This window comes from Chanodichthys erythropterus, chromosome 6 (genome assembly GCF_024489055.1).
Source record: "Chanodichthys erythropterus isolate Z2021 chromosome 6, ASM2448905v1, whole genome shotgun sequence".
NCBI classification, from domain to species: domain Eukaryota; kingdom Metazoa; phylum Chordata; class Actinopteri; order Cypriniformes; family Xenocyprididae; genus Chanodichthys; species Chanodichthys erythropterus.
The window spans coordinates 27,490,150-27,737,649 of NC_090226.1; the positions used below are offsets into that span (position 1 = coordinate 27,490,150).

The following is a 247,500-nucleotide window of genomic DNA, read 5'->3' on the forward strand; positions in this document are numbered from 1 at the left end:
TGTAAGCATGTGCAAATTGGCCTGTACGTACACAGAGTTTTGGCAGTTGTTGTGTCTGAGTGAGAAAAGAATTCATGAAATTTGAGAGATGTAGTCAATGAATGCATTTTGTGCCAAAGCAATGATAAATGATCCTCAGTTTAGCCCACATAGACTTCTGTTGTGCTCACTGTGTGAAGAGTTTTGCAAAAGTGACCTAAGTATTGAAAAATGTGTCCTAGCGTCTGTAAAAAACTGTAACAAAACTCTTGTTAAAAAAAGCAAACTTACATGAAATGTCTGTTTTGTTTTGTTTTTGTTTTGTTTTGGGTTTTTTTTTTTTTTTTTTTTTTACAGTTTTTCCCTGTATATATTATGGGAACTTACTGTTTCTTTTTTTTTTTTTTTTTTAACAGTGTATTCTTGAAATTACTTGTTTGTGTGTGTGTGTGTGTCACAGAAGAAAGAATCATATAAAGGTCTGGACTGAGGGTAAAATGTTTAATTTTTGGTTGTAATATTACATTAATATGTGTAGGTACTGGTTCCTCTGAGAAAAAGTACCAGACCCAAACATCTGCAACTTTATTATTGTGGAATCAATGTAATATTGATGGGAAAAAGCAACAGAACCGTTTACCAAAATTATCTTCAAAATTCATTGTCCTTGCATTGTGAAACACAACATTACTGAAGCATAAACTGACTGGCATTTCTTATCTAAAAATCCACACAGTTCGGATGGTTTTTTTAATCTCGAGACTCTTGAACGCATCAATGGTGAAAGATTTTACAGCGTTTAAGGACGAGTAGGAACAGATTAGGAGATGTTCTCCACCATTTGCTTCTTTTCCATGCTGTTAACTCTCCTGTCCCTGCAGGCTACTATGACCAGCAAAGATAAACTTCTTTACGGGCCAAACGCAATTGGTTTTTATTATCTAAGATATGATTGTAGTTTAAAAGACTCCTTTAAAAAACCACAACCAATCCCTCCCTCGCTATTGTGAAGATGGCTATATTGACTAAGAGATCTCTACTCAGTTAAAACTCAGTTACAGTGATTGTCATATAGAATGGTCATATTAAATTCAGAGGGGAAGATGTTTTAATATTCTTTATTAAAGAACAACTATGTCCCTCACTCAGAATTGATTTATTGAAATTAAATCAAGATCCTTGATGAAATTATTCTATTCTAATACAGAACTGTCATATTTTCTTCATGCCTTTCACGAACAAAAGAAAATAACTAAATACATAAAATAAAAATAAGAACAATAAAAATATACTTTCTCTCTCTCTCTCTCTCTCTCTCTCTCTCTCTCTCTCTCTCTCTCTCTCTCTCTCTCTCTCTCTCTATCTATCTATCTATCTATCTACCATTACACTACACCTGTAATATTTACAGGAACTAAGCTGTGCAACTCGGATATATATTGTTTAAAAAATAAATGTCCATATCATTCCAATCAAAGCCACTGGTATTTTTGTGATATTTGTGATATTTTAACTGCAACAATGTAAAGAGTTTTTATAATATTAATAAATCAAAAGACTCAAACGAAAATGTTTTGTTTTGTTTTGTTGCTCAATACTGACTGCAATTTCATTATCAGACTGCAGTCTGAAGTTATTGTTACTTCTCTGAATGAAAATGGTTTGAATGTGCTATTTTACACATATGAGAAATTCAGAAGGTTTTGTTTCCTTTTTCTTTCACTCTCTTTGTGCTCAATTCATTTCTGATTCAGATGAATCTCTCACCTGGGAAACAGCGCACAGGCATTGATATTGCTCACGTTGAGCTACTAGGGAATTTCTATTTGTGTTAGCACTGTAGTGGGTTTTGCCACTTGATCATTTGGCTTTATATTTAGAATAGCATTATTTGACTGATCATTTGAGTGCATGTGTGAAAATCATCTTGCTGTATTTCTGCACTTACTTGGTGCTCGATATCTGTTTTTTCAAAAATAGCTTTTAAAACAACTTTAAATTATTACGTTAGAATTTCTAAAAGCCAGTTATAATGGATGAACAAAATATCCTGTTCTTTATTAGTGAATAGTACAACAATGGCTTTATGCTTTTTTTTGCATTCCAAATCAAACCGTATAAGTTCATAGCAGGGGAGGTCTTGAAGGTTTTATGTGTGTTTAAGTGTGATCTCTCACACATCTTTCACACCTTTTTATTTTTTCAGTTTCATTATTCAGCTGTTGATACATGCCAGTGTGAACTAGGCCAAAACCAGAGGCAGGAAACCCTCTTAAAATCCATCTTGCAAGTTAACATTTGGCTAATGAAAGGTTACTGGAGTATTTGTCAAACCAAGCGGTACACCAGGAAACTGACAAAAGCCTTACAAAATAATTGAGTCTATACACTCTCAAGAATGTGTTTGTGGTTTTGTAAAGACATTCATTCTGACCTGTTTTCCTGTTATCGCAGTTCTTTTTTTTTTTTTTTTACATACACACAAACAAACACTGACACATATTGTTGCTCCTATTCACACTTTCCACACCTTGGCACCTGCTCATCTTCTACACTATGGTGATGTTTACAAAGCCATTTATCACAGCTGGTGTGGAGGTCAGCCGACAGCCCTTTTGCGAGAACTTCTGATCACTGCGCAGTAATTAGCACCTTGTTGTTCTCAGAGGTGCCATAGGCAGAGAGCAGAGAGTTGATGCCACTGTGGCGGCTGAACCGGAGAAACTGGCCTCAATCCAAATCCTCTTTAACTGCTCTGTTAATGCTCTCAATGAAACCTGAGAGGTGAAGCAAAAATGAATTTTAGTCAGCTGGTGTATCTTGACTGATCACAGTTCTTTATGAAAAGAGAGAGCATCTGAGGCAAGTTGGGCTGTACTTTTTCTGTCACTGTACGCTTGTTTCGTTTTAACTGAAGTGACCGAAACCTTAGATGTGGGACTTTGGTAGAGGCATTATTAGTCATAGCTGACATCGTCCCAGATGTTAAGAGACCACCTCGAGCTCACACAGGCAAACCCATGGTGGGCGTCTTACCAACGACTTATGATCAGTAGTGATGCCATTAAGATATTAGTAAAATACTACATTTGTGACTGTTGGTTCCTTTTAAAGATTACAGTTTTATTTTCCGTATACCTCACAAAGAAGGGATTTATTTCTAAATTCATTTTAGTTGTGACAGAAAAAAAAAGAGAGAGAAAGAGAGTGAGTGAGAGAAACTAATTAAACCACAATAAATTAATAGTAGATGAAATTGTCATAATTTCTCATAATCATAGAAGTCCACCATGCGTTTGGTGCTTTATCAAATAAAATAAAAAAACAAAAATTGTCACCCATTAAATGAAAAAAAAAAAAAAAAAAAATCACAAGTCTCCACAGAGTGTGTTAATTTACTCTCACCCCTAACGGCTGACCCGCTGAATAGACAGTTAAATTACCTACACTACCCGCTGCCCCACTCTCTTTGATCCAAATAATTGGACATTTGAATAAAGAAGAGAGACTTTGCTAATTCGCCGGCTGGTTCATCTTCATTGTGTGGACTTTATATTCTACCTGAGTGGCTTTAACCTCTTTTTTTTTCAGATGGTAAAGTATTTAGTCTCCCTAGCACAGTGAGCATTCCTTTCAAATTTGATAAATGTTTTCAAAATAGCCCGATTTCTTTTGAAATGACTCCAGATATTTAAAATTTTATCTTGCACAAAAAGCCAAAGGCAAAAGCTTGATATACATGATAGTTTTGTTTTCCACACATTTAATGTTGTATAAAACTAGAAGCCCAAGTGAAAAACCTTCTGGTGTGAAATATGTACTCCTTTCCAAGAAAAAGGCAACCAGCCTGAAGAAAAAATACAACATCTTTTGTCACCTTTAGTAAAATCTCCTTTGATTTATCAGGAGCCTAGAGCACAGTGAGAGAAAGGAAACAGGCCAGTAAAATAGAGGAAAGATTCCTCCATTACGTGCTTTTTCCCCACCCCAACAGTTTTAGTACTCGCAGTGTAAGCCAATGTGCGTTGTGCAGAGCTGCCTGCAGCCCACATAGACCCCAGTAAAATGAGACTGGTCAGGTCTTAATGTAACCAACAAAAGCCGGATCAAAATCCATACAAACTCAATTAGGAATCAATTTGAGTTTGTGTCAGACAGTCTGGTGCCAACAGAGAGGCTTTTCTATTAGCTTATGCACTAGAAAAAACTCCTTTCATTTAAATATTTCACATGGGTTGCCTGAGAGTATCTGATGCAAGCCACTTTTACCCTTCTTCCTCTGCCTGCCTCATGAGCCAACTCATATACTGGGTATTTATAGAACAGGATGAATACTCTAATCAATTCCTTTCTTTATTTTTAAGAAGAGAGCCAATTCGTCATGTTCCTACTGTCCTTTAAGTGATGCCACCTTGTTGACATGTACCCATTGTGCTGAGATAAGATAATTTGTGACCAGCTGGAAGAACATCCAACATTATACCAAGAGGCAGCCATTATGAGTATACAAAGACCTTAGAACCAATGTAATCTGATTGGTTGCTGCACTAAGTGACAGAAGTAAATCCCTCCCTCTGATAGGCTCTTCTCTGGAATATGAACTGGTTCAACATGCTGCTCAGATTGAGTATACTGACACAGTGCTGATGAGAGTGTTATTCTAGTTGTTTACACATCTTTATGACTATGACGAATTGAGAGCAATCAGTAACAACAACACTGGCGACGACCAAACTTTCTCTTCAGATTAATGGGGCAAAAGAGCCGTGGGGAAAGGAGATAGAAATGTTAATTACTTTCTCTGTCTGGTCTGTAGTTTTGATTTCACAAATCTTGTTTAGAGGACATTTCGGTTATTTGCAAGCAGGTCGGAATCTATTCTGTGGTGGATCTGTTGAAGAGTCAGCATAAGTGATGTTGGCATGACACTGTTGGGAACACCTAAGCATGAAATTCATTTGATTTCTCGTTCTTTCTTTGTGGTGACCTTTCATTTCTCCTTAAAGGGATAGATGACTCCAAAAATTTAAATATGATTATTTATTCACTCTCATAGCATAACAGAAACACAGACACACACATACAATTTTTTTTAAGAATTGTAACACAGATATTTTTCAGAGTGAACATGTCTATTAAGTTCCAAAAAGAACACAAAAGCACAATAAACATAGTTTGTATGACTTTTGCACTATATACTGTATGCACTGAAGCTCTCAAATCAAATATGGCACCTATGCCACAGGTTGGACATCAGTAACATCAAAGTGGTTACCAAATATCTTGATGTCAAATCTGCAGGATATTCAAGGATTTTTCATATGGCCTACTTTTATTGTACTTTTCTGAAGCTTGATAGTTGGTCACGTAGGAGCATTAAAAAAAAAAAAAAATCTTGTTCTTATAATGAACACCTGCCCTTGTACTATCCCATGAACAAAAGGGAAAATGTTATGGACAAAATCTTAAAGTATGTTGTTTTTTACTATCTCTAAGGGCTTTATGATTATGATTTATGGCCTAGCAGGTGTTCGATAAATGATCAGGTTGTTTATTGAAAAATAGGACCTGACAATATTTTCCGAGGCTGGTTTGTATTTACAGTTTAGCACAGCATTTGGTTTTAGCAGGTCACACCATAGTTTTTAAGATTTCAGAATATTTCCACAAGAATATTCTCCAGTTAACATCTACACAACCTTCCTGTTCACATTCTGACAGTGATTGTTAAAGACGTCCATTTCTCATTTCTGTGTATCACAAGGTCGGCCTGTCACAGATCAGGTGTTTTATCGTACTCTGACAGCCGCTTGTTATACCCATTGAGTTATTTCAGTTTGGTAGGAGGTGTGGCATGCTCTTGTGTATTACTGCATAGATTCATAACTGGGTTTAGCCTTTTGGTAAAGAAGCACTAAAGCTTGGGACAAGAGGAATTTTGACGGTCGTGAAAACAGCCCAAATAAATCACAAATTTATCATCCATTGATCAGATCTGTATAGATTGCAACTGCAATAAAACCTGCAGTATATTAAAGGATCCAGACTGGTCAGGCTAGGGATGGCTAGTTCCACTCAAGTGGAGCCACAGTTGCTTTAAAACACGAGTCATTTCATTAAAAACTGTTTCCATCTGGCACTCTGTTGTATGGGTAGCTGAAACCAATGAGAGCTCCAGAGCAGCTCCTAGTATTGGATATAGTTTTTGTATTCTCATGTCTTGTATTCCTCTTTTGAACCAATTAATTAATGCTCTTTAATATTTTTCTATACAAAGCATTTAAAAGTACTAGGAATTTCACTTTTGTAATTCCACATAATGCCTTTACTGTGTAATACTAAAACTGAAGGATTAATGCATAAACAGAAAGATCACAGTGATTAAATACTGGGAGCAATCATCTTGGGTAATTATGAAAAGATTAGTGTATGAAATTCAGAGAGATTCACTGTAAGGATTCACTTGAGATCAAGACAAAAGCATAAGAGATTGAAGTGAGTATAGAGAGATCAAAGAGAGTATGAAGAGATCAGTATGGAGAGTCTGCATCCGGAATCCAGAGGTGGAAAGTAACTAATTACAAATACTTTTGTTACAGTATTTGAGTTAATTTTTTATTTTTTTTCTATTAAAAAAAATAATATAAATATTTTTTTTCTATTAAATAAAATAATTTAATTAAATTGGGGTACTTTTACTTCAGTTGAATAAAAATAAAGTATTCAACCTTGCTACATTTATTTTTCACAAATAGTACTCTAACAAAGATGACGGCGGAGCAACAGGGCAAGCTGGCACTTTTTAAACTACTGCGGTGGAGCCCTGCGCTTCAGCCAAAAACAGACAGGTCTGACTCGGGTGCAAAACCATTCAAAACTTCCAATTCAGCTGGTGGTGGGGCGTTCAAACCATGCTTTGACATTTAATCACTGGTGCTTGCATTTTGAATCAGTAACATTTCAATATTTTAGTGAATGTAAGTGAGCTTTGCTCATCTTCTGATTTTAAATTGTAATTTTGGCAGTTGCTGAAATAGGTAATACCATTGATATTACCAGAGCACTGAGCAGTTTAAGTAAATGGAAAACTCGGCTCATGCAAGGACGCAGTTATGAGTTATTGTGTGTTTATTGTCTTCATGTTTCATCAGTCCAAACACTTTTCTCTATTTATTCCTTACATGACCTTTTAAGTCATAGGGCTGGAGCCTATCCCAGTTTCCCAAAACATCTCTATCCGCATGTTATTCAGCTCTAGCAATATCTAATTTCCTATAAGGGATTTCCTGGAATGTCATAAGTTATAAGTTTTCTATAAATCTCACTTGTGGACTTTCTGTATGAGGATGCCCTCTTGCTTCCAGTATGAGTGTTTAGCGCTCCATATTACTTAAAATCACCTCATTTTGGATAAAAATAGAACAATAATACTATAAGTACTTTGTAACATAGTAACTTGAGTAGTTTTTCAGCAAACTACATATTTACTCTTAAGTCATATTATTTTTCAGTGCTTCTACTTGAACTTAAGTAAATTATTTCTTAAGTAGCAATACTTTTACTTAAGCACAATTTTTGGTAACACTGTGTCATTGTTACACAAGTTTCATGTCATTACTGTAGTAATAACTATAAATTATGCAAAATTACATGTGATTAACCCTAAACAAACCCTCATCCTTACTCTAACTCTATAATAAGTACAATTATTATTACTCAGTACTTAAATGTATAATTACAGTGTAATACTTACACTAAATCAGACACAATTTCACAAGAGATATAAGGAATCATTATACATTTATTTTGAAAAGTCCTTAAAGATTGGTCAACTGTGCACACAATTACAGTACGCCTATCACTCAACTCCAGCATATTTGTAAATTGAGTCTTGAAATCAGGGCAAAGCACCCAGATAATTTACTACTTCCAACAAGATTGTGAATGGCATTGAAGTGACACAAATCACGTGACAATGTCAACATGATTGATTTAGTATGCCCGGGTTATATTAATACTACACACATTCATACTATATAGAATATACTTTTTAGACATCCGCAAAGTAATTACTTATTCAGAAGAACTATCAGTATGCATTTTCTAATTATTTCAGATGGTGTGCTCAGAATGAGTATAGTGATATCAGAGTAAATATGCTGAGATTAGAGTATGGAGTGATCTTTATGAGTATAGAGAGAGATCAAACTGAGCATGCAGATATCTGAGATCAGAGGCAGTATGTATTCATTGTAGGGAGAATTGAGAGACTTTGATTGAAAGTACAAATGTGAAAGTAGGGCCTCATGATCCTGTTGGCTCTGTTGGGGTTTTGAGCAGGAGGTGTCAGGTATAAGTTCTCAATGGAGAGATCAGAGGCAGTATGGAGAAATCGTACTGAGTATTGTAAGACCAGAGTCTGTATAGAGAGATCAGTGCAAGAAAGAACAGAGATCAGATATAGTATGTAGAAATATGAACAGAGAGGTCTTCGAGAATATATAGAGATCAGCATGCCTACGAGAGATTAGTGTAAGTAATTATACAGAACTTGCATGCAGTGAGTGGTCTCAGGATACAAAGATCAGTGTGGGTGTGGAATAATCAATTCACACTGCTGCTAATCAGTTTCTTGGTTCGTGAATTGTAGCTGCATATTGATCATGTGTTCAGCATGCTGAGATGGAGTGTTGTATTTCAGTCTTTTACTACTTCCAATAGACTATATGGCATAATTTAATACTCTGTGATATTCCAAAAACAGACAATATTCCACAAGAGAGATAAGGAATCATTATACATTTAATTTGAAAGGTCCTTTGTCAACCATGCACACAACTGCAGAATGCAGAATCACACGATTCCAGCATATTTGCATTAATGGAAAGAATATTGAGTCTTGAAATCCAGCTTGGTATTATCGATAATACGTAGGCTTTAATACGTAACATTTAGTGGTATAAAACATACTTTGTTTTGTATGCTTGGATAGATGCTGAAACGTACATTATGGACATTTTGTCAATATTTAAATGTAAACATTATTACTTTCTTTTAGCTATAAAAAAATTCTAAATCTTTTATATCATAAAGATATTTTTATAATTGCCCTTTTACCATTTTATAGATTTTTTTTTTTTTAAATCCCTAATCCCTACCCCAAACCTAACAATGACAATTTAATAACAATATTGCATTAAAATTATATTTTGAGCTGCTAATCCCACACTTACCTCCAAACCAATTACCATTTCTTAAAAATATCTAGAGTTATAAGAAAAACAAAAGAAACAGAGAAGTGTAATCACAATAATTGATCCATTGCAAAAGTGGTCCAAATGACAATGTGTTGCAGTGATAGTCCTCTCTGGCGGTTTATACCATAATAGTTTTGTATGAGTAATCTCTGAAAATGTAATCCCGATTCATTCCGTGAAGGTGCGCATTTCAAATGTACACCAACCCGAAACGCGACATGTTGCAATCTGTGACGAAGCAGGCGAGAGCCAATGAGAGTTTGTTATCACTGCCGTAAAATGTGATGTAACGCTTCTTGAGGCAGCATTTTTTTTTATTAATAGAGTCTGGGATTTGAGGTTCACAGTCGCTGTTGAGAATGGAGATGAAGTTCGCTGAATAAATGAATTCCCTGAATTTAGATTCCTCACAATCATACAGATTCTAAAGATAATGAAAGGAATAAAATTGATGAGTTTTGTGAAGTCAAAAAAAGAGCCACATATTATTTTATATTAAGTAGATAGCATTTTTATGTTAAGTAGATATTAACATTATGCCAAAATTTAAGTCATAAATAAGAATTTGTACACATTTGTACATCTATATAGCTGCAAATATGTAAATAATTTACATCAATATTGTGCGTTTCAGTGTGTATGAAAATGAAAGTAAATGTACATGTGGTAGAACCACACTTTACATAAAAATACATATGAAATCTCATGAGATCACGTTGTGAAATCAGGGCAATAATCCCTTAGTTCATGCCCAAACATTCAGGGACTCGAGACCTCAAGCAAAGAGCGCAAAACTATGACTCAGACCAAGTCATGGTGGTTGCCGGGAGGAATGAAAGTGAGAGAGAGCGAAGGATGAAATGTTTCCGAGTTGAGTGATGGTGAGGAAATGCAGCTGGGCTCCAGGGACTCGCTGCAAGACTTCATGATGGTTCGGGCTCCCAGTCACCTGAGCTCGGCTTCTGTCTGATACCAGAGAACTTTGCTGACAAGCAGTCACTCAAAGGTGCAACCAAGCCTTTCAACAGCTGCCCGACGGCCAACCATAGAGAGAATATCCACTCCGAAAGGCCCAGGCATGCTTTTGTCAATAGAGCAATTATTGTAACTGGATACACACATGAGTTTAATGCTGGATTTATTACTAATTGAGGCTGAAATTTCTGGAAAAAAGCGAAAAGGCTTTCATAGGATTTCTGAAAAATTAGTTAAATAATTTGTGGGCTTTCTGCTTCCTGGCATGTATAGGGAGCCATAACTGACAGAATGAAAATCCACTGAAATATGTACAATGTCAAAGGAATAACATTTCTTGGCTCTTGGCTTCATATTCAGCTTTGCAGTTTCACATATCTGCAATATGACATTCTTTGGAAATACTATAGCTGTGGTGCTCTACGTCAAAAACACAGGCGAATCTGTGAGAGCTAATTTATTCTGCCGACAGTCAGGCAGAGGAAAGACAATCTACTCCTTCGGATTCACTTTATTAACACTGATGGCATTTTGGAATTCTATGCAATTCAGGAAATTTTACCAGCGAAGCAATAGGTTAGCCGTTAGACTTCCGTTCAGATGAAACCGTGAGACTGGAGAGTGATGTGATTGGTTCTGTCATCTGCCGCACATGTTTCCTGACTTTGTAACCAATCGTAAACTAATTTGCTTTGAGCTAAGTAACTGCTGACTGTGTGATGTATCATAACTAGTCCAACCCCCCACCAAATCAACAGGAATATGTTCAAAAGAACATAAAAAAGTACACCTGTTTATAACAGTGGACTGATTTGCAATGCTAGATCTCTATTCAATGGAACTATGACAGATCCCAACCTAATTCCAACAGATCCCACCAAAGTAAATGAACTAGAAAATAATGTATAACTACATTAAAGTCCAATGAAGCAAAAATTGCTGCGTACAGTATATGAACATGGAAAGTGGCAGCAGATTTCTGAATAAAAGAACATACAGTTCATCACAGAGCAAGCAGGTTTTTTATCGACTGAAAAGGAAAATTATGCTGAGAAAAAGGAAAATGAATGCATACTGTTTTCTGATACCGTGTAATGGGCTAACAAAGTTTGACTTGGAATTGGGCTCAGATTTCATCGAAGGATTATTTCTGTTCTAAAGAGGAGTCCGCCACCTCACGCTGCTGTTTGGGATTTTGTTGACAGGGACGTCTCTTCCTCTTTCAGGCCATTGTATCGCTGAAGACACTCTGCAGTGGTAAATTAACATTAAAATCAACCCCAGCGAGGCTAGACTCCACAGTGCACTCGGCTCTCCCAATAATCCAATATATTCCAATGGAGTTGCTCGGCAGCTGTGAAGTCCGAGCAGCAGGGATGTCTTTCACTGGAGAAATGAAGGTCTGTGTGATTTGGAGCTCTGAGGCATACAGAGGTCATTCTCTTTTGCTGAAGTTATATCCTCTAGCTGTGTGTACAACTGTCTTCTGGTAGGTGGCAAGTCTTCAAATGATTCAAAGACCAGGGAGCTTTCTCTCTCCATTTTTTTTTTTTTTTTAACAGTTTAAATAAATCTCTTTTCTTGTTCCCAGACAGCTTCAGGATGGCTGTTGATATGTTTGCTGATGTGACGTGGCAGAGCACACAGAATTCTTTGAATGACTGGTTTTAGTATTTGATATACAGTAGGTACTCAAGGCAAAGCTCTTTTTAATTTCCCCAAACATTCTATTTTAATTGTGTTTGCTTAAGCAAGCATTTTTTTTATTGTTGTTAATACTTAGGGACTAACATTAACTGAACAACCAGTTGTTAATGTAATTAGGTCTTTGTCTACATTAATTGACAAATTATGATACTGTCTTTCTCCACTATTTCTCTCACCAGTAACACCAAACTGCCCTATGATCCAGGGAAACTGATTTAAAATCTAAAATCATACCACCTCTAGCCTAAAAATATCTCAAAGTGTTCATTTTTTTAAAAATAATTTGTAACACATTTGTAACATACTTACAAATCATCTGTAAACTATTAGTTTATAGTTAATCCATAGTTTATTATATTATAGTCTCTACATTGTTATTATATTAATAGGCTTTATACTACAGGGCTGAATCTGCTCGAATCTGATCGGTTGATGAACGTTCTAAAGTGTGCAATTATTTTCAGGGAAACGCATGGCTAAAGTAGTTCTATAGGTTTTGACCGCATTACAGATTCATTCCAAATTATTTCAGCTATGTCAGAAGGTCCTTACAGCCTATAACCACAAAAGAAACAAAACCCACAATGACACCTACCAAGCAAATAAATGTTGTAAACAATAGGATAAAAACGGCAAATTATTGTCATGTTTTTTTGCCACAAAATACATTTTATTATGTCCTAAAAGCGCATACTCTCTCCCGCTCTCTCTCACTCAAATGCAACTAATACAGTACGGACACACACTCACACAGAAACATGTTCCCTGCGCTGCTCTGACAAATTAATCGGTAAAATAGTTTAGCAAATTAAAAACTACATGACATTTCTCACTAGCAAGGTAATAACGGTGCAGTTCTTGAGGTAGATAAACTTACAGTTTCGCTATATGTGGAGACGAACGAACTTAGGTAGGCTAATTCACATATGCTTATCCTCTCTCTTTCTCTCTCTCTCTGCATTAACAACTGTATTAGTCTGCTATCAGTGGCTCAAGCCTCAGTTACTAGTTCTGAAATTAGATTTTGGATTTAGCAACGGAGGCTTGGGATGAGATGAGTAAGAAATTTGTCCCACACACAAGAATGTTATAGGGACAAAAACCTGACAAATATCTTGAAATACAACATCTGAACAATGTCTTGAGGTGTGGTAACCGTATTATAAGTGGAATAATTGACTGTGGACCATTGAATTTATTGGACATTAATCGCATTAGTATTGTAAGTGTTATTGTAAGTAATAGTAAGTGTTCCTTAACGTTTCAGCCAAAGCTAAACATAACAAACAAACAAACAAATAATGCTTTCAATATGTCAAACTGTATGTTTTTGTGTCTATGCAAGTGTTAGTAAATGTATGTGTGGTAGGAAAACATACATACAAATTATCATGTTGTTAAAATACATCAGTTAGGTTTGTTTATTGCACTTAATTAATGACTTTTTCTGTAACCTAATCTAAAGTGAGAACTATTTACTTTTAATAACCATTAATAACATGGAATGTTAATTTACAGTAGGAGATTCACTCACACTTTAAGTGTGTACGTGACCATAGGGACAAGGGAGGTGAGCACTTTTGATTTGGGCCAGGAAGCAACCACCCAGAAAACCCCAGCAACCGCATAGCAAAGTTCTAAAACCACTCAGAATACCTTAGCAACTGCATAACAATGCCCTGTCAACCATTCACAACTCCCATGGCTGTGTTTTTTTTTTTTTTTTTCAGAACCCTCCACCCCACCCCAAAACTTCCAGTTTGTTTTCTTTTTCTACTGAAATTAATTAAACTTTGATTACAGTCTCATTTCAAACTTTGTGTTGCAGAGAATTTCAGTCCTAGGTGTGATATATTTTCTTTATGAACATAAAATTAAGGATTCAAACCAGGAAATTTCACACTGAGCTATTTTTAAATGCTGAATTCTGATTGGTGTTCTTTCTTACATATATTTGCATAACGAATTGTGATTGGTTGCTCTTTTTAATCCATCTTTAGACTGAGAAGGTGGAACACTGAGCTGCCTGCCTTTCTTCCATCTGTAGTGCATATTTCTATCAATCTCTCTATATTTTCCCCTCTATTTATATTTGAATTTACAACTTTTCTTTTGCTTCCTTGCAAACACTGGTGTATCATTTAAAAAAGAAAAACCTAAAGGAATTGAAACCTCTAAATGAATCAATATTTGACTGGTTAAAATGAACAGAAACACAAATAAAGCAACGGAGACTTGATTTATTGCAGACCAGGATTACCTGAACCCAACTAGGCCGGGTTAACCAAATCCAGACTGGAAAAAATAATAATCAGGCCTTTCCCATGAACCACTATGAGTTGAAAATTCACAATAAAGCATCATGACCAATTTGCTCATCTGATATTTGAGCCAAATAAATTTTAAATGCAATAAATAAATAAATAAATATGATATTTTGCCAAAATAATTATATATATATATATATATATATATATATATATATATATATATATATATATATATATATATATATATATATATATATATATATATATATATATATATATATATATATATCCAATTAAGTCACAGCTTCTGCAGATCTTTTGCTTTAATTGAAAAAAATATGTTGTCTTCTACCCTCATGTTGCTCTAAACTCATCATAAAATACAAGTTCAGCTGGTGGTAGGAATTTGTACCTGTTAATGTTAAAAACAGACTAGCCCATCTTATAGCTAAAATGTATTTTATTTGCCATTTTAGTTTACATCTCTTTTATCTCCCACAGGAGAGCCAGAGCTGCCACTGATGTTTATATAAATAGCTGAGTAAATGCCAAAAGAGTTGGGTATTGATCTTACACACAGTGTTTAGTTTTATCCTCCTTTCTTACTGACACCCATTAAAGAAGATTTCACCTAAAAATGTGGCGAAACTGAAAAAAACAGTTCAAATACAATAAAAAGAACATCTGGGGACACAATGCTGTATTGCCATTTAGTCCCATTTAAACTAAGTTCATTAGTTGATGTAAATAGGAAATGAAATTTTCATCCAACCCTGTGTTATTGTGCCACAAGCCTCATGAGGTTGCATAGTTGTTACGGAGTTAAGCTGAGTTTAAACATTCATTTCCACCAATTTATGCATAACTGAGCACTCAATGAATACATTTAGGACAATAATGTTTTATGGAAATAAGCTGTATGTATTCAAAAAGTTTTATAATTATCATCTTTTATATGAACCGAAAGAGTTCTCTTTAAATGAATATAATTAATAAGGGTACACAGCTGGACTGGGGATTGTGCATTTACAATTATGTATGACTGTGAGAGATTTTTCATCTTCTCTCAATTAAGTATTCAGGCAATTATTTCAGAAGATTATTGACCTCAGAGGGGACCTGTAGTGACACATTGGTTTTGGACGTCTACCTTTCTCTTACTGTACTCATGTTAATTAAAACTAGAGAAACTTACCAGCAGCATCTTCACATGTCCAAACACATGTGACACAGATAAATTATTCTCTCTCTATGTGTGTGTGTAAGTTTGTGGTATTTTCCTAGTTAAATTGTGAAGTTTGCACTCTATTTTTATTATTTCTTTTTTTTTGGTTGGTGTAAAAAACACAAACTGGTGAAGGTCAGTCATTCATTTTCTATACCTGTAAAATTTTCCACGGGTGTAAATATTACACAATGACTGCTCATTTATTACTTTATATATTTTAGCATTTTTAATATCCTGCTATTAACCTAGAATAACAATAAATGAATTAACTTAATGGCATGTGAATGAAATGCATAAAATGTTCTTCAATCTAATAATCTAACAACAGCAAAAAAAAAAAAAAAACAACTAAAAATATTATTATTTTTTAAATTAAGCCCATTTAGGGGTTCTGTTTTTTGGTTCTGTGATGTTCTGGACTTTATTCATTTTAAAGATGATATCTTGATTGTATAAACATCAGATAATTGTACAGTTTGGATAAGACATCAAGTCACCCCGAGCTTCCTAATGGGTAAGGGACAACGTTATTGCAGAATGTGGTTTTTGGCCTCTTGTGTAAATAGTATGAATTGGAGTCTTGCAGGTCATCGTACGGCAGTTGTATATGCTAATGTCTGGGCTATATTAATCTTAACTGGCGGACCTCAGAGAAGGGCTGAGCTGTCGGCTAGTGCTGTATCTGCTTTTACGCCACATCTGTTTCCACTTGGCTGTGGATGTCTTTGCATCGAGCCTCCAAGTTCAGACGTAACACTGACTTTAAATTACAGTGACCTTAATAACAGTTGCTAAACCATTCAGCACTGGTTAGATTTGTTTCACAGATATTTGTTTTAGCAGATATCATGTTTCAGAGAGAGGGAGAAAGACTTTGAGAGAGAATACAAAATCACGGTGTAATACAGTGACATACACGTAGAAACTGTTGAAGGCTGTGTTAGCGTTACATGTGGAAGAGTGGCATTTGTTTGTGTAAGTCATTTGCTTTACAGGTCAGTTATTTGACATTTGTGTAATCCAGAAACCTATGTGGTCATAAAGGAAGTAGAATGTGAACTTCCTTTGAGCTTTGGGACTGTTCCTCCCTGTTCTCTCCTGAGTAAACAGTGAAATTTGGAATGGCGAGGAGACATTTGAGGAGGGGTGGTTTTACTTGATAGCATTTTGAATTTATTTAAAATAGTTTTGGGTGTTTATTACAGATTTTTCATTTTGTTTTGTCAAAAGCAATTGGTTTTGTGGTGCTGGATGGATTTTACTTGATTTAAAAGGTGGGGGGGAAAAATCTTGTTCAAAGTTTTCTCTTTCATAACTCAGGAGACATAAAGGAGTTGGAATTTAAGTACCAACTTTGTCTAAGATGTTCTCCCAAAATTCCTTGGAAGAAAAGGTAAATAGAGGATAGCATAGAGCACAACATTTGGCATTTGTAGAATTTGACGACAAATGTTTGAGCTTATTTTGAAAACTCTGACTTTGGTATTTTGGCAAACCTAGGCATAGTCAGAGACATTATTGCGATTTTCTTGTCTTAAACAATTGTTTTATTCATTTTAATCTTAAACTGCACACCTGCCAACCTTTCAAAAATCAAAATGCTCTAAAACAACGGCAATTGAAAAAGACAGACAAAGCGTTCATATGTAGAGCATTTAAGGTTAGAAAATAACCCATTTACTTTTCTAATTGTGGTTATAGACATTTCAAAGGGTTTATGCATCACACACACACGCACACACACAAACACACATTGGGTTTTCATGTTTAGGTACCCATGAAACATGAAAATCCAATTGCTTCGGACAAGACAATCGCAATAGTGTCTCAAACTATGCCCAGTTTTGCCAAAAGACCAATGTCAGAGATTTCAATTTTTAAAGTTAAAACATTTCTCATCAAATTCTTCAAACGCCAAATGTTGTGCTCTATGCTGCTTTTCACTGTTTCCCAAGGAATTTTAGGAGAACATCTTAGACTACTTTTTATATTCTACAACTTTACATTTTTTAATAAAATTTTTAAACCCAAACAGTTGAGTTTGATCATATTTAACCCAAACATGGACAAGGATTTCAGATATTGCCATCTTTGTTGGGATATATTGTCCCCATTACGTATACCTGAACCCCCTCACATATATATCACTGCAGGCTATCCTGTGGGATATTGCATAAATGACCAAGTTTAACAGAAAGTGATCTGGACATGTGTGAAGTCCTGTGAACAGTTGCTTCCTGCTGGTATCGAGAATGTCAAATGAAGCACAATACATCCACTAACACACACATTTACACTTGCAACCCTCATGTTTACTGCAATAAACTCAGTCTGATGATTAAAAATCTTATATACAAGATGTAGAAACCACAGATTATAAAAACAGAAATATCTTTAAAGAAAAAAAAAAATAAAAGAAAAAAATACACATACACACATACACAGACCAATGTAAATAAAACATTACAAACAGAGGACTGGGAGGGTTGCTGGTTGATATTTCAGAGGATTTTTTGGGGGGTTGGTCTTGATATGACAGAAAAGCAGAGGAAAGCCGAATATTTTCTGATGATCATGATTAGAAGAGTGTTACACAGCTAATACCTGCACTAATCCTTATTTAAGCTACAATCTGCTGTGCTACATAACATAAAGAGCAACTAAAATGAATACAGTTCCATTCTGAAAAGATCAACCAGTGTTATTTTCATTAAGTCAATCCGATTACAATACACCACAGTTCAGCTGAATTCGTATTCATGTAAAAAATGACAAATGTCTGTCACAGGTGCTCGGCTGCACATATTCATTTTACAAGGTCTGTTTCCACAGGAGCAAAATTAAACATGAAGTTGTATGTTGCTTTCGAGAATGATTATCATTAGTATTATTAGCAAAGAACATAATCTCTTCTCTTATGTACGATTTTACGATTCAATTATATTTAGTTCAGTAATTTGTATTGTATTTTCCTTGTCTGTAAAGTCTGTAGATACTTTAAAAACTCCAAGTTTATTTTCTTTATTTTAAGAGTTCTGAAGTACTTCAAGAAATAAATGTAATACTAATAGCAAAAGCATTTAATGTGCTTTTGTTTTGTTTTGTTTTGTTTTGTTTTGAGGAGACAACCCTAGCATATTTAAATAGATAAAATCAGTGGTTTGTAACAGAACTGATGTGTTTTTATGTGTATGTGTGTAGTTGTGTGTATGTGATTTTGCTAAACCTCTTCGCCTTCCTTTGACTGCAAGAATGCAACACACATGTGGTTTTACTTCAGCAAAACTAATGCATAAACATCAGAAAAAATATCAGAATGACCTTTACCACATCTGTTTTCTCTTTTGTCCCCCAAAATGGATCTATTACTATGTAAAGTTATGCATATGAAAATATAAGTGTGCGCTCTTACACTGTGAGCTTCACCTGCTGTATGACTGAAACAGAGAAATGCGCCCTTAGAGTTGCTGTATTTGACTGAAATATCGTTCTGAAGCTTTATTAAAGCCAGGTGTAATGGGGGGGATGCGCTCCAATTGCATGCTTCTCCTTACATGGCCTTTTCAACTCATTCTTTAACAGTTCTAGGATGCGCATTGCATTTAAGGGTCACTGGCTGCGAGGACGGTCAACAAATGAAATAATGGTAAGTGCATTGGTGAAAATGGCATGTATGCGCCTTTGTTCTGTGGATTACTGCTCCAGTTGCAGCAGGGCTACAGTCGCTCTTTCTGATTGAGGCCAAGTTGAGGAAAAAAGGACGAAAATCTGCACTTTTTCTTTTTGATGCAAGCTAGAATTACAGTGAGAAAACATGTGCAGTCATTGGCTGAACAGGCCAGCCTGCCCACAGCATGAGGGAATCTTTCTCTATGAGAGGCACGTAGCAGTGCAAATCCAATGGATAATGGCCAAAAGTTGTATATAGAAAACAAATAATCTGCTTTACATGCCTTCTCAGCTCTGCGTAATCATCTTCCACAACAGTCTTTGCTTAAGTTGTACTCATGATAATATGGTTATGCGATCATATTCTCACCGACTCCGTATCCGTGTGATCCAGAAATCCAGTTCCAGGTTTTAAGCGCAGCTTCTCTCTCACATCTCGGCTCAGCTCGCACAGAGAGAAATCCCTCAGCCGCGGGCCGCTCTCTCTCCGGCTGGAACGGGACTCAACAAACCCGAAGAAGACGCTCAAAGGACTGAAATAAATAAAGAGGACTGCTTTTGTTTGTTTATTTTTCTTGCGTTCTTTTGTTGCTCTTTTTTTATTAGTTGCTGTGCGAACAGGTCCGCGTCCCCTCTCCCTCTCCTCCAGCAGGACGGACGCACGGACTCTCCGTATTCGCATCTCTTCATCCCGGCACGGCGGAGCGCAGGACTGAGCGCGGGTCTGCGGGAATGTGAGCGCTCACACTGAGAGAAAGGCTCAGATGAGCGGAGCATGTGTGCGTTGTGCGCTGAGACGCGCTGCTCCTATTCTAAGACCTGCTTGTAATTGCATCAACTGATTAATTAACTTTCCGTCTGATTTTTCTTCAACTATCCGTTCACTCACAAAAGGTAAGAAGAACCTTTTTTTTTTTTTGTTAATGATCATAATGCGCTTATATCCGACAAATCCTGTTGCTCTAAAGTGGGTGATTATCAAGTTTGGGTTGGTTACTCAAACTTTTTGTGCCAAAAAAAAATATTACCGAGGAATTAATTATCCGGGTCATGCATGTTGTAAGGTAATGATAGTGTAATATCATAATAATAGACCAAAGTGTGTATTTTAAATACATATTACATGTTATTAAAAAAAAAAAAAATGTATGAGGGGGAAAAAATATGAAAGAGTTGAGTTCCAGTCAGATGACTCTAAAAGAACAAAACTACTCTGTTCAGAGTAATTAAAATGATGGAAAGGGGGACCATGGCTAATTGAGAAATGGTTAATCAAAACACAACCAGATGTGGATTGATTTGGTCGGCTGCCATTTCTCTCTTTGTCTTTTACTCTTTCTTTCTCTCACTCTCTCTTTGAATGGAAACTATTAGTGTGGGAATGGGGGTATCTTCAAATAAATCCCATAGAGATATTTCATTCCATTGAAAATTCTTTAAAGGTGTCGGTGAAGTCTGCACCCTTTAATTTATTGTCATTGGCTTTTGCTTCCTACAACAAGCGTGTGGTGACCTACATCAACTGTTGAACTCACTAAAGCTTGACTTGGGTTGTTAAATTGAGGTCTTGTGTCTATAATTAAAAGCAATTTCAGGCTCTTTTTGCTCGTTTTTAACTCCTCAGGATGATTAATGTGAAAAGAATGGTTCAGAGTGCACAGACAGCAGTGATAGAGTGCTAACTAGGGGACTGTAAGAACCCAGTGCAGTTTAAATCGTCTGAACCTGACTTTCTCTAAATGTAACATTGGACACTTGTGAGCAGCCGCTGTAAAATTAGATCCTTTAACCCCACATTCATAATTAATCCGCACCCAGGCCCCTGGTGCCAACAGTGAGATGAGCAGAATCCGGTCGGTGGCACTTCTTTGCCCAAACACACTCTGAACTGCTGTGAAACAAACATCTTGCTGGGGCGTAGAGAAACTGGCAAACTTTGCATTAGTATGCCTGTTACATTGTAAAAATATCGTAATTAATGTATTATAATTATTTACGGTGCTGATAATTACACATTATTATTGTTATTGCTGTAGTAATTAAATATAATAGCATATAATATATGTAGCTGGACACTGCAATTTGAAATGTTACCAAAACACTGGGCAAATCACAATTGTTTTCGGGTAAACACCGCTCCGGTGTGTAAGAGCCGGTAATAAGAGTCAATACATGAGCGCGGTGTTGTTTTGAATTGCGGTGCATGACGTGAGAGATGCTAAAAACCTGAACTGTGAAACATATCGAGTCACCTGAATGAAAATCGTGCCAGCTTGTTTCAGGGCGGTCTAGACCTACAGAGCTGTATTTTAAATCTGATTCAGGTTAATGTAATGTTTTAAAGTTTTTTCTTAGTTGTTACATACATAACATGACAAATATCTTGTAATACAGTATAGTGTTTAACTTGAAAAAACAAAAAGTATTGTGCACTTTTTAAATAAGCTTATATTTGATCTCATAAAGCTACAAAATATTTTAAATACCCAATATAATTTAACTTTAGATGTAGATGTGGACTCTTACCATATGGCATGTGGTTTTTGGTCTGGATTCTTGCATGTCACCATTTGTGCTTTAAATAGACATTCTCTGACCAAAAAATGTTTTGAATTTGTATAAGTGTGAATGGACTCTGTTTGAAGCCGCTCCATTAGCATTTCAAAGTGGCCTGAGCTCTATTTGAGTCCTGTGCTCTATTAGCTTCAGCACAGGCCCGAAGAACAGGAGGGGTGAGAGGGGACCAGGGCTTGTAGTTCATTTCTCCTCGTCTTTGTGTTTGTGTGTGAAAACACTATCCCATCCTTTTCATTTCAAAGGAATATTTTCCTTGGCTCTGTTTCTTTCTGGCCCCCTTCCTGCATCAGAGAAATGAAAACAGCCAAACATGAGCAGGATTATGAGATCCACCAGAGAACTTGCTTAGGTATTTTCACTCAGAGCGGAAAAATAGTATTTTTCTACATTTCCAGTAATGCAGAGAAGAATGGATGTCATAACACCTACACAGAAATTCTACTCATGAGTGTGCAGCTTTATGTTTTTGAGAGCTAGTCTCATATAAAGGCCGGCACATGTCTGATTATTCACGATTCGCTTCGTCTTCGTCATGCAGACACTGACTCTTAAATATAATGTGGATTTTTTTTTTTAAAATCAGCTATGAAAGTCTGTGTTTTACTGTGTATTGTTGTATTAATTTGGTTTAAAATTAATTTTGTTAGCGAAACTGTATTAGGTTTACTTTGGGAGTTCTTTGTCCTCGACCTGTTTTTGCTCCATATTAGTGTGCTAATATAGTCTCTTCTGAAATATTCTGAATTTTTACTTTATTGATTGACTTATTTTGGGCGATCTGGAAAATGTGATTTGTGGCCAAGTGCGCTCATTTCAATGTTTTCGCCATATGGTGAATATCAGACACATGTGGAGAGCATTTGAATGGTAAAATATGAGCATATTTGTCACTTCAAAAACAAAAAAAAAAATAAAAAAAATAAATATATATATATATATATCAGTTGAGCTCTAAATAATGAACAAGCCAAATAAGCATTTGTTCAAAATGTGGAATAATTTTTAACTTTATTAGAGCTTTAGTACATGGTACATATGTGTGTGTGTTTTGCACAACAGTGTAATTCCACTGACAGCCATTGTTCTCCGAACATCAGAGCGTTTGCACAGCCGAATCAAATAATCGGACTCACTGAACAACAAATACAACGTCATGCAGCTTGTAGACTGGAACGTTGGTTTCTGAATAGTGTTTAGAGAATTTAATGCTAAAAAGATACAATAAAAAAAATTATGTGTTTGAAGAATTTGAGAAAAAACAAGTGGACCACTTCAGCATGTCATTCACTCTGTAGGGCAATGTTGTTACTTTAGAGAAACCGTGATACAGGCCATATACGCTCTGGTTACCAAGCGCATAAAATCGAAAACACATTCATTTGTGCAAGAATTTCAAATCAGATGATTTCTTTCCCTGTTTCTGATTCAGTTGTGTGTTTACAGAGCACCCTGCTGTGCCGATAAACGCTCTCCAATTTGCGGGGAATAAACAGCCCTGTTACACTTGAAGTTTTATGTAAAGTGCTCAACAGCCTTTGGTGGGTCAAATACCTGCATTTTACGGTGGTTTTTATTTTACGATCAGTAATCAGCGGAAGGCAGGGCGCCTTCTCTGCCATTTTGTCAAAGCGTTTGTTTCTGCTTGCGAAAGGTTTGTGTGACAGTGGGACGGCAGACTTTATACACAGGCTGCCATTTTAATCAGCTGCAGACTGTGGGCAGCATACACCACTCTGAACACACCCAGACTCTGGTGCCTTCAGACATGCAATCAGTTCCATTTATTTTTAAATATCTGAATACGTCAAATAAATATTTTCTAAATACAAGTAATTGGCGATTAAAAAATGCACTTTTCGACAACGACAAATAAAATAATATTAATAATAATAACAGAAGTAATTGGCGATTAAAAAGTAATTTTTCGACCAAAAAAAAAAAAAAAATCAGTATTTTAACATTGTATCACTTGTAATTCTCCACTTTTTATTTAAAATAATAATAGTAAGAGTTGCTAATGTGATAAGTTCAATCAATATATATATATATATATATATATATATATATATATATATATATATATATATATATATATATATATATATATATATATATACTTTTTTTGTGTGTTTTTTTGTTTCAGGAATGATTGTGACCATTTATACATTGTGGAAAAAGAATATTTTGGCATCATGGATTACATCCATTTAGCATTTATCTAATGCTCTGCTGTGTTTATTTTTATTTAAATGTAAATGAAGTCCACAGCATGATTCATGTTATTTCATTTTCAAATTCAGAACTACACATAGTTAGTTTGGTGTACACACAGGGGGCATGACTTATCTATCCCAGAATTGGTATTTAGGGGGGTAAAAAAAAAAAAAAAAAAAAAAAATTAAATTTATAATCACAGAGGAGAAGGTAGGAACCCAGGTACAGGGTAAACAGTATCTGTGAGCAAAGAGAGAGAGAGAGAGAGAGAGCAAGGGAAAGAGGGATAGAGAGAGAGGTCTATTAGACGTCTGGTGGTAAAGAGAAGGGTTGTGTCTCGGCTGGCTTACAGGGGCACACTTGAAAGGGCCATTTTCAAGCAGACACACCTGTTATTTCAGGACGCTGAAGAGGTTGAGCTGCAGTGTAATTCTTCTTTTGTTAGTTATCTACGACAAAAACAAAAAAAACAAAAAAACAAAAAACAAAAAAAATCTCCAGATTTCAAAGATTATGAAAATGCAAACTTTCAGAATTTTTATGGTGTTTTTTTTTTTTTTTTTTTTTTTTTTACATTTATTTATTTACTTACTAACTATTATTAATTAATCTCTACTGAATAATAATGATAATAATAATAATCTTTACTGTTTATTATTAATAATGCTCATTTTACTTTTTATTGTTGTGGAAAATAATAATATCAAAGCCATTAAAGGTATTAAAAATGTAAATGGACATTTGTGAATTATGCATAGCAGCCAGAAATGTTTAATAATAAATATTCATCTAATATTTTAGCTTCTTCGGTTAAGTGTCCAAACATTTCACTGATAGTGTAAATTCTTATCGTAAAATACTGGAATAGAATAATGGTTAAGACATTTCCTGCAGATTCCACTAATCCTCAAATAACTAATCTAATCTGGGGTCAACAGTGAGTTGTTTCTTGAAAACATTCAGAGGTCAGAGGTCAGACTTATCTTGTGTGGTTCATGTGACAGCTTATCAGGGCAGATGTAGCCAATCATGAGGGTGTTCCTGGATCTCTTGACCTCCTGTTATAGATAATTTTGCTTTAAATTATCTGTCCACATGTTAAGAAACTGCACCAGGTGCTGATTCAGCTGAAAAATGGAGCAGATGTATCAGAATGCGAGTGTGTGACATGAAAAGGTTGGATTTGGAATTAAAATATTGGATGTATAAAAAAATAATGTTTAGCTGTCCAGACAAGAGCTCAAATAAATAAATAAATAAATAAATAAAAACTGTGGTCTGTAATTATGCAGTGATGTTTCAGACAAAAGAGATGACAGGATTTCTGCTTTGGTTGAGTTGCTAGCCACAATTGGCTGCTCTTTGGCCTTTTTGTTTCCTCTCAGATGTTGTCCTGATTAAGCTCAGGAATTCAAAAAGGACACTGTTCCTAGATCAGCACTTTGGGGTCTTTCCAAACTCTACATTACGACTACATCAATGTTGTTGCTACAATGCATTAATCTAAATTCAGATATAGAGATTAGGAGTTTATTAAGGTGTGAGACCTTTGTGCAGGCCAGAGGTGTACACTGATTGGATAATCAGTCTGCGAGTGACATCTGACAGGTCCGCCTCCATTGATTTTCCGAGGGAGGCCATTGGCCACATTGCGCAAGATGGCATATAATGAGTGGAGAATTTAATTCAGACAAACAGCCAGGTTGCAGAGCTAAGTTAATTACATTATGGTAGCAGTCATTACTCTTTACTCTAGTGCTGATGTGCCCAATACAAACAGCCTTCAAGTGTCTGACACCGCTCACCTGGCCGCTCTGACTCAAATGCAGCTTGTCAGCGACATTGTGTTTTGTGTGCTTATTTAACGCAACGCATCAGCCATGCTAGGCTGTGAAATGACAGCTGCAATATTTACTACCCGAACAAACTGGATTCATGTATATAAATCCTTGTTTTTGTGGGTTTTTGTTTTACCATGACTGACATATCAATACAATAAAAATCATCTGCTGAATGGTATCAGTGATTTTCATCTGTAAGTTGATCTGACACATCTTCAACATAATATAAAATCTGAACCAAATAATTTTCTAACACACATTACTGATTTTATTGTGAATGTTTTATCAGTGCACATTATTAAAAAAAGGCTCTGGGGGTCCTTAAAAAGTCTTACATTTAGTTTTATGAAATTTAAAGTAATTAAAAGTCTTAAATATGTTAAATGCTTGATTAAACTTTAAAAGGCTGCGATTTAATGAAAAAAAATGCATTCAAACTCAAAATGCGGTGCTGTTGCACATTCTGCAGGTGGTTTCAGAGCAGTTTGCAATCAATGAGCACTGTGCACGTCAAGCGATCGCTTATTGTTAATGAATTATGACAATGTTCATGTAGATGGTGAATAGATGAATGTATATTTTATCTCATCTTTTTGAAAGAGCAGCTGGAAGTAGTAAAGCATAAACATTTATTATGCATCAAACTTTTTTTTCCTCGTTAATATTGGTATTTTAGTGACACAATCATGTATTTGTAATTTGATTCAACAAACTCTTGTCTGGGCCCCTCAGTCGCGGGAAGGAAAGACTAAGAACATTACTTAACATATTCAGTTCTATCAATAATCACAATAATTTGTAATCTCTCTCTTTAAATGCATTGTTATTATATCAAAAACATCTAATGTCACTCAAACTTTAATTCAAATGTATTGATAAATCAGTACATAAATCAACTTCTATACATATTGAATAAAATATAAATTGAATTTCATTAAGTTTAATTAAGTAAATGATACACGTGATTTTTTTTGAGATTGTATGGGTTTGTTCTGTATGGACATACAGCATTAATTGTATTTGTGCAGGTCTTTAAAAAAGCAATATTTGTGTCTGTAAAAAAGTGCAGATACCCTGGACTTGCTTCACTTTAAAGACAAACAAACAAACAACAAAAAAAATGTTTTTGGCTGATGTTACCAAGGCTGCATCCAAATAGCTATTAAAGCATTGTTTCAGTATACTGTTCTTGGTAGCCTAGCCCTTGTAAAATGTTGCCAATAGCTGCCAACAAATCAGTTTAATGCAATTAATATTAACATAATCAATGTTTAAGGCAATAATAGCAAGTAATCATAATGATAAGTTTGGGAAGTGAATACTGGGATACATTAAAATGCTCTCAAGGGTGAACTTGACCTTCAGCCTTCATGTCCAAGTCAAAAAAAGCCTCCCCAAAAGATGTGAGTTTTCATCCGTTGAAACTCGCATTCAGGTCTGGCACCATTCTGATGTGGAACGCCCAGTTTAATGCTCCAATGAAATCTCCCTGGATTAAATCAAGTCCCACCCGGATTTTTTTCCCCCCCTCATTGAAATAAAAACAAAGAATGGCAGACTAAGCCATTACCTTTGAAGAAAGAACCCAATAACATTGCAAACAGATTGAACAAAAAAATACATTTTGAAATCATGTTGAAATTAGGTCTTGTTTGAATTGTAATGTCTTCATCTCTAATGTAAAGGATTTTTTATTCCGAGAGACAGGAGTACAGAAGACAGGAAATGATGCGTAAAGAGAGATAGAGTGTGATCACGTCTCCCACAATGAGCGCCACTGCTCGGTGTGTCTGGAGCATGTGTACCACCGCCAGGCCGTAGCTCTGACTGTAAAGCACAGGATTAAGTGGCAGATGATTCCTTTATTGTCAGGCTGACTAATGACCACAATGCATTTCCAATGTGTACTCCTTAAGGAGGAGATATATATATAATGACTTTTAAGAAAAACACACACTTTTACACACCTTATAAAATCTCAACAGTTGCTGTCCGTCAATGACATTTTAATTATTTAAAGTGTATTTTAGCCACATGGCAGTTTTGTTATCTTTGGTTTGTCACACCTGCTGAAATGGCTCTGATCGCCACAAAACTGCGAAGTGTCAAACACTTCCTAATGGCATTTGCATAACTCACACATGCCTGGTGTGAATTTCGCCCCTGTTAACATAAACAGTGGTGGGGCGGCTTGTCTCGCGGCACACACAAGAGCCAAGAGAGTTGAGATAATCATAGATATCTAACTGAATATCTGTAAAGAAATTATTACACAGAGGAGATTTAGTTTAGCATATACTGAATTTAAAACACTGAAAACATCAAACGTGAAACTATTGAGCAGTCTTTAAAAAAATGATGGCATCATTAAAAATATATTGTATACAATGTGGGAAAAATATAGATAGGACATACAAAATATATATGTACAGGATAGTGGTATATAGTATATAGATATATTCTACAGTGTGAGAACACACACACACACACACACACACAGGTTTGTTTTTGTGAATTGTGGGGACATTCCATTGGCGTAATGATTTTTATACTGTACAACCCTTATTTTCTATCGCCGTACACCAACCCTACACCTAAACCTACCCATCACAGAAAACTGTGCACATTTTTACTCTCTCAAAAAAACTCATTCTGTATGATTTATAAGCCTTTTGAAAAAAAATGGGGGCATGGTGTAATGTCCTCATAAGTCACCGTCTCCTTGTAATCCCATGTCATTATACAAATTTGTGTCCTGATATGTCACAAAAACGGGCGCACACACACACACGCGCGCGTGTTGGTGCACCTATCAATATGAGGACGTTCCAAAGTTTTTTATACTGTACAAACTGTATATTCTTTATCCCTTAACCTTACACACACACACACATTTTTAATAACGTACTATTTTTTTCTAAAATATGTATATAGTTAAATTCAAAAGTTACATAATGCTGACAAAAAGAACAAAAATAAAATCACTGCATTTCTAATTAATATGCATATTTCTAACCATTATTATCTCCTGTGATGGACAGTACTGCTTTATCTTCATACTCTTGGCTGAATTAAGTAGTTTCGATACACGTTATTCTGCGAGCGGACTGCTCCGAGCGAACTGCTCCGAGCTCACGGCCCAACCGGCCCCGTCATCCGAGTGGCCCCCTGTCACCGCCGTGGCTCCACTGGCCTCTTTTGTTGTATTCTGATAAGATCTACTCAGTATTTGCTTCACCAACCTCCAGTGGTGTGTCTGGTTACTTCACTGCAATTAAGAGAAAGGAAAACATGCCCAGTCGAAGCGCAGAAACATCTTTTGTGTGTGCGTGTGTGCGTGGGCTTTCATTCACAGAGTTTAATGTAATTCATAGATTATGTCACAGAATACATAAGGAAAGAAGAAGCCTTTTGTGGTGCAGTTGTATTTCCTATTGGACATTCTGTCCGGCGCATGCAGTGAATCACAAGCCCCATCAAAGCAATTACCTTTGCTAAAGCCATATTAGTCTTATAATTGGATAATCTTGTATTGCTTTGGCTTAATTCATTCTGTTGCACCAAATGGTTTCCTGTCTTCCATAACATTTTAGGAGCTCATGTTCTTAGTGAGAAATTCTCTAGCTTTCCCTTTGTCTCACATTGTAGTTTTAGTTTATTTTATTTTATTTTTTTTTAGTTTGTTTTGTTTTGTTTTTCCGGAAAGCACAACAGTGAAATGAAATATCTGTGAATCTGAATAAATGCAATGGAATCAGAAGCAATGACTGTGCAATATACAAACTATTGACTATGACTCTTTTCCAAAACCTACTGCGCTGCTTTGCTATCTATTGCCTACATTGGCAGCAGTCTTCTTAGGCAGCATCCTAACAGAATGGGGGTTCATTAAGATTTTACTAAATACTTAATATTCTTAATAATTTTATTCAGCAACGACGCATTCAATGGATCAAAAGGGACAGAAAAGACATTTAGAATGTTCAGATGTTCAGATTTCTGTTTCATATTATGATGGTTTTTGAATGCTCTATTCATCGAACATCCCTGACAAAAATGTGTCATGCTTTCCACAAACTGTTTTCAACATTGATAATAATAAGGAATGTTTCTTGAGCATCAAATCAGCACATTGATGTGACACTAAAGACTGGAGTTATGACTACTGCAAATTCAGCTTTGCCATAATAGGGATAACTAAGATATTTTAAATTGTAATAATATTTCACAATTGTACTGTTTTTATGTTATTTTGATCAAATAAATTCAGCCTTGTTGAGCATAAAACACATCTTTTAAAATAAAACACTATCTTTTAAAAAGATTTGTTTAACTCTAGTGTATGTATGTATAAAATAGCATATAGGTGTATTGAAAACATTACAATATATGTGGTTTGAAAGAATAGGGAGTTTTAAAAATACATATTTTAAATATTAAATTCTATAACCTTGCAGCTGATGGTATTACATTTTCTTAGATTATCACAAGAAAATAAATATTTGTCTATGAAGAATTTTTTTTTTTCTTCTTCTAACACTACAGTTGCTCTCTATTATAGTAACATTAGTTGTTTTCTTTCATCCAAGATACGCTAGATGGGTGAAAAGGCACGGAGCAACACTAAGTCTGCGTGAATGATGTATAAATAATTTAATGGCATCATTTGCATACTGTATGTTCAGCTCTTATTAAAATCTAAACCTACCCCTTGATCACAGGGAAACGCTACTTGTTATTTTTGACCTCTTTGTGAAGCAGGTTTCCTGAATTGATCCCTGCTTTCAGACAGTTGCGCTGTCACCCCCAAGTGTGCTCATGATATCCTACTCTGGACTCAGATTGTGGAAAATTACACTGAATGGCAGAGACCTTCACAACATACCAGAGCTGAAAGAACACGAATAAAGAGGCAAGAGAGATAAAAACGACAGACAGAGAGAGGCAGAAAAGGAATTTTCTGTATCTGCAGCCCTTCCACGGGTGGCAGAAGACAGCTGAAATGCTGGTAATCTATTTATATCAGGAAGATTCCTCTGGACAGTAAAGGCTTTGATTTTTGGACAGGTTCAGAGTCCATTGTAGGGAGGTTGTTTCCCTGGACGCAGGTCACTTATATGACATGTCTCCCAAAAGCATTCTGGCTCCACAAAAGCCATTTGAGGATTGCACGAAATGCTGCAGGAAAAGTTAGATGACATCAAACCCATCAATGTCACATCCTAGTGCCAGTTTGCTATCGGCTGCAACTGAATGCAGTTGTTTTCCGATGCATCCAAGCTAATTTCTGAGGAATATCATTGTTTAGACTGCATCATTGTCCAATGAAGTGTAACTGTGGGAGAACTTCATGAACAAAATATTATTTGACTAAAATGAGCTTAGAAGCAACCCGGTATTCCTGCTGGTGTTGAATGTCCAACATTGTTACATATGGTTTGTTATTATTGTCAGATGCTTGTGCACTCTATTTGAAGGTTGAAAAATCCAGCCCACACTCATTAGAAAAACATACCTGTGTCAACATTTTTGCAAAACGTGTCGTGTACGTTTTGCAACAGTTTCAAAGTGAGTGGTGCTAAAAGGGTGTTTAGTTTTTTTTTTCCAGAACAGATGAATGTGAATATGGCCACGTTTTATTACGTTGGAGTTTGTACATATCGCCACAGTTCTGAATTGAAATGTCCGGTGAGTGGCGCTAAAAGCTTAATGCTCCATAATGTACACCTACACTAAACCCTAACCCTACCCGATAATGTTAACAAAAGCAAATGTGACATAAAAACACAATAGTAACCATGGTATTTCAGCTTGTTTTTGAACTCTTGTCTTTGAGCTCTTCGTATTGCAACAATTTTGTACCAGCTGAGCTACTGAACAAGCTTGTTACGTCAGTAAAACTGAACATCCGGAGCTGGGTAAGTGATGCAAACTCCAAAATATATTTGTTTTCTAATCATGCACTATGCTAAAAAGCGTTTTGAGGTCATAACATTATTGTACAAGGAGCCGCGTGAAAACAAGTCTTTAATAATCCATAATCTGGCCCTGTAATCATAATTGTGTGTGGAAACGATTAAAAGTTCTTGCTGTTTTACTGCCTCTAGTTTTTATTTCTGCTAGAAACTGCAGTGATATGTACATATTGGTATGTATTTTGTGTTTTGCTAAAATGTTGCCACAGGTACATTTTTCCAATGAGCCTGTGTTGCAAAAATCCCTTTGAAATACATGAGATAGATGGTAGCATCTATGTGACAGTGAATTTGTCACAGTTTGAACTGTAAATAAACAAAATAAGGGTTGAGAAACCATTTCACAACACTTTCGAAACATTTCCTGAAAACATTTCACAACTGGTATAAAAATCCAGCTTCAGGCCCTCCAGCAAACCGCTGTTCCCAATCCCATCATGCATTTATTACACCATAAACAGGAAGAAAACATGGTGTCATATTATGTCACACATTCTCTGCATGATTGTTGCCAGCGCAGCGTTACGCGTGGGCTTGAAGGACTGACGGAGCACAAGGCGACGAAGACACTGTTCAGTCAGGCTAATATAGCATGCAAACTCTTCAGTCACTCAAAGCTGTGTCTGTTAGACTGCTGTGTTAATGTGATGCTTTAACCTGTATGAAGAACAGAACCGCCATATCTGGTGTTTACGTTCTCTGATCTGCTAACTAGCTTCAAAATAAAGCCAGTTTTGCTACAGATAACAAATTGCCCTAAAGCCACTTCACAAGCCTGCAAGAATAGCTATTACTAAGTGTCTGGGTTCCAAAACAAGATATTCCAGCAACAAAACTTGAGCAGACAATGAAATGGGATTTCTAAACCAATGACATAACAAAAAAAAAGCTGGACTGATTTAGCAACATTAGCTACTAGGCACTATTCTCAATTCACCACACTCTCAGAAAATAAATGGTCACTGGGATGATACCCTTTAAAAAGTTTCTAATATGTACCATTTCGGTATTAAAATGTACACCTCTCGATACTAATGTGTATCTTTGAGGTACTAAAATGCGCTCTTTGGGTACAGAGGAGTAGCTTTTCAAAGGGTACCACCAAAGAATATAGATTTAGAAAGACGGTTCACTCCTATTAGGTATGAATGAGAGAAACTACAATGCGCAATATGGCGGAATATGACCCATCTTCTAAGTAAAAGAGCCAATCGAAGTCATTTCATCACTGCAGCTGCCGTTAGAGGCTCCAGTTCCCATAGAAACTGGAGACTCACGCTTAGGACTGCACATGTGCATTGGGTCATCTAGCCTGAAAAATAAGCTTTTTTAACACCATTTGAGCATAAGAAACAACATTTATGGGACAGTTCATGTCAGATTTTGTTGCTGATTTAAAACATGTTATTTAATTGTGAGTTCGCCAAGCAGTTTTTGAGATTTCAGGATTCCCCCATTCAAATAGATAGGACTTGGTCTTGAATGCCCAAAATAGCTGACAGGGGACATTGCAAATATGGCCGCCTAGTAAACAGACTTTCCTATAGGGACTTTGGTTCCGCCCCACTGACAACTTTTGTACCTTTTTTTTTCCTTTTTTTTTTTTTTTCTGAGTGCAAGGTAATTATTATTCCAACAAGATATGCAATAATAATTACTATAAATATTTTTTTTTTATTAATATAAATACATGTTAAACCTATAGGTCCTTTACACGCAATCTGCTAACAACCACAATATTTACTACATGGCATAAGCTGATTGGCCTCTGCTGATTTTGCAGCCAATGAGCTTGCTTGCTCACCATTTACATAGTCAGGTTCAGTGTTCGCTCTAAGCTGGTCCTCTGTAACCCTCCACCTCCTCCAGCTCCACCTGTTTAGATTTTGCTACAGGATTTATGTATGCCTATTCCAGACTGTCCTCCAAAAAAACAAACAAAACAAAAACAAACAACAAAGTTCAAAAAAAAAATAAAAACGACCCTATAGGTCGTTTTTTCAAGCACCTTATTACGACCTATATTTACGTTTTATAGTCATGCGCCCTCTAGCTGGGATAAAAATAATGACAGTGTTGTGTTATGTCTGTCTTCATGAAATGATGTATGTACAGTCGCCGGGAAGTGCAAAACAACATTACAAAGTGTGATCAAAATGCATGTTTATTTAAATGCAATGTATGGACTTTTTACACCATTTGTCCTATTTCCATTTAGCAAAACTCATTTTTTTTATTAATGACTACACCTACCCCATCCCTAAACCAACCCTAGGTGATTTATAGTGCATTTATACTTTATGAGCAGATAATCACATGATTGCAAATTGTTATATATTGCAATTCTCTGCCAATTGAGCTAAGCGAAACCCGAAATATGACTCAGATAAAAGGGAACAATGCATTAAAATGAAAGTGTCCTGTTGTCAATAAGGGGTGCAACTTTAGCAAACATTCCTATGGGTCGTATTTCATGAATTAAAATGAAAGTGTCCTGTTGATGATAGCGACGCAAATTTAGTAAACGCTCCTATGGGTCGTATTTCAGGGAAGTGACAAACGACCTATATTCATGCAGCAGCAGCATATCTTACATGATCACAGCAACATGTCTGTGTATCTGTTGACAGTAGCAAGTCCATACATCTAGTCTGCCAAGATTTTATAATAGCCCAATAATAACATAAAAACATTACCATAGTCACATGACAAAAACTTGGCATGTATATTGGCCTTTTCAATGTTCAGTCCTTCAACTTTCTTTAAAAGTTTAAAAAGTGTAGGGGGTCAAACGAGTTCAGTCTCAATCTAATGTAGGGACAGCTGCGTCTCAGTTTCACTGCTCACAGTCTTAGTTAACACATGTAAATGAGGCTAACGATCCAGACACAATCTCTCATGGCTTTCTTCTCCAGAGCCTTGAGCCTATCAGCTCAGAATGAGATATCACCACAGAATCACCACACAAACAAACTAGAGCCATGCAAGAGACTGGGTTTGAGGCTCCTTCCATCCACAGAATTTCCTCCATTGCCTAGATTTAAAATGACATAATTTTACTTTCATAATCATCAAACAATTACTGATGTTTTGAGACTAAAAAGCTATGCATATGTATTAGAAACTTGAAAGTTCCTCATTTTTAACATATGGACCAGGCAATTCAAAGAATTTCAAATGCAAGTCAAAAATCTTCATCTTTCCACTCCATTTGAGTTGTAATCTTAAACTAGAATATATATATATATATATATATATATATATATATATATATATATATATATATATATATATATATATATATATATATATATATATATATATATAGTATTATTATTACAAGTCTGAGAGGAAGATTGAAGTCATATAGAGTTAATTATGATCCAAACTGTGATAAAAATGAGATACCAGGGAGAGTATCTTAATAAGATGGTGGATTCGACCACAAGTTTGTCCTTTTTAACCACAGAAATGGCAGAGTGTCGACTCTCGGTGACTCTTTGCCAAGCGTCCGACTGTTCTGTTGAGCTTGTGGGAGGCGAGGATGTAAAATGAAAGTCACTTCCTTTCCTAAACTATTTTGCTTTCTCATTCATCAAATAAATACACACAGCAACTCGACACAAACGACACACAAATTGGCTAGGCGGAAAGCTATGTGACAGTAAAAAATTGCAATTAGTTTTTCAGATGCAAAAGCAGCATTAATAGCAATAATTTTTCACATGCAAAAGCAGGTGCACATTTGAACTCAAAAGCGAATGGCCTCAATGTTTCGATGGCGCCTTTGGAAAAGGTCAATATCGTAGCATCAGGTTTAGCATGAGGCTTTAACTGCTGGTTGCGTTGTCAAGAGAGATTTAGACCTGACAGTTGATTTCTCTCCGGGAACAAACTCCGCCCTCCTTATCTGTCTGCCGATTTTTAAACGATTTACTGTCGAGCTTGTTCTCAGCCTCACACCAGTATGCTTGCTTTTATCTGGAAAAGTCACACACAAAAAAACTGATCTTGAGAATTTAAGTGCTAAGAATTTATACAACACTTCTCCAGTGTTAGCTTGTTTACTTTAATTAAAGTATTTGGCCTTTAATTAAAAGCTTCTAAATGAGTCTGTAGTTTGTGGGAAATCCTGAATCATCTGTTAGCGTGTGAAACATCCAAGCTCAAATCATCTCCATATCATTTCCTCTCACAAGAAATCAATCAATCAACCTGCCCAAATCAATCATCGGTAGATTTCTGCGCCACCCCGCTTTTAATGTCGCCCATTCCAGACGTTCTTTTAATGCCCCTCACTTTATGTTTTGTGTTCACTTCTGCCATCTTAAAAATTAATCATCCTGTTGAATAATGGCTCACGATGGTGCTGAATAATTGATGATCTAGTGCTTAATAGAGGGACAGAGGAGGCGTTACGCTCACACAACTGCTCTTGTCTGAGAGAGACAGACGAGTTGGATTGTGTGTGTGTGCGTGTGTAAAATAATCAATAATCAAACGTCAATGAATGAAAGGCACATAAAGACACATATGAGTGGGCTTATTTATCAAGGCTGACATGAAATCAGATTCACTTTTTTTAACACATGTTTCTGATCTTATTGTGCATCCCATCTGTGCACATTATCCTAACCCTAAAAAAAAAGTTTGTCTTTATATAAAAAAATAAAAAAATCATAATGTAAATGAAACTCTTTCTGCCTCCGAAATTCATTTTGGCTCCTCCTTGCTAAAATAAAATGTCAGAATAATTTTATATTACAGTTACAGTTACCAAGTCTATTCAATAATCCAGTGACTTAAATGCTTTAAAAATCAAATGGTATAGCTCATTTATTTATTTATTTATTTATTTATTTGGATCATCATCTGTGCATTTATTTAAATTGTATTATTTAATTCTGTATTTTCTTTAAATACCCTGTTTCACTTGGAAATATGTCAGATTACTATGTGAAGTAAAATGAGTGGATGTTGTTTCATGTTGTCTTTAATACAAGAGAGCTCTTAGTATGAATGCATCTGAACAAATCACGCTGAATGACCGAACGTCACACCGTCACACACACACACACACACACATGCATTTTCACCTGTGCATTTGCACCATTTTGACAGCAACAGTGCTTTCATTGCTTTTGCAGGAATTAAAAATTGATGCATTTTGTTGAAACTGAGATGATGAGCCTATGAGAATAGCAGAAACCTTTCCTTTTATCTGTAGTTTCTCCTGATGTTTTATGACCTCTTACATTGGCTGGCTCTCTTTTTTTGTGGCATGAAGACAGATGTTGTTCCCTTGTTTGCTCTCCTTGTTTTGTCAGGCTGATGCAAAAACACAGTCACTTTCCACAAACCTTGAACAGAGTAGGGCCTTAAAAATTAAGTTTCTTTTTTTATTTTTTTCTTCCTTTCAACAAATAGTCAGTGAAAAGAGTCAAATATTAAATATATTTTGTGGTCCTTTTACTAAAATTTGTGTTTAAATTGCCCTAAAATTTTAGCCTAAATAAATAGGGGCCAACTAATCATGACTAAATGTTGGTTTGTAGATGCTGATTGATATGTATATTGAATGAAAAGAAAACATCCTCTTTTTCCACATATTTCACATATAAAACATAATAAACAATGTATTTAACAGGGTTAAATGGTATAGCGTAACAAATGCAGGTGTGCAAATTGCAATATTTATAAATGGCCTATTTTATGCTATTTCTTGGATGTCACAATTTTAAATAATGTTACATTATATGCAACGTAAAGGACAAAATCGTACAGTAACAGAGTCACATGCAAAATGGGATTACATTTTTAGTTATTTAAGTTAAATGAGTAAAATTATTTATGTTACAGTAGATTGTATATTATATCTAATAGTTCTGACAAACAAACAACTAAGTAACTAACTAAATAAATACATATTTGTGCCGATAATGCTTTAAAAAGATATGGAACTCCAAAGTGTACCATTTTCGTGTGAAGTGCTCACTGCATTTTTCTGCCAAATAAAGTCTGTTTCCCTCCTGTATCCCAGCTGAAGGGGAAACATGGAGTGTCAAGGACTTCTTTCTTCTGATTGGCAGGTGCTATCCGTGTAAGATACCTGTATAATGGTGGTCCTCAGAATTTTTTTGACCTTCTTATACGTCTCCCCATATTAATGTCACTCTATTACCGTTAAAACGGAGGCTTCTTGGGGAAAACACGACGGGACTGAATCCTCCTTATCGTCGGCAACCTGAAAGGAGGAATTTGGCGCTATCAGTTAATGGAAATGACATTTTTTAAATTTCATTTTCAGATAATCCACTCCTTGTCCACTAAAACATCAAAATTACTGTTAACAATATGTGAAGGCCATATTAAAACTTACTTACTCATAGCAGTCGAGTCCTATTATAATCATCTCTGAGAGACACCGTGCCATTTTAATAGGATTTCTGATGCGTTCTGCACGTTATTACGCCGGTGTGCATGTCATTTACCGTCGGAATTAGAATGCTGTGTATCAGGGTAATGAATAGATGAGTAAACTACCCCCTTCCTGTGGAGTATGAATGTGGTGTTGGGTAATCGCTACCAAAAAGGGACTGTTCAATCTATTTCCAGAAACTTCCCCAGAAGCTCTGGTTTGTACTGAATTTGGTTCTGCTCTGGTTCTTAGTTGTGTTTTCGTCTCTTGCTTGTGTGGCGGCTTGATAGAGGCCTTGATTACTCTGATTAATGGATCACGAGCATCTTCTTTGAGAGAAGGATGAAAAGAAGTTAAAAAGAGTGAGATTTCATTCACAGAGAGTGATTACAGTATTTTACCACCACTCAAAGCGTTATATGTGCCTTTTTACCCTGTCTGCGTGCTTTCATTAAAGCAGTTATTCAGATTTGACATGGTCATGAGACAGTTTTCTCACAAAGGGTTTCATGCATCTTTTCCAGGACTTAAACACAGAGCTAAATGGCTAGTTAAGAAGATACATTTGCAGTTCTGGTGTAGAAGCCAGCTGTGCTTGTAAGGAATCAACGCAGGAATAGGAACCGCAAGGAAATGAATGATTTTGTTTTCTTTTATTATTCAATTCTGATCCAATTCCGGACCGTAAATGATTTCATTAACAAGTCCTTTAGTCATTTTGATGGAGCTGGATCATGATTCATGAGGTTTTCTTGTTGTTGTTGTTTTACTGTTTTACTGTTGGTCGCGATCAACTTAGCTCACAATGCTTTTGAGAAATGCAGCCTTGGTCTGTTATTAATCCACATATCAGACTACATCCGTAACACTCAGTGTTTGTTGTTGTGCACAATTACTGCCAAAAACACAACAGAAAGCTATATTGTCTATTGATTGTCTTTGTAGTATTTTACATTGCCGAGGCTTTCTCTTTGACTACATTTAATTTAGACAGCAAGCTAACAAAAAAGATAACTTCGTTTGCTGTAGCAATGCAGATTCAATAGTGACAAAGTGTTGAATAGTGCTGTAGGAAACTTGTTCCATTTGTTTTAGTGAAAGAGGTTTAAGAACTATTAACGGATTAGTTTACCTACAAATGACAAATCTCTCATTTTTAATCACCCTCATGTTATAAACCTGCATGTCTTTGTTTCTTCTATGCTGAACACCACTAGAAAATGCCTCGGTCATTCTTTTCTATCTAACTGCAATGAGGATTGAAACTTTCAAGCTTCATAAGGAATGCAAAAATCCCCTTGTTTTTGTTGCGCAAAAGAGAGATTTGATTTGCTTTTCCTGTCCTCTACGTTTAGTTTATAATGACATATGTTTCCTCATTCATTGCTTGTACAATAGCATTTAGAGTTTTTTTGTCATTTGCTCATTTAGTGTTTGACATTGTCGTCCATCTGACCTTAATACATCCATCACCCCTGATATTATGATGTTTGTCCTCTGCTTTTAAGATGTACACAAGCGGCAGCGTCCAGATGGCAAAGGTGAATGTGTGACAGTCGAGTCAAATGGGATGTGTGCAGAATGACTTGTGTGTTGCTATGCATTAACTGGCCCACCCCTGGACCGCTGATTGATTTCCTCTAGCGTTTCTGGCTCAACGGGGCACTGTCATCTGATCACTGACCTGATATTCTAGCACAAATACGCAAACATCGAAAACAAACCCTTCACTGGCAAATGTTCATGAAAGGGTATTTTTTGCTATTTTGGGTCAGTCTGCAAAACTGGTGACATTTGTGTCCCTCATAAAAAATAATGAACAATAAGTTACTAGCACTACCAATATGTGGTTACACTTTATTTTAAGGTGTCCTTGTTACAGTGTAATTATGTATTTAATTTTCAAGTATATTGATTAGGATTAGGGTTTGGTTTGGTTTAGGTTTAGTTGCATATAATTATGTATAATTTACTATATTAAGTACATCTGTGACAAGGACACTAAAATAAGGTGTGTTACACGTTATTTTAAGGTTTCTTTGTTACACTGTTATTATACATTTAAGTAATAAGAATATTAAGTAACTACATGTCCTTACTATAGGGTTAGGATTAGGGTTTGGTTTGGTTTAGGGTTAATAGCATGTAATTATGCATAATTTATAGTTATTACCAACTACATGTAACATATGTAAAAATGACACTGTAAAATAAAGTGTTACCAAAAAGTGTTACATAACATGTTAATACCTGTACTACACAATAGAGGGTGATTGTTGTATTTTTTGTCTTTCCACCCCGTATTTCCAAATATTTGCTGAATGTTCCAAATATTCAAATATTTACCCAATAATACTGAAGTTAAAGCTTATGTTTTTTTCTGTATTCGGTCTCTCTCTTGCTATATATTTTCTATATTTATTGTTAGAAAAATAAGGATAAGTGTCTCCAGGTTATGTGTCAGCCCTGTTACTTTACTATTGTTTTAAAGCAGCTGTACAAATAATAAAAAAATGCTTTTTAAGGAATGGAATGCTTTAAGGATGTAGAGGCTCCTCTTTTTTCACTTTATCTTGTTTCACATGGGGACTGCCCTAAAATGTTGCCCTGCTACCATGCATTTTTTATTATAAACAACTGACAATTGTAAAAAGAAATATGACTTCAAATGATATCTTAGACAGCACCTTATATGCAATGTCAATGTCAAATTGAACTGTAAAACTGGCGACCTTGTTCTGAAGACGTGATCTATGCCAACATAACACTTTAGCTAGATCATGAAATGCAATTGATTAATACTCAGATTGCAATTTGTTAACAGTTGAACATTACTGGTGTGATGGAATGCTTAAAAGTAAAGCTACTATGAAATCACCTTGCTGGAAAAGATATGTTTCACAAATTCCCCTTTATGAATATTTAGCATGTCAGCTTGTGTGCTTTGTCACGATGTTGGTGTGTTTGAGTTCTATTGTGCGAATGCGTGTCCCTGTTTATGGGCCCATTTTTTATACACTTGTCATATTCTTTGACCATCAATCTCATGGCTCTTTTTGTAGTTCATTGAAAGCTTGGGGGTTAATTCAGAGGTCAAGCGAGACTTGCAAGCTGTCAATCTCGCATTGTAAAGTTTGTAAACCCCCCTCCGCCCCCCTCGGCCTTGCCTCTTGTGCATTATTCCTGCACCCACCCCTCTGAATAGATGACTCCTCCTCTATTCTCCGGTGGGTCTCACTCCCGCTTGGGAGAAAGACGGCCGCATAATTACACATCTGCCCTTTGTTTCTCTGTTTTGGCATTAACATCTCAAACTGGTCTTTCAGATCTGATTTGAACGGCTCTCTTCTCACCCGGAGAAGAGGAATGTTCTTTCAAAGTTCCTCTTTTTATTTCATGCAACTGTTTTGTTGAGGAACTGTAAGTGTTGCTGGGCTGTTGGAGCAGATGTACACAGCTGTGAAAAAGCCTTCTGGGTCTAGACCTCTCCATCGATCACAGCCCTTATATAGCTTTGTTAGTTTCTACGTGAGCAACACAATTCAGCGAAGCTTTCGGCATAAAACGGCAGCCCGGTTTGCTCCATAATCAAAGGAAGTGCCGGTATCAAACATACCGGCCCGAATCCTTTGAAGATGAACGGTTGCTGTCTTAATTTGTCATGATTACAGTTTTTAATTTGATTTGAGAATACAAAACACACAGAACGGCGACAACAGGCTTTCCCGCTGTGCCGCGTCAGCGTTGGAACTGCAGTATTTGTTTGAAGCACTTAACAGGTGTTGATCGGCGGTCTTTGCTGAAGCTTAGGGAGATAAGGCCTCCCGTGGAGGGGAGAGACCTCAACACGTTTAATGAGGAGCGCGGGAGTCAGGCGGGCCGCCTTCGTCCATGGCTCCGCTTCTGGAAACTGATCAGCATGTTAACTGCTCACAGCGTGAGACGAAGATATGAAAGTACGGAGCTGTTGTCGTTGATTTAGTCGAACACCCTTTGACTATGTAGGGATCAACCCTCATCCTTTATGCATTTATTTTCCTCACTGCTAACTGCTGTGAGCCGCCACCACAACGGCATCACTAGTGATTTTTTTTTTTTTTTTTATCTCCGAAAATCTCAGCACAGATGATTTTAGGGAGAATAAAAATACTCTCTTTCAGAATCTAAGTAGGCTGGGAGGCTCGACAGCATTGTGCTGTTACAGTATTTTGCTGATGCTAATGCTAATGATGCTACACCCACCATTTGAGTCTTTTCATGAAAGGAGTATCGTTGGTGTCCACAATATTTGATGTGAACCAAAAACAAAAATCATGTATTATGTGTTTTGCCAGAATAAACATATTAATTCATGTGTGTGTGTGTGTGTGTGTGTGTGTGTGTGTGTGTGTGTGTATATATATATATATATATATATATATATATATATATATATATATATAGTATGTAAACAAACTTTTTTTGTTAGATGCAATTAATTGTGATTAATCGATTTGATAGCGTGTGTGTGTGTACTATTTATTACACACTATACTATTTATAGTCACATTGTTGACTTTTGAATAATAATAATAGGAGGCCATTCAGACATTCTTTGTCTGATTATACGGAAATGTTCCATTCAGTGAATACCTCTACTTGTATATGTTAATATAATTAACAATAATTTCTCACCTCACAACCATATATATGACAATCCAGGAAGCAAAAATTCCAATACTTTTTTTTTTTTTTTTCTTTTTGACTAGACATGAGGAAATGCCCTGTAATGCAATGATGTATTAAAGGGTGGTGAGATATATTTAGTGTATCTTCAAGAAACCTAGGGGGGGTGCACACACTGTTTTTAATGGGCTCCTAAGTGGCTCGTTACTGGAGTGACGATGTTTCCCATGAGGCCGTGAGTGTGTTTTATGGGAGGCCGGTGGAGGGTGTAAACATGCAGAGAAAGAAAACATTTAAAATATGAGATACTGTATATGATAGAGTTCTGTTTGGCTGGAGAATATGCAGCGGTGGCTTTAGAAAGCTGAGAAAGCTGCCTCCTCTCAGAAAAGGATGGTAGCAGAACAGGTTTGGGAGAAAGAATCAGATAAACGGTAACGACAGGCTTTGAGGTAAATGGCTTGTTTGTAATGCGGGAGGTGCTGTTTCAGGTCTCAGTCACCTTCCAATAGAGGGTTTCTACACCTGGGAGGAAATCTGTGTGAATTTGCTACTGGAAAAAACAAACAAAACATTGCATGGAGGAACTGAGGCAACTGAGACTGGAGCAGTTTAAAGGAGGAAGTTTTTATGCCTGAGGAGCTCTTCATCGACAGCCAAACACTGACAGTCCACTGTGGTTTTCTTGCAGGCTCGGAGGTCAATGATGGTTATCTCTCAGAGTGACTTCCCTGGATCGTTGTGACTACAGTGATTTCGACTCAGACATGTGGAAAGCGGCAAGTCCAGTCAGAGCCAGGATGGGATGTTCAGAATGGAAGTCTTTGGTCCTCTGCGGCCTGGTGTTCGTCTTGACGGTTGTACAGAGTTCTGACGGTAAGACTTTTTTTCCCTCGAAATATTACACATCTTTCATAAAAGCAACATATTCTTGCTATCATCTGAATTAGCCACAAGTTTGGGTTTATGGTGCTGTTTTTTGGTCTTTTATGAGGTGGACGTTTGAAGCAGACACCATTTCTGATAGCTCAGATGAATAATGGCTGTTTCCTTCCAGACAGATAGCCTGAGGTTCTCGGGAAGCTGTGTGCATTAACACAGAGCTTGCCTTCGTTTTCTTTTCGGTTAAATTAAAAGAAAGACCATACAGTGTTTCTGAGTTTTCCCTCATCTCATCTCCAGTCTGTTTACTCTCATGTCCTGTTCTAACTATAGGCCTAAACCCTACAACTGCTCATTATAAACAATATCCTCAAGTAAACACGCCTCATTACACTCTGTCCCTGCCGTAATATCTTTTTAATGCATTTTTATAATTGAATTAAATGGGTTACTGCCATAGCCATGGCTGGAAGTTTCTGCTTGTGCAGAAACTTTGAGAGATTGATTGCTTGAGGGTTTGTTCCCTCTTTCTCTCGAGTATATCCTAGAAACTTCAGATCTCATCTTTCTGATTTCATTTCGTGGGCCGAACGCTGACTATAGGTTCGGATGTAGCTCATTTGTATTCTGTGCATCTTCTCAAACGACATTTTCTGGTTTTTATAAAGCTGAAACGCAAAGCAGTGATGAAGTATTGTGGAGCCGTTTTATTGATAGTATGTCTGCCATTGAATGCCATGAAATGTGGCATTGCGCTCTTACAGAAATGAATCAGGGTTGTATATGCTGATTGCTTTATTAGTCTGAGCTGAGCTCCTAATGCTTATTTGATAATCGTAGTGATATTACTGCTTCACAAGAGTGAGTCTTAAAACTGAAGAAATTGCTATATATATATATATATATATATATATATATATATATATATATATATATATATATATATATATATATATATATATATATATATATATATATATATATATATATATATATATATATATAGCCACCGGTCCCCACAATGTAAATTAATTAATAAAAATACTAAATGATGTTTTTGTGAGAAAATAAAGGTGTGCACAGTTTCCTGTGATGGTTAGGTTTAGGGTTAGGGGTAGGGTAGGGGGATAGAAAGTACGGTTTGTACAGTATAAAATGCATTGCGGCCTATGGAAAGTCCCCACAATTCACAAAAACAAACGTGTGTGTGTGTGTGTGTGTGTGTGTGTGTGTGTGTGTGTGTGTGTGTGTGTGTGTGTGTGCTTTTGTTTATATTACATTGTGGGGACCAAATGTCCCCATGATGTAATATAAACCTGAGTTCACCTACATCGTGGGGACCAGCCAGCGGTCCCCACAATGTAAATGGGTTTATAAATCATATAGAATGAGTTTTTGTGAAAAAGTAAAAGTTTGCACAGTTTCCTGTGAGGGTTAGGTTTAGGGGTAGGGGCAGGGTAGGGGGATAGAATGTACAGTTTGTTCAGTGTAAAATGCATTGAAGTCTATGGAAAGTCCCCACAATTCACAAAAACAAACATGTGTGTGTGTGTGTGTGTGTGTGTGTGTGTGTGCGTGTGTGCGTGTGTGTGTGTGTGTGTAAAAATTATTGGCTGTTTTCTCTCCTCAGCCAATAGATCTTTATGTTTCATTAACATATGTAAATGCAGAAACTTCTAGCTACACAAGCTCAATTTCTGTGTCAGAGCATGATTAATAAGTATTGTTGGATTCTCACTGCCATAGTATTGTAAAAACAAATGTCAAATATGTACTATGTGTTGGCCAAATATGTGTGTCTGCATTTTCAGAGTACAGGCTTTTTTTTTTAGTTCACTTAATATAAAAGTCAACAGGAGTCATATTGACTCATTCATGTACAGTAACAGGGTGCAGGTTTATTGTTTGATAAATTAGCATCACTATTTACCAGCAATTACAGTTTTTCTTTGAACACACTGTCACTGGCTTATTTCACGATGAGGCTAAGTAGTTCTGAAAGAAAGCTTTGCTTTATATGTCTGGCCAATTTTCTGGTAAGGATTTTGAGTAATACGAGACATTCTTTTTTTTTTTTTTTCCTTTTTTTTTAATTATGGAAAGGACTGAATAATATCCGTCCGTGTCCTGCTGCCTTGGGCTCATTCACAACGAATAGCAGGGAACCGTGGCCTCGACCGGCGGCCACCCGCCTGTATTCATAAAAACACTTCTCCATCTCCATCTTAATTCATATCAGAACAGCTTCTGTGTGACTTCCAGATAGGCAAATCACACATCTTAGAATTAACAGCGTTCTTGGCGGCTGTAGCCTTTTGACAAAATAGAATTAAAGATTGAACTTTTAATTTTTGAAGAGCTAACTTTCACCTGCCTCTATTAGGCAAATATATAAGCCAGGTTTTCTTCAAGTGAATAGTTTCCTTTCATGATGTTCTTTTTTCATGGAGGCTGATTGCAATCTTGACCTATGATGCCTCTATTTCAACTGCGGTTTTTAACTCAGAACTGGAGATTCAGTCAAACTTTTTAGATATTTAAAGGTCATCCCTATTGATTTTCAGATTCGCAACATGATATGAATAAATACAGGACTGTATGTCATTTGCATGTCTTCAAAGCATATGAAAATGTTTGGGATGAAAACTCTCACCATTAGCAAGAGCTGAATGATATACACTGCATGATGGTCAAAGTGTTTGCACATCTGTCTATCTGCATGCTTTACAAAACCATAATTTATTGTCATGGTAACACTTTAGTATGGGGGACATAATTAACTATGACTTTTCCCTCAATAAACTAAGTTTACTGCTTATTAATAGTTAGGAAAGTAGTTGTTGTAGTGATTAAGTTCAGGTATTGGGCAGGATAAACGGATGTAGAATCTTTTTTCATTTTTTCTTTTTTAATGTTTTGTTGATTTCCGTTCCAAGTTCTAAAAATGAACATTATCAGATGGGATGCAGTAACTTTCATTTCATTAAACTATTCCCAATAAATTCCTAAATTTTCCAATATAATATCAAAATAAATACAAAAAAAATGTATGCAGAGTAACCTTGAATTTTTGTCATATCACCCACCACAATTCTACAAATCCTTGTTACATTTGAATCATACCCCAAAGTTTAACACTCTTCCCTATATAAGTGTAACCTAAAAATCATATTTTCCATCTCACATGGGCCCCTTATTTGGACAGCTGCTGTCCCTCTTGCCTTCAAACTCTGACTGAAATGAGCTGTCTGTCTCTCTGTCTGAAACGAGCCGTCTGTCTTTCTGGCAGAAATGAGCCATCTGTCTCTCTGACTGAAATGAGCTGTCTATCTCGACTCTTTAAACACCTCAGTTGAATGTCTGCTGATTAACAGTAAAAATATGTCACAGGGATGTCTAGAATGGCAGCTCTATATATATATATCTGTATGTGTGTGTGTGTGCTTGTGTGAGTCCACAAATATACATTTTGTGTTCATGTATCATGTATCATGAGAAATGAAGGCTGGTTGTTTTAGTGTTTTTTTTTTTTTGGGGGGGGGGGGGGGTGGGGTGCTCAAAATCAAGGTTTGTTGAGTAGTTTCTGTTACTGTCTTTGTTTAGCTGTCTCACTCTCACGGTCTTTCTCCCACCCACATGTCTCTTTCTCATCTTCTGTCCTTTTCTCCATGTCTCTGGGCTGTTGGTCTCTCTGAACTCACACACAGACAGAATTAGAGCGGATCTTTCCAGTTTCTTTGATTGACGGGGTTGTGCATTTGTCTCCTCATGTGTCAAGCAAGTATTTTAGGGAAAAATATGTGTTTTGTATTATGATTTTATGTCTATTCTTTGGAATGTAAGTGAAACAAAAATAATAGAAAGAACTAGTTATTTTCTAATTATTTTTCTTGATCCGGGATCCAGATCCATTTTGGTATCGCTAACCCTGCTTAAAGAGAGAAAAAAATAAAATAAATAAACAAACCAGCCTAAGGGAGTTTGTTGGTCTTTGCTGGTTCCCAAGCCTGACCAGTTGAGAAGTGCCCTTCTTAAATCATTAAAATAAACTAGACTAACCAGCTCAGCTAGTCTTGCAGACAAGCTTAGGCTGGAATATGTATGCATTCCCTTTGTATTTAAACAGAGAATGCTAATTTGCAAGATTCATAGCAGATTTGTTTCTTACTGAAGGGTCTGATTAAATGACGTGGATCCTGCTGTGAAAAAACGCCGTTCTCTTTAGAGACGGACAAGTGTGGACAAGCCTTTCACATGCCTCAAAATCCCATCTGTGCAGTTACACTTTGTAAGGAAACATTTAAACTAGCGAAACTGATTATCTTTGAGCGGCTAAAGCCAATTCCCCTCAGCCTCAGCCCTGTGGCTTTTTGTTCATATCGACGTTCCGTCAATATCAATATATCTGAATTCGCCCTTATTTAGCTTCTTTATTAAGATCTTGGATCCAGATCTCGGATTCCTTTGTTTTCGTTTTTATACCTCAGACTACACAGCTCTCTTTGTGTCTTTCTTCTTCTTGTCTCCTGCTTTTTGTTTTTCCTCTTACCCAGGGGTTTTCTATCAGACCGAGGGATCAGACTTCCCATAATGCCGAGCGGCCGGGGGGTCAATATGCCCGCATTCGTCTTCACCGTCTTTCATCAGCCCTCCTCCTGATCTGTATGATAAGAAAGGAGAATAGTGGGTCGGGGGCAGACCGCTCAGCAAGGTGTGTCTGTTGTCCGACGGCCCCCTGCAGCCGAGCTCTTTAAATCCTCATTAGGATTTAACCGGGAGGAGACGCTGGTTTTAATGGATTAAGCCTCATCACAGCTGCCTCCTGATTGGTGTTTGTCATGCAAAAATCAAACAGGGCCTGTCACATGTTACTCGTTACTTTGTTTCCTGTTCTTCCTGCGAGGTCTGGCTGATACAAAACATTGTGTTATTGGGCTCTATTAGTGTTAGTAGTGGCTTACAAAAAGAAAGCTTGCAGCATGGTTTCAGGATAATAGACTTGCGGGTGTGGGTGATGAATCCGATGAGAAATTGACTGAAACTCAATGACGTTGTCAATTCATTTGCATTGTTTTGCATTTAGCTCCAATCAGCGGCATAAAGCAGGTTAATATAGGACAGGCTTTTTTTTCTTTTTTTTATACGGAGTGAAATTTTTCTTGTGGCATTCAGTTGGAGAACAACTGACTAAAAATGGCAACAATATGTGTGTGATAGTAGATTAGGTGTTTTCACATAGTTTAGTGTTTGAACAACTGTGTTGTAATTTTTTAAAGCTTTTGAAACAGTCTGTTTAAATGCCAGACATGACATGTTCTAATCTAGATATTTAATCAAAAAAAAAAAAAAAAAAAAAATATATATATATATATATATATATATATATATATATATATATATATATATATATATATATATATATATATATATATATATATATAATTAGGGGTGTAACGGTACAAAAAAATGACGGTTCGGTACGTACCTCGGTTTTGAAGTCAAAACTTTCAAAACTTTTTTTTTTCATTTACTGTGTCTCTGTCTTTAAATTAATTCAATTAAACTTAAAATATTATTAAGGATTAAAAAAAAAAAAAAAAACTCTGCTAATGCTGTTATCTATAAAGAGAGTACTTACTTTACTATAATATTAAAGGTTACAATTAACAACAGAGTTCATTTCTGTCAGGACCACTATCGTTAAATGTTATTGATAATGCATAGAGTTTGTATTGGCGGTATGGTTCTGTTCTGGGCAAGAACTCCCTACGCATCCATGCAGCCTAGCATGGATAAGAGCAGGGAGAGCAGCAATATCCCCCCTTTGGGTAAACAGAACAGAACCAACATATGCAGTTTTTGCATTAACTTCTATATCTAATTATAAAATTATGTTTCTCCAAATTTGTTGTTGAAATATAATCATTTACACAGTGGCTGTAATAACATGTTTCATGGATTTATTTAAACATATATTTTAAATAATGAAGACATCACTATCAGGTTAAGTAACATATAATTAATATATAGGCTAATACAGTGCGTATATTTAGCGAAAGAGTTAATTTCTCTAGCGAACAGCTGTGGACACAGAATGGCTTTTCTAAGGTAAATGTGTGACACTGTTTACAAGCTGTTTTATTAATGTTTTTCTTTGGTTAGAACACTGGTTGAGTGATTACACGAGATACGTTTCGGTAAGTTGTACTGTGTCTTTCAACATACCTGTGTATGGATGTTCATTCGTGTTCATTTTGTAACTAGTAGTGAAGAGGAAGAGATGATCACGTTCACTCACTCTGCGCGCAGCCATTTGAACTGAGGAGGTGCCTACTATACAGCGTCTGTTGTGCCACACTTAAAAAAAAAAAAATCAAAATGGCATTTATTGTTTGAATTTTGACAGAATTTGAAAAAAAAAAAAATTACACTTTGTTTATTATCGAAAACACAGAGCTTATTATGATTATTGGTGGTTAAAGCTGGTTAAAAGTGGTTAGGCAACAATGCATTACCACACACGCCCCTTGGATTGGAGTGTTGATAGCCTGTGACTGACTGTATTTGTCGTATAACTGCATGAGCCGATCCGTGATGTCCGTACCATACGATTCGGGACAAATTATTTATTTATTAATTATTAGAACATGTAATGTCAGGCATTTTAACAGAATACCTTAGATTTTTAGACAACCAAAACTGCATCTTTTTATTTATTTATTTTCAGGTAATAATGTTTGCTCCATGTAATACCATCTATTTTTTCTAGTTTTATTCAAGTCAAAATTGTTATCTGATCTCACTAAACAAATCTAACAAATTAGCAGCAAATTAGCAACAATTGCAGATTACCACATTTTTCCAGTGAATTCAAATTCAGTCAAGTTTAATTGGTGGATATTGCTTGCTTAAGCAGTTTCAGTGTAGTCAGTTACCTTATGTTAGTTGTAGCTAATTACTTTTTCAGGAGGAGCTTGACTGTAAATTGAAGTACTTCAAATTATTTGCAGCTTGGCAAGCTGCAGTTTCAAAGTTGCTTCCTCAACACTGATGGCATTAGAGAGAAATGCCTGCTCTTTCAGGGACAGTTTCAGCTGAGAAGACAACTATGCATTGCTTAAACTGACAGTGATGAAGACCATCTCTTATTACAGGTTCCTGAGTGTTTGCAGGTTTTCAGTGGATGTAGCCCACATGAGTCTCTGTGTGTTGTGTCTGTGTCTCTGGCTCTTTCTTATCTTGTTTGGTGTCAAGCTGGTTGGTGAAATGATGGGTACAGCAGCAGGAGGTCACAGCAGACCCATTGAAATCAGACCTTACACCTTATCTTCTTGTTAAAGCACATATCAAATCTAAACAGAATTGTGCTGTGCAATATTTACGATTCGGCTCTCTGGCGCTCTCAGGACTGTTTCTCTGTAATGTGGTTGTTTAGGAGATCTTGAGGAGGTGATATCATGAGGAGATACAGGCCCCTATTATAACCATCTTTGTTTCACTTCTCTTGTTTTTGTTTCGAGTCTGAAAGATTCGATCAGACTGATGGATGAAGCCGAGAAATGGGGTTGTGGATTCACCTCTGAGACGTTCCAGTCTCGGATCTTTGAAAACAAAGATGAAAAGATGCATCACTGTTACTCATCTCCTTTCTTCTGTTTTACTCCTGAAACTCTGAACATCATCACTGATCTAGAAGACTAAAATCAAGATGGCTGTAGAGTGCTGACGCTGATCTTGCTGATCATGTCTTTCCCACATTAACTTGTTTAGATAATGGGTCTCTCTTTCACTTACTGGAACTGATGTCATGTTAACAATTACATGAATAATTCACCCCAAATTGAAAATTCAGTGGCTGTTTACTCACCTACATGTCATTCTAAACTTGCATGACACCCAGTGCAATGGGACGCTAGGCACGACGCATTTTTATATTTTTCTTGCTAGTTTCAGCCCGACGCAGTAATCATTTTCACATCCAGCGCCACATTGTTTAAATAGCAAATTCACTCGCTCCCATCTGTTTACCCATGGGCGTGCTGGTTTGAAAACGAGGTGTGTTCAGGCGCATTGTTGGCGTGTTGCTATTTTGAGGCAACTGAAAAAGACTGTGCCATTGATCAACAGAAAGTCAATGGCGTTTTGTTATTCAAAGAGCACGTTAGTAATATGCACCTATAGGTGGGTGCACAACGAGTGTACACTATGCTTGTTACACTCACAGGGATGCGCAGCAGCACACAAAATTTTTAAATAATAAAAATAAAAGGATTCCTCTGTGGAGAAGCGTTCAGTCTTTCTGCTTGCAAATTCCACCCATGTAAATAGCGAATCTGCCATGGTGTAAGCACAACTGCCTTTTAAATGGAATGGGAGATGACACTCTGATTGGTTTATTGCACCAAAAACACACCCTTGACTCATTAAGAGACTATCTACAAACCTTTTGGACTATGCGCCTGGTGTGCCGACCATTTTTTATTTTTTTTTTGTCATTAAACTACCAAACGAGGATTCGGACACACCGTAGTATACCTGCGCCATGTGCTTCAGACCATGCACTTAGATTGTTAAAATAGGGCCTATAGAGACAGTTTCCGTCCCCTTTTTCAAAGGCGCTAGTTCAGAAAGTATTTTTTTCCATTATTTTTTCCCATGGGGATTTAAAAAAAAGTCTTCATTTAAGAGTTATAACCCATGAACCAAGCCAATCAGCTACGAGGCAAATCACAACACTACAAACTTTGATTTGAAGCAAAAATGTTTTTGAAAATCAGACAAAAAACAAAGGTACAAGACTGTGTACTTAACGGCTTTAGACCTACAATATGGAAGTTGGCAGAGCTAAAGAGCTATTTTGGCACGTTGCTTTGTTTTGACTCTTTGATTGGTGAACTTTTCTGTACAGTATCATGGGTAATGTAGTTTTTCACCAGAAATTCCACTGTTACACACGATTATTTTAAAAATAAGCTGAAATAAGGTGGACTGAATGCTTCAGCAGAAGCAAATACCATGGATAAACAACCATTTGGATTAACAACCACAACTGAATTTATTTATTTTTTGCTTCTGGAACTCAGCTGTTGCACTCTGTTCTGTCTTCTGTTGAACATAAAAGAAGATAGTTAGGATGTTCACACTGCTCTTTTCCATAGAGTAAGCATGCATCGTCATGGTAAAAATAAATAAATAATTAAATAAATAAATGCCCTACTTTTTTGTGATAAAAGTTGTAATGTCAAGATTTTTATTTTTGGGTGAATTATTAATGTAACAACAACTAAATATAATATAAAAGGCTTTTGAATTGCTTCATTTTCAAAGTGAGTAACACAAGTCTAGCTTAGCATTCCTCAGTTTCTTGCTATATAAATTAGGACAGTTCCCATTTGTGTGGCCGTCACAGCAGATGTTGCAGTCGTTCTTCAGCGGAGAGTGTATCAGTGATGTCATCTCAAAGATCGATGGCTGAAAATGTGCAGCAGATTCTGTTACTCACAGGGAGGTTTGTTCTCGCTAGTCCTACTAAATGATCTGTATCCTGTTGTAGTTTAAAAAATGCTTTGAGGTAGACACCCAGACAAAGAAACATTCCCAAGAACAAGATTAATCTAAAGGTCGGAAAGCTGGTGTCGTTTAATTTTTGCTCTGTGCCTTGGAATTGAGCCCTTTACAGAAGGTTGATGTTGATATCTGGGACATTTTGCAAAATGAGTGCCTTTTGTGTTCCTCATTAATATATCTGTAAGTAACACAACAATAATACATTTAGCAATGAATGGCAGACCAACCATTTAGATTTTAGGAATTTCAAACACAATGATAATTCACTTTACATGAAAGTGATTAAAGTAAACATCATAAAAGGTAAGAAACAAAAATACATTGCCATCAAATTAATTAAGAAAATATTAAATGTATTAAAACAGTATTTTAGTGATAATGTATCTTTTAAAACAAAACATTTATAGATTGTACACAGATTATCAACCCTGTTGTAATTAAATTATTAAATTAAGCAAACAAAAAAATTGGCATAATCGTTATAAAAAATCATTTAAAAAAACTCAACAAGATCAAATAAATTCCTCCTTTTTTCACTTTATCATGTTGTGAGAATAGGAAAAACTTAACCTGTCAACCCCTTTACCATAAATTGTTTCTCGTTGTTATAAATCTCTTGAAGGAAGTGAAATGACCTTAAGCACAGACTAGTAAAACTGTAAAAATGTCAACCCCATTACTTATAGCCCATTTTAATATTAATTAATTGAACTTGTTTATTAACACTTAAAACTCATTTCTTGAGATCATTTTTAAAATGGAAAAGGAAAGACCAATTTACTGTGTTTGCACAATAATACCCATTTCGAATGCAAAGTTGATAAAAAATAATGAGAACTACACATGTAATATTGCATTTTTCCCCTAAGCACTTGTTTATCTTAAATACATAAATACATAAAAACATACTGAAGGAGACAACTTAAGTGTTTCTTCTGGGTTTCAATACAAGGTTCTTACCAACATTCCAAATGATTCAAAGGGTTCTGTTTTACTTAGTTTAAAGCTCAGAATTGGTGCTTAAATCCCACTGCAGTGTTTGAAACGATGTTTTATAAGAAACCCCTTGAATCTGGTCTATGTCTGCATGATTTAAACACTCTTTCCTAAAATGATAATTACCAAATATGACATTTTAATGTGGAAAAACTCTCCGGTTTACACAGCATTCCATGCTAGTGTATATAGAATACATTGGAAATAGCTCATGTTCAGTCTTTTGTTCAGTCAGTTTTCTTTTTGCTGTAACATCTCAAGCATTCAGGGCCATCTGCGCCTCGTCTCTGCAGTCTGAGTGACTGACTACATTCTGATATTTTTCAGACAGCCTCAGACACGTTTTCAAACACACTCATCCTTTCAGCCGGACTACAGCGGGGGCTGTTATGTGCTGAAGAGTCTGGGTGCCTGTGATTTTACTGAAAAGTGGTCCAAAAGTTAAGAACCTCACATTCATACACTTAAAGTAATGTTGACCGAAGCCAATTCCCATGAACTTTGTAAAACAGAGGCTCTAGTGCTTTTTTGCACCATTCAGACTGCAAACATGAGTTTGAAGGAGAGACTATTTATAAAACCTGAGGTAAATTTTGACTTTTATAGCTCAGGGGACTTCATGGACTTATTATGTTTCATTAAAGTATCAGTATCATTGTCTCCAATGTCAATGAATTCCCATGACTTTTCTAGTTATCTGTAATAATAATAAAAATAAATAAATAAATAAATAAATACAAAAAAATTGAATGAATAACTTTCCACGAGCCATGAACACATAGTTTGAAAAACAGTTATGCCAAATAACCTGACTGCTTGTTGAATGTAGCATTTTAGACCAGAACTCTTGTAGCACTCTTAGAGCATTTTTTTTTTCTTTTTTTTTCTCACATTCATTTATTAACACATTTTAGCCTTGAAAGTCTTTTGGAGGCATCTTATTTAGTACCATAGGAGACTGTTTCTAATGCACATTCTGTGGACCTCAAGGTCAAGAGTATTAAAACTACATCCAAAGAGCTTCAAGGCTTAACTGGAGTTTTTATTTATTTATTTATTTATTTACTAAGCAATTGACAATTCTGAGAGACAGAGGTTTGTTTTACATAATAAAATATTATTTAAAATAAAATAATGTTTATTGAATATAGCTAGAGCACTGCAAAAGCCTTTTAGGATGTATAGGTTGATGTTAGGAGGTTGCTTTGTGGTTGTTTACAATTCTGGCTAAGGTCTTCAGAGTGTTTTTAACACATCTTTGCAGTTTCCAGTGTGTTTTGGGTGGTTACTGTCCGATTTTCCACTCAAATGTTCATTCGAATTCCAAACTCTTCATATATATAATATTAATAATGATGCTTCACTTAGCAAACACCACCATTTTTCCCCCATGTGTGTGGTTTTCAGAATTTTACTGCATTCTATTTCATATTTAAGGCATCTGTAAGCCACCACGGATGCGGTAACTCAGTTTTCCATTTGATTTCCAGTTATACTGGACTGGGTGAGGACTTATTCTAGTCTTTAATACAGTATATAGTGTGGATTGCAATCTTGTTTGATTGGATGGAATAGGTTTATTAGGATGTCAGATCGTCATGGGGCCATTAACGGCGTGTTACCCAAAAAGAGAATATTTCAACATGTCTCTGTAAATGTCGGCCAACCCTTTGCCCTGGGTCTTTCTTTTCTGGTGTAGTTAAATGAGAATTCGAACAAGGCGTATAAGCACTAATTTCTGTCAGTGTGAGCAATTTAAGAGCAGCAGATAGATTCTGGGGTGGAATTATCTCACCGTATATCTTGCTAATGAATACCCATAGCTTGTGAACTTAAAATCATACAGCACAAGTGTCATATAGGATTTTTTATTCCAGGTTGTCCTTGCATTTTTAGTGTCCCCTCGAGGGTTTTCAGATATGAAGCAGGGTGTGAAAGCCAGACGCTGGCGGTGCAGTTGATGCTTCGTCAATAGACGACTATAAAGGAAGAATTCATGACCTTGATACGGCCCATTGTGCTTAATTAAGTGTAAAGGTTGATTTACATGTGTGAGTCAGTGTGGAGGTTTTTGGTCTCACTTGTGCCACTTAACAGCACTGAAAAAACACAAAGAACTAAGAAATATGTGTAGTGGCGTCTTATCTAATAGCTGGACTTAGTCATTAAAATGTGTTATCTTTTTTTTTTTGTTATTGTAAAGACATGTAGTGTCAAGAATGTTTGATGCCTATTTTAAGATAATTGCCTTATATTATAAGGGTCTTTTGTATAAGTAAAAAATATGCAAAAGCAAATTTGTTCAGTTACTATTGTGAAAAAAAGCTATATCAAGTCATCCATTATGGTTTATTTTTTATTTATTTTTTTTTAAGTGAAAGTGACCAAGATAAAGTGAATACAAATTGACTGGCCATGTGATCTGAACATTTCGGCCTTCATTAGGTGACCTGCTCCATGTAAAATAAAATGGCTAACTATTTTTATTCACTGTTAATTTCTTTATACATAAATTGTATTTATAATTAAAAATTACTAAGTGCACTTAACTAATTTGCTTGTAAAATGTTTTGAAAATCATCAAAATCTTTTTGGAAAGCTAGTTTTACATTGCATGCGTATCTACTACAAATGTAGACTTGTTGGATTCATGATTCTTTTTTATATGGTTTTAGGAAAGAAGGGAAAGAAAAAAAAATAAGAAATAAGAAAAAAAATAAGAAAAAAAAGCTGATACCATTTGTAATCCAAAGTTTAAAATCAACTAATGTGTGTGTGTGTGTGTGTGTGTGTGTGTTCTGTTTTTTTTTTGTTTGTTTGTTTGTTTTTTGTCATAATTTAGAAACATGCTCACGATAAAATAAATAGCATCACACCATAAAACATACAATAGTCTGTAAAACTGATTTAAAAAAAAAAAAATCTCAGCAGAGTTACGTAAAAAAGTAGAGGGGCTGGACCTAATGCAAATGACAACAAGCTTGAAGACAGTTTTACAAAGACTTCTCTTAACAATGCAAAACCAGCAGGATGTGTTTTATGGTCCTACCCCAAACTAAATGACATAGTGCTATTTTTTTTTTTTTTTTTTTTTATTTAGCATGTACCTATATCAAAGAACCTCCTGATAGCCTGCCTGCTGTTGCCATGGAAGAGAAGGATGCAGATGAATTGGGGCAAATGGTGGTGTTGAATACCAATGAGCCCAGGAGCTGATAGCTCACAAACACGTTTAACGCTTTTTTGCTAAACTACTGACACTGCAAGTTCTTTTTCTTTTCTTTTCTTTTTTTTTTTTTTTTTGTATTGTTTTTTTCAGTGGCCCAATAATGTGTCAGGACAGCGGAAGTGGTCAGTAAGAGTGGCCGTCTCACTGAAACTCAATATCTGGATTAATACCATGGCTTCAGTTTCCACTGTAGATATTTCCCTAGTTAATAAAGTTATAATGCTAAGATTTGGCCACAAAATACCGAAGATGTTTGCTCGGACCCACGCTGAGGGTTGCATCCTTATCGTAGCTTACCGAGCTTCAATAAAAACATTTTTTTGTTCCCCACACAAATCTCATTCAGCCTGAGAGCGTCTCCCCTGTCGAGGATATTTGCATTGCCCTGTTGTTCTCCCTCTGGTGAGACCTGACTTCTAAAGACAACATGCCCTTATAAAGGATATTGCGGGATTATGGAAACCGCTCTGTGGGAGGAAGAGTCGTCTTCTCATTGGCGTCTTTGCCTTCCATAGATTTCTCTAGTATTTGGCTAGCGGGGAGCAAGAAAGCGTCAAAAAATTGCAGGTATCAAGCTGCGTCTCCAGTGGCTGCAAGCTGATTCGGGGTATTATGGGTCCCTTTCCTCCTTTAAAGCTCCCCCAGTAAGCAACGTTGTCAACCGCAAGTGTTTAATAATACTGGCCAGCTTTGAAACTGCAAGCTCATTTACAAACAGCTGTAGCCCTTGACAGGACAAAGCACAGTTCAAACTACATTAACAGGGCTTGGCAAGCATGATGAGGTCCGGAATCCTTTCGGTTCTCGGTGGGACAGCATGCCGTGTCAAGCTTGAATAACCATATTAAAACTCTTTGCTGTCGGCCCCAGTGGCTGTTCCCGGAAGACTACGAAAGCAGTTTAGATCTCACCTCAACCTTATTGCAAATACCAAAACCGCTGCATTCTATTATCATACACGAAAAGCACAGAGCATAAGAGACTCTTCCGTGGGCTGTTTTCTTGAGTCTGGTAATATTTCTTTATTAGGTGACACGGTGACGTGACTCATCTGTTTGTCATCTGGCTCCTCTGCGGTCGGTACGAGGGAGCTTACAGCAGACCGATGATGGTGATCTTTATCACTGGCTCTCTGTTCATTACCCCTCTGCAGTGACACTCATATCCTGGCAGATGGTCACTTTCCGATTGATTTGCCACGTTGGGGAGATTAAAATATTATGGCTCCAAAGAGACCGTCCGCTGTCCTCGTCAAATTAGCATTTTTGCCTGGCTGTTGCTCACAGAATGGGTCAATGTCACCCTAAAGGTGATGACGGAATTAGAGTAGGATCATGGGAATTGTGCAGCAGAGATGCAGGAACTCCTGACTTACCGTCACAGCGAAAGCTGATCCTGGTGTTTCCGGTAAGGACACTAGGAATACTAGCTGTGCTTACGGTGGGTGTAGCTAGCGTATAAACACATTCATTCTTTTTGGAAATTTCTAACTACTTCCTACCATTAAAAAAAAAAAAAAAAAAAAAAAAATTATATATATATATATATATATATATATATATATATATATATATATATATATATATATATATATATATATATATATATATATATATATATATATATATATATATATATATATATATATATATATATATATATATATATATATATATATATATACACATAAACAATCACTATATTTTAAACAGGTTTATTTTTCCTGGCTGTAGAGACTGGAAAAAAACAAACAAACAAACAAACAAACAAACAAACAACAACAACCAAGCCAAAACCTCTGTAATCTGGTTGCATCAGTAGTGAACTGAACAAACAAACCATCTCATTTAAGCAGTAATTTTACTAAGACTAACATCTGACTAGCGCCTATATACCAGTGTTCAGGCATACGTGTGTTAATTAATATTCATGAGCAAAGCTGGTAAGTTTTATAATGCGTCACCCTCACTTTTCCGATCATCCCTGTGCTACCAATGCAGTAACATTTTATATAAGGCCTTTATGTAAAATGCATTATAAAAGGATTTCATAATGCATGTTATAATGCGTTATATATTTTCATAATTATATACTTAAAATGATAATAATTATAATAATAATAATTATAACTTAAAATGATTTGTAATATTTGGAGATTCCTGGTTAGATCTGAAATTGGTTGTCTTTTAATGCATTATACTTTTCTAATGGCGTAACATAAGTATAATATATAATGTATGTATATTATACTGTATTATAACTGTGGTTAGAGTTATTCATACAATGCATTACCAGGCATAATAAATGCATTAAAAATATTTTAAAAAGGTTTACCACCAGTGTTTCTATAATGGTTTTTGCCTCAGGATTCAAATTTCATATTAGTATTCTGTGTTTAATACCAAGTTGCGACTCAATACACTAGCAGAAATTTTGTACAAAAACAATACAGAAATGTCTTCCTCTTTTTATTTTGCTATCCTAACTGTGTACAATTATATGGTTAGTGATTTTATTATTTGTATTTTACTATTGTAGATAGACCCACTTTTGGCTTACAAATTACTAGATGAGAAGCAGTCTGGTGAAGAATGGATATACGAGTTAGACTTTTAATGGCATGTTTTTAATGCAGTGTAATAAGATGCATTATTGAAACCTCTTTGCCCCCGACATCGTACAAAATCTTGTGTAATTAAAAACACATGTATCGGTTTTCCACAACGAATCTCGGTCGTACAAAAGCACCTTGTATGTATGAAAACATTTACATGGTAACGGAGCTCGACGAGGTTAAATGGGAGGTGTATTTGAGCCCTGATTAAAAGGTTCTCCCACCAGTTGCACCAAGCAGATCTGTGGAGTCATGTACAGCAGTGCAACTGATAAGGTAGGGCTCTAAAAGGACTCCATTGTGTGTCGGTGTGGGGCCTGTTCGCTGGAGTTCAGAGTTGGCTACCTATCTACCTGAAAGGAATTGAAAAGCGACCCTTGTGGTGACTGACCAGAATGACTGATAAACCTCAGGGGGAGATTATAGCGATTATGGCACTGCTGGAGAGGTTGCCATGGCGATGAAATCGAGCATTCTCTTTAATATATTATTTACTGCCTCCGTTCCTGACCCACGTCATTTAATCAGGAGAGCAGGAGACCCATTCACTTTTAAAAGCATCGGTTCATGCACAGGAAGTTCGCACACCTCTCCCTGTGTTCCGCACAGCATAATACAGATGTGAAAAAAAAAAAAAAAAAAAGAGCATAAACTATAGATGAAAACCAGCCCAACAGCCAGTTTACGCATCGCCGCAGGAAAGGCACAAGAGGCTCTTTCTCTAGAGCCAAAACAAACAATACAAAACACTGGATGACTCAGAATTATTCCATAAAGTCAATGCATATCACAAAGCAAAAAATGTTTTGTCATGTCCGGACTATTATTAGACAAATCAAATACATTTTATTGCAGATTTTAGGTGAATTACTTCAAATGGCAAATGAATGAGTAGTTGATTGAAGTTTGAAGACATTTGAATATTACGTTTGAATGAGCAAACTCATAACGTTGAGAGTAGAATGGCTGACCCATCGCTCTTTGGTCATGTTACACAGGGCTGAACATGTAAAAATCAAGTAGTTAGTGGACATCACTAAAGCTTCTATAGAGGAAACTTTGGGTCCATGTCATTGAGGTGCAAATGTCTTTCAAACGGACTTTGTCCTTCCTGCTGTCTGACCACGAATGCTCATTGACCCTGACCAGCTAAAACCAGAGCAGAAATTATATAAACGTTCGACTTTGAGACAAAGGAAACGGTGGATCCTTGGCTTTATTGAGATAATAAAGGAAATTAAGCAAGAAATGAGGATCTGACTTCCAAATCTCTCTATGCAGCATAATACGTAAAAACCATTTCCCCCCCTTGAAAGAATTATAATCCGTTTACAAACGCTATTGGGTGTACTAATCTAAATTACTTTTCTTTCTCTTGAGCAAAATGCCAAATTTGGTTTCTTTAGTGTTGTGACTATGTTTTTCCACCTCTTAGTACAACGTCTCTTTATTTTCTGAGATTAAAAACAGAGGATTTTTTCAGTCATGAGCCTTAATATAATATTATCTTTAATAAAACTGGATTTTCACATTGAAGATTCTTCTTTCACACTGATGAAAATGTGAAAGGTGCTTGCCCATCTAAATCCCATCGCTACAGTTCTGGGATGTTTTGGGTGGTTGTCAAGGTGTTGCTATGGGGTTTTTGTTGGCTGCTGGGGTGTTTCTAGGCTAAAATCAAAGTCTAATCACTTAGAAAAGTGCCATATTAAATATATAAGTATTTTTCTGTAGATTGATACTTTTAAAGAAAGATGTATTCATCAATTTGACACAATCCTTAGTTATCTAGTAAGAAAAGCAAAGAGCAGAATTTAGTTTCTTCATCATTGTGTCATTTCTGCACCTTTTGTACAATTTTATTTGAAAAAAAAAAAAAAAAAAGGTTAACATTTTCTGTAATATAATCATAATTGCTCTTGTAGTCATGGTTATATCAACTCTTTGAGTGTTCCTCTTAAGCAGGTCATGAAGGACACATTTATCTACTAGAATTGAATAATCACAGACCTTTAGACTTTATCTGATGGTTTAATAGACTGTTTGTTGGGGGCGTTTGTCTTACATGTCAGGAGTAATGTGCCCCCTCACACCCACACACCCACACACACACAAAATCATTATGACTGTTGATTAGTTAATCAACTGCTTAAAATGTGCAGCAAGAAGCTCCTTTACTGTCAGAAAATGTTAGTCAGACTGCAGCAATGAAAGATGTACAAAACGCTTTTAAAGGCGTTCGGTTAACATGCACTGTTGAATGTTAAAAATTCTTTTAAATTTAAAAGCTGTGGCTGCAAGAAATTCGCTGTAATATATATTTCATTAACTGATATAATGTTAATGTTCCAGCCTACTTGAACTACTTTAATCTGCTTTGTAACATTTTTACAGTATCGTGAAAAAAATCCCTCTTCACAGAATGAAGTCTTTCCCCCTTAATTAGATTTGGAAGTCTGTCCCTTTCTCTCTCTCTCTCTACTGTATAGATTTGACCGTGTCCTGAAATATCCGTCCATAACAGCGTGAGTCAGCAGTGACTCCAGGCCTAATCAATTGTCCTGCTTTTGGAAAGCTGTTTATGAAGCAGGCTCCAGCAGACTTCATGATGCATGAACTGCGCTGGTGGGCGTTTCGGGGCTCTGGCAATGGCAATGCGTTTTAATGTAATTCCCAGACAATCGAGAAGTATCGCATGTTGTAAACTTGACATGCCAGGCCGCAGAAACACGTAGAAGTTTCTCATTATCGTCCCTTCCACGCCCTCAACATACTTTGGTTTTCCTGGTGTTCTGGTGAAATGAAAGAACAGAGTGTGGTTGAGAGGATCAAATCTGCTGCCATGTGGCGGAACCGCAGCTCAGGAAAATGGAGAGTTTTAGCAGAGCCGATCGGATGAGGTGAAAAGGGGGCGGGTTTGGCTGTGCTATTCCTGTGTAGTTGGAGTCAGAAGGGAAAAGGGCCGAGTGAGATAATGTAGCCCGCTCTGATGGACACCGCCGCAGCCCCATTGATCCGCTCAAACACCATTGTGACCTCACAATCGAGTTGCTTTAGACTACGGTGGAATGTAGGCCAGGGGAAAAGGGGCCATGACTGTAAATGTTAAAGCAAAAGACAGAAAAGACCTGAGGAAATAAATCATGATCAAATTTAATCACATTATCTATGTCAATTTACCTGAATGCTTCATGAGCTCTGGTTGCTTCAAATAAACCAGTTCATCCAACCCATTAAAAAAAAAAAAAAAAATTATATATATATATATATATATATATATATATATATATATATATATATATATATATATATATACACGATCTAAAGTTTGGGGTCTGTGAGATTTTTAATGTCTCTTATGATCATCAAGTCTGCATTTTTTTTTTTCATCAAAAATACAGTAAAAGAAAGTAATGTTGTGAAATATTATTACAATTTAAAAGATCTGTTTTTTGTTTGTTTATATATTTGTCGCTGTGATGGATTTTCAGCATCATTACCTCAGTCTTCAGTGTCACATGATCCTTCAGAAATCCTTCTAATATGTGCTCAAGAAACATTTTTTATCATGAAGTTTATTTATTTATTTATTTATTTTGTGGTAAGCATGTTCCTTTTTTCAGGATTTGTTGATAAATAGAAAGTTCAAAAGAACCGCATTTATTTTAAATAGATTTTTTGTTTTGAGACCATTTAAAAGTCTTTACTGCCACTTCTGATCAATCAAATGCATCATTGCAGAATGCATTGCAGAAAAGAAAAACAATCTTATTGACCCAAAACTTTTGAACAATAGTGTAATTTTAAGTGAAAAATAAAAATATGGTAAAATTATTGTTATGCACTATTTATTTATTTATTTATTTTTTATGGAAGCTTGTTTCTGCCATGAAATAAAAAATAAAACAAGACTTTTTTTTTTTCTCACAATTTTACTAGTTTTTTTTCCTCAGAATTACGAGATATAAACTCACAATTGTGAGTTATGAAGTCAGAACTGCGAGTTATAAAGTCAGAATTGTGTCATATAAAGTCAGAACCGCGTGATATAAAGTCAGAACCGCGTGATATAAAGTCAGAACCGCAAGTTATAAAGTCAGAACCGCAAGTTATAAAGTCAGAACCGCATGATATAAAGTCAGAACTGTGTCATATAAAGTCAGAACTGCGAGTTATAAAGTCAGAACTGCGAGTTATAAAGTCAGAACTGCGAGTTATAAAGTCAGAACTGTGTCATAAAAAGTCAGAACCGCGTGATATAAAGTCAGAACCGCATGATATAAAGTCAGAACCGCGTGATATAAAGTCAGAACCGCATGATATAAAGTCAGAACCGCGTGATATAAAGTCAGAACCGCGTGATATAAAGTCAGAACCGCAAGTTATAAAGTCAGAACCGCAAGTTATAAAGTCAGAACCGCATGATATAAAGTCAGAACTGCGAGTTATAAAGTCAGAACTGCGTGATATAAAGTCAGAACCGCAAGTTATAAAGTCAGAACCGCAAGTTATAAAGTCAGAACCGCGTGATATAAAGTCAGAACCACTTGATATAAAGTCAGAACTGCGAGTTATAAAGTCAGAACTGCATGATATAAAGTCAGAACCGCAAGTTATAAAGTCAGAACCGCAAGTTATAAAGTCAGAACCGTGTGATATAAAGTCAGAACTACTTGATATAAAGTCAGAACTGCGAGTTATAAAGTCAGAACTGCGAGATATAAAATCAGAACTGTGTCATATAAAGTCAGAACTGCGTGATATAAAGTCAGAACCGCGAGTTATAAAGTCAGAACTGCATGATATAAATTCAGAACCGGGAGTATCTCAGAATAGTGAGATATAAACTCGCAATTGCGTGTTATAATGTCTAATTACGAGGGGGAAAAAAGAGTACTGCAATTGCGAATTTAAATCTCGCAATTCTGAGAAAAAGGCCGAATTATGAGATAGAAATTCGCAATTGCTTTTTTTTTTATTATTTAGTGGTAGAAACAAGCTTCTATAGATTTTTTTTGGCAACACTACTGATATGAACAAACAATACTTTAGCCAAGTAATGCAGTTATTTAGTTACGTAGCAACTAGTTTATTGCTTATTTACAATGGTTTTGAATGTTCAATCATAGTGCAGATTCGAAACTATCAGTTAGCATTTTTTTTAGCTTTGCCTCTCACTGGTAGTTTTACCGAGTCACAAACCGAATTGCATGTTGTTGAGCAGCGCGCACTATAAAATGACATATGTGAGGCGGCAACACCTGTCATCAGTCAAAACTTGTGCTGTGTTTCGTTTCTAATGGTCACAAGGAATGACTAAAGATTTGAAAGAACCCAACGATAAATCTTGGTTCAACAACCCTAGATTTGATTTCCACTGAATGGACTTTTTAAAGTCATTTGAATCCATTTTGCTGTCAGTGTCTTTGAGAACATCTCAGCATGTCAAACTCAGGGGGAAATGCTGTGGATAAAACGCGCAGTGACTGTGTTCTGACTGAATAATTACAGGAGAAGCTTCTCAGCAGACAGATTATTTTCCTCTTCATTTGAAAACATGAATGGGAAAAAAAAAATGCAGAGCCATGTTGACTTTATAATTTCACTTATGTGAATAAATCAATCGTACAGACTGACTTTAGATGGATTTTTACTTAATGTGGCCAACGTTTATACACATTGCTGGAGGAAATATAGATTAAACAGCAGTCTTTCTCTCAGGTTATGAATCTTTTTAATAAATAATGATTTTTTTTTTTTAACAAGACACATTTTAACACCATTTAAAGTCTGAAGAGGTGTGTGATGCAGCAAGAAATAAACATGACTTCTACTGTAAGATTGTTTGCTTTTTAAATACCTTCCAGGCAGATGGATATATGTAATTCCCTGTCATAGCACATAATTGATTATTTTTCTTATACTTATTTTCTGGTGCATCCATGCTACGTTTTGCATGCGAGATTAATTTCTAAAAATAGAGATATATTTAAGGTCAGGGCCTGTGATTGGCTGAGTGTATTTTATTTGTGTTTGACATTAGCGTGATGAGGGAAATGCCCTTTACATGCTGCTCTGAGCTCCGTACCAGATTTCACTCTCAGCACAGACATTTGACGCTCTTCATATTAGTAGAACATGATTTTTTTCTTCTTTTTTTCAATGACTGTATCTGTCTTGTCTGGCCTTTCTCCGTAAAATGGAGAGATGTCAGTGTCAGTACATATATATATATATATATATATTAGAGAGAGAGAGAGAGAGAGAGAGTGACACGGATTGTTACCATTGTTGCATCTTTCATTCATTAATAATAATAATAATAATAATAATAATAATAATAATAATACATTTTCAAGAATTATTGTAAATAATTAAAGTTTGTGGTATTATTTTCCTCATAATTCTCAATTGTCTGATAAAAAACACAATTTAACTATTTGTTCAAAGGTACAAGAAATACTACCATGATGTATCAATACTTTAAAATTCAAATATATATTTATATATTTATTTATATATAAATATATAAATATATTTATTTGCATGATAATAAATGTTTTTCACATTGCAGTTATGAGAATTAGATAGTTAAGCAAATTAACTTTTTTTCCAGTGGATTTTTTCTTTTTCTAAAGTCTCTCTCTGCCTTTCAGGGTTTAGCCGGGCAGCTATGCCGTTTGGTCTGGTGAGGCGGGAGCTGTCTTGCGAGGGTTATCCCATCGACCTACGCTGTCCAGGAAGTGATGTCATCATGATCGAGACTGCCAATTACGGCCGGACAGATGACAAGATCTGCGACGCTGACCCCTTTCAGATGGAGAACATCAACTGTTATCTGCCCGATGCATTCAAGATCATGTCTCAAAGGCAAGTTTTTCCATGCGTACTTCCCATGCTTTCCATCACCCTCCTTTTCCAAAATTCTCTCTTCAAAACGTGTCTTCTCTCTCATTTGGCCATCTTTGATTACACAGTGCATGAATACGAGCATCTTCAGTGGCGTACATGAAGACTATTTCTCTGCACAATCTCAACAACCAAACCAAACAGAATCTCAATGCGCTCATATCCGATTTTCTTTTGAGTTTAGACAGTGTCGTACATCTGGAGGCTTGTGCTAAAAAACAGGAAGTGATGTGTGAGCCGGGCTTTGATACGTATTGCCGCGGGAGTGGCATACAGTTCCGCTCGGCTTATTATAAGAACGTCGTGATTCGTGGGGAAATAGGTTTGAAAATGTGGCATCTCAATTAGTCCTTTCAGCTGCAGGCAATTAGGCGTCTCAAGTGGGTGTTAATCTACACAGGAACTCTAGGCAGGGATTTGCCTCGGCAGGTCTGCAGAAGTCCAGATGTGAAATTGCATTGTTGTGCACTTTCCATCTTGTTAGTTTTCTGGTCAATAATGAATCACCAACAACTTCACAATCTATCATTGCTACAGTTGTATTAATAATAGATTACTATGCTTAATTATAGAAGCTTTCACTCAACACTACTTCATTTCTTTGCAAAAGAAAACATTCTCTTTTTTTATCATTGATTTATATAGGCTTATATTAAATTAATTGACATAAACACCTCATGTTATGTCCCGTGGGTTTGTGTCGCCTATTAACTTGTTTAATAATGTGGACTTATATGAGGGTTTGAGCAACTAGAAGCACTTTCTACATTATTTTGTGTTGGCCTTCTCTTTGTCTTTTTGTATTTTGTTTTAAATATAAGACAATTGAGATATTGTTGAGAGCAGGGTCCGAAATAAATGTCTGGCAATGTCAGAGAAACCAGTAAAATATATGTATGCATATTTTTATCCGATATAGACAATAATTTTTTTTTTCTTTTACTCACATATTTGTGACAAACAGGTGAAAATGTGGACCATTTTTTATGATTTAAAGGGGTACTTCACCGCTGGCAATATGGGCTTTCAATAAAGCTTGCCTGCCTATACAGTAGAAAGGTGAAAAAAAAGAAAGAAAAAATATTCGGTACTACCTGTCTTGAGAGAACAGAGAAAAAAGACATGTTTCCTCCCTTTGGCAAACAGGTAGAAAAACTTAAACATCCATAATGCACTGGGCATGCTGCCTTCTAAGGCCACTCCCACCAGTCTGCTATGGATACGCTTAACCGCCTTGCTTTAGTAGGAAATACTTCATAGCAAACTTTTAGTCATAATGGTGTCGACTTGTATTGTTCCCGGGTGCAAACATTCTAAGTGTAAACGTTTAGCGGGACTGAGTTATTAAATATGGAGAGAATGCTGCAATGGAAAATCAGAGAAACCTCCATGTTTGTAGTCAACATTTAAAACTGTATGACCACAAAAACAGTGTTTTAGGCCAAACAGAGGGGAAATAAACTGCTGTTTTGTCAGTTCTGCCCAACCCCCAAATCAAAACACTGTCACGTACAGGTAAGAAAACAGTTCCATTTCCATTTTACCACAATGCTATTTAAAGAGTAGATACATAGTATGACATAATTTTCAGTGATAAACAATAACTTTTCTGTTAATAAATAACCCTCAGTTGGTCCGACTGTCCATGGACAGGATACAAAAATGTGGAAGTATGGTCTGTGGTTTTTATGGAAGCCTTAGAGCGGTTTTATTTTTTCAGCAAAAGATTTTTGCTGACAAATAAGAATTTCTTGGTACAGGAATTGTATACAATTGTTCATTTATACATACTACAAAGTGGGTTGAAAATCGGTGAAGGTACACTTTAATGCAAGGAATATAAAATTTCATGTTATAATAAAATTTCTGCCAACTGTCAAGAAACTTCAATTCATTTATTCACTAAAGCTAAATTGTACTTGCGTTTGGCATTCTGTGAGTGTTGAGAGAACCAGGAAGTTATTGAGGGGCAATGGAATGTAAAAATTTTGCAGACTGGATTTGAACCTGCATCACTCGCATTAGAACAAGTAAATTCAACAAGTAAAAAAAAAAAAAAAAAATGTGTGCTGTGTGGAGTGTTAATTTTGGCAGCCATTTTTGATTTAGTCGTAGTCTTTATCTTCAGACGAAAATGCTCCTTAGTCACATTTTTGTCAAGTCTAAGTCAGTATTTTTAGTCAAACTACAGTTACCAACATTAATTTGTATAGCTATATTACATGTAGTCTTTAGACAAAATAGTCATTAATTATTTTCCTTAGACCAATTCATTTAAGCTTATGAAAACTTTGAATCAAGGTAACAGACTGTATTGACATTGCACTCTTAGCAGTAGCACCTATGCAAGTGTACATATCCTCTTTCAGTGGTTCTTAAACTTTCTAGAGTGTCGTACCTCCTGGACAATATTTGCCTTCTTAAAACTATTTTTCCAGTGCATTTTTTACCTTTATAAATACCTTTGTAAAATAAATAATGCCTTAAATCATTTTTTTTTTTTTTTTAATTCAATAAATACAATGATGATAAAAACGAAGTGATTCTTTTAACTTTAAAACCGCCAGTAGGTGGCGGTAAGTCACCAGTTTTTATAAGTGAATCATTGAGTCATTCATTCTGTCAGTATCAAAGCAAGCGGCAGTATTTATGAATGGATCATTGAATCATTGACGATTCGTTCAAAGCCACAGATTCGTTCACGAAACAGTTTGTGTGCTGCCGTTCTGCTGTGTGCAGTTCTGCTGTGGCTGTTGTATAAAATCAATATTCGGGATATTATATTATATTCGGGCAATTCTTGCTGATATGATCAACATTTAAACAGTAACTCGCAGAAGGGTATGTTTTTGCATCAAAGAGAGTTTTAATCTTAAATCTACATGCAGTTTGTGTCTTCGTTCTTCATGCTAGTAAGTGCAAAATCCCCACTTTTACAAAGATAACGTTATACTGTCGTAGCGCGATGCTGGCTTGTGTGGGTGCAGTCAGTTTTGAAGGCGAAAGATGTGGTAATTTGATTGAATGTCATCTATAGACATTTTACCTGCTAAAAATACATGTTCAATTTTCATGTTATTTGAAGGTGGAGTAGAATAAAATGAACAGCACTTTTGGCGTACGTCAGTTTGAGAACCACTGCTGGATAGCCTGCACTTTGGTCCAAGATTTAGCCAGTAAACGAGTAGCACAATATAGACATTTTAATTTAAGTAGAAAATCTCAAATGAAGAGCGCTGAACTCCAGCTTACTTGTCTGTGTTTTCAGATCATCCACGCTTCTTCCTCAGTGTAGAGAGGGCTCGTGGTTGCCAGATAGCAAAGATTAAGTAAAACGTGTTTTAACAGAAAAGCTCTGATTGGTGGTTTAAATTCTGGAAATCTGGCAACCGTAAGCGTGAAAACTCGTAAAGACAGTCTGCAATGTTTTATCTCCTTTATTCGACAAAAACAAAAAATGATTTCAAAAGAGTGATTTTGGTAATATGTTTAGTCTTTTAGCCACATTTCAGTCTCGTCTTTTTTCGTCAACGATATCACACGTGTAGTTTTAGTCACGTTATCGTTAAATGAAATTGGTGTCGTCTCTCATCGTCTAGTCATGGAAAAAAAGGTCGTCAATGAACATTTTTCGTCATAGTTTTCGTTAACGAAATTAACACTGGCTGTGTACTGCTCTACAGCTCTGTTTTACCACCCTAATTAACATGACAAATAAAGTTATTATTTAACTTATAAGCACAGCTGTGATCAAATTTTTATGCAAGTTTTTTTTTTTTTTTTTTTTTTTTTTTGTAGTAGTAGTCCTTTAGCAACACATCTGAAACAAAACTTTCTTTGCAGAAATTCTCTTGTTCCTGTTGTCCTTGCTCTGCTAAGTACCCTGCTTTGGGGAACATGAGGGAATGGCTGCAGTGCTGTATGGGGGAAATTTGTTCTGTATTCACACCATTAATATCCGTGACAGAGGCGTCCGCATGGCTCTCAGAAGACCAGCGTTAGCGCACAGCCGTGTACGGCACTCCCACTGTACATATGGTATTAGTGAATACTTCAAGCATTGCAGATTAAGCTTTCATAAGTCACCGTAAATACAGGCTTCTAAAAAACAACAGCTACACCTGTTTAAGAATTCAGAGCATAGGGAATTTGTTGGCCTGGTAATGAAGTCTTAAATAATGCCCATGGTTTCTGATTGAATTAGATTTGTGAGGTTTGGGCTGCTTGATGCTATGAACAGAGGAGCTTTAATTCAGAATAGACAACAGAAATTATGTCATTATATATATATATATATATATATATATATATATATATATATATATATATATATATATATATATATATATATATATATAAGTACTGCAATCATACTGCCATAATTCTGTTTACGTTTGATTTGGTTTGTTGTATTTTGTATTGAATGCATGATGATCTACTGCTTCGGTAGATCTCTGTCCTTTTCAATTTGACTAAATTGTAATTATTACAAACAAATTTGACAAGATCCAGACAACAAGTGGTTATGCTTTTTTTTTTTTTTTTTTTTTTTTTTTTTTTTGACAAAAGTGAATGACTGGCTCGTCTGCCATAACACTGTGTATATTCAGAGAATAGATAGGTTTAATATACACCAATTTGTTTCATATTCAATATGAATTTTTGAATATGGAGGAGTTTCTTCCAGGCATCATAATTTTTTTTTTTCTTTGATATAATGTTACTATGATAAATACAAAATGTGCTCTGCACCATCTTAGAAGTGCTTTATGATGTATATAATTTTTATGATGTTTTTATAGATCAGTCAAGAACTGTATCGCTGTATCACTCAGATCACCTATCAAAGCAGCCTTCTGTCAACAACTCCTGTGTGTGTGTGTATGTGCTTCTTTTTGTGATTTATGAGGACACAAATTTGTATAATGACATCGATATTACACTGGTATTACAAAGTAAACATGACATATGAGGACATGTCATGAGTCCTCATATTTAAAATAGCTTTAAAAACATACTAAACAATGTTTTACTAAAACAAAAAAAAATCAGAATGTTTCCTGTGATAGGCAGGTTTAGGAGTAGAGGTAGTGTAGGGGATAGAATGTACAGTATAAAAACCATTATGCCTAGAATGTCCTCACTAAGATAGCAAAACAAACCTGTGTGTGTGTGTGTGTGTGTGTGTGTGTGTGTGTGTGTGTGTGTGTGTGTGAGAGAGAGAGAATTTCTCTTTTTTTTTTTTTCTGTGGCCATTTTCTGGATTAAAACATTCTTTATTCTTTGATAACTTGCATATATGAAAGAATCTCATTTAGTAATATATATATTTTTCTTTTGTGTGACCATTTATCATCATATTAGTGAAGTCCAGATTTCCTGACTGAAACACTTCCTCCAACTTACCACACTATTGTTTTGCTTTAATGAGTGAAATTTCTACTGTAAATGTTGTGATATCTTGAAAGTGTTTCTTCGGTGGGTGTTCAGAGTTTAGGAGGGAGAGATCTGTCTAATGAGGGGCGTCCTGTGAAAGCGCTTTATGTGTGACTGTGGTGTGAAGAGCAAACACCAACTGTCAGCTAACAGGAACATTATGAGAATGAGAATTTAGCATACAGTAGCCCCAAACAATATTTGACCAGTTTATCCACTAAATAACTTTTACTTAATACATTTTAATACCATTATTGTTACAGATCCCTTGTTTCCCTGGACTCCATTTCCCAGAATCCTCCTGTTCTCCACACCTGCACTCACTTCCCTCGTCAGTTCCTCATCATCACTCATCACCTGCACCTGGACTCTATTGTTAGCACTCCCTTTATATTGCACTCACTCCCTTCACTCCTCGTCCGTTCTCTGTTTTGTTAAGGTGTCTGTCTGTTGTTCATTGCCATTGTTTGAAGTAAAGTCTCTATTATCGTGGAAATCCGTATCTGCCTCATCTCTCTACCAGCCACCCGTAACAGAAGAACGGACCTAAACCGACCGGATTTTCCACGAAAAAAAAAAATGGAGACTTTCCCCAGCTCCCTGGATCCAGCTCCTCCATCGCCTCTCACCCTAACAGCCAGCGAACGCATTATCGGGCTCCTGCAGGTAGGACGTTCGCTGGAGAGGTATGTGGAGGAGTTCGTGGAGCTTGCTTTCTTGTCTGACTGGCCTGATGCTCAGTTGATCTCCTTGTTTTTGGATGGATTGGATGACGACACTATCCGTTTTGATGAACCTGTTTTTTGTTTCTCCTTAAGCGACACTATCAATTTAATTTTGTGGTTGAATGGCTCCAATTTCTTAGTAGAAGAGGTTCAGGATCAGTGTTGTCGTCCGGTCCATCCAGAAACACGGTTGGCCGGGCCAGTCAGTCAACCTCCGGCTTCCTCCGCATACCGCTCCAGCGAACTCCCTGCCTGCCCCAGGCTGGACCCATATTCCGCTACTGGGCCCAGTAAGCGGAGGAGGAGGAAGAAGGCGGCCCCAGTATCTCCAGAGCCCGCTCCAGTATCTCCAGAGCCCGCTCCAGTATCTCCAGAGCCCGCTCCAGTATCTCCAGAGCCCGCTCCAGTATCTCCAGAGCCCGCTCCAGTATCTCCAGAGCCCGCTCCAGTATCTCCAGAGCCCGCTCCAGTATCTCCAGAGCCCGCTCCAGTATCTCCAGAGCTCGCTCCAGTATCTCCAGAGCCCGCTCCAGTGTCTCCAGAGCCCGCTCCAGTGTCTCCAGAGCCCGCTCCAGTGTCTCCAGAGCCCGCTCCAGTATCTCCAGAGCCCGCTCCAGTATCTCCAGAGCCCGCTCCAGTATCTCCAGAGCCCGCTCCAGTATCTCCAGAGCCCGCTCCAGTATCTCCAGAGCCAGCTCCAGTATCTCCAGAGCCAGCTCCAGTCCCCACAGAGCCAGCTCCAGTGCCTGTGGGGATTTTAATTGTATTTGAGGGGATGAAATGGCCCTCAACCCCAGTCTCCTCCGAGCCAAGTTCTCCAGTCTCCTCCGAGCCAAGTTCTCCAGTCTCCTCCGAGCCAAGTTCTCCAGTCTCCTCCGAGCCAAGTGCTCCAGTCTCCTCCGAGCCAAGTTCTCCAGTCTCCGCCGAGCCAAGTTCTCCAGTCTCCGCCGAGCCAAGTTCTCCAGTCTCCTCCGAGCCAAGTTCTCCAGTCTCCTCCGAGCCAAGTTCTCCAGTCTCCTCCGAGCCAAGTTCTCCAGTCTCCTCCGAGCCAAGTTCTCCAGTCTCCGCCGCCGAGCAAAGTTCTCCAGTCTCCGCCGCCGAGCAAAGTTCTCCAGTCTCCGCCGCCGAGCAAAGTTCTCCAGTCTCCGCCGCCGAGCAAAGTTCTCCAGTCTCCGCCGCCGAGCAAAGTTCTCCAGTCTCCGCCGCCGAGCAAAGTTCTCCAGTCTCCGCCGCCGAGCAAAGTTCTCCAGTCTCCGCCGCCGAGCAAAGTTCTCCAGTCTCCGCCGCCGAGCAAAGTTCTCCAGTCTCCGCCGCCGAGCAAAGTTCTCCAGTCTCCGCCGCCGAGCAAAGTTCTCCAGTCTCCGCCGCCGAGCAAAGTTCTCCAGTCTCCGCCGCCTACGAGCCCTCAGCTCCAGCCGCCGCCGCCGAGCCTGCCGCTCCAGCCGCCGCCGCCGAGCCTGCCGCTCCAGCCGCCGCCGCCGAGCCAGCCGCTCCAGCCGCCGCCGCCGAGCCTGCCGCTCCAGCCGCCGCCGCCGAGCCAGCCGCTCCTAGTATGGTCTCTGTGATTGAACTCTCCAGCCCAAAGACTGTTTTCCCTCCCTGCCTCCCTCTCCCGCCTCCTCCAAGTCATGTCTATACTGCACCTCCACCTCAAGCCCCCTCGCCCAGATCTCCACCTCGGACCTCTGGGCGATTACCTTCACCCCGGCTCCAACCTCCCTCTGCTCCACCGTTGCCCATCAGTCCTCCAGCTTCACCAGTCTCCATCCTGCCTCCACTCACACCTTGGTCATTCATCAGCCTGCCCTCCCCTCTGGACTTCACTCCTCCGTCTCCGCTCCGTCACTCCGTCCCTCGGATTCAGTTGGCCTCCTCACTCCCCCCGGTGTTCGTTTTGTTGGCTGTCCTTCTGCTTTCACTGCGGCCTTCTGGAGCCCCGGCTGCGCTTCGGTCGGCGGAGCCTTCGGTTCCGCCATCACCCGCCAGTCCTTCAGCGACGCCTGGGCTCAACGCCTCGAAGGCTTCGGCTCCTGACCCGCCATGGCTGCCCGCTGCACCTGACCCGCCATGGCTGCCCGCTGCACCTGACCCGCCATGTATGCCCGCTGCATGTCTGCCCGCTGCACCTGACCCGCCATGGCTGCCCGCTGCACCTGACCCGCCATGGCTGCCTTCGGCTCCTGACCCGCCATGGCTGCCCACGGCTCCTGACCCGCCAAGGCTGCCTTCAACCCCTGACCCGCCATGGCTGCCCACGGCTCCTGACCCGCCATGGTTTTTGGACCTGCCCTGGAGACCTCCACTCCAGTTTACTCCTTCCCCTGCTCCGGTTTGAGGTCTCCAGGGCGCCCGCCCCCCTCCCGGTTGTTACATCTACGGCGCGAGGACGCGCCTACCGGGAGGGGGAGGTACTGTTACAGATCCCTTGTTTCCCTGGACTCCATTTCCCAGAATCCTCCTGTTCTCCACACCTGCACTCACTTCCCTCGTCAGTTCCTCATCATCACTCATCACCTGCACCTGGACTCTATTGTTAGCACTCCCTTTATATTGCACTCACTCCCTTCACTCCTCGTCCGTTCTCTGTTTTGTTAAGGTGTCTGTCTGTTGTTCATTGCCATTGTTTGAAGTAAAGTCTCTATTATCGTGGAAATCCGTATCTGCCTCATCTCTCTACCAGCCACCCGTAACAATTATATCATTGCATTACATAACAAGGTAACAAACCAAGTGGCGTTTATTTTAAAGAAAGCTAAATTTTTTGACAACATGTTTAGCTTTAATTAGTAAAATAAAAAAGTATTTGGAAACTATGTGGTTGTCAGATGGGATTTGTTCATAGTCAGTGATGAATTACATCTGTCGTTAGTCTGAGAAGACACTTTTGTGAGAATTCATACATCCAATAAACTGGCATTGGAAATAGTAGATTAAAAGTAATTGTAAAAATGACATTAAGAATGACATTTTAACATGACAAGAAATATAGTAAAAATCCTCACTTTCTTGAGCGCATTTCTTCTTCCATTGTTAAAAAACAAAGCATTCAACTTTGCCATTTACTATGTCATAGTAATACTGTCTTTACGAATTTGATCAAATAAATACAGCCATAAGTGAACATAATAACCTTTTTCATGTAATATAAAAAAAAAAAAAAAACAAAAACACACACACATATATATATATATATATATATATATATATATATATATATATATATCCAAAAGAAACAATATATCAACAACGAAAAGCAAGGAAAAATTGTCCTTTGGAAGAAAACCACTAATAAACCTTTTGTAGTGGTGTTTGTTGGGCCATATCTACAGACCAAAATATTATTGTAAATTTTAACATTAAAAAAAATTATCCTGTGTCTGACAATTTCTGAGAATAATATAGGATGATTTTCCTAACTTAGAGGAAAAGAATCTGGAAACAAAGGTCTTTGGTTTAGGAATAGAGAGCATGTTTTACTGTTAGCACAGCGTGGGGGTGAATTAGCCTGCTGGCATTTTTCTGACCTGGCCTTGGGGTAGCATCTCTTCCTGCAGTAATTTCTCTTTACCTCAGCACGCGACCCTGACAATTCATTTGTCTTATGTTCTATTTGCTAATAAACAAGTAGAGACAAAGCACGTGGAACAGAGTGCTGCTCCGTCCACAGCTGTGAATTCCCACCGGTCATGTTTGAAGATGAGAATTTATACATAGACACGAGCTTTGCTGAAAAACACGTCCCTCATATGGGAGTTTCTTTATTAACGAGCACTCATATGTTGTAACAGATGAGAATATCAGCATGTTTACCCATATAAATGAATTATGGATCTAAAATTATAACACACGGCCAAAGCTAGAGCCATAATGTGGCGATAGGTTGTTTGGTTATTTGTAGTGGTATTATAGGGAGACTGTTCCCATTCATATTTCATTCAGTCACACTGTGTTGTTCATTTGCATAACGTGCTATGTGAATAAATTATGATCACAAATTATCTTAAAAGAACGAAAAGATTAATAATAATAACTTCTGGAGTTAAAATAATGGCATAAAACAAGATAGTTTTAAGGTTACCTTGACAAAATATAGATGGAAAATTCATAGATTATATATATATATATATATTAGTGTTTTGGTGTTGAGGAGGCAAAGTCTTTATTTATGTCCGTTACACAATTTTAAGTTAACATTACGTAAAAAGAGAGACTAAATACAATTCTATTTTGTTATTTTTATGTAATTTTCTATTTATTAAAACCAAGTATACATTTCATCAAGTTAGTGTTTTTACTAATTTTTACATTTATTCCAAAATAATAACTAAAGGCAGTACCAATTTAAACTATTATTTATATTATTATTAACTAATATTCAGCTTTTCTTTTTAATAGTCAATTTATTTTCAGCAGTCATCAAGCTTGTACACACTGGTCACTCACAGACACAAAGATGTACCTTTAATTTCACCAAGCTGATTGCTCACTAAAAACCCCCACAGTCATCATGTTTTCAGGCCATTTCGAGTTAGATTTTGACATGACACAAAGCGGTGATATGTAAGTGACAGTTGTTTACTTACTTTTTAATTAGTCTTCCCATTAACGGCATCACTGTCTTCATATAGGCCGATTCGACGAGAACGCGCACGAAAACAAGAGGCGGGATATATCGCACGAACCAATCATGTCCAATCGTAACCGATCATATCCAATCATAGCTCAATTAAGGCATTGCCTCCTCTCACGTGACTTTACCCCATTCATTCTCAACTACCCCCCACTAAACCCACCGCACGCTATAGAGGCTCTGCTTTGTTTCTATGAGCTGGCACATGCGGGCTCCCCATTGTTTTACAGCGTTTCTTTAGAAAAACTAGTGACTTTTACACTTTTTAATGTCAAATTTTGTAATATTTTCATTGTTTTATTTTTGTAATATTGATTATTTTCTCATCCATTTTTTTTTGAGGAGGCACTGCCTCCCTTGCCTCCTCGGAGGAAACGCCCCTGATATATATACAAACACCCTGCTGTACAGGGGAAATGTGTTCTGTATTCACACCATTAATATCATAAATATATACATATCATATATATTCTTGAATCTCGAAGGAACTACTTGACCAAGCCTCTATTACTACTACTTCTAAAATGTCACTTAAGAACTAGAAATGAAGGATTGTTGTCGAGTCCCTCCATTGAAACTCATTGTGTTTTGTACATCGATTGAGAGAGAGAAAGAGAGATATTTTTTTTCCACAGCATAACGCTAAAACAACGTCCTTTCCTATGCAAACGTTACATTTAAAAGTCTCTTGTGACTGACTCACAAATCACTCATAAAGTAAACCTTGTATCTCTATATTTCCTCATTTTTGTTTTATTTTAAGAGCTTATGACAAAACCTTGCAACTTCATTTGATCCTCAAACTGTCAGTCAAACCTCATAACTCCTTCCCACCTCTATCGTGAATGAAGTGCTGCGCGCAGTTCAGAGATCTCGACTTTTTTGCAATGCAAAGGTACATAAAGATCTTTTTTTGGAAAATAAATAAATAAATAAATGTACAGCGTTTCCTTTGCTCAAGAAACACTGTCTATAAAGGCTAATGTTTTATGTATTTGAAGAGCGGAGACGAGTCTTCATCTGATATTTCCCTTCTAGATATAGCAAATATGCTATGCATTGAGGATGTAAGTCAAATATAGCCTTAATATTAAATTATCAAATTTAACATAGCACAATTTGTTCTGGAACAAGTAAAAGATCAAGACTAAAGATTCCCTTTTTTATGTACCCAAAATAAGACACAGCAATAAATCCTTGAAGCACTGGCCGAGATGAAGCTGTTCTCGGCAAGTACATGGACCCTGATGGCCTAGAGCTCGCATCTCTGAAGCTTTCGCATCTCTGGAGCTCGCATCTATGCTCGCATATATATCTTGAATTTCTTAAGCACATTTCTTATTCATTCCATTATATATATATATATATATATATATATATATATATATATATATATATATATATATATATATATATATATATATATATATATAGCTCAGGGGTCTCAAACTCTAATTGGCGGGGGGCCGTTTCTGTGATTGACACCTCATAGGAGGGCCATATTTACATCCAACTGAAGAAAGTGCAACATTTTAGAAAATTTACTTTCCTTTGCATTATTTCTCATTTACATCAAATTTGCCTACTAAAATATCTTTATACCTATACTATAAATATTTTACTTACCATACTAAATGTAAACAGCCGTGTCTCTCTCATTGTTACAGAGTGTAATATAATTATATAATACTATTAAAAATATAATACTACTAATATACTATTAATTGCAATAGTCTGGTGAAACTTTTCACATCCAACAAGGTGCATGGAATAATAATAAATAAAAAAAAAAAAAACAGTAATTTAGGAACAAAACCATCAACACTTGTGGTGTGGAGGGGTCAGAAATAAACAAAAAACTGGAGCTATATATATATATCAACTTTATTTTACCAAAAAAATTAAAATCTCTCATTGTTACATACATTATTAATTTTTAATATTTAGTGCAAGTATTTTCCCTTACTTTATGTTAGCTTAAATAACATTGAAATATTGCACTGAACAACACTGTACAGAACAAATACAATCCCTGAATACATTTGTACACTCTTCTGTTTCTTGACAGACACCTGGCAGCGCATTTGTCCAAGATGCCGTTTGAGCATCAGTATCGTTTAATGGCTGCATCGGACGCGTTTCAGTGATTTAAATCGACGCTCGTGCTTTTACTGTAATTTGGGCAAGCGCACTCATAATAGAAACGACGCAGTTGAGAGCGCTGCTCATGGTTGCATAGCAACGACAGACGCCACTGGAGCGAAAGTGCTTTGGAAAGAAGGAGAATGCGGCTCGGCCGCTTATGTGACGTGATATGTGAATGCCCCTTAGAACTGCGACTTTTTCTTTGCATATCAGACAGGTAGCAACTAGGGAATAATAATAATAGAGGGCCGGATTATGTTTTATTTTTGAGATCAGTTGCGGGCCGGGTAGAGGGGGAGGGCGGGCCGTAAATGGTCCGCGGGACGGCAGTTTGAGACCACTGATATAGCTCATTGTTGGTGAGCATATGAGAATTTTTACAAAAACAAAGTTTTTGTTTGTTTGTTTGTTTGTTTTAGATGGTTTGATGGTTTATTAAGAACTAGACAGAAAAAAAAGAAACATTTAAAACCTTTTTGGTTCTAAATTAAGCCATTATTAAGGGAAAATGTAAGTGTTTAGCAGCTTTAGCCAGTGGACAGCATTGATGCAGTCCTCAGGAACAACATGACACAGATTGATGGACGATACTTTTCCAGCATCTCGCTGTACACTGTGTCTGTAAGCCATGAGATCATTTCTGCACTTTATCTTTTATTGATGTGCTTAATTTTAGTTCCTAGAACCCACATAAACCACCTTCTGCATGACTTCCTGTTAAACAGGCAGTGGAGGGATGGTTAGTTCATTCTGAGTGAAATGGCATATAGGGAAAATGAATCCATCATAGGTACAATCAGCCTGGCCTTAGGGGGGATTCATACAGATGTATAACTCATGTGCTGGCAGGTATGAACACTCATAGATGAGGCTGTTTATCTTTGTCGTTGGGTTGAAAAGGGCCACTTTGGCATCTATCCGCTCTGCTAATTCCCGCCGTCTTTTATCTGGTTCCTGCTCTGGGCTACCATCCGTCCGTCCATCAGCGGTGTCTGCAGGGTCGCTCTTGGTTTGATGCGAGCCACAAAAGCAGCTATTGTATTCATTAACTGATATAGGCATGTTCAGGGTTCAATACAAGTCAAGTTTATCAGCGGCGTTAGTGAAATAATTTTGGGTATGTTTTTATACGACAATGTTACTTAATCTTTTGCGTTTTTCTCAACACTGGTATAACAATCCTCGTTCACATGGATCTGTGAAAATGACTAAAAATGCTGTATTATACATGCCAGGCCGGTAGTTGATGTCATTTTGTAAAGAAACACTGTACTTATACACTGAATGTGCATGACGTCACACATTTTCACGGTTGTGTTGTTTACACAGAGACGATAACGGTATCTCTGTTGTTGTGTAAATGAATGGCCAAAACACATTAAATGTTTTTCTTCTTTTAGATGAAAATGGTGTTGTGTAAATGCCCCATAAGTTAAAAAAGTTAGTGATATTATTTAGAAATTATTCACATTTATTTTCCATTGTAATCAACGTTACACCACAAATTCTGTTGCTTGAGCTTCCCCCACCAACCCTTCAGAAATCCAGAACATTCCTTTAAACTCTGCAAATTATTTTCTTTAATGTTTTACTCATCAGATTTCTTATTTTTCTCTTGTTCCGTTCAGGTGTAACAACAGAACGCAATGCATCGTCATCACTGGACCAGATGTTTTTCCTGACCCCTGCCCAGGAACGTATAAGTACCTTGAAGTCCAGTATGAATGTGTTCCCTACAGTAAGTATGAGCCATCTTTTTAAATATATATATATTTTTACGTTTAAAACTAAAAGCCCTTTTTATGGTTGTGCCTTTATATGTAATTGTCCATTTTTGTCCTGGATAATACAGTGCTTATAAAACATGTACAGTAGTCACTTTTTTCAGGTTTTGTCATTTTATTGGCAGTGTGCTTAATGTTTTTTCACTTATCAACAAAAAAGACTTTTTCTTGTCAAAAGTAAAATAGTTAAAGATAGATAGATAGATAGATAGATAGATAGATAGATAGATAGATAGATAGATAGATAGATAGATAGATAGATAGATAGATAGATAGATAGATAGATAGATAGATAGATAGATAGATAGATAGATAGATAGATAGATAGATAGACAATAAAAAATCACCCTCTTTTAAATGACACATAGATAATAATTGGCATAGCCAATTTGTTTTTTTGAAGTCAGTGTTAAATAACTTGTAATAAGTAGTTAAGTTGGTTTTAGTTGATTAGAAATACAGCTTTATCTAGAAGGCCCAACTTCTGGTGAGTCATTATTGCAGAAATTTCAGACTCCAAGCAGTGAAAGTGAAATGTAATTGAAGAGCACAAGGCAGGGGATGGATACAAGAAAATGTTCAAGTCATTGAATATCCCTTGGAGTACAGTTAAATCAACAATTAAGAAATGGAAAGAGCATGGCACAGCTGTAAATCTACCTAGACCGTCCTCAAAAACTGAGTGACCGTGCAAGTCTGGGGAGAGAGACCACCAAGAGACCAATGATTTACAAGCTTCAGTGGCTGAGATTGGAGACTGTGCATACAACAACTGTTGCCTGGGTGCTTCTCCATTCATGGCTTTATGAGAGAGTGACAAAGATAAAGCAACTGTTAAAAAAAGAAGTCATATGACATCTTGGCTACAATTTGCCAGAAGGCATGTGGGAGATACTCAAAACAGGTGGAAGAAGGTTATGTGGTCTGTTGAGACAATAATTACTCATTTTTGAATTAATTAATTAAAATAACATGGAAGTAATAATAATATGTGTAAAAATATGTATAATAATACTTATTTTATTCATTAAAATAACTATTATATTTTACCAATTTGTAGAAATTTAATTAAAATATATATTTACACATAATATTAATATGTGTAACGATGTGTGTGTGTGTGTGTGTGTGTATACACACACAAATGTAACTTTTTATATGCACTGTATTATCAATATCAGTGTTTGCAAGGCTATTTTTTTTATTTTGCTGTGATTTTATGGCAGTGATGGCATATTTGCACAGTGAATTCTGATTAGTTTTCTTTCTTGCATTTATTTACTGTATATACGGCATTCTGATTGGTCGTTTTGTTTTCATGCTTTTTAATCATATATAGCTGCTTTTACAAACAGTGTCTTTGAAAATAAAACGAGCACACAGTGTCATGAAAACAGAAATGTGTCTTTGATGCAGCATTTCATTTGCACCAAATCTAAGCTTAAAACTTAAAACACTATTCATTTGCTGCCTTGCAAGCACTGCTATTTCCTTCAGGACAGAAATTGTTATTCATGATTTCTTGTGATGCAGTTTTTAGTGTTTGATTTGTATCCTAAAACCTTGTACGGTGGATTTGGTGTGATTGTAGCGCACAGAGCTTGGTACAAAATGCTTTTTGCTGCCTTGTTTAAATTTGACAAAAAACTAAAATGTAAGCAGTTAAATGTAAACCATTTCAATGTGCTTTTCTCCCTTTGAAAAGTTACTTTTTTAGCCGTCTGTATTCTATCAGGAACATCACAGCAGTACATGAAAGCAAAGCAACATTCTCTGACGTCCAGTCATATAATCGCTCGGAGACAGACCAGCATGATTTCTTTGGCCTTAAAAAAATGATTTGGCCAAAGAAAGATATGGCAGTTTTATGCCAACTAATAAACAGACCAAAGATATTTTTCGTTAGTGCTTGATCATTGTGTTTGCTTGTAAGAAACCGCAACTATACGACTGTCAGAAAAGACAAATGACTGCACATGGATCTAACATGAGCAAACTCCAAACAAACGCCTCACTTCTATTCTCAGATTTCCCATTACATTAAGAGTATGGATTGTTTTGCTCCATTAAACAATTAGATAGTAATATTATTCTCTGATTGAATTGTCTCGTCTTCTCAGAGAATGTTTCCAGAGACTTCACATACCAGACGGGGTCTTCTGCCACACATTTCCCTCTAAGATCCCAAAAAAAACAAAGGCCCGCTGGATTTTAGTGCTTAATTTAATCTACGTCCCTATCTATGGGTTATTGAAGTCAAAATCCCACACAAAATTTTGAAAGCTGTTGTTTCATAAAGTGTCATGTTTTTCAGCTTTTCTTCAGGAATATCTGTGATTGTTCAACTTTTCCTTGCTGATGCGAGCACCTTCGCAGAATACGTTCTTTTGTGTTGTTTTTGTGTCTTAATGTCTTAATATTTTTGCATTACCTCCTCTAGGCATTTCCAGGCGGTCCGGAACAGTTTTATTTACTAATCACAGTTTGACTCCCTAGGACGCCAGAGCCCTCGTGTCACCCTCAGGCTGCTGAATGCCGTTTTTCAACTTGAAGTTATTTTCTTATTCGGTCTTGTTTGGTTGCAACAGTGGAATGTTCATGATTTTCTTTGGCCGATGGGATCTCAGAGAACAGGATTTGTCCCAGTATTAAGTGTACTGCATACTCTGAGATCCAGACAAATTCTGTTGGCTGACTAAACTATAAATGATTTGCCTCATGTATGGATGCCTTTATTTATTTATTTATTTATTTATTTATTTGTTTATTTATTTATTTATTCCCCATTAGTTTATCCTACCTCATTAGTAACCCAAAACTATAAGGTCTAACTTAGTTCTTATTTTATTTTTCAAAGGCTCTGTTCATTCATTCATTCATTCATTCATTCATTCATTCATTCATTCATTCATTCATTCATTCATTCATTCATTCATCATTAAAGTCATGTTTTTTATGCTATAATTAACATAGCTTGTGGGTTCAAACTAATGAAAAACTGAATTATGTGATATAAACATGTCCAGAATATAAATTCACCTCAGAATCAAAAGTACATTATAAATAATAATAATAATATAATTTGCATGAAGAAACTGAAACCAATTTTATGGACCATTAAGATGTTTTTTTTTTTTTTTTTTTCCCTGCATTATGATATTATTTTCAAGACAATTAAGCACATTTTCCCACCAAAAATATTATTGCTGTAATGCATCCAGATGGGAGTTTTTTTCTTCGCGGTTTTTATTATTCTCAACGGTGTTCTCATTATATTGTCAGTACTATAATACAGTATTTTTATTATAGTATTTCTTTATTAAATCAGCATAAATTAAAGGCAGCACAACAGATACTATCAAAACTATCATACAAGTCATTAACTCTACGTTATGACACGTTGCAAAAAAGTAAAATTAATAGATGATAATGGTCCTACAGTTTATTTTCTCCAAAATATATTTTGTCATATCTTCTATGTCTTTTTTTCTGTGTTCTGGACAGGTTTATGTGATTCATTCAAATGCTAAATAGAGATCTTGTACAAAATGGTGACTTTAATAAAAAAAGAAGACCATGCTCAGTGTCTCATGGACATTGCGGCCAGAGAATGGACACCATTAGTCGATCGATCATAACAATACAAGAAAGAAATCTGAGAAATGTAGCTTTAGATTGTTGAAAATGTTCACGTTTTGGATTATTTAACATACTGCTGCTGAGGATGGCCTTCATGAGATAAAACTCCTGAAGACTGTCAAGATTCTCTTTGTATGTCTGTGTGCATTCTGTCTTTCTGTCTCTCTATATGTCGCTCTTTATCTGGTGCTATGGAAAAATTTGGAAGGACAGTGTATTGGCCTGTACAAAACCATAACGACAAGAATTTTCTTACTAGCATTATATCCCTCTTGACTAGTAAATTAGTTGTTTGGAAATGATATGCACAGAAAAAAAAAAAAAAAGTTATTTAAAACAAGCATTAACATTTCAGCCAAAAAGATTTGAAAAATCAAAATAAGTAGTACACTACTGATTTTTTATTTATTTATATTATATATTATAATATATTATATTTAGAAAGTTACGTTTAAAAAGTTATTATTCACGGAAAAAGCTGTCAGAAAAATTTGGAACTGGCACTGCACTGTTGTAGAGTTGTCAAAAGTACCAACTTGAAAGCCGAAAAAAAAAATTAAAACATGGCCTTTTTAAAAAGTATGTCTATATTTGACAAACTTTATGCCATACCGGACTATTCAAGTGTTCATATAAAGCCTAGAAGGGCTGACAAGAACTCTGTGCTTGGAGAGGATCTGTAGAGTTGAGGAACAGCTTTATTTTTCTGGTTTTGGGTTTCCCTCCAGCACAACTTACCATCTGTCCACCTGGAATTCAGATTTCCCTGGTCGATGTCCCTGAGTTCTTATGAAAATCTATACAACACTATCTAGAATTCAGTCCGTGTATTTCCCCGCAGCTTTCCCTCGACAACAACAGATTGATTCGTCTTCAATGCCACATACACTGTCCTTTTGTACTGTGACAGAACACCCTTTAACCTGCCTCTCTTTTATGTTGAAGATGTCTAACTGCGTTCTCTTCCTCCTCTGACAGCTGTAGCTCTGTGCATAATGCCCGTAACCTCATGACATGTTAACTGCATGTGATCATGGACATGATGGTTAATTCATTTTAATCTCTTTTTCCCCTTGCACTCCTTTCATTCTCTCTTCCAACGCTAAAAATAGAAGTGGAGCAAAAAGGTAAATCACTGACACAATCAGCTCCTTGTTTTTCTTTCTTTAATATATATTTATATATATTTTTTTGTGGTTGTAAAACCTTACTGTGCCCACTCTTGCTGTTCTGATAGCAGGCAGTAGCAGAAAGGGTCTTGTATTTTAGTAAAGGTCAGTGCACAAGCTGCAATCGGAGGGAAGCTTTAAAAGAAAATGATAAAGCACAAGTTAAATGTTAGCGGTAATGCCGAGGGTACAAATGCCCCATTTCCCCCTCCTCTTTCTTTCCTCCACACTCTTTTATTGCCTGCTCGAACCCCAGTCCCACTCCACACTCCCAGCATGCTCTGGTAACAGGTTTACTCTAGACTTACACAGCCTCTACTGTTTCTCGCTTTCCCCTCCTCTAATTTTCTGTCTTTCTGTTTCTCTCTCTTTCTCTCTTGCTTTCTCACTTTACCCTTTCTACACGTTTGATTATTATGTCTTTGTTAAGAAGAAAGGAAATGCTTTATGCTGTAAAATCATTGCAACATTAGGCCCGTAGGAAAGATGTAAAAAAAAAAAAAAAAAAACCTGTGGAAAAACTTGTCTCAGGACACAGACTGCCTGTATGCTGCTCTTCTCTGTGTCTTTCTCAAGCCTTATTTAGTTGTCTGCTTTTATTTGCAGGGCAGATTTGTCGTATTCCTTCCTTTTTTCCTTTGTGTTTGGTTGTGGTTTGATTTCTCCATCACTCCCCTTCAGTATGTCCAAGCAGCAGTGAGCCGAAACTGTTTGCTTACGGACACATAAAAACTGTTTTTGCTTCCGTTTAAGCTTCAATAACCTTCAGATGCAGATTCTTCGCACCTTTTACTGCTTGTGAATGTGGGTAGCTGTTAGACTTCTTAGTGTGTTTCTGTCTTCACCGACTACCCAGTTATCAGAGTGATTTAGAGTCAGACGGCACTTTGCCCTCTGCTTTCAACTAGCGTGAGCTGTGTTTGCTTACGTTTGACTGTTTTCTGCTCTGTTCTTCCCATCACTAGTTTTTGTTTGTCCCGGAACTCTGAAAGCGGTTGGAGATCCGTCGTTTCTTTACGAGGCGGAGCAACAAGCGGGGTCGTGGTGCAAAGACCCCCTCCAGGCAGGAGACAAGGTTTATTTCATGCCCTGGACCCCTTACAGAACAGATACACTTATTGAGTACAACTCGCTCGACGATTTTCAAAACTCTCGACAGACTACGACATATAAACTCCCCCATCGGGTCGACGGCACAGGATTTGTTGTATACGATGGGGCAGTGTTTTTTAACAAGGAAAGGACTCGTAACATTGTCAAATTTGACCTTCGGACCAGAATTAAAAGCGGGGAGGCGATTATAAATAACGCAAATTATCATGACACCTCACCTTATAAGTGGGGTGGGAAAACAGACATCGACTTGGCGGTAGATGAAAATGGCCTTTGGGTGATCTACGCCACTGAGCAGAACAACGGTATGATGGTGATCAGTCAGCTCAACCCCTACACCCTTCGCTTTGAGGCAACCTGGGAGACCACCTACGACAAGCGCTCGGCCTCCAATGCTTTCATGATCTGCGGGGTTCTGTATGTTGTCCGATCCACGTATGAAGACAACGAGAGCGAGGTTAGCAAGAGCCTGATCGACTACATGTACAACACCAAACTGAACCGTGGCGAGTACGTCGACATCCACTTCCCCAACCAGTACCAGTACATTGCCGCTGTGGAATACAACCCCCGAGACAACCAGCTGTATGTGTGGAATAACTTCTACATTCTGCGGTACAATCTGGTGTTTGGACCACCTGATCCAGCTCACGGTAAGCCCCATCTCGAATCCTTCTAGCCGCACACACAGTCCCTCTGGATATCTGTCTAAGTGGTTGTGAGATTTCAGCCACTGAGTTGGTATTCCTCTGGCACCCGAGTCTGTGTGTCAAATGTCACGGATGACTGATTTTTAATTTCAGATTTAATATGTGCTTGATGTATTCCGGAAACCTTTCTCGAGTGCAAGCAACATCTCAGAGTGAAGTGGTGGGTCTCAGCAGTAAACAACATCATAGGCATTGTTAGCATATAATAAGAGACGCGTCCCTTGAGGTTTCAAAAGACAGAGCCTTCCCTCCCCAGTGTTTAGACTCTTGAGGCTAAACTCCCTCCCACCGTCCCACTGAGAAGGGTACCGCTTCCCTCATTGGTAGAGGGTTACCTGTCTGGACAGGTACGTCGGCAGCCTTGCGGCAACAGTGGCTCTTCCCCAGTAGAATGGATCTCGTTCCCTAACCACCTCAAAACAAACAACCTACACTTTTGCTCACAGGCCTCTCAATGTGTCTGAGTTGAAAGATGGCTCTCCATTGAGACCGGATCAGTCCCGAAGGTCACGTCAGCGTAGCCTGTTTTTAATTTAGCTGTCAAGAGCTGGGAGAAGATGGCCATACTATGTGTCAGATCATCTTTACATTGAAAAAATAATAACTGTAATTACCATAATCCCAGCTCAGCCTAGAGGCCGAGACTCTTGCATTACTCCAGAAAGACTTGGCTAAGCATAGAGGTCAAACAACTTTACGCAGATTACTGGGGCTTAAGAATTTAAAATATGAGTGTCTTTCTTCAGCTGAGACCCAGTGGTGTCTACCTTACTGATGAATCTGCTTGTGCAGACACTGCACCCAGGGCCATCGTGAAACTGTACCCATAATGAGTGTACTTTGAATAAAGTCTTTTGGATAAAAGCATCAGCTAAATGTCAAGATAGAAGTTGGCTAGTAGCCCCAAATTGATTACTGGCGGCTTATAGCATCCAAAAGCACCTAAATGGCTACCTGTTACATTGATAACCAGCCATCATACATAGGTGTGCTTCTGATTTGAAGGCTGCAGCTTTTTTAACTGACCAAATTTCAAGGCAGCATCACATGCATCCTTTACAGAGAAAGAGATCCCAGAATACACTATGAAAAAAAAAAAGTTATATGAAAGAAAAAAAAAAAAAGATCCAAGATAATGTATGAATTGGTAGAAATGTTATTTATAAATCATACATTTTTATTTATTATAAATGATAAATACACATTCACTAAGAAAAGTCCCTAAAAATAAGGCCTGATGTACTGTTAATGAAGCAATTTTCTGTATGGATTTTTCAGGCGTTTACCCGTATTTTGAATTATGTATTGAATTGTGTTATGTTTTTAGGGTTAAACAAAATGTCCGTAAACTTAACAGTAAATGTCCTGATGTGTATATTTAATTAATTATTGAGAGACATTTATATAAAAAAGTTGTATCTGCATTATCGCATTAAATGTGCCATCGAATTGAAAATTGAATTTTCCTCGGCATAGCTGAATAACAAGAGTTCAGTACATGGAAATGACATACAGTGAGTCTCAAACTCCATTGTTTCCTCCTTCTTATATAAATCTCATTTGTTTAAAACACCTCAGAAGAACAGGCGAATCTCAACATAACACCGACTGTTACGTAACAGTCAGGGTGTATGCCCCCAATATTTTCATGTGCTAGCCCATGTTCCCCACATTATGAAAGGCATTAGACAAGGGCAGCCAGTATTAACGTCTGGGTGTGCACAGCCGAATCATCAGACTAGGTAAGCAAGCAAGGACAATAGTGAAAAAGGGCAGATGGAGCAATAATAACTGACATGATCCATGATAACATGATATTTTTAGTGATATTTGTAAAGTGTCTTTCTAAATGTTTCGTTAGCATGTTGCTAATGTACTGTTAAATCTGGTTAAAGTTACCATCGTTTATTACTGTATTCACAGAGACAAGAGCCATTGCTATTTTAATTTTTAAACACTTGCAGTCTGTATAATGCATAAACACAACTTCATTCTTTATAAATCTCTCCAACAGTGTAGCATTAGCCGTCAGCCACGGAGCACTACCAAACTCATTCAGAATCAAATGTAAACATCCAAATAAACACTGTACTTACGTGATTAGACATGCTGCATGACAAACACTTTGTAAAGATCCATTTTGTGGGTTATATTAGCTGTGTAAACTTTGTTTATGCAGTGATAGAGTCGAGAGCTCTGGTGGGGCGCAGAGCGCAAGCAATTAAAGGGGCAGCAGCCCTGAAATCGGCGCATTTCTAATTATGCCCCAAAAAAGGAAGTTAAAAAAATTATTTAAAAAAAATCTATGGGGTATTTTGAAACTTCACAGACACATTCAGGGGACACCTTAGACTTATATTACATCTTGTAAAAAAAACGTTCAATGGCACCTTTAACTAAGAATATGTTCATTTCATACCATTTTGAAATCAATTGTAATTTGAAGCTTCCATGCACCTAATGCACCTAATTTGAGTCTTCCATGCACACAAATGAAGATCTTTTTAATGAAATCTGAGAGCTTTCTGTCATTCCATTCACAACCTACGCAACTATCACTTCATTCCATTCACAACCTACGCAACTATCACTTTCAAGCCCCAAACAGGTAGTATTACTATATACTATATACCATATACTATATGCAAACAAAGCACTCACGTCGCTACATAAAACTGAGGTTAAATGTAAGACTTTTATGATGGGACTTTTATGATGTCTTTACTAACTTTCTAGGGTTTGAAAGTGGTAGTTGCGTAGGCTGTCAACTGAGGGACAGAAAGCTCTCAGATTTCATTAAATGATCTTCATTTGTGTTCCAAAGATGAACTTGAATCTTACGGGTTTGGAACGACATGATTAATGACAGAATGAATGACAGAAATTTCCTTTTTCAGCTGAACTATCCCTTTAAGACGCTGCTTTAAAATGTGGAACAGAGCCAAAACACCTCTCCGAAGGCTGTGTATGACATTCATAATCATATTACTATCTGCACTACAATTATATGAGACTTATTTTTGAGATCAGGATAGAATAGCATCATTTCTAGCATGTGCTAGCAGCTTTACTTTAGCCTGGAGCAATTACTAGCACTGAATTAAAACCATCGAACAAAATTGTCCCTGCACAAGCAAGTAATTAAGTAAGAAATATCAACTCAATATCACTTCAGATGCAAAGTATTAGGGCTTAAATATAAAATTCATTGGACATTTCCCTAGGGTGTTACCTCGGAGGGTTCGAATCTTTCATTAAGGAAATGTTATCACATTGTTACCACAATGTATCCACTTGTGGTTCACACTTATACGATGTGGCTGATTGAATATGCCTGTGTATGTTCTGCCTGTCTTTTAGCCGCCTGTAAAGGAAGTAATTAGCTCTACAATCAGTGCTGATGAAGGACAAAAACATGCTAATTTCACTAGCATTAGCTCCTGTGCAGTGCGCGAGTTGAATGATACCCCCCATCTCCACTTGAATCTAATCTGGCATCATTTGTATACTGATGTGTTTTCTCTATTTTAGATGTGGTGATTATCTCATCATCTCAATAATCAGCTCACTCACACAGCCGTCAGAGTTGTGCTCTGAGGAGTTGATGTTTGCTCCACTTTACTTTGATAGCTGTGAAATTACCTTGATTTTGAGACACTGGTATAACGAACCACTAGAGTATGTACGACATGATAAGGCCTCTCCTTTAATGAAGGGAACCCCTCCCCTTTAAGTTAGAGGGCAATATAAGCTCCTCCTCTTCGGGGATGGAGCAATTTTGAGATTAATTGTCAGGCTATTTAAGGCAAATCACATTCCTTAACTTCAGTCATTTATAGCCAGACTCTATGTCTAGTTTACTTAATGCAACTTGAGCAGAATTACTCCAATATCACATATGTAACTACACCAATAACTGCAGTCAGTATTAACTGTGACTTATTCATTTGCCACTGTTACTGTTTGGCTTAATTAGTGTTATTCATTTAGAAATTAAACTTTTTAATTTTGCTCAGACTGTAATGATCACATTATTCTGGCTATAAATACGGTAAGGTTTTTTAGCTCTTCACTGAAAGGGAAAATATTCTCAAATATAACATTCTGTTGAATATAACATTTTCCGCAAATGACCAGTGAAAGAAGTTTAACCTTCTGAAAATGTTGGTCACGATCTCAGGAAATCAAACATGATATTATGTGTGCTGTTTAATTTTCAATTTATTTTTTCTATGAAATTTGCTTCTTTTTTTTTTTTTTTTGTGGATTTTATTTTTGGGTAATATATATAAAATATAAATATTAAATGTATATAATACTAGGCATTTGTGGAATGTATACCACACCTGCCAGATTACTTGATTGGTTGCTTGTTTGCTGGCTTGATAGATTGTTCCTTCATGTGGAATGCAGGCATAACATATTAGTGTGATATCTCATAAAAATCCTAAATAGCATCATATGCGCCATTTGTTGAAAGAGAAAATGATTAAAACCAGCAGCATATTCATACTGGAATCATCTTTCATAATGGGGAATCATCTTGATGTGAAAGAGACAGACAGCATTTATATTTGCCATCTGAATCGGGGTGGAAAACACACATTACGCTGCTTGCCACTTAATCTCATTTTTGCTCATCATTAATGGAATTAGTTTGACACTGATTGTGATAATTGCCATGTGATATTACACTGCTGATGGTTAGCAAAATTTATGCAGAGCCTGCTCTGTTCCTGCCTGCAAAAATACTGTTTTGTGTTCAGAAGACCACTAATGGATTTGGCTTTATTTTTAGTCTCTCTCTTACTTCCACTTGGACAGAGATTGCTCTGTGGCCTCTATTTTTGTTAAATACCTTCCTTGAATTAAAAATTATTAATTTTCTACCACTGCTACAATATCTAATAGATGCCAATTTCTACTTCATGAGCTCCACATTTGCCCACACCTCTCAATCTGTCTCTTATTGCCATTTTAAACCCCCAGCCCAACCATTTACTCTCATCACCAGCCCTCTCACATTTAGCCCCTCCGCCAGTTAACTCTCATTTAGCCCCTCCTCCATGCCCAGCATAACTTGAGCCCGTTTCCTATATTAGCCCCTCCCTAACCTTTATTTATTGTAAATTTTTGTAAAGTTCTCACTCTCAAAGTAAAATCAAAATAGGGCTAAGGGTTCAAACTAATACATTTACAACAGTAGAAGTTTATGGTGTGTCCCCATTTAAATAGTTATAGTCAGGTATGTGTGTGTTTTCTGAATTTGCCTACATTTTTAGGACTGGCCAACAACCCCTATGAGGTTTAATAAAAATAGCAATGTGTAATTTTGGAGTGTCTGGGATAGGGAAAGGTTTATAAATGTATCATTAGCTCAATGTAAAAACAAAAGATGTTACTGGAAATTCCCCACCATACTAGAACATTTACGTGGGTGCCTATCACCACAACTTAATTTGAATATTTAGGTTGAAATTGTTCTCTTTTGTGAAGGTAATATTTCTTCTTTTTGACATTGAACTGAAGGTTCCTTTGAGCCATTTTCATTACAGCACTGCAGACGTACTTATCTTAAGAGAAACTGCCTTTGTTACAACAAAGAGAAAATTAATACCTCTACCCATAAATCAGATTTCAAAGGTGTTCTGTAAAATAATAACAGACACCTTGGTGCTATGAGACAGCTGACTAAGTATTCATTTACCGCCCCCATGTTCAGTGTTGAAGGACACAGCACAACCCACACAGAAATTAAACCTAAAGCACAAAGGACAATAGAGTCAAAGTTTGAAAACATCTTTCACAAAAAGTGCAATTGTACTAGGATGGTTTTTCCCAAGCATATAGTGTTATGGTAATACTACTATTTCTATACAAATTCCATTATTTTGACATGTGCCATAATACCATGGTATTCTTTTCACGGAGTACTGTGCACACACCATGGTACATGAATAAGTTAGTCATTCAGTACTATAGTATATAGCAAAGTACTTTGTATCAAAGTACCATTTGATATCTAAAGGCACGTATAAGCTTAAAGAATCGAAAATACTTTATAGAACAGTGTCTTTAGGGCTTTATAGTACTTTCAATAGCGTCTTGAACTGAGATGCTCTGATATCTCATGCTTTGAAGTATGTGTGAATTTATTTATTTATTTATTTCTCTCAAAGGTTTTTTTTTTCTACAAAAGTGAGTGACAGATCTCTTAAAAACACTTAAGTATTACTGTTAGCTTCTATAAATGTGAATTATAGTAAAATATAATAACTGAAGTTTATAATAGATAAATATAATAATAAAAATGCAAGCATAAAGTTGTATTCGTGATGTCTTCTTTTGTAATGGACACTGGTCTTTATTTTTGTCTGATCAGTACACACATTTGTATACACAATTCATCATACATTATTCCGCCTGAACGTCTTTTGAGCTTTTTTAGCTCACATAACCTATGCATGGATGTTACCTAAAAGACAAATAGTTATTTAAACATTATTTTAGGATAAAGATATAGTAAAATGGGTTGCAAATGTGGTTTCCTGTTTACTTTTAACAGGCTTCTCTCATCTGTGGTATAATTCTGGAACATTGAGTTAAAGCTTGTTTTACAGCCATCATGACAAACAGCCCGAATCTGGAGTGAAAGGCCAATAATGGCACGCCAGGCATGCCAACCGTGTCAAAACTCACACACATGGGTGAAAACCGTAAAGATCGGGGTCTGCAGGTAAAGACGTTTCAGCTGTTTTTGCTCAGTTTTTATCTGAACCAGAGCTATGGCTGGTCAGTTGAAACTAATGCACAGTAGGTCACATCTAACCTCGAAAAGAAAGCATTTTCTTTCACTCGATCTGTCTTTTTCCTCTCACAAACATACATGGAGATTCTCGCAAACCCATACTGTGCTAAAATCTCTCATATGGGCCACTTCATCACTGGGTTTCTTGGCTGCACGCTGTCGTTCAAAGAATCTGGTTAGCCTGTGAAAGTGAAGTTCAGAGGTTCTTTTGGGTCCCTGTAAAGGAAGAACCAATTCAAACTGCAAAGAATTTGGAGTTATCTGGGACTCAAACCCTTTAATTCATGTATGGATGTCTTTCTGGTTATCATTATATAATTTTCTTGGTAGGAAAAAAAAAAAAAAACATAATTACATTTTTGAAGTGTGGCCTGCAAACTTTGCTCAGTTTTTTTTTTTTTTTTTTTGCCTGTGGCATTACATTAGTTATATATCAAGACTAATATAGAGACAAGAACAAAGAAAAGGGGTGAGAGAAAATATGTTTTTGCGACTCAGCTCTTAAATAAGCTCTTGAGATATAACAGTGCTTGAAGGTCTTGTAGGCAAGCTGAATGCTTTATTTCATAATTATTCTCTTTTATTAAGTGCTTTGCAGTGAGAACTATATCTCAGGTTAAAAAATATGTATTTTTTTTTTCCAAGCTTGATAAGACAAAAAAAATTGGCAAGCAACAACAGAAAACGACATCCAAAAACATGACAATTTGCAGGGGAGGAAAACAAAAACAAAAAAACTAATTTTACCCATTGTTCTTTTTAGCACCACCTATCTCAGAGGCATCCACAACACCAAAGTTACTAAAACCAACAACCACTACAACAACCACTACTCAGCCGAGAGGTCAGGTGACTACTGTTACTACTACAGGGACCAGAGCTGTTAATAAGACACCCAAATCACCAGCTGTACTTCCCCAAACCACCACACCACCCTCGCTGGAGTCCTTTCCTCCACCTGAGCGCTTCTGTGAGAGCGTAGAGCTTAGGGACATACTGTGGCCGCAGACGCAGAGGGGCATGCTGGTGGAACGACCCTGCCCCAAAGGAACTCGAGGTGGGTGCATGTATCTGTTGAAGTGTAACACTACAGTTCTTTTTTTTTTTTTCACTCAGGGCTCTTTGAATTGCTATCAGTCACTAGTTATTTTAATATGAGTTTAGCCTGTAGGCAGGGAAATGTGTCTATTCTCTTAGGATCAACTTCTTCAACATTTGAATAAATCAGTAAAGCCATGAGAGGCCAAGCTTTACAGTGATTTTACCACATTTAAGCATCTTGTTAATGAAGGTTTACTACTAATGATATTTCATTGTTAATAATAATTAACAATTGTTAATTTCCATATATTCATTTATTTATTTGGTAAGCAGCAGCGTGATAATCAAGATGCTGGTTCTTATTTGGCAACTTCAAATCATAAATATCAAACAATACTATTTTAGAGCTTGAGCAATCTATATTGTACTTACATACAAAACACTACTAGTACTAATGCAGCTAACAATAGTGATGATGATGATGTCCTTATTTAAACAGGCACTGCCTCCTACCTATGTGTTCTCTCCTCTGGGACCTGGAACCCAAAAGGCCCAGATCTGAGCAACTGTACGTCCCACTGGGTGAATCAAGTCGCTCAAAAGGTTTGTAGTTCCAGAACATTTCTGTCCTCGCAGAAAGAGGAGCAAAAAATGTGGCAATTTTTAGAGCATAATGTCATAAAAATAAAATACTCTCCAGTGCAATATTTTGGAGCTCATTCTTTCTGTTATCACTAGTTAAGACGAAGACTCACAGCCTTCAAACATCCAATAGGGATCCTACAGATTGATCTGGTGCACTTTTCAGTGTGTGCTTTTGTGTTAATGTGAGATGCTTCCTGTAAATAGAATGGATGTGCACAATGGGACACCAAACTTCCTACAGTACACACACAAAAATGAACTAAAGTAACAGAAATGCCTTAGCCATTGAAACCCAGGAAGTGTTTCCAAATGCTCTTCCAAAGTGTTACCAGTTTCTAATGATAGCTGTAATTGCTCGCGGGGGCTGTTGCTGAATCAGCATGATGATGTCATAATGGGAGTCAAGAGCCTCGTAGATACAAAATGATATTTTTCAGAACCATGCTGTGAGGTTAATTTGTGTAATCTCTCAGATCCGGAGTGGGGAAAACGCAGCCAACCTGGCGAACGAGCTGGCCAAACATACCAAAGGAGCCATTTTTGCCGGTGACATTAGCTCTACCATGAGGCTCATGGAGCAGCTGGTGGATATTCTAGACGCTCAGTTACAGGAACTGCGACCCAGCGAGAAAGACTCCACCGGCCGCAGCTTCAATAAGGTATTAACAGGATTTCATTTTCAACATGGTTTTTTAATAAGCAGCAGCATGCCTTGGTCTCTTTCAGAGGCACTTTGCTTAAAGGACACTTGACTGTTAAACAGCATCAAACTCATTGTGTTACACCCCATTGTGCTATTGGAGAATCAAAAATAGAACAAATGCACAGACCGAAGCGAATCACTCAGTGCAATTTGCATAGTATCCATCCTACATAGAATGTCTAATTAGAATTAGTGTGTATCAAATTACAGGGCAGATACACTTTGTCTGGTGTGCATTTGTACATGGATTTTCAACAAATATAACATGTTGCACAACATAAGAGGTCTTTTCAGCTGTAGAAAAATGGTGAGGCATGAGGATGAAGGTGCCATGAATGTATATGTATGTCAAAGTTGGAAAAAAACAATAAGAAATTATGAGTATTTGAGCAATGAATTTAAAGGCAAATACAAAAGGTACATGACAAAGGGGGCCTGTGGTTTCACAGCACAATTATATAACATGATAATATGTCCCAATATTAGTGCACTGTCTTACTGCACACTCATACTTTCACATCACCAAAATAGTACATGTTTTAGTGCATTTTACAAGTATGCAAATTAGAATGCAGCCACAGAAACTTTCTGAAAATAGGTCACAAGAAAATGAATGAAGCCAGTTTAATATTAGTTGGTTTTATATAAAATCTATGCATTGCATTTAAAATATATACTAAATGTAAGACCGCTTTATGTACTTAACTGCATGCCAACCATACTGATTACAACTGGCCGTAATATAATATTTACTTCAATCATAAATGATGCATCTTGGGGCATACATTCATCAAAAATTATCTTTAAAGATATATGGCTCTATTTAGCATGTTCCAAGACTGCTGAGCTTATATTTAATAGAAATCATTTGGTGGGATTGAACAGGAGTTTTTAAACACATCAATTACTCATGAACCCATTCCAAATCCATAACATTTTTTTTCACAAATACCATATATGTTTAATAAAACCTAAGAGATTTCTGTCCTTCCATTGAACCAGCTTTCAAATACTTTGAAACATAAATACACTGTAAATGTAATATATATTAATCAAGTCCTCTGAAGCGACATGATGCCTTTATATGATGAACAGATTTAATTTAGGATTTTATTCACATATAAACATGTATTAGTGGACATAAATAGAACACATTAAATATGACCAACAGCAGCTCAACATGCTTGATGGGGGAGAACAAACATCACTGGTTCTTGTGCATCGAGCAAGTATGTTTTAGGTTAAGTTAATCATATTTAATGTGATATATGTATTTATATATGTAGCAGAGACTTTATATATGTGCGTTGGTCAGTGTTTATATGTGGAAGAAGCCTAAATTATATTTGTTTATTATTTAAAGTGACTGTGTCTCTTTAGAAGGCTTGGAACAAATTGTTTGATTCTTAATTTTTACTTTTTATTATGTCTTAATGAGCATTTTAAACACATTGAATACGTCTTCCAAGTTTTGTGACTTAAAGGGATAGGGTGAAAATGAGCTTTTAGCTGAATCTGGTACAATGCATGGAATGGAAACATTTATGTTAAAAATTGTACATGATCCCTTTATAAAGTAAAGTAAAGTAAAAGGTAACCCAAAAATGAAAATTCTGTTGCCAATTACTCACCCTCATGTTGTTTTAAACCCATAAGACTTTTTTTTTTTCCATCAACAACAAATTAAGGAATTTTTAATAAAACCTAAGATATTTCTATTTCCCATAGAAGTGGAACTCTACACTGTGTCTAATCAGATGCTATAGGGAATGGCATCAGCGTAAAGGGTGTCTGAAGCACGTTTAAACACAGCAATTTAATTGGTTAATGACAGTCCATGACGTCACTACCGGTGCGCCGTGAGTATAAGAGGGCGCCTGCTATGTACGTCATCACCTTTTGTTGTCTTTAGGAGCTGTTTGTTTATGTTAGCACGTGTGAAGGCGATTATTTTGTAAATGCACTCAGGCAAGCTTCTCAAGAAGTGTGTGCCTCTATGTCATAGTGTTTTGACACCTGATGACACAAACTACCTATGTGTTTTCTGTTTGGGTGAGGAGCATGTTCTCGAAAGGGCTGAATGTGCTCATTGCGAGAAATTTGCAATGAGGAAGCTCCGTGGCTCGGGTCCTGTGGTAGCTGAGGCACGTCAGAGACTGAGCTCATGGGGATCACAGGTCGAGCTGGCTGAGGAATTCGAGAAGGTTATGTCTCGCTCATATTCTTCAGTTACTGGCTCGAATGATCTGCTAGATCAAGACATTCTGTCTCTTGAATCTTCTGATCCAACGAATAGCATATTGCTATCACCGTCCAGCCCGGAGGAAGTGGACGTGGCTGAGGAGGTGAAGATATTGTGAGCTCTCCCAGCCTGTCATCCCCACATATGATACTATTGGAGGTTATGGCTCACGCCACGACTAGCACTACTCATTGCAGACTCGATGAGTACTTCCTGTCAGGCCATAAACATCCCGCTCTGATAAGACTACCTCAGCTTGAAGATTTTAGCAGAAACTGCAGAGATTGTGGAAGAAACAAAATTCAGCTCACATTTATCCCTTTCGGAATTTGAATTACTTAAATGTGGAGGGATTGCTTGAGTGGGGATATGTAAAGATACCACCCACTTGTGAGCTATCTCTCTCAGAGTTAGTGACTAAGCAAATTGTTGAGTAGAAATACCATATTTCCTCTTGCCCTCTTCCCCCTCCCTTCTTGTTCTGTCTCTAAATGTAGCCTGTGCTAATTGTTTTAGTACAGGCTGTAGCAGGTCCTAGATGAGTACGGTGAGAATTGAAGCAGCCTCCCCCAATAATTCTTTTAAGTTGGTTAGCTCCTTTATAGCTCCCTTTAAGAAGATAGCAGTATCGTTGGGTTGCAGCTAACACTTAGCAGCTCCCTTTGGTATGATGTTCTTCAGGGTTGAGTGTAGAGTAGGTCCCTCCCCCATTACTGAGGGTCTTAAAGTAGGGACCTCCACTCCCACAAGAGCCTTGACTGATCTCTGAGAACCCGATGAGTTGTGGTATTTGCCTTTAAGCTTCCCTTCTTGTTGTTAGGCACCTTTAGGTGTGCTGGAGTCTTGAGATCTGGGGTTAATCCAGGCAAGGCGTGAGCTCTTCCCCATTTGTAATGGTGCAGCAAATCTGAAGCATCCCTGAGGATCCCTAGGGGTCAGAGATTTTCATATAAGGATATTATTCTACATAAAATTGATTTCTACGCTTTCTCCCCCTAGAGGTAGTAGTAGGCTAAGGGAACTAAAAACTTTCTCCCTGGGCTAGTATTCCCTATAGGCGGTGTCTAGCAGATGAAGCTGACATAGCCAAACTGTTCTTGGACTGGAGGCTAACACCTGGCCCACAAGGGAGGGAGGAAGGTTGAAAAAGACCAGGACTTTCCGTGTTAGTGAGTTTGGAAGCTTGGGAAATGGCTGAAGGGAATATTGCCACATGACAATTCTGTGACCCAGTGTGCACCTGCAGGATCAGATGCATTTGACTCTGGCAGGTAAGTCCATTGAGTCAGTTATGCTATGCCCACTGTGGTAGTGCATAGACAAAGTTAATGTGGCACACGCTCCCTCATCATGGAGGGGGCATTTGTTCCCCATAGAGTTTGATCAGAAGCAGTGTAGAGTTCCACTTTGAAAGGGAACAACATGGTTACAACTGTAACCATGGTTCCCTGAGAAGGTGAATGAGACACTGCTTCTGATCATATTCCCCACTTATTGCATTGGAATTCCTTCTGGCCTGTAAAATTGATCATGTTTAAACACGTGCTTCAGACATGCTGATGGCATTCCCCATAGCATCTGATGAGATGCTATGGGGAATCGACCTAATGAGTCGTAACCTGTCTTCTCCATTGAAAGTTTCAAGCTGTAAGTAACATTATTTTTTTTCTTAATGCAGAGACAAAAAGCTCTTTTTGAGCTACTGTGTTGTCCGTATAGCTTTCTTGCATTTCATTCATTAAAATCAAAGAAGTGGGTGAAGGTGAAGGTGAAGGTGAGCACATATCTGTGAATTCAAGTAACTGAAGAAAAAGCTGTACTCACTAAGAGAACATATTTTGCATGGAAATAAACAATCATTTGGTGTTAGTTACTGTGTATCACCTTTCCTTCAAATGAATTTCACAGTTATAGTCCAATGGAAGGAGAGACGGCACACTAGCCTCATTGCAAAAAGTTTGGACAGTGCACTAACAAGAGTGTCATTTGTCTCATGGGAGTCATGTACATGTCAGCTAATATGATGTACATGAATAGGGCATGTTCTAGGACCAACATCCTTAGTTTAACCCATCAACCCATACTCTAAACTTTAATTTCAAACTCTGAATTCTAAATCAAACATTTATTTCACTTGACCTCACATTCACTGAACTATGGTCATGTCCCCTATTTCTGATCTTACCCTAACCCTAACCCTAGCCCTGAATTTCCTATGTTAAATCTTAACCTTAACCACTATAACTCCAACACTAATGTCAAATATAAAATACTAAAACTAAACTTGACTTTTAAACTTTTTTTTTGCTTCTAACCTCCAACCTTATCCAACCCCAAACCCCTTATTTTAGTTTACCTTCTAACTCCAGTCCCTAACCCTGATCTTTATCCAACAGTCTTGTTTCAACTCAAATTTGGGTCAAATATGGACAAACACAACCATTAGGTTAAAAAATTTGATTTAAAAAATTAACCCAAGGACTGGGTTTGTCCATATTTGACCTAAATTTGGGATGAAACAACACAGAATTTTTTTAAAGTATATAGAGGTGAACCGCACCTTGATTTAGAAAATATGTGTCTGCATGTTGTTTTGCATATGTTTCAGCTGCATGTAACTTTAATTACCATCTTTGATCTCCAATCTGTAACCCTAAATCTTTGTCTTACCTTAAACCCTTTCATCTAACCGTTAGCTCTGACCCAGTGTCTAATTACCAACTCTAACCACTATTACTAATCCTTACCTTTACTCAAGCCCTCTTAGTTCAGCTTTCGGATTACTTTCTCAACCCTGATCCCAGTCCACACAGTGTGTAAACTACACATTGATTTAGGCAGTCTGTGTCTGCATATTGTTTTGCATATATATGTAATTTGCATATCTCAGATGGTTAATGAGTTACTGATTCTATTTTTACTTAGTAAAAGCACCTGTGGGTTTTGAAATCGCCAGACTAAATTGTTGTTCTCAAAGCAAGGCCAGTCTGTACACCCTTACATTCATTCGTTACATGATTTCATCATAGCAGATCCACTGCTATACTGTGTTTCTGAAGCGCTTGTGGATTGGAGAACCCATTAGTACACCATCAACCTTTCTAACTGTGTTTCTTTGGTCTGTTTTTGTTCTTGTGTGTGTCCTCTCTCAAATGAAAAAGCTTCAAAAGCGAGAAAGGACGTGCAGAGCGTATATGAAGGTATATTTGTGCTACGCTACTATGGTCTTCACTTGTTTCTGTACTTTCTCTTTTTCTTTTCCTGCTATTGTTTCTCAGCATGGTCCTGTGTCCTTTCATTCTCACTGTCGCCACAGCATTTCACTCCGCCAGTGTCTGTCTTCATTCCAGGAGGTTCAATATTCCAGTGCTTTGGAAATTGTGTGGTTGCAAATTTTATGCCAAATTCATAACTTTTATGTGTCTGTTGGTGGTCTGTTTAATTTTTTTTTTTTTTCAGTTTCTTTATTGTTAAAGTCATGTGTTAATATATGTTGATGTGTGCTTGATTTGCAGGTTGGCGGTGCATGTGTTGTTGTTGCTCTTAGCTTGTATATGTCAAAGGACAGATGTCATTTCCTGGTGCTTGAAATCTGTTGATTGCTACATTGGTTTTGCCACACCATCTTGAGCTGCTAAAGATTTTAGCAGCTCAAGATTTTAGCAGCTCCCCCCATACCCCCCAAACCCATTAAGAGTAGTTAAAAATGAACATAAAAATGTGGGAAACTAAAGCTGTAAGTGCAGTTTATTATCATATGAGTCAGAGCTGCAAAACCAATCGGAAGAATAATTATCAAAGGAGGCAACCAGTATGAATCAATATTTTAGTCTGGTGGTGCATGAGTGCATAGTAGCTCTGATTGAGTAGTATGAGAGTGTAAGTCTGAGAAGTTTTTTTGTTTGTTTGTTTGTTTGTTTTTTGTCTGTGTGAGTGTAATTGAACCAAACATTTCAGTAAGCTGTTTTATTGATATTATATGATATTATTGATAATGTTCCATATATCCAGCATACAACGGTTATCTTGAAGTTAATTTGTTTGAGGTTATAGGTTTAAAGGTGAAATATGTAATTGCTGTGTCATTAGTAGAACCAAACAGAATTACCAAGTGAAGGGATCAAACAGATTGCAATTCAACTTTCTGTTGCTAACTGTGCAAAAAGACACTTTGCCTTTAGGGCAAAAAAATAATAATTGATAATAATTAATTCTAGTGGCTATTTTCTTCATTACAGATTTGTGCATCATATTATCAAGACCTAGAGACATTACTGTCTTTCATATTGAAAGTAGGATCAAGTGGATGATATTTGAAAATGGTAGTCTGTGGCTTCAGTTCTGATTACACAGAACAATGTGTCTTTATCTTAAAGGACACATTTATAAGGCGTCACGACTGGCTGTCTTTCTTTACCTCATATGTGTCCGTTTACGTGCTTGAAGAGCCTTTGACATTCAATACTTCACTCCTGAGACTGACAGAGCATGTCGGGCACATTTCTGCAGGCTGTTTTTATGTGTGTCACCTGATAACAAGCTAAAACAAAGTGTGCATGTTTGCTTTCATTTGGGCACGGGCAGACAGCTGCTGATAAAGTCAAGGCTTTGACATTTGACCTTACTACAGTGGTTAGTGCTGACACAAGCGTCTCATTGGGCTGCAGGCTATCGTGGATACAGTCGACAACCTCCTCAGACCGGAGGCTCTGAAATCGTGGCGAGATATGAATACCACGGAGCAGACGCACGCCGCAACTATGTTACTGGACACCCTGGAGGAAGGAGCCTTTGTCCTTGCTGACAATTTAATGGAACCAGCCATCGTGAAAGTACCAGCCAATAATATAAGTGAGTATGAGAGATGTGCAAAACGAAGAGAAATGACAACATGAAAAGCTTATTTTGGAGCTGATCAGTCTGAGTGTTCAAATATGGTTCAGCTGTGAGATTTTAATAAGAGCCGCTACTAATACATGGGTAGTTGACATAAAATACTTTTGGGAAGTTGACATGTCCTGCAGTGTGGCATGCTAAACTCTATCTTATACTATTTTAAACAGTATTTTCTTTTATTACTGTAATGCATGCAGCTTTTACGACTTCATATTAATTGAGGCTCTACATGGAATATTTCTACTCCATTCATTTGCCACGCCACAGGACCTTTTAAAAATGAAGTGAAGGCAAAAATGTGATTAAAAATTGTGAATAAAGAAATTTATACCAGATACAAGATGTATACACTTTCCCTTATACACTTTTATTTCTTATATACCACTGACAATAAAAAGACAAGGACCTACCAATCAACACTTGAAGTTTGCCTAATCTAAAAATATGTTATAAGTTGCGCCATATTTTGAAGTCATTGTATTCAGCGCAGCATGCCTCAATTCTATGTAAACTAGGCTCATTACATGTTGTGCCTTATTTAGAACACTTATTATAGGTGATTTTTTATTGATCATGAGAGCACTTAGTCATCAGGTGATGTAGAAGAGTATTATATTCAGGGATGTGCTAGTAAAGTAAGCCATATCGCGGTAGTCTGCACTTAAAATTCAGAATAACGTTATGCAAATTGCGTTCAGCACAGATTTTGTGGGAGCGTTTTCACTGCTAACTGATTTGCATAATTCCTTTAGTGAATCAAACAACTCAGATAGTGCATGCAAATAAACCATAATTCATTCTCAGTGAATTCCACCCTTTTTTTTTTTTTTTTTTTTGTTGTTTCTACTTGGTGAACTAACTTTTTGAAACATTTCTCTCTGCAGTTCTGGATGTTTACGTGCTGAGCACAGATGGGCAGGTTCAAGATTTCAGGTTTCCCCAGAGCGGCAGGGGTGGAATTTCTATCCAATTGTCTTCCAATACTGTGAAGCTCAATAGTCGTAATGGTACGTTCCAGCCCACACACACATATACAGTCAATGTACTGCATTAGTATCAAGTCCAGTGAGAATAAGAACATATAAGATCCAATTGCTCCCGTCACTATGGAGATAAAATTGCTCTCATGGTCAGAGAAGGATCTGAACATTGATGTGAACATACTGCTCAACATATGTTGTTTTCCAGAAACATAACTTGGTTTGTCGCAGGGTCACCTTGAAAAAAAAAATAAATAAAAAATCCTCCTACTGAAGTTAGAAACTTTTGTGGGGTATATACATTAATGGGTCTATCATGTTTTCTGATCTACTGTACTTGGGTGAATATCACACAAGGAAAAATCAAACCAAATTTATGATCTTTTAAAACTGAAATTTGCAAACATATTTTACAACTTGAATGATAAATCATTATTTTTTATTTACAGTAGGCTACTGAGAGCTGTTATTTTAAATGTCATGAAAACAACCTCACATTGCAAAATCCTACTCCTAATAGACCTCATTTTAATTGGGCAAAAATTCCTATTTTCCTCCTTTAATTTTGGGCTGAAATAAAACCCAGATTTGTTCTTGACAGTTTTTGTGAGACTTACTGACATAATAGACTGTAATGAGAAGTAAGGTGTGTCGTTTTCTCTTTGCAGGTGTTGCCAAGTTGGTTTTTGCCCTTTATAAGAACCTGGGGCAGTTTCTAAGCACTGAGAATGCAACAATGAAGCTCGGCCATGAGGCTAACGGACGCAACCTCTCCGTGGCTGTGAATTCCGACGTCATTGCTGCCTCAATAAACAAAGAATCCAGTCGTGTATTTATATCGGAGCCTGTGATTTTCACCCTGGAGCACATCGATGTGAGTGCAAGCAATAAACAAACAAAGGGATCGTAAAAGCAGCGGGATAGCAAAGCAAGACAGCAAAGAAAAGAAAATAAAAGCAGTCTCAATTCAAACACCCTACAAGGTCACAGAGGGGTTTATTTAAGCCATCGAACATGAAATTAACAAAGTCTGAACCAATGATTATTACCAGCCTAGACCAAATTCTTAATGAAAACTAATTCGTTTGTCGACATTAGGATGTAAATGATGCAATTTCCTTTTTTTGGAGTGGAAAATTAACTCCCAGATTAGCTATACAATGCAGGATGAAATTACCAGAGGACCAATTATCATCTCGCTCTCTTTTAAAGTGTCAGGAACACTCCCAGAGGAGACCCGGCTTGATTTTTGCTCTCTATCAAAGTAATTGTGTGATTTCCACAGACATGCCTTCAAACCATTCTGCCCCCTGTTAGCACCTCATATAATCAATGGTCCCATGCTAGATTTCGCAGTCATTTAACCTTATTAGATTCTTTAGTCGTTTATGTGAGAACACACACTGCGCATTCAAAAGAGTGTTTGATATGGCCAGCGTATCATTTGCGAAAGAATGAACGGCAACAGTCGGAGTGAATTACAATGCCATTTCTCATATGTTCATGCGCTGGTGCCATTATCAGAGGGACAGCTACTAAATATCAATTCATTATCATCTGCTAACTCATGAGGAATGTTTCTGCCTCCTCCTGTCGATTACAGATGCAGCACTACTATAACTCCAACTGCTCTTTCTGGAACTACTCCGAGAGAACCATGATGGGATACTGGTCCACTCAGGGCTGCAAACTCATCCACGCCAATAAAAGTCACACCACCTGCTCCTGTAGTCATCTCACTAACTTTGCGGTGCTCATGGCTCATCGAGAGCTGCTGGTAAGATGTGATCTTCATAAATATTTAAGCTTTTGTCCGTGCGTTACTGTGAGACCCAGCTGTTATAATAGACACCGCCAACACTCATCTGCTTCTCTAAGCCAAACGCTACAAGCTGATAACTCGCTGGATTGCAGACGGCTGCAAAGCGTCCTATTTAAAAGTTTTTAGTTTACTTTTAATATTAGTAAAAGTTTATTTGAACAAAAATGTGAATTTGATCGAATTTGATGCATTTGGCAAATGTGTGGCGTCTCGCTAAATAATCAAATTTATTTGAATTGTATATTATATTTTGTAAATCTTCTAGACAACAAATTCAAAAGCGAAAGGAAAATTCTGTTTTCATTAGATACTCTATAATTTACTCAGTTGGCAAATGTGATATGCATCTAAATTTTCTGCCGCCATCTCTGTTTGTTTGTTTCTCAGGGTGCAGATAAAGTCCAGGAGCTCTTGTTGAGCGTCATCAGTCGTGTGGGCATTGTGGTATCCCTCATCTGTCTGGCCATGAGCATCTTCACCTTCTGCTTCTTCCGTGGGCTGCAGAGTGACAGGAACACAATCCACAAGAACCTATGCATCAACCTTTTCATTGCGGAGCTCATCTTCCTCATCGGAATCGACATGACGGAGCCCAGGGTAACGTTACCTTGAATGGATGTGATGTTTTCAGCTAGTCTCATGGAAATGTCTAGAGACATGTCCACAACATCCAAGACAATTTTTTTGAAAGGAGTTCCAGAGAATTCTAGCTGCATTTTGACAAATGATTAAAGTTTTCCAGGCTTACTGGACGATTCAGTAGTAACTTGACAGTTTTTGTCCAGAATTTAGTTAAAAAAAAAAAAAAAAAATCCCCTTTTTTTCCATGCACAAACTGAAATCTTCTTAAAAGGGGCTTAAAACTGAAAGGTGTCTGTCAAGGTGGTTTAACTGTCCTTAGTGATAAAAAAAAAAAAAAAAAAAAGGTTTGTATTATTACATTGCTAAAAATGTTGAAAATAGTTTTAAAATAGTTTCAAAAGCCTTTGCATTTGTCATACAACCTGAAATCAAAACCCATTCCAAAAAAACAAAAACAAATCTAGAATAACAGGGTTGGAAAAGTCATCAGTCCCCTGATTTAATCATTTGTAGAGCCAACTTTTGCTTTAATTACAGCCATTAATCTTTTTGAATATGTCTGTACTAGCTTTGCACACCTAGATTGGGGTATATTTGCCCATTTTTCCTTGCAGAATTGCTCAAGTTCAGTCAAATTCCGTGGTGAGCGGCAATGGACTGCTCTCTTCAAGTCCATTTTTTATCGTATTTAAGCCAGGGCCACTCAAGGACATTCACCTTCCTATCTTTAGCCATTGCGTTGTTCTTTTGGTGGTATGTTTAGGATCATTGTCATTTTTGAATGTGAATGACCTGCCCATCTTCAGCTGTCTAGCTTAGGGACACACATTTTCCTCATGAATTTGGATGTACTTGGCAGCATCCATTTTCCCTTCAATCCTGACCAATCGCCCAGTCTCCACTGAAGAGAAACACCCCCACAACATAATGCTACCACAGTAGGTATTGTGTGCTTTGTACTATGTTTGCCTTTCAGCAACATAGCGCTTGGAGTTTAGTCCAGGAAGTTCAACTTTGGTCTCATCAGACCATAGCACCTTTGGCCAGATGGCATCAGAGTCTTCCAGGTGTGTTTTTCTGTTGCACAAACAAGACTGAGTGTGCCACTTTTTCAGGAAAGGCTTCTTTCTTGCCACCCTGACAAGGCCAGCTTTGTATAAAGCTTGTGAGATAGTTTTCCCATGCACAGACCGACCAGTCCGAGCCATAAAGTCCTTCAAATTTGCCTTTGGCCTCTTGGTAGATTCTCTGATCAATGTCCTCCTGGCTTGGCCATCCAGTTTGGATGGACGGTCTGATCTAGGCAATGTGTTGGTGGTGCCATACACTTTCCACTTCTTAATGATGCTCAGAACAGCACTCAGAGGGATAGCAAAAGCCTAACTTGTCCGTTTCCACAACTTTATCCCGGAGACCTTTAGAAAGCACTTTTCCAACCATGGTGAATTCTTTTCAGTATCTTGCACTACTAACAGTGGGATCTTCAAGAAACAGCTGGTTTTGTTCTGAAGTAATCAAACCCACTACAGTTGATGTCAGGTGGGGTTTTTAGCCTGGTGTTTGATCTGGAAGTTGATTGGTTGCACCTGAGTAAGTTTATATTGGTATATTCTGAGGGGCTGATCACTTTACCAAACCAGACATTTCACTAATTAATTTTTAATAACACTTCAGAATGTTTTAAAATGTTATTTTCACTTTGATGATGAGGGTTATAATGTGTATATACAGCTCAAAAAAGTTAGACTTAATTTATTTTATTGTCCAGGGTGTAATGTGACAAAAGGTAAAGATTTCCAGAGGGTATGATGACTTTCTCTATGCAGGGTATTATTTATACTGGAAAAAAAAAAAAAAAAAAAAAACCTCCTGGTAGTTGCTCCATGTATGTTTTTTTACCTTTTTTTTTTTTTTTTTTTTTTTTTTTCGTTTGTTTCCAAAGAATGTATGTTAAAAGGTAATTCAAGAAAGGCTTTTCACACTTAAACTTTAAAATGTCAATTTCAAATTGTCGTTTAACTGTCCTTGGTTAGTAATAAATAAATACATTTCATTCAACTCTGAAAATCTTAGAAACAGAGCCATTACATCAAAACATTTGTTGAAAAAGGTGTGTATATATATATATATATATATATATATATATATATATATATATATATATATATATATATATATATATACTATAAAATGCATTTTTTTCTTTTCTTTTTTTTTTTTTTTTTTTTTTTTTTTTTTTTAACTTGCTATGATTTTAAACTACATTTTCTAGTTTATTTGTCTTTGACCCTTCCCTTGTGTTTGTCCCACAGATGGCCTGCTCCATAATTGCAGGAATCCTGCATTACTTCTTTCTGGCGTCTTTCGCCTGGATGTGTTTGGAGGGGGTTCAGCTCTATCTGATGCTGGTGGAAGTCTTTGAGAGCGAATATTCACGCAGGAGGTATTTCTACATGGCAGGATACCTCCTCCCCGCTGTGGTTGTAGGCGTGTCCGCTGCTGTAGACTATAGGAGCTACGGGACCAAGAAAGCGTAAGTGAACATTTTTTTTTTTAAATGCAATGCTGTCTGTGGGAGTGTACCGCAGTCTAAGGGTTCCAAAGGTACCACACACACACACACACACACAGAAAGTCTTCAGAGGATGGCTTACAGTACAAAATGCGGTTTCCAGGCAGGGCTGCATGCGTTAGTGTCTTTTGTTCAAAGAGTCTCTGGTGACCTGTTGTTTGTAAATGCTCTCTAACGGAGATGAGGGCCGCATGAGAAAGAGGCTTTTACGCAGATTAATGGCAGTGCTTCAGCCCTGCATGGGCTCTTGGGTTGCTCCTTATAACACATAAACAGGTGGAAGTGTGCCGGCCCTGCCTGCCACGTCACTGTCTGTTAATACTGAGCGCAGTGGTTTGCTTTAAATTTGTTTATATTGGTATTAAAGTGATGCTTGTAGCATTGCATTTGTCTCAAATGTATCTTCAGTTTCTTAGAGCACTGTAACATTGACAATTTATATGATCAGTGTTTCCTGCTGGAAGTCGCACTCTGGAGAAACTGGATCCGTTACAGGAAATTACTGTCTTTGAGCAGCGTTTAATAAACTAATGCGGAATCAACCCATATAAAACATTGTAACGTAACCCACACAAGCATGTCTCAGTAACAGATACCGTCCTCAGTGTGTATGTTTATTGCTATTTGCAAAGGCAAGCATCTCTAATACGATTGCTCATACTTAAGGTGCAGGTTTTGAAGTCCTAACCCTAAGGCCTGAAATATTTTCTATGCAAGTACATTAATGCAAAAACTACTTGATTTCATGCGCTATTACATTCCAAGATGTGTCAGAATGCATTTCACACCATGATGCAAGTATCTGCTTGTGAAGTCTGACTTCATGCGTCACAGATTTCAGGTCCCATCGGATGCCAAAAGCAAACAACAAACGGTGTGCAAATAAACAAATAAACAGTCACGGTGTGCTGTAATACTATCAAAATATCATGATCCTAACCTTCATCTCCCTTTTGGAAATCTCAGATGGCCAGACAGTGATTCATTATTTTTTTTTACTGTTAAAATATTGGTGTCTGGGATGCTGTTAGCCCAATAGTGTACAGTTTTTAATAGTATAGCTTAAATGTGTGATGTGAATAAATAATGCATATAAACATCTGTTTATATAGTATTCTCAATTGAAACAAGCAGAGGCTCTGGAACCAGAAACAGTATTTCTTACATCATGACTTAAAAAGTGGTAGCATGTTCTGCATTGCCACAAGGGACACTGTAGAAAACATTAGCTTAAAGTGCCCATTTACATATGCTCATTTACAAGTTGCAATCTATAAATACATATATGGTGTTCTAGACTACATGTACATGATTTAAAATTCAAATCCACATTATTTATCTCATACTGTATATTGTTGTTGTACCCCTTTTCACCCTATGCCTGACATGTTCTGTTTTATTTCATGTCTCTTTAAAACATGTCTTTCTAGCCCAGTCTGTTGTGATTGGTCAACTGCTTATAGTGTTTCCGAGCCTTCATGAGCAGCTGTAAACTATTATATCTATGGCATCAGTATTGAAGTCCACACAATGTTTGTTTGTTTGTTTTTCCTCATAGTGGAAAGCACCATCTCCTAGATATAGTGAAATCACCTACTACTACTACTACTACTATCAACTACGCGAGCATAATAGTTTAAACTGTCTTATTCTATAATATTTTTTCTCTATAGTCAATTCTCTCAAAAGAAAATGTTGCTTAATAGTTGATCACCTAATGAATGATAAAACAGCTGAAACAAATAAATAAAAAAAGTAATTATTATTTAAGTTGTAGCTAAAAATTTTCACCTGGTGAATGATAAAACATGGGGAAAAAAGTGGGAAAAAATGTGCTCTTGATATGGAGGATGCATCGAATCAAACCGTTAGAAATCTCAGAAGACGTTGCGGGTGGACAACATATGGAAGCCTCTAAGCCTTAAATTTCTCATTATCATATAAGAGATTCCTACGGAAGCCCTGAACCGCATGGTGAAAAAAAAAAAAAAAAAAAAAACTTGGTAGGGAGGAAAAAAAAACGAAAAGTTATCTCGTTATTTCAACATAATAAGTCGTTATAACGACATAATATCTCGTTATTTCAACATAATAAGTCGTTATAACGACATAATATCTCGTTATTTCAACATAATAAGTCGTTATTTCAACATAATAAGTCGTTATAACGACATAATATCTCATTATTTCAAGATATTAAGTCGTTATAACGACATAATATCTCGTTATTTCAACATAATAAGTCGTTATAACGACATAATATCCTGTCATTTCAACATAATAACTCTTCATTATCTATCAAGTATGTTAAAGTACGCACACGTGATAACGTCCCCAGTGGCGCAACGCTAAAGTATTGACCCGCCAGTCTAGCTTTTACTGCGATCGCCGCGGTTTCGAATCCGCCTTTTGCCGAGTTCGCTCTTCTCTAGTTTCACATCACATATCAAAAAAGGCATTTATTTTCAATAAAAATTAAAACAATGTTATAAAAGTGCAAATAACCTGCCTAACGAGTGTTTAATAACATTAAAAGTATTTATTGGGCAGGGTTAGCAGCATGTTCGATATTACCCACTAGAGGGCAGAATAAGACAGGGAATCAATTAAAGAACGCAATAGTTATGTTGAACTACTGTTACAATTTGGTGCTCCAAAATCCCAGAGGTTTATCATGGGAATTTGCGTTCATCCCAGGCTAACCTTTATTGAGGTTAAATTTATTAGACCATAGTAAATAAAACAATTTACAGTGCAAATGTCAGGGGTGTCAAACTTACAGCCCGGTGTCCAATCTGATTTGAACTATAATAAAACATAGAGATGCACTAGTCCAGGGGCCAAAAACGTTTTTAAGAGGGTTTTTTTTATTTTTTTTTTATTTTTATTCTGGGCTTGCAAACAAACTGCTTTGTAATATTTTCTAAAGATATAAAAATCAAAATAGGTGCTAATATATTGAAATAATAGGACACGGAGTGTCTATTTACAGTAAGTGCAAATAGCGTCCCTTGTTGACAAACACTCTTTACAGTATAGCTCCAGTGTCTGGTTGGGCCACTGAAGTTTAAAAAGGGACAGTTGTATTTCGATGTATTCAGTGGCGTAACAATAGCATGAAGGGTTTCAGATTTTGGCTTTTACAGCGATCGCTGTGGGGTCGAATCAGCATTTTGCCGAGCTCACCCAATAATAGAGCTCACTCCTATTTTCTCATCATATACATTTTCAATAAAATGAAAATAATGTTCAAAAAGTGGAAATAAAATGTGAACAAGTGTTTAATAATATTAAAAGTGTTCATTGAGTAGGGTTGGTGGAAAGTGGAGGGGTTTTATTCTCCCAATAATGCAGCATCCATTTAATATTTTTAATAAATATAATCACTCTATATGATATTATTGCATCCTGTACAAAAATACTGAGGTACAGTATCTGCCAATACTAGCCTACAGCATCTAAATACTATTTACACTTCTTGCAAAGAACTGATAGGCTACTTTTACATGGTGTCAATAGAATATATCGCTATTTTCACCTAGTATAAATAGCATATTGTGAAAATGCTGCTATTGTCATTTAGTATAAATAGGATGTCTAATAAATTTATGGTCTAATAAATTTAACCTCAATAAAGGTTAGCCTGGGATGAACGCAAATTCCCATGATAAACCTCAGGGATTTTGGAGCACCAAATTGTAACAAGTAGTTCAACATAACTATTGCATTCTTTAATTGATTCCCTGTCTTATTCTGCCCTCTAGTGGGTAATATCGAACATGCTGCTAACCCTGCCCAATAAATACTTTTAATGTTATTAAACACTCGTTAGGCAGGTTATTTGCACTTTTATAACATTGTTTTAATTTCTATTGAAAATAAATGCCTTTTTTGATATGTGATGTGAAACTAGAGAAGAGCGAACTCGGCAAAAGGCGGATTCGAAACCGCGGCGATCGCAGTAAAAGCTAGACTGGCGGTCCAATACTTTAGCGTTGCGCCACAGGGGACGTTAACATGTCTACGTCCTTTATCATACTTGATAGATAATGAAGAGTTATTATGTCGTTATAACGACTTATTATGTTGAAATAACGAGATATTATGTCGTTATAACGACTTAATATCTTGAAATAACGAGATATGATGTCGTTACAACGACTTATTATGTTGAAATAACGAGATATTATGTCGTTATAACGACTTATTATGTTGAAATAACGAGATATTATGTCGTTACAACGACTTATTATGTTGAAATAACGAGATATTATGTCGTTATAACGACTTATTATGTTGAAATAACGAGATATTATGTCGTTACAACGACTTATTATGTTGAAATAACGAGATAACTTTTCGTTATAACGACTTATTATGTTGAAATAACGAGATAACTTTTCGATTTTTTTTTTCCTCCCTACCAAGTTTTTTTTTTTTTTTTTTTCACCATGCGGTTCAGGGCTTCCGTAGATTCCTGCCGTGAGCTCAAAAGAAAAAAACAAAAAACTGACAGCTCGTGAATGTAAACATTTGTCCATTTGTTTTGCTTTATTTTAATAAAGTGATAAAGACCTGAAGAAAGCCTGCAGAATTTTTATTGGCATATTTAAAAAAAAAAAAAAAAAAAAAAATCTTAAAGGTGCCCTAGAATTAAAAATTGAATTTACCTTGGCATAGTTAAATAACAATTAGTTCAGTACATGGAAATGGCATACAGTGAGTCTCAAACACCATTGTTTCCTCCTTCTTAACAAATTCTCATTTGTTTTAAAAACCTCTGAAGAACAGGCGAATCTCAACATAACACCGACTGTTACGTAACAGTCGGGATCATTAATATGTACGCCCCCAATATTTGCATATGCCTGCTCATGTTCAAGGCATTAGACAAGGGCAGAACGTCTGGATGTGCACAGCTGAATCATCAGACTAGGTAAGCAAGCAAGGACAGTAGCGAAAAATGGCAGATGGAGCAATAATAACTGACATGATCCATGATATCATGATATTTTTAGTGACATTTGTAAATTTCTTTCTAAATGTTTCGTTAGCATGTTGCTAATGTACTGTTAAATGTGGTTTGTTACCATCGTTTCTTACTATATTCACAGAGACAAGACGCTATTTTCATTTTTTAAACACTTGCAGTCTGTATAATTCATAAACACAACTTAATTCTTTATAAATCTCTCCAACAGTGTGTAATGTTAGCTTTAGCCACGTAGCATACTATCAAACTCATTCAGAATCAAATGTAAACATCCAAATAAATACCATACTTACGCGATTAGACATGCTGCATGACGAACACTTTGTAAAGATCCATTTTGAGGGTTATATTATTGAACTTTGTTTATGCTGTTTAAGGCAAGCGCGAGCTCCGGGGGCAGGGAGCATGATAATTTAAAGAGGCCACAGCCTGAATCGGCGCATATTTAATGGTGTCCCAAAATAGGCAGTTAAAAAAAAAAAAAAAAAAAAAAAAAATCTATGGGGTATTTTGAGCTGAAACTTCACAGACACATTCAGAGGACACCTTAGACTTATATTACATATTTTGAAAACACATTCTACGGCACCTTTAACAATGACAAAGCATAGGTAACATTAAATATACATAGTCATTTTCACAAATGCACGCAATAAAATATAATATAAAATGATATGAAAATAATGTCTATCAATATGAAAGAAATGTTTTAATAGGTTATGATGACATTTGTTTTGTTGTAATTATTGTGCATTGGCAACAAGATCGCAGCACATCTCAATTTTCACAAAGATGCATTATGTGTCCTCGTCTGGCAAGTCCTGTCTCCATGAGAACGCAAGTCGTTCTTTTCGTTCTTGGAATTGAGAAACATCCTATGATTTTTTGCGTACCTAGTGAAAAAAAAATATATTCTAAAATGTATTTGAAATACAAGTATTTTGTGCTAAGTATACTACAAATACATTTACATATTTATGTACTAAATAAAAATACCCTGCAACTGTACTTTTGGTATACTAAACTGGTATACTTAAAGTCTGCTAAATTGGAACAACTAATTTTGTACTTAATGCGCTTTAATTGTGCAGAAGTAGTGCTGACGTCCAACTAAAGATATACTTAAGTATTTGATTGCACTAAAGTGGAACTATTACAAGTATCCTTTAGGTACACTTTAAATATCTTGCATTTAAAGACTGATATACAAGGATCATACAATCCTTATTAATAGTGCTATTAAAACACTTTTTAGGCATAATATTAAGAAATGTGCATTGTGCAATTGTCTTAAGTGATATGTCAATAAATATTTTAATTGATTTAAAGTATACTTAGTATGAAATAAATGTGTTTTCATGTTTGTTTGTTTTTTAATAGGGTAGGCAAGCTTCTTTTGTTAAAGAACATGTTAAAAATCTTTTGTCATATAAAACAGGATTACTTGGACATGTTTTCTGTAAACTGCTTGCATTTGTTGCATTTCTTTGACTATGAACATGTCTTCTTTGCAGATGTTGGCTCAGGATGGACAATCACTTCATCTGGAGTTTCATTGGACCCGTCACCTTCATTATTATGGTGTGTTCAGTATCTACTGACCTTTTTATGGCTTAAGATTGTATGTGGCATGTACATGTATGTGTGAAAGAATGCTGAATGAATGTGGCAGGTGAAAGAACAAGAAAGAAAATACAGTGCAAGACTGTGTCTCCTAGTTTAAAGAGTAATTGACAGAATCCTCCCTTGCAAAAACATTGAGCTGCCTTTGTTTCTTCAGTCTTATTCAACAGATTGCAGCCCATTGATTTCTGCTTAGATCGGTTCAGTCTCAGCAGACCCAGTCAATGTGGCCTGCACAGAGGTTCGGAAATGCTGCTCTTAAGGTTTTTTTTTTCTTTTTTTTCTCGACTGAATCGTTTTGATACGATGCAGCTTTTTCAACGTGGCGTTAAAGCACAACATTAGCCACAAATGATACTCAGCAGGACACTTTCGAGCTACAGGGTCCAGACAGCCCCTTGGGATGTGTATAAAAAAAAAACAAATACAAAAAAAAATTGGCAATGTCATATAATACAAAAAAAAAAAAAAAAAAAGACTCAAACTTTTAAAGAGGTAGCTGATGATCCCCACTGACACTACAAAATTTGTTTGCATTGAGATGCCGGTCATAAGGCACAGCTGCAGTTTAAACATGCTGTTATTTCGAAACTAAGAGATTAGAGCCTCATACAAGATTGGGGTGGAAGTAGGCCTGAGAGAGTCAAAGACAGAAAGATTCTGCGTGATGGAAAGACTAGCAGGTGGCATTCACATCTGTCTGGCTGTTTGTTTGCCCTCTAATCTCTGGATGAAAAAACAAATCGTCTTCCTGAAAATGGAAGGAAAGTTGAGATGTTTGTGGAGGGTTGACTTTATTATATCCTTTATGGTTATATAAACAGACCAGGTGATCTATTTCTGCCAGGGTGAACAGTGATGGAAGCTCTGTTTATTGGAAAGCCTTTAGGTTTTAGTTTAAAGCAGATTTAAAGACACACAGATGGTTCAAACCCAGGTTTGTGCCATAATCAAATTTAAAAGGTAATAATTAGAGAAGTGGCCTGAAACAATTGTAAACATCTACATCTGCTTTTAATAATCAAACAGCATAAAACAATCTAGGAATAATTTGAATATTACAAAGAGTGTTTTTGTTTGCTTGTTTGTTTGTTTTTCTCCTTGGCATTTAAATTGAGTTTGTTTCATGGCATCCTAACCATAGTGTAGATTTAAAAGCAGACCTATAAAAGACTAAATCAATTTTGATTTAGATACTGTAGATACTGTAATTGAATTACACAAATTGGACTGAGAGCATTTATTATCCACCATTTCTTAACATTTACATTACCCTTTTACCTTGACTAGTTAATTAAAAATAATTATCTGGAGTGACAAATGTAAGTACAAATATTTGATGTGTTCTCTCAATTAATAGGAGGTCACAAACGCTTAATACCCTAGTAAAAAAAAAAAAAAAAATCAATTTAAAATACATTTATTTCATACTAAGTATGCCTCAAACCCATTAACATATTTATTGACACATCACTTAAGACTTACTGATATGAAATTTATTTGGAGAATTTCTTTATTGAACAATGCACATTTCTTTATATTATGAAGTGTTTTAATATCACAATTAATATGGATTGTATGATCTCTGCATAATATCGGTCTTTAAATGCAATATATTTAAAGTGTACCTAAACTTTACTTGAAATAGTTCCACTTTAGCACTATCAAATGTAGTTTAGTATATATTTAGTTGGACGTCAGCACTACTTCCGTAAATTAAAGTAAATTAATTACAAAATTAGTTGTTCCAATTTAGCAGACTTTAAGTATACAAGTCTAGAATACCAAACATACATTGCAGGGTATTTTGTTTTTATTTAGCACATAAATATGTAAATGTATTTGTAGTATACTTAAAACAAATTAAATTTATTTCAAATACATTTTAGTACTTTGTTCTAGGGTATTTATAAAGGAAAATACTTATCAATTGACTGTTAAATAGTTTTAAATTGAATACAACATGTCACTCAGCTGGACATGTCAATCTGACTTTAATGAGGCTGAAAGGCTCTAGAATACTGCAAACAATGCAGATTTTTCCAGCTACTCTTAGAGGAAATCCTACAAGCCCTGAGATCTGCTCATTTAGCCACTGCAGCGCTGGATGAAGCGTGATGTATGTGTTTGCGGTGTTGCTGATAATCAGAATACATATTCCAGCCATCAGCGGCAGGAAGCTTGTGACCCTTTATGAAGCTGATTTATTGTTGCGTGCTCTGCACGGACAGCAAGCAGGACTCGTAGTCCTCAGGCTGCTTGACAATGCTAGATAAAGCACAAAGACCAGAGCCTCTCAGGGGAACGAGGGACCAAGGTTTCCCCTGACCTCTGGCCTCTGATTCTCTGCAGATTGTCTTTGTCCTTGTCAATGAGAGAGCCAGAGCGAGTCTCATTATTCAGAGTTTCACCCATTTCGCTGTGCAGAGGGAAAGAATGGTGTGATCCTGTTCAATTAGTTGAAGCCCATTGTGGTTCTCATTATACTACATCTATTTTCAGCGTCCTCATGCCTGATGCTGCAGCGATGTAGAGCTCCCTGAATTTCATAGCTAATCTAGTCCCTTTTTCCACCAATAGGGTGCATGAGCTGATGTCTAATATGGGAGTGTTGCACAATTTTCTACCACAGAAAAGGCGAATCTGAGGCAGAAATGTTGGCATGACATTTGCTATTAAAACCTGCTGGTGTGTGCTGTCTGTCTTAACCAGCAAGAATATTCATCAACAACAGAAACATTAGAAATATGTGCCTGTGACGGCATTTCGTAATAATATTACATTGTCTCTTGCTATATTTGCGACACTTTCATTGCCAAATGAGTGAAATCCACAGAATGAATGAGTGGTGCCATAAGTGTGTTCAGTTTTATTCAAAACAGATTAATGTACCTCTAGTAAAAAAAAAAAAAAAAACATTGCAAAAATATTGAAAAATAAAATGTCCAGTGAGTGGTGTTAAAAATTGCATTTAAAAATAATGTACACTAAACGCTACCCTAACCTAATTCTACCCTTTACCTAGCTGATTGTGTTAACAAAAGAAAACATAAGATAAAAACCCATTTGATGAATAACCATGCCTTTTTAGCTAATTCCTACAAACATTTAAGCTTTTTTATCTTGACTCGTGTTGCACAAGATTTGTGTGCTCCTCATTGCAAGTTTAATGCTATACCAGGTGAGCTACTGAGCAAATTACTAAGCTAGAAAAATGGTTGCACTTTACTTTACAGTATATGCACTTACAGTGTACTTACCTAAGAAAGTTGGTTAAGGTTAGGTTTAGGGGTAAGTTCAGGGTTAGTACCTAGTTATTTCCCAGTTATTGTAATAAGTATAATAATTACATAGTACACTCTAAAAATCGCTGGGTTAAAAGCAACCCAAGTTGGGTTGAAAATGGACAAACCCAGCGATTGGGTTGTTTTAGTTTTAACCCAATGTTTAAATGTTTGCCCAACTTACTGGGCAGTTTTATTTAACCCAACTATTATTTAAATATTACTATATAGATGGCTTAAAATGAACCCAGTAATTAAAAATCAGAAACACATTACTAGAGGCAACAATAATAATCAAGAGGTGAACATCTATTAATAAGCAATTTAATAAATGTTTATTGTTTAATTATTATTCATTAAACTTATTAATAAATGTTCATTTAATGAAGCAATACGGTCATTTTCAACCAAACTTGCTTTGCTTTTAACCCACCATTTTTTCAGAGTGTATGTACACGAGGAACAGCATTGCGCAAGGAACAGCGCAACAATATGTTTTTATTAATCGATAATCTGCCCCATAATCATTTGAGCGAAAAGGAATAAAAGTTATTGTTTTTCCTGCTGCCTCTAGTGTTTATTTCAGCTGGAAACCACTGTTTATTGTAAGTATAGGTATGTAGGTAGAGGCACATATTTCCAATGAGCCTACATGTACGTTGATTATCTTGGTCAAATAGATTCACTCGAAAAACCATGCTGTTCCACCTTGCTAGACCATCACTAAACTGTATAAACTGGTATGTAAACACATTACAATTTATTTAATTTATTCTAGTTAATTTTAATACTGTTCCTTTATACTTTTTTATCTGTCTGCCTAAAATGATTAAATTTGCAAATATAGTTTTTGTGAATTAATTACAACAAATTTGATTGATTTTTATAATGACCGTTCCATCATAAACAGCTTGAGATGGAATAAAGACAAAAACAGCTTGTGATGGAATAGTGATTGTTTGTAGACAAGTTATAAAGTAACAAAGTTTGTCACATCATCATACGACTCTTTGAAAACCTGGTGGAGAATGCGGGCAGCTGTACTGAGTAAAGTTTGCATTTACACCAGACGAGCACTGGCTGAGACAGGACAGCCACCACCATTTTGGTAGGAAAGTGGTTTCTCTGCTCTGGGGCACCAGGCATATGAGATCCATGAAAACCAGGACATTGAGCTAATGAGTGGTTGGGAACCATTAGTGCGTGTGAGTGACGTTAAAACACGCTTGGACTGTGACACTTTTGCATCATGCAGACAGTTCCATCTGCACCTTAAATATTTAATCTGGTTCAATCGGAGTTCAAGACGCACACACACGTTCGAACACACGCGTACATCTTTCTCCAGTGTCCCAGAGTGGAGTTGAGGGTCTTCTGCTTGGCTAGCGGTGATGATTCAGGAATGGGGGGGTTGTTCAGGAAAAGCTCTTTCCGAAACAGAGGAAGCCCATGGGACGGGCAGGAACAAGGAGCTTTAGGAGTGTAGTGGCTGCTTTGCCAGGTTACCTCTCCCTCTGCTGAGCGTCCTTACTTCCTCTCGTCTCATCAGATCACTGTCAGCGCTCTGGCGGCGTGAGAGGCCTTTTATAGCTCTATGCTCATAAATTCGGGCGCAGGGGCCACAAAAACCAGGCATAACCCCGCCACCCCCTCCTCTCTCTCTCTCTCTCTCTCTCTCTCTCTCTCTCTCTCTCTCTCTTGCTTGCTGCGCTGTCTCTGAGAAGCTGTGGTGCTTGATTGCATGAGCAGCACGTTATTGATCGCCATCGCTGTTTTGATGGCAGAATGATGAGCTTGTGCTCCCGAACAAGGAGCCGAACTGAAGAGCTTGTTTGAGCTGGTGACACCGCCACTTATGAGAGCAGCTGCAAATGATAGACTGCTACGTCCTCGCCTGTCTGTGTTCTAGAAAATGGATTATACCAGAAAATGTTCCGTCACCACATAGTTGTCCCGCATAGTTGTAGCTGTTGGGAAGTCATTTTACACAGTGCGTGATATAGTATGACCAATGTATTACTTTAGGTTGTTACAAGGCCCCTCTCATGGTGTGTGTATGAGTGTGTGTCGTCAGTGTCCCTGAATGTTTTAACATTCGCAAATGAGGCAGATATGCAGGAGATTGGTTACTTGCCTATACGATTGGAAAGAATTTAAAGTCAGACCATTTTAATCCTAAACCTGTCTTTTTTTTTTTCTTCACTGAGCAAAAATCAAACTCACTTAAAGTAATATTCTTATTTATTTACTGATTAAATAAATTGCATTGCCTAAATATCTTAATACAGCTTCTGTAGCATGATTAAAAGAAATTAAATTGGTAAGAATGAAAAGGAATGTGTTTAGAGTAAGTACACTTACAGTGCTAGCAGGCAATTGCTAATAAACATTTATGCAACTATCATAGAAAAACAGGTTGTTGCATTATTTGTGTAAATAAATGGATAAATGCATAGCTTTCAAATGTGTAATTTTTACTTGTTCAAATGAAATATATGTATGGGAAATTATTTACTCACCTAAATACATTGGAATTTTCAATTAAATTCACTTCACGTTTATTTGTATAGCGCTTTTCACGATACATATTGTTTCAGAGCAGCTTTACAGAGAATGCATGTCAACATTACAATTTACAGAATTTGATATCTAACATTCTGAACACTTTGGACATTTTTCAGTTTATCTTAAGATCTTTTTTTTTTTTTTTTCCTTTCTACACTGAGCAAAGATTAAACTTATTTATTCTGGGTTATTTACTATTTAAATATCATTTAATTAATAACTAATTTAAGAAAGAACAGGATTGTGTTTACAGCAAGTACACTTACAATGCAAGACTAGCAGGCAATAGGCAATAAACATTTATGCAACTATTGTGTTTAGCATGGGGGGGAAACGTTCAGTTTGTTACTGTATATGTGCATGCAAAATGCATAGCTTTAAAAAGTGAATTGTTTTAACTGTTCAAATATGAAATCATTTTACATCTAACATTCTGAACACTTTTCTAATCATTTATCTTAAGATGTCTTTCCTTGTACACTGAGCAAAGATTAAACCTATTGTTTGTTATAGGTTATTTGCTATTTAAATAATATATTTCATGTCTGGGATATGAAATAATATTTGAATATAATATATTTAATTTAACAGGCTAATAAATATGGACAATATCTATGGCATGTATGCGGTCGATAACCACCGAAAATAAATTCGAAATCAAACAAATTTGTCCAGAATAGAAATATAGTCGATTCCCAAAGCAACCAGTCGAAATAACTAACAAGTCCCATGATGCCATGTGTAATGTAACAGTTATACTTTCGCAATAGTGTGATAGTTGTGTATTTTACATGTTTATTTGCAGTGCTGAATGATTCCCCGCTAAGCTTCCACTGTGAATGTAACACTGTAAATATGCATTTTCTCTTCATTTTCACAGACTGAGGGATGTTTTCCCTCTGATGTTTTGCCACAAATGCATTCTCTAGATGTTTGTATATGAAATAACCCTGGATATCCCCTCCCCCCTCAAATATCCGTTTCTCCATGTGTGGTCTCTGAGGTTCTCTGAACTATTTGTGTTTTCATTCTGCAGTTAAACGGTTTTATTGCTTTTTTGTATTCTTGTATTGATATATAGTGACACTGTATTTGGCGCCAGTCATCTTGGCTTTGTCTCGCAATATGCCAGATGGTTATTGTATTAGGCACTGGCTGAAGGGATGCTTTGATGGCTGTTTTCAATTAATGCTCCCAATAAAACTTCACTTATCTAATCTTTTAAGTTTATTTTTTGTTTATTAACAAATGTCTTTTGCTTTCGCACAGCTCAATCTCATCTTCCTGCTCATCACGATGTACAAAATGATGAAACACTCTACATCGCTGAAACCTGATTCCAGCCGGCTGGAGCACATCAAGTAAGTTGCATTGTTTTCCCCATGATATTTCAGCTCATGTGGAGTCAAAGTGTGCCGCCACACACTAAGAAGTAGCACCATTGCTAATCTAAAATTTAGAATGGGAACAGACATTGTTCCTTGCTCACATTATATGTAACGTCTACAAAACTGTCGTTTTTGCTTGGATGAATTTAAGTGCATCGGCTAAAGGGATTCAGATGGACTCCAGACAGATGTTATTCTCTTCAGGTGCACAGCTTCTATTAATGTGAGCGATGGCCAGAGAGGCACGTAATGATTGAGACAGGCTCAGTGCTGTTCTTCCTTTACAGTGACCACAAAACTCTTTTTGGAACAACTCCCTGTATTCAGAGTCTGCTTGCAGAGTGAATTCAGATGTGTGCGTGTGTGTGTGTGTAAAGACAGTGAAAGCACTTCCATGTGTTTCCTGTTGCGAAGAGGGAGATCTCTTTCTGTGGCGGAAAAGTACAGAAAAAGTGTGTTGGTTGACCACACAACTCTTTTGCTGGCATGGCAATGCATGTCTTACTGATTCTATTTAATAATGTATGACATATTTTTATTGTTTTGCAATTGTGATTTTTTTTTTTTTCTTTAAGATGTTGTTTAGTTGTTTTTTTTTTGTCTTTTCCCAGTGTGTTTCCAATGTTTATGGCACATTCCATGAATTGGCCTGTAAAATATTTAGATGTTAAAATAGTAGCTAGCTTGAAAATGTCTTTTATGGTTAAAACATTTGCTACTAGGTTTTGTAAAAAAAAAAAATAATAAAATAATAATAATAATAATAATAATAATAATAATATTTAGCTGTGTCATATTTTACACTCAACCCTGTTTCCACACAATTTCCCTTATGTTACAAAAATGTAACATTCTTTAAAACAATGTCAGGCAAGAAGTAAAATATTTTACTGCATGGAGGGAAGACTTTTCTTTTCTATTTTTTTTTTATTTATTTTTTTTTATTAAAACACAAAGTAGTGTAAATTGTAATGTTTACTGCATCCATCAAGCTCAACTATTCAATCCTGTTACCCAAGTTATTATAAGATAAAATGTAAATTATTTGGTAACACTTTACAATATGGTCTCATTTGTTATCATTATCAATTCATCAACTAACAAACTAACAATATATTTCAAAAGCATTTATTATTTATTGTCAATGTTAATAAAAATATTTTTGCTCATGTTAGTTCACAGTGCATTTACTAATGTTAACAAATACAACTTTTAATTTAAAAATGTATTAGTATTAGTTAATCTAAGAAGAATAACTGCTGTAAAAATATTGTTCATTGTTAGTTCATGTTGACTAATGTTAAGAAATGTAACCTTATTGTAAAGTGTTTTATTTAAGTGTTTAAACTCAAGATTTTAAAACTTTTGCCATGTCCCAAATTTTGGTAACAAAAGTTTTTGTAACACTTTAACCCTGTTCATAAAAAGAGCCTTTATATGTTTTGGATTGATATATGACACTGATTGCATTTAATGTGATCTTTCAAACTTAACACACAGCCATTGGGGAAATATGCATATTTTATTCGATTTAGCAATGATATAAACACGTATAAGATGCTTGACAAAAATATTGCTCGCAGGCATTGTGTCGGCCGTATGTTGTCTAAATTTCTCTCCACCCATCACCACAGGGCAAGATGAAACAATCCGCTAAACTCTGGGCTCATTGCAGCATGTTGCATGTTCAGCAAGCTAATCTGCAGCATTTCGTTTCATTTCTCTGTTTCCCATTTCCCCTTGTTTTTCTCTCTCCCTTTTTTCTCTTTCTCTGTCCTCTCTCTGTTCTCTTACCCAAACCAGTAATTATCGCGTCTGTGATGGCTATTATAATTCTGATTTGCCTGGGTAAGATTCACCGTACACCGTAACTTATGTCACTCATAAAACATTACTGCCGCATTAAATAGTGTAAAAAGGCAAAGTACTGGCACATTTGACCTGAGAGAACTATCTTTAGTCTCTTTACAATCTGAGATAGGGCAATGCAGCATGGATAAATTAAATGCACTTTCTGTGAAAAGAAAGGAAATTTACAGTGGCAGTAAAGTTTTATGAAAAGTCTTGCCATGTAATCATCAAGTGTGTTAAAGACAACGTGAAATCACAAAATATCTATCTATCTATCTATCTATCTATCTATCTATCTATCTATCTATCTATCTATCTATCTATCTATCTATCTATCTATCTATCTATCTATCTATCTATCTATCTATCTATCTATCTATCTATCTATCTATCTATCTATCTATCTAATCATATCTACTCATATGGAAATTAAATACATTATAATGCAGTTTCATGTTGTCTTAAAGAATTCATAACCTGGACAGGTACATTTATTCTGGTAATTTTGTCTTTTACCCAGCTGAGGACAAAATCTAACACTTTTTTTGTTGTTGTTGCTGTTGTTGTTGTCCAGCCTCATTTGCATTTTAACTTCAGAATTCTTACATTTGGACTTTTATGCTAATCCAACTGATTTGCCTGATCTAATGTTGTCTCTCTCCTTTGCTGGCCATGCTCTCTAGCTATGAAGATAATAAACCATTTATCAAGTAAGAGCGTTAGCTAGACATCTGTGCCACAGCTTCATGGTTGCTCCCCTTGTCATTTTATTGTCTGTTTGCTGGGCTCTTCCAGAAGCGCTGTCTCTCTCTCTGTGCTTCTCATGCGCGCTGTCCGTCTGTCTGTCAGTCTGTGGCTTAACTGGTTTCTTAATTTTTATTCCGCCTGGACCGTCTTAAATTGCTGTACATCTTAACTTCATACCCTCATAGCCTCAAAAATCGTCATACCCATAACACATTTTACCCTGCTATCCCTCACCTTTCATGTTATCCTCTCAACCTACCCTGAAACACTTAGACCTCCTCACACTGACTCATGCACTTCCTCTGGTAAACCTCCTATTATTATTCAACCCTCAAAAACCATACCTCTCATTTTCGAACGCTTAAAACCCCGTCAATCATTTATACCTCTCATACTCCATCCATCCATCCATCCATCCATCCATCCATCCATCCATCCATCCATCCATTCATCCATCCATTGTATATATTGACCAGTACTGCATATTTAACAGCTGATTTCCTCACAAATTTTACATTTAGATTACTTTTACTGTCATCTAGCAATCACTTAAAGTTTGTCTTTAATGACACTAATAATTTAATAACACTGTTAAGTGAAATATTTTGCTTATGGCAAAATATATGCAACTTTTTATACCTATGCATTATAATAGCATTGCGTCAATTCACTTTTGCATTTACAACTTAAAAAAAAATAACACCTATTGAATGGTATTATTTTATAAATTCTTTTTTTTTCTTTTTTTCTTTACTTATATTTTTATGACACAATAGTATTTTAATATTTGTCATTAATCAGTTATCGGCCATAACATGACAATAACTATGGGCTTATCCATATTGGACAGAGTTTTATAACCAAAGCATATCTAGCTCTATCCATTACGCTCCTCATTTATGGATCCCAATGCACTCATACCGATGCACCCTCAAAAAAATCATTATACCCCAAAGCCCTCCTATTCCTCATGCCTTCAAACCCTTATATGTTCATTTCTCGTTTCATCTCTCATCTCTCCTCTGATGAAAGCAAGCTCTATCTCTTTGGTTCCTTAGCCAGCCGAGACCTGTTGTCAGCGCCTCCTCCACTAAAATGGACCAATCAGAGATGATTACTGCTCTTTCTCTTTTCCCTCCGTCTGAATGCAGCCCAGTATCATGCGTCTTTACCCAGTAGTGTGGCATGCAAAGAATATCTCCACACTCCACTGCCTCAATACTGATTAAACCTTCTTTATGATAATCCCCTTTTCATATGGGATTGATTAACCTCTCAGTGATATGTTCCACTACATTTCCCATCTACTTGTGCCTAAGATGTCAGTCCAAATGATTTCCAGGACCTGTGTTTGATTTGTATTCTTTTACTAATATTGTAGATGAAATGCTGTAATGATTTTTGTTCTTTGCTGAATGAAAATGTCCCTCTCTCATGCCTCATCGTTTCTCTTTTATTTGCTCTCTAAGGTCGTGGGTCATGGGCGGCTTTGCTCTGCTGTGTCTCTTGGGCCTGACCTGGTCATTTGGTTTGTTCTTCATCAGCGAGTCATCCGTCGTGTTAGCGTACCTCTTCACTATCTTCAACACTTTCCAGGGCATGTTTATCTTCACCTTCCACTGCCTGCTTCAGAAGAAAGTAAGTGCTTCCTGAAATATATTGTTTTACCAGAGCTGCGGCAGCAGTTGATTTTAACGAGAAGTGCACGTTAAAAGTTCACTTGAAAAAAAAGGAAACGTTCCTTTGAACTGCAGGTTCGGAGAGAGTACAGCAAATGCCTCCGACACACGTACTGCTGTAGCGGGATCACGACAGAGAGCTCGCACAGCTCCACAAAGACCTCAACAACGCGGACAAGCGCTCGCTATTCCTCTGGTACTCAGGTACAAACACTACTGACCCAATTTCCATTGTTTTCATTTCAACGGCTTTTACTGCGACGTTCAGTTATGAGACACGTTTCATATTGTGATGAAATGAAACTCTCTGAGTGCTTCCATCTGCTCTAGTACTGCAGCATGGATCTTTTATGTATGTTTTTTTTTCTTTTCTTGTTTTGCAGACAGATTTTAGAGATTTTATATCAATGTATGATGGATTGTATTATAGTGAATCATAGCAATAGCCTAATGTTTAGATAGTGTTCTGGTATACTATATTTACTTCTTAAGCTGTGTTATGATGTGTCCGCATCTTATGCAACATTTATGTTGAAAATATCTCCATTTTAGTGGGATAAACAGCAATCCTTCTCAGCTAAAAAAGCATCTCAAACAAATCAAAGTAATTAAGTAGGGTAAGATGTCCCACTTAAGAAAGGTGTGCATTTATTTAAAATTATAACATGGACAGAGCTGATGATGATGATGATGATGATGATGATGATGTATCGTCCAGTATATTATTAAATCACATAAATGGAAAACATGAAATTGAAAATCATAAAAATGGGCGATTTTGTCCCACTACTAGGGTAATTATTTATGTTCTTAAAAGTGTTGTGAATGTACAACATTAAAGGATTAGTTCACTTTCAAATGAAAATTTCCTGATAATTTACTCACCCCCATGTTATCCAAGATGTTCATGTCTTTCTTTCTTCAGTCGAAAAGAAATTAAGGTTTTTGATGAAAACATTCCAGGATTTTTCTCCATATAGTGGACTTCAATGGAGCCCAAATGGTTGAAGGTCAAAATGACATTGCAGCTTCAAAGAGCTCTACATGAACCTAGACGAGGAATAAGGGTCTTATCTAGAGAAACCATCACTCATTTTCTTTTTTTTTTTTTTTTTATTATTATTTTATACAAATTCACCATAAATGCTCATCTTGAACTAGCTCTCTTCTTCTTCTCTATTTGAATTCCAGCAGTGTAGACACTGCTAAGTGTATTTCTGCCCTCCACAGGTTAAAGTTTGAACTAATTGTTATATACTTGCACTAGCATATTGTATATGACAGTTTAGTTCAAATATGACAAATTGTATATGACAAATTTAGTTCACAATTTAGTTCAAACAAAATTTTTATTTATTTATTTATTTATTTTTGAAAATAAGCAATGGTTTCTCTTGATAAGTATATATATAACTGTGATTTTGACCTTCAACCATTTGGGCTCCATTGAAGGGCACTATATGGAGAAAAATCCTGGAATATTTTCATCAAAAACCTTAATTTCTTTTTTGACTGAAGAAAGAAATACATGAACATCTTGGATGACACGGGGGTGAGTAAATTATCAGGAAATTTTAATTTGAAAGTGAACTGATCCTTTAAGTCAACATTAAGTCAGCGTATAGAGTATGCAGTTGCTTATAAATTACACTATATAATTTTAGGAAAAATATACAGGTCTACATTTTAAATAATATAAAACCAGAAAGAGGGGGACATTTTACCTATAAGGAAAAAAAACTTTGATATCAAACATAAAATAAATTCACTATCCAATGACAGTGAGTTAGCAGGCTGGATATATGTTCAATAACACCATGAATGTGTGATTTAGTGACAAAAATGAATTGCTTGAAAGTGATTGAAATGGCTCAGAAAAATGAAGTTGGCTCTGAGAAAAGCTATCATTTGTTTGTAGATGCCACTTACCTTGATATTTTGTTATAAATGTATGAATGTCATTGGATCAGATAAGTACGACTGAAGTGTCCAAAAGCATCCAAATACTTTTTGGGGTCACTGTACACATCAGAAAAAGATGTAACATGCAATTTTTCCCTCCCAAAGATAGTGATCAGTGTTTCATGGCTGTTTGTTCATCTAACAGAGTCGAATCAGAAGAATGTGGAATGACACAGTAAGAAAACAGTCTGAGTCCTCTTTCATCTCAGGAGACATCAACAGCACATCAACCCTCAACCAAGGTCAGTCATACACCCAAACTCATTTAATCTCATGGAAACTTTTTCTCTTAATAGACTGAGACAAAATGAATCAGTCATCCGTGTTTAATTACATTTCTTTGACCATATTTAATAATATTTTAGTATTTAATTTACATCCCATTTAATCAAATTTCTTAACATCCAATAATTTTGGAAGCTCTGCACTCATAAGCCCATCCTTTTGAATTTGAATGAAATATCAAATGCTGTTAGTGAATTTTTATTTTAAATATTGAACTCTTTACAATTCTAACATTTTATTTTAAGTTAAACCAGGCTTGCATCGGAAATATGATTGATATTTATGAATAACTAGATTTTTATTTAACTGATAAATTTGAGAAGAGTATGATTACTAGAACACATGCAGCAGTATCTATTTTAAACCACTCATTTGTGATTTTAGTGAAAGTCAACATGAAACAGTGTTCGCAGCCCTTTTACTAATGTGATGTGACATATTTGTCCGATAGCGAATTAATTAGATGGTGAAAAGTGGTCTCTGTATGACAGGTGGTTGGAAGGGAGGGAGTGAAAAATAAGAGGGATTGGTGTCATCAGCCAAAAAGGAAAGTCGTTTCAGAGGCAAAGCAAGTTATTACATTTTGATGAAAGCTTATGATGCCAAACATTTTTTTTTTCTACTTCTTTTTTTTAACATGGACCAATGAATCGTTTACAAAATCATCATGAACTGATGTATTGAGAATGTAAATGGGGTCAGCTTTGATTTCATGTTGACTTTAATAGAAAATGAAAGGACTAATGTTAATTTAAAGACACAGGAAGTCAGACAGGCCCCTTTTGGGCCTGTTTTACACAGCTACAGTAGTGAGTCAGTAGAAAATGTGCCCTCGGTCAGCTATTTCAAGGATTTAGGAAAAAAAACTGTCATTTATTATTTAGCCAGGGCTGAAATGCATGTGATGAGAAGATGATGTTCAACTCTAGCTGACCTGCGGTAAGGCTGTATTATTCAGAGCCGTTTGCTTTGGCTTGCTCTAAAACACTCAGCATGCTTTTAATGCACGCGTTCAAGCACAAAACACAAAGGTGAAAAAAAAACAAAACAAACTGCTATTTGTCTTTCTGTGCTTCAGTGTCTCTGTTCAGAAACAAAACAACAATGACAGTTTTTATTTGCAATATTCATATCACAATATATATATATATATATATATATATATATATATATATATATATATATATATATATATATATATATATATATATATATATATATATAATATAAGTATATATAAGTTATAATAGGAATCATTTTTAGCATATACTATTTTAGCAGAGATCTTAAATTAGTAAGAAGTTGTGCCCAGTATGGTAGTTAAATTTTATTAATTTTTATTTTTTTTGCCATTGACAAATATTCATCCATCTATTTTCGCAACTGATTGTCCTAGCATATCATTGACAAATAATGTTAACATTTAAAATTGGAGATATGCATTTCTTAACATTAATTTGATTTGATTTTAGCAAGTAGTTACAATGAAATTACATAAGCTAGGCTATAAAACATCCATTTATTTCATCACTACCGTTTTTCTTTAGAACAAATTAAATAGACATCTTAGAGGTCATAATCTTATTTGTCCTCTTCTTTTTTGTCGCTTCAGGAATGACGGGCAATTATCTTCTTACTAACCCTCTTCTGAGACCACAAGGCACTAATAACCCCTACAACACCTTACTGGCTGAAACTATCGTATGTAACACACCAACGGTGCCAGTCTTTCACTCTCCAGGTGTGACTACTAATCCACTACACTCCTTTTTGCCCTTCTGATCATGTGGTACTATGTATCACTATGAGTATTATCAGAGTACTAGGTAGTATCAGACCCTCTTGTGCTGAGAAATATATGTGGCCCTGTACCACAAAACCAGTCATAAGGGGCAATTTTTTTGAAATTGAGATTTATACATCATCAAAAAGCTGAATAAATAAGCTTTCCATTGATGTATGGTTTGTTAGGATATGACAATATTTGGCTAAATATACGGCTCTTGGATATGGCTATTTGAAAATTTGGAATCTGAGGGTGCAAAAAAAAATTAAATATTGAGAAAAGTTGTCCAATTGAAGTCCTTAGCAATGAATATCCATTTACAAAAATATTTTTGTATATATATTTAAGGTATATCAAATATATCTTCATGGAACATGATCTTTACTTAATATCCTAATGATTTTGGGCATAAAAGAAAAATTGATCATTTTGACCCATACAATGTATTGTTGTCTTTTGCTACAAATATACCTGTGCGACTTATGACTGCTTTTGTGGTCCAGGGTCACATATAAAAACAGCAAATGCACCTTTTTGCAGATAGTTCCCATTCAGTTGGTCACGTTCGATGTACATTGGACAGACTGACGAATATGATTCCTATTCAGGGAATGATTGTTACCTTTGTAACCGAGACGTTCCTCTTCTACAGAAATTGACCAATTGCTCAGACATTAAAATTGTAGTTCTCATTGTGTGGTTTTACAGCACAGATTAAACTAAATTTTCCTCACTATGAGACCATTGTGATGCACACAAGATTATTTTATTTATTGAATATTGATTTTTATGCAAGCAAATGTACAACAATTCAGCTTTGATTCTTTTCTCTTTTTTTGAGTGACATGACACTGTTAACTGTTTGTGTCTTGTTTTCTCTTTCCCCTTCCTGCACACACTCAGTGACCTACAGAGAGACAAGTATGCAATCAGTTTTAAATTTGCCCATCAAATGTAATTGTTTTACCATGATTTTATCAGCACAACTCTTGCACACTCAGTGGCCATCAACAGATCATCCGCATAATTGTCAGCACATGGTTCAGAAATCATTAGAATGAGGAAATGTTGCTCTCAATGAAACAATACTTTCATCACCTCTGCACGATGCATGCACATTGCACACACAATTAAGAAGTCTAAATGTACGCGCATCATTCTGAATGGAGATTTTACTGAAAGCAGTCGCCTTCTCTCTTTGTTAAATACGGTCTCGTTGGACATTAGGTTGGATTTATTCAAATATTTTCTTTTGAGTTCATTGGCTACAAATGTTGAGGCCAGTCTGTATAATGTGTAGTTACAGCCGTGCCTTTATCTGCATGTTACAAAAGCTTCTATTGCAGCTTATATAGTCAGAATTTAGAAACCTTTGGCTAATTTTCTGGTTTCTTACTTTTAAGAACTATGGACAACCTGACATCTAGAAAGTATCCAAATACTTGTCTTTTAATCTTTAGATTTATTATTTGACACAATTCCCATTTTTGATGTTTTGTTTAAAAATGCTTTGTTTAAAAAATACAAATACCATTTGTTTCAATGTTTTATTATAAAATGAATATTTTATTTATTTATTTACCCACCCACCCAAATAGTGTCCTTTTCTTGTTGCCAATGTATATTCTCTGTTACCCTCCTCCTACAATTTAACACATCTCTCTGTCTGTTTACGAGTTTGATGAGGAATTCTGTCAGAAAAAAATACCCTCATGTTTCTTCAGCCCTTCTGTCTCAATATCCAGCAGAAATCTCTTTTAAACTCCCTTTCCTCAAATTACTGTCCCTCTTCTGTTCCCATCTGCCATCTCTTTCCTTTGCCTTGTCATTTCTGTGGAGAGGTTCTAAGAATGACTGTGTCCGAACCACCCACCGGTGGGCTCTCGTAAGATGCAGTTAAAGATTATTGTAGCTCACTGCAGACGGCCACCCATTCACCAGCACACAAATGAGCTCAAATTACCACATAAACCCCAGTCCAGTAAACAAACCCAACTGTGACATTTAACGGAGGGAAAAGGCCTTAATTGTGATGTTAATTTAATTTGCAAACTTTGCTTGCGCCAACGTTGTAATTTTGTCTTTGTTTTATCTTTTTTTTTTTTCTTTCTGTTAGTGATAACTCATCATGTTTTACAATAAATCATTTTCCTTTTTGTTTTGTGTTCTTTTCGTTCATCAGCAGCGCTCAGGTCTGCTGGCCTGAACAGACAGACTTGATGTGAGTTGTTCAGAGTGAGTTTTCTCTCTCCTGTCTGTTGGATGCTTTCGCTTTCATTCACTCTATGTAGTGTGAAAATTGGCTGTTTGTGTTGTTTTATTTATTCATTTTTTTAAATTTGGCTTTTTTCCGTTACTTTCAAACCCTTCACCCCCACCGCCTTAACCGCTTCAAATACAAGCTGATGTATTGTTGATGTTGATGAATTCTGTGACTGTCACCGCTGTTTCATCTGTGAATACACATGTGCCGCTCTCTCATTTGTGTCTGTGATGTTTGAAACCTACCGACTGATTTTAATGTTGTTTAGGATGTAGTTGAAACTAGTGTTCTGAAATTGGTCATCGTGAATTGTTCCTTTTTTTTTTTTTTTTCTCGATTGAGGGAAAATTCGGAACCACAAATTGGGAGGAATTCACAAATTCATTTCACAAATTCACGAATGAAGTTGTGCTTGTACCTGCCAATTCAGTACAGAAATTATCCAAATATATTATAGCACCTAGTTAAATTGGATTCCGAGTCATTTGCATATAATCACACTAAAAGTATTTTATTATACTTAGCCTATTATAAGTATTTTAGTACACTTATTTAGCATTTTCTGTCTTGTTTTTCAGTACAAATATCAAAACATTCTTAAATCAATATACATTTACTTGAGAAGAAATATTACATCAAATATTAAGTCTTGTTTTCTAAAAAGGTGTCAAAATTAAGTGAGTTTATGATTAAAACAAGAAAAAAAAAAAATCTGGCAACATGGTCAGAAAAATAGACTTAATTCAAAGGGAAAAAAGATTATTTTTCTTACCCCATTGGCAGATACTTAAACTCATTGTGGCCACAAATTAAGAATTTGTTCTCTTGTTTTTGTAAATCGTGGACATGAATTAAGAATTCATTACCACAATTTATTAATTTGTTCACTCGTTTTAGTAAATCATGGCCATGTTGAATTAATATATTCCCTCATTTTGATTTAAATAAAATTAGGGAACAAATTATTACTACATGACCTCTATTTAGTAAATCGATGGAACTAATTATTATATTGTTCACACTATTTAATTAAAACAAGGGAATGAATTCTATTCTATTCATGGCCACGAGATACATAATTTTTTCTGCATGTCATGTGCAGGGCTCCGTAATTTTTTTTATTTTTTCTGAAAACAAGACTTAATGTCTGAATTTGCTTCTTAAGTAATTGTATCTTTATTTAAGAATGTTTAGATATTTGTACTGGAAAACAAGAAAAGAAAACTGAATACTTAGAATACCAAGAAAATCACTTTCTGCAGGGAATTATTTAGTGAATTCACCCCTTAAAGTTCTGCATGCACAGACCAAAGATTTTTAATTTTTTTTCCAGATTTTAGCATTTCTTCATTTGACTCAAATGCAGGTCCTAAACAGCATTAAACATTTAAATGTAATTTTCTGATTTTGCGAGAGCTAACTTTTTTTTTTTCTTTTTTCTCTTGTGTTGTTGCAGGACACTCGGTGACCAGCGGCAGAGATACGAACACGTTCGGTACTCTACCACTCAACGGCAACTTTAATAACAGCTACTCACTTCATAACTACAGCGATGGCGTGCAGGTGGTGGATTGCGGGCTCAGTCTCAATGACACGGCCTTCGAGAAGATGATCATCTCAGAGCTTGTGCACAACAACCTCAGGGCCGCCGAGTCCCAGATCAGCACCAAAAAGGGGGCAGGGATCAGCAGAGGGGAGGAGCCTGTGGTCGCGGAGACATCGTCCCTGGTGCAGGTGGGCGGGGACAGCGAGATGGACGGTCTGGGGCTGCACCACACGCATCCCCGCACGCTCGATGCCCCCCTCATCCCTCAGCGAACTCACTCGCTCCTGTACCACACGCAGGAGAGAGCGAGGGCCGACATGGAAGCTTCGCAACCCCACAGCTACATTGGCCAGCTCCCACCTCCGGCCGAGACCGCCTTGCCCTCCCCCAACAGAGACTCGGTGTACACCAGCATGCCAAACCTTAGAGACTCGCCGTTCTCGGAGAGCAGCCTAGACATTTGCCAGGACCTCTCGCCATCCAAACATAGTCCGAACGAAGACGTTTACTATAAAAGCATGCCCAACTTGGGGTCAGGCCAACAGCTGCATGCGTATTATCAGATGAGCAGAGACAGTAGCGAAGGCCTCATCATCCCCGTCTCTAAAGACGCTTGTGTCCCCGAGGGGGACGTACGAGAGGGACAAATGCAGCTGGTCACAAGCCTTTAAAACGAACTATAAGCACCGCCCACCATGTACACAGCCCCGCCCATCCACCGATGGCAGAGTGGTCTTCCTTTTTTAGCCTCCCACATAACTGCACACTTAATGGAGAAGTACCGCTACTGTCCAACGAGTTACAGACAGGCCCAGACGGAATCTGCAGAGTTTTTAGCACATTTTCTGTGCTAATTTTAGACAGAAATTTGCAGTGGAATAGACACAAGAAGCTTATGCCTTGTTTTACAGTAAAAAATATCTAAATATAGCAAACTGAGCTTAATTAAGAGCTTTGTTTTGAAAGAATATTTCTTGAATTTTTTTTTTTTTTCAATAATTAAGAAGGTTTTTGCTTAAAAGAATAAATAAACAAATGAATAATCATCTACCAAAGGGGTGAGAAACATAGTCTTAATTTTAGACAAATTGTTTCAAAGCAAGATAAATAAATATGTTTTTACTGGAAAACAAGACAAAAAAGAACATTAATAGGGAAAATAATTCTTGCAATTATTAATTGTTACCCTGTTATTGGTAGCTGAATGTATCCACAATTATTTAATAAACAAACATACAAGTGTCACATGATGTGTACAGTATAACTTTGTGAATGATGGTTTTATGCAGAAATCTGCAGTATTCTTGGATTGCAGATTCCATGTGGGCCTGGTAATAGGAATACAGTTTCACAGAAAAAATAAAATGAAGCCAAAAAAAAAAAAAAAAAGTCTTTCTCGTTCCAGTGCATACGTTTCTCAATGGATGTACATATATGTTCACATATTTCTCTTTTGAATGCAGTTTTGATTTTTCTTTATTATATACAACAATGGAATTTCCAGGACCTTAAGACGTGCAGAAATTGTCCTGAATGAAATAAAGGAGTTCTGTAACACCCTTTACAATCAACAAAATCCCATACAACATGACCACTAGCAAACAAACCCCAGGCCTTATATTTTCTCAATCATACACGGAACTGTCAAGGGTAATGATATAACATAGAACAATATATTTTGTTGTATTGATTGTGTAAAATAAATTGCTATAAATTAAATAACATCCCTAAATATAAAGCAAATGAGATTTTGAAAAGGAGATGACTATGTACAAAGTTCAGAAGCTTGTTTATGATGATGCAACTGGTGGATAACCTCATGTATGCTGCAAAAGACATTGAAATTCATCTGTCCTGTTCATGAAAATGGGTTTGCCACTTTAGATCAATTAGATTATAATGTTCTCATGCCTTGCACAAATTTATTTTGTGCAAATCTGTGCAAAGCATGAAAAATGTAGTGACTGAAGGTCACGACTGAGCTTGGAGTAGAACCTTCTTTTTTAAGGACTATTACTGCAGCTGAGGTTGGATATTTATTTATTAAATTATTCTTTAAAAATAATACTTTTGTGAATATTTTACAGCACTGGTCGACGTAGTTCATCTTCATAATTAAGGAACCCATCTCTGATAAACATGTTAAGGAGCCCATCTCTACAAAGGATGTAAAGTTCTACACTTGTTTAACAATAAATAAATGTGAATTTTTGTCTAACTAAATGTTTAATGCCTTTTTTTTTATTTTTTTTTATTTACACAATGGTGATTAAAAATATGAGTGTGTATTTACATGTTTGACTAAAGATATGGACACAGAAAGATTGCCAATCCGTTTTAAAACTGAGACAGTATTTTATTGCCGTTTTATCTCAGTGGTTTGGCATGTTTATGCTATTTAAGCTGGTGATGCACATCAAAGTGAAAAGCACTGTAAGAGGATACATAAACTGCAATATGAACCCTCATAAACAGCCTGAGAACAGTTTGCGGCATTATAGCTAGAGGGCAGTGCACAAGGGAATATCAGGTTCATTTACTGGATGAAAACTGCAGTTTATGAAGTTTTGACCCCGTCTCTCTCAAGTCCTGTTTCAAACTATTACTCTTCAGAAAGTTTCTTTCAGACAACTCCATGTACTGCACCTGGTGATGTAACCTCTAAATTTTCCCTGCGCCTGTTTGAAATGATCTGAAATCCTCACAACTTGTCAGAAGACAAAAGAGTCAATCACAGTAAAAACAAATCTCCATTGCATTATGGGAAACAATATTGCACACAGTGGGCCTCATTTATAAAATGTTGCATAGAAACGGTCCTACATTTGATCTTATTTTATTATTTCTCAATTGTGCATACGTGTGATTCAAAGAATAACCAAATGCACAGAAATGCCTCTCTTTCAGATGTGAAATCTATAATGATCTTGGAATTGCGCACAGCTGAATGGTAGTTATCAGTCTTGTAAATGATGCCTAAATGATGTCATTTACATTTAAAAATCATCATCCAAATCATTTAATTTAAAATGGAGAGCTGTAAGAATAGCCTAGATTTCCCAAAACCTGCAATACACTGACAAGGAAAAGTATGTACGTCTGCTCCGACCCTGACGTGGTGCTAAGCACTTTTCCACGTCAAAGAGTGTTTTTTTTTATAGATATGAGCATTAGTGTGCATTGTAACCATGGTTCTCTGAGAAAGGGAATGAGACACAAGTTGACTATGGTTCACGTGAGCCGGTGTATGAAGCATGTGTGTTACACACCAATCTTGATTGGCTACCACCACCAGATGATGTCTGGCAGAATATAAAAGGATCCCTAAAGAGAATCTTATCAACTTTGTATTGTCTAAGGAAGATGTACAGGCATGCTAGAAGTATGGCAACACAACACAGTGTATAGATCCCATGGTTACAGGAACCATGGTTACAGTCGTAACTCAGACATTCCCTTTTGAAGCAGAGCTTAACATTACATCATGGAGTTGACATTATAAGAACAAAATACCCACTACGCCATACTGACAAATGCCTCCTCACCTGCTCTATCAGCCAGCTAAGCTGTGGCCCCAGGTTGCCATACCACACACCTATTGATCAGGAACTAACAGCCTGTGGCAAAGAGGCAGCTAGAAAACCCCTATTATTCTCTATATCTTCAGGGGGTAGAACTGTTAAATAGATCGCAGACTCACTGGCATCTATCACCAATAAGGAGGGGTAGGTTTGAGGACTGCCGCTTGGACCCTCAGCTATAGTTCCAAGTGCACTACTCCCATGGAGCAAATTATTATATCATCCCATCCTAAAGACAGAGAGAGGCCTCAGGAGAACCCTGTCCTCTAAACTGCGTGCTCTACTTCAGGTAGACCTAAAGTCATCTGACTATTATTCCACTGGAAGGGCTAGAGTGACTGGCGCTCTCATACCATTCTCTATCAAGTAGCTCTTGTCAGCTTGTAGTTGCCTATTCCTACATTTCCAGTGAATGACAGAGAGTGTGTCACTAGCTAAAAAAAGAGTTCACTTTTAAACCAAGTAATTGTAGCATCCCATCCTAAAGACCACAAGATGCCTCAGGAGAGAACCCCTTCCTCCTAACTGCTTGCTCTACCTAGGAAACATGGCAGTGCCATAGCAACTCCTTGCTCACCATCAACAATACGTGAACCTTTGTCGCCAAACCCTTAAGGAAGTGCTCCACCCACTAGCAGTTGTCCATCATCTGACTATTACCTTCAGTGTGAACCGGAGGGGCCACTGAGAGAGAGGAGCATCCTAGCACTCTCGTACCATTCTCTAGCAAGAACCACTTTTCAGCTGGTGGTTGCCCATTCCAGCAAACAACAGAGAGTGTGTCGCTAGCTGTGACAGAGTTGACTTTTAAATGTTGTCCCATACCACTCGTGAACCGTTCTCCAATATGTCTGCACTTATCACCTCCAGGTAAATACTAGAGGGGCGAGAAATAAAGGAGTGTGACACAGACCCGGAAAAGCTCATTCTCCTACTGTACTGCCCATCCATATATGGGAAGAGCCTGATGCAGCCTCCAATCTAGGAGGGCGCTCAGATAGCTGCCCCATCCCCAGCTCGTTACTCCAATATAAATGTAATTCAACATGAAGCAGATTAGTGCTGAGGTCCCATGCCACTGAAGGTGACGGCAGAGGAAGTGGGACACTAAAGTGGTATTGCCCAAACCTCCTGTATCCTTCCTGTAGCTAACACTTTTGCACTCCTAGTGGTGGATTAGGAAGGGTGCAGTGTTGCCAACTGCTTTCAGTTGAAAGTAGCTAAAACTGGTAGCTAAATGTCACTAGATGACATCATAATAGGAAATTTATTGATCTATATAAATATGAATATAGATTAGTCGGCAAAATAAGAATCAAGATAAGGTTTGTACAAGAAATTGCTAGATTTGTCCCTAAACATTTGAAAAAAGTCTCAAAAGGGGTGGTGAAGTCACTAAATCTAGTGACAAAATCCCTAAATTGGCAACACTGGAAGGGTGACCAATGATGGTGTGGAACACACAACGCAAGTTGTGTTATTTGCCCATCATCCACATTTATCACAACCTAACTGTCATAGAGGGAGCATATTGCTGCCACCTTTAAACTCCCGGCATGCAGAAATAACAGACAGAAAGAAGTGTGTGACACGAACAGCGTAATTGCCGATCTTTCCTCCTTCTGTCCATATAAAACATGAAGGGTACTGAAACTGTATCTATACCCAATTAACTTCAGGGCACCAGATGAAAGAGTGGGACACAATGGCGTGAACGCCCAATCCCTTCAACTAGGTCTACTATTCATGTGTCTCCAAGGAGGCACATCAATATCAACCCCAATGCTCCTAGTACTATACAGGCAAAAAATTATAAAGTGACAAGTGACTGACACATTCACTGCATCAACCCTGTATATAACTGTATGGTCGGCACAGTGGCTTAAGCCTTATTTATACTTTCGCCTGGCTCCGCAGCGCGAGCCTCCGCTGACTGCATGCCCTCCTCCCCAAATGGACGAGGCTTTATACTGGACGTACTCGCTGTTGTACTATTCTTTGAAATGACAGGGGGCAACTCTGAGAAATTGTTCTCCAAATCAGCACGAAGCAGCGGTGAGAAGAGGTAAGGTACACACCGGTACACGTCACAAATACACTTCACCAAACCCACGCTACAAAAGAACCAGAGAATCGTGTAAAATCCAGTAAACCTTGAGATTATTGCTTGTGACATTAGAACGATATATATACAGGTGCTGGTCATAAAATTAGAATATCATCAAAAAGTTTATTTATTTCACTAATTCCATTCAAAAAGTGAAACTTGTACATTATATTCATTCATTACACACAGATTGATTTTAAATGTTTATTTCTTTTCATTTTGATGATTATAACTGACAACTAAGGAAAATCCCAAATTCAGTATCTCAGAAAATTAGAATATTACTTAAGACCAATACAAAGAAAGGATTTTTAGAAATCTTGGCCAACTGAAAAGTTTAAACATGAAAAGTATGACCATGTACAGCACTCAATACTGCAGCAATGCAGCATGGCATGGAGTCGATCAGTCTGTGGCACTGCTCAGGTGTTATGAGAGCCCAGGTTGCTCTGATAGTGGCCTTCAGCTCTTCTGCATTGTTGGGTCAGGCATATCGCATCTTCCTCTTCTCAATACCCCACAGATTTTCTATGGGGTTAAGGTCAAGTGAGTTTGCTGGCCAATTAAGAACAGGGATACCATGGTCCTTAAACCAGGTACTGGTAGCTTTGGCACTGTGTGCAGGTGCCAAGTCCTGTTGGAAAATGAAATTTGCATCTCCATAAAGTTGGTCAGCAGCAGGAAGCATGAAGTGCTCTAAAACTTCCTGGTATATGGCTGCGTTAACCTTGGACCTCAGAAAACACAGTGGACCAACACCAGCAGATGACATGGCACCCCAAACCATCACTGACTGTGGAAACTTTACACTGGACCTCAATCAATGTGGACTGTGTGCCTCTCCTCTCTTCCTCCAGACTCTGGGACCCTGATTTCCAAAGGAAATGCAAAATTTACTTTCATCAGAGAACATAACTTTGGACCACTCAGCAGCAGTCCCGTCCTTTTTGTCTTTAGACACTTCTGACACTGTCTGTTGTTCAAGAGTGGCTTGACACAAGAAATGCGACAGCTGAAACCCATGTCTTGCATACTTCTGTGCGTAGTGGTTCTTGAAGCATTGACGCCAGCTGCAGTCCACTCTTTGTGAATCTCCCCCACATTTTTTAATGGGTTTTGTCTCACAGTCCTCTCCAGGGTGCGGTTATCCCTATTGCTTGTACACTTTTTTCTACCACATCTTTTCCTTCCCTTCGCCTCTCTATTAATGTGCTTGGACACAGAGCTTTGTGAACAGCCAGCCTCTTTTGCAATGACCTTTTGTGTCTTGCCCTCCTTGTGCAAGGTGTCAGTGGTCGTCTTTTGGACAACTGTCAAGTCAGCAGTCTTCTCCATGTTTGTGTAGCCTACAGAACTAGACTGAGAGACCATTTAAAGCCCTTTGCAGGTGTTTTGAGTTAATTAGCTGATTAGAGTGTGGCACCAGATGTCTTCAATATTGAACCTTTTCACAATATTGTAATTTTCTGAGATACTGAATTTGGGATTTTCCTTAGTTGTCAGTTATAATCATCAAAATGAAAAGAAATAAACATTTGAAATATATCAGTCTGCATCAGACCGCACACATCACGATGACGTCACTTCACGCTCATGGACGTGGCGAGTATAAACCAAGCTTTAAGCAGGATTTTTGTCCTGCATTCCATTCAGAAGGGCTCATCCCTATGCCCTAATCCCTTCAAAGGGTTTACCCTCCGGAGTGAGAGCTTCGAAGGGAAGAAGGGTGTAGGGGTCAAAAAAACTTTTTGGAATGCACTACTGCGTTATTTTAACGAGACAATCGAGGAGTAGATTGTGCAAGCTGTGCATTTTGATTAATGTTAGTTTATTTATTTATTATTGGTTTATTGCACCATATCATATATTTTGTCTATGTATTTGAAACATTTGAATGGACTGATAAAGGTAGCTGTAAAGTATTTTTGTTGAAGTACAATGTCGTTTTGACCATAATGTACCAAATCTAACTCATAAATAAATATTACAGTAGTATAGCAAAATACTATATATACATTTATAGGTAAAATTGAACTCCGAGCCTCCTGTACCCATTCTGTGGCGCCAAACAACTTCACAACCCCATGATCCTTCACTGCAAAGGATCATGGGGGCCCGAAGTGTCCATCAGTTGTACCCTTTGAAATTCTTCATTCCGAAGGGCCCTTTGAAGTGGCCAGTTTTGAGCACTTCAGTTTGTAATGACGCTTCAATATGGCAGCCATGATTGTTTTCACTCCGAAGTGCCCTTCGGGGAGCTATATATCCCGTTTGGAAAACACAATACTTTCGCCTGGCTCCGCACCGCTGACTGCACGCGCATCTACACAGACGGATAAGATTTTTATAATTGACGCATTCGCCATTGTTCTATTCTTTGAAATGTAAGCAACTTAATTTAGAAGCACAAACTGGGTGCCGGTGTGGTGAGACGTATACTCAGCCAGATTCGCCTCGCATTCGTGAACGAAGTCCAATCTGATTGTTCTCAGAAAATGAACTGTAACTCATGAATACTATTGACAAATAAAATGACACTTATGTCTAAAGAAACGTTGAAATGTCAGGTTTTAAATCGTGCAAGTCAAATCGAAAACAAACATTCTGTGTTTATGTAATCTGTTTGAAAAGAGAGCCATGTCAGAAGTCTGTGATTCAGCTCATTACCCGCTAATGCGGCCACGCCCACAGAGCCAGCACTATTCAGACACAAATTCAGAGGCAATACATGCATTCATCGTCTCAATCGTGTATTTATTGTCTTGAAAAGTGTTTATTTGGATGATAAAGCCATGGTTAGCGATCTGTAGAAGACATGTCGTTAGTTCCTAGTTCCTTTTCTTCTTTATATGAATTTGTGGCCTAAAGGTGTACAGAGAGCGCCCTCCGGCTGCAAGTATGAATTAAAAACACCATTCATGAAATGTCCTCTTCTTCTTTAGAATAATTTGTGGACTAAATGTGCACAGAGAGCGCCCTCCGGCTGCAAGTATCCAAGACTGCAAGACACAGTATCCAGCAGTAACATTGATGACAATAAATATTACTTCTCAGTATAGAAAATTTACATAAATATATAAGAATCCATCAATATTTCTCCAAATGTGCATGCTTTTAAGCTAAAAGCCTATATGAAATGCCATATAGGTAACATAATTGTTCAGACACTTTGCATCACAGAAATACATTATATTTTAAAGAATATAATAGAATACCATTATTTTAAATTGTAATAATATTTCACAGTTTTGCTGTTTATGATGAGCTGAGACATGATTACAGAGGGTTTTTTTTTTCACAGCCTACCTGACTGAAAGGCCTCATTAATATGCAAGTCATTTCAGGTCATTATTATGTGATTCTTTTGTCTTCTCAGGTGTAAATGGTCCATTGTTCATGATCATTCACGGCTCCATGCATACTGTGTTGACAAAAAGTGTCTTACAAAAACTAAATCAATATATTGTTTTATATGAAGGAGTAGGCAGCATAATTTTTACATAATTCTGAAGCAAAAACTCTAGTCTACAACCTCCAATACCCAAAAGTCTTGTGAACACAGATTTAATATCCTTTTTTATGGCCTTATTTCAGTGACTTATGGTTTTTGTTTTTTCAACAACCACGCATAAACATTATTCCTTCAAAAATACAAACATGTACATACATGTTCCTCACATATTATTGTAGCCTAGTTTGTGCTGAATACAGTGTAATGGCACTTTTGTCATTTATATGTTTATGAACAACTGAAAAAAGCACAAATGTCAGGGCATGCCAAAAATTCATAGTACAAAAATTCAAACTGGTCACACTTTCAAAATATGATTTCATTCTAGTTGTACATATTTTCATTCTACATAATCACTGTTTCAAACACAACATTATTGTAATATGTAATGAGAACATTTGATTTAATCACTGAAACACAACAGTATGATCTTCTTTCAATTTAGTACTTTTAACAATCAGTTCATTCAATAGCAAACAATGCAAGATACATGTTTCAAATCACCCATGTTGCTGAAATAATTACAGTTACACAGGCTACAGATGCCACATTAGAAAATACACTATTACCTAAATTACATAACTTGCATAAAATCTATAATAATTGTAATAGTATATATTCAGTGTGTTATCAAAAGGTGTGATGAAGTCATGAAATGGCCATGAGGTTTTTTGCTAGAAAGGAGTTTGCTGCCAGTAAAGTAAATGTTCTCACTGTACCATATGACTGAATCTTATAAGGGTGAGTTACAGTACTGTGGCAGTTTCTACCATGGTAATCTGTTTACAGTATCACATTGCATACATACTGTAATATAAAATGCTGTATTTGATGCAATCTGTCTCTCTTCTTCTGATGCATCACTGATCAATCTGATGTTACACATTCATTGACTGTTTCCCTGTTTTCCCTTGTACTCTATCCTGCTCTGTGTTTACAAATTGCAAATCACACATCCGCACACACACACACACACACACACACACACACACACACACACACACACACACACACACACACACACACACACACACACACACACACACACACACACACACACACACACACACACACACACACACACACACACACACACACACACTTTGAACATAATGGTTATAATCTAAGATAAATTGCTTAATGTAAAAATAATTAATTACTTTTGGTTATCTGTATCGGAAATTGCAAACAAAGTAAAAAACTAAATCTAAGGAATCTGTATTTATAGAAATCTATAGATGTACCATATGTTTCACTGATTAACCATTAACATCAGTTGGATTAAATAATAGACAAATGTATTAAACTGAACAAAAGAGATGCAAATTGTTTTGATAGTAATAGCATTATGAAAGGCAGTTACTGTGAATGACTACACTTATTTTGTGTAGCGAAAAGGATACTTTGTGATTTTGTGTATTGTACTAGCACAACTGCAATATGCTCAAATGTTTGAAAAAAAAATGCACTTTTGATGATGTTGTGATATTGAATTTTGCCAATTTCTTGTGTAAAACCTGTAAACTATCAGTAACTATCAGTAAATCACTTTAAATGTTAACACTTAAAATGATAATATAATTATTAAGTATTTGTCTCCTAAGTCAGTGAATCCATTTTGTTGTCATGTGGCAAGAAAACTGTCAGAAACTTTTTACACTTGAGGCCACAGCTCATTCTTTAAGAACATGATAATGATTAGAGCTTTCCTTAGATCTTGTATTTTATTCTGGTTTTGAAAGATCATCATAGAATCAACAGGGACACAACAAAGAATCATTAATTAATCAGGTTTGGAGCACAACCTTGGATGCAGGTGTGCTTTCTGGGTGAATATTGATTATGAATTGCCTTGCTGATGGTGAGAGTGTACCAAGCGACTAAACGAATGGGTGATCAGGGCAAATGATTTCTCTGTGGTTTATTTGGACTTATTGAGATTCAGGATGAGTGTTACATGTAGGGTTATAATACAGGGCATCCGGGATTGCTCAATTTATATGACCACAGTTATGAATAATGTGCATTTGAATGATCTTTTTTTTCACAATTATATGAACAAATTCAAAGATTGGAAAGTACTTCAGGGTGAATCGAACATTCACAGGAGCAACAAAGCTCAGATTTTTTCCTTTCAAATATTCAACAAATAAATGATTTTTTTAGTCTGCACATTGATCGCAGTGTCGAGATAAAAGGCAACTCTAAATTAGAACATCATCAAAGTGAAATCTTCACGCTATCTGGGTAGAAGTCACCTTGTGTTTCTTTCCCTTGAATATCGTCATCCTTTACCTGTCAAGAAAAGCAATTTAGCTGTGTGATGCTTCCAAGAAAAGAAAATCACAAATAAGATTTTTTTCTTTTTTCAATTGTTTTCCCACAGCACTGAGATTAAATGGAGAGCAAATAGAGACTTTAAAAAAATTTTTTACCTCCCTTATTCTCACCTTTTTTTCTTTCTTTCTTTTCTTTTTTTTTCTTTTTTTTTTTTTTTACCACATTTGACATCAATGATGCAGAATTGCAGAGGGCAAAATGTTCAGTGAATAATGATTTCAATTTCATACACAAAGTTATGTCTTTTTGGCAAATCTTTTTTAATGCTCTTGGGAAACAGACCCCAGTAATTTTACCTCTTAAATTTCAGAACAATGTCTAATATGAACTCAACATTTCACATCAAGATCTTTCAATTCTTCCAGAATGATCTAGCTATATTATCCACATGACATGTACTTTGGTGTTCTCTTACTTTTACAACTGATTTTTGTCTGCTTTTTAACTTAAAACAACTCCACAAAGCAGTGAAATTTTACTGTGGGCACACATTTTTTAGAGGTCCGGGGATCCCCTCCCAAGTATTTTAATATAATTTCCCTCACCTAGCCTATCGCTTGAAGCAAAATTCCAATGGAGGATTTTTTACTTTTTATTTTTTCGATGAAGGCAAAACTTTCAGGCTATGGATTTGCATCTTACTCCCCTTCTCTATCCCCTCAGCCTTAGCACAGTTTTCCAAACAATTGTACTTACATTGCCAGATTTGACACGTTCGAAGCAGCAGTGGTTCCGACCTCAGTAAAATTTTATGGTGTTACAGTGGTGAAATTACAAACAAGAAATGCACATTCTGAGACATGAAAGGAAATATATAACTAGGAATTTTGTGAAAGGAAATATATAACTAGGAATTTTTTTTAACATTAAATCCTCCCATTTTCACCTCAAAATTTTGGATAGGCTGTTTGCCTTGCCTCCCCTGATGAGCCGCAACTGATATTTTTATATATCACACAAGGTTGGAATATGTGCGCTCAGTTTTGAACTCTGTGGGGTCTTGATGACTGCGGTCTGATCCTGAAGAGTCTGAAATTAGCCTCTCAATAAATGTCACGTTGTGTGCTTCAGTCATGTCTGGCTCTCAATATGATGTCACAACACAGCTGTAAATGATCATCTAAAATTGACTGGACTCATTTGCTGAGATTTGTTCATGATTATTATGAGTTTGATGTCATGGCTGCCCTTTAGATGATGCTTCATAAGAATTACTGCTAATTAATGTAAGGAATGACATTCTGAGCTCGCAAAAAATAATATCTCATGCATTATTACATATTTTATATTTTATGTTACATATTTTATACAATTCAGTCAGTATATTGGTTACAGCAGGTTTTATTTCAGTAATGATATATTAGTAATATAATAATGGTATATTAGTAATATTTCAGTATGTTCTAAGTCATTTATTATTATTATTATTATTATTATTATTATTATTATTATTATTATGTACTGTTTTAGAATAAAATGTCTCATTTTTTAGCATTTTGAATAAAATTCTGAGATGGAGTGGAATTGGTGAAAAGATAGATAGATAGATAGATAGATAGATAGATAGATAGATAGATAGATAGATAGATAGATAGATAGATAGATAGATAGATAGATAGATAGATAGATAGATAGATAGATAGATAGATAGATAGATAGATAGATAGATAGATAGATAGATAGATAGATAGAAACTAATTGCATTACTTTTTATGGAAAGTAATGTGTTATGTTACTTTTGTGTTACTTTTTTTATCTGGGCTGGCCTTGCATTAAATTTACATTGTATTACATTATATTTTTGGCAAATGTAAAGGCCCGCTCACAGCAAAAGTGAGATGAATAAGCCTCAGGATAAAGGAAATGCGAATTCACGCCTGTACAGTAGTGGGGCAGCTCAAACAAACCTTTTAGCTGCTGCTATTCTGGATTGCAGAAAAATAGGACATCATGGGAGGAGAAAGTGATGGGAGATAAAAACACAAATGTGAGGTTTATCTAAAGTCATTTTTGTGTCATTTTGTGTACATATTTGTGTAATTTAACACATTTAATTGATTACAGTTTTGGGCAATATTCTGGGTTTGAATTTGACTGTTTTCAGTCATTTTGAGAAATACTGAATCTGTTTTTGTGCAAGTGAAATGAGTAAATGCATGCTCATAGTCACATTTAGTCTAGAACTACAATAACCATCATGTTTACAGTGTCCACACAGCGCCTCTGCACCTCACTGCCAATTTATCTCAACATGGGGACAGAAGAGGTGTCAGTCAATAAATGGGAAAACAACGTACTGCATTAATTATTTGAAAAAAAAAGGAACTCAGATATTTTGTTTTGTTGTAAATTTAAAAGTAACATGTTACTTTACAAGTTACTTAAAAGTAATCTGATTACTTTACGTTACTTGTAATACGTTACCCTTAAAGACATACACTGTACATACATACAGAGAAAATGCTGCTGGGAAGTGATGCAGGGCTCATTTTCAAGCTGCTGTAAGTGATATGAGCCATTTCGTTAAATTCTGCCAGACTTAGGCACTTAATTATACAGTCTCCCCTTTTCAGAACCCAGCCCTCCAAAGGCATGTCAGTCAACTCGATGTCAGCAACCCAAATGCTCAAAACAATTCACAGGTAGAAAGGCGCCTCCAAGTTTTCTGATCGGCTGGCACACTAGGGTCACGGTCATATTTTTTTGTGCTGTTTACAGAACCCGGGGCTGTCACAGAGACAGTGTGATTTCTCAGGACACCTATTTCAGTGATGTCTGTCAGATAGTGAGACATTTTGTGTGTGGTATTACCAAAAAAAAAAAAAAAAAGCATAAATAGCTTTAAAGCAAACATGAAATTGTGTTCAAAACCCATTGATGGTTTGTGAAATACAATGCATATAATAGTATCATGAAAAAAAACAACAACACAAAGATTATGAAGACATTTCTTTTCTTTTCTTTTTTTTTTTTTTTGAATAATGTGCATCAAAGAACCATGCAAAATAGCATTTAGTATTATTGTTTTTAAGATATTTAAATAAATGATATACAGAATCACATTTAAAATGAGCTTCTCGTGTAATTTCACAAACTTCCAGTTAAAGCCTCGATCACTTCGGCATTTATCCAAAATAATTTTGAGATACAGATACAGATATTGGCTTTGTTGCATACCCCTACTTTCCAGAACCATTCATTAACATTCACAACAATCACTGACTCTAAGATATGATGCATCACAAATAAAAATGCTTTACCCGTAAAATAGCCACCAAAGGCAATGTTTAATATTACATTCCATGAGCTCACATAAAGAAAAAAAGTTTCATTGTATCATGACCTCCCACTGTTGTCCCAATCCCCAAGCCCCTGAGCTGCTCCATCCTTGCCATCTATACCCCATTCACAGCTGGAGACCCGTGAGCCGAAAAAATATAGCATGATGTGAAAAAGCAAAAGGTAGTAATTCATATTTTATTTGATTACATCTCTCTTCTACATTTTAAAGGCTTTATCGATGCGATCAACTTTAATTTTACGAGACAGATGTGTCTTGACTCGTAACAGGAGTAACGTGGTCTGAGCAAGCAATTAATTGACATTCATTTGAAAGCATGCTAACTATTTTACAGTATTTGAAGAGCGAAAGAGCTTGCCTGCAAACTATAAAGCCAGAGTGACGTATTTTCCTTCAAAATAGAACCACGTGTCCCAGGAATTAATGGAACTTCTTAAAATTCCATAAAGCACAAGACTCTAATCAAGCTTTAAATAATATCTCAAAAAACAGCCATTGAAGTGGAGCTAAAATATATTGAAAATGAATCAATTGAAAATTAAGGTAGTTGAAAAAAAAGGCAAGGCTAATATGCTCTAATGGAAGTCATTACCCTATCGAATGTGTGTCTCCATGTTTAATGGTTTCATTTTCATTCAGGGAATGTTTCATTGTGTTTTGCAGAGAACAAAAACATATTTTAACTTGTTACGCACCATTTCACTCCATTTAAGATTGTTGTCTCTAATTTCTGATTTATTCTGAAATAAAACAAGTGTGAAAGAGGTCACTGACTGCCTTTATACAGTACAGTCCTAGATGGAAGAAATGGAATTATGAACAAGCTTTAATAACTGTAATATAAAAAAAAATATACATGCAAAAATAGCTGGGAACTTGGGAACAGAAAATTAAGAAAGACATTTAAATCAACAAACACCTAAGATGCTGTCACTTTCTAATGTATCTGCACATCAGTATTTCACAACTGATTTATTTTCAATTCTGTCCCTTCTCTTTTATTGTTATTATTATTTTAATATAGTTGTTAGTCAGGTAGATTAAGTGCATCGGTCATGTTTTTTTTTTTTTTTTTTTTTTTTTAATTAATATAACAAACTGTTATCTTGTTTTGCTCTTTGGAGGGCAAAAATATCTCAGGACTTTCCAAGCAATTAGAAGAGACTTTGAAACTATTTTATTAAAGCTCTTTGATGATCAAATAATTGGTGGGAACATAGAAAAAAAAAAAAAAAAAAACATCTAAAATGAAACAAACAATTGACAGACAGAAATTAGAGTCATGAATTAAATATATACTCTAACATTAGAGTTCCACCACACAAGATACATTACAACTGAAGTAGAGTAACCAGTAAATGGACAAATGTTACTTTCAGTCAGTAATTTTAGATTATAAACACCTGTTCTCTCTCTCTCTCTCCCTCTCGTTTTTAAATCAATAGCAGAAGTAATCTATTTAAAATCAATCAAAATAAACGTGAAGTAAATGTGGTAGAAAACACCAACAATTATGAACTGAATGTCAGATATTAAAAATAACAGGCAGGTGCCACAAAAAGGGTAAAAAATAGGGCTTAATAAATTTAAGTCAGTTTAATTTTAATGGACACCATGTCCTAACCAGACTCGACGCGACGCCACGACATGCGATATAAGGTTACTGGGAGGTTTTGTCCTAACCAGCCGCGACGACGACACGCGACGATTCTATTTTAGAAACTGTTTTTATTTCTCCGCGAGGAACAGCAACACAAAGTATGGCAATGATAATATCAGGTACTGTTTATGTGCTTTATTTAATATTAAAAGCGTCTAATGTGGGTTTGGATATCATTTTGTGTTCCCGGCGTTTTAGCTGTAATGAAAACAACACTGGCTTATTCACATCAGATGTTGAAAATAAATAAATGGGCACAAGAACGTTCAAACTGTCAACTCAGTGTGTATTCTATGACAAAGATTGGTTCAGACACCACTTTAAATAATGTTTAAATGGTGTATAATATTTATGAATTTTGCTATGTAGCCTACTTGCCCATTTCATTGTGTCTGCTGTGCTCTTGCCCAGAGAGCCCGCCCACACTCTCTTCTGATTGGCTGTGGTTTTTGATTGATTTTATCGCTTCTCATTGTCGCGTCGCATCTAGTGTGGACAGTCAAATTGCTTGTCGCTGGAATCTTATCTGCTTGCTTATCACAAAATGTTATTTGTCCAGATCGGGTGGTCAAACTAAATATAATGTGCTGTTTTATTTAAATTTTTTTATAATGTTTACAATTGATTGAACAGTAAAATTTGAAAGCTGATAACATAACATTCTGATAACATAAAATTCCCCCATAACATTTTGATAACATAAAATTCCCCATAATGGGTAACAGGGTTGCATATTTATCTCAAATTATTGGACATTATTGTGAATTTCTCAATGATAGTAAAACATTAGACTTTCACTGTTTTGTGTATATATCAGTCATTTTAATACATGATTTTTATTTTATTTTTTATTTTTTCATGATTCAGTGCATTATTTCATGAAGGTGTAGAGCTAACATACATTTTTAGCTTGTGAAAATTTTAGCTTGTTTTGTATGGCATTGTGCAACAGGAGCTACTTTTACTTTAACTTCGTGTTAGGTTGAAGTTTTTGTCTGGTGCAAGAGTTGAAATGTTAATCATCTGGTGATAAACGCTAAGAAGCGATACCGGCCATGTGGCAGCTGTCACTGCCTGAGGAGGCGGAGCTAAGCCTCACTCACTTTAGATTCATGGGCAGCAATGGAGGCAGAGAAGCCACTGAACCATGACAGCAAAGAGGGTGGCAACAAAAATTTGTGAGAAAGGAATGATGGGACTGGAGAAACTCATCTCTCTCCAGGAGATTATTTTCAAGAACTACCAACAAGAAGTTCAGAAGTTCCTATAGATATGCTCTGACAAGCAGGTCTATGTGTATGTGTGTGGTTACTCAGCTGGAATAGGTAACTGAATATGCAAAAAAAAAACCTTTCCTTTTAGGGTATGGGATAGGGTTGGTAAATTATGTGCAGTAATTATAATTAGCTGTATAGGTAATTTCTACTGTTCAATTCATTTGCACTCCTATCTTATATATTGCATAAAATTTTAAACTTTTAAAAATACTGGTAAGTTCATGGCAAAAACTGATTTTCTTACTCAGCATTTTGTTTTCCAGTACAAATATCTAAACATTCTTAAATCAAGATAAATTTAACTGAGAAGCAAAATGAGAAGAAATTTTCTTTAAAAAAGTATCAAAATTAAGTGATCTTATGCTTAAAACAAGAAAATACTTTATTTTTCATGTTATATGTAGTTACTATAGTAATTACTATAAATTGTGCTTAATTACATGCAACTAACATGAACGACACCCTAATCCTAACCCTATAGTAAGTACATTTAGCTAATTATTATTACTCAGTACTTAAATATTAAATTACACTGTAACACAAACACATTTAAGTGTAACTGAAAAAAAAAAAGATATATATATTAAATTAAAAGGGACCACAATAATATGTTTTTTATTTCCCCTCTTGCAGAAACTTAAAATTCATTTTGCTATCTTGATTTAACAATGTTTAGATATTTGTACTGGAAACAAGACAAAAATACTGAGTAGGACAATTACTTTTGTAGTGTCTATTTTACCACAATAACACAATTAAGTAAACATAGGAGTGGTTTAAAAACAACAAAAAAATAAATAAATTCTGTGTAATGTATAGTATAATTAGCTTGTCTTGCTTTAAAACATTTCAAACTGTTTTATAAAATTACTGAGACTGCTATTAAAATATCCAAATTTCAATAGACAAACTGACACCTTTATATAAGCTACCCTTCAACCACCTGTCATATAGAAACCACTTTTCACCGTCTAATAAATTCCCAATGGATTACATTAAATCCTCACTTTTTCGCCTAGTTGAATGCACTATTTCACTCAGAGAAAAAGAAAAAGTCACATTACAGAAGTCAAATTGGTTCTAAGTGCTATTTCATGTTGACAGATAAACAAAATATATGGGGATAAACATAAAATCTCTTCAAGCACATTGATGGAATTAAAGCTCAGCTTTTAACCTTGTGTCTGGTACATTATGGAGGTCATGAAATATATGAAATGGATATCACTCCCTCCAGTACACTTTAGCATCTTACCGTCACTACCAGGAAGATCTAACAATACTGACGCTGAGACTTCCTGCACTTCAGCATGTTCACTGTGTGCCACAAAACCATGGCAAACTAATTTGTGGACATAAGCAAGAATATGCTTTCTAAAAGAGATTCCTGTACTACTACTACTACTACTACTACTAATAATAATAATAATAACACATTGCAGACAATTAACTAAACTGTCTACAATGTGTGCACTTTACACACAAATACCTATGAATACGACTGAGATCCGCCTTTGTCTCTATACTTCAATAAGCCTAAAAGACAAAAATGATAATGAATAATTAAAAACAACAATACCATTGTTGTGCTAAAATATGACATCAATATTCAACAGAAGCTGAATAAACAACAGTTGTTCTTTTTGTGTATGCATCTGGATACTTTAGCATCAGAACAACCCACTACAACAGATACAGATGCTCTGACATGCAGAAGTGTAAGTGCTAAACTAACAGCAGTTATTCAGCAGTCTGTAAGCATTGGAAGAAAGTATGTTCTTTCCACACTGGAGAAGGTTACAGGGATACAGAATTGCAAAAGTACTGGAAAAAAAAAAAAATCACCTGTGAGCTTCCGTTAGACAAAGACCTGTCGCTCTTCCTAAACATGATATAGGTGGCAGTCATAGCCTGAGGGCATGTGGTTTTAATATTTAATATTTAATTTAATAGCATGAGTCGTGCTTGGCACGTGTGTCCTTGAATACAATGAAGGACGCAAGCTCTCAGCATGTTCTCACGATGAACCTGTCATATTTATGTTCACTCTCTGGGCAATTCCACGCAAAGGTCATCTTTACTATGAAAAAAAAAAGTTTTAACCAAAAGAACAAAACCCTTTTTAAATTGTCCATTTAGGTCTGTAATATACTGTATTAATGTGCTCTAACAGAAATTTTAAGAAAATTGCCTTGTTTATCCACAATATATGTGGTAAGTAACAATGCTTAAATTAAATTTTCAACCAACCATATTTCATGCTTTCAAAAAAGGGATCAAAGTCCCCATTTTTTAAACTTTAATTTTAGCAGTAAGCATTGTGTAGAAAGATGGATACATGCCTGAGAAATAAATACACTCATTTAGTCATAACAGCACTGCCTGATGAATTTATAAGGGCTAGAATAAAGAGGTCAGGACGCTTCAGTGCTCTGTCACGTCCGTAACGTTTTAATGATTAAGTTTATGTCATATAACAATTATAAATGCAAATAACTTGAAACTTTATATGCAAAGCTAAATTATGTTTATGCTTATTAGGATCAACAATTCATTTCACTACGTTGCTGTGAACAACCATAATAAGCGTTACGGACGTGACCGTTACGGACGCTTCATATTAAATCCTATGAGTTTGCTTCTTTATATTGCTATCATCTGTTTCAGGCTTACCATATCAGAACATACCCAATAATCGCAATACTCTTTGTGCTTTGTTAGTTTTAATATGAAAAAGGTTTAACTTTCAAATTCAGTCGATTTTATTTTTTTTTTTTTTTTCAAAAATTAAACAATAGATGTCGCTCTTTAATAGCCTACGGCGTGTGACAGATTAGCTTCTGCAGCGCCTGTAAGCGGCGGATCAGGCGCACATGAATCGATCTTCTCTTCCTCTTGCCAGAGAACGAAATATGAACATCAAAAGGTAGGCCTATATGATACAGTACAACTTATAGAAGAGCATTGTGTCTCATAGGACACTTCCCTCGGGAATTGGGATGTCGCGTTACCTGTTGGTTAAAAATGAATAGCCTAGCCTATAATGATCACAATCCGCGCGATCAAACAAAATGAAAATAATACGATTGCAATAATTTTGACTTGAAATAAAGTTTGATCATTTTGACTCAAGACTCCGCTTTAAACTCTGAAAACTAGACGAAAAAACCGTGTGGTCATTCATACACAAAACATAAAACTGACATGATTGCGATTGGCAATAGTGTCAATCGGTTCACCTGACTGTGGGGAAAACATGCGATTTTAAACTGCTTTATGATAAACATTAATATTTGTCAATGTATTTTAGCATGCAGTTCTGTAAGAAGGAAAATCATGGTCTCTAAATTGATTCTTGAACAACGCACATGCTTGTCAACATGAGAAATAGGTCTAATCTATAACCTTTTGCAATACAGAGTATAACGTTACATTTGTATAAAGTTTAGTAAAAAGTTGATCAATTGTGGAGTCTTACCATACTGGTATCCCAGATTTCAATATTTGGTGGTGTACATGCTTGCTTGAGGTCTCTGTGAAAGTTTTAAAGCAGTTTTAAAGCAGTCTTCTGTGCCGCTTTCAGACCGGTCACATCCGTAACGGAAAACTGTCACATCCGTAACGTTGTTTTTTCCTCATTAATGCGAACACGAAAAATGAAATAAAATTATTATTTTATGCTCTGTGGAGAGCCAACCCTTCTTTATTCGGTGGGCAGTATTACTTTTGGTTTGCGCAATGTAATTCACAGAATTCTTAAAAAATATGTTGTCACCCAAAACTTAGTGACTTTTTTTGTCACGTCCGTAACGCTGTATATTTCCCTCATCTAAAAAATAAAACAGTTGAGTAGACTGACATTTTTCTAATGTCTGGACTCCTTTGGTAAGGGATTATGAATATATAAATAGACGGTTCAATATGTTGCTATTAAATGCATTCTTTGAGCATTTATATTTCAAGTTTTGACTCCAAATGTCACGTCCATAACGCTGGAATTGCCCCTCTATATCTTCACATTTAACTATTGATGAGAGGATGCATGTCAGCATTTGTTCACCCTCACATAGTTCCAAACCCCCTTGTGAAAGCATATGCAGTTCAGGTTTTCTGAAGCCATAATATAGTTTTTTTTTTTTTTTTTTGAAGATATTGATTTAGATGCATAACAAATTCATTTGAAAAACATATGGAAGTTTAAATATTCTGTAAAAAAAAAAAAACTTTCATGAATAAAGTCGTGCTTTGAAAGACGAGGGGGGTTAATTAAATTTTGATAAAAGTTTCATTTTTGGTTTTCTTTAACTTCTTGAAGCGCACTGACCCGCCTTCGGGGCTTGGCATCACTTTGTTTACATTTTATATACTGTCTAAAAATATTAATTAACAAATTATACATCTTTTAAAGCTGAAAGGACCTACGGTGTCTGTTTTACCATACAAATGCTCCAGCAACAGTGATAATAATTTGTGTCTGGAGTACAAATAAAAACATGCAAAATCAAAACGGGACTCTGTTATAGCATCCCGAGATGAGTCCAATCTGTCACACTTGGTTAAAATGTCCATATATGTAATATGTTACATTTATACCAATGAAATGAAAGTACCAATCATGTCATACATCCAGGCCAGCAGATATTTAGTGGTTTCGCACGTTTAAGAGGTTTGTCTTCACCCCCTCGGAGGGAGCAGTCTCTGACAGTGACTAGTGTTTGCTTTCAGCTCAGTAGTGATGTGAGAAATCGATGGTTGTGCTGATCACTTCACCTTCACTAGAGCAGGCTGTTCAATCGATGCGTTTGATGTCAGGACTGGGATGAACTGAGTCAAGTGGAGAGTGGAGTTGATCTTATTTCTGTCTCTATTGGGTTACAGGGAGATGCAGGGAGCCGGAGGAAGACAAAGGGAGGTCACTGGCCGAGCTGACTGTGATGAATTAAAAGAACAACACCACTGGATTTGTGGAGAATGAACTTGAATTGTTTGGTCACTAGCTGTAAATGTGTTGAAATCATAGCTTTATCTTTGGAAACTGCTAGGAACTTTAGATTTTAACTTTAAGTTTAAATACTAGGGATATCCAAAACTGCTATAGGTTACACATGTTTTCTGAATGAACTGTGATGTTTTGTTAGTTAGCATGGCTCTGTTAATCCCTTTTGATAGATATTGTATAAACACCTGGTGCTCCAAGCTGGCTGCATGTTTCTTAATTCACTGAAAAAAAAAAGTGTATTGGATTTACATGATTTAATGATTTAAGTTAGGCAAACACAATTTTTTCAAGTACTCTGCAACATCATGGAACAAAGTTTTTAAGAGAGCCAATTAAATAGTCTGAAAGGGATTTTATATGATTCTCTATAACTATGAATTCATTTCATTTCATACATTTTCTCATCACTGAACTAGAATAGACTAGCTATTTAATAAACTGTTAGCAAGCACATATTATAGCATATATAGCATACTAAATTCTAAGTATTATGTGCTTCTTAAGAGACGCAACATTAACACCAGCTTTACCCAATACCCATTCTCATAAGCAAAAGAGCCACTCTTCACCACAATAGTAACCCAGCGTAACTGAATCAGTTCTCTTCATAATTGAACATTAAACACTATCAAGTTTCCTCTTTTTTTATCTTGCTCAAAAACACTTAAAATAATATTAAATTTCAACATATCCTAATTTAGTCCCATTCAAAGCATGCTGGGAACTACTGTTTTAGTAATGACAACAGCAAAAATCATTTTCAAGTACTCCACTGGTTCATATTTGCCCTATACAGTATAATTTGATTTAGTAGACTACTTTTACAGAATTATATCAATTAAAGCAAAGAAATCAAGTTTAGAAGAGGAATGATGTTGTGTAGATCACAAATAATATGAAGTGTTGGTGGTCATTCAGAAATGTCCATGTATTTTTTTTTTATTTTTTTTTTTTTTTCCAAACAAGATGCAGCTCACATTTCATTATAGTATGTTTTGCCTCAGTTTTTATGGTGCAACTAGCATATCATGGCAGCTCCAGAATGATAAGTCAGATAGCACTTACAGCTTAAATGATTTGCCCTGCGCAGTTTCCCATCTTGCAGACCGGTTCGGAAGAATACAGCAGACTACTACAATACGGCATTCTTTGCTAGAACTGTTCAGCATTGATCAACCACAACAGTCCAGACACCTAAATCTGCTCTTTAAAAGCCCTAAAGAGTGCTTGTCTGAGCCATGCATCTGGATACATGCCCAGTTATGACGCTATTTCCAGACATGATAATAAAATGTACACAAACATATCTTTTAATTAAAATTACCTTTACTTCTTGCTATCCATAGGCAGTAAAAGTGGAAAGTTAATTGAACCAGGCAAATACTGCTGAGTTTTGCTGAGTTTTATGAATGACACATAATTTATAATGAGCCTAATTTCCATAGAAAGGAGTTGTGTTTGCGAAGAGTAACAATGAGTTGATTAAAGTACCTGCTGTGAATTTAGGGCCCAGTTAAATTGGATTGTGAGTGGTTAGTAAATAAGATGCAGATTTTTGAAGTACTGAAAAACTATGCACGAAAGTGGTACAACTATTAAAGGAATTTGTTTGGATCCACCAACTTTAATGCCTTTGGAGACATCCGATTCTCTCTGCTACGAAGAATAATCCAGCTTCTAAATAAAAGACTGCTTCATCAGTTTCTCACAATATGGGCAGACCTCATTAACCTCTCATAATTAAGAATTGCTGACACCATTTACTCCTGGAGTATGAATGGAATGAATCTTTATTAAGTGTCATAAACTGTGAAATGCTGCAGCATTAACCTTTTGAGTAAAGTGTTCTAAAGGTAAAGCAATGCAAACCAACAAAGACACCATGAATGCTGATTATTGCCTGGATAAGTATAGTAAACACAATAGCCCCAACCTGTTTACCAAAAGTCCCTTGGGGTCCAGGGAAATATCTGTTTAAATGGAGTGGGATTAGTAAAACCTTCATCAGAGGCTTATTACAGAGGTCTTATGGGTATAAACCTACACAAGAAGACTGTTTCACCAGGTATTTAACCCTCATCATTACCTTCAGCGTTAAATCTGCTTATGGAGCTGGGGAATGGACCTTTGACAGAAAGCTTAACTCTCAGACTGAGCTCAGATTTAATATACCATGCAAGCAGTTGCTCAATACACAGTATTCAATAATATTAGGCTAGACTATTCTGCTATATGAATACAAATTGTGGATAAATACTTCAGCTTCTCAACTAATTATTATGACTAAATAATAATAATAATAATTATCTCATTTTCTGTTTGTATTACTTAATATATTTCTGAAATTAGATAATAAACTTCAAAGGATTGAAAATGGAGATTATTAGATTCACATCAGTGGTTATGTCAGATCAATTCAAAATAAATTAAAGATTTTAATTATAATAAATTTCATTGATAACAGAAATGATTAATTCACACCTATTAATGAATTGTTGTTTATGTGAATATTATTTCCAAATAGTTGTTTGAATAGTTTTTAAAACATTAGTTTCTTACAATCAAAATAATAAAATATCATCAAATAATTTCAAATGCATAATATTTTATTTATTAAATTATTCCTTCATTATCACACTATTAAACATGTAATGCCCAAAACATTTAATTTGTTAATACACAATTTATAATTGAATCAACTACTAATTTTATAAACATAAAAGGTATTATGCTACCATTTTATATATGAATCAAAAGTGGCAAAATCTGCAGCACTGAAGAAACATTTGTAACTTTCATATTATCCTGCTGACTCAGGGTGGGAAACGCCCCCGGATCTTTCATCTCTCTTATTGACACCAGCAGGGACTAATGGCTCTACGCTGAGGGCCGCGTGGCTCAGCGTCCATCAGGAGGTGTACTAACATCCATAAATGGCTTTCAGAATTACTCCAAACGTGGATGAGCGATGTTTAGATAATAGACCGAGATGGATTAGCATGCAGATAAATATTTCAACACTTTGGCTTTGTTTATTGATTGAGTCAGTAATTTCCACTTCAGCTCAAATGAAGGCGGTTCCAGACTGTCGAGACCGATGTCTTCCTCATGTCTCTCAGCCTGTGAACCCTGGGCTAAAAAATTAACAACTTCTAAATGGAGTTTTCTGCTAAAGCAGCAGTAATGTACCTGGTCTGGCTAGTACCCAAGTGCCCTCTGGAACCCTGAGCGTAGCATAATGCAGTTTAAACAATATAACAATGTCAGTTTTTAAGTTTATTAACCATGCCTTGGGCCTCTGCTTTATGTCATTTTACAAATCGTTTTAAAGCAGTGTTTACATTGTTGGAGCTTGAAGCCTGACTGAACTAACTAAACTTTTTTTTCTGTCCAGCAGTTATGAGCCTATATATGTTCATAATTACATGCAATCAGACTTTTGCTTTTGAGAAACAGGCTAATAGTCAGCACATCCCATACAAGTCTCACTAAAAGTACTGAGACAGTCAGAGGAAAAAGCAATCCGCAGACGTGCTAATTAATGCTGAAAGACTTTCCTCTGGCCTGGCGCCTCTCGTGCCGTCCATGATGAGACCATCACGTTTATTTCTGAATACCTTAATATCTCCTTAAGTGATCAATAATGTGCATCATCATAAATCACGCCATGGCTGCAAAGCTGTTATTCCAAAAGTCAATACCAAACTTGGGAGCAACTAATGGCAGGATTTGGTCTGGTTCCCTGTGGGAAAGGCAACAGAAAAAAAAAAGAAAAAAAAAAAAGATTTATGCGTACAGTATGGCATGACTTTTCACGTCTCAGCATAGGTAGTCAACGAGCTTATGCAGCCTTTGAGAGCCGTTCTGATAGAGTCTCATCTTTCAGACAGTATGGCGACTGAACGAATCTTTAAGATAAGTGTGCTATTGAAGCTCTCACTTAAAATTATGGGCTGGCATGTGAGAACAAATTAACAGGATTACAGCTAGCACAACTTTGTTTTTAACCTGTTAGCATTCCACAGTACCGCTTGTGGTACACATACCTTTTAAGAGAGGAATGCTAAGGGGTTAAATGTCTAAGTTTGTTATAACATTGTAATAATATCCTACGTTCAGTGGGTTACACTTTAGTACATGTAACATTTGTAAAAAGGATATTGTGAATATTATTGAATATGATATTATGAATTTGCCTATTCATATAATGCCTGTTTTCACAAACCTATATTTATACAACCAAAAGAAAAAAAATGTAGAGAGTAATCACATATATTTGCAATTGCAAATAAAATAAAATACAAATTTTAGGTTACATTTTAGGGTGGTCTTTTAAAATAAATACATAGTCTTGTATGTAAATAGGGATAGATTAGAGTCTAGAAATGTTTTTTGGTGAAATGGAATACAATTAATGTAAAAAAAATAATAATAATAATAATAAAAAAAAAAAGGTCATCTCTTATTCTTTTTTTTTTTTTTCTTTTTTTTTTTTTTTTTTGAGCCCAATTGTTCTTAGATGTAGTTTTATATCAGAAGAAATATTGGATCCATGCCCTTTGTTCCACACATGCTCAAATGGACTTTAGCGCTCCTGAACACCTGTTCTCAGATCACGCTGTGAAATCATACTTCACAGCGGCTGACAAGCGTGACATACTCGGAAACAATGCTACAATGTAAGTAATGACTTTTACATTTCTGCCAGTCCATCAGATGAGACACAAAAAGCTCTGATGTCAAAAGCAAACCAGCACTGAAATGGCAAAAGCATCTTAAATTAATATCCATGTATTCAGTCTCATTACACAACACCAAATGTATTGTCAGTCATTTTGAGCACTTTTGACAACATCTGAAAAACAATTTAAAATAGAGTGAAGACTTGAAGGATGAGTGTGTGTGTGTGCGTGTGTGTTTCAGGAGGAGGGTGCTAAATAACAGGCTCAGTTTGACAGTCAGAGATGCTACAGGTTGACAGGCATCTCACTCCTGGTCAGTGCTGCATGGGGAGGTGTGTGTGTGTGTGTGTGTGTGTGTGTGTGTGTGTGTGTGTGTGTGTGTGTGTGTGTGTGTGTGTGTGTGTGTGTGTGTGTGTGTGTGTGTGTGTGTGTGTGTGTGTATGTGTGTATGTGTGTGTGTGTTTGAAGACGACAGGCTCGGGGTGTTTTGACTAATAGGAATCCAGGGCACAGCGATTCCAGCATCCAGAGCAGACAGTTGAAATCTCTGGGCAGTTAGTCTATGCAGCCTCTCAAAGATTTTCCTGTCAGATTAGCTATATAAAAGCTGAAAGGTTTTCAATAGTACACAAACCTTCATGGGATTTTAAAAACGGTGTCTTTATGTGGCAACTAGGGTATCACTAATTGAATAAATACATTAATAAATAAAATATTAAATAGCTCTACAAAACTGAAGTGTAAGGAGTTAAATTCTACTATGACTTTGGCCATTAAAGACTCTAAATATTAAATTATGTTTTATTAACATAGTTCGGGAGGAACAAGTCAAATAAGCTACCCAATTATTACGTCATCTCCACCAGCTGTCAACAATCTGTAATCAACATATCTACCCAATCAGCATGAGTACAGTCCTACTATACACACACATATATATATATATATATATATATATATATATATATATATATATATATATATATATATATATATATATATATATATATATATATATATATATACACTGAGTATGGGGGGTGGGGGGTGTCCTCTGTGTGAACTTATGAAACAATATTTAGCATACTTAATACATATTATGTTTTACTTTAAGTAATAAAACAAAAGAGATTTTATTTCCATGATAAAATAAAAAAAATGTTGTGTTCTGGCAATTATATAATAAATTATTTAATGAAATATAATAGAAATAGAATAGTAAGTGTTAGTATTAATGAGTGTTGACAAAAAAGATGCGTCTTTAGCCATTTCTTGTTAAAGACTAAAGGCTAAAGGGTCGAGTTACGTAGGTCATTCCACCAGCAGGGACCAATCCAGGTAAAGGTATTTAAAAGTGGTTTTGTGCCACTTTGGAATGGCACCACAAGATGCCATTCACTTGTAGAACGCAAGCTTCTGGAAGGCATATAAGTCTGAAGTGGGTTTAGGTATGGAGGTGCAGAGCAAGTGGTCATTCTATAGGCAAACATCAGCGCCTCGAAGAGGTGTGGCGTTCATTAAAGACCATTAAAGAAGAGAGGTTTGACATCCAATAAAGTTGCAGAGGTTTGACAGTACATACTGGAAGGCCTGCCAAGAGAGTATTACAATAGTCCAGTCTGGATAGAACAAGAGCTTGGACAAGGAGTTGTGTAGCATGCTTCAATAGGAAGGGCCTGATCTTCCTAATGTTGTATAAGGCAAATCTGCAGGACCAGGCTGTTCTAGCAATGTGGTCTGTGAAATTTAACTGATCATGAGTCACAACTCTGAGGTTCCTGGCTGTCCTAGCTGAATGGAGAAGTTGTGATGAAGTGTTTGGTTGACCAAGATCACAAGCAATTCTGTCGTTGCCAGGCTGAGTTGAAGGTGGTGGTCCTTCATCCAGTCCAAAATGTCTGTCAGGTTGAAATGTGAGCTGCTGCTGTCAGATCTTCTTACTGGAATGAGAAGTAGAGGTTTGTGTCATCAGCATAGCAGTGATAGGAAAAGCCATGTTTTTGAATGATAGATCCTAGTGATGTCATGTAGATGGAGAAGAGAAGCGGTCCAAGCACTGAGCCCTGAGGCACCCCAGTAGCTAGATGTTGCGACTTAGACACCTCACCCCTCCAAGATACCCTAAAGGACCTACCTGAGAGGTAAGACTTGAACCATTGGATCATCTCAGTTCCTGAGATAACCAATGTCATCAGGGTTGAAAGTGTACCCTGTAAATCAACAGTTTACACTGTAAAGTAACCATTTACACTGTTTTGTCGAGTTACGTTAATGAAAAGAAGGCAGAAATATCACTGTTTGACAACAACTACCCATATTCACGTTTTACTGTGTACAGTATGCAGCCACAAGGAACACATGATCTAGCTATCATATCCAACCTGTTGTACAGTCCGGTGCCAACACAATCCACAGACCACAATCAAACACTGAAACAAGTGGATGAATAAAACCTTGCAAATCACTATCAGCAGTCATATCCTACAGTAATACCTTGAACAGAGCGCTGCAGGTCTGCCTGGTGTGCGGTTCCTCTGAGGGGAACCCAAGTCCCTCTATAGGGATCTATTAGACAGGCCAGCACTCACGCCACTGTTCTCAATTGTCATGGAGGCCTTTGCCGAGGGGAAAATAGAACCATTTACCCAGGATAGCCTGCGGACATTTTCTTCTTCTTCTCTTTTCTTTCACTCTTTCTCTATTTCTCTGCCTCAGTACTCCCTGGGGAGGGAAATGAAGGTTTTCTTGGCATGTGGAAGCTTTTCCTGTGGTCTCCGGCGTAAGTTTGAGAAAGGGAATTTTCACAGAATTTAAGCTCACCATGAATAAATTCCAGCAGTCATTAATTTATAAAGTTGTCTTTACTCAAACTACATTGTGGTCATAGTTTTTAAGGGTAACACTTTGCAATGAGGTTTGTTAACATTAGTTAATGCATTAAATAATTTAACAATGAACAATATATTTGTACAGCATTCATTAACCTTTGTCAATGTTAGTTAATTAAAATGTTCATGTTTATGTTAGTTCACAGTGCATTAACTATGTTAACAGATGCAACCTTTGATCTTAAAAATGTGTTAGTAAATGCTGAGCTAAGATTAATAAATGCATGAATAAATTCATTCATTAATTAACTTATGTTAACAAATAAAACCTCATTGAAAATAATTTCAGGAGTGGAAACCAACAATGAAATATTATCAGTAAAAATTATTATACTGTTTAGAAGTAACTTCACTTTTCTCTCTAACATATACAACAAATTTTGTGTTTTTAAAGTCTAACAAATCTCTGGATTAGTAATTGAATTAGACAGTTGGGTTTAGCTCAAATCCTTCTTTGGCTGATTTTGTGGCTGCTCTGTAATCTGTAGAATCAGGAGGAGGGTTTCAGACTTCATTTGTGTGGTAAAATCACTGCCGCCACCCTTGGTCCTAGAGACCACAGGTCTGTCTCAAGGAGAATCTGGAGGCACAAACTGTAAGTGCCGTTTCTTATGAGGAGAAGGGCATAATTTAAAATGTCACATGTGTTCATGGGCCACTTCAGTGGATTTATCACAAATGGTTTCTGAATTCCTCTAATATCAGCACCCTAATCTCTGGTACTTTAATATGAACTGCACCAGCAGTGCCCTTCCTCTGAAATCTTCTTACTCTTCGCTGAGTGTTTGTCAGACGGGTTGCAGAGGAAGCTGGTGCAGGGCAGGCAGATTATCACTGTACACAAAAAATTAAGTGCTTGGATGTCAGTTATATAAGATAACATTCAGTGCAAATAAAGGCTGCAAGGAACATAGCTTTTATGCCATCCATGAGTCGAACTCAGACTTAATAATCCAAAGACACCTTGTCTTGCTATCATGAATCTACCAATAATTTACAGCAAAACAACTTTTTGCGATTTTATTATTCCATGCAAAGAAGGCAGTGTTAAGTGAGCTTCAGATCTGAAAATAAACAAAGGCAGGGAATACTTGTCAAGGAGCTTTAAATTCACAGCGTTTCAAAGTTTCTGTAATTCTGGTAGCCCAACCTCAAAGCAATAGCCATCACTCAAACGACGTGCAAGGATAAATGATTTTTGAAGTAATGTGTGGCATGTTGGCACTCCATATTTGAATATGGAATGCTTTGATAGCTACGCCAGAGGGGAAGATTTTCAGAAAATAAGTTCTCTACAATACATCTAAGCAGGTAATAGAGTTGTACTTAGGCATATTATGTGTAATACTAGCAGTATTACATTCTTTCTTTTAGCACAAGCAAAACACATGCTTTACATACTGTACAGTATAGGCCTATTCATTTTAAAGGCTCCAAAAACTCCAGTGTAATGAGCTTTAATAAACCGATCTTCACTAATTACAGCAGTAATGAGATGGTAATTTCATCTCTGATATGGCATGCATGAATAAGCAAACGGGAAACACTGGCATACAGGGCAGTGATGGAGAGCTGAGTTCTACAAGCTGGACGGTGCCATATGGAAAAGCCTGTTTGCTTTTGTTATTTATGGACTCATGTCCAAAATGATGGATAAATGAACACAAAAGCTGCAGCCATTAACATGATTACTTGTATTCACAGCCATCATTACTATTACAACTATATTTTCTTTCTTTATCATTGCTGTAGAAAAATCTTTTTTATTACTGTACCAGAACAACCTACATTACTGATCATTAAGGTTATTAATATAATTAATATCACTGTTATAAAGTCATTTCTATTCTGAATAAAACTGTCATTAAATTGTTATTAAGACATGCATGCTAGATTCTTAAATTGTTAGATATGCTAATCAGGTTTTTTAACAGTTTTAAGGAGATCAACATATGTTTAGAGATCAACATATAACATCAGTCAGTTTCTTCAATATTCATATGTGTCATGGTGTCATAAAGTACAAAATGTCAGCTGTATTGGAAACAGTACACCATGACATTCAGATGATGAACTTCACATATGTGGATTATAGTAAAAGCATGTCAAACCGAAGGTCATTATTTTGCTGAAATTTCAGCAGCTGTTTTCCTTATTCTGTTCCCCTCAAAAAAGAAAGAAGTAATTTATGTACTAATCTTTCTTTTTTCTAACAAAAAGAAACCAAATGATGTTACATATATTTTAAAGTGAAGTGAATTAAATGTTTTTTGTTTTTTTTTTTTTGTTTTTTTTGTGGTGTGGTGTGGTGCAGTGAGACTCTATAATACAGTTTGTTGTTTATTTTTGGCAGATAGAAAACTCGAAAGACCATCAGATCCCCAACAGCCTCCATTTGGCAATGAGCAACAGTGAATCCAGTAAAGCAGCAAAGGTTCTTCGCCTCTTAGGATATCTGAATCCAACAGCCCTTGATCTCGACTGTGGCAGCAGTGTGTGGATTGATGTGGGTAATGTAGTCAAGGCCAGCTGTTAGCATGAGGAGAATCGCTCGTGTCAAACACACTGACCCCCATTTCCAGCCTAATAATGCAGATCCATCTAGTTTCAGCCCGGCCCTGCGCTTGCATATGGAAAAGGTGTCAAACGCTCAGCAGAAAGCCAGTCTGTCCCCCTGGGCTCTGTCGCATGAACTGTGTGTCACCTACATGTCTACCCCTCAAGTGTGATAACAGATCTGTGTATGATCTCGGAATACTGCCGACTCTTTAGCCCTGTAATGATGGCTGTATGACATTTGCTCCTTGCAGAATATATTGGAATTCATTTTTGGTGAAGAAGCCTTAATGTTTCCTGACATTCGCTGGGATTTTCACGAGCTGCATTTGAGGATTAATTGCGATTTTCTGCTGAGCTGAAAATCCTTATCATGAGCTAAAAAACAGTTTACATTCATATGGCACGGGACTGGTGATGTGCGCCCTTAAACTCACACTGTATTTCTAGTGCTCGCCACAGTAGTATTTCTATTGTTTTAAAATCAACTACAATGCCAGGAAAAAATAAATAAATAAAAGCTGAAAGTCTCAAGGCTTTTCTTTGAGATGGAGGAAAAAAAACGCAGTGATAATATTCTTGTCTGGCTCAGAGGAGATACAGCGGGCGTCTGCGATCCGTCAATGTCAGCCCGAAGACAGAGGAAATGGGCGACGGAAGCGGACGGAATGGCTGAAGTGTGTGATTAAGAGTAATGACTAAAACATTGAGGGAAAAACTCGTCCTAAATCACTCATAAAGTGAGGTGCAATCGCTGCCGTCCCCCAGAACTCCATCAACAGCCAAACGCCTCTGGATTTACCGCCCTGCCTCGCATAGAAAGGGTGGTCCTGTCGATGATGGAGGGAACGTTTTCCACGAGCTGTTACCTACAAATAAACATTTCTCTAAAGTAAGTGACACGTGTATTAGAACACATTTCCGCCTTTCTTTGGAGTCCCACAATGGCACACTTTGCATCTTAAAACACCCAAGTAAACCCTGGAGGAGCACTGGACACATTCGGCTGTCAGAGTTTTATTAATAGAAGCTTTATTTATGGCGATGTCACCTCCATGTCAGAATAAATTCACAGGAAAAGATGTCTTAAATTCCCCACATGGCAACGGGGTGACATTGATATCTCCAAGCCAACAGTTACGATTATGACACGCACAAATGTTTTAATCGATTCACTTGCACTTCACACGTTCTCTTAGGTCAGTCTAACTCGAGGGATGTCTCGCGAGTGTCAGATTTGAGACTCAGTATGGATTTTATCCTGTAATGGAAATGCTTTTTTGAGGGGAGATAAATTTATATTAAATCCCAATGCTGAATAAAGCCGAGGACATTTTCACTCACTTGTAAAGACCTCTGACATTGTACAGCAGCTCAGCTGTGAGATAACACCTATTTAAATGACAAAAGCACAACGGATTGTGTAATTAAATATTTGTCAGCTAAGACTCACTCTTCCTGCATACCATATTAAGATTTGTTTAGCTAATGCTACACAGTGATGGTGCTGTAAATGTACTGGAATAAAAGGGAACAAAAGGAACAAGATATCAATCAAACTAAAAATACAAAGAGAAACAGTGAATGAAGTCAAAAGAGGTGTTGTACCGGGGGAGGTTTTGCCCCCTCAAGTATATTTGTCTTGGGAAAGTGAACTTCTGAGTCATCAAAATTCACTGAAATTCCACTTCTGAGCACCAATGCAGCTCTTCTGCCAAACCTGTCAACAGTGGGATGTCAGACAGCTTTTACACAGCGTGTATGGGGCACAGCGTTTGTCAAACAGATCTCTCTCTCCACTTACAGTGGTCATGGAGTCCAGCACCTCGCCTGTCTCATGCCTCCAATCTCTCTCAGCGCCATCCATCACTTCTCCACTCGAAATGGAGGGAACAAAACTCGCTGAAATATTTCAGAGAGGACAAAGGGATCTCAAACGCTCCTTGTAAATGAACATGTGGGCTGTGGCTTTCAGATCCGTACTTTTCTTTGATATTTGTCCATGCATATATTTGAAAGTCGATTTTGTTGGTCATAAACACAAAGACTTCTTGTGTTTGGGTTTATTGTCATTTCATTTTCAATCATTTTTCCTTAAATGATTTAGCAGATGCACACTCAATGGGTCATATTTTGGTTAGCATGGTCTAGTTTGATCCTGCTAGTAGATGCCAGAACTACACCATCTTTCTTTATATACAAAATCAGCCCTGTAATCAACATATAAATGATAAATAATGTATCATATTAGAGGTGATTCTTTTTGAAAGCATGATTGTTTTCTTTGTCTGATGTCACAGCTGAGGATAATCGGTGCCATCAGCCAATCTGCTTTTTCATGACCTCACATCGAAGCTGCTTTAGAGTCATTACTCCCACAAAATTTACAGCTTGGATCAGTTTTGGTGATTGGATCAAAAACAACTGCGTCAAATATGGCAGACTTCAAAAGCGCACACTAATGGGGTGGGGTTTGGACATTGAGATTAATGGGAAGGTTAACGAATAGCTCTTTTCAGGTATTTAGGTTTTTGTGAACACTAAAAACAAAGCAGATGAGATGGGGAACATGTTTTAAAAGAGTCTCACAAGCCCCTGTTTTGAGAACATCAGGTAATGGTCAAATAAAAAGCCTGCAGAAACATTTCTTACAAACAAAAAGAATTTCTGAAGTATTGTCTACCTTTCTTCAATATATTCTCTCAGAAATATTTTGCGTCAGTTATTCTTCTTTCTTCTTTTTTTTTCATTTTGAGAACATCTGCCCTGAAATAGTCGACAATTTGGGAAGGTGATTTTGATATTCATTCAAAGTGGAAAGTCAACTTTTTCTACTTTTGAGTTAGTTTTATTAGCTTTTGGTGGTAGCTAGTATTATATGGATTTTAGCAGGTTCAAAATAGTCTAAATGTACTTTCAGCCAGTCGACTTGGTTTCAACCAAGGATTTCACCCCATGGGTCTGAAATGTTCAGAGATGTCAAACCCAAAAGATCTTCATACTTTCAATTCATGCACATTGAGAAATGAAAGTTGAATAACCTCAGTGATACCAAGAAATACAAGTGAAGTAGCAGATTAGCCCACATGCCATGTTTTATTGCCAGAGACCCAACAGTACTGGCTTGTTACTATTCAGTGCTTCCAGCCTGTGAGCTCACTGTGTTATTGCTGAGCTAAGAGGGGAAGTGCTTGTGTCCAAATATCTGTAGAGACAGAGGAAGTCAGACTGCTGGATGGACAGAGATTGCAAGTCCTCAAGTGAGGATTAGAGTGATTGCAGTAGGAGCTGGATTTGGAAAATGCCACAAGTTTTTTTTTTTTTTTTTTTTTTTTTTTTTTTTTGGTAAATGAAAAGCATAGTCAGAAAACACTGACAACATTTTCCCAAGATATGCTGGAGAAATGTCAACATGAGCAACCGTTCCATCACCCCTACTCCCTTGCCAGTGTTTATAAAAACAAATAAATAAATAACAAGCTGGCAGACTCTGAAGAACTATATTTTGGAAAATGGTGTGGCAACAACAGATTAAAATGTTAGTGTTTACTGCTAATCAAATAAAGGTTAAAGAAATAGTTTCCCTAAAAATAAATCAACCTGGTGTCTGTCATGGTTCTGTTCATTTGGACTTTTTGTGTTTGACCACCTTCTGTCTGAGTTAGTTATCTGTTGTCATGGACACTGAATATGTTCAGCTGTGCACTCATTAATTATGTCATTATCGTGTGTTTATATGTTCAGTTCTGTTTGAGTTATGTTGTCCGGTGTCGTCAGTTCATGGATGTGTTGTACTGCTCTGTTGTGGATCCTGTGGATTGATCTGTCTATCTATATAAAAGCACCCACTTTCATTGTTAAGAGAGGAAAGAGCAACTATTCTAGAAATTTCTGTCTAACATCTTAGTTTCATAGAAAAAAGAAAATTATGATAATCATTGGGAGGGGGGGGGGTGGTGAGCTATTCTTTTAATGCACATTTACAATTGAATTATTGCATTGAAGTAGACACAGAAATTTCACAATGTTGTTTTATTCTTTTATTCTTTTTTGTATATATATTCTGAAGACATATAAGCAATATAAGTCTCAGTATAATTTCACTTTTATTATATAATAAAACCTTTAAAAAGGAAGAAAGAAATGAAACCACAGTTCTGGTGTTGTTTTAAATGTTTCAGTAAAAATGGTTTGTTTAAATATATAGTAACACTATGATAGGATTACATTTGTTATCATTGGTTGCATTATATTGCATTAGATATTAGGTATTAGTATGCTTTTAGCATGTATTAGTAAAATTATTGTGAACTTGTAAATATGCTGTTGTTCTTTTTAAATTAATGTCCATTCATAATAAAATATAACTAAGGCTACATTTAAAAAAAAAAAAAAAAAAAAAAAAGAATAAAAACTTTTTTTTCAGATTTTGGACTATCTTCTTTTTTGACACTAGTGCAAATAAAATATCCAATACAAAAGTGTTTATTTTATTACACTTTATCTATTTGCGTCTGTAGATGTCATTTACAATACATGTTTTTATAGGCTGTTTTATTAAAATTATTTGTCCGAATTAAATAACATTTTATTATTATTATTATTATTATTATTATTATTATTATTTCATTTACAGAGTGATAAGAAAAAGATATCCAAAATCCCCTCTGTAAAAACTATTAACTGTAATATGTCAGCATATCAAATTATGAACAGGGCTTTATCCAATGTGTGTAGATTTCTTTTCTTGAAATTTATGCAAATCAGTGCATATTTAATTGCCTAGTACATCATTTGCATGTTTAAACATTACATTTTACAAATCTTGTAATACAAAACAATTCTGTTAAAGTCCTGTGATTAATCAGCTGGGCAAAGTATGATTACATCCATTAGCTCATTTTTTTAACCGATTTACCTGAAGTGTCTTGCCTTAAATATTGTTAATGTAATTAAAATGTAATCATAAAAAAAAAGCATATAAAAGCTGATTTTAAAGTGCTCCAAATATGTTCAATGTTATAATGTTTATAATTACAGTTATTATTGTGAAGAACAATTAAAGTAGATTTTAAATTCATTTAACAAAAAATGTTTTTGAGAATGTTCTCCTTCTGTTGATTAATTTTATGCTACAGTCCAGCCAGACAATAAAACCCATTTCAAACCTAACAGACAAGAATCCAAGTGTCAGAGAGGACGATTTCATGGTCAGACCATCGGAAAATGTATCTTTGTAGCAACATCATCTACATAAAGATGCTGATGGTCTAGTGAAAGTAAAAAACCACAGTCGTCAGCAGAGCACAATTACACATCTCAGATCGTCACAGGCTGCACAAACACACACACACGCTTTAGATGGGAAGGTAAAATGCTCAATTAAGCATGCTATGGTAATGGCTGCTCTTCCAGCCTGTCAGGATCCTGGAGGTGTACATGTTTTCTCTTCAGACAGCTTGATGCGCGAGCATGTGTTATTCTGCTGAGACTGGATTCTGTCATCTCGCAAATGTGATGTCCGACTATGGGTACTTGAGAGGGAATATGATATGCTGTGTTTTTAAGGGAAAGCTATCGTAAAAGTAACTTAATACAGGCTTTTCTAATATTAATAAGCTGGTAAGAATATTGCAAAATTAGTCTTTTATGAATTTTCTGACAATTAAAATAAATACTTTTTTTTTTTTTTTAATTTAGGAAGTATAATTGTAACTAAATAACAGTATTTCCCAAATAGTCTGCAGAAAATCATATTTTAAATCAATGTTTTGTTTGTTTTGTTTTCTGGGAAAAATATTCTTAAAAAGAGAAGCTTGCTTTTTTATTACCATTAAAATTATGACAATGATTATTATTATTATTATTAATAAGAATGATTATTATCACTACACCGATTTGTTGTCACAACATTTTTTTCTTTTGTCAAATCAACTTAGATAATTAATTTGGTTCAAATAACATAATATTTTGAGTTTCTGTCTCATTGTATTAACTCAAAATTTTTATTTCAATGAACTCAAAATTTTATGGCAACCAGGTAACTTACTCTTTTAAGTTAAACCAACAATTCTTTTTTACAGTGTACTTAAGTTAAATATAGTGAGGGGTAAAAAGTTTGCAAATGGATCAAGACACCATAATCAATTTACTTATGCTGAAGTTTTATATCTGTGCTTATCAGGTAAGTTGTTTCAGGGATAATTAGATATTGTTAGAATGCAAGAAATATCACAAATATAATTTTTGCAATAATTAGTTTTTAATATATTCCCATTGTTTAATGCTTCTAAGATGTTTAAAGTTTTTCTTAACTGCTCTGGCACATTTTCTTTAACATTCTCTAAACTGTAAGTGCAATTGTCACAAATGTTTGCTTGAGTATCAGAACTCTATTGCATGTCACCCAAAACATTTACTTCATGCTTCAAGACCTAGCTTTTGTGTCAGTAATTGGCCAGTGCCAACAAAATAAAGTCTTTTTGTCATTGTGTGAGTCACACTGGTCAAAATCCTTAGATGTCTTTTTCACCATGGAAATATTTGGTATATACATATTTCATGTGTTTTCTTCACTATACAAGAATGTCAGTTTTTTTCTATACTGAATTCTTTGGTCCCACTTTATATTAAGTGGCCTTAACAACTATGTACTTAAATAAAAAAATAAGTACAATTTGCTTATTGGGTTCATTTTAAATTGCAAAACACTTTTGCTGCTATATGGGTAAGGTTAGGGAAAGCTTATGGGTAGGTTTAAGGGGAGGGGTAAGGTGTAAGGGATGGGTCAACAGTGTAATTATAAATGTAATTAAGAAATTAATTACAGATGTAATTACATGCAGGCATTTTAAAATAATGTAAAAACATGTATGTACACAATAAGTGCATTGTATCAAATTATTAATTTAAATGTAAGTACATAGTTGTTAAGGCCACTTAATATAAATTGGGACCAATGCTTTTTAGATAAAAATTCCTAAAGTAAAACTGTACGATCATATACTTTCCATCTCCAAAAGGAGAATATGCTGGAAAAAACACCATCAATGTGGGTGATGCTTAAACCACTCTTGCACCAGTGCTGAATGGTGAAATTGGACATTGTCGCACACAACTACACAATTTCTCTCAAATTGCTCCTTATTACCCTGTGGAAAGTGGATTTCATAGAGGGAGTTTGAAAAACAAAAATTAGGAGCCTTTCAGTGTTGTGCGACCCCAAGACAGCATTGTGTGCCACAATACCAGTGGATTGCAGCACTCATTCTCCAGGGACATTGACTGTGTTATAATGTTTATATTGGGCTGAACTATTTGTCTTTCAAGGAAAGACCATAATGTATGACATGGTCAGTTAGGTTGGCTCTGATTTCATTTGAAATCCGTTTGTACCCTATCCTTCTACCTTTCCTCCCTCCTCTTACACCTTTCTTCCCCTTTTCCCTCTGTCCATATCTTCTTATATTTTCTTCTCTTGCTCTTTAATACCATTGCCCTCCACTCTACCATCTCTTTTCCTTCTACTCTTCCATCTTCTCCTCTTCCTACATCCTCAGCTCTCCATTTCATCTTCCTATACAATCTATTCCTTTCCCTCATCTCTTTCTACCTCTTCCACTGTTCCTCTATCCTCTCCAGAAACCTCTCACTCTTACACCTCTTTCTTTTCCCATTCTTCTTCTTTTTTTTTTCTTTCCCCTTTTATAATTTTAGTAATTGAGATAGCTGTATATTACTCAGCAGATATTTATTTGAGAAATATGACAAATAACAGAATTTGTTTGTTGTGTATGGAAAAATGGTTGTGATTTTTACAAAACCAATAAAAAGAGCTGCAATTGTTTTTGTCTGATGCTGTATATTAAAGTGTTGGTTAGCTGTATGAACTACTGTTTGTTTTGAGAATTTTATGCACAGTGTTTTGAGAAAATTATGTATGTGATTTGTAATTTGCATAATATGAAGGAAAATGTACAACCTGTTTAGAACAATTACAAAGTGTTTAGATCACTGTGTTAACTGTTTTGAGAACAATGATTTGAAGAAATGTGTCAAATCGATTGAGAAAAACTGTAAGTGACAGGTTTGGTGGTATGGATAGGTTTAAGGCTGTAACAGAAGGCTCAACAGTGTAATTACAGCTGCTTTTTTTAATTTTAAATAAGCACAATGTAAAAACATGTATGAACACAAGTGCATTGTATCAAATTATTAATTACAGTGAATGTCAATACAAAGACTCCTAATATAAAGTGGGACCAAACATTTTATTTATACAGCACATTTATTTTTGTAGAAATGTGTTACATGTAAACTGAAAATTCAGAGTTACTTGCATTTTTACACATTCTATTACAGTATGCCTTATCCTAACACCACACATTCTTAAATATCTTCATATTGCTCTTTCACGACATCAGCTGAGTATTTTTTGTTAATATGTAACACATTTCTATATAAAAACAACAACAACAAAAACGAAAGACGTTCCTACATGTTCAAAAATGGTAGTGATTGTACTGTATTCTTCCAACTTGATTGGTTTATTAGTAAGATTGTTATTCCTATTTCACATCAATGGCAGGCCATTTGCCAATTCAGCGGGCATTACAAATATTCAATGTCATAGATATTTATGTAATATATACATGCATTTCTGACAGATTTTGATAAGTGAATGGACCATTTTGCATATGGAGGCTCACACGATGAAAGGATGTTTAGAAGTTGTGAAGTTTGATAGTTTCACTGAGAATTAACTCATCAGTTTTTATCAACAAGCCATGTGCATTTAGATGTGCAAATTGTAGACAACTGTACTTACTCTTTTGAACACACGTGCCAAAAAATATGCAAATTGCTTAAATTAATAAGAATTAAATAAAATACAAATCTGATGTGAACAAGAAACTAATTGTTCAAAGACCTGAACTTATTGTTTTGAGAAAAAAGAAAGAAGAAAAAAAAGGTCTCACAAGGAAAGCTGTAACAGATTAAGGAGCAAAAAAGAAAACACTGCAAATAAAATGCATTGTATGTTTTCTATTTTAGGGTGAAATCCTCTTAAAAAGTATACACATTGTGTTTATCATATTTAAATAAAAATTTCAGTTGTTCTGTTCTAACATATTATTTTACAATGTCCTTGTTTTGCATGTTACATGTACTTATTATAGTAATAAAAGTAAATTGCACATAATTAGATGCAATTAACCTAAACCAAATACATGTAGTTAATTAATATTACTGAGTACTTAAATATATAATTACTTTGTAACATGGACACTGCAAAATAAAGTGTAACCTATTTTTTGTTTGTTATTTTTGCATTACTTTTGGATTTCCACATTAGAGTATATTCTCACAGAGCATTGTTACTCAATCATTTTATTAACCTGTAGTTGAAATATTGAAGATTCCAAACTTTGTTGCAACTTTCTGAATTTTTCTTTGCCCAGTTCTTAAACGAGAGAATCATTTCTGTTCTTTAAGGCCATCTTGATGGAACGGTGAGGTTTGAGAAGTCTAATGTTTCTCAATGCTCTTCAGAACAGATTAATCATAGTGTCTGTGGATTATTCTCTCAAACTAATCACTGGCTTCACTGCCAGATGTAACTGAAATCAGCCCAGAACATATTACAGCCACGCCTGACAGCCTCTCTCACACAACTCATTACAATCCATTCATTCTGTCTGGTATTGAATGTGTTTAAAACAAGAGAGAGGTTTATTTTAATTCAGAATGATACCGTTCCATATAGCCTGAGATGAAAGAGGGCGTTTCTGCCCACTGGCTCTCTGGCTGTCGCCCACAGTAACATGTTGTGCTTGTTTGGTGTTCATGGCTGCATGCCTGTCAGTGCACGCCCAGTGACATCCTACTGTTCTGAGCACTTGACTGACAGCTCAGGCAGCCAGCACAAGCAGGAAATCAATAAAGCTGGACCCTCTAGACCCCGCTGCTGGACACTCTGCCAATCACCAGCCAGACAATGTGGGACTATAGCCAGTTATGAACAAAGAGAGATCTAAAGAGCAGACCAGCCCTAAAATGGACATATGCTCTCTTCTCCATCTATGTTGGTTATTATATCTTTTTAAATTGGTATGTTTTACTAAAAATTAAATTAAATTTGCGTTACAATGTTGTGTTTCTCCATAAAAAAGTAACGAATTGCGTTACTTCTTATGGCAAGTACCTAAACATTTTAGCTGTGCTGCCAGTCTGGATTGCAGAAAAGTGTTGTTTATCTAAAGTCATTTTTGGAGGTCGGCAGCAAAGACATTGGTTAATAAAGTGAGGTTAAGTACATAAAGCATATTTGTATTATTTAATATATTATTTCAGGTTTGCATAATATTCTGAGTTTGCATTTCACTGTTTTTATTTGAGGAATATTGAATCTGTTTCTGTGCAAGTGAGATGAGTAATTGCATGCTCACATTTAGTCTAGAACTACAATAACCATCAATAACCATCATCATTTATGCAGTGCACACAACGCCTCTGACTCATAACCCCAATTTCTCTCAGCATGGGGACAGAAGATGTATCAGTTTATAAATGGGAAAACAAAGTAACTTGTTTTACTTATTTAAAAAATAGATATTAAAAATATCAGATATTTTGTTGACAAATTTAAAAGTAATGCATTACTTTACTAGTTAGTAGTATGTAGCTGGACACAAAGTAAAAGTTTTTTAGTAATTATTTTTTCTTGACTTTATAGGATAGTTCACCCCAAAGTTAAAAATCTGTTATTATTTATTCACCCTGATGTTGTTCCAAAAAAATAAGATTTTTTTTTTTTTTTTTGGCCATACAATGAAAGTCAATAAGATGAAATTTTTTAGACAAAAACAATATTGATTTTTTTCTTTTTCTTTTTTTCCCCCCAAAAGAAAAGAGAGCTATACAGGTTTGAAAAGACATGAGGTTAAGAAAATGTTGATTGTTGCTTAAAGTACTCATGGTTAGTGTAGATTCAAGGTTACACTGTTTTTTTTTTTTTTGTTTTTTTTTTTCTTGAATAAATCTTAAATTCTGTGTTTCTGCTGAAATACAGAAGGGTTGTCCTCAGTAACTTGACATTCAGTAAACAACCACTATTTTGACCCCATCGACAGCCTTTTCTGTTAACACACTCACTTGCTTCAGCTGAACTTGTGCGTCATGTCAAAAAAAAAAAAAAAAAAAAAAAATCCTTTTCACAGCATTTCAGGGAGAATTAAATGCACATGAATTTTGAGAGTGGTAGAAATGAGAAGAAAACGACGGTGTGAGTTTTTAAAAGCAGGTGCCGACAGATAAAAGGAAATCAGCGTCACTCGATGCAGAAACACAAATGTGCAATACTCCTGCATCAATTTAAAGCCAGCAACAGGCATCTCTCTCCTCTCCTCTCATTCTTTCTACTCTCCTTTTCCCCCTCCAGTTTCTGCACTAGATCTTCCATATATAGATGAATATGTTATTCTACCCTTTTGCTGCCAATTTATTTCACGGGGTGTATCTTTGCGAAATGGAATGGAAAAGTGTTTTATAGTCTTCTTTCCTATCCTGTGCATCCCCCCTGCAGATTAGGACAGCCCAAACAGGATATGAAATGCTGCTGGTGTCTTCAGCCGGAGGTCATTCCCTTGTGTGTTATAATATCTTCTGCCTGTGGGCCAATCACCTGGGTCTTAGGTGAGGAGTGCACATCAAGTAAAGGTGGAACATGGCAAGGGCAGCGAGCGGAGATCAGAAGGTGCTGATCCGCAATTTTCACAGCACTGAACAGCGGGCCGCCCTCATTGTGTTTCAATCAAAGGTGATTCGGCAGGGCTTTTTCCTTCTCTGTAAAGCCATCTGTCAGAGATGTGGCCACTGTATAGCTATTTTCGGTCCATCAGGTGTGCCATAAACCTGTTTGGAACATCATCACAGAGACACTTCAAGTCTAGGTGTCCATCAAACTAATCTGATGTCAGTTATGGCCTCTTCTCTTTTCTTTTTGCTATTTATTCAGCATCTGTGCTTGTTTCTTCCCTTTTATATTCTTCAAATTTAGCTCAGCTTTTGTTTCATTACGAAGAAACGATGATTACGGCAGGCACTTGTGATCAGTGTTGGTGATAAACAGGGCAGCTACAAGTAATTATAATTATCATAATAATTATGTTCATGACATAATTTGGTTGTACTTCATCTACGAGCTCTTTTGGGACCAGTGGATTTCAGATAATAAACTTTTAAAAAAATCTTTTAGAAAAACTCTTCACACTCTCAAACTAGTGTTTACTACCAATTTTACAACCACATCAAAAATTATGTAATTTTGTGTTCCCTATCTGTCAGTCACTTTAAATTGGTGTTGAAGGCTGACGTTAGGGGTCACACTTTGAAGCCCCAAACACCTCTGATACTTCAGAAAGGGCTAATGAGATTTGGCAAGTGGAATTTGCATGCGCCACTCCCCTTGACATACAGGTATAAAAGGAGCTGGCGTGCATCTACACATCTATGATTTGTTCTTCAGAGCCGAGCAGTGTGTCCGCATTCTGCCACATGCCACATCACAGCGGTCTCTTCCATGCTGACACAGATAAGTGCAGAGAGTTCCCCTTGGCTCATCAGCAAAAAATAAAAAATAAAAATAAAAAATAAATTCCTCTGACAGAGCAAAACACAGACAGAGAGCATCTTTTTTGTGTGTGTTTCTGGTTGTAGTTGATACCTGTCAGCCTCAGACGACCACAGTTGCTGCCTTGTGTGTCTGGTTTGTTCACATGCTGAGAATGCTTTTGTGGATGGCTCATGTTCTCACTGTGATAACATGACCATGGAGACATTGCAGTTGCGAGTTTAATGTTGCATCACATGATACACCTGATTTCTCATATGGGGTTCCAAATGAGGATGAATTATCAATGACAGCATCAGGGGTGGGCCAATGCCCTCTGACAGGGGAGACTCAACTGGGCTCCCACCCTTGGGTGCAGTGGCCCAGTCCAAGTATGATGCAGAGTCGCTGGCCATGCTTGCCCAGGCTGCCGAGAGCAAGGGCTGGAATGGAATGGTTGGATGATTGGTATCTGGGTTTGGAGTGCGACTCACAGCCATGTCCCACCCCAGTAATCTTCTCTTCCACCAACACTACCATCACTGGGGCCAGGGCAGCCGCCCAGTTCACCAGGTGCCAGGTGAGGTTCAATGGTGTCCTCTTTACCTCAGTGGCAGGAAAAAGATGCTCCTGGCCTGCAAGTGAAAATTGCAGTCCTATTGGCGAAGGACGCAGTAGAGCCTGTCCCTCCAGCCGAGATAGGGTTTCTACAGCCATTACTTCATCATACCGAAGAAAGGCGATGAGTTACGATCAGTACTAGACCTGCAAGTTTTGAATCCCCTCTCAGCATGGACGTACTGGCACACAGCTGGCCCTTGGTTCTGCAAAAATATGCATTTCCCCCAGTAAGCCTGCTTGCATAGACGTTTTGCAAGGTCAGGGAGGAAAAAGAACGGGTCCTGTTAGTTGCGGCATACTGGCCCACCTGAACTTGGTTCTTGGAGCTAATGCTCCTGATGATAGCCCCTCCCTGGCAAATACCCCTGAGGAAAGATACCCCTAACCACCACTTTGGGTATGATGTGGTCTCCATAATGTTCTTTCATAGTGTTTAAGGTCAAGGAAGTCTGGCTTAAGCAACCTATTCTCATTGTAAGTACTGTCCTTGAGTCCCCAAGTGGTACAAAGGATTACGTGGCTCACATGGGGCGCTAGGTAGGTTATGATGTTGTGAGTGCATTTGTTACCCAGTGCACAGTACTTTGCCGACATATGCATTGCCATAACCTCTTATCTCAGTTCTTTTCCACAGGGACCCCTAGTGTCAGCATTCGACACCACACCAAAGCAACTGACAGATAGGAAACATCTTGGTTACTATTGTAACTTGCATTCCCTGATAAAGGGAATGAGACGTAATGTTCCTCCTGCCACAATGTTGAATTACTCGCTGGATGGCTGGGACACACTCTCGGCTCCTAAGCATAAACCTGAATGAGTGGATGCACTCTAGCTCCTTTTATACCTGAGCATGTCCAGGGGTTTTATTATTATTATTATTATTATTATTATTATTATTATTATTATTATTATTAGTAGTAGTAGTAGTAGTAGTAGTAGTAGTAGTAGTAGTAGTAGTAGTAGTAGTAGTAGTAGTAGTAGTAGTAGTAGTAGTAGTAGTAGTAGTAGTAGTAGTTGTTACGAATGGAGACTCAGGCAGGAGATCCAAGTGCAGCATTTATTTACAAGTGAGAGTGGTCGTACAGGCAGGGTCAATCAGGAGCGAACAGGAACAGCAAGGAACAGGCAGAATCGTGGTCAAGGAACAGGCAATGATCAGGACAGGCAGATATCACTCACAGGTCGGTATACAAGCAAGAGGTCGAGGCAGGCGGCAGACAGGGATAAACAGGGTAACAGTCCAAACGGTAACAGGCAGAACAGACAGGGAAAAAACGCTCAGAAATGACACACAAGGAAATCAAGACTTCGCGATCAGGTGATGAGTGTGTGAGTCTTTTATAGTCCAGGTAATGCATGGCAGCTGGATGTGGTGATTAGTGTAGTGATTGGTGGAGTGAGTGCAGGTGATTGGCAGAGAGAATTGTGGGAAGTGTAGTCCGGGGAGTGACAGGAGCAGACGGTGATCGTTACATAACGCCCCCCTTACGGAAGGCGCGTCCTCGCGACGTAAAAGGCACGAATAGGGAGGGAGGGTGGGTACATTGGAGCTATAGCGGGACCATGGTCTCCAATGCAGGCTCCAGGGTAGCCATGGTGGATCAGGCGCCACGGGTAACCATGGCGGGTCAGGCGGGTCAGGCAGCCATGGCAGGTTAGATGGTTTGGGTAACCACAGTAGGTCAGGTGGCTTGGGTAACCACGGCAGGTTAGGGTCCATAAACGGCCATAATTGTTCAAAGGCCAATGACGGCAGTGGCCGGGCAGGGTCCCCACCCACAAGCTCCCCACCCCTAGGTATACTGCCCCCCCCCAAAAAGTTCTTGGGGAAATCAAGGGAGGCATTGGCGGGTTCATGGGCAAGGAGCTCGGGTGGCGCCAGCAGGGCAGATGGCCTGAGCGGCAGCGGTAGAGCAAATGGTCCAGGCGGTGGTGGCAGGGCCGACCAAGGCTGCTCTGTGGCCTTATCAAGGAGAGCGGGCAGTTCGGTGACGGCCTCCATGGCCGTATCAGGGAGAGCAGACAGCTCCGGGACGGCAGCGGGCTCGGGCTGCTCCGGGACGGCAGCGGGCTCGGGCTGCTCCGGGACGGCAGCGGGCTCGGGCTGCTCCGGGACGGCAGCGGGCTCGGGCTGCTCCGGGACGGCAGCGGGCTCGGGCTGCTCCGGGACGGCAGCGGGCTCGGGCTGCTCCGGGACGGCAGCGGGCTCGGGCTGCTCCGGGACGGCAGCGGGCTCGGGCTGCTCCGGGACGGCAGCGGGCTCGGGCTGCTCCGGGACGGCAGCGGGCTCGGGCTGCTCCGGGACGGCAGCGGGCTCGGGCTGCTCCGGGACGGCAACGGGCTCGGGCTGCTCCGGGACGGCAGCGGGCTCGGGCTGCTCCGGGACGGCAGCGGGCTCGGGCTGCTCCGGGACGGCAGTAGAGCTCGAGTTCCTCAACGCACGTAGGACAGCCAAGACATAAAAAGTGAGCACAGCCCTCTGGGCCAAGACAGGACAGACCAGGAGAGCAGGCTGTGCTGGAGCGGACTCCCTGGCTGGAGCGGACTCAATGGCTGGAACAACCCCTGCATCCTTGAGCACCGCAGGGGCGGCCATCTTGCCCGTGGGCACTGGCAAAGCAGCCATTTCGTCCATCGCGTCCAGGGTGCTTAAGTCCACTGCAATCGGCGAACAAGAGTCCATAGCAATCGGCGAGCTTGAGAGCGTTGAAACCGGCGAGCTTGAGAGCGTTGAAACCGGCGAGCTTGAGAGCGTTGAAACCGGCGAGCTTGAGAGCGTTGAAACCGGCGAGCTTGAGAGCGTTGAAACCGGCGAGCTTGAGAGCGTAGCAACCGACGAGCTTGAGAGCGTAGCAACCGGCGAGCTTGAGAGCGTAGCAACCGGCGAGCTTGAGAGCGTAGCAACCGGCGAGCTTGAGAGCGTAGCAACCGGCGAGCTTGAGAGCGAAGCAACCGGCGAGCTTGAGAGCGTAGCAACCGGCTGGCTTGAGAGCGAAGCGGCCGGCTGGCTTGAGAGCGAAGCGGCCGGCTGGCTTGAGAGCGAAGCGGCCGGCTGGCTTGAGAGCGAAGCGGCCGGCTGGCTTGAGTGCGAAGCGGCCGGCTGGCTTGAGTGCGAAGCGGCCGGCGGGATTGAGTGCGAAGCGGTCGGTGGGCTTGAGTGCGAAGCGGCCGGCGGGCTTGAGTGCGAAGCGGTCGGCGGGCTTGAGAGCGAAGCGGCCGACGGAGACTTGGGGATGCCAGCTGCTCGGACTGAAATCAACGGTGGATCGGTCACACTGGAACGCAACCCTCTCCGCTCCCGGACTGATCTAGAGACCTGACGTGACTCTGGGCGATCAGCGGCGACGTGACTTTGCTCTGGGCGATCAGCAGCGACGTGACGTTGCTCTGGGCGATCAGCGAAGGCGTGACGTTGCTCTGGGCGATCAGCGAAGGCGTGACGTTGCTCTGGGCGATCAGCGAAGGCGTGACGTTGCTCTGGGCGATCAGCGAAGGCGTGACGTTGCTCTGGGCGATCAGCGAAGGCGTGACGTTGCTCTGGCCGATCAGCGAAGGCGTGACGTTGCTCTGGCCGATCAGCGAAGGCGTGACGTTGCTCTGGCCGATCAGCGAAGGCGTGACGTTGCTCTGGCCGATCAGCGAAGGCGTGACGTTGCTCTGGCCGATCAGCGAAGGCGTGACGTTGCTCTGGCCGATCAGCGAAGGCGTGACGTTGCTCTGGCCGATCAGCGAAGGCGTGACGTTGCTCTGGCCGATCAGCGAAGGCGTGACGTTGCTCTGGCCGATCAGCAAAGGCGTGACGTTGCTCTGGGTGATCAGCGAAGGCGTGACGTTGCTCTGGGCGATCAGCGAAGGCGTGACGTTGCTCTGGGCGATCAGCGAAGGCGTGACGTTGCTCTGGGCGATCAGCGAAGGCGTGACGTTGCTCTGGGCGATCAGCGGAGACGTGACGTTGCTCTGGGCGATCAGCGAAGGCGTGACGTTTCTCTGGGCGATCAGCGGAGACGTGACTCATTGTTGCGGCCGCCATTTGGTGAGTGTCATCTGGCGCGGCGGCCATCACACACCCAGACGAGGAATCGCGTTCCTCCGCGACACCCACAGTAAACGGAGATCCACTCAGTAGCAACGCCAGATCTATATACTGTTCTAAAGTCCCATTTGGCTCATGTATTGGCATAATAGAGCTGAGCGGTTCAGACAGTCCCCCGCGAAAGAATGTCATAAGACATAACTCATCAAAGCATGTTAACGGAGCCAGTTCAATAAAGTCCAAAACATAATCTTCAATGGATTTGTCTCCTTGACGGAGACCGATCAACTGGGCGGATGGATTCATAATTGTTGAGACAGGAACACTCACGGTAGCTGCTGGATCTAGGGAGGCGAAGTCTTCTGTTACGAATGGAGACTCAGGCAGGAGATCCAAGTGCAGCATTTATTTACAAGTGAGAGTGGTCGTACAGGCAGGGTCAATCAGGAGCGAACAGGAACAGCAAGGAACAGGCAGAATCGTGGTCAAGGAACAGGCAATGATCAGGACAGGCAGATATCACTCACAGGTCGGTATACAAGCAAGAGGTCGAGGCAGGCGGCAGACAGGGATAAACAGGGTAACAGTCCAAACGGTAACAGGCAGAACAGACAGGGAAAAAACGCTCAGAAATGACACACAAGGAAATCAAGACTTCGCGATCAGGTGATGAGTGTGTGAGTCTTTTATAGTCCAGGTAATGCATGGCAGCTGGATGTGGTGATTAGTGTAGTGATTGGTGGAGTGAGTGCAGGTGATTGGCAGAGAGAATTGTGGGAAGTGTAGTCCGGGGAGTGACAGGAGCAGACGGTGATCGTTACAGTAGTAGTAGTAGTAATAGTAGCAGTAGTAGTATTTGCTAAGGCAAATTTAATTTAGTATTTAGTATTGCGTGTACCTTCATTTTATACAAAAAAAAGGAGGTGGGGAGAGGGGGGAATCTGTTACTTTCAATAAAATACACCCCTAAAATATAAAAGTCCCTATGGTTAAAGAAACAACTAACAATTGTAGCAGAGTTGAGTGTTTGGATACTGCTAGTAATTGATGTAGCAGTACAGAGTACTTTTGATATACAAACACTATTTTGGTTCATTAGTTTAATCAATTAGCTTGCATGTTCAACTAAAAAAATGAAATAAATAAAAGGGTGTGCCTTTCATGATGTAGAAACAGAATCAATGAAGTCAAAATTGACTTTATCTTCATAGTGTATGATCCTGTCTCATAATTAATTGCACGTTCCAAAAAAAATGCAATAACTTGCTCTGCTTTGAAAGTCATCAAGCCCTCTCATTTTTCTACCACTTCCCTACAACTACCTGTCCAATGCATTCTCATTCCTGAGACATCCGATTTTGATTCATGTCTGTAGACATCACTATAGACGCGTCTTTACAATCCAATATCCTCCTTTTACATTTTCTCATTTAATGTCCTTATTCAGAAATATTTCTCATTAACAAAATAAAATGGCTTGCAAACACTGTTTCATGTTGACTTTAAACTTGTCTCATTTAGGGCAACAGTGAAGATAATGGAAATATAAATCCAAATAATGATAATGAACTCTGCAGTATAACTTTTTACATGGTTAACAAAGCTTTGTCTGTGAAATTCTGTAGCTTGTTATCAGTAGATCATTAGCAAACAGATAACTATGAAATTGTCAGGAAACAAGACCACTGGTTGTTAATGCTTGTGTGTCAGAGATAATACTGTTGCACTGTACCTTTTTTTCTCTCAGCATCTGACCCATACATAATATGAAGATGCATTTATACTTTTGTGCTTCATTTACCTTCTAAATAATAATGTATGCAATACCAGCTTCACTGTTTCTTGCAAAAAAAAAAAGGTAAAAGCGACAATAATCAGAATGCAGACTAAGTACAGACAGACTTCCCAGAAAGAAAGAGCAGAACAGACATGCCAACACGGAGAGAATGTTGATATAAACACAAATCATCAATCATCGGCAATGCCATCAAAACACATTGCCAGCAATATTATCAGAGCACACACCACTCATTCTTATAGGCCACCAGTTTGGTAGGATTTGTACCTTGCTTGGTTTAATCAGTTTGCTTTATTGATGTAAGTGAACGCAGCATAATATTTAAATCAAACCTTGGAGTGATGAATTCAGAGCAGTGTATGATACTAGAACAAGCATCTACAGAGCACATACTTCAGTAACACTAGCTGGAATGCAGAGAAAATAAAATACCCATCAAATATTGGATTTCTAGAGATAATATTTGTACAAACATTTTTGTTTGTTGGCGAACTGGGGGTGGTCTTGCTTTAACCCCCAACCCTCCCCCATCAAAATTATGCATTGAAGGATTAGTTCATCCAATAATTCTAGTATTATTTGTTCACTGTCTTGTTGTCTCAAACCTGTATGACTTTCTTCCTCTGTGGAACACAAAAGGAGAAATTTTGAAGACATGTATTGAATTGTGAGAAATGCAATTACAATGGGGACGCCACGTGGCAATTTTTCTCTGAAACTCAAGAACACTTCCAGCACAATGTGATTTTCTAGTCTCAGTACAAGGGCATAGTGTTTTTGTATTCAGAGTATGCACGTACATACTGTATGGGCCTGGGTGGATGGAAGCCCCCACTCTTAGATATTTTTATACTCAACCCCTTCAAAATCCCAAGACATCAAAAACTAAAGCATGGTCAAGCACTTTTAGTGTCACTATTAAGAAAGTAAAGTTACCCTTTGGCATTGCTATATTGATGAACCAGGAACTCATGAGAACTATTGAGAAACCTTTGGACATCAATATACAGACATGAAGAGCATAGGGGTTTTATTTTCATTAAATTATGGGGTGTAACTTTATCATTATGACTTACATGTTAGAGCATGATTTTCAGTTTGAACAGCCACTTCTTCATAAAAATACTTTGTATGTTATTGTAGTTAAGTAAGATTGTGTTTTTTCTATAACTGTGACTTATTTAGTAATCAGTGCAAAAATCCAGATATTTTCAAAGGGTTCATAAATTTATTATTGTCATTATATTTACACATTGTAAATTTTGTTTCGCACCAAATTAATACGGAATTTTTTTTTTTTTTTTTTTTTTTTTTTGCTAGATGTTGCTGACAACTTGCTTGTCTCAGGGCTTTATGTGATTCTTTCAGTTGAGAATGAAATTGAACACAAAGAACATTGTGGAAGAGTTCGCTGAATGGAAGGCCTGGAGAATGAGATTAAAATGAGTGCATATGTGCTTTCTTTTCACATTTTGTGTTTCTTAACAGCCTTTTGGGCTACCGTGTCAATGAGGTTGTTTGTTTGTTTGTTTGTTTGTTTGTTTGGTCACTTGCTTTCGGTTGGCTGCAGTATTTACACATTGCAAAGTTCTGTTTATTATGGGTTGTGCCTAGACTGTAAGGCTGCTGGCAGTTTGTTTGTGTTGGTTGTGAGAAAAAGTGATTATAATGCATATAAAGTATGCAAGTACTTGTCTGGCTGATGGTAATTTCATTGCTAATATTTTACATATACTATATACCCAGTTAATTAATGGTATTACACTTTCCATAATGCAACAAATTTATAGCTTGACTGGAAAATGAGAAAAAGAAGTTCAGTTCACAAATGAAATTGATTTTTACTTTTGAGGTTTCACTTCATATAACACAAATTTAGAAATTGGTTAGTTTTAGAAAAGAAAAGAAACACATATGGACCAGTGCAGGAGATGACCATTAAAATGATTAAATCTGTGTCCTGTAAATGTCCTGTGAACTATCAATTAAAAATAATAATAAAAAAATCTTAAAACAGAGTTCATGAAAGAAAGGAATATACCCTTGCTTACAAAATAGAACAAAAGATGTTTAAACTTTGACAAATCCTGGTCCAGTTTGAGTGCTTGAAGCATTCTTATTCAAAAATCATTTGGGTTCCCTGAAGGAGGGAATGGAGATGTATTTCAGTAATGACCAATGAATTGGGATATAGCCAGAGAGCCCTATCAGCTTCGAGTGAAACTGAAACAAGCATATGGAATTGGTGTGCGATATTTGCATAATGCGCACTGCCCCCACAAGGCGGGTATAAATACGGAAGCGGATGCAATTGCACTCTGTTTTTCACTGAAGAGACAACCTGAGTCTGCATTACAGCAAAGGCACAGGCACAGGAACTGTGGCGATGGGACGTACGTCTCCGTTCCCTCCTTCAGGGAATGAGGGTTACATATATAACCAAGACGTTCCCTTTCAGTCGGTCATGTTCGACGTACGTCAGTAGTGACCGACGGATTGGGATCCCAAATAAAACGCCACAGTTACTGACCCCTTCCAGCACCCAGTGTAAGCTCCAGCCACCCGGCACACCTTGGGGCAGAGAAGGGGGCGGGCTTACATCGAGAGTGTCTACTGCTGTTCCGCAAGACCCACTACCCACTGGGGAAGCGAATCCATAGGGGACGCTGCGGAGGCTACAACCTACCTAGAGGGGGAGGAATTACATGGAAATATACATATGGACTGGACGTGGACAGTATGCATATAGAGTCCCTGGGATGGTTCCAGCCTAGAGATAGGGGGAGATTCACCTGACAGGTGACAGCAGAGCTGACACAGGCTCACCATAGGGAGTTTGACCATGGACAATACACATATGGGACCACTCACTTGGAGGGGTCACAAAATATGGCACCCAGCCAAACCTCAACGTCAGAGACGGACATTTGGCCTGGCATTAGACACTCCGCAAAGTCCGAGTGGGCCAATATGGAGCCACTAGCAAGACCTGCTCCTTGTCCTCCCTGACTTTGCACAGGAGCTGTGCGAGAAGGCTCACTGGGGGAAACACATATTAGTGCCCTTGGACAGGGAATAAAACAACTGGCAATGGGCTGTGTCCGGAGAGGCAAACAGATCTATCTATGCGGCTCCGAAACGCTGCCAGATCAGTTGGACCACCTAGGGATGGAGTCTCCATTTGCCCGGAAGGAGAGGCTGCCATGAGAGCTCATTGGCTGCACGGTTGAGCACCAGTACGTGCTTGTCTGACAAAAGCTCCTTGAAGCGGCCCAGTGCAAGATGTACTGCTAGCAACTCGAGGCAATTGATATGCCAATGCAGTTGGGGACCACAGCATGCCTGGATACTTGTTCTAGTGGAACTCCTGCCTGCAGGAAAGAAGGATCCAACCACTGAGTGAGGTTACGACGGTAGTTTGGTGTCACGAGGACACAGAAAATACAGCGTTGCCACGCCCATTTCGGGACCCGGCCGTGAAGCCAGTGCTGAAGCGGCCTCATATGAAGAAATCCGAGCGGCGTGACTGTGGCTGCAGATGCCTTATGCCCCAGGACTTTGGGTAGGACTTTGTACTGATATGTCTGACCCTCGAACGCAAACCAAAGGAAGGGTCTGTGTCAAGGCAGAATCGAGACATGAAAGTATGCGTCCTTCAGGTCGATCGCTGTGAACCAATCCTGGGGACGGATGCATTCAAAAATGCGTTTCTGTGTAAGTTTCTTGAACAGAAGCCTGTGAAGGGACGGATTCAGGACACACAGATCCAGGATTGGTTGTAACCCACTGCCTTTCTTGGGTACACTGAAGTAGGGGCTGTAGAACCCTGACTTCATATCGGCTGGAGGGACCGGCTCGATTGCATCCTTCACCATGGCATGGCATGCAAGGCAGAGGCAGCCTGTCCACAGGCTCTGTAAGCTTTCTCCGTCAAGCTTGATGAGAATTTACAGGCCCGGGATAGGAGGCGCAGCTCACTGCGCCAGCCAGCGGCAGTTGGACACAGTTGCATCGCAACGGCTCCTCGACTGGGGGGATCCCAGCTTACCCCTTAGCCTCCCCGCCATCCAGAGTGGTGAAGGCGGAAGAGGGACCAGGCCTGGCACAAACACTATATGGCGTTCTCCACGACTTCACCACTCCTCATGCACTTCCGGAAAGAAAGGCACCAGGGCAGGAAGAAACCAATCATCCACCCGAGAAGGTTCGGGATGTGGTGGAGGATTCCAGACGAGCCCGACCTTCTCTGTGGCCCGTGAAAGCATAGCTGTCAACTCAGGATCGGCCTCGGGCAATGCTATGGTCCCAGAGGGAGGTAGCACAGCTGAGTATTTATCTCCCGAGGACTCAAGCTCACCTTCCGATGCCTCAAGCCCACCTTCCGATGACATCTGTTCGTCCGCAGGTGCACTGAAGGAAATGGCTGGTTGCTCAACAGAGGGACCAGCGTGATCCTCCAGCAACACCACAGGCTTCAGTGTTGTAGAGGGGATGGGGTCCACGGAGCAGAGCTCGGAGGGGAAGACGCACTTCCTACACGTAGATGCACCACTCCCCTGACCGGGGCCAGAGAAAACAGCCAAACGGGGCATAGGGGAGGGGACCCACGCTCTCTGAGAACCAAGGAATGAGAGTCTAGACCTCAACACTGAGATAGTCATGTTCCTGCAGTGAGAACATGAGCTATCCACAAAAGCTGCATCAGCATGCTGAACACCCAGGCATGTGACACAGCGATTATGACCATCAGCGGAACGACCACATCCAGTAACGCACAGACGGAATGACATCTTGAAAAAGATGCAGGGTTCGTCTATGAAGCTCTTTTAGAAGGGGAAAATTCAGCTCTTGTTCTTTGTGCTGAAGCACACAGGGAACAGCCGCGATGTGACTGCAGGTACACCACTCCCTGAGTCACATGCACAGAGGAGCCGGCCCAAATCGCAAACCAAACCGGGCAGAAAACAATGCTGTGAAAACAGCAGTTGAGAGCTGTATAATAGCTCGAGACAGCTCACTCCGTGAAAGCTTGCAGCTTTGCTGTAGGGTGCCTTAACACCAGCACTACAAACAAAGGCCTTTCACAGGCTTGAGAAGTTCATTCTCAGTCATTAGCAGGAACACAACAGGTTGGCTACAAAGCGAAAAACAGAGTGCAATTGCATCCGCTTCCATATTTATATTCACCTTGCGGGGGTGGTGCACATTATGCAAATATCGCATGCCAATTCCATTGGTTTGTTTTAGTTTTACTCAAAGCTGATAGGGCTCTCTGGTGATATCCCTATTCGTCGGTCACTACTGACCTATGTCGAACATGACCGACTGAAGGGGAACTGAATTTTTAATGTTGGTGTGAACTATTACTTTAAATTATGAAGTAATGCTTCATTATTTAAGTAAAAAAAAAAAAAAAAAAAAAAAAAAAAAAAAACTAATAAAATTAAATAAAAATACAGGTAACTATGATGAAAATGTTACCACTTTGTCTGCAGTATATGAATGTAAAATATTTCTATTATTTCAATACTATTTTTGCCTTGTCACATTTTAAAAGTAAATATGGCATGTGCAAAGCACTTTTTCACTTTAAGCACTTTTCCAGTACATCCTCTAGTGGAACTGTAAGTCAATGATGACAATTCCAGAACCTAATAAACTTTCAGACTCTTTGAACCTCATGGGAGTTGTACTGCAACTCAACAACCACGGGTTCCACTGAGCGACAGATTGAGGATTACAATCTCAAGATAACTCACAAAGCAGAGGAACTAATACAGACGCATCTAAACGTTTCCTGTTTGCAATTTTCCCAGTTCGAAATGTCAAGACATTAAAAAGGAACTATTCAAGTCAAGACAAGATCTAGAAGGCCAAGATAAATCTCTAATAGAACTGTTTGAGGACTATTCTGAACAGAAGAGAATGTCCAGGAAGTTTTAACTGGTGTCCTCTCGTCCACTCATGCTCAAATGACAGAGACATCAGAACATTTCCAGCTATCGCCATTGCAAAATTCAGTATGTGAAGTGTACTTCACAACACTTGGATAATCCAGAGGCATATTAAAACCATGTGTCTGAGTTAAAAACAGAAGTCTTTGGATACAAACATCCTATCATAAGAAGGATTTGAAGAAAAAAAAAAAAAGTCTTGTACTGCATGTTCTTTGCGGACAAAGGGAAGAATAAACTCTACCTGTACATGGGCATGTCCAGATTTTTGTATACACCCCAGCATAATACAATTACTTAATTTTTCTCCATTATTTACTTGTTGGAAAAAGGAAGATTTTCAGCAGTTGAAAAATGCACATTTCAACAGGTTTATATTTGTATTTTATTCTTCTTGAGATTAGAGAATGATGGGAAATGTTTAGCCACACAAGCCTGTTCCTTCATAAACTGGCTAAATGAGTAGTATTTTCAAGCAAGCATCATTGTGGTTTTTCAATAAAGGGTTAGTTCACCCAAAAATGAAAATTCTGTCATTAATCACTCATCCTCATGTCGTTCCAAAAACGTAAGACTTTCGTTCATCTTCGGATCACCAACAAAGATATTTTAATGAAATCTGAGAGCTTTCTGTCCCTCCATTGACAGACTATGCAACTACCACTTTTAAGCTCAGAAAGGTAGTAAAGACATCATAAAAGTAATCCATGTGACTCCAGTGGTTTAACGTCAATTTTATGAAGCGATGTGAGTGCTTTGTTTGAAAAAAAAAAAAAAAAAAGTTATTTACAAAATATTACTTTCCAATGAGCATTCACGAGAGCAAACGACGTTGAAGATTAATATTTTGTAAATAAAGTGGTGCATTATGTGTTTTTTTTTTTTTTTTTAATGAAACAAATCACCTGCATCGCTTCATAAAATTGAGGTTCAGTCACATGGATTACTTTAATGATGACTTCACTACCTTTCTGGGATTGAAAGTGGTAGTTGCTTAGCGTGTCAATGGATAGACAGAAAGCTCTAAGATTTAATTACAAATATTTTAATTTGTGTTCCGTAGATGAATGAATGTATTGGAATGACATGAGGGTAAGTAATTAGTAACAGAATTTTAACTACCCCTTTAACAGTAGACAAAATACAAAATAACAGAGAATAAAACATTTCAGTTGAAACTTTCTGACAAATACGAATTTGTTTATGTTATAAATAAGATTCATCGGTGGCATTTGACCTATTACCATTCATTGATGTTAATTAGAAGACACCCATCTGTTATAATGCAGATGGTCACTGAGCTGTTAAAGGCAATACTGGTGTGACATTATACATACACAGTAAAAGCTTGATTTTTAATCAACTGATGTGAATGTATAAAATTGTTTATGTTTCACCAGAAACAACTGGAAATCTACAAAGATTTAAGAAACCATTTCAAAGAACATTTTTGTTGTTGTTGTTTTTGTTGTTGTTAATCAAACCGATTTAGACTTTTATTTTATTTTTGTTTATTTGTTTGCTGGAAGGAAGTCAATTAAATGTCCAAGTGATCACATATGTTCTGAGCACATGCATACCCACTGAGTCACAGGATTGTAAGAAAAATATTATAGCAAAGTCTTTTTAATGACATACTTGCCATTCTGTGGTGGAAAGCATAACTTAAATGTTTCATTTTCTTAAACAAAATAACAGAGAGGCATTCCTGACATAGAGAGACCATAAGTATTTTGTTTATAACAAACTGAATTCATATTGCATCATGTCACATCATTAAGCACCAATGTTCTTTGAAAGATGATAGGCACATTGCTTGGCAGCTTCACATAAAACCATTACACTTGTTGATTTTCAAAGAACATGCAAAGTCTCTGTGTTAATCTCTATAAAAAATATAATTTTACACCTCTATATTTTCCTTTTTTATCATTTGAATTTTTTATTATCTTTTTGGTCACTCTCTTGTTTTCTTTTCCCCAAATTTGTTTTACAAGATTGTTGATGCCAAAGTACAGAACTTGAGTCAGTTTGAAAAGTCGGCCAATGTTTATTTCTGGTTCCGAACCACAGACTGACTTTTCAAACTGATTCTAAGTCAGAAAGATCTTTTAATTCACATAATATACATTACATCCAATCAGGGATGGGCAGTATTTATGATACATGTATTTCAAATACGTATTTCAAATACAAAATAGTATTTTGTAATTTGTATTTGATAGTGTTGATGAAAATGGCTTTGTATTTTGTATCAAAATACTTTAGTGTTTTGTATTTTTGTATTTTTTAAAATACTGTAAAATACTTTGTAAGAATTCTACATAATGATCAAAGAATAATAAATTAAATTGCAGCCTCTGGTTGGTGCCTACTCAATAGTTTGCAGAGACTTGTTGCGATCAGAACAGAAAATTCATCCATACGGAAGAAGGTGGTCAAGGTAAAAAACGAGCAGGCTGCCAGCTTTCCATCAATTTTTAGCATGAATTGCTGTAATTTTTATCAGTTCATGTTAAGTTTTGGTGTTCATTTTGGTAGCCTAGGCTAAATAGTATACCAATTTACATAATGTTCTTGAAAACATTACCGAGCAGCAACCCCCTATATTTATGATTAACAATCAAATGAAAGTTGTTGTCATTGAGTCAGTGTTGCTGATGCAAAGTATGCCCTTCATTACCAAACACCAAGTAACTAAATTAGGATACAATTATGAGTCATTTGCAAACATTATACTGTTGGTTACTTTAAAACTAACCTTCATTTGCGAGATCACAGGGATATGTGAATGTTTGATCTGTTAAAGCCACAATATGTAAATTTTTGCCTCTAAATATCGCTAATTCAAAAAGGTGAAGCTCGTTGACACCTTGATTTCACGGAATCATGGGATGTGCTGTCTTCACGTCTACAGCCGATGGAAAAGAATTGGGACAGGACTCAGGCAGAAATCATGTTCATGGAGAGATTATTAATGTTACTGTAGTATGAAGCAGAGCAGGACCGAATGCTGTGAGAGCAGTAATGAGCCCACTGGAGCGATTACTAATGAGACACGAGCGCGACACACAGCTCAACAGCAGCGGGACTTTTATTATGCCACAGTCGCTGCTTCCGCTTCTTTCGGTCATGTGCAAGTAGGGTAAAGCAGCGCTGCTTATCATATTAGATACATTTGTGTGTTGAAAGTTGGTATATTGCTACTCTGTGCGTTCTCGCGGCGGCTACTTTGAGACACTTGTTGCACACTGCAGTAAGCTAGATCAATATTAGTCATGGTAAAACATGGTACTCGTGATAAATCAAGAAAACAAGATTCAAACAAAAAGACTTAGGGCAAACTATATTATACAGTATATGTGTATGTGTTTGTCAGATTACATGTTAAGTTGTGCCTGTGTCGACCCGTACCTGATGAGAACATTAGCATCAGGATTCAGCTCTGTTTATTTGGGACCCAACTATAATTTGCATTGCTCTTGGTAGATTGCAATAGTCATTATGTAAATGATCTGACCATGTCTGTGTTCTTTAATTTGCATGTCAGCAGATCATTTGCAAAACTTGCCACTCCCATCAACACATTTGTGGAATTGCGCTCTCACGCTAATTTCCCCCGTTTAGTAAATCTAGCCTTTAAAGCGATATAAAATGATGAGTTCCCTTTCGAAAGGGAACTCTACTCTGCGCTGACTGCGCTATGGGGAACGTCCTCCGTGACCCGTGCTCGAAATGCCAAAAATCACCACACTCCAATCCTATTGGCCGGCGACAGCCTATCACGTCAAACGTGAACCGTTACGTATAAAGGGAGCGCCTGGGGAAACAGCCGAAATCCTCGTCTTTTCGCAACTGCTTTTGCTCGTGCCTTTTTCACTCTGCCAAAAGAAAATAGGTCTGCTAAATCGTTCAGGAAGTGTGCTGATCCTTGTCCCAGGTTTTCTGACATGGGAGGACACACACAACTTGTGCGTTTTCTGTCTGGGCGAAGAGCACGCACGGTCAGTACTCGAGGGTGCTGCCTGTGCTAACTGTGAGCGTTTTCCTATGAAAATGCTCTGTTCTCGATTGGCCCTCTTCTCGAGGGGAGAAGTGCCACCACCGCTGCCTGGTGGTTCTGGCCCCGCTCGTGCTGAGGCTCAGCGGTGATTGTAATCATGGGACTCGCAGGTGGAGCTCACTGAAGAATTTGAATTTGAACTTGAACTTTGATCTTTCTCAAGCTGAAGCAACTGACGAGGACGCGCTTCTGGCGGATGACGACGATGTTTTATCTTTAACATCCTCAGACTCAGGAGCGAGTGCTCTCTTGGTCCAAAGCCCCGGAGAGCAGAAAATGGCCGAGGTGGGAGAAGAGGGCGAGCCCGTGGCTCCCGCTCGGCCTCCCTCTGCTGCGTTTTTCGGTGTTGCTGGAGGTTATGGAACGCGCCTCGAGCAGACTGCAGCTGCCCTGTGAGTGCGTAGGAGGGAACCCGCCCGCAGCAGGTTAGACAATCTTTTTCTCTCTACCCATGGCCCGGCAACTCCGGCGAGGGCCCTGCCATCCAAAGCGTTGAAGGTGACGTCACGTTTGAATGGCAGGGCTTACGCCGCTGCAGGTCAGGCTGGTGCGGCGTTGCACACGATGACGGTGCTTCTGGCGTACCAGGCTGATCTGCTTACGGATCTTGATCAGGGAGGCGAAGACGCACTCCACGGCGTTTAGATCTTGCATCCCGCTCAGATCCAGCTCTGGGCCCAGACAGCCGGGAGATCCCGGGCCGTCTCGAGCCGAGGCTCAGAGGCAGGCCCGGAGGGAAAGTGTCGCCGCTCGTGCGCCTCCTCCTCCTCGGAATAAGTCGCAGAGACAGCGAGATGCTAGAATGAAGAAGCAAGATCTGAAGAAGGTGATCGAGGAGCGGCGCCAGCAGTGCCGGTAATCGATCTCCGCTCTCGCGAGGGCTTTTTCTCGCCCTCGCTCTTCCTTCGCCTCCCGGTAGCGTTTGTGACATCTATATGCTGCGGGCTTTACAGTCGGGCTGATGTTGTGGGCCTATGATGGATATATTCCTGACGGCCCGCCGTCTGGCTTGATAGTGAAAGTGCTTTTGGGCTCATGGGACTTTGGATTTTCCCCTCCGTGTGACGAATTGGGGAGGAATCTGTGTTCTACGAGCCGCAGGAGGTAAGCCAGGTCCATTTTTCATTCTCAATATAGACCTTGTTTTTCCTGTATAGCTTCCCGTGCATATAGTTGTCATCTGTTCATGTTTTTAAGGGGTTATTTGGGCAAATAACTATATGTTAGGCTGACTGTTACAGACAGGCCCTTTATGGCCGCTTTGTTGTTTAGCGTTTGTGTAGTTTCTCGGCTGATACTGTGTATAGCTAGAACTAGCTTTCGCTATTGTCAGTTATGTGTTGGCCGGTTTTTCGGCCACCTAATGCTGTCGCTTGCACTGCTTTCTCTGTGTGTTTGGGAATTTGTAGCCCCAGTGTAGCGTGGTCTACATACAGTCCTTAGCTAGCGGCTAGGCTAGAACTAGGTTAGGTGTATGTTTGTTTAAATCCCCCTGTTATGACTATCCCCCTGCGGTTGTATAGTTTCTAGTTCTGGCCTCCTTCTGAGGAAGTTGCTGGCCGTTTTTTGCCCATATTTCCCCTTCATATGTTTATGCAGGCATGTTATGTGAGTGTGCTTGTGCTGCCACAGGTTACACCTGTTTTTTATGATAGCAGGCTTTATCCGGCCTCTATATATGAATACGGTGTTGTTGTTGTACTCCCCGGTTAGGGTTTGTGTTTCACTGAGTGCATCACCTGTTGGATCGCACACTCAGGGTGAGTGTAGGGAATTTTGTTTACCAGACTTCTCCCGGTCATTTGCACCACAGCATCTGGGGTTCATTGCTGTTTGATTGCTGGCTATTTGCCTTTTAGCCTCTCTGTATGCAGCTTGTTTGGATGCAGCGCTGTTGGTCTACAATGCTGGTTACGCTCACGCTGTTTAGCATATTAACATTGCCTGCTGGAATGTGTATGCCTAGGCTCAGGTTGTCTAGCTAGTTCCCTTAAAATTGTAATTTTTAGGTTATACTGGCCCTTCCTTGTAGCTAGGGCCCTGTCATGACCACGGGCTGGTGCCACATGGTTCTTTAAGTAGCAGGCCTTTCCAGGCCTCTCTTATAGCTTCCTGTTGGCCCAGCTATGCTGGTCGTGTACGGGCATCATTCCATGATGAGTCATACGATTACTCTGTTGTTGCCAGATGTTTATGGAAGTTGTTGGCCCCCGTTGGGGCCTCCTTTCATGTCTTACCTAGCATGTTGGCACAGCTTGTATGGGTTTCTGTATGTCTAATCATCTGTATGTTGTATAAACGCACTAGCTATCGCCGCACGCTTTTAAGGTTACAGGCCACTTTTAAGCCTTCCTTTGCTAGCGTGTCGGAGTTTAGCTTGGTACTCCTCTCGCTGAGAGTAAAAGTTGTTTTTACTGAGTAATTTGTGCGTTTATTCCCTTTAGCTCTAGTCGAGCTAAAATATTTTCTGTCTATCTAACAGGTTCTATTTTTGCTCCTAGAACTTTAGTGGCCGCTGGCTGATGTCGCGTGTGACGGGTAGGCCGTAAAGGCCTCCTGTGGAGCATGCTGACCTTTGACGGCAAAAGGGATGGTTTCGCCGGCTGGCCGGGTCTCAGGTTGACTATGACCTCTTGTGTAGTCGGTCTGTTCAGCTTGAACCCTGATAACACTGCCACGAGCTGATGCCACGTGCCTGCTGGGATTATAGGCCCACGGGGCCTTTCCTTAGCGCATGATGGCGTATGTTGTACTCCTCTTGCTTAAAGAGTAGAAGGTACTTCACCGAGTGCACTGTTCGTTGGTTTGTGTTGGATGGGCTGTCTTGTGGGTACTTGCAGCTGTTATGTCTTGGTGTTTGCTCCACCTTGATATGCAATAGGGTGTGGCCCTACAGGCCATCCTGGGCTACCGCCGTCTGCATTCAGTTCTAGTTCTCTGGTGAACTCTGGTTATGTTGTAGGTCCTTTTCCCGGCCTCCATGACTATGTGCCCGCTTTACGGTCTGTCTGTTAGGTTGAGCTTTGTACTTCCCTTCGGGGTTAACTGTGTGCTTAGCTCCCTAAGCTGGTATGGTTGTAGACTTCTATGAAGTCTCCTGTTAGACCTGCCCCCAGGCTGGTTTGTGCTCCCCTGGGTCAGGGGTCTTTAGCGCACAGCCTCCTCAGCACCTTGTTAGCGGCTGAGTAGATCCTTGGTTGAGTGGTTGTACTCCCCTCATACGAGGGTCCAGAGCATTTAGCTGAGTTCCGCTCTCCAGGATGCCCATCTCGGCGTGTGGGTTTGAGTTGCTTACTGCCCTTTCGCAGTCGCTCTTTCCTGCTCTCCTCTCTGGAGTTTGCGCTTGGAGATTCAGACAAGGTTGGCCAGGCCAGATTTAGCTTCGCTGGATCTGGCTAGGCCTCCTTGGTGGCAGCGGGATGGATTTTTCCCCCCGAGTGACTGGCCGAGGTTCCTTTGGTTCCTTGGCCACATTCCCTCAAAGGGACCACCCCCTCTCGGGCTGTTGGTTCCAGATGCTCGAGCAGCCTTGGTAGGCTTTTTTCTGATGGCCTCTTTTAGGCTCAGCTTGGGCTATTGGCCGTAGGGAATGCTGTCACTGACAGCCTTGGAGTTCTGTCCCCGGTTTTTCCCTGGAACTCTGGATGTGTGTCCAGACATTTGGACTGGCATTCTCCTCTAGCATGGCGACGTGGGTATATCGTTCCCCATAGCACAGTCAGCGCAGAGTAGAGTTCCCTTTCGAAAGGGAACGTGTCAGGTTACGTATTTAACCATGGTTCCTTGAGAACAGGGAACGAGACTCTGCGCTTTCATGCCATGCTGCGGGATGCCTGCTACAGTTGCTCAAAGACAAGATGATGTCGGCTGTTTCCCCAGGTGCTCCCTTTATATGTCACGGTTCGCGCCGTTTGACGTGATAGGCTGTCGCCGGCCAATAGGATTGGAGTGTGGTGATTTTTGGCATTTCGAGCACGGGTCACGGAGGACGTTCCCCATAGCGCAGTCAGCGCAGAGTCTCGTTCCCTGTTCTCAGGGAACCATGGTTACATACGTAACCTGAGACGTTTTCTGTTGATAAATGTATCCAAACAGTTGCTTCCCATTTTAATAAAACTCATAATATACAGTACTAAAGTGTCTTTGATGTTTCCATGTTTTTTCGACAAAATAAAACAGGAAATCAAGGGTAATGATGTCATTGATAGGCAACACACGGACACGGTGTGTGTCCGGGTTAAAATTGCTTATTTCTCTGGATTTAGAATTTCTTGGAAACATTTGGGATAATGTAAGTACACAAGTCAACAAAAAATATAACATTGTTTTAGTGGTTTTTGTATATTTTAATCTAAAAATCCTACATATTTGTGCCTTTAACTGGTTGCATATGTCAGATTTATTGTATTAAAGACAGGACCACTTTGGCAAGTTACTGAGTTTATTGAACACAATTATCTTTGGCGGTATGGTTCCTTACGGGGGTTCTTGCTCCAAAATTAATTGGACATACAAGAGCTTTAACATTAACCCCCCGGAACCATCAGCTTGGAAAACACAGACAATTAAGACACTAGTAATGTCTTTAAGAGTGAACGTGGTATCATGTAGATATGGCAGTAGGACGTCTATACTGTAGCTTGGTTATGAGGATGAGTGTCTCTCAGCTGTGAGGTCCATGCCGGCCGGGACTTGAAGCCTTATTGACTTAAAGGTAGTGATCTGGAACAAAGAACACGACAACCAGAAGGTGCACTGTAATATGTTCTTGCTTATAATGGGGAGGGAGGGAGGGTTGCGAGCAGTTTGAGCATACTTACCGAGCAGTGATGCCACGTATATATGTCCTGTGTCTAATAGGAGAATGGTAATGATTGGAGCGATTTGACAGCTGACCGCGTCAGCTGGTCGCGGCACTATGCCTACGTGGCCTGACTGAACTAACGCTGCGCTCGATGACTCGGGGAGAGAAAAGCTGGTGCTATCACACATTGTTTACTTAATCAAGTCACTGTAATGGTGAAGGGATCGATCAAATGGACCAACTGATGGAATGTTTGCCAAGAAATTTCATGCTCCCTTGTAAAAGTATTTTGTAGTATTTTCAAAATACAAAAATACAGTAGTTTATTTTGATACATTTTGTGGCTGCTGTATTTTGTAGTTTATTTTGATACATTTAAAATTAAGGTATTTGGTGTTTTATTTTAAAATACATTTTGATGTATTTTTGCCCAACCCTGCATCCATTGTTGTTTGGTATTCTGCAGAAGAAAGAAATGCATACAGGTTTGGAATGACTTGAGGGACAGAATTTTCATTTTTTGTGTGGACTATCTCTTTAACTGCTACTAGACAAGTATTAACTGATATTAAAATGTTCTTCCCCATCACACATACATTGGGTATAAATTTACATACATAACTGCACTCAGGCATCTGCGCTAGTGTTTTGAGATGGATACATGGATGTTTTTTCTGAGTCAACAAAGTTGTAAAGAATTTCACTGTTCATTGGTGCACTCCTTAGCCATCTGTTTCTTTGTGTTAAAACACTTAGCATCAAAGACAAATATATTGCTAACAAGAACACAGCTATTAACTTTGGCATCAACAATCTTGTAAAACCAATTTGTTAATTTAATCATGTTTTACCATAGTAAACCCCATGATGTTTAACACCTCATGAAAAAACAAGTGTCACTTTTCAGCAGACTACATCAATTACAAACTGTTTACTTGCTTGATCATTGAGCTTTCCTCTTATTTCTCACAATTTATTAATAAATGAATGGCTCACTATGATGCTTGCTGCAAGACCATCTAAAATGTTCTGTGTAGATGGTTGTAGTCAACTATATTAATTTAGCATGCATTGTGTTTTAGTTTTTTAACTTGAGTAGCATATTAATCAAAAATAGTTCCCCCAGCTATGTATTTTGAAGTGTATAGAGGTATCAGAGGTATACATTAGAGGCAATTAAAGTCGGCATAAAACAGAAATTGCGATAGTCTTTTCTTCCCTGTTGTGATGTATATCCAAGTCAAACAGCTTCTCCAACAAGAAAAAATGTGGACAGGACTTGATTTTGTCCATGATTGGATCGTTATACATTAATTTAATACTACTACTACTACTACTATTACTACTACTAATAATAATAATAATAATTTACATTGATAAATTATTTATAATAAATTCTGCAATATTATATAAAAAAAAAACAAGAACTTTGATTTCATGGTGACTTTAATATGAAGTCCAAAGATGATCCAACTGTACTGGCAATGGTACTTGAACCCACTTGGATATTTCTTCTGCACACAAAATAAGTTAAAATGGAACATTTTTAGAGTGATTAATTGCATAATAATAATAATACATTTCATTTTTGCATTTCCAGCTGGCACAGCCCCAGCAGTCAATGTGCTTGCCACTACACTTGCACAGTCTACACTTATGAATAGGTAGCACAAATTAGTAAAGATGTGTTCACACTTGATGCATTCTTAAGTTCAAAAATAGCTGGATGGAGCCCAACAGAATGAAACTGAATGATGCAAGGATCTCAAGATATGTTATTCAAGAACATGACAAGCAATTTTGCTTTGGGGGGTTCATTGAACTGAGATAGAACAAAACTCAATGGCCAAAGACATCTGTCAGATTCATGGGAAGCACAGACGGAATACAAGAACTGGACTTGTAAGTCTACATCTCAATAGCAAAATGGATTGCTATGTACTGTAGCTGTTGATTATGTCAGTTTAAGGGGTATGTAAATAAAACAAACAATACATTTGGCAGGTAGCACTCATGAAGATGATTCAAATAACCGACTTTATTAAATCTGAAAGACTCTACTAAGAAACACAGAGGACAAATGCAATCCATACATTAACAAGAACTGACAGAGAACTGAACAGAACCAGGGGTATAAATACACAGGAGGTAACAAAAGAACTCAATTAGACACAGGTGATGATAATCAGTAACTAGGGAACAAACTGGCCCACACTAGGAAACTAGGTCAATGTATGGACAGAGCACACAGGCAAACAAGAACAGGGAAAACAGAACAAAAGCACAATAAAACTAAACCAAAATAGATCATACATCTTACATTACCCTCCGGGAAGTCACGTCCTCATGCCATAAACAGTCCAACAGAGAAGGGAGGACAGGGGCTCTGGAGGAGGACACAGAGCAGGCAAAGGGCAGAAAATTAGGGGAAATAAAACAGGAAGAGACCAGGGCTGCGTTTCCCAAAAGCATCGTAAGCTTAAGTTGATCGTAGCTCCATTGAAAGCAATGGAGCTATGATCAACTTAGGATTACGATGCTTTTGGGAAACGCTACCCAGTGCAGTGATGACAGTGGGCGGAGCTAGGGAGGAGCCAGAAGCAGGAGTAGGACAGGACATAGGTCAGTAGGGCAGGTTGACGGGCCAAGGTGGAGTGACGGGATCAAAGGCTGGAGGTGGAGCTAGGATATCCTCTTGACTAGGTGGAGCTGGAGTCCGGAAGACCCACACAGTAGAATGGTGTCAGAGAAGGAGCTGAGGGAACCAGCGGAGGCAGAGATTGGCTGACTTTGAAGAGGGGGTGGGAGAGGCAGGAGACTTCAAGCTAGGCAGAACCAGCAGGGGCACAGGAAAAGTTGAGCTGTCTCACCCTCAGTGGTGGGTGGGATCTACCTCAATTCCCTCAAACTCCACTAGTAATCCCACAATGCCATATGATGTTGCTGGCTCACACAACTGGTCAGACATTTTGTGAGGCTTGGTTTCCAGGGTGATGGCTTTCTCAGTCCTCAACTCTTGCACAGCAATGGCTGGCTGGCTGGGTCTGGAGTGGGGCTGGTGATATCCTCCACTGGGCAGATGGTGTATGGCCTGCAGTTAACTAGCACCAACTCAACGAACATGGCAAATGTCTCCCGAGGACCGACAGATGCAGGCGTACCTTTGTGCGGTTGTTAAGGCTGACAAGTTAGAAAATGCATAGTGAGCGATCCGGGAAGTTCATTTGGTAAAGTTGTAAAAGTTCTTCTGGTATGGTCCTCGAGGGATTGCTGCTCCTGCTTTAAACATAGCAGCTGTACGTCTGGTATGTCCATTTTTTCAGTAACTAAGGGAACAAACTGGCACACACTAGGGAACTAGGTACATTTACAATGACAGGGCACACAGGCAACCAGGAACAGGGAAAACAGAGCATACACAATACAATATTGACAGTGAAAGACACTTTTTGTGATGTCTATCCAATGCTGTATTACATAAATTTAATATATTTACAGTATCCTTATTTGGACAATTTTCTCACCAAATTTTGATACATGTGATTATTTTTCAGCATAGTATGTAATTAGTTTGATCACAATTTCCATTGCTTAACAATCCTTGTTAAAATCAGTATAGTATATTTCCATTATGTGCAGGCATGAACTTAACTTACACTTACATGAAAAACTAACTCAAACCTGTTTAAAAAAAAACAACAGTTTGGGTCATGTTGGGTAGGAGACCTCCAGTATAAATGCTTTAAATTGTTCAGATGTCCCATTTTCTGACCCTAGACAAATTGCTTATGGCTTTTAGTTTATGTTGTGATCTACAGTAACACTGATCTTTAATTTTTAACATCTGATTCTGATTAAACTGTAAAGATATATGTGTTACACTAGGCCTCCCATGGAGGTATATGGTTGGCATGATTTGGACAGCCATGCTGTGATAGCAAAGAGTACATGAAGAATTTGTCTGGCCAATCAAGCATCTTGCCGTGGGGCACGTAAAGGCTAATCAGTGGCCCCTGGAGCCGACGTGCTTTTGGGGGTGATGTCATAGTAGAGCTGATGTAGAATGTCTGTTTTATTGAAACATGTGCGCATGTGATGAGGATCTGGTGCACAGTTCCCAAATGGAGACTGAACTTTTATGCTTACGTAACAGTCCGATGATTCAATGCTAAAATTTTCCATGGTGTCAGAGTTTGGCTCGTTTGTAGGTGACAGTTAGTCCTTGCAGGTAGATGCTATAACTATATTATGGCAGAAAAATTACTTTCTCCATTGACAGCTATTCAAATGTGGCAATGTACTGAGACAAAATATTATTAATAATAAACTTAAGCAATAAGTTTATTTAAGCAATTTATTTAAAAAAAAAAAAAAAAAAGTAAGCTACATATATAATTTTGTATGAACTGGACACTTTCCTTTGGCTCCAGAGTAATTAATTACATGGCATTTGAAACTCAGGTGACTGCCTTAAAGGATTAGTTCACTTTGAAATGAAAATTAGCCCAACCTTTACTCAACCTCAAGCCATACTAGGGTGTAAATAACTTTCTTCTTTCTGATGAACATAATTGCAGAAATATTAATAAATACCCTGACGTATCCAAGCTTTATAATGCCAGTGATAGGGTTCAATGAGTATGAGCAGAACAAAGTGCTTCCATCCACATCCATCCATCATAAATATGTGCTCCACATGGCTCCGGAGTGTTAATAAAGGCCTTCTGAAATGAAGCTATGTGTTTGTGTAAAAAAAAAAAAAAATCCATATTTAAACAAGTTATGAAGTCGAATATCGAGCTTACGGAATATCGAATACAGAAGGCGGTCTGGCGGAAGCTCGATATTTGATTTCATAACTTATGGTTTAAATATGGATTTTTTTTTACACAAACAGATCACTTCGCTACAGAAGGCCTTTATAAACCTAGGATGGCTTGAGGGTGAGTAAAGGTTGGGCTAATTTTCATTTCAAAGTGATCTAATCCTTTAAAATGTTTTGGAACTGAGTGCCCATGAGCAAAGATGGCAGTAAGGGAAGCATGTTCCAGTCGAAAAACTGCCATTAAAATACTAACCAATAGCTTTCTCCGGTATTATAGGGATTTCCCACTTAGGACAATTTAAGAGCTTGTTACATTAAGCAGGTTACACAATTGTGTGTACATGTAAATGCTAGTTCTTGTTAGTATTTGCTTTGTGGGGGCACCTTTAAAAGTCAGTTTCTAAAAGAAATGCCATGTGATAAAGGGAATTCCCTATTTTACAGTTCCACAGACAATAACAGAATTCATTTGTTTACAATTCCTGTCACTTCCCATAACTGTTGTGTCCCAGTTACAGTGCTTTTATCGAGGGAACACTGCATACTCTGAAATGTCAAATGCGTATGTATAGCTGTCTACCTCAGGCAATGATATGCAGGCCCTGAAGGATTGGCCCAATATGCATACAGCTTATGCATCGGATCCATATCAAGCAGTCTCATCTCATTCCGTCACAGAAGGCTTAGTTATTATATTCTCTGCCCTGCCAGGCTGTATGGCTTTGCCAGAGCCTGGAAAACAATTGTAGGGAGATGTCTGCAGAGATGTGGGGAAAGGTGGGTTGGCGTCTGACAGCCATGCTCAAAGATGAGAGTCTTTAATGCATGGCTCAGGGGACATGCCATACCAGGGGAAGAGAGGCGGTGAGCGCTGATGTTGTTTCATCTGTTTTTGACCTGTTGAAGTGTTTACTTGCATACGGCCAATCCACGATGTGTGACAGAGGGGTGATGTTGACTGTCGTTTCGTTTGCGATGTGAGAGCTGTGGTGTGATTCGGTTATTAGTGGTATATTCAGGTGCACATTTAAATGACACAGGGAGCAGATAGAGCTAACTAATAGGGGCATGACTAAAAATGCACTTCCACTTGCTTTGGACACATTGCTTGACAAAATCAGCATTGTTCAATAAGCTGTAATTCACCAGACATGTTGTTCAGTCTCCCATGTGCTCTTGCAGTTCACCAGTGATTTAGATGCTAATAGAAGATGCCAAATGCAATACTCACTATAGCAGATGCCAAATACAATGTTAACATCAGCAAAATTAAAGGTGAAGTGTATACTTTTGCAAAATATTTTCTCCTGTAAAACTGAATGTGTTGAGACAACGAAAGTAAGCCACTTCCTGAAAGCTATAGCACATTGCTGTTTGAGTGTTTAACATGTCAACTTCTTGTTAAATCAATGGCACAATTATTTCATAATATATAATTTACCAAGGACCAATCTTTTTTCTCTCTATTTCTCTTTTAATAATAATAGTTTTGGCCATTCTTTGATGTCACAGGATAGTGGCTACTAAATGGCTGCATTAATAAGTGTGTGTAGTCTTGTGTTGCCATGAGCAAATCAGCACTGTTATGACCTTATTTTTCCTGTGGCTCTAGTAATTAGTAACATGGCATTTATGGCTCAGGTGAGGTGCAATACCCTGGCAGGCCAGCCACACACATTCTACCAACACAACATTTAAAAAAAAAAAAAAAATCCATTTGGTACATCTAGTGGTTCAGAAATTACGCTTTCACCTTTAGGGGAATGTTTGATTTAAGATATTACAAACATTTTGGATATTTAGGATCCTTAATAATATAATATAAAATAAAACACAGCATTTAAAAAAATACAGGACTGTTGGAAATGGAACACAGCAGGAGTCGTTGACTAAAGCGTGACATGTATAGTGAGGTGGATTCTTTGTCTAGTGTGTTTAACACTGTACATATGTCAAAGCTTTCACCCCGCTGAAAAAAAAAAAAAGAAAAAAAATCTTTGCTTTTCAAGTGGCCGCTTGAGCATTCCACTTTGCGTTTCCTGTTGGAGGAATTGTGCATACGGCTGATGGGAAATGATGTGTGCTCTGCAGAGAAACAGAAACTTCTCTCACTGCCTGCTATCCATCATGGATGTCGCACTCAATGTTAACTTTTTCAGTCCATCTGTCTCCAGCGAGTTTGCTTTCTGCACACTATGAGCTGCTCTTTTCATTTGCCTGCTCTCAGCTCAGCCTCACTGTGTTAATGGACCAAGAAGCCAAATAAATAAATAAATTTTGCCACAGTTGCAATTTGTCATGCATTTGTGATATATAATCATTAGAATATATCAGCCATTGCCTAGCATTTTTTGGACATGTACAAAGAGTTTTTTTTTTTTTTTTTTTTTTAATATTTGTCTTTTGTTGCGCTGAATAGACTGAGCTGAATATGTCTGCGAACCTGATCTTGTGAGAAAAAGCAACTATTTTCCGGAGTGGCACGTATGAATTTGTGGCATGTGATTTGTATGGAAATGTATAATTTTTAGAAAAATGTAAGCATGAAAGTCCATGCCTAACCCCACCCCTAAACCTAACCATAAGCATATAAGCAGATAACAATAACCAAGCAGATCCTACGAAAATGTAAAATTGAGTGTACGAATAAGCCACAAATTCACCAAAACGGTTACAAATTGACACGTGTTGTCTTCAAAATAAAGTTCATATTTAGTACAGTAACACTCCTGCAAAAATGACAATTTAGACAATCTCATAAATCTAAAAAAATACACATTTTCCAGTAGAATCAATGCTTTGTATTTTAACATAAACGTTAAGGTTTTCAGCTGCTTGACTTACTCTAACCATTTTTTTAACAACATCTAAGGAATGAGTCTTATGGTAATGAATTCTGACAACTGGGTTTAATTGTATTGGATCTGGAACATTTATTTAGTATATTATTTACTCTGTACCTAATTTCCTAATGACTTTGTGTGGGCGACAGTGTAAGACTGGTTTGTTGACCCCTATATCTTAAAAAAACAAACAGTGAATTTAAATTTAAAAACAGGCACAGGTCATCAACGATTGGATTAATATTTATAAATGAAACCCCTGGGTGCTATAACTCGGTATACATTCCACATTCATTATATTCTTTAGGGAATATTTGTTTTACTGTAATTACTTAGCATTACAACTGCTCTTATGATCAAACTTTAGATTAAAGATGAAGATGTTTGTGCCTGATGTTGTAACCCCACCCCCCATCTAACTCTGCAATTGATTGTTCTCATGGAAAGTTCAGGCTCACTGACTGCACTGGGATGCAGAAGATCCCGCAGAAGAAAAAAAGATGGTCCTCTGTGCCATTGTTCTAAATGAACAGTTCAGGGTTATTTGCTTTGCTTTGTGCTGCTTATGAAGTTGTTTCCCAGGAATTTCTAGGCAGATCATTGCCATTTGGAATGTGCTGTGCAGCCTTTAGTTGAGAAATAATTTCGAAGACACCACAGAGTGCTGCAGTAACACAAAACAGGTAATGAATCAAACAGTACCATAATGTACAGCATTATGAATACATAAACAGATATACATGCAGGTAATAATAGGACAATCTTATTATTATAGTCTTATTTCTACTTTTTAAAGTTTTGGATATATATTATGAAATAACATGATAAGTATGCTAAAGAAAATAAATACTTAAAGATGTGATATACGTATAAAAAGGTACATATTGAAGGTATTTTATTCTTGATGAATTGTTTTGCTCATACTTTTTTAACAAAATAGAAGTGGTTCTGTTAAAACAGCTTGATACATAACTGTTAATATGTAACCTCATGTTATTTTTAAACATGTATGCATTTCAATTTTAAGTATAATGTAAATGCTAAATGCTAGTTCTTGTTAGTACACTGCTTAAAAAAATTAAAGGAACATTTTTTAATCAGAGAATAGCATCAAGTCGGTTAAACTCCTAGGATATTAATCTGGTCAGTAAATCAGGGGTTGTAAATCAGTTTCAGCTTCTTTGGTGTTAATGAAATTAACAACAGATACACTAGATCGGCAACAATGAGACGACCCCAAAAACAGGAACGGTTTTACAGGTGGAGGCCGCTGACATTTTTTTTTTCCCCCTACTCATCTTTTCTGACTGTTTTTTTAACTAGCTTTGCATTTGGCTAGGGTCAGTGTCACTACTTGTACCCTATAGGTTGCAGAGGCAGTCCAACTCCTCCGGGATCGCACATCAATACATGCCTTTGCCAGAAGGTTTGCTGTGTCTCCCAGCACAGTCTCAAGTGCATGGAGGAGATTCCAGGAGACAGGTAGTTACTCTAGGAGAGCTGGACAGGGCCCTAGAAGGTCCTTGACCTCCAGCAGGCCACTGGTGTGAATGTCTCTGACCAAACCATCATAAACAGACTTCATAAGGGTGGCCTGAGGGCCCAATGTCTTCTAGTAGGCCCTGTGCTCACTGCCCAGCACCGTAGAGCTCGACTGGCATTTGCCATTGAACACCAGAATTTTCAGGTCCGCCATTGGGGCCCTGTGCTTTTCACACATGAGAGCAGGTTCACCCTGAGCACATGTGACAGACATGAAAGAGTCTGGAGAAGTCGTGGAGTACATAACCGATTTGGTGGTGGGTCAGTGATGGTCTGGGGAGGCATTTCCATGGAGGGACGCACAGACCTCTACAGGCTAGACAATGGCACCCTGACTGCCATTAGGTATCGGGATGAAATCCCTGGACCCATTGTCGGATCCTACACTGGTGCAGTGGGTCCTGGGTCCTCCTGGTGCACGACAATGCCCGGCCTCATGTGGCGAGAGTATGCAGGCAGTTCCTGGAGGATGAAGGAATTTATGCCATTGAATGGCCCCCATGCTCGTCTGACCTAAATCCAATAGGACACCTCTGGGACATTATGTTTTGATCCATCCAATGCTGCAAGGTTGCACCTCAGACTGTCCAGGAATTTCAGCAAAATGGACAAGTCTGCTGCATCATTTTTCACTTTGATTTTCGGATATCTTTGAATTCAGTACTCTGTTGGATGAAAATTTTCATTTCCATCAAACAATGTGGCATCCTTTCGTTCATTACACATTACCCAGTCAATATCAGTATAGATATCCAGCATGATATTTTTCCCCATTGAGATCTGATGTGTTTTCAAAGTGTTCCTTTAATTTTTTTTTTTTTTTTTTTTTTGAGCAGTGTATTTGCTTTGAGGGGGCACCTGTAATCTGCTTGCGCTTCTAAAGTCAGTTTCTAAAGGAAATGCCATGTGATAAAGGGAATTCCCTTTACAGTTCCACAGGCAATAACAGAATTCATTTGTTTACAATTCCTGTCACTTCCCATAACTGTTGTGTCCCAGTGGGAGCACTGCATAATTCCCTACTATATAGGAGTGAAAAACATACATTTCATGCATATGACAAAATAAGTATATCTGAATTCACAGAACTCATAAAAGAGTAGGCAAAAAGTACCCAAATGACCTACTATTTCTGGCGAGATTCTGAAGTGTGCTTGCAATGGACACTTTACTATCCCATGAGGATACAGGAGAGGATTTATGAATGACAGTGAAGCGACGCAACTGATGCTGGTAGGTCACATAATAATGACAGTATGGTGAATGTAGTTCATACTACACTGTATAGAACATACTTTTTTAGCAGTTGTGAAGTAATTACTTATTCAAAATAAGTACCTACTTAAAAGAGTATGCAATTTCAGACTCAGCCCAAGTGTTAAACATTCTGCATTGTTGTCACATGATCTCAGAATATGGCATGTTTATTCTTGAAAGCCATTCAGACATCAATTTGGAAATAATAACTGTAATTTTTCATTTTGAATTACTTTAAAAATATCTAATCAATATATCAGTCAAAAATAGATGTTATCATGGTGTTATCAGGGCTGTAATTACTTTGCATTCATCCATCACACTGGAAATGAAAGGTCAGGTTAACCGTTTTATGCTGTGGTATAAGCATATCTGTTGTATACTGATCTTTTTGGCAAATTTAATACTCTATTGTATGTCAGTGGTTCTCATACCTCTCAAAACAGAACATGCCATATATTAATTAATATCCTGTATTTTAGGTAAAGATTCTGCTGAAAAAAATACACCAGACTGGCCTTTTGCCGATCTGTAAGAGTTCTATCAGAGCAGCATCCAAAACATACAAACACATTATTTTGCAAATCATTAAAAATGTTGAAATTCAATTCAAATCCAATAATGCCTAATAATAACTATATTTAGGAGCAATGTGTGTGCAATGTTCTAGTCTTAAAACATCCATCTCTTCAGAAGAGCTTTGAACTTCTATGTCTGGTTTTGTTCATGAATTCAGATAAAAGCAGGAAATCAAGCTCACAGACTTTGAAGGCAAACAGAATTAATCTCGCCTTGTGTTGATCAGCCCAGTTTTTGGCCTCTATCTTTTTTTCACATGGGAATAAAATTATGGTGCGCTCACTTGTAGGTGAACATTGCCTACTACTGCACTTTACTATACACTGCAGAAAGAGTGAATTTACATTTACATTTAATCATTTAGAAGACGCTTTTATCCAAAGTGACTTAAAAATGAGAACAATAGAAGCAATAAAATCAACAATAGTGCAACAATACCTGAGTGGTGTGACAAGTCGCAGTTAGTCTAGAACAGTATGAATAAAAAGGTTTTTTTTTTATAAATAGAATAGAATAGTATACTATGTGTTAGTATTAACGGGTCAAGTACGATTAGTATGGAAGTATGCCATTCTGAACACAGCCTCTGAAACTCAGCAGGTAAGCTTTTTCAGATGTACGATTGTGTTTGTTGAATCTCAGGTTTGATAATTGATTTGCAGATAAGTGGCTGAAAACATGCCTGTAAAGACTGTCAACTTGCATGAGTAATAAAATAGTGCTCTTGCATTTGGTCCATTATATTTAGCTACTGCTTTTGTAATATTTCTCCAGTCACAGAGTCAGGTTACCATGGAATTTTTGAAAACAGTTCGTTTCTGGCTGAATGCAGTCTTTCTCACAGTATTTGCTGCACGCACATTAAGCATAATCGTCTGTCTACCTCATACAGCGCGTTCCCGAGCAGATTTCCATAGATTACACACTAAATTGCATTTTGGAAAGGAGCCACTGAAGGATATGTTGTTTTCATTGGCTCTGTCTCACACCCTTAGAGCCGGACAGCTCACTAAAGCCAACTGACAGTAGACACTCAACTCATATGTAAAACATACACTGAAGCTGTGGCCGCTTAGGAAAAGTAAGTTGCTTGAATGGGCCTACACTGTAAAAAACCCAACGTGAAAAAATTTCAAATAACTGGTTTTGTTGTGTTGGCTCAGCAAAAATCTATGAAAACGTCAGTACAACTATGTTTAATACACTTACTCAACACAATCCAGGTGTTTTTCCATAAACTTAAAACGATTAGTTTTGTGAACAAAGCTTTGCAAGTTCAGCCAAAAAACTTCTGCTAACTTATTTATTTGAATTAAGTCAATCTCATTTAGGGAACTGCCCTCCCATAAGCAAATGCAAATTTTAGAATAAAATGCAACCATTTGGTTATGGTACAGTGAAGAAAAATTGGTGTTTAGTTATTTTACTTATTTATAAATTAGTTTTATAATTTAACTCAGTTAAATGAGCTTAATGTATAATTGTAAATTAATAGTAATTGAATAGTATTATTGTAAAATAATGAAAATAATTAATATTAATAATAATTATTAAAAATATTATATAAATTATTTATGTTGTTATTGATATTATTATTATTATTATTTATTATTATTATTATTATTATTATTATTATTTAAAGTATGGCTACTGTATACATTTACATTTACATTTAGTCATTTAGCAGACGCTTTTATCCAAAGCGACTTACAAATGAGAGTAGTAGAATCAATTAAATCAACATGAGAACAACAGTATGTAAGTGCTGAGTGAAGTCACAGTTATGTCAGTAAAGTGCTCATAGCGAATTTTTTTTTTTTTTTTTTTAAATAAATACACAGATAGGAGAAGAATATTAGTCAAGGTAAGTGCTACTACTACTGGGTCAAGTGCTGACGAAAAAGATACGTCTTTAGCATTTTTTTGAAAATGGCTAGAGACTCAGCTGCTCGGATAGAGCGTGGTAGGTCATTCCACCAGCCAGGAACAGTCACGGAGAAGGTCCGTGAGAGTGATTTTGTGCCCCTATGTGATGGCACCACAAGGCGCCGTTCACTTGCAGAACGCAGGTTTCTGGAGGGCGCGTAAGTATAAATAATATTATAATATTAATAATAATATTAATAATATTATTTTACAATGATAATAAAATTAGCATAATAATAATAATAGAGGGTCATGCTGTTATGTTTTCCCTTAATGCTTTAACATGAAATCAGGGTGAAATGATGATAGCTGGCAGCACCTCAAAAAAAAAAAAAAAAAAAAAAGGCTAAACATAAGTTTTATGTAATTGATTTCCATCCATTTGGATTACATAGTTTTTACATAAACAAACTAATAAACTTAATGTGATTCATATTTGTAAGTCATATGTAAATTAAATAGGTAAGATTTATCTAAGGCTACGTCCACACGAAGCCGGAGCTTACCCTAAACCGATCTTTTTTTTTTTCCTCGTCTCAAAAAATATCTGCGTCCACACGAAACCACTGAAACGACTCAAAACGATGTAGTATACATGCCAGACCATTATGTGGCGCTGTAATTCTGCCGCAGAAATGCACTTAAAGCAGCGAAGAAGACTTGGAGCATGCGCATAAACCTTGCGCGCTGAATACAAACTTTAGCAAAGCTTAGAAATAACACTTTATTTTGGTTCAGTAGCTTCTGCAGCACGAACACAAGCATGTAGAGTCGGCTATTGCTGTTGTTGGTGGTGTTTTGTGGTGTTAGCGCGTCTGACTAGTGGGGTGATGACGTCATCGTTTCAGAAAATATACGGATTGCCCCGTCCACACGACAACGCCAAGCCGGCGTTTTCAAATTTTTCCACTCTGGCACCCGGTTTCAAAAAATACCGGTTTCACCTTTCGAAAATGCCGGATCCGTGTGGACGAAACGCCTATCCGATAAAAAATTTGTGCGGTTTCACTGAAATGCGTCTCCGTGTGGACGGGGCCTAATAGTATGTCCAGGCTATATAACACTGCTTAGTGTTCATGTGTTTGCACACTACTGAGTTAAAGTACCATTGAAGCAGTGTCAGAGTTAATGAGATAATTAAGTGATTAATTGAGTGATGATTGAGCATTATTGAAGACACCTGATGATAACAAGCAGAATCACCAAAGGAGAAAATCACAATTTTTAAGCCACCATCGTGGTTTTCTTTAGTTGGACTCTTGACCCTTGACTATTTCATATTATATTTTGTTTGGGCTGTTGTAACAGCTAGTCAAGCAAAAAAAAGATGATAAGGTGGTGTTGGTTATGTTTTGTGCCCCTATTAAGCTTTTTTGAGGTTCTTAATTTTGTTTTGGAGGTCTCCTTCAATACATTTACGTACAAGATCAAAAAAATTCTCTCAAAAGAGTCTTTTGTTCAAAGATTCAGTCTCTCTGAATCCCTCCTTTCCTCGAGCCTACTGCTCTGATTGGTCAGATGGCCCAGTCTGTTGTGATTGATCTACCATTTACAGCACATGTTGGAAATGAAACGCCTACTACCATATCTGAATTTCAGCTCCAGAGGCTTCCTCAGTGTTTGTATACACAGTGATACAAATAATAACAATGTCGTTGATTTTACCATATCAGTTCTAGCGCTCAGTCCTCAGTGCATGCAAAGTAGATTTGCAGCGCTGAAAACAGCATCTTCTTCTCAGTGTCTTAATACAATAAATACTGATACAAAAAACAAACAAACAAACAAAAAAAATAACAACTTAAATTTATTTATTTTTCTTGACATGAATTTTTTTCTGATTCTGTTTAGGGCAGGTTCATGTTGCACTTTAAAAATTGTTAGTGATTTTAACAGTAAAAGACTGCTATGGAGAAAAAGTTAATTGGTTTACAGAAAGTTTCCGTACTATATACAGTAAATAACTATAATAGATCTAATTACTTAAATAAACATTTAATGTAATTTTACAGTAAAATACCGTTACATTTACAGTTTTTGGTAGCGAAAAATTACAAGTCATTGTATAATTTACAGTGAAAAACCATGAATTGACATTCCAAAAATTCCCTGCGTGACACTTCACATTTGATGTATTTTCGGTGAAATAACTCTTTCTTCTTCATTTTTTTCTAATAAGTTATGTACATTAGGGTTTTATGTTACATCTAATTTTGTTAAATTAATGTTTGTTGCATTTTTTTAATTTCATGTGTTACCATGATGGTCTTTAGTGTTTGTGTGAATGACACTGGGTGTACGTTCTATATATTAGTATTGTCCTTCTCAGCTTGTGGAAATCTGTTTGTGATGAACTTTGATTCATCATGTGATTTTCTTCACCACTGTGTTATTGGTGGTTGTCAGTGTACTACAAACATATAAAACATATTAGTAAAAAAGTATTAGTTAGTTCTTCAATAGGTTGGTAAATTAACATTATATCAGTTAATGAAATATATATATATATATATATATATATATATATATATATATATATATATATATATATATATATATATATATATATTTACCATAAATTTAACTGTTTTTTTATAGTGTGTAAAATACATTTTTATGAACTATAATTATTACAATATAAACCTTTAAAGTATATGGTTTTGAACTGTAAAATAGACAGTAAACTAAAGGTGATGATACACGGGGCAACTTTTTGAGCAATGTTGCCGGGCAATGTTGCCGAGCAACGTTGCTTGGGCACTTTCCCGTTGAGAATGAGCAACAAATTTATATCTGGATACGTTAGATCGGTTGTGGGCAATTTTTTGAGATCCTCCAATCAGAATGTTAGCAGCCGATCACGTGACCGGTTCGGAGATTTCAGAAAAAATTCAAACAAGATGGCGGCCTCTCAGCGGCAGTGGAGCGGAGAAAAGGAGTGTGAACTTTTATCTTTTTACGCTAGTAAGTTGTCATGCGTCAACCCAAAACAGGGAATTTACCTCATATATTCCTAAAATACCAACAACTGTCCGAAAGTAGTGTATGCTGTAATGAAGCTATTGAATGATTTCAGTTAAATACTAAAATGACGGTATTTTTCAACGTCTGTAGTAGCGTAGGCTGTAGGGCGTTTGACATTTGAATAGCTTTTGATGCGATCGACGCGGGTTCGAATCCGCCTTTTGCCGAACTCGGTCTTCTCCCTTTTCCTGTCACAAATCAGATCGAAAGGAATTTATTTTTAATAAAAATGAAGAAAATATTTGATAAGTTGAAATAAAGTGCCTAATAAGTGTTTATAATAAAGTATTTATTGAGTTGGCAATAGATTTGCTCCTCTCTGATTGGTTGCTACCAACTGTCTGTTTCCCTAATTAGTTGCCCTGTGTCTCATCAGGTTGCCCGTTGACGGCAACATTGCCCAGCAACATTGCTCAAAAAGTTGCCCCGTGTATCATCACCTTAAGTGATGTCCCGTAAAACCTAAAACGTTGCTACCGTAATTTTGCAGTAAAGTTCTGGCAACCACGGCTGCATTTTTTTTTTTTTTTTTTTTTTTTACAGTATGAAGAGCCACTAACAAAGTAATCTATTTACACAATATTCTCTCTCTTAAAATGTATGCAAGTATAAATGTCAGCGTCATACATGTCTTAAGGATTGAAGTCTGTTGGATAAAACAAGAGCTTATTGATGCAATTCAGTTAGTCTGCATGTGTTCCCGCAGTTACTCCTAATCGGAGGCTTCCATAAATATTTACGCTGAGTTATGCTTCAACACGTTTAATGGTGCAATGAAAAAATATTTAGTAGTGCATAAGCTGCAACTTAGTGCCCATTTACGTCAAAACTAGGCTAAGTTACGCACAGCTGGTGCAACCGGCCCCTTGTGAATCATGTGGTGTTGGTTTAAAAAGTACTTTTGTGCTGCAGAATATTAGTGTGTTGCATGATCACTATCTGAAAAGTAGTGAAAAGGTCTTAGTGTTTCAAAAAACATTAAAAAGCTTTATTAACATTCCATTTCTGCTTGTGCTATATGTGAAAATGTCAAAAATTAAAACAAATGCAGATGGAACTTCACTGCCTGGAAAATAGTAAAACCATGTCTTAGTGTTTAAAAAACATTAAAACTTTCTTGGAATTCCAAATCAATGATTGTTACTGGTTGCACCGCCTGACAGCCCTGAGTTCTTCTATTCTCCTTGATCTTTAACTTCTTCCTTTCTTATTATGACCTTATTTTCTGATGTTATTTTCATTAACATCAATACTTTCTGGATAAGGTAGCTTTTCCTCTCTGTCTATAAAACTTACTAACATAAACCTAAAACACATGCAAAAAGGTTATTATAATGCCTGCCAGTATTGAACAATAGTGCAGCTATACATAAAATCTATCCCCTAACTGGACTTTGTCATTTATGCATAACACACAGATTTTTTGGTATTTGAGTAATTGAATTTACAAAATGTGCAATACAAATGGACAAAAACTTTAAAAAACATGTTTGGATGTACAATGTTTTTTTTTTTTTATTATTGAATTTACATGTATTTCCTATTCTAAAATGAACTCACAATGGAACCTTGACAGCATATTACCAAAAATGTCAAGCACATGGCACATACATTTTAATTTTTTGGCTGTGGGGATGTCATATGATAATACTGAAAAAAAATAAAATAATAAAATAAAATAAAATTAAATTAAATTAAATATATTTTTGGATGAATATTATTATTGTAATTTAAATGTGATTTTATCTGCATCTTTTATAAATGACAAAACACCACAGAGGGATATATAAATACCAAACATTATACAGTGACTGTAAAAAGCTGAAATGTGATGCATGGAATTATAATAAACACCCTTATTAATTGAAGAAAAAAACAAAACATAGTATTATCAATAAAATAATAATGTAATCAGTAAAGGTAGACATTATATTAAGAGACATGTATGACCTATTAGCTAAATTATGCATTAATAACCAATGTTGGAACTGAAGTAGGTACCATGTTAATTACAGCCATAAAAAAAACTACCTGCAGTTTGTCAAAACTTGTCCAAGATATGACTACCTGAGAAAATATCCTGTAGACAGAACCAAACTGGCCACCATTGTATGTGGGTTGGTGAGGTGTGCATATGATTGCATATGAGCACAGGGCGTGCAGAGCCATTTAGATCCTCTGACAAGGTTTAGCTCCCACACCTTTAGATATTGATTTTATGCCCAAGCCCAGCTAATATTCACAGATTCACAGTGGAGTTTTTGTCAGGCCTTTAGTACAGAATATTTAGTGCTCTAGATCAGTGATTCTGAACAACGGGTGCATGTACCCCTTGGGATACTAAAGCAGGCTCCAGGATGTGCAGTACATGGAAAGATGTTATTTTGTTTTGTTAAAACTATTCAACAGAAATGAAGCCTTTTTATGGATTTACATTAAAAAATTACAACAAAAAAAGGGGAAATTTACAGATTAACACATTCACTTACTCATATGACTCCTCATTTCCACAATACAACACTCTTTCCTTATTTTGTAACGTCAAATGTCTCAGCCAATTGCACTGATCTCAAATTAAATGCAGTTTAAAAATATACCAGATTATATATTTCTGCTTCAATTTTGAAACTTGCAAAACAATTTCAGTAATTTTATTAATTATTTTTTTTTTATCATTTATTATATTTTCCTTTTTCATATTTATCTAGTACTTAAGATATATAACTCAATTTTATTTTATCTTTTATCTTTCTCCCCCTCTCTCTCTCTTTATCATGCGCTCCACCGTACCACTTTCCAAATGGGCTGTATTGACTGATTCTCCTAATGATGTTCCTAAGGGAGGACCTGCTATGCTAAAGGGTGGACATGTAACCATGAGCTTCTGGATTTTTTAGGGTCATTAAAATAACAGAGGGCTTTCCTTTTGTTGAAGAGAAAGAGGAAACTGCAATTTGTCAAAGTTTTAGCACCACTATGCCATTAATTTACATATAGTCCAACTGTCCCTAATGATTAATGTGCTCTTCAAGACACAAACTAGAGCTTACAAATGATTTCACCCTTCAGGAAAGCTGAGCAAAAGTGTTTTCATAAAAGGCAGTATTATCACATGGAAGATAAATGAAGAAGACCACTGGACTAAAAATTACAATACAGGGTTGATATGATCTAAAAATGATATTGTGTTTACAAGCTTTGGTTATTAAGGGCATGTAGTCCGTTTTCTGTGCTCAGTACACAAATGCAACTAGTTTTTCTTTAAATTCAGCACAATTATTAGTGATAGTATGTTCACTTATGCACAACATGAACATAAACTTTTGCGTGTGGTAATTTGATTTGTAATACTATACATAATATATAACATTATAAGCTTTTGTATACTAATAAAATGTATAGGATAAAAATAATATGTCCACTTCAGTTGTGGCAAAACAAGCAAAAAGTACGGCTGAAGTTGCCTTTCTTTTCAGTTTTGCACATAAGACAAACACCTTCCTCATGTATTCTCACATGAATTTCAGCTACAGACTGAGAGAGTGCAGAGGCCTTTGTGAGAGTGATTGAAATTGAGCTGAACTCATAGAAAACTGAAGGCGTGTGAGGATTGTATGTGAATCTTGTCTCTCCTGAGTGGATGTCCACAGGTCCCTCTCATCTGCTCAAGAGTGGAGTGTGAAATATCACACACCCCAGAGCTCCCTGGAGACCTGATGTCTGATGTAGCTCCTTTAAGACCTGACATTTACAACAACACAGTAGATGGACAGATCAGCTGTCATACAAAAGAACTATGGACACCCCAACATATTCATTACAGTATAACAGTATAATTCATTAATTCACACAAATATATAATGTGTGTGTGTGTTTGTGTGTGTGTGTGTGTGTGTGTGTGTGTGTGTGTGTGTGTGTGTGTGTGTGTGTGTGTGTGTGTGTGTGTGTGTGTGTGTGTGTGTGTGTGTGTGTGTGCGTGTCCGTGCGCGTGTGTGTGTGTGTGTCTGCCAGTCAAAATGTTGACATCAGGGATATTCTTTTAAATCTTGCTTCAGTTCTTAAAAAAAGACATAAACAAATGTGTGCCTCTAGATTTGATAGCTTGAGATTGTTTTTTGGTCACCTCACAATCTCCATACTTCTATTATGTATTTTCCACATTTTAGAGTAATTAAAATTAATGATCCAAACTTTTGACTTTATACTGCTTATTAATGTTAGCATTATAAAATGCATCATTGTGTAACTCTATATTAAAGTCAAATGAAGATAAAGACGATCAGGAATCAAAATTAAAGTGAATATTTATTGATGAACTCGGAAGCGCATAGGATAGAGCAAAACAAAACACTTTGTGGATTGTGGATTACTTTAATGATGGATGGATGTACTTTTTTGGACTTCAAAACCATTCACTATCATTATAGAGCTCGGAAAAGCAATGTTATATTTTAGATTTTAATTTTATAACATAACTCCTAGGATGGTTTAAGGATAATTTTTATTTTTGGATGAACTATCCCTTTAGTGTGATTATGTCTGTCCACTTGGCAGCCATTTTGGTGGCTCATTTGAATGGTGGCTCTATGGTGGCCCAGTAGTGCACAACACAACACAATTAAAAAAGCAAACATAAGTTCACAACACAACGAAATCGAGCCACAACACAATGAAATAAAGCCACAACAAAACGGAATAAAGCCACAACACAACGGAATAAAGCCACAACACAACAGAAATGCTCCTGACCACTAGGGGGCTCTCAGAGCTCGGTAATATTAGTATTCCTTGCCAATGTTCTATAAAGTCGACAGTCTTACAAAGATATCAATACCATGATTAGTTTTAAGTATGTAAACATTGTATATCGGCATGAAATATTAATTCAAAATCACTTGAGTGCACAATAGCTTCATAATTGTACCTGTGAATGATTTGACGAGCTACCACGGAGGAAGGGAACGTCTGACAATTCCATCAAGTGGTTAAAACTTATAATTTGTATTCATTACAATGACTTTGTTTAACATTTGAACATGTCTTTTTTTAAATGTTAAAAGTAATTGTAATGAAAACAAATTATACGATTTAACCACTTGGTGGAATTGTCAGACGTTCCCTTCATCATTCGCCGTGGTAGCGTGTCAAATCATTCACAGGTATAAATATGAAGCTATTGTGCACTCAAGTGATTTTGAATTAATATTTCATGTCGATATACAATGGTTATATACTGTTGAAACTAATCGTGGTATTCATATCACTGCAGACACTGCCGAATACTAAAAATACCGAGCTCTGAGAGCCCCCTATGGTCGGGAGGATTTCCGTTGTGTTGTGGCTTTATTCCATTGTGTTGTGGCTGGATTTCGTTGTGTTGTGGCTTTATTCCATTGTGTTGTGGCTCTATTTCATTGTGTTGTGGCTTGATTCCGTTGTGTTGTGGCTCGATTCCGTTGTGTTGTGAACTTATGTTTGCTTTTTAAATTTCTTTGTGTTGTGCACTACTGGGCCACCGTAGGCTCATTCATACAAGTGGATAGGAAAGGGCCAAAATCCTTAAATCAATTGCCAAGCTTGGGGCTCTTTAGTTCAAATCGTGCTTTTAAAAATATATTTGTCAGTATGGTCCGCTAATATGCATATGCATCATAGAGTATGGACTGTTGCAAAGACCATGTAATGTATTTGTAATGTTTTTGGATCATTATTAAAAAGCAGGAGTTGCTCTTAAAGAAGGTATGTTAAGTGCTTTTCCCATTTATTCTCATCAGTGTCTGACCTCTCATTCTTATGCTGTCTTTAGTAGCAATAAGTGCAGGGGTTACAAAGGATCTGATAAGTAAGATGAAGGAATGTGCTATGAAGGACACTGGAGAGGTTGGTTGGTTGGTTGGTTGGTTGGTTTTCAGAGTTTGGGGTTTTATATACATCACTTGGGCTCAGAGTAAGGGAGAGAGTCCACTTCATCTCAGCCAACCTCTGATTTACCTGGAGGACAATGTTAAGTTTAACCAGAAGTCTGGGAAGACTGAGCAATTAAATTTCAAAGATGGAGAGCCGCGTGAGCCAGTGGCCCTGAAGGCGTGAGAGAATAATGGTTCAGGAAGTGTCCTCAGGAGCAGCAGAACATCCGTTTATCTTCTACAGAAGTGACATCTGGTCTCTAAACTGTGGTCTGACAGTTTCCACACATAAATCTTTGGGCAGCGGAGGGGTATTATGACGTTTAGATTGTCTAGATAGTAAAAGGAACAAACAGATGCTTTACACAAGGAGCATACAAATCACTTCATCTCACAAATTCACCTGCAGAGAGACACTCTGGTCTTCAAACAGATGAGCCAACGCGCAACAAATCTGCTTGTTATTGCTTAAAATCACTTATGTTAATTATATAATTTGTCATCAGACTTAACAACTGAAAAAAAATAACATCAGGACGACACAAACACTTCAACAACATACTATGGAAGTATGTGAACACAAACAATTCTTGCTATGCAAGCTTAATTTTGTATGTTTGCATTCTGAAATGTCTCTGACAAGTCTAAGTCAAGTCTTTCAAAGACAAGTCTTTTCAAAGTCAAATCTGAAGTCTTTTAAAGTCTTTTGCATGCTAGTTTTATAAACATTGTCAGTGAGCATTGAATTTTATTTATTGTTCATACATTTCAATAGAGTCCAAGTGAAGTCTCAAGTCACTAGTGTATATATATAAACTGATTTAAAGTCTCCTTATATCCTGATAGCAATCACTATGTTAAACGGTCTAAATGCATTTTTATAAATGTATATCATCTGTGGAAGGTGTAGGACCATAAAACGTTCATCCAATTATTATATTCAGTTTGAATTAAATAATACGATGTCCTACCTGCCTATCAATGGCTGAATCCCAAATGGCACACTTCTATGCACTTTTGGTCTTGTGGACTTACAATGGTATCAGAAGGATGCTCGCGAGTGCCCCCTTTGCTGCCGCTATGCGCCCTCGATGCACACTTCAGCTAAGCCCGCGAGTCTGCGAGCTACGCAGACGACTTTGCTTGGCAGTCAAAGCGGAATTACGTCACATAAGTGTGGACTCCGTGAGGGTTTAGGGTGCCATTTGGGACCGGGCCATAGACAGACCTCAGTCAAGGAGCCTCAGACAAACAGCAGCCACCTTTTACAGTTCCTACCGAATCAAAACAACAAGCTCAGGCTGCGTTCATGCTAAAACTACTGTAATTACGAGTGTCACTTTAACTGGAGACTCGGAATTATGCAGTATCAACACCAAAATGAAACTGCAGCAGTCAGGTACAATCTCTCTAAGTTGTTTATGTTCATTATTACTGTAATTGTATGTGCTTTGAGACATGAGGTAGTTTAACGCCGTCTCTTGTGACACTTTGCCAAGAGCAGTTGTGTGTGTTCATGTGTTTTGGAGGAGGCGTGGCTTTGAACTGCGATTTGCAGCGAGGGTGGGTTTGTATGTTTTCAAGGCTAGCAGGCTAATGTTAGCATTTCTAAGATCACCTCTACACCTCTAACTGTGACTTGAATCTGAATGTCAGACTTGACTTTTCATGTCAGACCACATTTCATTGCATTCTAAGAGTTGTTATGACAGGTGTTAAGCTGTTTTTTTTTTTATGTACGGTTTTAAATTTCAAGTCAGCTATTATCATAGTGGAGCAACATTTTGTAGAAATTATTGGAGAGCAGGTTTACGTAAAGCTAGTTCAACTTTTACAGCTACTGTACCTGCATAACAACACATCAGGTGGCGCAAACTATTGAAGGTAACTCTGCCTTATTGAAGGTAACACTGAGATTTGTTACAGCCACAGTACCACAGTAAAGGCATGTTAAGTATGTATAATGGGACCTACTGCATTTGTGACTAGTATGTTTCTGGCATTAGGATTGCAATCTGTTTCGCAGACGACACGGATGACACATGACGAGAGTTTCTAACCAGATGTTTCCTTACCAAAACTAAAGTTTGTTTCATCTTCAGCACATGTGGCAAACACAAAAAAAAAGAACCAAAAAGATGAAAGGAAGCAGTTTTATAAACAGATTCAGCAAGCTCATCATTTTTCGGACCAGTGAGGCTCCCAGCAGCAGACATCAGTTAATCTACTCAGTGCAAACCACAGCTTGACACATTCTTGCATTCTGCAGGAAGCCCTTAGAGTATGGCAACAACGCAACTAATGTAGTATTCTTTCCTGTGAACTGTGTTAAGTTTTGACCTTTCATCCCTGTTGGTGACATGTCATTAACTAGAACACATGCCTAGTCCTCCCCCACACTCCCTAGTCAGCATGGGCAATACATTCTCTTTGTCTTTTCCCGAGTGGAGTCTCCTACTCCCACCGCTACAGTCACGGCTGCATCAGTCGCCTTGAAGAAGCTAACAAACCCTACACAGCCTTCGGCCGAATGGTAGCAGATCAAAGTTGTATTTCTCTTGTGAATTTCATGCAGGGGTTATTTATTGTACAACATGCAGGACATTGGGAGAGTTTTGATGGACATTCTTTGTGGAAGGTGCTTCTTGTCATGTATGATTGGGATAAATCAATCCTGGCATATAGTTACCTGGCATAGATCTTCTTAGCTGATGTGAAGGGTGGTAGAAATTGGGTTGCTTTAAAAAGAAGTGTATTGTTATATTTCTATGTATATATAATAGATTTTGTTGGATTTGTTTGCATGTGTCATATGAGCTTAGGCTCTGTGAAGTCAGAACTGTGAAGGACTTCAGCATATCGGGCGTTTCAAAAAATTGTGTGAAGGGAAAAATGTTTGCCAGTCAAAATTAACTCCCACATACGATGGTTTGATGATTAAAATCTCACGGTTTCAGGCTCCATACGCTAATCAGTATGAGCTGCTTTCAAAATTCTCACTTTCTCAATTCTATTGCTGGGCGTTCTACAGAATAAAAGACAAAAAAAAAAAAAAAAAATGCCAAAGTTATCTTTTAATTGTTTGTTTGTGTGTGTGTGTGTGTGTGTGTGTGTGTGTGTGTGTGTGTGTGTGTGTGTGTGTGTGTGTGTGTGTGTGTGTGTGTGTGTGTGTGTGTGTGTGTGTGTGTGGCATTCAGCTGCTGAATAAAGACTAAAGAAAGAGATGCCAAGGTTAGACCACAAATTAATTAAACTTGGCAATCAAAGGTTGAAAAATCTTTGAAAAAGTAAATAAATAAAGTTTAAAATTAAGTTTAAGGAAAACCTCAGAGAAGGATTTAAAAATAATCATAATAATAACAATAATTATTAACAGATAACAGATACATGTTATTAAACTTTTTTTTTATTTTTTTATTTTTTTTATTTAGGATTCACAAAATTAATTGTGAATAATTTACTATTACAGCAATAAGGCATGAGAAGATAGTGTGTCAATGATTTCACCACGGGTATATTACAATGCAAAGCAGTAATATGATAAAAAGATACATAAATATATAAGAATAGTTCAATTCGGTAATAACCATCATTGTCATCATCATAATCAAAATAAATAATAATGCAATAATTCATAAGCTTAACTGTAGGCTGGTTATGGTTGCCAAACAACAACACACACATTACAGTGTTGGCAAAGCAACACATTATTGATATTCCTTTTGTGGAATTAATTCAGCTCAAGCTACTTAACATACTGTAGTCTCCATTCAAACCTTTGTAGATAATTCCAGCCTTAGGTGTGCTTATCTATCTACAGTATCTAGTTAGTTAACCTTATATATTACAATTGTGCTGATAAAAAGCGAATAATGTTGAGAAGGTCGTTGCTGCTGAATAGAACATGATGACACATTGAATTATACACATTAAATGGGTTTTTGTGTTATTGGATTTTTTTTTTTTTTTTTTTACCTGTATGTGCAAATCATTTTATTCACTATAGACTGTTTGTAGTATAGCGAACATAGAGAGTGTGAGTACAATGATGGCTATCCTTGTTAAGTTTCTTATATATGTATAATATTACAGCTTGTTTGCAACTTTATTTGACTAGCATGGATTTTGAAGGCTATGTTGGGGCACTTTTGGATTATGAAGGATTTTGGTATGAAAGATGACTATTTTATATATTTATTGTTTTTAATAATGCCTAATGCTGTAGGCTATTGTGTATTTTTTATGTATCCATTTGCTTTTATGAATATATGGACAAGTACTATTTGACAAGAATTTATGTACAATATGAACTAAATAATATTTATTTATTAGTTACAGTTTAATTAAACAAGAAATTTACTCAATTGACATGACATGTAAAAAGAGATTTTAAATACGACACATGTAATGTGAGTAGGATATTTATATTTGTACTTAAAATACTGTAAGCAACCTAAAGCAAGTTTTGAAAACTTTAGTTATTTTAATGAATTTAAACACTAAAACTGAGTTACACTGTTATATAAGCTATACTCTTTGTTACAATACATAGCCAGTACTACAGCCTGTGAAAAAAAGTTGTGAATAAGTGAATGAACTGTATATTCTATAATAATTACACAGTACAATTTGTGTAAAGAAATACAAACATTATTGTACTTTCACAATCTTTTTGTACACATAATACTACACAGCCCTATTTTGATTCTATAGATATTCAGAATATCTACTCAGGTCATAATAAGGTGCTTGGACAGTCTCACAAATGCAGGTAAACATTCCTTTTCACAGGAATCAGGCACAAGGGAGATGAAGGAAATTGGAACAATGATGGAGAATCACAGGAGATCAATGTTGAAGAGACCTATGAGTTAAACCACCAAGGTATGTAGAGCAGGTAAGGAGTCTGTATCCCCATTCAAGGCCAGATGAAGCATGACAGAGAGATGTGTGCTTATATGCGGGTGCTGCTGAATACGGTGATGATGAGGGATAGGTGCCAGTGATCTATAATCAGGAGAGAGGGAGCACTAAGTGTCCGTGTCACTGATGGAGATTTTGTTCCTTACCAATGTTGCTTTTAAATTGCTCATTTTGGGGCATAAAGAGAAATAGTAGTTGGTATAACTTATCAGTGAAGCTGTAATTGAAACTATTGTAGCACTTAATTGACACTGTAGTGTCCTCTGTAGAGATGCTTTGTTGTATATAAAGTTGCACATTAAAATTGAAATTGGAAACTGAAACATTTATTATTTTTTTAGTACAAAAAGTGCTATATAACTATGTTTTTCCTTGGCATGCAGTTTACACATATGCATTAAACAACCAGTACATCATGAAAATCCACTACATCGAAGCCAGATATTTTCACTAAAATCTGCAACAAGAAGTAGGGGAGAGTGGGGTAAGTTTTTTTTTTTTTTTTTTTTTACTTATGTGGTCCTTATGGGGAAATGAGGCAAAGGTACAATGAAAGTATCTAACCTAACTTCATGATGTTTCCTATCAATTTAAATGATCAGAATGCATCTATGACAAAATGTGGCAACATGTGAAAAAATGTGTATTCTTTTAAAAAAGAGTCCTTTGGCTCAATTTGCCCAATATTAGGGGTAAGTTGATCCGAGTCAGTAGGTAAGTTGCACCATATGAGGGTAAACTGACTATCTAACTGAATCTGAGTCAAACCCATGTGAAATTTTAAAGATGTAATATACTTAACCCCACATCATTTGGTTCACTTTGCCTCATAGCTGCTATTTTGAAAGAAAAAAAAAGAAAAAGAAAAAACTTACCAATTCAATGTATGGTCACATTGCGATAAAAATGTGTATGGTTGCCGAAATACGGGGGGTGGGTTAACTTACCCACTTACAGACTCATCTTACCCCACTCTCCCCTACTGCAGTAATGTTTACAATCTAAGCAAAAGCAATGATGCTATCATGATATTCCCATGCTTCAATTTAACCATATACAACAACCTTTGTTTTATTCCTTGGAACATGTATTTCCTTCGGGAATGTGTGCTCACATTTTTACATATTTTGACATTTCAACATTCAAACAGAATTTTAAGCTATTCATTGAGTAAAACACTTTGAACAATTGCAGTAAAACGTTAAAAAGGAGCTAATTAAGCCATATTAATAATAATAATAATAATGTATTGTATATTTAAAACATACCTGCATAGCTTAAGATGTAGTACTTTATATATAGTACATGTAAACTACATGCATTTTCAATACAGTGCATTACAAGGTACTGCAATGACACATTTTATGTGCATTAATGACTTGGACTAAACTTTATTGATGTTGATCAGGGATCGGGCTTAAAAGTGTTTACATCGCCTGTTTGTTCAAACTTCACCCTGCCAGACACAGTAATGAGAGGCGTCACAGATCATAAGTGATGCCCTAGTTATTATTATGACTGCCAGTCATGGTTATGATCATTAAACTTACAGTAAACAGTTGCACGAGTCTGTGTTTGTCATGCTGGCCTCCGTCTCTCTCTCTCTCTTGGAGCAGATGCCTGCGGTGTTCTTTAATGACATGGTGTCACTGCTGCTACATGCGCTGGGAGAGAGGTGTGCAGCAGCTTTCTGTCTTTCTCGTTTTCTGTCTTTCTGTCCCATCTCACTTTTGCTGGGTCTCAAGCCCTCTCCCATTTCTCTGTCCTCCTGTATTTCGCTGTTTCTGCCTCCCTTTCTCTCTCTCAGCCATGTGTCAATTGGGGTCTTTACCTGACAGGCTGCTCTTTCTGTTCAAAGAAGAACATTTTTAAAAAGTAATAATAATAATAACAATAATAATAAAAATAAATAAATAAATAATACTACATATGTAATACATTAAATGTCCATTTTGTTGCAGCAAAGGAAATATGAATAAAGAGTAGAGTAGAATCTGGATTTGAACTCAGTTTCACACATGCACAGATATTGCAGCTTTTTTCAGTTGCTAACATACGTTTGTCCAATCTTTAGTCACATTTTTAAAACTCTAAATACATTTAGCAGAACATCCGTCTGTTTTGACCATACCATTAACACAATTCATGTTGTTTTCACACAAATTAATATGCAGTCAATTAATATGTTTCTAAAATGCTTACATTTTCTTTTCATATAAGCTTACCCCATACCAAAATCATGGATCTTTCTCATCTTATTTGCAAATGCTTAAACACAGTCAGAAATGAAGACGTAATGTTACAATCTTTAAATATAGGATAAAACCTATACTTTTGCAACAACAGCAGTACTGGAAAAGTACTGGAAAAAATTTCAAACAAATACTGAAACAATTGATAAGCATTTTTAATTAGCAGATCACTTAAATAGTGAGAAATAGCAGATTCCAATCTCAGTCGGAGGAATAGTCAGGTGTTGAATTTATTTTCATTATATGGACATACAGTGAAATAGGACTCTTTGAATCGGATTTGTTCAGTGTGTATGAAGAACAACACAGAGGAGCAGAGAGAAAATAATATCTGGGTAAGGGAGAGGAATAGATGAAGGAGGAAAAGAGAAGTTGAATCAGGACGGGAGAAGAAGAGGTATAGGAGAGGAGGAAGAATGTGTGCTGGATTGTGCATCTCTATGGTTTTCCCCCTTACACATGTGGAACCTATGAAAGCTTTTTTTTTTTTTTTTTGCCACGAATAGAAAATAAAAAAAAAGGTAATTGTGACTTTTTGTCTTACAATTCTTTTTTCTCTCAATTCCTAGTTTATATCACACAATTCTGAAGTCAGTATTTAAAAAAAAATATATATATTTTTTTTTTTTTTGATAAAAAGTCAAAAAATTACCTTTTATGCTTTTTTATTCTGTGGTGGAAAAAAGCTTCCATAATAACCAAAGACCATGTATGTTGGATTTGTTGTTGATCAATGGCAGCACTCTCAGGTTTTCATTTCAGTAAAAGGTTTATACTACAACAATTCCACTACCACTGTTCCATATTTACAAAATATGTGATCTGCATAGGGCACTAGCTACCAAGGGGACACCATCAACACCCTCTATGGGGGTAACATCAACACCACACACCCAACCCCAGAAAGAGATTTCAACCAAGCGGGCAACTGAAGTTTTCACTTAACCAACACAGTCCTCAATGATCAGACACTATTGCAGCCAGTTTCACACTGCTGTGATAAATAAACACATTTGAAAAAAAAAAAAAAATTAGGAAATGGCATTTGCTAGATTTTTGACCAGACATTATGTAAGGGATAATTTTGATGAAAAAAAAAAAATAATAAAATAATAATAATAATAATAATAATAATAATGACAAACCCACAACATTCTTCATGATTAGTTTGAGATATAGGGAGAGTACACAAATAGGCCTACTATAAACTTACCAAGCACTGCACAACACTGATTCTGCAAACTAAATATTTCAAGTATTTATTTCAATACTTACAGTATTTTTTACCATAATCAGTTACAGTAATCAACCAACAATGAAATCAATGAAACAAATAAAATGTGTAGACAAATAAAAATGACTGCATGAAGTACATACACTTTGACTCTGAGGAAAAACTACTGTAAAAGCAACAAGAATACTGTAACTATTCATCATCTCTCTGTCTGGCTGGATCAGGCCATAAGATTTCATCTACATCACAGGCTATCTCTTCCTCTACCTAGGCCTCTTCCTCTATCTCCTTCTCCTCTTTCTCTACCTGGGCCTCCTCCTCTACCTCCTTCATCTCCTCTTTGAGCTCTCCCTCTCATTCTCACTCTTCTTCTAGCTCCTTCCATTTTTGTTGAAGACAGGTGAACTCACCTGCTGCCTTTTATAGCACACCTGAGTACTGCGTTTTCAATTTAGCACATGTGTGCTTCCACATCTGGTGGATGTGATTATCCAATATGTTCATTAGTGTGGTCATTGGCAATCCGGGGCTTTGTTATGACAAGGAAGTAACCTCACAATCCTTATCTGTGTCTAAGGTGTGAAAATGTGTGTAGAGTTTTACAAATCACTGTGTGTAATGTTTGGCAAAAAGGGTGAAGCAGACATTGTGTGTAATGTGCAAATCTGTGGAGGTGTTTTGCTCATTGGAGTAGAATTTTGCAAACTGTGTGGAAATTTTGATTTTAGTGTGTAAACAATTGAAAAAAAAAAACTGTAAAAACTATGAATTTCATATTTTCTGTTGGGTGAACTGAAACATGACAAGTAAATGCAGTTTTTGTAATGCCATCAACTGTTAGTATTTTGACAGTCATTGCGCTTTGATTGACTCTATGTTTATGTTGGATAGAAAACTAGTGCTATGTTTTGACAGAACGACTCAATTTTGAATCAGGTTTGCTGTATTTTGATAGAGTTAGTTTGTGTTGAAAAAGGTTTTTAGCATTTTGAAATGTAGAGATTGTGTTTATATAACAAAATATGGTTTTGGGCAGAAAATTTACTATTTGGCCACATGTGTGATGTATGTGTGTTGCTGTGTTAAGAGCTTAGAAAAAGTACTTTAAGTATTGGTAAACGTTTGTTAGCAATTGAAAAAAAACTGTAAATATACTTACGTAAAATAATAAAACTATATAATAATAATAATAATAATAATTAATAATTGTTTTGTACTTTTTATTTTGCAAAATACTTTTGCTGCTATTGAGGTGGAATTCGGGTAAGGTTGGGAGCAGGTTTCATGCATAGTTAAGTTTTAAAGGTGGGTTAAGGAGTAGGGATAGGGTCAACATTGTAACTACAGATGTAATTACATGCAGATAGTTCAACGTAAATACATACTGTATATGAACATACTAAGTCCAATGTACACTGTATTGTTTAAAGTTTTGGGATGCCTGCCTTTACATGCACATGAAATTTAATGACATCTCATTCTTAATTCGTAGGGTTTAATATGGAGTTGGCCCACCCTTTGCAGCTATAACAGCCTCAATTCTTCTGGGAAGGCTTTACACAAGGTTTAGGAGTGTGTTTATGGGATTTTTGACCATTCTTCTAGAAGTAAATTTGTGAGGTTAGGCAGTGATGTTAGCGAGAAGGCCTGCCTCGCAGTCTCCACTCTAATTCATCCTACAGGTGTTCTATCGGGTTGAGGTCAGGACTCTGCACAGGCCAGTCAAGTTATTCCACACCAAACTTTATGGACCTTGCTTTGTGCACTGGTGCGCAGTCATGTTGGAACAGGAAGGGGCCATCCCCAAACTGTTCCCTCAAAGTTGAGAGCATGAAATTGTCCAAAATGTCTTGGTATGCTAAAACATTAAGAGTTCATTTCACTGGGCCAAGCCCAACCCCTGAAAAGCAACCCCACACCATAATCCCCCACCACCAAACTTTACACTTGGCACAATGCAGTCAGGCAAGTACCGTTCTCCTGGTAACCGCCAAACCCAGACTCGTCCATCAGATTGCCAGACAGAGAAGCGTGATTCGTCACTCCAGAGAACACGTCTCCATTGCTCTAGAGTCCAGTGGCAGTGTGCTTTATTGCACAGGTGGCAACCTATCACTGTACGACGCTTGAATTCACTGAGCTCCTGAGAGCGACCCATTCTTTCACAAATGTTTGTAGAAGCAGTCTGCATGCCTAGGTGCTTGATTTTATACACCTCTGGCCATGGAAGTGATTGGAACACCTGAATTCAATGATTTGGAGGGATGTCCCAGTATTTTGGTAATATAGTGTATAGGTACAAAATTTCTACTGTCATTGCTCAGAAACAAAAACAAAAATAAATAAATAAATAAATAAAAATACAGGCTACTAAATGTGTATTAGTAGACTCTTGCCTGAATGTTTTTTAGTTTGTTGTTGTTTTATTATGTTGTAGTCATCCAGCTATTACAAAAAACATGCAGATACTGGAATGTTAGTTTAGAGGACAGAACTGATCTTAATTCAAGAGGTCTTAAACCAAATGATCTTTGCCTTATAGTAAGTATAGTAAACCTTATAGGTTTATATCTTATATACTAAGATATAGACATTCACAAAACAACATGTTCTCGCTCAGGACCTTGGTCAGGACCCCTTGGTGTCACTTTCAGGGTACTCCATTGCTTTCAGTTGTTTGTTAACAGGCAAATAAAAGTACAGGTACAAGTAGGGATGCATTTTTTTGGGGCAGATACCAATACCAATACCAATTTTAACAAACAATTATTGGCCGATTCAAATACCGATATTTGTCACTTGCTCTTATTTGAAAACTTCATTAAAATAGATAGTATTTAGATCATGTTTTAAATCAGCAAAGTTCAAAAACACATGCCTTAAGTTATACTATCTAGTTTATTGCTGGATCATCAAATAAATACTAATGAATATGGATTGGATCCATGTAACATTTAGCAGGCCTACATAAGTACAACAGAACAAAGATACATATGAAATAAACAGTGCTGTTTAGGTAGGTTTAACAGTTCCCTTTCGAAACAGAACTCAACTCTGCGTTTGACACGCTTTGGGGAACGCCTCCACATGAACCGGTGTCTGAAAACAATATCAACTCACGACAACCCTATTGGCCAGCGACAGCCTATGATGTCATCATAGCATGACCCGGAGCGCCTAGAAAACCTGTCAGTATCTTTTTCGTCTTCAGGGACTGTTTTGTTTGAAACAATATCAAACCAATATTAAGGTAAGACAATTTATATCTAACAAACATTTCAGGAAGTGTGTGCATCCATGTCTCATAGTGTTGACATCTGATCACATACGTAACTTATAATGTTGTCTTTTATGAGAACAAAAGAGCTTGTACAGGCAGTTCTTGTGGGATCTGTCTTTTTTTGTTTTTTTGTTTTTGCGAGTGTGTTTTACTTGTAAAATGCTCCACTCTCCTGCCCTACACTTTGTGAGCTCAATGACTCTAATACTGCCACAGGCTAGCACCCTTGTGTTCTGGAGTATTAGGCCTGACTTTGGCCTCCTTTAGAGTATTGCTTAAAGAGTAAAAAGTGTTGTTGCTGAGTACATTGCCTGTTGGAATGTGTGGATAAAATTAAGTTCAGGTTGAGCTAAACTAGTTAACCTCACTGGGTTTGGTTTAAAGATTTGGCTCCCTTAGAGCTTAGACACTGCCGCTAGCTGATGTCTTTCTGGAGTCGCAGGCCATTAGCTGATGTCTTTCTGGAGTCGCAGGCCCTGTTTGGGCCTCCTTCAGAGCATGGTGGTGTAGGTTTGTACTCCTCTTGCTTAAAAAGTAAAAAGCATTTTTACTGAGTACAGTTTACCCTCGTTTGAGGGTTGTCCTACATAGTACATAGCTCCCTAAGCTGGTCAGTGGTCGAAGGCCCCTCCGAGGCCTCCCTATTGAGGATCAGCCCCCAGGCTGCTATGTACTCCACTTGTTGGTTTCCTTTAGAGTGCACAGCCTCATGCACTGAGTAGATCCTAGGATTGAGCAGAATGTTACTCCCCTCATTGGTTAGGGTAAAAAGCGCTTAGCTGAGTCCTTCTCTCCAGGATGCCCGTCTATATGCACTGGTCTGAGTTGGTTACTGCCTCTTTGCAGTCACTCTTACTGGATATTTTCTCTGAAGAAATGTGATTGGAGACTCTGTGATCAGACAGAGTGTTGTTGGCCAAGACTAAGTTTCTGTAAAGTAGACCAGGTCAGGCCTCCCTGGTGGCAATCGGGGTCGAGCACATTCCCCTGACTAGTTCCCCTGACTCAGCCCTCTCCTTCGGCCCCCCTGGCCACATTCTCTTAAAGGTACCCTCTTATCTTTGTAGAGAAGTTTGGTTCCAGAAGCCCTTGAGCAGCCTTGGCCTCAACGCAGAGTTGAGTTCCTTTTCGAAAGGGAACATCTCAGGTTACATATGTAACCATATGTAGTTGTACAACTGTAGTTGTATCTGACTGTTAAAGCATCGTTATATTGTTATATATACCCATTTGTGTGAAATATATATATATATATATATATATATATATATATATATATATATATATATATATATATATGGTTGATTCTAGTCTATGTATCCCTGCCTCTGCTGAATTATTTGAATTACCAAAATTACCAAACATGTGATTAAAGCTGCATCAAAACTGTGCATGCATGTATGTATTTGTTGACATGGTTTTAAAGCTATTGTTATCCAATTTGTTGGCCTTAAAGTGTCTTAAAAATGAACATATGTACACCAGGGAAATCAAAATATTTTCATACATTTTGTGACCACGGTAATTATGAAACCCTGCGTATGGCCCTGGTTCTATTCTTTCTTCATGTACTTCTTCTCCAATTGTGCACACTTTTGGACTAAAACTTTGCATGTGTATCCACTGTGATCAAAAATAAATGGGAGCAAACGCAATTGAATGTAGAGGTTTGTGTCTCATTATTCTATTAATAACTACTGACTGATTTTGCATGATTTTGCATCCCTATCAGAAATTAAAAATTATTAGTGTCATTGTAAATAGTGGTGCAAATAATTGTAAATAGTGGTGCAAATATCAAAGCAATCTAATACTTCAAATTTCATGGTTAAATCAGAAGATGTTTTGTAAAAATGTTTTTGTAACAGCTGCCAAAAAAACAAAACAAATAGTATATAGCTCCACTGTGGTTTTTAATTTATTTTCAAGGGGAAAAAAAAAAAAAAACCTTTTCAAAACATTGTTTTTTTGTATATATATATATATGTATATATATATATATATATATATATATATATATATATATATATACACACACACACACACACAAATGGGTAGGTTTAGGGATTGGCTTGGGTTACGTGCTTAAATAAGTCATACCTCAACATATATGTCATAATGGCAAAATTACACCCTAATATATGATTTCATAATGACAATAAAATTCCAATGCTCATCGCACCTGTGTAATGACAGCAAAAGTCTCTCATTGAAAGCAATAGTGTACTCTGCACGTAAAAAAAAGAAAAGAAAAAAAAAAGTGTGTTAAAAAGAGATGCCAAGGGATCCTGACCAAGTATCCATGACAAGTTGGAAGTGAAAACGTTTTCCCCACAGCTTCCATGTGTGACAACTAATGGCATTCTGTAGTCGAATATCTCCAAATTATATTAATGACTGTTGTGCCCAGCCTTTATTCTCATTTGCTTTTCTCTGGTTCTCTTTCTAGTTTCACTCTTCTTCTTTTTTCTCTCTCTCTCATCTACATGGTTCACTCAGGGTCTTTCTCTGGCAGGATACTCTTTCTGTTATGGGAACATGATGTTGCTCCAGAAAAGAATTGATCTGCGGCAACTATTAAAGAAATAAATAAATGTGGAGAGAGTTTAAGGGGAATTCTGCCCAGGGAAGGGTTGGGGGTAGGTAGGGGTTCTGCATTGTTGATCCAGAATGACACTGATTGACAGTAGCGGTAGAAAAGCTGATAGCAACGTTTGGAGTGCTGCTGGTTTAAAGGACGGACATAGCCGCTGATTTCAGGTTTGTGGAGCATGACTGTGCGCTGGGGTGAGCTTCTCTCTTAACATCCTCTCTGTGTCTGTTCTTTACCCTTCCTTTCTGATTGTTTTTCAGAGTCCTTTTATGTATTGTTTAAACCTTTTTCTCACTAATAGTCTGCTTTATTCACCAGGGCCACACTAAGCCACAGCAATAGCACCCCGTCAATACAGATAGCAGGTTTAGAGTGCAGGTGTGTGCTGGATATGGACCGGAGTGACACGCTGTCAGCTATCAGCTGAAATTAGCAGCCCAGGTAGGATAAGCGGGGCCTCTGCCCGTCCTCTGAGTTTACAACACAACAGCTGATGGACAGAACCTGCAATTTAAGATTCCTCCCCTTTCGCTGCTCTCTCTGCTGGTGGTTGTCGCTGGATTTTTCTTAAAAATGACTTTATATGCCACTGTATGTCTGCTTTCATTGATTTAGTTGCTTAAAGGTGAAGTGTGTCATTTCTGTGTCACTAGCGGCACCAAACAGAGTGGCAAAAATAACTTGATTTTTACATTTTTGGAGGAAAATGTGAGTGGTTCATGCCCATGTAAAACTTGCTGCTATGCAGTTGCTGAAGTGTTCTGAATGGTTTTCAGTGCATGACATGATTTACTAGGGTTTTTTGGGTTGTTGCTAGGTGGGTGCATACTGGCAAACCTTCAAACTCTTTATGATATTCTGGTCTCTATATGGCTTAAGTCTAGGGTTGGAATTGACAGGGGTGTGGGGGGAGAAAAATGTCACCAAAATGAACAAAAAATACCCCCCAAATTCAATATACAGGGGCAAAAAAAAAAAAAAAAAAAAATGCTCCTGCACAATTAAACTTAATTGATTCTGACTTTCGTGGTTAAAGTGAAATGTGGGGAAAAAAAGAAGGAAAAAATGTATTAGAAAAAAAATTATTGATTGTGGCATTACTGTACATTCTACTCACGTTGTACCAAAGATTTCTCTGCTTTTTGCAGGGTTGAGCATTGTAACCAATCACAGATGTGTCTGTTGAGCACATGAATAGCCAGGCAAAAGTGTTTAGATTAGTCACTGGTGAATAATAAATCTACAAAGCTTTTATTTCCCTGTCTTGTGTTTAAGGACTTTTAAATTTAAGTGTTTTGTGTTCCTATGTATGTGTTCGGTTCCTGTTTGCATTGTCCATTGTTAGTTTCTATAGTTATCCTTGTTTGTCTCCATAGTTACCTTGATTAGTTCTCACCCCCTGTTTCTTAGCCCTCATTTCCCTGTGTATTAATACCCCTGTGTTTCAGCTGTCTTTTGTCGGTCGTGGTTTTCACATGGGTTTCACACCCCATGTAAGATGATGCATTTTGTAGTTTGGATTATGTTCTGCTCTCCCTTTTTGGATTATGTTCTTGTTACCCTGTCTGTATTACCTGTGTTTGTGTTATTTTGAATAAATGTGTGTTTGTGATTGGATTTTGAGTTCTGCACTGTGTTCTGTAGTTTTTTTTAATTTGCTCATAATAAATACCTATGGCTCTGTTTGGCTCCACTTTCCCTCAAGCTCCGCCTCAGCCCTCAGTCGTTCAGCTCCACCTCAGCCCTCTGGTACCTTGTTACCATCTCTGGGGGGTTGTTGTTGCGACTCCATCGCGGACTCAGGGACCTTCAGGGATCTTCAGAGTCATTCCACTCCTTCTGCTCTAGAGCGCCATCAGGCCATTCCTGCTCAAGGCTCCTCCCTGGCTCTAACCACCATCAGCACCACACTGGACCCTTCTGTTCCCCCTCCTCCCAATCAGCCGTCCACCTCCAGAACCTCCTCCTGTATCTTTTGCCAGTTTCGCTAACCCTTTGCCAACCCTTCGCCAGCCCTTCACCACCCCTTCGCCATCTCCTCATCCCGGGAGGGGGTGTTCTGTCACATCATATGGACTCTGTTTATGTTTGCACCGTTTCCTTTAGTTGAGCTTGTTGTCATAGTTACTGATTTAATTTGTCATCACTGTCAGCTGTGTATCTTTATTCACCTTGTTTGTCTGTGTTTTTAATGTTGGGTCACCACAAGATAACTGGGTTGATTTTGGGGGCGATTTTTCCCCTTCTTACAATTCTAGGTAATGTCCCAATTATCTTGATGGTTCTACAGATTGTCTTATCAGATTTTCCTGTGGTGTGAGGTGTGTTAAGTGTGACTGAATCTGCTCAGAAGAGTGTCGGAGCCGCAAATCGTAAAAATTCTTACATGTTGAATATTTACAATCAGGAATCCTGATGTTTGGGGGGAACCCAAAGCACAAATGCGCACACACTCTGGAGATTATCACGTGAAATGAAACAATATCCAATCAGAAAGTGAGCTGACAGAAGATTCACCACTCCACCATCTCCACGACTTCATTTAAACATTTTTCCTTTTTCCCCATCAAATTTTCTGTAAAAAGCAGTCCATACACTATAAGCGTCATTTCCCATGTTCACAGGTGGGACTCTGGTTGTTTGTGAATGGAATCTGTACTAAGGTTTTTTCCACATCACCAAGGTACAAAGACATTTGCACGTAACCTTGATTATGCGAATTGGGTTGCCCCTTGGGAAAAACCCCTTGGTCTTGAGCCAACACTGCAAAGGTCTCATGTACAGAAGGCCAAAAGGTATCATGTTAGACACAGCTGCCATGAGTCCCAACAGTCTATGAAACTGTTTCACAGTGAAGGCCTGGCCTAACTTGATCCTGCCTATGCCTGAAACACTATACGAGCAGGAGATAGATGTGCCTACATCGTAGTTGAGTCCAACACCACACCTAGAAAAGTGTTTCTCTGTAGTGGAGAAAGCACACTCTTCTTGATATTCAGTTTTAACCTCAGGCACCTCATATGAGCATGAATGACATCTCGGTGTCAAACCGCCATTTACTTGGACTGCTCTAGAATTAGCCAATTGTTGATGTACTTGAGTACACAAATGCCCTGGAGTCACAGTGGAGCCAGAGCTGCATCCACACACTTAGTGAAGGTTTGGGGTGACAATGCTTGGCCGAAAGGAATAACCCAATACTGGTAAGCTTTATCCCTGAAAGCAAACCTGAGAATGTTTGATGTTGTTGAGGAAGGATGGATATATAAAAGTATGCATCGTTTAGATAAATCATGACAAACTAGTCCTCGGACCTGATTTGATTCACAGTTAACTACAACATTAACATTCTGAACCTCTACATCCTCAGAGTACGGTTCAGTACCCGTATATATAAGACCGGATTTAACCCATCATACTTCTTCTGAACAATGAAATACAGACTGTAAAAGTCTGAGTCTCTCTTAGGAAGAGGAACATGTTCTATCTCTTGCTCCAGCACCTGAGCTTGCTCTGCGATCACCACTGTATGCATCTTTTAGATAAATCATGACAAACCATTCCTCGGACTTGATTTGATTCACAGCTAACTACAACATTAACATTCTGAACCTGGACAATCTTTAGAGTATGGTTCAGATCGGACATAACCCATCATACTTCTTATGAACAATGAAATACAGATTGTAAAAGCCTCTCTCTCGGGAAAGAGAGTCTCTCTCGGGAAGAGGAACATGTTCTATCTCTTACTCCAGCACCTGAGCTTGCTCTGGGATCACCATTGGGGATAGAACCCCATTGAAGCAAGGTGGACAAGAACCAAATTAAATTCTGTACCCTCTCTCTATAGTCTGCAGGACCCTTTGAAACACTTTTAGGAGAATTTGCCACTCTGCCAAGTAGCCTGCTAAGGGAACCAGTTTCTCGAGACAGGCCTCTGGTGCATTTCAGGTAGAAGCAGTTGACCAGTGGGGATCAACCACACATACCCAACTATTTTCCTCGGAGAAAGCAAGTCTTTTAATGCTACAATGTCCACTGGTGGACACTGAGCAAACTTTTTGGAAATCGCTGTGCCCCGAAACACCAGGGGGGCAAGGTTGGCAGAATAGCTTTCTGAGAGCACAGGACTGAAGCGGGCACTTTTGAGTCATATGTCTGGTGCCCTGAGGTGGATACCCAGCAGGAAATGACCAAACACACTTCTCTAAAACCCTCATCAGAGGGGGCAAGTATCTCAGTGGCACAACGTCTCCAGGTGGACACTGAGAAAAATGCTGGAAACCGCTGCTCCGAAACACCAAAGGTGGAGGGGTTGGCGGATCGATTTCCTGAGAGCACTGAGAAGAATCGGGCACATTTACACCTGGTGTGGGCCATTTCTCCTCAGAGGGTCCCACCCTCAAAGTTCTGAGTCCTGATGCATCAGGACTTTTGCCTAAAAGACATATCAGTCTTTCAAGACTTACCTCTGGTGTAGGCTCAGTGTAGTGTAGTGTTCTTATGTGAAAAAGACCTCAGTTTCTGACCATGTAGCCCATTCTTGGGGCGTGCTGCCATTGCAAATCACTCACAACAGTTGTCTCTCTCAGTGGCTGGGGTGTGGTTCTCGATGGCTGTCTGGCCATTGACCCTCATCTTTCATGGCACTAAACTATCTGAAAAATGAGGGCAGCCTTTCTAGCTTTGAAACACTTACTACTTACCACTACGGTGCTCTCATACATCAATCTCCAAGGCAGGCTACGTTCACATTATATTTTTAGGCAGGTGCAGCAGTTCCTGCTCTGGGCAGAAACCAAAATGTTCTCCCTGAGGTCAGTTTACATTCCAGGGCATGCAAATGTGGGGACAGATATCCTGTTGAGGCAGGGCCTAAGGCCCGAGGAAATGGCGATTCCACCCACAGAAGTAGACTTGTTAACCTCTGAGGAATCGACCCATTGTCCCCTCTGGTTCGCGTACACACTCCTCCAGCTCCATAGGGGGCACGCCATGTTACAGACATGATGGAGACTTCATCTGTATGCCTTTCCTCCAATAGCTCTGCTCTTGGGAGTCCTAGTGAGGGTTCACCAAGACCGAGTTTATCTATTATTAGTGGTTACATTCTAGCCAGTCTGAGTGTGGTTCTCAGATCTGGTATGTCTCCAGGATGGCGCTCCTTTGGAACTTCCCATTTAGAGAGACATTCTGTATCAAGTAGTGTTGTAATCAAGACCACCTAAATGGAGAACAAGTAAAGAGCTCAGTGTGTTGAAACCAACACAAGACCAAGACTTTGTGGGGTTGAGACCAAGACGAAACCAATACCAAGGCAGGGCAAGACAGAGTCAAGACCAAGACCAGACCAGCAGTCCTCAAATTCATTTAAAAGATCCATATCTACTGTCTGAGAAATGTCTTATATTTAAGCAAAAAAAAAATAAAAATAAATAATAATAATAATACAATTAGGATGATAAAACACTATATAGAACATATGAACACTCTATGAACCCAGTCCACTGCCCGGTTGGTACAGTGCTGGAGTTCCTCCACTAGCGCCTCTCAGCAGGGTTAGGCCCTTCTATCCTTATGGCCGTTTCACACCGCAAGCATGATCGGCATGTGAGCAGTGCATATTTTTTTCAACATGCAAATGTGTGCATTCACACCAGGAGCAGGAGCAACATGTGAGTGTCAAGCAAGAGTGTCATTAAAGTGAAAGCACACATTTGATGGACAAAATAAATATGAGGCATGCCTTGGTGTCTTGGTGGTCAGATGAAACTACAAAATTTGCTTTTTAGCAGCAAACACTCAATACTGGTTTGGTGCACACAGGGGTAAAAGTACATCATGTGTACAATGAAATATACTGCTGTATCCTTAATGTTGTGGGCCTCTTTTTCTGCCGGAGATCCTGGACATCTTGTTCAGATACATGGCATCATGGATTATATCAAATACCAACAGATAGAAAATCAAAACCTGACTGGAAAGGTTGGATTTTTGTAGATTTTTTAAATAAAAGATCAAAAGGATTAACGATGCAGATTTATTTCCACAGCCTTCTTTGGTCATATTTACCAAGGGTATGCATAATTTTTAGCACAACTTTTCATATATATATATATATATATATATATATATATATATATATATATATATATATATATATATATATATATATATATATATATATATATGTGTGTGTGTGTGTGTGTGTATACAGTACTGTGCAAAGGTCTTAGGCCACCATTAGATGTTGTTTTAGCAATGGTATGACCAATGGTATGGTATGGTATAAAATTATGTATACCATATACCAATGCTATGGTATAAAATTATTTCTCAGTCTCTTTATTAGAATATAACAAGCATTTTCACTTGAGCAATAGCAGGCTGGAACCTAAATGGAACCTAAAAGGACTGGAAGGTCAAGCAAACTTTCAAGATCTGATGAAAAGTTTGTCAGATTTTCTTCTTTGAGAAAATGGAAGTCCAGGAGGTTACACTAAATAATGACTTTTGCTTAAAGGTACAATATGTAATAAATTTGTCCACTAGATAATAGCCGCTCCCCTTCGGCGCCCTCAGGGGATCGTTATGCCAACCCTGCCACCCAGTGGAGGAGGGCCGGTCACTTGATTTGATTGTTCTCTGCCGGTGCGCCGTTTCAGAGCGTCGAATCGGGTGCTCAACAAACACCAGAGGCCAGTCTCGAGAGACTGGTTCCCTTAGTAGATTTTCTGGTAGAGTGGAAACTCCTCCCGAATATATCAAAATGGGTGCTGCTCACTATAAAAGAGGGTTACAAGATTCAGTTCGGGTCTCGCCCGCCCAGATTCAATGGGGTTCTTTCCACAGTGGTAACCCCCGAGCAGTCTCTGGTTATGGAACAAGAAGTTGTGACACTTTTGCGAAAAGGAGCTATAGAAAGGGTCCCTCCTCCCAGCGATCAGTCAGGGTTTTATACCCGTTATTTCACTGTTCCAAAGAAGGATGGAGGTCTACGACCTATCATAGATTTACGTGTGTTAAATCGCTCAATACAAAAGCTCAAGTTCAAGATGGTGACACTCAAACAGATCATACCACAGATCAGGTCCGAGGACTGGTTTGTGGCAAAAGACCTGAAAGATGCATACTTTCATGTGTCTATCCATCCTTCTCACAGGAAGTTCCTCAGGTTTGCTTTCGGGGGCGAAGCTTACCAGTACAGGGTTCTGATCATTATCACCCCGCATATTCATGAAATGCGTGGACGCAGCTCTGGCTCCGTTGAGGATCCAGGGCATTCGCATACTAAATTATATCGACGATTGGTTGATTCTAGCTCAGTCAGAGCAATTAGCAGTTCAGCATCGAGATGCTGTTCTGTCCCATATGAAGAGGCTTGGGCTGAGGCTCAATGCCAAAAAGAGTGTGCTAGTTCCAGCTCAATCCACCAACTATCTGGGTGTAGTGTGGGACTCCACCACGATGCGGGCACATTTGTCACCCGCTCGGGTGAGTGCCATTCTTATGGCTATGAAAGGGGTGAAGTTAGGCCAGTCACTCACTGTAAAACAGTTCCAGAAACTGTTGGGTCTGATGGCAGCTGCATCCAACGTAATACCTTTTGGCCTTCTGCACATGAGACCCCTACAGTGTTGGCTCAGGACCAGGGGATTCTCCCCGAGGGGAAATCCCTTCCACATGATCAAAGTCTCAAAACTATGTCTTCGTTCTCTGACCATGTGGAAAGACCCCCGGTTCCTGTCCCAGGGACCCGTGTTGGGGGCCACTGTTCGTCGAGTAATACTTACGACAGACGCCTCCCTCACGGGCTGGGGAGCGATCATGAGTGGTCGCTCAGCTCAGGGTCTTTGGGAAGGCCATCAGCTCTCTTGGCACATAAATCGGCTAGAGATGATGGCAGTATTCCTAGCTCTAAAACACTTTCTCCCAAACCTGA

The 247,500-nt window shown here is 37.5% G+C and overlaps 1 protein-coding gene across 6 annotated transcripts; it reads left to right on the plus strand.

Moving 5' to 3' along the window:
* Positions 1-19,369: 19,369 nt before the first annotated feature.
* Positions 19,370-138,730, plus strand: adgrl2a (adhesion G protein-coupled receptor L2a). Of its 6 annotated transcripts, XM_067388533.1 has the most exons (24): positions 19,370-19,979; positions 43,467-43,651; positions 66,720-66,933; positions 81,537-81,646; positions 87,466-88,266; positions 95,895-96,188; positions 96,672-96,775; positions 97,291-97,476; positions 102,924-102,962; positions 104,430-104,613; positions 105,543-105,665; positions 106,307-106,512; positions 107,242-107,415; positions 107,848-108,057; positions 110,355-110,575; positions 117,122-117,188; positions 124,349-124,440; positions 128,535-128,703; positions 128,820-128,948; positions 130,852-130,948; positions 132,604-132,732; positions 133,681-133,698; positions 134,960-134,998; positions 136,497-136,614. In XM_067388533.1, exons 2-23 carry the CDS (start codon positions 43,543-43,545, stop codon positions 134,995-134,997), a joined length of 3,714 nt encoding a protein of 1,237 aa, XP_067244634.1. In that variant the 5' UTR covers positions 19,370-19,979; positions 43,467-43,542; the 3' UTR covers position 134,998; positions 136,497-136,614. The 6 variants fall into 6 exon arrangements, 5 of the variants coding, with proteins under 5 accessions (XP_067244634.1, XP_067244638.1, XP_067244635.1 ...); XR_010895348.1 differs by lacking the exons at positions 132,604-132,732; positions 133,681-133,698 and adding an exon at positions 131,876-131,930 and having other exon boundaries at positions 136,497-136,568; XM_067388537.1 differs by lacking the exon at positions 134,960-134,998 and having other exon boundaries at positions 136,497-138,730.
* Positions 138,731-247,500: the final 108,770 nt, after the last annotated feature.

What these genes read in the sequence shown, in the direction of transcription:
- adgrl2a (XM_067388537.1), top strand. Translation starts at nt 43,543, where the DNA reads ATGTGGAAAGCGGCAAGTCCAGTCAGAGCCAGGATGGGATGTTCAGAA. An exon ending in GTATGAATGTGTTCCCTACA is followed by an intron (nt 81,647 to 87,465) that starts GTAAGTATGAGC and finishes TCCCATCACTAG; the next exon opens with TTTTTGTTTGTCCCGGAACT. An exon ending in TGAATCAAGTCGCTCAAAAG is followed by an intron (nt 96,776 to 97,290) that starts GTTTGTAGTTCC and finishes GTAATCTCTCAG; the next exon opens with ATCCGGAGTGGGGAAAACGC.